General features: G+C 42.9%; 3 protein-coding genes and 1 pseudogene across 4 annotated transcripts; 3 read left to right on the top strand and 1 right to left on the bottom strand.

Annotated features, from left to right (window-relative positions):
- Positions 1–11,678: 11,678 nt before the first annotated feature.
- LOC132394542 (SLAM family member 5-like) lies at positions 11,679–154,925 on the bottom strand. 2 transcript variants are annotated; one of them, XM_059970830.1, is made up of 3 exons: positions 154,612–154,925; positions 16,639–16,968; positions 11,679–12,486 (listed from the first exon to the last, which is right to left on the bottom strand). In XM_059970830.1, the coding sequence occupies exons 1-3, from the start codon at positions 154,673–154,675 to the stop codon at positions 12,155–12,157; spliced, it is 726 nt and encodes a 241-aa protein (XP_059826813.1). In that variant the 5' UTR covers positions 154,676–154,925; the 3' UTR covers positions 11,679–12,154. The 2 variants fall into 2 exon arrangements, with proteins under 2 accessions (XP_059826813.1, XP_059826812.1); XM_059970829.1 differs by lacking the exon at positions 154,612–154,925 and adding an exon at positions 23,571–23,711.
- On the top strand, positions 48,922–58,294 carry LOC132393859 (SLAM family member 5-like; annotated as a pseudogene).
- Positions 94,756–122,788, top strand: LOC132393858 (SLAM family member 6-like). Its single transcript, XM_059969253.1, has 4 exons — positions 94,756–95,370; positions 96,360–96,647; positions 99,488–99,604; positions 122,364–122,788. The coding sequence occupies exons 1-4, from the start codon at positions 95,007–95,009 to the stop codon at positions 122,786–122,788; spliced, it is 1,194 nt and encodes a 397-aa protein (XP_059825236.1). The 5' UTR covers positions 94,756–95,006.
- Positions 154,926–159,114: 4,189 nt separating the features above from the next.
- LOC132394814 (signaling lymphocytic activation molecule-like) lies at positions 159,115–164,624 on the top strand. Its single transcript, XM_059971221.1, has 4 exons — positions 159,115–159,157; positions 159,747–160,076; positions 162,695–163,018; positions 164,617–164,624. Exons 1-4 carry the CDS (start codon positions 159,115–159,117, stop codon positions 164,622–164,624), a joined length of 705 nt encoding a protein of 234 aa, XP_059827204.1.
- Positions 164,625–243,793: the final 79,169 nt, after the last annotated feature.

Genomic DNA, 243,793 nt, shown 5'->3' with positions numbered 1-243,793 from the left:
TCACTGTCGCTTGGCACAGGCAGTAATCCCGAGATTACTACCTTTGCGGTCCTTCTTCTTAACAGCCTTCCTAACTCCCTATACTCTCGTTTCAGGACCTCTTCCCCTTTCCTACCTATGTCATTGGTACCTACATGTACCACGACCTCTGGCTCCTCACCCTCCCACTTCAGGATATCTTGGACGCGATCAGAAACGTCCCGAACCCTGGCACCAGGGAGGCAAATTACCGTCCGGGACTCCCGATCATCTCCACAGAACCGCCTGTCTGAACCCCTGACTATCGAGTCCCCTATTACTATGGTCCTCTTTCTTCTATCCCTACCCTTCTGAGCTACAGGGCCGTCCTCTTTGCCGGAGGCCCGGCCACTTCCACCAGGTAGGCTGTTCCCCCCCCCCCCGCAACAGTACTCAAACATGAGTACTTATTGTCAAGGGGTACAGCCACTGGGGTACTCTCTAGTACCTGCCTCTTCCCCTTCCTGACCGTGACCCACCTATATGCCTCCCGTGGCCCCGGAGTGACCACATGCCTGTAACTCCTCTCTATCACCTCCTCACTCTCCCTGACCAGGCGAAGGTCATCAAGCTGCAGCTCCAGTTCCCTAACTTGGTCCCTCAGGAGCTGCAGTTCGGTGCACCTGGCGCAGATGTGGACGTCCGGGAGGCTCGGAGACTCCAGGACCACCCACATCCGACACCGAGAACAACAAGCTGCCCTCACACTCATACTTCCGGAATAACTGAAAGTAACAAGAACTAAAAGATAAGCCTACTGTGCCCTCTTCCGCCTAAGCCCCCTGAGCCCAAGCACTGCTCTCTGCTCCCGGCGCACTCCGCTGCCCACAAACGAAGCTGCCCGCTTCTTAAGGCTGCGTTCTTTTTATATCTTCCCTCCTTCCCAGGCCTCCTTCACGCGCCTGCGCAGTCCCGCCTCTCTGAGAAGCAATTGGACAATTTGAAAATGGCCGCCGGCGCACTTCCTCTCGAAGCCTCGCTGTCCTCTTCCAAAAAGAAGAGATCTTTACAAAATCTGTTGTAAAATCCGAAACAGTGAAATCCATCTGAAGCCTGTCATATTTTTCTACCTCTGTAAAACTTAGTGATTGAGCCTCTGGCTGCGGGATTCAGTTTTTGTTAATGGGCACAGTGCTAATAGATCGTTAACACCATCAAGTTCCCATGAATTTTTTTTAACTACATAAAGGCAATGCGCATACAAGCGCAGCTCATTAGTTAACTTTGCTAACAGGCATGTGAGTCAATGGTAAGAAGGCTTCATATCATAAACAATATATATCCAGGGTTGGAATGATCTGGGGTTCAAACCAAACTGGAACGTGATGATGTTCTGATTAACGAAACTTCAATTTGAGTGAATACTGTATAAATACTGCCATACACAATAATAGGTCAGCAAAAAAATAGCAGATCAAAGACTATATACATTATAAAGGAAGTGTATTTACTAATTTCAGCTTTATCATTTATTAAGAGAAAGAAAAGGAAAAATAAAAGGGCCCTTTACAGTTAAAGTGTTCTAAATGTGCACATGAATGTTGGAGCTCGTGCCTTCAAAATCTGGGTAGAACTGCTACTCATGGCACTGAATTCTCACTACCAATCACTGGTAGAGCTTCACGTCTTGGATTCCTTCATATTGTGAAGCACTCCTCGTAATAGCATCTTCTTGATCTTCTCCTCTCTACATCTGCCAAAAGACCATAAACCAAACACATCCTACGGAAAACTCTTCCACGCTGCTATCCGGAACCTTCTTCCATATCCCACAATCCTGATTGGCAGACTCATATTCCTAAGTTGGACGACATGGGTCCTGATCTTAACCAAAGCCAATACACAATTCCCAGCATGCTGCACTGCTTTTACAGAAAACTGCTAATGCAAACTACCTCACAGCATAACAGTAGAGATCTTATCCAGGGTGTAATGCTGAGGCTTTATAAGACGCTGGTGAGGCCTCGAAGGCAGAGTTCCAAGAGCCGCTTGATGTTCAAAACTCCTGCAATGCTTTAGTTGTCCACAAGTCCACACCCTGTACGCTGTCTTCTAGGCCACTCCATGAAATATCAAAAAACCGGCCAGTTGGCGATCTCCAGGAATAGCAATGCACTACCATGAAGAACCGTAGATTCTTTTATGGACCCCAGCCGCTTTTTGACAGGAAAGAAGAGACATTAAAGAGAAGGATTTAAACTGTTTCATAGAAGGACTCGAAGAAGTCATCTTCTGGCACCATCTTGGTGCCTCCGCTACTACCATTCCTCCACTCATTGATTGCCATCAGCAGCTCCTGGGTTAAGTCGGTACAAACAATGTCCATGACAGAGAAAGCTTGCATTCCTAAGAAGCTGGACCTAGTCCTCCAATAGTACATAATGACAGAATGACTCCATCAAACACTGAAATGGTGTATCACCCCAGAGGCTTTTTCCCAGGCTTGAAATGGTTGCCACAAGAAGACACAGGGTTAATGTGCTGGGGAGAAGGTACAGAGGAGATGTTAGGTGTAAGTCAGGGGTAAGATTTTTACTCAGAGAGTGGTGAGTATGTAGAATGGGCTGCCGGCAACGGTGGTGGAGGTGGATACGATAAGGTCTTTTAAGAGACTTTTGGATAGATACATGGAGCTTAGAAAAGTAGAGGGCTATAGGTAAACCTAGTAATTTCTAAGGTAGGGACATGTTCATCACAGCTTTGTGGGCCGAAAGGCCTGTATTGCACTGTAGGTTTTCTATGTTTCTATGAGTAGTAATGGTTAGATCATTTAAAAAAATTAAGATAACAGTACTGAATCTATTGACCATGAATGTAAACAATATTGGAATCCTTATTTAAAAAAATAGAAATACAAGGAAATAGTTTAATTTTGAAATAGTAAAGTAAATATCAAGCTCAAATGTCTTGTGATTGAGGGCACAGAATCAATTTCCCTGCCCCCAGGCTCCAATGAGAGGGGTGTTGTTTCGTTCTTGTCTGTCTCAGAGGAGGTATTCGTCATCTTTTCTCGGCGAGAGATGAAGAGAGAAGACGAGAGAGGAGCGAGCTGTTAGACTGCAGGGTAGAGTAGACTTGGAGTGAAGGTCCGGGAGTTGACGACACTTGGAGGAAATTGATGGGGAATGCAAGGATGAATAGACATGAGCTCCAATGTGCACGATAGACAGTTTCATTACAATAAGCTCATTTTATTTTTGTTTTATGCACTAACCCTACAGTCAGCTTAAGAATTATAAAGTTTAAATGTTTAATTTAATATGGTGTAATGTCAGATCGTTTATGGTACTGTCACAACGGATCGACCCGATGCAAGAGCACATGTACCACAAACACAATAAAACAAGCAATACTTTATCAAACTTTACTCTTTATTCATAGCATACTATGGGGGAAGTTACAGACTGATCTCCCAAAAAGCCAGTCCGGACACTACCCACCCCTGAATCACTATTCTACCAAATATATGACATTGGCCATCACTTACAAAGGAAATCTTACAACTACGCGAGTTAATACGGTTTTAGAATAGTTTTGATCAAATGTTAAGATACTATTAGATACAAAGTCATCATTGGTTGGTTATAATTATTTTCTACCAAAAATAGCCCTTCAGATCCTTATGCGGACACCTTCCCCTTTCTCTAGAACGTACTGTTCCCTATGCCATTCTTCCCATATTTAGTTATACCTCAAGATGTCCCTTCAATCATTCCTATACCCATATTTAGTTAAGCCTCAAAATGTTTTCGTATGACCAGATAATTCCTTATTTGAACCTTTATCTAGAATTTTCAGAGAACAATGTCTAGTACATCACCTGTTGCTGGGTAGGGTTTCTTTCTGCCTTACCCAGTAACAGTAACATAAGGTACCTATAAGGTAATTGATCATTGGTTAATCATTATTCTAAGTTTATACCCATATTCACCCATCCCAGTACTGATTTGGTACATAGCAGATACGGAAACAGATCCTGGAAAGGTGTAATAATAACTGAGTTGTTTGATGTAAATGGTATGTAAAGGTGCCATGTGAGTAGCCGATCATGTGGAAATGTATAAAACGTAGTGGAAATGTCTGTAAAGGATTGAGAGTCATTTAATGGTTTATTGTAAATAATTTCATTTTTGAATAAAGTATATTTGTTAATAAAAACAATGTTCGCCTCCTCTGCCAAATATCATGTCTGATCTGTCTTTGGCTTAAGCTCAACTTTCCTGCGTAACCCTTGACTAACTGTAGACTAAAAACCTGGACTTTGCAGCATTGCAATACACAATGATTCAGCCTCCATGAAGTCCAGATGTTTGCAATCCCCTGAGAAGAAACTCCAATTGGTTGCTACTTTAAACTGTGATATTTTCTTAAACTAGATTCACCTTAAGGAGAAACATTATCTCAGCATTGAGCTTGTCAATTTCATGCAGAATCTTAATCATCACTACAGTCAGGGGTTTACCGTATAACCTCTGATCAGGTTAGATTCAACCTGCTCAACCTTTCTTTTTAAGGTGACTCTTTGATCCCATGAACGAACTGAATGAGTCTTCTCTGATCTTCCTTCAATGAAAGCTATCAATCCATCACACTTCTTTGTAACTTATCTGCGAGGTATAAACCATGCCTCCACCTCTCTATTTCACCTTAGAACTCATTTCCCTGTGGTTTATTTCCAACATTTCTTTTTAGGTTTATTTAGGTTCGAAATCACATTCTCATTGGAAACCTGTTCCAACACCTGGTCCACTCTCCCAATGTGCAAGTCATTGTGTCAGCTGTAGGCAGTACAAGAAGCTGTTGAGTATAAAAATTGCTGGGATTAAAGCACACTACAAAGCCATGTTTATGTTCCATGTGGGGATCCGCAGTGTGCGTTGAACTCCTCTTCCATACTTATTGCTGTTCACATCAGGACTGTATCTCATTGTGAGATGTGCCATTGGATTTTGCTGTCCTTCATTGGAGTCCAGTTGATGTAAATGTCTCTGTGGCTGGAAAGAAAATCTTTTCAATGATCATGTGTTTAGAACTTGTGATTATCTGACTTGCTCCTGAAAGGTATAGTCAAAGGAGATAATGCAGAAGATTATCTAAACGGATAATAGACAATAGGTGCAGAAGTAGACCATTCGGCCCTTCGAGCCTGCACTGCCATTCTGAGATCATGGCTGATCATCTACTATAAATACCCGGTTCCTGCCTTGTCCCCATATCCCTTGATTCCACTATCCGAAAGATACGTATCTAGCTCCTTCTTGAAAGCATCCAGAGAATTGGCCTCCACTGCCTTCCGAGGCAGTGCATTCCAGGCCCCCGCAACTCTCTGGGAGAAGAAGTTTTTCCTTAACTCTGCCCTAAATGACCTACCCCTTATTCTCAAACCATGCCCCCTGGTACTGGACTCTCCCAGCATCTGGAACATATTCCTGCCTCTATCTTGTCCAATCCCTCAATAATCTTATATATTGCAATCAGATCCCCTCTCAAACTCCTTAATTCCAGCGTGTACAAGCCCAGTCTCTCAAACCTCTCTGCGTAAGACAGTTCGGACATCCCAGGAATTAACCTCGTGAATCTACGCTGAACTTCCTCTATAGCCAGGATGTCCTTCCTTAACCCTGGAGACCAAAACTGTACACAATACTCCAGGTGTGGTCTCACCAGGGTCCTGTACAAATGCAAAAGGATTTCGTTGCTCTTGTACTCAATTCCCTTTGTAATAAAGGCCAACATTCCATTAGCCTTCTTTACTGCCTGCTGCACTTGCTCATTCACCTTCAGTGACTGATGAACAAGTACTCCTAGATCTCTTTGCATTTCTCCCTTACCTAACTCTACACTGTTCAGATAATAATCTGCCTTCCTGTTCTTACTCCCAAAGTGGATAACCTCACACTTATTCACATTAAACGTCATCTGCCAAGTATCTGCCCACTCACTCAGCCTATCCAAGTCACCCTGAATTCTCCTAACATCCTCATCACACGGCACACTGTCACCCAGCTTAGTATCATCAGCAAACTTGCTGATGTTATTCTCAATGCCTTCATCTAAATCGCTGATGTAAATCGTAAACAGCTGTGGTCCAAATACCGAGCCCTGTGGCACCTCACTAGTCACCACCTGCCATTCCGAGAAACACCCATTAACCGTTACCTTTTGCTTTCTATCTGCCAACCAGTTTTCTATCCATGTCAAAGTGAGTGAAGAGCCAGTGAGATGGCATTACCTGCCTTCACTGCCTACAGGCGATGTGCCTTGCCCTCTGTCCCCACTCACAGCAGGACTCAATCTGGTAGAAGCTCACTACACCATCACAAGTACACCCTACATTGTGTAGGACTAAGATCTGCACATATTTCAGGTGCAGGCGTGTGTTCTGGTAATCTTTCATACCCAAAACCATCAAACAAGAGAAATATCTGCAGATGCTGGAAATCCGAGCAACACACATACAGAATACAAGACAGCTTTCGGACATGGAGATACATTTTAGCACTAGAAATTAAGGAACCGAAAAGCTCTGTGTAATTTTTAAAGCACAGGGTGAAACAGAGAGCCTTTGTATTATTAAGTAATATCAAAAGTATTTTCTACTTGTTAGGGACATTTTTACGGTGGGGAGGGAGGACGTGGAATACTGCTGGAATATCTCTAGGTACAGAGTCACGTCCTGTGGTCTTGTGCAGACAGATTTCTGAAACGTCAGTATTATGGAAGAATTATGTCAGTGTGATGTAGATAAAGGTTTGATTTTTCCTTACTGGTCACCAGCAATCTGTAAAAATCCAAATCTGAGTGATAAGTGGATGTAACCATGAAGGTTATCACCTTATCAGGATTGTTTTAAATATGATGTGGATGGTACCTTTAGCACTGACTGCTCTCTCAGTTCTGTTTTTTCTGTTTTTTGCTCCAGTCCTACCTGTTATCTAATTACTCGCCTGTATTTCTATTCAGACCCATGTTGTGGAACCACAGTGACTGGTTGGTGCTGCAGTTTCTGAAGTTAGCATTCAAACCACATTGAGCTGCATGATCTCTACAACTGCATTGACAATGGGACAAAACTTATTGGCAATATGGGGACTTGCCCCTTCTCGACTGTAATCTCTCTATGCTGTAAACCCTATAAACCCTTCCCTCATCTTTGGAGGAAGCTACAAACTGATTAGATTGCTACATCCAATCTGTTGTAAAATCCTGAAACAAAGAAATCCATCCGAATCCTGTCATATTTTTCTCCCTCTGTAAAACTTACTGATTGAGCCTGTGGCTGTGGGCTTCAGTTTTGTTAATGGGCACAGTGCCAATAGATCGTTAACACTATTAAGTTCCCATGAATTTTTTACTACATAAAGGCAATGCATAAATGCAAGTTCTGTAAAATTTTCAAACTCTACTCATGTTTCAAATGTCCTCTAGTAACTCTCTCCCACCCAGATTGGATGGAAAAGCCTCATTTCATATCTTAGTTATGTTATAATGGCTAGAAGAGATTAAAATGGCTTCTGTTGGATTCATGAAGTCATGGAAATTACTGTATGAGGAACTCTGGCAGTTCTTGAGCTGTATTCCCTGGAGTTTAGGAGAACGAGGGGAGGATCTCATAGAAACATTCCGAATGTTAAAAGGCCTGAACAGATTAGATATGGCAGTTACTTCCCATGGTAAGTGCTTCTAGGATATGAGGGCACGACTACAGGATTGAAGGACGTCATTTTAGAACTGAGATGCGGAGAAATTACTTTAGTCAAAGGGTGGTAAATTTGTTGCCACAAGCAGCTGTGGAGGCCAAGTCATTGGGTGCATTTAAGTCAGAGATAGATACGCTCTTGATTAGCCAGGGCATCAAACGGTATGGGGTGAAAGCAGAGGAGTGGGGATGACTGGAAGAATTGGATCAGCCCATGATTGAATGGCAGATTAGACTCGAAGGGGTGAATGGCCAACTTCTGCTCCTATATCTTATTCTCTAATGGTCTTAAGCAGCAGAAACAACAAAGCATGGGTTCAGAATGAAACAGGGTGGGAGAAACATTTATCAGAAAAATGCACAGTGATGAAGGAACAGAAATCAGAAGGGAATTGTTTAAAGAGATACCTTGCTGCTAGCAACAAGTGCAAGATGTGGGGTTGAGAGAAAAATACACAAGAACAAAGATCAGAGACAAGCTCGATAAATTGGAAAATACACTACAGAGAAACTCATGAAATTATGACAGAGGTGTCATCCTGTTCTTGCAATCCCATCCAATCTAACATCCAGGCTGTGTTGAAAACACCTGAGAGCAGACTTCATGAGATCAGGATATTGTGGTCGTCCTTCGGATTTGAAGAGGACACAAACCTGAGCATGATGGAGTTTTAAGTGGAACAGCAATTGCACAGGGGCAATCCCACCCTCTCGGCAGAAGACACCTTCATCCAATGGCACGGACAGTCATTATGGCTGGAGACCTCTCCTGCTGCAGTGGATGACCAGGACGTCTGAGTGCTTTGTCGTGTCCTTAGCGCTGCACAAGAGCGCTGCTGGACCTGCCTTCTTGACTGTTGGACCATTAATCGGTCTCCGCCGCTCAATCTGCCAGGACCAGACTTCACACGCTGGGAGCTTAGACTGATCCCCTACCTCACTGAGGGTCGAAAACCCATCGGCTACCCTCACCTGGTTTGGCCCGTCTGTCGAAACAGTTTACCGGGGTGTCGCCACTGCGTGTGTTACAGCTACTTGGAGCTACAGGTGAGAGCTGAGCGCCAGGTGGGGACAAAGGTGGACGAGCTACCCTGAAAAGTGCATGGCCGGTCCCCCACCAGAGGCGCTACACCTCTCTAGACACCCCATACTGGATAAAAGAACTCTTAAGTGACCTCATTTAGATCCTACCATGCTCAATGAATGGGCTCTGGGGTCATGCTGTAATTTAGATTTTTATGCCTTTTCTCTGGATTAGAGCATCAATGAGAAAGCCAGTGTATGTTACTCATCCTTAATTGCCCTTGAGAAGGTGATGGTAAGCATAGACAGGTCAGGTTGGTATTGCCAGTCAGGCAAAGGCAGAGAGTTTGCCCAGTGTTGTGGGTTGGAACCATGGGAATAAAGTTTGTGTTGTGCAAGGTGTGAAGTGCGGCCAGAATGCCAAGACCAGAAATGGGACTCATTTTGTTGAATTTATGCAGCATAGTATCCTTTAAGTTGTTCATAAGAAGAGTCAACAAGCATTGCAAAAGCTTTCTTCTGCAGTCATAAGCTGACAAATGGTGCTCACCGTTCTGAAGTGAAGGAATATCCAATATCCCAGGGAGTGAGTGAGTGAGTGAGTGAGTGAGTGAGTGAGTGAGTGAGTGAGTGTGTGTGTGTGTGTGTGTGTGTGTGTGTGTGTGTGTGTGTGTGTGTGCGCGCGCGCGCGCGCACTGTATTTTATAGTCACTGAGTTTCATGATGCACACAGCACACATATTGGAATGTAGGCAGCTTTCCCTTCAGTTCAAGAACTTGATTTGAATTCCTGCTCAGGAGATTGTATAGTCTCGCTCCACTAATGATTGCAAAGAGGCAGTGAGACCATACCTGATTGGAAAAAAAGCCAGAGATACCATTAACAAAGACAAGCATGAGACCAAATATTGTGATGGGATATTATCAGGGACTACACTGTGTGACTTAATATTTTAAAGTACCTGCCTTCATTGCACTTTGGTTCTCTCTTCCAATACATCACGAAGAGGATAACTGTGATGAAAGCTATCAGAGCAATGGTAGCAATTAAATGAATGTGTAATGGCCTCAAAGCCTTCTGACCTGAAAAGGGATAGACATGAATTGTGATTTTGTCAACGTGTTACTACACAGTGAAGTTAAATTAAACTTGGCTTAAAATAGGAAATACATCAGATTGGTGAAGGTGAGAGCTGATAGTGATTTGTAAGATCACAACAGTTTATGCAGGGTAAAATGAGGGATGCTGTTCCCATAACCAGATCAGGGGCTACAGGAAGAAAGGGGGAAAATAGGGAGGAGATAGCAGATGGGATTGATAAAGAGTGGCTGTGATCTGTAGCTCATTATCTGCATGAGTAATGATTAATGCAAAATTCAATCAGAGCTTTGAAGAACAAAACAGAAATAACCTACAATTTAAAGAAGTTATTCATCACTGAGGAAGGAAAGGGGAGAATTGGATCACCTGATAATACTATTAGAATCATGCAGTAAAATGGCTTCCTTCTGCACTGTAAAGTTCTGCAGGGAGAAGACAAAAACACTTAAAATGAACAAACAGCAGATCTGAACATTCTACATCTTGGCCCTGTCCTCAGCTGGAACCTTTCAGAATAAGAATTATCTAGCCAATTCTTCCCTCATCGTCCTGATACATTAAAAAAATCATTAAACCAAGTTAATCATCAATGGAATTCTTCCTGAAAGAGAACAAAAATGGTACTGTTGAAGAAAATATGGGTGGTGGCGTATAACGCCAAGCATCTCAGTTGATTCCGACCAAGGATTAGACCAAATGACAGAGGAGCTGAATGAATCCATTCAGCCCATTGATATGCTGCACCATTCCATCATGGCGTTTTTAAAATGTTCCCTCTCAACTCCATTCTCCTGCATTCTCTTGTAACCTTTGATGCCCTTAGAAATCAAGGACCTATCAACCTCTACTCAAAATATACCCAACTGCTTGGCTTCCATTGCCATCTGTGGCAATAAATTTCACAAATTCACCATACTCATTCAGCATTCAAATGACCTCTAACACTGACTTTATTTTTGACAATTTTTCTTACTGGTCCTCATTTACTGTGTTTATGGGACAGCATGTTACCAAAGTGCCAGTTTAAGGTTATTAAAGAGGCAGTGACCCGGGTTTATTTCCTACTGCTGTTTGCGAAATGTTTGCATGTTCTCCCCATACCTGTGTGAGTTTCCTCCTGGTGCCTTGGTTCCCTCCCAAATTCCAAAGATGTTTGTGTGAGTACGGTAATTCCTTACATGGGTTTAATGAGCAGCACAAGCTCATTTGGACCAGAATTCTACATTTCTAAATAGATTTAAATTTTAAAATTTCCCCATGATTAGTAGTTAACTTCAGATAATTTTTTTCTGTCAAGTTCAAGGCAATCAAAACTAAATTGCTGAATCTGATGGTTTAAGTAATAGAAAGATTCTGTAAGTTAATTAAAAATATTTTATTTCAACCCAGGATTGAGCCCAGAGAAAAATAAAGCCACTAGATTAAAAGCGGAAAGTCAGTAAGACCATAAGATCATATGATATAGGAGCAGATTTAACTCTGTTTTCACTAACTTTTAACCGCTCCATTCAAAAATATGTTCCCTTCTATTGCTTGTGCCTTTTGCCTTTTATCTGTGGCTGAAAGCCATGAAAACGTCTGCTAATGGAAAAATAGCAATGATATATTAAGGTGGATAAGCTTGGGTAGCCAGCACCTTTTTCCAGACAAAAAAAGTGGACAGCTATTCAGAAATGGCTAATATAAAAGGGCATAATTTTATTGTGATTGGATCATATTGGAGCAGATATCAGAGATATGTTTTTTTACACAGAAAGTGGATCGTGCATGGAATGCACTGTCTGGGGTGATGGTACAGGTACATACATTAGAGACACAAATAAGATTCTCAGATAAACACACGGATGAATGAAAACTAGATGACAATGTGGGAGGAAAGAAGATCCTTTACTATGTTAAGGTTTGCTGGCATATTGGCCACTCCCAAGCCCTGTGACACAACATATTTAGTGTTCTCACCACCACCGTCCTTTTAGATTCTTTATTGTCTCGATTATACCTCAGAGAATTTGTGACAGACTGTTTAATAAGATATGCAATTGCACAGACAGGTGAAGGAGAGATGAGCTCAAACATGAATCTCAGTTTCAGAGTGGTTTCAGTGGTGTTGGACTTGAGTGATTCTCACTTTTTGCAGTCAAGCTCTGACGGACCCATAGAGGGGCCAGAACGAATAGGGCACCAAGGATACGTCTGGAGCATTCTGCTCAGAATGCATGTTCCTAAAAATCATAGATCTGTCTCAGACCTGATCTGATCTATTGTAAGTGTATTGAGATTAGAAGAGAAAGGGAATAAATAATGGTTAATTTTTAAGAAAAAATTGTGGGGTTTGTAAAGGTAATGGACCCACCTTCTGTGACTAGGCAGAATCTTCCTACATCCACACTTGAAGATGCCTCACTGACAGGGTTCCTCACTGTGCAGTTGTACACTGTGTTGTTATCACTCGGCCTTAAGGACAATTCCAGACTTCTCCCTCCATCAGTCAGTACATGTGACTCATCGGTCATGACCTCATCACGTCCTGTCCACCAAGTGTAAACTGGCTCCGAGCCACGCTCCAGTAAACAGTGCAAACTGATGTTACATACTTCATCTGAGATGAATTGGACGGTATTTATTACAGGTTTTGACATGCTTTCTATTTGTAAGAAAAACACAAATAAAGAAAATGGTTTGTCAACAAGTAGGTAATAGCCAAGAGCCTCTCATGAAATCTTCTGATACAGGGCTGGGAGAAGCCTGCTCTGCTCTTCATCAGTCACACTTTTACAATATCCCAAATTCTTGTAATATGCAAAACATATATCTACTTTCATATTGAATGACATAAATAATTAAGTCTCCTATGTCTTCTAGAGTAGAACATACCAAATATTCATCAACCTCAAGCTTACCGTTCCTAAATAACCTAACATTTACTCTGAATCAAGCATTATTACGCTGGGAAGATAGCCCTATGTATCCACAACAGTAACACCTCCTAGATTTGTTTCATAAATTCAGTGAAATTACATCACATTCTTCTAAGCTCAAAAGAATGCAGGTCTACTCAAATCTCGTCCATCCCAAGAACCAGACTGCCAGAATTTGGTTGGAATTCCTGTGATTATCTATGCCAAGTTTTAGACAAGAAAACCAAAATAGAACTTGTGTAAACAGCTTTGTGAATGCCAGGAACATTCCTTACACATGTTGTCCATGTTCTACCTGGATTGTCAGAAAGCAAGCTGAATAGACCAGCACCATTGTCTCCTGTCCTTCACTTTCACATCTCTTCTGCACTGTTCAATTCTGTTTCCAGAAGGAGAGGTTAATACTGCTGACGAATCTCCTCCCCCACCTACCACCAGTGAACATTGTGGATTAGACACTAGACACTCGAATACTACAGCACAGTACAGGCCCTTCAGCCCTCGATGTTGTACCCACCCAAATATTCCCTAAAAAAAAGTACTAAACTGTAAACTGCCCTGTAATCCTCTATTTTTCTTTCATCCATGTGCCTGTCCAAGAGGTTCTTAAATACCCTTAATGTTTCAGCCTCCACCACCATCCCTGGCAAGTCATTCCAGGCACCCACAACCCTCCGTGCCAAAACTTACCCTGATGTCTCCGCTAAACTTCCCTGCCTTAACTTTATACATATGCCCTCTGGTGTTTGCTGTTGGTGCCCTGGGAAACAGGTACTGGCTATCCACCCTATCTATGTCTCTCATAATCTTGTAGACTTCTATCAAGTTCCCTCTCATCCTTCTATGCTCCAAAGAGAAAAGTCCCAGCTCTGCTAACCTTGCCTCATAAGACTTGTTTTCCAATCCAGACAACTTGCAAATCTCCTCTGCATCCTCTCCATAGCTTCCACATCCTTCCTATAATGAGGTGTCCAGAACTGAACACAATACTCTAATTGTGGCCTCACCAGAGATTTCTAGGGTTGCAACATCACCTCTCTACTCTTGAACTCAATCCCCCTATTAATGAAGCCTAGCATCCCATAGGCCTTCTTAACTATCCTATCAACCTGTGTATGGATTTGAACCCGATGGTCCCTCTGTTCATCCACACTCTTAAGTAACTGACTATTAATCCTGTACTCAGCCTTCTGGTTTGTCCTTCCAAAATGCATCACCTCACACTTGTCCGGATTGAACTCCATCTGCCACTTTTCTGCCCAACTCTGAATCCTGTCTATATCCTCTTGTAACCTTCGACAACCTACAGCTCCATCCACAACTCCTGTAATCTTCGTGTCATCTGCAAACTTACTCACCCATCCTTCCGCCTTTTCATCTAGGTCATTTATTAAAATCAGAAAGAGCAGGGGTCCCAGGACAGATTCTTGCGGCATTTCACTAGTCGCTGACCTCCAGGCAGAATATTTTCTTTCCACTACAACCCTCTGCTTTCTTCCTGTAAGCCAATTTTTTATCCAGACAGCCAAGGTTCCACTGATCCCATGCCTCATGACTTTCTGGATGAATCTCTCGTGGGGGACCTTGTCAAATGCCTTGATAGAATCCATGTAGACCACATCTACCTCCCTACACTCATCAATTTATTTTGTTACCTCTTCCAAAAACTCAATTAGGCTTGTGAGGCACGACCTTCCCTTCACAAAGCCATGTTGACTATCCTCGAGTAGACTGTACTTCTCCAAATGCTCGTATATCCTATTCTGAAGAATCCTTTCCAATAGTTTGCAGACCACTGACGTAAGACTCACCTGTCTATAGTTCCCAGGATTTCCCCTATTACCTTTTTTAAACAAAGCAACTACATTTGTCATTCTCCAGTCCTCTGGCACCTCCCCTGCAGCCAAAGAGGATTCAAAGATTATAGCTACTGCTCCAGCAATCTCTACTCTCACTTCCGACAGTAACTTGGGGTGTATCACATCCGGCCCTGGGGACTTAACAATCTTGGTGTTTTTAAGAAGATCCAACACTTCTTCTTCCTTAATCTCCACATTGTCCAGCACACACAACTGTTCTATTTCGACCTCACCCTGATCACTTGTGAATACTGAAGCAAAGTATTCATTTAGGACCTCCCCAACCTCCTCCACATCCAGGTACATGTTGCCCTCTTTATCCTTTAGCGGTCCCACCTTCGTTATCGTCATCCTCCTATTCTTCACATACGCATAGAACGCCTTGGGGTTCTCCTTAATCCTACATGCCAAGGCATTCTCATGCCTCCTTTGAGCTCTCTTAAGTCCTTTCTTAAGTTCCTTCCTGGCTACCCTGTATTTCTCATGAGCCCTTCCTGCTTCCTGCTTCTTATATCTAACATATGCTTCCTTCTTCCTCTTGCCAAGTTGCCTCACATGTTTTGTCAGCCACAGTTCCCTTTTCCTACCTTTTTTTCCTTGTCTCAGTGGGACAAACCTATCCTGAGCCCAGCACAAGTGGTCCCTAAACTTCCTCCACATTATCTCTGTGCTTTCCCCTTTGAACACCTTTTTCCAGTTTACTCTCGCTAGTTTCTGACTCATCCCTTCATAGTTAGCCCTTCCCCAGTTAAGCACTTTACCATTTCATCTGGTTTTATCCCTTTCCATAGCTATGCTGAATCTAAGGGAGTTGTGGTCACTCTCACCAAAATGTTCCCCCTCCAACAGGTCTGCCACCTGACCAGGTTCATTACCCAGAACTAGATCCAGTATAGCCTCTCCTCTCGTCGGCCGGTTCACATACTGTGCCAGGAATCCTTCTTAAACACACCTGACAAATTCAGCCCCCTCTATCCTCCTTGCAGTCAGGAGGTGCCAGTCAATACGAGGGAAGTTGAAATCACCCATATCTACTACCCTGTAATTCCTGCAGCATTCCAAAATCTGCCTGCTTATCTGCTCCTCGGTTTCCCGAGGGCTATTTGGGGGCCTATAGACTACTCCCAGCACAGTGATTGATCCCTTCCTATTTCTGAGTTCCACCCAGACTGACTCCATGGACACTCCTTCTGCACCGTCCTCCCTTTCTGTAGCTGTGATACTATCCCTGACCAGTAATGCTACTCCCCCCACCCCCCGTCGCCTTTTCTACCTCCCATCCCACTCCTTTTAAAACACCTAAACCCCGGTACCTGCATCAGCCAATCCTGTCCTTTGTTCAGCCAAGGTTCAGTAACGGTCACAACATCGTAGTTCCACGTACTGATCCATGCTCTAAGTTCATCCCCTTTATTCCTAATACTCCTAGTGTTGAAATAGACACATTTCAACCCCTCTAACTGGCTACAATTATGTTCTGTCCCCTGCCTGTCCTTCCTCATCAACTCAGAACTCTTAGCATCATGCCCTTGTCCTTCTACCTTAATCTCTGCACTCACAATCTGATTCCCACCTCCCTGCCAAACTAGTTTAAACCCTCCCAACAGCTCTAGCAAACCTAGATTCTGGGAAAAAAGAATGAATACCCACATGACAGCTAGAAACACCTTAAGACACAGGTTTTCATGCTGGCATCCATGGACCTCTTTTTCATGGATTTGTCCATAGCATAAAAAAAGGTTGAGAATCCCTGCCATAAGAGATTATCTACACTAAGTCAGGTTCTTAGGGTTCCCTCCATAAAAGGACCCATCCATTTTTCTGGCATCAGTACTTAAACAGACAGTGCTTCCAACCAGTTTTTTAACAAACAAGTGCTGCTTCTGAGCAGAGTTTCAGTATTCCTCTGACTTGTGTGTCCCACAGGCTTTAGCTCAGACCACAAACATCTCCACTTTCATCTTTGTCTGCTTAAAAAAAGTTAGGTCAGAATTTATATTAAATTTTGAAGCATATTACCATGAACTTCCAGTTTCATCACTTCTTCATGGAGAGCCCCACCCACCCTTGCTTTAATTACATAGAAACCTTTGTCACTGTCTGTTAGGTTCTGTATTTCCAGGCTGTAGTCCTCCGGGTTTAACGTGATCCTCTCTCTGTAACATTTTATTGGATTGTTTGGATATTTCTCACATAATGGAAACTTTTTTTGATTAGGTGAATTTATGTAGTCCCAAGTAATGGTTGAAATGCTTTCTCCTGGTACGTTTCCTGGCAAAGTGACTGACTGTCCCAGTGCCCCATTCACCACTCGACGAGTAACCGGATTCCCATCGGACTCTGCCAGAACTGAAACAGAAGGACAAGTAATTAGAGTCATTAGTCTCAATATGTTAGTGTCCATAGTTTCATTGTATGGCATCTTCACACCTGTGGGACAAAGGGAAGGAGACATGCGGGAACAACACCAGACACAGCGGTGCTTTTTGTTACCTCAGTGCCATTTTCCTGTACCAACCCTGTACCAAACCTTCACCATTTTCTCATCTATTGTGTCAGATTCCTGTCAAATGCCACATAGCAATGCAAGCTACATGGTTGTTATAGGCAGGCTTCATACCTAATGACACAAAACTGGGTGGCAGTGTGAAATGTCAGGAGCATGTTATGAGAATGCAGGGTGATTTGGACAGGTTGGGGCAGTGGGCAAATGTATGGCAGATGCAGTTTAATGTGGATAAATGTCAGGTTAACCACTTTGGTGGCAAGAACAGGAAGGCAGATTACTATCTGAATGGAGTCAAGTTAGGAAAAGGGTAAATACAACGAGATCTAGGTGTTCTTGTACATCAGTCAATGAAAGCAAGCATGCAGGTACAGCAGGCAGTGAAGAAAGCTAATGGCATGCTGGCCTTGATAACAAGAGGAATTGAGTATAGGAGTAAAGAAGTCCTTCTGCAGCTGTACAGGGCCCCGTTGAGACCACACCTGGAGTATTGTGTGCAGATTTTGTCTCCAAATTTGAGGAAGGACATTCTTGCTATTGAGGGAGTGCAGCTTAGGTTCACAAGGTTAATTTCCGGAATGGCAGGACTGTCATATGTTGAAAGATTGGAGCGACCGGGCTTGGATACACTGGAATTTAGAAGGATGAGAGGGGACCTGATTGAAACATATAAGATTATTAAGGGACTGGACACGCTGGAGGCAGGAAGCATGTTCCCACTAATGGGTGAGTCCACAACTAGAAGCCACAGTTTAAGAATAAGGGGTAGGCCATTTAGAACTGAGATGCAGAAAATCTTTTTCACCCAGAGAGTGGTGGATATGTGGAATGCTCTGCCCCCGAAGGCAGTGGAGACCAAGTCTCTGGATGCATTCAAGAGAGAGTTAGATAGAGCTCTTATAGATAGCGGGGTCAAGGGATATGGGGAGAGGGCAGGAACGGGGTACTGATTATGTATGATCAGCCATGATCACAGTGAATGGTGGTGCTGGCTAGAAGGGCCGAATGGCCTACTCCTGCACCTGGTGTCTATTGTCTATTGTCTATTGACCAAGGAGGAAGACAATTGAAGCAGGAAAGTGGATTCTGACAGAAAAGCCATGCTTCATGCAAGGCTGAGTGTACAGTGATCCATAGTGAAGGACTTTTGCAGTCCTCGTAACCAGAACCCCCCAGTTCGAACTTCTTGGGACAGGTTTCTGCTCAGGCTGTTGACAGCGGGGTCTGTTAAGGCAAGGCAGCTGCTAACCAAGTATGAAGTTTATGATACAGAAGCATTGCCATTAATACTGACAACCATAATTCATTCCCATGTGCAACTGCCAAATTACAGGCATCAGGGCCGTGTAAGTTGGCCTACATCAAAACAGGCATTAGACATGTTCTGTGATGCAATCAATAGCTGGGGTTTGTGTACCTAGAGTCAACCACACAACACTAATTTTCAGAGTCTTAGGTTTACTCAAGTGTTTACCAACCAGGCAAAATATTTTGACCCAACTGTATGTGAATATTCTGAGGAGTCTTGTGAATATTCACCAGAATTGGGCTGTTTAGCCCATAGAGTCTGCTCTGCCATTGCATCCTGGCTGATTTATTACCCCTTTCAACCCCATTCTCCTGCATTCTCCCCCAAACCTTTGATACCCGTACTAATCAAGAACACCTCAACCTCTGCTTTCAATCTACGCAATGATTTGTCCTCCACAACTGTTTGTAGCAATGAATTTCACAGGTTAACCACCTTCTGGCTAAAGAAAATTCCTTCTCATCTCCGTTCCCAAGGGAGGTCCTTCCATTCTGAAGCTATGCCCCATGATCCTAGACTGTTCCATTGTAGGAAGCATCCTCCTCCGGTTCACTTTATCTAAGCCGTTCAATAACTTCAATGAAATCCCCTCTGTTTTTTTAAACTCCAGTGCCAATGAGGGTAGAAACAGGGTGATTTGCAAATTAATGTGTGGGTGAGAACCAGTGCAGGCGACAGGGCTTCAGGTTCTTGGATCATTGGGATCTCTTCTGAGTCTGACCAGTTCAAAAGTGATAGGTTGCACCTGAATCTGAGGGGAACATGAGAGCTGATTTATTAGAGCAGTTAGGGAGGATCGGGGCAGGAACCAGAGTGAAGGGACTCAGGATAAGACGGATGGTAAAAAAGCAAAGATAGCTTGCAGTCAGACTGTCAGGAAGGGCAGACAGATGATAAAATATAACTACAGCATGCAAGGTGAGTATCAGTGCATTAGGAATGCAGATTCTAAAAGGGCAGCCAATACTGTACTCAAGATATTATATCTCTATACTGGAGTACAAAAAATAAGGTAGATAATCTTGTTGCATTTTTATAGATTGTAGGGTATGATGTTGTACCCAACATTGAATCGTGCCTGAAGGATTGTTGTAGTTGGGAGCTGAATGTCCAAGGTCACTCATTGTATCAGAGGGATAAGAAGGTCAGCAGAGAGGGTGCCATGGTTCTGCTGGTAAAGAATGGCATCGAATCAGTAGAAAGATGGGACGTGGGATTGGAAAACATTGAATCCTTGTCAGTTGAATTAAGAATCTGCAAGGGTAAAGGCCCCTTATGACACTTATATATAGGCCTCTCAGCAGCAGCTGGGAAGTGGACAACAGAAAATAGAAGAGGCGGGACAGAAAGGGCATTGTGCATGAATCACAAAAAGTTGCCTTTCAGGTGCAGCAGCTATCAGGAAGGCAAATGGAATGTTGGCCATCATTGCTAGAGGGATTGAATTTAAGAGCAGGGTTATGCTGCAACTGCACAGGGTACTGGTGAGGTTGCACCTGGAGTACTGCATGCGGTTCTGGTCTCCATACCTGAGGAAGGATATACTGGCTTTGGAGGTAGTGCAGAGAAGGTTCACCAGATTGATTCCAGGGATGAGGGGGTTAGTCTATGAGGAGAGGTTGTGTCACCTGGGACTGTACTCACTGGAATTCAGAAGAATGAGAGGAGATCTTAAAGAAACAAATAAAATTATAAAAAGGATAGATAAAATACAGGAAACAAAGTTGTTTCCATTTGTAGGTAAGAATAGAATTAGGGGACATAGCCTGTAGAATTCAGGGAATATATTTTGGATGGAGATGAGGAGGAATTGCTTTTCCTAGAGAGTGCTGAATCTGTGGAATTCTCTGCCCAATGAAGCAGTGGAGGCTCCATCAGTAAATATATTTAAAGCAAGCACGGATAAATTTTTGCCTAGAAGGGGAATTAAGGGTTATGGGGGAAAGGCAGGTAGGTGGAGATGAGTCCGTGGACAGATCAGCCATGATTTTATTGAATGGTGGAGCAGGCTTGATGGGCCAGATGGCCAACTCCTGCTCCTATTTCTTATGTTATGTTCAAAGGGCAATATTATGATAGTCATGGGAGATTTCAACATGCAGCTCGATTGGGAAAATCAGGTTGGAAATGGATCCCAAGAGAGTGAGCTTGTTGAATGTCTATGAGATGGCTTTTTTAGAGCAGTTTGTCATTAAGCCTACTGAGGCATCAGCTATACTGGATTGGGTGTTACGTAATGAATCAGAGGTGATTAGGGGATTAAGGTAAAAGAACCCTTTGGAGGCAATGATCACAATATGATTGAGTTCAACTTGAAATTTGACAGGGAGTAAGTAAAGTCTGACTTAGCAATATTTCAGTGGAGAAAAGGATAGTACAGTGGTATGAGAGAAGAGTTGACCAAAGTAAATTGGAAGGAGTTGCTGGCAGGGATGACAACAGATCCGCATTGGCATGAGTTTCTGGGCAAAATAAGGAAGGTGCAGGATAGATGTATTCCAAAAACAAACAATACTCAAATGGCAAAATAGAATAACAAGGCTGACAAAGGAAGTAAAAGCTAATGTAAAAGCATACAACAAAGCAGAAATTTGTGGGAAGACAGAGGATTGGAAAGGTTTTAAAACCCAACAGAGAGCAACTAAAAAATCATCAGGAGGTTAAAATGAAATATGAAATCAAACGAGCAAACAATATCAAAATGGATAGCAAAAGCTTTTTCAAGTATGTAAAAAATAAAACCGAGATGAGAGTGGATAAAGAACCACCAGAAAATGAGGCCAGAGAAATAATAACCGGGGCCAATGAGATGGCAGATGAACTAAATTAGCATTTTGTATCAATCTTCACTTTGGAAGACAGTTGCAGTGTGTCAGATGTTGAAGGGTATGAGGAAAGATAAGTCAGTGCAGTAACTATTACAAGGGAAAAGGTGCTTAAGAATCTGAAAGACCTAAGGGTACATAAGTCACTCAGGAACAACTTTGGGTTCTAAAAGAGGTTGTGGTAGAGATTGTGGAGGCGTTAGTAATGATCTATCAAAAATCATTGAACTCTGGCATAGTGCTAGAGGACTGAAAAACTGCAGGTGTCACTCCACACTTTAAGAAATTGAAGAAATGCAGCAAAAAGGAAATTATAGACCAGGTCGTCTGACCTCAGTGGTTGGTAAGGATGAGGTTATGGAATACTTGGTGACACAGGAAAAGATAGGACAAAATCAGCATGGTTTCCTTCAGGGATAATCTTGCCTGAAAAAACACGTTGGAATTCCTTGAGGAGATTACACACAGGATAGATAATGGGAATGCAGAGGATGTTATATATTTGGACTTTCAGACAGCCTTTGACAAAGTGTCACACATAAGGCTGCTTAACAAGTTAAGAGCCCATTGCATTACAGGAAAATTACTGGCAAATTTAGAGCTTTGGCTGAGTGGTAGGAGACAGTGAGTGGGAATAAAAGGATCCTTGTCTGGTTGGCTACCAGTGAACAGTGGTGTTTAAAGGGATTGCTGTTGTGACCACTTCTTTTTATGCTGGATATCAATGATTTAGATGTTGGAATAAATGACTTTGTTGCCAAGTTTTCAGATGATATGAAGATTGGTGGAGGGGCAGGTTGAGTTTCGGAAACAGGTAAGCTAATGAGGACTTATACTGATTAGGGGAATGAGCAAGAGAGTGGCAAATGAAATACAATGTTGGAAAATGCATTCTACTTTGGTGGTAGAAATAAATGTGCAGACTATTTTCTAAATGGGGAGAAAACCCAAAAATCTGAGCTGCAGAGTTCCTTGGGAGTCCTTGTGCGGAACACCATAAAGGTTAGCTTGCAGGTAGAGTTGGTGGTGAGGAAAGCAAATGCAGTGTTAGCATTCATTTCAAGAGGTCCAGAATACAAAAGCAAGTACGTGATGCTGTGGCTTTATAGGGCACCAGTGAGGCCTCACCAGTTTTCGTCTCCTCATCTAAGAAAAAATGTGCTGGCATTGGAGAGCGTCCAGAGGAGGTTCACAAGGATGATTCTGAGAATGAAAGGGTTATCATATGAGGAACTTCTGATGGCTCTGTGCCTGCACTCGCTGGAATTTAGGATGGGAGAGGGGGAGTCTCATTGAAACCTTTTGAATGTTGAAAGGCGTAGGCAGAGTTGATGTGGAAATGATGTTTCCCATGGTGGGGGAGTCCAGGCCAAGAGGGCACAGTCTCAGGATAGAGGGCCGTCCATTTAAAACAGAGATGCGTAGAAATTTCTTCAGCGTGAGAGTGGTGAATTTATGAAATTTATTACCACGGACAGGTTTAGAGGCCTGGTTGGTGAGAGTATTTAAGGCAGAGCTGGACAGTTCCTTGATTGGACAGGGCATCAAAGGTTACGGCCAGAAGGCTGGAGAGTGGGCTGAGGAGGGGAAAATAGGATCAGGCATGATTGAATGGTGGGGCAGACTCGATGGTCCGAATGGCCTAATTCTGCTCCTATGTCTTATGGTGTTATGGTCTAAAAGTTCGGCACGACATACTGGGCCGAGGGGCCAGTATGTGTAGTGCTGTTCTGTGGATCTAAGGTTGAACTAATAATCTGTTGACACTAACTTAATCTTCACTACATCTTTTACAAAAAATGATTTACTTTGGAATTAAGTATATTGTAGTGACGCGGTTTGCAGCTCCGTTCTGGACGGTTATTTCCCTAATTTCCAGGCCAAATATAGACCTGGTGATTTTGCTCCTACGCGATAACGCAATAAATAAATATTTATTTATTTTGCACTTTTAGATCATTAAATGGCTGCACGCTCTACTCGGAGCACCTGAATGCTCGCGATGGCCTGACAAGCAGATCATTTGCCTCAGTCAGGCACCGAAGGTCCATGCGGAAAGTCTCCTCCGCACCAGACCCCCAATATGCAACGACAAACGTGGCTCAGGTAAATAAAGAAACTCGCCTCCACAAGATACTTGCTGGCTTAGGAGAACTGGGCAGGAAAAGGCATCGTGAAAATGATCGAGATTGGAAATTCAATGCACGGGCAAAGACAGAGATACAGAAGCACTTGCTGTAGCCCCCCGCCTCGGTCTCAGCGTTTATCCCCTGCAGTACCTTCCCCCACCGGTTTAAAGGCATGAAGCCACCTCCCAAATCGCTCAGCAACAGGCAAATAACCGTGACGCCGGAGACGACACCAGAACCACTCTTGGCCATGTCTTCTGTGAAGCGTTTAAACTTCCTCTCGCTTTGGTGGCTGCGTTCGGTCGAATGAGAACAGGAAGGGGCGGGGGAACACGGAAGCAGTTTGAAAGGACGCCCGACAGGGATGTGCGCTTAGCCCACTGCTCTACCCTCTCTACACTCATGACTGTGTGACTAGGCATAGCTCAACACAACAGTACCTCTTTCACCTCAGACGGCTGAATAAGTTTATTAGGGGCCCCAAATCTTAAGAACTTTCTCCAGGGGCACAACTGAGAGCAACCCAACTGGCTGCATCACTGCCTGGTATGGGAACTGTACTTCCCTCAATGGCAGGACTCTGCAGAGGGTGGAGCAGACAGCCCGTCACATCCATAGATGTGAACTCACTATTCAGAATATTTACAAAGGCAGGTGTGTAAAAAGGGCCCAAAGGATCATCGGAGACCTGAGTCACCCCAACCACAAACTGCTCCAGCAGTTGCCATCTGGGAAACGGTACCGCAGCATAAAAGCAAAGACCGACAGTTTCCGGAACAGCTTCTTCCACCAGGCCATCAGACTGATTAACTCACGCTGACACAACAGTATTTCTATGTCATACTGATTGTCCTGCTGTACATACCGTTTATTATAAATTGCATGCTTCACATTTAGACGGAGACGTAACTTAAAGCTTTTTACTCCTCATGTATATGAAGGATTTAAGTAATAAAGTCAATTCTATTCAAATGTACCATGGAGAGCATTCTGACTCGTTGCTTCACTGTCTGGTCTGGGGGCTGAGGGGTGCCACTACACAAAAATCGATGGAAGTTGCAGAAACTTGTAAAATTAGTCAGCTCCATCATGGGTACTAACTTCGGTAGTATCAAACACATCTTCAAGGTGTGGAACCTTAAGAAGGCGGCGTCCATCATTAAGGATCACCATCACGTAGGATGTGCCCCCTCCACGCTGCTACCGTCGGGAAGGAGGGACAGAAGCCTAAAGGCACACGCTCAGCGATTCAGGAACACCTTCTTCCCCTCTGTCATCAGACTTCAAAATGGACTTTCAACCCATGGACAGTATTTCACTACTTTTTTATTTCTGTTTTCTTTTGCACTTTTTATTTCAATATTCTCTATTTAATAGCCATATGTATACTTAATGTATCTCAGTTTTTTTTCTCCACATTTATTCATCATATATCTCATTAAAGTAACGCCGTAAAGTTAACAAGTTTCACCACATATGCAGGTGATATGAAACCTAATCTGATTCTGATAACTACAGAGGATCTCACACTAACGGGGTAATTATGGTGAGTGAACTTCCTCGCCTGCAGTAGTGGAGAGCATGGTGCCAGTCTGAGCCAGGGAACTGGCTCCTAAACTCCTTCTTTATTTTTCTTGACCAGAGTCTCAGTAACTCATCACCCATCGGTCCCTGTATTTGCCGGTTTGGCCCTTTGTCCTACCAGGAACAGGATCATACTCTTCAAAGCCATTCATTCCTTTCCTTTCAAATCGGCTCAGGGGATCCGTCTTTTTTAAATCCTAATTCCTCAGAATTAGGCCTGCTCCGGTTTAGCAAACTAAACTGTGGACTTTCCTATCTTTACCCATCACTATCCTAAAACGAATAAAATGATGACACTAGAGCCCAAATACTTCCTGAGTTCCACTTCAAATACTTGTCCTGCTTCTTTCCATTAGAAGAGTTTTACTGTTGCACCGTCCCAAGTAAGACCCTCTAAATATAAAGTCAAGAAACTTTCCTGGACACATTCTGCAAATTCCACTGTGTTTCTCTTAAACATTCTGTGTGGCCCAACTATATCAGGAAAATTAAATACAACCTACTAATATACAACACTATTGTTACAACTACGAGCAATCCCCACTGGGGTGGGGGGGGGGTGTGGTACAGATGTATTACAATGTCCCTCCCCGTCTTATGACTTCACTGGACAATCAATCCCTCAATGATGTCATTTCTAGCGCTGATCCCTTAACAAGAAGGCAACATCCTCTTTTCGCTTACCTGTTCCTGTGTTTTACCTCTGTCCCGGAACACTGAGCTACCAGCCCACCCATCTCTCTGCATGTTTCTGTTACGACCATGAAATCCCATTCCTCAGAGCCAATCATTCTCTGAGTTTCCCCGTGCCTCGTGCATTGAAATAAATGTAATTTAAGTGAGTATTAATTTCCTCCGCTTACTATGCCCCTTGCTATCCTGATTACCAAATTTATTCTCACTGGCCATTGCTTTATCAATAACGTGCTCCTGTTAAGTGTTCCATACCCACCCCACCACACCCAGCCAATCTAGCTTAAACGCTCCGGGTTCGTACATGTCCCACGCCGTGGAACAGAGACTACTCTCTGTACGTCTTTCAGTTTTATCAACTCCTGTCCGGTCGCGCCACCCTGTGGCTTGGCTGAGGACAGCAAGCAGACGGAAGTATTGACGCAATCAGATTCAGCTTTAATATCACTGGCATGTGTCATGGAAATTGTTGTTTGGCGGTAGCAGTACATTGCAATTCGTAATAATAAAGCCACGGATTACAATAAAAATCTATCAACAAAAATTAAATACTTAACGCACGCAGAGAGAAATACCCTGATAGAAAGAAAAAAAAATCAATGAAATCGTCTACATGGGTCCATTCTCCATGGCGGCAGGGATGAAGTTGTTCCTGAAACGTTCAGTGCGTGATTTCAGGCTTCTGTACCTCCCTCCCACTTTTTGTATCTCCATCCGTTATTTTCCCTCTTCCCCCTCCCTTCCCTCTTCCTGTACTCCACACTCCGGCCTTTTACCGCATCTCCTCACCTGCCTATCATCTCCCCCTGAAGCGCTTCCTTCTTCCCTTTCTCCAATGGTCCACTCTCCACTCCTATCAGATTCATTCTTCTCCATCCTGGCTTTGCCTATCACCTTCGAGCTATCCTCCTTCCCTTCCCTCATCCCTTACCTTTTTATTCTGGCATCTTCCCCCTTCCTTTCTAGTCCTGAAGAAATGTCTCAGCCAGAAACTTCAACTGTTTAATCATTTCCATGGATGCAGCTTATCCCAGCAAAGGAAAGAAATGCCTCACCTGCCCATTCACATACTCCTTTACCTCCATTCAGAGCAACAGTAGACCTTCCAGGTGAGGTAACACATCACCTGTGAATCTGCAGAAGTCATCCATTGTATCCAGTGCTCCAGATGTGGCTTTCTCTACATGGGTGAGACCTAACGTAAATTGGAGGACTGCTTTGTCGCACAACTCTGCTATGGACGAATAGAGAATTTACCCATGCATAGCCATTTTAATTCCTGTCCCTACTCCTATTCCAAAATAACAGTCCATGACTTCGCTGTTTTTCCACGATAAGCATGGAAGCATAAGACATTTCATAATCCTTCTGGGCAGCCCCCAACCCGATGTCTTCTTTCAGTATTTTTTTCCTCCACTTGCCCTCTTCTATTCACTTCTAGCTTCTTACTTCTCTCGCCCATCATCGCGCCGTGTTGCCCCTTCTTTTTCCCTTTTTCTCATGGTCCACTGTCCTCTCTTATTAGGTGTTTTTTTTTATTTAGCCCTTTACCTTCCCACCCATCTGGCTACACATTTCAGCTTTTAGCTAGTCCTCTTTCCACTTCCCCAAACTTTATTCTGATACATTCCCCATTACTTTCCATTTCTGAAGAGGCTGTCAGCCCAAAACACCGACTGCTTATTCAATTCCTTTAGTACTGCCTGGCCTGCAGAGTTCCTTCAGAATTGTGCGTGTATTGCTCCTTTGCTTCCTCTTTGATGATATCAATGGGATAAGGCCAGGTCCTGGGTGACGACATCGTTAATGATGGATGCCGACTTTTGAAGGAGTCCTTGATGGTGCAGAGGCCAGTGGGAAGCCTCCAACTCTGTTTCACTGCACATCCCTAGGGACTGCCTGTAAAGCAGAGTCCCCTCTTGGGATGTTTGGGATGAACCACAGGTAAAACCACATCTCTTTACAAACCTCATTGGTGAATAAACAGCCTGTGAAGGAAATAAATAATTATTTCATCCACAGTGCAGCCAGCTCAAGGTAAGTGTTGCTAGCATCCACATACAAACGACCTGACTGTGAGGGTCATTCCCACCTCCAGCTAAGCAAAGTCTTCTCCACTTACTCATTGACGGTTTTGGTTCCTTTGATTTTACAGTGGCAAGCTCTTTCAACAGCACAAAACGTAAAACTGTTCTGTGATATCCTGCTCTGACCAAAACTTGAGGCTAACCAAGGTGCTGTAAGCTCTGTCTGCAGGGAACAGATTCCCTTCCACTAATGCAGGCAAACATCCAGCATGCGAAAGTGGACAGAGTTTAAATTACCAAAGGGAATTCTGAGTACAAAACAAGATCTGGACAATTCATTATTGACCGAGAATGTGGAAAAGGTTCAGGGAATATTTACATGGATTTCTGCATTGGTATGTTCCATTATGACAGGGAAAGGATGGCAGGTTTAAGGAATCATGAACAAAGGATGTAGAAAGTCTACTTAAGAAAAGAAAAGCTTACGAAAGGATCAAGAAACTAGGTGTTAGAGCTCTAGAAAATTACAAGGTCCATAGAAAGGATCTTAAGAATGAAATTAGGAGAGCCAAAAGGGACCAAGAGAAGGCCTTGGTGAGCAGGATTAAGGAAACCCCAAGGCATTCTACATGTATGTGAAGAGCAAGAGGATGAGTCATGTAAGAATAGGACCAATCAAGTGTAATAGTGGAAATGTATGCATGAAGTCGAAGGAGGTAGCGGAGGTACTTAATGAAAACTTTGCTTCAGTATTCAGCAGGGAAAAAGACCTTGGCAGTTGTGGGGATAGCTTACTGCAGACTGAAAAGCTTGAGCATATGGACATTAAGGAAGAGGATGTGCTGGAGGTTTTGAAAAGCATTAAGTTAGATAAGTCAATGGGGCTGGATGAGATATAATCCAGGCTACTGTGGGAAGTGAGGGAGGAGATTGCTGAGCATCTTGGAATGAGCTTTGCATCATCAACAGGGACAGGAGGAGGACCGGAAGATTGGAGGGTTGCAAATGTTGCTCGCTTGTTGAAGAAATGGAGTAGAGATAATCCAGGAAATTATAGACCAGTGAGTCTGTCTTCAGTGGTGGACAAGTGTTGGAGAAGTTCCTGAGAGGCAGGATTTATGAGCATTTGGAGAGATATAATCTAATTAAGGATAGTCTGCATGGCTTTGACAAGGGCAGGCTATGCCTTATGAGACTGATTGAATTCTTTCAGGATGTAACAAAACACACTGATGAAGGTAGAGTCCTGGATGTAGTACATATGGATTTCAATAAACATTTGATAAGGTTCCCTATTCAAAGTTACTTCAGAAAGTAAGGGGGCATGGGATCCAAGGAGACCTTGATTTGTGGATCCAGAACTGTCTTGCCCACAGTAGGCAAAGGGTGGTTGTAGATGCTTCATATTCTGCACACTTGCCAGCGTGGAGGATCTGAGAGATCTTGTGGTCTGTGTCCAAAGGACACTCAAAGCTGCTGCGTAGGTTGACAGTGTTGTTAAGAAGGTATATGGGGTGTGGACATTCATAAACCATAGGACTGGGTTCAGAGGACATGAGGTAATGTTGCAGCTATATGATCTGGTCAGACCCACTTGGAGTACTGTGTTCAGTTCTGGTCACCTCACTACAGGAATGTGGATATTATAGTGAAGTGTGCAGAGGAGATTTTTAAGGATCTTGCCTGGATTGGGGAGCATGCCTTCTGAGAATAGGTTGAGTGAACTTGGCCTTTCCTCCTCGGAGCGATGAAGGATGAGAGGTGACCTGATAGAGATGTATAAGATGATGAGAGGCATTGATTGTGTGGATAGTCAGAGGCTTTTTCCTGGGGCTGAAATGGCTAACACTGGGAGGCATAGTTTTAAGTGAATGAAAATAGCTAGTGTTGGGAAGTCAGGGGTAAGGTTTCCACACAGAGAGTGGTGGGTGTGTGGAATGCACTGCCGGCGATGGAGGTGAAGGGGCAGACTCAATAGGGTCTTAGGTAGGTATGTGGAGCTTAGAAAGATAGAGGGCGATGCACTATGGAGATTCTGGTCAGTTTCTAGAGTAGGTTACATGGTTGGCACAACAATGTGGGCTGTAGGGCCTGTAATGTGCTATAAATTTCTATGTTCTGTGTTCTTCATCAGGATTACCCTGACAGTACAGATTTCCTTCTATAATAGATATTTTAGTAATTTGTCTCCTTACTTACAACACAAAACCCCAGGATGAGACTCCATGCAGAGATACTACTACATTATCTCACCAGGCATTGTGAAAGGCCCTCTGTAGCCCTCCTCTATGTCTTATAGAATTAAGCTTCTTCCATGGGTAAAACCTCCACATTACTGCAAAAGGGCTCCCTCTTCAGAGCTGGATGGATGGAGATTATCATAAAAAGCAGAGATCTGCAGCCTGTTCCTTGCATGTCCCATAGTACAAAGGTCTCTAACAATTAGAAGACATTTTTGACATTACTTTATAACACTAAACCTCTCTGTTTCACCATCTACTTTAAAATATATACAGATCTTTTCAAATCCTTGATCCTCCAGAACTGAAATCTGAAACTATCTTGTATTCCATTCCCTTTAAAAAGATCTTCTGCATTATATCCTTGGAGTATGTGTTTCAGGGGTGACTCAGATAATCACACAATCTGAACACATGGTCATTGAAGTTACTTTTTTTCAAGCCACAGAGACATTTACATCAACTGGATGCCAATGAAGGACAGCAAAATCCAAAGGCACAGCTCACAACGATATACGATGAGATAAGACACAATCCTGACGTGAACACATCCCTGGCAGCAACGAACATGGAAGAGAAGTTCAACGCTGAACGTTGATCATCCACCACATGAAACATAAACATGGCATTGAAGTTTACTTTAATCCCAGCAATTTTTATGCTCAGCAACTTCCTGCACTGCCTGCAGCTGTCACAACTGGCTTGCACACTTGGAGAGCAGACCAGGCATTGGAACGGGTTTGCAAGGACAATCTAATTTAGAAGGACTGGGAGAAACTGGACAAATCTAAGTGAGAAATGTTGGAAATACACAGCAAGGTGATGAGTTCTATGGTGGAGGCATGGTTTATACCTCGCAGATGAGTTACGAAGAAGTGTGATGGATTGACAGCTTTCATTGAAGGAAGATCAGGGAAGACTGACTCAGTTCATTCATGGGATCAAAGGATTACCTTATAAGGGAAAGTTGAGTAGGTTGAATCTAACCTGATCGGAGGTTATACGATTAAACTCCTGACTGTACTGATGATTAAGATTCTGCATAAATCTGACAAGATCAAAGCTGAGATAATGTTTCTCTTTATGGTGAATCTAGTTTGAAGAAATATCACAGTTTAAGGTGGCAATGAAATGGAGTTTCTTCTCAGGGGATTGTAAACATTTGATCTTTATGGAGGCTGAATCTTTGTGTATTGCAAGGCTGCAAAGTCCAGATTGTTAGTCTACAGTTAGTCAAGGGTTACGCAGGAAATTTGAGCTAAGCCAAAGCGAGATCAGATATGACCTTTGGCAGAGGGCCTTGAGGATTTTGAAGTAAACCACTGCCTCTACACGTGTGTACTCAGGTAGAAGTGTGCACGAGCTGTCAACCACAATGTATTTCCACCATTTCCCATTTGTTACAGTTATCATTCAGCCATGACATTTTGTATTTTATTTAATTAACTTTTTTTTTACTGATGCATTGCCCTGTGTGATGGTGATATGTTTGCTCCTTTCCAACACAAATGTATTCTCATTTTGTTAACAAAGTATTTGGAACTGGTGTGGCTTTAAACAAAGGTGCTCGGTTGTGTGACTTAGAAAGGGCCCAGTGACAACACTGACCTAGAAATTGCAGAGTGCCTTGAAGGAGTAATGCATTGGAATGGTGAAGAAGCAGTGGAGCTACTACCAGCAAAAAGAAACGTTTCAGGAACTGTTGTCAGCAGTTCAAGGAGCATCTGATTGTAAGGGTGGAGTGGGGGAGAGGGAGGCAAAGAGATTGTCAAAGCTCTGGAACAAGACTCCGCATTAGGACTGAGAGTGGACAGGGTAGACAGCATGAAGAGGCGTGAGACAGGGGTTGGTGGGTGATGTTTGGTCAAAACCACAACGGAGATTGAGTTTTGCTGGTAGACATTTGTTTCAGGTTCACTGAAGGAGGTTCTCAGAGAACAGTCTAAGATTCCTGTCAAGTGCTTCAAATATCACATTGGGTTTAGAAAGGAAAATCATGAAAGGAAGGCCCTATTAAATTTCAGGTTTGGTATGATTTGACATTAACAAAACACTTGTAATGTAAAAACTTCCAACATAAATTAATCTTTTGTCATGTAGCGCTGGATAAAAACAGTAGAGCACTACAGAAATGTTTGACAACCACATCGTTAATTTTAGCTTTAAATACCGAGGCCCATACTGAGTTTTCTTCTGATTTCTACTCTCGCCTACAGGAAAAATAGAGCAGGCAGTATTTTTTTTTGAGCCCTGGCAGAGTGGAAAATCTATAATGTGTACAGGCAGCAACCATCAGCTGTCAGAAGTACTAGGGAATTTCCCTTGTGCGAAAGAGAAACAAAATTAAGTATTGGGAAAAACACAAGAATGGGGAAGCTGGTGATAGGGGTCTGAGAATCTACACCACAGAGTTTTAAAACAGGCTGTGGTTGAGTGAAGAAATGTTGTCTTACCGTCTTCCAAAATTCTATAGACTCCGGAGTGCTCTGCAGAGTGGAATCCTAATGAATGCAAACCATGTTTCAGAAAAGTAGGGAGAAATGAAGCAGAGATCTTCTGACAGACTTGCTTAACATTAATGGCAGAAAAATTGCTAGAATTTAAAATGTGTGAATACATGCAAATGAGGGTAATACATTGATGTGGCTGGCAACTGAATAATGCATAGAAAACAGATCGTAAATTGATCTTTCGCAGACCAGCATACTGTGACAGAGGGTTATGTAGAGATCACTGTTATACAGAGACATTTCACTGGGCTGATTTCAGCAAACTGTGACAGAGGGATATGTCGAGATCAGTGTTGTACAGAGACATTTCACTGGGCTGATTTCAGCAAACTGTGACAGGGATATGTAGAGATCAGTGTTATACAGAGACATTTCACTGGCTGATTGCAGTTTGTGGTATAATGTGAGTCTGCATAGCCTAAACCTGTATTCTGCAGAATTTAGAAGAATGAGTGGCGATCTCATTGAAGTTTGTGTTTGAAGAAGAAAGAAGATCCCAAGTTCAATGAAGGCAGGTACTCTTGAATATTCTTATTAAATTACACAGTGTAGTCCTTGGTAATATCCCTTCACAATAGTTGGGCTGAAGTCAGTCTTTGTTAGTGGGATTCCTGGCTTGACTTCCGATCAGGTATTGTTTCACTGAACCAGCCATTGCCACCTGACAATCATTACTGGAGTGAGACCACACCACTTCCTGAGCAGGAATTCAAAGGAAGTCCATGAGCTGCGGGGAAAACTGCCCACGTTCCAATCTGTGTTCAGTGTGTATCATGAAATTTGGCAACAATAAAATGCAGTGCTTTCCAAACTGCATGGCACTTGCTCTGGTTCCTTTTGTGGCTTGCTATAGAACATCCCTGGGAGGTACAGTGGTACTCAACCCACACAATCAATGGGATTTTCCTTCACTTCAGAATGGTGAGCATCATATATCCGTCACAGCAGAAGATAGCCTTTGCAGTGCCTATCAGTCCTTCTTCTGAACCTCTTAAAGGGTAACTTCCTGCATAAATTCCAACACGGCGGGTCCCATTTCAGTTGTTCTCATTCAGGCCCTTCAACAGGCCTTGCACCACACACCCTTCGTTGCCATGGTTCCAACCTGCAACATTGGACGAGCTCTCTGTCTCCACCTGACTGGAGATACCAACCTGACCAGACAGCCTCTCCCCGAGCTACAAATCTCAAACATCTCTCCATCAGCAACACCACAACAGACACCAGTTTCCTCTTAGTTGTGCGGCAGATAAAGGAACAATGCCTGGGAGATCTTAAGGGATCTAAGAATGTGCAAGGCCAAAATCCGAGCCACAAATGGAAACTTGGATCCCAACAGCAAGATCTGAGTTGAAAGGATCGAAGGTATCTCACTCCTAACAGCAGTATGTTGCAGAACAGTGATGCCTCTTGCTCCGAAGGGCCATGTAATACAATCTGCTGTTAAAGGTTTAACTGATGTTCATATACCTGCATCCCATTTAAACCAGATCACAGACAATATAACTTCTTAACTGTATCACATGAGTTTCTTTATTAACTGCAAATATTTCTTGAATGTTGTGCACTGAGGGAGGAGGTTGAGGTAACAAAGTGAGTACTATATGCAATCATTACTTTAGGATGTGCTGAGGACACAAAGAAACCATTCTCAGAATCTTTCAATGGAGATTAAAGGTAATTAAAATGTTTATGACTTAGACAGTCTGAAGAACCAGTGAGACAGGTAGAATGGAAGGAATGCTTGGATTCCTGCTCGTGCCCCATCGTATCTGTAATTCAGCAGCTTCACTTGTCATGATCCAGTCTGTGAAATCTGCATTCCAGTTCACAGTCTGGTCCATGTTCCTTTTTCCAGGTTTCCCCAGTTTCTGTTGAGGCAGCTGATTCTTGTTTGGGCTGGCCTCATAAATAGCTTCAGGATTCAGCCTGTGGCTGCTGGATTGTCCTGCCCAAACCCTCTGTCTGTATCCCTTCACTTTGCCTCATCTCAGCTCAACACTACTGTGCCCATAGCAACGCCTTCATATGGCGGCTCTGTTCTTACTGAGTTTGCTATGTCATGGAGCGACCAGCATTATAACTGGGTAGGCAGCCAGCCTAGGAGAAGGACAACTCCAATTCCAAACCCGGGCAGGTGAGACTCACTAGCCTCGCCAGGCAGTCCGTCTAAGTGAAGGAAAACTCCAATACTCAACCTATAGCCTTGTGGTCACCGCAGTCATTGCAGCTCGTAGTGCCATTGTGGAACATCCTCAGGCCTAAAGTGTGTAGTCGGTTCATGCGCACCGATCCTCGCTTTAAACCTATTCAGTGCGGGCGGGAAGAGAAGTCCTACATGTGATGGTGAAGGGGTGATCTTCTTCTATCGATGTCTAGGGGTAAATGAATTGTCATAGAATAAAAAGTTCAGTTCAGTTCATGAGTGCTGAGGTAGTTATCCTTGTTAAGTTGTAATCATTGGGGAGAGAGAGAGAGAGAGAAAGAGATGTAACAGCTGCAGTCAGGCAAACCTTGAATTATTTATTCTTATTCCATCATCCAGCTATGACCTCTCCATCCTTCTGCTAGTCTGTTCTTCTGTGGTGGACTCGTCACTCTGGCATGAGTGGACACACACACAAGTCCCCACCGGCCCTGCTGTAACACTGTGAGTTTTACTGACCGATCTCCTGGTTCGGTCTCCAAAGCCCCCACCTTTCTGTGGGTTCCCAAAACACAGTCAGTGTCCACTGGCGTATCTGAAGGGTGTCTCTCCAGACCTGTCTTTCATCCCTACCAACGGGGACTCAGCTATCCATCAACTCTGAATGACCGTGTCCATTAAATCATGCCACTCCTACAGTCCACTGAGGAATGTTAACAAGTGAACTATTGTCCTTGCAGCGAAACAGTAAAAAATTCAAAAGGAGTCACAATACAGTTAATCAGCAATCTCCCTCTCTCTCTTCTCTGTCGCAGATGTTCCTGCCTGTTTTTCGTCTCTCTTTCTCATGGTCAGCATAGCAACAGTAATAGTTTGTGGTTCTCGGGGGGGGGGGGTTGGTTAACTCGCACCCCATTGTCCATCATCACTCATAACAAGAACATTGTCCATCATCACTCATAACAAGAATCAATATTTCAGGATGAGATCCTTCTTCAGGACTAGAAAGGAAGGGAGAAGATGTCAGAATGAAAGATGGGGGAGGACCAGCTAGTGATCAGTGGTCAGGTGGCTGGTGAAAGGAAGATTGCTGGAGAAAAAGGAATCTGGTAGGAAAAGAGAGAGGTTCATGAGATAAAGGGAAGAAGAAGGCACACCGGGGAGATGGTAGGCAGAGCGGCCAGAGTGGAGAATATAAGAAGAAAAAAAGGGGGAGGGAAAATATTGAAAGGAGAAATCAATATTTACAACAAGAGGGAAGGGGGAGGGGAAAATTACCAGATGGAGATACAAGAAGTGAAAGGTGACACCAACTGAATGTTTCAGGAACAGCTTCTTCTCCTCCACCATAGACAATAATCCCATGTACACTACCACACTTGATTTTCTTTTTTACTCTCTTTTGCACTACTTATTTATTTGCCTATAGATTTTTATTGTAATTTATCATTTTAAGTGATTATGTATTGCTGCCACAGAGCAACAAATTCTATGACATATTCCAGTGATATTAAAGCTGATTCTGATTCCACTCCGCAAGATGGAGCACCACCCAGATAAGGAGTGACCTGCAGAAGTTGATACAATTGAAATGCAAATAAAGAGCAGACAGTGTCTGTTCCAACCTGGAGGGTTGAAACTAGACTACTACATTGTATTGCATTGTCTATAGTCAGTACCGCTGCAGGTTAACTTGCCGTGAGAAATGGGAGGAACAGGTACAAAGGGCGGCGACTGATGGGATCCTGCAGTGAACAGCTGGCTTGGTAAACACAAGATACTCTGCAGATGCTGGGGTCAAAGCAACACGCACAACACCCTGTTCGTTTCCACGGATTCTGCCCGACTTGCAGAATTCCTCCAGCGTGTTGTGACAAGAGCCAGCTTCGTCGTATCTGCTTTCCGTTTCCCCGCCTCTCGATGTTCACCGTCCCACCACAGCGGGTTAACAATACGACATTTAAATGTCAGTCTTAGTTTCACAGAAGACATGTTGAACAGAAGTTCGTGGATCATCTCCGGCAGCGCGATTATTTGCCTGCTGTTGTGCAATTCCAGAGGTGGGTTCACGCCTTAAGCTAGTGAAGGGGTGGTGGGGGGGAGAGGAGGTGGTGGAGGGGCTACACGCTGACACCAACGCAGGAAGCTGAAATAAGTGCTTTTGATTCTGGCTTTGCTTTGGTTTCGAATTTAATCTCGATTACTTCGCGCAGCCTTTTTCTGTCCAGTTCTTTTAAACCAGTCTATATCTTGTGAAGAATAGTTTCTTTATTCCTTTCCCTGAGCCACGTTTGCCGTTGCAGATCGGTGGTGGTGGGGAGACTTTCTGTAAGCACCCTCGGTGCCTAACTGGGACAGTGAGACTGGGATCTCACGCGATTAAGCGAGAAAACCTTAACCGTTTTATGATCGAAATGTGTAAAAAACACACAAATCTCAAGAAACTTCTCTCTGGTTGTGGTATCTTTACACATTCATGCCCCCTGGCACCTGGAACTACCACCACACTGCTAGGGTCTTCTACAGTGAAGATTGATGCAAAATATTTATTGTTTGCCTGCTATTTCATTGCCCCCATTACTACCTCTCCCGCATCGTTTTTCAGCCGTCCAATTTCTACTCTTGCCTCTCTTTTACACGTTATGTATCTGAGGAATCTTTTGGTCTCCTCTTTAATATTACTTTCTGCTTACTTTCATATTTCACCTTTACCTTCTCAATGACTTTTTTACTTGCCTTCTGTTGGTATTTAAAAGCTTTCCAATCCTCTAAATTCCCACTAATCTTGGTCTATTAAATGCCCTCTCTTTGGTTATTACTCTCTGGGGGTCTTTATGCAACTTTCAACAGGGTCTTTTTACCCTTTTAGTTCCTTAGATTTATCCACAATGACTCAACACTTCCGACCCTGTCACCTCGTTCTAATATTTGAGACAACTTTTTTTTACCAACAGAGCAATGCCACCCCCTCTGCCTTCTTGACTATTCTTTTGATACAGTGTGTATCCTTGGACATTAAACACCCAGCTATAATCCTTCAGCCAGGATTCCGTGATGCCTACAACATCATACTTGTCAATCTGCACATGTGCTGCAAGTTCAGCTACTTTATACTGGATACTGCGTGCATTCAGATACAATATCTTCAGTTCCATGTTCACCCTTTTCATTTTTATACTGGATACTGTGTGCATTCAGATACAATATCTTCAGTTCCATGTTCACCCTTTTCATTTTTGTGGCACCATGCTCCACCTTTTTTGATTCCTAACTTTGTCTGAGCTTTTCGATTTTGTCTGCCCTTTATGTTGCAAGTCATCCTGTTGTCTGTAATTTTGCCCGATCAACAGCCTCGCCTCAGCACACATTCTCTCTGTTTGTAAACTGGTTACCTCATCTTCAGTTCTATTACCTGCCTTTCCTATGACAGTACTTGAAATATATACTGATCAGGACATAGTCACACCATGCTCAAACATTTGATTCCTAAATTTGCCTGAGGTCTTATCAACATTTGCCTCCACAACCTCTCTGCCAAGTGTTCTGGCACTCTGGTTCCCATTCTCCTGCAACTCTACTTGCCCAAATAATGAAGGCTGATACAGCAAATGCCTTCATCACCATCCTATCAAATTGTGCAGAATATTTGAATTATCTTTGGACATGGACTCCAAGATCTCTCTATTCCACCTTACTGGGGAACATGAACCAATCCTCAGAGGGATCAGAAATGGGGAAAGTGAGTACCTGGGTGTCAAGATCTCTGAGGAACTAACCTGGTACCAACATTTTGCTAAAAAGAAGGCAAGACAGCAGCTATATTTCATTAGGAGCATCAGCAGATTTGGTTTATCACCTAAAAGACCTGAAAATATCTGCAGATGAACCATTCTGTCATTGTCTGGTATGGGTTGGGGTGTTGGTCGCTACTGCATAGCATCAAAAGGAGTTACAGAGAGTTGTAAAATGAGTCAACTCCATCTTGGGCACAAGCCTCTGTATTATCTATTCAAGCAGCGGTGCCTCAGAAAGGTAGCGTCCATTATCAAGGTCCCCCATTACCCAGAATGTGCCTTCTTCTCATTGTTACTGACAGGAAGGTGGTTCAGATGCCTGAAGACGCACACTCAGCGATTCAGGAATACCTTCTTTCCCTCTGCCATCTGATTCTGAAATAGGCATTGAATCCAAGAACACAACTTCACTTTTTTTTAAAAATTATTTGTGAGCACCAGCTGCTTGTCTTTTGATCAGCTGCTCTGGACCGGTAAGTGAAAGGCCTGCTGCTGCGTCTGGGCGCGGAGACTACCTCCAGGTTTTTTCTGTTTTTGGATTTGGACTTTGGACTAAATATAGACTCGAATTTTTAGTCTTATGGATCTTATACTATGTTTTTTTTCGCCTGATCTTCTCGGGAATTTTAAGGGGGAGGGGGGTGGGATTTTAAGGTCGATGTGTCTGATCCATTTTGAGTTTTTTCTTCTGTGGGAGGAGGGATGGGGGACTTGGGGGTCAGTGCGCCTGATCCATTACGTTTCTTTTTTTGTGCAAGAGGAGGGATTCAGGAGTATGTATGTATGTATGTGTATATATATTATTCTGCCTTCAAGTTCTACTTTCTTCATTTTCGATCTTTTTTGATTTACAAAAGATAAGAATAGATACAAGTCAGAGGAGAAATTATCTCAAATACATATTTCAATCAAAGTACAAAGAAAGTAATATACACTGTCAAAATCATGTATAGTATAATACTGAGCTAATAGAAAAAGAACCACAGCTCTTATCATAGAAAAAAGACTCAAAATTTCTGTTATTGAGAAAGAAAAAAAAATCCACTAAACTAACTTAAAACAAAACTAAAATACAGGGGACTGGGCAGTCCATTTTGAGGATATAATTTTTTAAAATATATTTATTTATTAAATTTTAGAAAATTACAAAGAATAAATGTGATGATAAAAAGTGAGAAAAATAATATTGACCCTCCCCCCCTTAACCCTTATCTAAAGAAAAAAAAGAGAGAAAGATTGCCTGGATATCGGAGGATCCCCACATGCTCCATGGAGTTCAAAATAATTTTAATATTTATTTCTACTTTCCCCAATTACTTTATAATTTTATCTTCAAAGGACCTATGTATTTAATCCTATCTTTTGTAGGTATGGGAGCCAAATTTTCAAAAATATATCATATTCATTTCTTAGATTGTATGTAATTTTTTCAAGTTGTTTACAACTATGTATTTCATTATTCCAACAATCCATAGTTAAATATAAATCAGATTTCCAAGTAACTGCGATAACTTTTTTGGCACATCACCGGGCAGGAACTGTGCTAATGTGGAAGTTACAAAACATTAAACCAATCAGCCGAGAGGCAATCAGGAGTTGCAGGATTTTGGAGGGCTACAGGCAATGGTAGAGAAACAAAGCATTTTCAAAGGGCTCTGTGTCGTTCTTTGTCACAGAATTACAGCCACAGAACCACAGCCTCATTGCACCAGAGACCTCAGTTTGGTCCTGACCTCAGATGCTGAAATTTACACTTCAGTGGAAAACTGTGAAGTTATTTTCCTCCCACATCCTAAAGATGGGTAGGTTAAATAGCCACTGTCCATTGCCCCTAGAATGTAGTGAGTGGGAGAATCTCGGAGACACCGATGATGATATGAGAATAAAATATGGGATTAGCACAGGGTAACCGCAAATGGATGATTAATGGTCAGTGTAGATTTGATGGGCTGAATGGACTGTTCCCATGCTGTATCCCTCTGTACTAAGGCTGACATCTACCTAAGGAGTTTTCTGATTATGTGAGACTTGGAATAGTCATGAGGCACCACAACAGAAACAGGCCATTTGCCCTAACTACTTTGTGCCTGTCCCGTTTATTACCTAGTCAATAGACAATAGACAGTAAGTGCAGGAGTAGGCCATTCAGCCCTTCTAGCCAGCACCACCACTCACTGTGATCATGGCTGATCATACACAATCAGTACCCCATTCCTGCCCTCTCTCCATATCCCTTGACCCCGCTATCGATAAGAGCTCTATCTAACTCTCTCTTGAATGCATCCAGAGACTTGGCCTCCACTGCCTTCTGGGGCAGAGCATTCTACATATCCACCACTCTCCGGGTGAAAAAGTTTTTCCGTATCACTGTTCTAAAATGGCCTGCCCCTTATTCTTAAACTGTGGCCTCTAGTTCTGGACTCATCCATCAGCGGGAACATGCTTCCTGCCTCCAGTGTGTCCAATCCCTTAATAATCTTATCAGGTTGAAGACCCATCAACCTGCTCCCAGACCACAACCCGCCATACTTTTGTCATCCTTGTCCCTACCTGATGGCTGGTTCTTCGCTTGCGAAGGTCAGGATGGAAGAAGATCACCCCTTCAACATCACTGTAGGACTTCTCTTCCCGCCCGCACTGAATAGGTTTAAAGCGAGGATCGGTGCGCGTGAACCGACTACACACTTTAGGCCTGAGGATGTTCCACAATGGCACTACGAGCTGCAACGACTGCGGTGACCACAAGGCTATAGGTTGAGTATCGGAGTTTTCCTTCACTTAGACGGACTGCCTGGCGAGGCTAGTGAGTCTCATCTGCCCGGGTTTGGAATTGGAGTTTTCCTTCTCCTAGGCTGGCTGCCTACCCAGTTATAATGCTGGTCGCTCCATGACATAGCAAACTCAGTAAGAACAGAGCCGCCATATGAAGGCGTTGCTATGGGCACAGTAGTGTCGACGAGGCCATATGCGAGTGACCCCTGCATGGCAAGCCAAAGCAAACATCCTGCGGTGATCCCTACAGCTGGAAAGGAGAGACTGAGAGATGCTTCACCTTTCTTGGGACGTCCATCTCAGGACTCACCCGACCCTGTATCTAACCAGACTTCTCTAAAATATTATTAACATAGAAACATAGAAAACCTACAGCACAATACAGGCCCTTCGGTCCACAAAGTTGTGTTGAACACGTCCCTACCTTAGAAATTACTAGGCTTACCAATAACCCTCTATTTTTCTAAGCTCCATGTACCTATCCAAAAGTCTCTTCAAAGACCCTATCATACCTGCCTCCATAACCGTTGCTGGCAGCCCATTCCACGCACTCACCACTCTCTGAGTAAAAAAAACTTACCCTTGACATCTCCTCTGTACCTACTCCCCAGCACCTTAAACCTGTGTCCTCTTGTGGCAACCATTTCAGCCCTGGGAAAAAGCCTCTGACTATCCACACGATCAATGCCTCTCATCATCTTATACACCTCTATCAGGTCACCTCTCATCCTCCGTCGCTCCGAGGAGAAAAGGCCGAGTTCACTCAACCTATTCTCATAAGACATGCTCCCCAATCCAGGCAACATCCCTGTAGATCTCCTCTGCACCCTTTCGATGGTTTCCACATCCTTCCTGTAGTGAGGTGACCAGAACTGAGCACAGTACTCCAAGTGGGGTCTGACCAGGGTCCTATATAGCTGCAACATTACCTCTCAGCTCCTAAATTCAATTCCACGATTGATGAAGACCAATACACCATACACCTTCTTAACCACAGAGTCAACATGCACAGCTGCTTTGAGCATCCTTTGGACTTGGACCCCAAGATCCCTCTGATCCTCCACACTACCATGAGTCTTACCATTAATCCTCTATTTTGCCATCATATTTGACCTACCAAAATGAACCACTTCACACTTACCTGGTTTGAACTCCATCTGCCACTTCTCAGCCCAGTTTTGCATCCTGTCAATGTCCGGCTGTAACCTCTGACAACCCTCCACACTATCCACAACACCCCCAACCTTTGTGTCATCAGCAAACTTACTAATCCATCCGTCCACTTCCTCATCCAGGTCATTTATAAAAATCACAAAGAGTAAAGGTCCCAGAACAGATCCCTGAGGCATGCCACTGCTCACCGACCTCCATGCAGAATATGACCCGTCTACAATCACTCTTTGCCTTCTGTGGGCAAGCCCGTTCAGGATCCACAAAGCAATGCCCCTCGCATCCCATGCCTCCTTACTTACTTAATAAGTCTTGCACGGGGTACCTTATCAAATGCCTTACACACTACACACTACATACACACTACATCTACTGCTCTTCCTTCATCAATGTGTTTAGTCACATCCTCAAAAAATTCAATCAGGCTCGTAAGGGACAACCTGCCCTTGACAAAACCATGTTGACTATTCCTAAACATATTAAAATGTTCATAAATCCTGCCTCTCAAGATCTTCTCCATCAACTTACCAACCACTGAGGTAAGACTCACTGATCTATAATTACCTGGACTATCTCTACTCCCTTTCTTGAATAAGGGAACAACATCTGCAACCCTCCAATTCTCCGGAAACTCTCCCATCCACATTGATGATGCAAAGATCATCGCCAGAGGCTCAGCAATCTCCTCCCTTGCCTCCCACAGTAGCCTGGGGCACATATCCTCCGGTCCCGGCAACTTCTCCAACCTGATGCTTTCTAAAAGCTCCAGCACGTCCTCTTTCTTAATATCTACATGCTCAAGATTTTCAGTCCGCTGCATCTTCAGCTGAACCTGCATCCACCACTTCCACTGGCAGCTCAATCCTCACCCACATCTTCCTCCAAATGAAGTAGTTCTCAATCAGAATCCCCCTAAACATTTCATCCCTCACCGGAAACCTATGCTCTCTGGTTCTGCAAAGCCAGTTTGATGGCTTTGGACCTGCACTGAAGAATGATGTGCGGGGTTCAGGGTACTTTCCAGCTGGGAAGCTTCAGTTTGCCAGTGCCACAGTCAAAAATAACAACCAGTATGCGTGCTTGCAATTGAGGAAGACCTAATCTTTACAAAGTGTGTGCAGGAAACATAGGGGCCAGGGGCAGAAATCCAGGGTGACGTTTCCTTCTCCAGAGTTCAGGGCAGATGCATTGTCCCTCTTGCTGTTTTGTGTGAGTTGAATTAACGTAGGGAACCCTGAACGAGGGTATCTGTGTGGGCATCCTTTAAAAGTTTGATGCACCATCAATAACTCACACTGAGACGTAGGCGAGATATCGGCTTTTATTGACTGGAAGAAGGAACCAGGAGTGAGTGTCTATCATACAAGGTCTTGGAGACTGAGGCCGAGCTTCAGGCCGCAGGTCTCCTTTATACAGGGGCCTGTGGGAGGAGCCACAGGAGCAGTCAGCAGGGGCGTGTCCCGACAGGCACATAGTTCACCACAAAGTTCCTGGGAAACATTGTGTTAAGCTCTTTTGGCAAAGGGGGAAGTTTAATTGTAGCGATAAACAAAGATCCCTTCTGCTCCTGTTCCAACTGAATAAGTATTTGCACATTATCAGCAGTTTGAGGCAAGACCAACTGCAGGAAAAGGCTGTTATCTGACACTCAGAAAAGAACCAGAGAATGGGGGGGGAGAGAGAGAGCGAGACAGCGAGAGAATGAAAGGGAGGCCCAGTCAGTGAACTGCCAGCCATGCAGCAGATGCTGAAAATCCAATCAAGACGCACAAAATGCTGGGGGGAGCTCAGCAGGTCAGGCAACATCTATGGAAAAGAGCAACCAATCGACGTTTCAGCCTGAGACCGTTCTTCAGGACTGGAATGGAAGGAGAACGATGACGGAATAAAAATGTTGGTGGAGGGAAGGGAAGATGCGGTAACTGAAAGGTGATAGGTGAAGCCAGGTGGGGAGGAAAAGTAAAGAGCTGGAGAGGAAGGAATCTGATAGGAGAGGAGAGTGGACCAGAGGAGAAGGGGAAGAAGGAGGGTACACAAGGAAAGTGATAAGCAGATCAATAGACAAAGGTGCAGAAGTAGACCATTCAGCCCTTCGAGCCTGCACCGCCATTTTGAGATCATGGTTGATCATCTACTATCAATACCCGGTTCCTGCCTTGTCTCCATATCCCTTGATTCCCCTATCCATAAGATACCTATCTAGCTCTTTCTTGAAAGCATCCAGAGAATTGGCCTCCACTACCTTCTGAGGCAGTGCATTCCAGACCCCCACAACTCTCTGGGAGAAGAAGTTTTTCCTTAACTCTGTCCTAAATGACCTACCCCTTATTCTCAAACCATGCCCTCTGGTACTGGACTCTCCCAGCATCTGGAACATATTTCCTGCCTCTATCTTGTCCAATCCCTTAATAATCTTATATGTTTCAATCAGATCCCCTCTCAATCTCCTTAATTCCAGCGTGTACAAGCCCAGTCTCTCTAACCTCTCTGCGTAAGACAGTCCAGACTTCCCAGGAATTAACCCTGTGAATCTACACTGCACTTCCTCTATAGCCAGGATGTCCTTCCTTAACCCTGGAGACCAAAACTGTACACAATACCCCAGGTGTGGTCTCACCAGGGCCCTGTACAAATGCAAAAGGATTTCCGAGGTAAGATGCCAGAGTGAGGAAGAGGGAGTAGGAGGGAATTTTTTTTATTGGAAGGTGAAATCGATATTTATGCCATCAGGTTGGAAGCTACCTAGATGGAATATAAGGTGTTGCTCCTCCACTCTAAGGGTACCCTCATCATAGCACAAGGGGAGGCCATGGACTGGCCTATCCGAATATTCCCACAGCGGAGATGGGCTGTAGGACCTGTTTTTAATGCTGTGTAACTCTGCTACTCTCCAACATGCCATGCATGACGTATCAATCTCCTGGCAGAAATAGACTGTCCCTAAAGCATGAGCACAAAAGGTTAGATGGAAATATCAGAAGGATCTAATATTCAGGTAGCAGCTACAAAAGAGGATGTGATCAGATGGCGAACAATATGGTATACAGTTAGCTCCGAGCTATTTCCCTATATCGTTTTAGACAGTCAGTTAGAGATAATAGGGTATAGGTGTGGTTCCACAAAAGGATCAGTTTATTGTGATTGCTGGGGATCAAAAGTGAACTGTTGAACTCCACTTCCCTCCCCAGAGCTTGAATTTCTTGGGACAAATTTCTGTTCAGAGTGTCAACATTGAGGTCTGTTAGGGCAAAGCAGCTGTTAACAAAGTATGAAGTTTATGATACAGAAGCACAGCTGTTACTACTGACAACCGTGTTTCATTTCCATGTGCATCTGCAAAATTACAGGGCTGTGTTAACTGGCCTACACCAAAGCAGCTTCAGACATGTTCTGTGACACAATCAATAATTGCTATTTGTGTACCTAGACTCAACCGCACAACACTAATTTCAAGTGTCTTGGGTTTCTGTCCTCAGAAGCTTTTACCATCTGTTATTTTTTGTTCTGGGGAGTATAAAGATGATGTACTGTGAATTCAGGGAGACACTGCTGATTCTTCTACGGGTCCTCTCCTGAATGTCTACTGAGCTGAAGATTATCTTTTCTATCTACAGCTTGAGCTCCATGTATCTTCACAAACACAATATTCCCGGCTTGGGATGGCTTGAAGCAAGGTATCACAGTCTCCAGAACCAGTCTACACAAGAATGAGAAGAAACTTATTGTCTTCAGTGGGTGGTTAATTTTGAAAATCTTGAGGATTGTGGGGGTTGAGTCGCTAAGTGCATGCAAGACAGATATTAACAGATCAGAGTGGTGTTGGGTTGGTTAGTGCAGGAAAGTGAGCTGAGATAACTCACAACTCAATGCAGAACCTCTGCCTTCCTTTAGACACAGACACGCACTTGCAAATCAGAACACAAATAATGGCTCGGCAGGATGGACTTTATGCTAAATTGTTTTTCAAAGCCTTCAAAGAGTTGTTGTAGAGCCTTGCTTATCTGCAAACTTTTTCTGCATGAATTGGGTTGAAGAAACAAGTTTACCTCCTGCTGTGCATTAAGAAGCGTGGCATGAGTTACTTATGCCTGACTTTGTTGGGCGTTCATTACAACATTCAATTCCAGGGTTCATGTCTGATTGAGTTAACCTGATGCCAATTTCTTTACCAATTAGCATTGTTCATCCCAGAATTACAAGCAGGGAACAAAGTATGTGGGGGATGTTAAATTAGGTCTCGGTGTAAAAAGGGTCACTCACTCGAGCTGGGATAGACCCAGGTCACCGAGCGATGGAAATCATGGAGTCTTCTGCTGCAATCTTCAAATCATGTTTAAAGATGATCCCAGTAAACAGGGAGGTTGCACATGCTATGCCTCTGATGTAATAAGACAATATGGCATAGGAGCAGAATTCATCCCAAGTAGTTTGTTCTGCCATTCCATCTTGGCTTATTTATTACCCCTCTTAACCCCTCTCTTCTGCCTTCTCCCCATAACCTTGATGCCCTTACTAATTAAGAACCTATCAACCTCCACTTTAAATATACAAAATTACTCTGCATTTACAGCATTGAATTTCATAGATTCAACACCCCTTGGCTGGAGAAATTCCTGCTAATTTCTGTTCTGAAGGGACATCCTTCTATTTTGAGGCTGTGCCCCATGGTTCTAGACTCTGCCACTCTAGGAGGCATCCTCATCACTTCCACTCTATCCAGGCCTTTCAATAATTTCATTGAGATGCCCTCTAATTCTTCCGAACTCCAGCATGTGCAGGTCCAGAGCCATCGAACGCTTCCAATATGTTAACCCTTACAATCCTGGTGTCATTTTTATGAAGCTCTTCTTGGAGTAAATGTAAATTTGAAAATATATGGTGAGAGAGAGAAGCCTCAGGTTAATGGCAGGGATGGTACAGCAGAAAATAATCAAATACAACATTAATTAGGATTTAGTTCAATCTACCAAAAACAAGGAAGATTAGATTGATTAATTTAATTGATGATGAAGCATAGGGGGCAAAAATCAAGACAAGCCATAACCTCTTCCTCCTCCTCTATTATACTTCCAAATGTTGCATGGATGGACTTTTGAAAAGCATTCTACAATTTTACAAGACATCCCTGAATTGCCTTGTCAGCCAAGTTAAGGCCAATGGGATAGAAGAGAAAGTGGTAGCACAGTCACAGTCTGCAATAATGTACAGAAGACTGGCTGTGAGTTGATAGATATACAAGGAAAGCTGATAATAGTTGTTAGGTCAGACAGCACCTGAAAAGAGTCAAACAGACTTAAGGGTTCTTGTCAATGACCCTCATTAGAATTGGGTTCTGCAGTAGGATCATAGAACCAAAGAACATTACAGCACAGAAACAGGCCTTTTCACCCTACTTGGCTGTGCCGAACCATTTTTCTGCCTAGTCCCACCTGGCCCATATCCCTCCATACACTTCTCATCCATGTATCTGTCCTAGTTTTTCTCGAATGTTAAAAGTGAGCCCACATTTACCACTTCATCTGGCAGTTCATTCCACACTCCCACCGAAGCCCCCCCCCATGTTCCCTTTAAACTTTTCCCCCTTCACCCTTAACCCATGTCCTCTGTTTCTTTTTCCTCCCCTAGCCTCAGTTGAAAAAGCCTGCTTGCATTCACTCTATCTATACCCATCATAATTTTATACACCTCTATCAAATCTCCCCTCATTCTTCTACGCTCCAGGGAATAAAGTCCCAATCTATTCAACCTTTCTCAGTAACTAAGTTTCTCAGGTCCCGGCAACATCCTTGTAAACCTTCTCTGCAGTCTTTCAACCTTATTAATATCTTTCCTGTAATTAGGTGACCAAAACTGCACACAATATTCCAAATTCGGTCTCATCAATGTCTCGTACAACCTCACCATTACATTCCAACTTTTATACTCAATACTTTGGTTTATAAAGGCCAATGTACCAAAAGCTCTCTTTACTATCCTATCTACTTGTGATGCCACTTTTAGGGAATTATGTATCTGCATTGCTCCTGCAATTGGATACTGGACTTCTGAACAGTAAGGCCACAGTCAGTCCATATGGGCAGTAACGTCTCTCGTCCCATTACGCTGAGCACTGGTTATTCCCAAGGCTGTGTGCTCAGCCCACTGTTCTTCACATTGCTGACACATGACTGTGTCGTGGGATCCAGCTCAAACCGTGCCATCAAGTTTGTGGATGAAACAACAGTGGTTGGCCTTATCAAGAACGATGATGAGACAGAAGTTGGGTGGCTGGTGAATTGGTGTGAGAAGAACAACCTAAGCCTGAACATGGAGAAGGCAAGCAAATCACTGTGGACTTCAGGAAGGTGCACATGAACTATTACCGTCTGAGAATACATGGCTGTTCCATAGAGAGAGTTAAGTACCCCAAATTCCTGGGAGCTCACACCACAGATGACCTCACCTGGTCCCTTAATATCACCTCCCTGATTAAAAAGGCACAGTAGCACCTCCACTTCCTAAGAAGATTGAGGCAGCAAGGCTCCCACCCCCCACTTTAATTGCATTTTACAGGAGCACCATTGACAGCATCACAATAAGTTACATTTCCAGCTGGTAATGGGAGCAGCCAAGCATAAGATCGAAGTCCCTACAAAAGATGGTGAGAACAGCTGAGAGGATCATGGGTATCTCCCTACCATCTATCAGGGATGTTTATCAGGAGCACTGCGTATGCAAGGTCCTTCATACTATTAAGAGTCCCATCCATCCATGCAGCATTCCCTTTGACTTTCTACCATCAGGTAGGAGGCCATGATGCATAAAAACAAGAATGGTCAGGATGAGAAACAATTCCTTCCCATGGGCCATTAGGCTTCTGAACTCCCTGTTGCATCATATTCGAAGTGTCACTGGCTAATCTGTTCTGTATTAATAAGATTTAAGATTAAGGTACTTCAGTCTGTTCTTTATGTGTGATTCATTTGTAGATCTTCTCTTTACCTTAATAAGTTATCATGTGCTATGTGTGTTATGTGTACTACAGTGCTTTACAGCCTGGTTCAAAGATACATTGTCTCATTCTAATATACATTATATTGTTATATACATTATATACATGTATATAGTTAAATGACAATAAACTTGATTTCATCGCTTCCATTTATCCCTTAGGTTTGCGACATGCTGTGGAAATGTGGACACCAACACACTGGGACTAATGAATCTAATGCTTTGTCTTTCTGTTTCAGTTCTGACAGAGTCCGATGGGAATCCAGCTGCTCGTCGAGTGGTGAATGGGGCACTGGGACAGTCAGTCACTTTACCAGGAAATGTGCCAGGAGAAAACATTTCAATCATTACTTGGGATTACGTATATCCATCTAATCGAAAAATGGTTCTGTTATGTTTGAAATATAAAAACAGTACAACAGAGTGTATCAGAGAGAGGATGAAATTAAATCCAAAGGACTACAGCTTGGAAATATGGAACCTAACAGACAGTGAAGAAGTCTGTATGAAATAAATGCAAGGACAGATACAGATCTCCATCTAGAAGTGACGGAACTGCGAGTTTATGGTAATATCATTTTAATTATTTATTCTGATCTAACAGTTTTAAAGTAATTAAGGATGAAAGGGGAGATGTTTGTGGTCTGAGCCAAAGCCTGTGGAGAAGGAATTTCGAAACTCTGCTCAGATGCAGCACTTGTTTGTTAAGGAACCGGTCTGAAGCCCTGTCTGTTTAAATACTGATATCAGGGACGTGGATAACTGTTTCAGGGAGAGGGTCCCAAGTCATCTGATTTAGTGTAGATGAGCTCTTGAAGCGAGGGTTCCCAACCATTTTCATGCCATGGACAAAATCCACAAAGCAAGAAGTTTGTGGATCTCAATTTAGAAACCCATGTCTTAAAGTGAATTCTTGCTGCTATCTGTGTGCTCATCCTTTTGTCCCAGAAACCACATTGCTCAGGCAGTGGTGTGAGGGGACATCAGCAGCATTAACATCTCCTTACTACTTGGAAGGAGAATTACACAGCACAGAAGAGGTGTGCAAGTCAAACACAGCAGAAACTTGTACTGGTCCCTGGCCCCACCACCTTATTTTCAGCATGGACGTCCAGTCCCTATATACCTCCATCCCCCACCAGGAAGGTCTCAAAGCTCCTTGCTTCTTTTTGTATTACAGACCTAACCAGTTCCCCTCTACAACCACTCTCCTCCATTGAGCAGACTTTGCCTCCAACTTTCACCCTGCCTTCAAATTTACCTGGTCCATTTCCGACACCTCCCTCCCCTTTCTTGATCTTTTTGTCTCCATCTCGGGAGACGGTTTATCTACTGATATCTACTGTAAGTGCATCTGCTCTCAGGATGAGGCTTTTCATTCCAGGATTAAGGAGATGTCTTCCTTTTTTAAACATGCTGGTTCCTCCACCATCAACTCTGCTCTCAAACGCATCTCTCCCATTTCACGCACATCTGCTCTCACCCCATCCACCTGCCACCCCACTCGGATAGGGTTCTCCTTGTCCTCACCTACCACCCCAACAGCCTCTGGGTCCAACATATAATTCTCCGTAACTTCTGCCACCACCAACGGGATCCCACTACCAAGCACATCTTTCCCCTCCCCCTCCCACTTTCTGCTGTCCACAGGGATCTATGTGACTCCCTTGTCCATTCACTTACCCCCCCTCCCCATCCCTTCCCACCGATCTCCCTCCTGGCACATATCCTTGTAAGCAGAACAAGTGCTACACCTGCACGTTCACTTCCTCCCTCACCACTATTCAGGGCCCCAGACAGTCCTTCCAGGTGAGGCGACACCTCACCTGTGAATCGGCTGGTGTCGTATACTGCGTCCGGTGCTCCCGGTGTGGCCCTCTATATATTGGTGAGACCTGATGCAGACTGGGAAACCATTTCACTGATCACCTACGCTCGGGCTGCCAGAAAAAGCAGGATCTCCCAGTGGCCACACATTTTAATTCCACGTCCCATTCCTATTCTAATATGTCTTTCCATGGCCTCCTCTACTGTCAAGATGAAGCCACACTCAGGTTGGAGGAACAACACCTTACATTCGATCTGGGTAGCCTCCAACCTGATGGCATGAACATTGATTTCTCTAATTTCCATTAATGCCCCTCCTCCGCTTCTCACCCCATGCCTTATTTATTTATCTATTTATTTATTTATCTAGTTATTTATCTATCTATTTATCTATTTATTTATTTATTTATCCATTTATCTGTTTGTTTGTTTGTTTGTTTGTTTGTTTATTTATTTATTTATTCCCCCACTCCTTTTTCTCTCTCTCTGCCCCTCTCACAATCACTCCTTGCCTGTTCTCCATCTCCCTCTGGTGCTCCCCTCCCCCTTTCTTTCTCCCTTGGCCTCCCGTCCCAGGATCCTTTCCCTTCTCCAGCTCTGTATCCCTTTGCCAATCACCTTTCCAGTTCTTAGCTTCACCTCTCCCCCTCCGGTCTTCTCCTATGAGTTTGGATTTCCCCCTCCCCCTCCTACTTTCAAATCTCTTATTATCATTACTTTCAGTTAGTCCTGACGAAGGGTCTCAGCCTGAAATGTTGACTGTGATTCTTCCTATAGATGCTGCCTGGCCTGCTGCGTTCCACCAGCATTTTGTGTGTGTTACTAGTCTTTTGTGCTTGCTTTTTGGGAATCCAGTTGGAATATGAATAACATTATATTCTGAACCCAACTCCTCCAGAAACGACTTGAACTCGCGGTGATTTAAACCTTTGGCTCTTATGAAGTTAACTGCTCGTGTTATGGTGCTCATTATATGTTCCATTTTCAAGGCTTTGCCACACAACGATTCCTGGTGTATGATGCAGTCATAAGCTGTCAGCTCACCTGCGCCGTTTTCCTTCCGCATCTTCTCCCGGATCCTGCCCACCAATCCACTCTTTTGACCGCACATCGCGGCTTCTGTTTCTTGTCCAGATGCTTATATTTGTCGTGGTGTTTCGTTTCATAGTGTCGTCTTACGTTATATTCTTTAATTACAGCCACACCGTCTCCGCACACAAGACAAACAGGTTTGCCCTTTATATCTGCGAACATATACTCTGCCTCCCACCTGCCTTGAAAACCCCTGTTTTCAAAGTCCACCTTTCGTTCAGCCATTTTTGGGGTGAGGGATCGCTGAAAGTTGACCACACGTGACTAGCCCCATAAGGATGCTGATGAGAGAGTAAGGCAAGCGCGAGCAATGCACTGGCAGTGCATTGTGGGATTTGTAGTATTAGTGTGCATGCAATATACTGGCGGGCCAGCTCTAATAGAGAAAAAATATTCATTAATGATATTCAGGAAATAAACCAGGGAAACCGAATAAACACTAAAAACCCTGAAAACCTGGTACCTGAATAAACTCAGCATTAGCCATATCATACGCCATAGGCGCTTCGATTACTGGGGCCAGCTTTAATAGTAATTAGACATTATCTCGCGGGCCAAAGATAATTCCACCGCGGTCCGGATTTGGCCTGCGGGCCTTGCATTTGACATATATGTAATAGACAGTGATAAAGGTTTCTATGTAATTAATGCAAGGGTGGATGGGGCTCTCCATGAAGAAGTGATGAAACTGGAAGTTCATGGTAATATGCTTCAAAATTTAATATAAATTCTGACCTAACTTTTTTTAAGCAGACAAAGATAAAAGTGGAGATGTTTGTGGTCTGAGCTGAAACCTGTGGGACACACAAGTCAGAGGAATACTGAAACTCTGCTCAGAAGCAGCACTTGTTTGTTAAGGAACTGGTTGGAAGCACTGTCTGTTTAAATACTGATGGCAGAAAAATGGATGGGTCCTTTTATGGAGGGAACCCTAAGAACCTGACTTAGTGTAGATAATCTCTTACGGCAGGGATTCTCAAACTTTTTTTTTATGCTATGGACAAATCCGCGAAAGAGAGGTCCAAATTTCTAGCACCACGTGTGTATTCATTCTTTTTTCCCAGAATCTAGGTTTGCTAGAGCTGTTGGGAGGGTTTAAACTAGTTTGGCAGGGAGGTGGGAATCAGAATGTGAGTGCAGAGATTAAGGTAGAAGGACAAGGGCATGATGCTGTGTGTTCTGAGTTGGTGAGGAAGGACAGGCAGGGGACAAAACATAAAGGTAGCCAGTTAGAGGGGTTGAAATGTGTCTATTTCAACGCTAGGAGCATTAGGAATAAAAGGGATGAACTTAGACATGGATCAGTACGTGGAACTATAATGTTGTGACCGCTTCTGAACCTTGGCTGAACAAAGGACAGGATTGGCTGATGCAGGTACCGGGGTTTAGGTGTTTTAAAAGGAGTGGGATGGGAGGTAGAAAAGGCGGCGGGGGGTGGGGGAAGTAACATTACTGGTCAGGGATAGTATCACGGCTACAGAAAAGGAGGACGCTGCAGAAAGAGTGTCCACTGAGACGGTGTGGGTGGAAGTCAGAAATAGGAAGGGATCAACCACTGTGCTGGGAGTAGTCTATAGGCCCCCAAATAGCCCTCCGGACACCAAGGAACAGATAAGTAGGCAGATTTTAGAAAGGTGCAGAAAATACAGGGTAGTAGTTATGAGTGATTTCAACTTCCCTCGTATTGACTGGCACCTCCCGACTGCAAGGGGGGTAGAGGGGGCTGAATTTGTCTGGTGTTTTTAAGAAGGATTCCTGACACAGTATGTGGACTGGCCGATGAGATGAGAGGCTATACTGGATCTAGTTCTGGGTAATGAACCTGGTCAGGCGGCAGATCTGTTGGTGGGGGAACAGGGCCGGATGTGATACACCCCAAGTTGCTGTCGGAAGTGAGACTAGAGATTGCTGGAGCAGTAGCTATAATCTTTGAATCCTCTTTAGCTGCAGGGGAGGTGCCAGAGGACTGGAGAATGACAAATGTGGTTCCCTTGTTTAAAAAAGGTAATAGGGAGAATCCTGGGAACTATAAGCAGGTGAGTCTTACGTCAGTGGTCTGCAAACTATTGGAAAGGACTCTTAAGGATAGGATCTACGAGCATTTGGAGAAGTACAGTCTACTCGAGGATAGTCAGCATGGCTTTGTGAAGGGAAGGTCGTGCCTCACAAGCCTAAGTGAGTTTTTGGAAGAGGTAACAAAAGAAATTGATGAGGGCAGGGCGGTAGATGAGGTCTACATGGATTTTATCAAGGCATTTGACAAGGTCCCCCATGACAGGATTCAGAGTTGAACAGAAAAGTGGCAGATGGAGTTCAATCTGGATAAGTGAGAGGTGATGCATTTAGGAAGGACAAACCAGAAGGCTGAGTACAGGATTAATGGTCAGTTACTTAAGGGTGTGGATGAACAGAGTGACCTTCGGGTTCAAATCCATACATCCTTCAAGATCACTGCACAGGTTGATAGGATAGTTAAGAAAGCCTATGGGATGCTAGGCTTCATTAATAGGGGGATTGATTTCAAGAGTAGAGAGGTCATGTTGTAACCCTGCAAATTTCTGGTGAGACCACAATTAGAGTATTGTGTTCAGTTCTGGTCACCTCATTATAGGAAGGATGTGGAAGCTATGGAGAGGATGCAGAAGAGATTTACCAGGATGTTGCCTGGATTGGAAAACAAGTCTTATGAGGCAAGGTTAGCAGAGCTGGGACTTTTCTCTTTGGAGCATAGAAGGATGAGAGGGAACTTGATAGAAGTCTACAAGATTATGAGAGGCATAGATAGGGTGGATAGCCAATACCTGTTTCCCAGGGCACGAATAGCATACACCAGAGGGCATATGTATAAAGTTAAGGGAGGGAGGTTTAGCGGAGACATCAGGGTAAGTTTTTGCATGGAGAATTGTGGGTGCCTGGAATGACTTGCCAGGAATGGTGGTGGAGGCTGAAACATTAGGGGTATTTAAGAGCCACTTGGACAGGCACATGGATGAAAGAAAAATAGAAGATTATGGGGCAGTGTAGGTTCCTATTTTTAAGGAATATATGGGTCGGTACAACATCGAGGCTGAAGGGCCTGAACTGTGCTGTAGTATTCTAGTGTCTAGTGTCTAATCCACAATGTTCACTGGTGGTAGGTGGGGGAGGAGCTATGTCAGCAGCATTAACCTCTCCTTCTGGAAACAGAATTGAACAGTGCAGAAGAGATGTGAAAGTGAAGGACAGGAGACAAAGGTGCTGGTCTATTCAGCTTGCTTGCTGACAATCCAGGTAGAACATAGACAACACATGTAAGGAATGTTCCTGGCATTCACAAAGCTGTTTACACAAGTTCTGTTTTGGTGTTCTTGTCTAAAACTTGGCATATATAATCACAGGAATTCCAACCAAATTCTGGCAGTCTGGTTCTTGGGATGGACGAGATTTGAGTAGACCTGCATTCTTTTGAGCTTAGAAGAATGTGATGTAATTTCACTGAATTTATGAAACAAATCTCTTACTGTTGTGGATACATAGGGCTATCTGCTATCTTTCCAGCGTAATAATGCTCGATTCAGAGTAAATGTTAGGTTATTTAGGATGGAAATGGTAAGCTTGAGGTTGATGAATATTTGATATGTTCTACTCTAGAAGACAGAGGAGCCTTAATTATTTAGGTCATTCAATATTAAAGTAGATATATGTTTTGTATATTACAAGAATTTAGGATATTGTAAAAGTGTGACTGATGAAGAGTAGAGCAGGCTTCTCCCAGCCCTGTATCAAAAGAGCTCATGAGAGGCTCTTGGCTATTACCTACTTGTTGACAAACCATTTTCTTTATTTGTGTTTTTCTTATAAATAGAAAGTGTGTCAAAACCTGTAATAAATACAGCCCAATTCATCTCAGATGAAGTATGTAACATCAGTTTGCACTGTTTACTGGAGCGTGGCTCGGAGCCAGTTTACACTTGGTGGACAGGACGTGATGAGGTCATGACCGATGAGATACATGTACTGACTGATGGAGGGAGAAGTCTGGAATTGTCCTTAAGGCTGAATGATAACAACACAGTGTACAACTGCACAGTGAGGAACCCTGTCAGTGAGGCATCTTCAAGTGTGGATGTAGGAAGGCTCTGTCTAGTCACAGAAGGTGGGTCCATTACCTTTACAAACCCCACAATTTTTTCTTAAAAATTAACCATTATTTATTCCTTTTCTCTTCTAATCTCAATATACTTACAATAGATCAGATCAGGTCTGAGACAGATCTATGATTTTTAGGAACATGCATTCTGAGCAGAATGCTCCAGACGTATCCTTGGTGCCCTATTCGTTCTGGCCCCTCTATGGGTCCGTCAGAGCTTGACTGCAAAAAGTGAGAATCACTCAAGTCCAACACCACTGAAACCACTCTGAAACTGAGATTCATGTTTGAGCTCATCTCTCCTTCACCTGCCTGTGCATGTCTTAATAAACAGACTCACAAATTCTCTGAGGTATAATTGAGACAATAAATAATCTAAAAGGACGGTAGTGGTGAGAGTGGCCAATATGCCAGCAAACCTTAACATAGTAAAGGACCTTCTTTCCTCCCACATTGTCATCTAGTTTTCATTCATCCGTGTGTCTATCTAAGAATCTTATTTGTGTCTCTAATGTATGTACCTGTACCATCACCCCAGACAATGCATTCCATGCACGATCCACTTTCTGTGTAAAAAAAACATATCTCTGATATCTGCACTCTAGTATGATCCAATCACAATAAAATTATGCCCTTTTATATTAGCCATTTCGGATTAGCCGTCCACTCTTTTTGTCTGGGAAAAGGTGTTGGCTACCCACGTTTATCCACCTTAATATATTGTTGTTATTTTTCCATTAGCAGAAGTTTTCATGGCTTTCAGCCACAGATAAAAGGCAAAAGGCACAAGCAATAGAAGGGAACATATTTTTTAAATGGAGTGGTTAAAGGTTAGTGAAAACAGAGTTAATTCTGCTCCTATGTCATATGATCTTATGGTCTTACTGACTTTCTGCTTTTAAACTAGTGGCTTTATTTTTCTCTGGGCTCAATCCTGGGTTGAAATAAAATATTTTTAATTAACCTACAGACTCTATCTAATATTTAAACCATCAGATTCAGCAATTTAGTTTTGATTGCCTTGAACATGGCAGAAAAAAATTATCTGAACTACTAATCATGGGGAAATTTTATAATTTAGATCTCTTTAGAAATGTAGAATTCTGGTCCAAATGAGTTTGTGCTGCTCATTACACCCATGGAAGGAATTACCGTACTCACACAACCACCTTGCAATTTGGGAGGAAACCAAGGCACCAGGAGGAAACTCACATAGGCATGGGGAGAACATGCAAACATTTCACAAACAGCAGTAGGAAATAAACCTGGGTCACTGCCTCTTTAATAATCTTACACTGGCACTTTGGTATCATGCTGTCCCATAAACTCAGTAAATGAGGACAAGTAAGAAATATTGTCAAAAATAAAGTCAGCGATAGAGGTCATTTGAATGCTGAATGAGTGTGGTGAATTTGTGAAATTCATTGCCACAGATGGTAATGGAAGCCAAGCCGTTGGGTATTTTTAGAGTAGAGGTTGATAGGTCCTTGATTTGTAAGGGCTTCAAAGGTTACAAGAGAATGCAGGAGAATGGAGTTGAGAGGGAAAATTTTATAAACACCATGATGAATGGTGCAGCATATCAATGGGCTGAATGGCTTCATTCAGCTCCTCTGTCATTTAGTCTAATCCTTGGTCGGAATCAATTGAGATGCTTGGCGTTATACGCCGCCACCCATATTTTCTTCAACTGTACCACTTTTTTTCTCTTTCAGGAAGAATTCCATTGGTGATTAACTTGGTTTAATGATTTTTTTAATGTACCAGGATGATGAGGGAAGAATTGGCTAGATAATTCTTATTCTGAAAGGTTCATTCTGAGGACAGGTTCAAGATGTAGAATGTTCAGATCTGCTGTTTGTTCATTTTAAGTGTTTTTGTCTTCTCCCTGCAGAACTTTACAGTGCAGAAGGAAGCCATTTTACTGCATGATTCTAATAGTATTATCAGGTGATCCAATTCTCCCCTTTCCTTCCTCAGTAATGAATAACTTCTTTAAATGGTAGGTTATTTCTGTTTTGTTCTTCAAAGCTCTGATTGAATTTTGCATTAATCACTCATACAGATAATGTGCTACAGATCACAGCCACCTCTATCAATCTCATCTGCTAGCCCCTCCCTATTTTTACCCTTTCTTCCTGTAACCCCGGATCTAGTTATGGGAACAGCATCCCTCATTTTACCCTGCATAAACCAGTTGTGATCTTATAAATCACTTTCAGCTCTCACCTCACCAATCTGATGTATTTCCTATTTTAAGCCAAGTTTAATTTAACTTCACTGTGTAGTAACACGTAGACAAAATCACAATTCATGTCTATCCCTTTTCAGGTCAGAAGGCTTTGAGGCCATTACACATTCATTTAATTGCTACCATTGCTCTGATAGCTTTCATCACAGTTATCCTCTTCGTGATGTATTGGAAGAGAGAACCAAAGTGCAATGAAGGCCGGTACTCTTGAATATTACGTCACACAGTGTAGTCCCTGATAATATCCCATCACAATATTTGGTCTCATGCTTGTCTTTGTTAATGGTATCTCTGGCTTTTTTTCCAATCAGGTATGGTCTCACTGCCTCTTGGCAATCATTAGTGGAGTGAGACTATACCACCTCCTGAGCAGGAATTCAAATCAAGTTCTTGAACTGAAGAGAAAGCTGCCTACATTCCAATATGTGTGCTGTGTGCATCATGAAACTCAGTGACTATAAAATACAGTGTTTTGTAAAGTTTGTGACCCTTGTACCAGCCCCTTTTGTGCCATGCCACACAGTATCCCAAGGAGGCAATGTGGTGTTCAACACACGCACACACACAAACTCACTCCCTGGGATATTCCTTCACTTCAGAACGTTGAGCACCATTTGTCAGCTTATGACTGCAGAAGGAAGCTTTTGCAATGCTTGTTGGCTCTTCTTATGAACAACTTAAGGGATACTATTCTGCATAAATTCAACAAAATGAGTCCCATTTCTGGTCTTGGCATTGTGGCCACTCTTCACATCTTGCACAACACAAACTTTATTCGCATGGTTCCAACCCACAAGACAGGGCAAACTCTCTGCCTTTGCCTGACTGGCAATACCAACCTGATCTGACTATGCTTACCATCACCTTCTCAAGGGCAATTAAGGATGAGTAACATACACTGGCTTTCTCAGTGATGCTCTGATACAGAGAAAAGGAATAAAAATCTAAATTGATCATGGTGGGATCTAAATGAGGTCACTTAAGAGGCAACACGAGTGAATCTGCAGATGCTAGAAATAAATAAAAAAACACAGGCCAGACAGCATCCATGGGAGGAGGTAGTGATGACATTTCGGGCTGAAACCCTTCGTCAGGAGTGAAGTAACATGGGATGGTCGAGGGCAGATAAGAAGTGGGGGGGGGGATGGATGAAGTAGAGAGCTGGGAAGTGATAGGTTGGATGGAAATGGGCTGGGGAAAGGTGGAGAATTATGGGAAATAAAAGAGAAAAGGTAGGGCTGGGGGAGATTATAGTGGGGGGGGGGGGAGAGAGAGAAAGAGAACCAGACTAAAATTATAGATAGGGATGGGGTAAGGGGGGCGGGGCGGGGGTATCAACGGATGTCTGTGAGTTGGATGTTCATGCCGGCAGGCAGGAGGCTACCTAGGCGGGAGATAAGGTATTGCTCCATCGACCTGCGTGTGGCCTCATCTTGACGGTAGAGGAGGCCATGGACAGACATATCGGAGTGGGAGTGATCTGTGGAATTGAAGAGTGTGGCCACAGGGAGATCCCGCCACTGCTGGAGGACTGAGTGCCGGTGTTCGGTGAAACGGTCTCCCAATCTGCGGCGTGTCTCCCCAATGTATAAATGGCCACATCGGGAGCACTGGATACAGTATATTACCCCAGTTGACTTGCAGGTGAAGTGGTGCCTCACCTGAAAGGACTGTCTGGGGCTTAGGATGGTGGTGAGGGAAGAAGTGTGGGGGCAGGTGTAGCACTTCTTCCGTTTGCAGGGATGAGTGCCCGGAGGGAGGTCCGTGGGGAGGGATGGGGGGGATGGATGGACAAGGGAGTCGTGTAGGGAGCGATCCCTGCGGAAAGCCGAGAGTGGGGGGGGGGGAGGGGAAGATGTGGCTGGTGGTGGGATCCCGTAGGAGGTGGCGGAGGTTGCGAAGGATTAAACGTTGGATCTGTAGGCTGATAGGGTGATAGGTGAGGACCAAGAGGAATCTATCCCTAGTGGGCTGGCGGGGGGCTGGGGTGAGGGCAGAGGTGCGTGAAATACGGGAGACGCGATGGAGGGCAGAGTTGATAGTGGACGAAGGGAAGCCCCTTTCTTTAAAAAAGGAAGACATCTCCTTTGTCCTAGAATGAAAGGCTTCATGCTGAGAGCAGATGCGGCGAAGCCGGAGGAATTGAGAGAAAGGGATAGCATTTGTGCAGGAGACAGGGTGGGAGGAGGAATCGTCTAAGTAGCTGTGGGAGTTAGTAGGTTTGTAGTAGACATCGGTGGATAGGCTGTCTCCAGAGATAGAAACAGAAAGATCTAGAAAGGGGAGAGAGGTGTCAGAAATAGACCAGGTAAATTTGAGAGCGGGGTGAAAGTTGGAGGCAAAGTTAATGAAGTCGACGAGCTCAGCATGTGTGCAGGAAGCAGCGCCAATGCAGTCGTCGATATAACGTAAGAAGAGAGGAGGACAGATACCGGTGTAGGCTTGGAGCATCGATTGCTCCACATGAACTCATTTAAGAGTTCTTTTATCCTGTATCGGGTGTCTAGTGAGGGGTAGCACCTCTGGTGGGGGGCCTGCCGTGCACTTTTCAGGGTAGCTGGTCCACCTTTGTCCCCACCTGGTGCTCAGCTCTCACCTGTGGCTCCAAGTAGCTGTAACACATGCAAGTTGCCACACCCCCGGGTGCTTTCAACACAGCCTGGATGTCAGATTGGATGGAATTGCAAGAACAGGATGACACCTCTGTCATAATTTCATGAGTTTCTCTGTAGTCTTTTTTCCAATTTATGGAGCTTGTCTCTGAACTTTGTTTTTGTGTGTTTACTCTCACCCCCACATCTTGCACTTGTTGCTAGCTGCAAGGTATCTCTATAAACAATTTCCTTCTGATTTCTCTTCCTTCATCACTGTGTATTTTTCTGATAAATGTTTCTCCCACCCGGTTTCATTCTGACTCCATGCTTTGTTGTTTCTGCTGCTTAAGACCATTAGAGAATAAAATATAGGAGCAGAAGTTGGCCATTCAGCCCATCGAGTCTAATCTGCCATTCAATCATGGGCTGATCCAATTCTTCCAGTCATCCTCACTCCTCTGCTAATCAAGAACGTATTAATCTCTGACTTAAATGCACCCAATGACTTGGCCTCCACAGCTGCTTGTGGCAACAAATTTACCACCCTTTGACTAAAGTAATTTCTCCACATCTCAGTTCTAAAATGACGTCCTTCAATCCTGTAGTTGTGCCCTCTTATCCTAGAAGCACTTACCATGGGAAGTAACTTTGCCATATCTAATCTGTTCAGGCCTTTTAACATTCGGAATGTTTCTATGAGATCCTCCCCTCGTTCTCCTAAACTCCAGGGAATACAGCTCAAGAAATGCCAGAGTTCCTCATTTAGTAATTTCCATGACTTCATGAATCCAACAGAACCCCTTTCAATCTCTTCTAGCCATTTTAACATGACTAAGATATGAAATGAGGGTTTTCCATCCAAACTGGGTGGGAGAGAGTTACTACAGGACATTTGAAACATGAGTAGAGTTTGAAAATTTTACAGAGCTTGCATTTATGCATTGCCTTTATGTAGTAAAATTTTTTTTTCATGGGAACTTGATGGTGTTAATGATCTACTATTGGCTCTGTGCCCATTAACAAAAACTGAAGCCCGCAGCCAGTGGCTCAACCAGTAAGTTTTACAGAGGTAGAAAAATATGACAGGATTCAGATGCATTTCATTGTTTCAGGATTTTACAACAGATTGGATGTAGCAATCTAATCAGTTTGTAGCTACCTCCAGAGATGAGGGAAAGATTTATAGAGGATTATACAGCACAGAGGGATTACAGTCGAGAAGGGACAAGTCCCCATGGGAGAACAAAAAAGATTTTTTTTATATTGCCAATAAGTTTTGTCCCATTGTCAAGGCAGTTGTGGAGATTATGCAGCTCAATGTGGTTTGAATGCTAACTTCAGAAACTGCAGCACCAACCAGTCACTGTGGTCCCACACCATGTGTCTGAATAAAAATAAAGGTGAGTAATCAGATAACAGGTAGGAGTGGAACAAAAAATAGAAAAAACAAAACTGACAGAGCAGTCAGTGCTAAAGGTACCATCCACATCATATTTAAAACAATCCTGATAAGGTGATAACCTTCATGGTGACATCCACTTATTACTCAGATTTGGATTTTTACAGATTGTTGGTGACCAGTAAGGAAAAATCAAACCTTCATCTACATCACACTGACATACTTCTTCCATAATACTGACGTTTCAGAAATCTGTCTGCACAAGACCACAGGACGTGACTCTGTACCTAGAGATATTCCAGCAATATTCCACAAGTCCTCCTTCCCCACGTTATAAAGTTCCATAAAAATTAAAAAATACTTTTCATATTACTTTATTATACAAAGGCTTTCTGTTTCACCCTGTGCTTTAAAAATTACACAGAGCTTTTCAGTTCCTTAATTTCTAGTGCTAAAATGTGTCTCCATGTCTGAAAGCTATCCCTACTTCATTATCTACAATGTCATCTACCTTAGTATCATCTGCATACTTACTAAAGAGAGCTAAAGAGGTCATACTTACTAAAGAGGTCGTAAAGAAAGCTTTTGTTACTGTTATGAGTGATGAACAGACCTGATGGACAATGGGGTGCAGAGTTAACCATCCCCCCCCCCGAGAACCATGAACTATTACTGTTGCTATGCTGCTCATGGCAGAGAGAGAGATGAAACACAGGCAAGAACATCTGCTACAGATAAGAGAGAGAGAGAGAGAGACTGTTGATTTATTGTATTGTGACTCTTCCTGGATTATTTACCTTTTCGCTGCAAGGACATTATTTTGGTCGTTAACATTCCTCAGGAGACAGCGGGAGTGGCCTGATTTGATGGACACAGTGATTCAGAATTGATTGATAGCTGAGACCCCGTTAGTAGGGATAAAAGACAGGTCTGGAGAGACACCCTTCAGACACACCAGTGGACACTGACTGACTGTTGTAGAACCAACCGTAAGGTGGGGGCTTCAGAGACCGAACCAGGAGATCGGTCAGTAAAGCTCTCAGTGTATCGGCAGGACTGGTGGGGAGTTCTGTGTGTGTCCACTCATGCCAGAGTGACGAGTCCACCACAGAAGAACGGTCCAGCTGAAGGACAGAGGGGTCATAGCTGAATGAACACAACGGTGCAACGGAATCAAAAAGCCACGGAAAGGTTTGCCTGCTGCAGCTGTTACATCTCGCTCGCGCTCTCTCTCTCTTCAACGATTGCTACACAACTATACCTACCTCAGCACGCATGAACTGAACTGAACTTTATACTTTTCTATGACAGTTCATTTACCCCTAGACATCGATAGAGCTTGTTTATTATTGCTTATTAATATTTCTACACTTTTAGGTTTATTATTGCTAACTTGTGTTATATGTATGTTTGCATTATTGGTATTGTTTTGCTTACTTTACTAATAAACACTTTTGAATATAGTACTACCAGACTCCAACGGAAACTTCTATCTTTGCAGGTCTGATACCCAGTTATGGGGTACATAACATTACATTGGCCTTTATAAATCAAAGTATTGAGTCTAAGAGTTGTAATGTTATGATAAGGTTGTAGAAGACATTGGTGAGGCCGAATTTGGAGTATTGTTAGCAGTTTTGGTCACCTAATTACAGGAAGGATATTAATAAGGTTGAAACAGTGCAGAGATGGTTTACAAGGATGTTGCCGGGACTTGAGAAACTGAGTTACAGAGGACGGTTGAATAAGTCAGGACTTTATTCACTGATGTGTAGAAGAATGAGGGGAGATTTGATAGAGGTATATAAAATTATGATGGGTATAGATAGAGTGAATGCAAGCAGGCTTTTTCCACTGAAGCTAGGGGAGGAAAAAAACAGGGTACATGGGTTAAGGGTGAAGGGGGAAAAGTTTAAAGGGATCTTGGGGGGGCTTTTTCACACAGAGAGTGCTGAGAGTGTGGAATGAGCTGTCAGATGAAGTGGTGAATGTGGGCTCACTTTTAACATTTAAGAAAGCTTGGACAGGTACATTGATGACAGGGGAGCGGAGGAATATGGTCCAGATGCAAGTAAGTGGGTCTAGGCAGAAAAGTGGTTTGGCACAGCCTAGAAGGGCCGAAGGGTCTGTTTCTGTGCTATAATGTTGTATGGTTCTATGGTTCTTTGAAAACGGTACTGCAGCATGAAGAAGCCAGGACCAACAGGCTCCGGGACAGCTTTTTCCACGAGGCCAACAGACTGATTAATTCATACTGATACAATTGTATTTCTATGTTATTATGATTGTCCTGTTGTAATACTATTTATTATTAATTATTATAAATTGCAGATTGCACATTTAGATCGAGACATAACATAAAGATTTTTACTTCTCATGTATATGAAGGATGTAAGAAATAAAGTCAATTCAATTGAATTCCTCCAGCGATTTCTGTGTTGCTCCATATTCCAGCATCTGCAGTCTCGTTACAAAGGGTGGGCACTGATAGACTCAGACGAGGAAAGGCGGGATGTATGCGGCGTAAGTGCTGGCGTGGATATATCCGGCCCGCACTGGATATCGAAGGGCTAGGTCGTGTGTTACAGACCCTCAGGTGTTTTATGGGCTTACTGGATAAAGACCAGTCATGATCTGAGTTGTAAGAATGTTTGCTGAATCGAATGTATGAAGGGACATGTCACAAGTTCATGAGCAGTGAATATTGGTTTTAAAGTTGCAACCCATCTGCGAAGATTCGTCCTATCGTAGGGATGAGGTCTCTGGGGTTTTATTTGACGTTTCTGTGGGCTCTGGGCTTTTACGGGACGGTACCATGCCCACTCTTCTCATTTCGCAGCCGAGCTTGGGCCCGTCCACGGTGGAGTTACAAAGTGTAAAACATCTCATAAAAATTAGCTTTCTGTAGCCGTAGCACGCCACTTTAGAAGACATGGACAACATCAAACGTAAAATAATATAAATTATAAACAGGCAACTCAATAATTCATTATTTTGCTTCTTTATATTTCCCGAATGTTGTGTTTCTGTTGCATTTCGCACACACACGCCACAGCGATTTCCGGAGACATGTTAATGCATAAGACCAATGGTTGATTTTTGAACGTTCGCCCTCTATAGATAACGCAACTCGTGGATTTTCTGCATCTGCTGAATGTTTTGTGTTTACTAATTCCACCCAACTCCACCCTGTTAAATGCAACGTTCACTTACGTCTATGTTCGTCTGATTATGGACTATCCGTGTTGGGAAATCTTCCCGTGAAGGGCTGTCCCAAAGAGGGGAATCTGCGAGAAAAAATGATTAATTGATTCGATCTTGATCCAGCACGGATCCTGTGGGCTAAATGGCCGCCTCCTTGGCTGTAGTAATCTGTGTAGAAAGCCCCTGACGCTTCACCCAGAAACGAAATTGAAGTGAGGGGACTGATGGGAAGCAAGGTATTGACAGATCGAATTGACCCCCACTCCGACGCTGCCAGCTGTATTTCTTTGTCTCAGACCAGAGTGCTCATTTTCATCAAGATAAGCTCGGTGTCTGTGCGGAACGACCTCATTTTGAATCCCTGTTTGAGAGCTTTACTAGGCGTAGCGGTTTCTTGGCTTCGCTGCAGTTTTCAGACAAATACCGCAGCCCATCGTCTCTTTCTCCGCTCCAAAAATAAGAACTCGCCCCCCCCCCCACCCCACGCTGCTCTGCATTTCCGAACCTTCAGCCGTCCGCTCCGAACAAACTTCCCTCCCTCAACCTCAGATATTAATCCACCCACCACGATGGTGGAAATCTGCGTGACTGACATTTAACCCCATTGGCCCGGAGACTCAGTGGGGGGTGGGGGGATGGGGAACTTGGAGTAGTGGTTGTCTCACAAAGTGCCGAAACACCCCACGGTCCAGGCACCGTCGCAGCAACCCCTCCCCCCATTAATGGACTCAAGATTAAATCCGGATAAACAAACACATACGTACTTTAAATTCACTTTTCATTTTTTGTCATATTCTTTGGTGAAGGCATCAGTCAGCAGAATGTACAGAAAATGTTGGAAGCATTCAGCAGGTCAGGTGGAAATGGGTTTAATGTTTCAGTCAGCCTAACGGAAAGGGTTAATGTTTCTCTCCGCACAGGCGCAACCTGACATGTTGAGTGTTCTCAACGTTATTTTTGTTTTAATTGTAGATTTGCAGTACCTGCCATTTCCTTCCAAACCCTGGGCATGCTTCACTGTACATAAGTCCCTGATAATGATGGTAGAGGTTTACAGGCGGGCCGCTTTATTCATCCTTTCTAACAGAGGAGCGAGGTGCCTCTTGCTGCCTGGAAGAGAAATTCTGATCGGTGTTAACCTCAGTTTTTTGTTCGGGATCGTCGCGATATCCGGCCTGCACCTGGGTCAAGGTCTAATCGGTAAGTGATTCCACCCACGCACTTGAGACAATTCCATAGATGTCAGGCATGTCGCTTGCCAAAAGATGTCGGGGTGATTCGTAACACATTGGACAGGTGCGCATCGCACCAGCTGGAATTTCGGGAAAACCTGTGTCCCATAAAAACAAGTCAGTCTGTAAGACTTTATCGGTGTCAAGATCACAAGTTTGTGACAAATCTAAACGCTATTACAAGCTGTCTGATTTGCACTATTACAAACGACGCTCATTGACCCTTTTATTACATACACCTGAACTCCTGCTCGTTAATACAGATAACGCATTTGGCAGCAGTTCAATGCATAAAAACATACATACATGATCAAGAGGTTTAATTGTTGTTCACACCAAGCTTCAGAATGGGAAAGGAATGTGATCTAAGTGATTTGACTGTGGAATGGTTGTTGGTGCCAGGCCGGGATGGGTTGACTATCTCAGGAACTGTCGATCCCTGAAATGTTCACGCGCAGGTGTAAAGAGTTCACAGAGAATGTTGCCAAAAGCCAACAATAGAAGGAAACCATTAAGTTAACGACAGTTCTGTGGGCAAAAATGTCTTGTTAGTGAAACAGGTCAGAGGAGATTGGCCAGACTGATTCAAGCTGATAGAAAGGCAATATAAACTAATCACCACAGTGGTGTGTAGAAGAGGATATCTGATCTCACAACCTGTCGAATCTTGAAGTGGATGGACTACAGCAGAATGCATTCAGTGGCCACTTTCTGGTACCTCCTGTCCCTAATAAATTGGCCACTGTGAAAAGCGGAGAAGCGTCTAACTGCCGCGTCTCTGTAACACAAAACAATTGGTTATCATTTATGTGTTTGAATGCCGTTTTACTTCGCCAATCACAGTCTGAATTCTATTGAAATGCAGTACTGTAACTCGACCTGACTTCTGATTTTAATATAAAATCCCCGATTGCATTCTAATCGGATTTATTGCAACCCGCATTCTTCGAACATATTCGAAACTTCTCAATTAAAATCTAAAATCGTTGATCCGAGTCTAATCACATTTAGTTACAATGTAAAGTAGTTAATTTCAATATGAACTCCTTAATTGCAATGTGTTCTGTTATTTGCGTTCCAAAATAATTGGCCATAAATTAGTCCTTGTCGGTAGTATTTTTATAACTTTTATCTTGCAAATGCTTCATTGGTTTTGTCTCTTTCTGTAATTTCACCCAGACTAATAAAACGTCATCTGCGCTATCACTTTGGTTTCCATTAATAGATTATCGTCGTCTATAATTAACACCCTGAAAACTTTTTGTGAAATGTACGTGGCAATTAAATAGTTATTCCTGTAATGTATCAAGTATTTATGAAGAATGTTGAAGGAGCAGCAGAGGCTATGCCTCTCAATGCCATTTCAACTTCCCATTTTCAGACGCCTGCAGTGATTCGATCCGCATTGTTGGGTTTCCTGACTTTACCGCAGCTCAGAGCAGTGAGGAACCAGTGTTTTGCCAGTGCTCTGTTTGCAGTCACATTGTACATTCTCATTTTACTTCGCTCATCAGCTTCCTGATGCAACCTCTGGCAGTTTGATCTCAGCTGGATCTTGATCTGTGCTATGTTCTCTACTCAAGCCAACCTATTGCTGTCTACTCCATGAGACTATTTTGTATCGAATCAACTTTGATGTGGCACCTTAGCCAGCACCTTCGGAAAATCTAAGGCTACTACATTCACTTAACTCTTTATTCACAGCAGATGTTTAGCATTCAAAAACTGGAACAAATTAATCAAACGCGATTTCCCTTTCATAATGCTGCGCTGACTTTGCCCGGGGGCTTTCTTCTCTTCCAAATGTCTTCAACCTCTTCCTGATGGTATATGCAGTGGCTTGAAGATTCCTGCTTTCTCTTGCTCTTTCTTTAAAAAATAACATTGAGAGCACCTGCGAATTTTCGAAAAAGAAGGCATATTTTGCAGCAGTGAAATAAGGACCCGGGGTCGAAGCACATCAGACATGGCGTTAGTCATCTCATATCTCAAACACAAAATCCCATAGCTCAGGGTAACAGTTCTAGTGGTTGTAAAATTCCTGAATACTCTCACCACCCCACCACCCCCAAGTTTCAATTAATAAATTAAACATATTTTCTTGAATGCCAATTTTATATTGGAGGACATGCAGAATACAAATTCATTCACTTGCCATCTTTTTACTTTCCTTTATTTGTTCCAGCGTACACTTTCTCGAGGGCAATGACTACTTTATTATTTTAAATTGTTTTTTATATATCTCTCAGCGTGGCGGGTGGAGATACTTCTCGACCAACGGTGATTTCAGTGTTGTCAGGCGCTCATTCTCTCCGCTCGCCAGCAGGTCACCATTCGGCAAGGTGTAGCACCTTCGTAGCGACCCGTCCTCCCTATCAGGCACACGTGAAGTCATGGAGAGCAGGTGGTGGCTAATCATAAGAGCGGCTGGTACATACATGGCAGTGTGAAGAATATGAGAGACCTTGGGGTCCGTGTCCATAAGACACTCAAACCTGTTGCGCGAGTTGGCAGTGTTGTTAAGAAGGCGCTGGCACTCATCTACCCTGGGGCTGAGTTCAACAGCCGTGAGGTAATGTTACAGTTATTTAAGACCTTGGTCAGACCCCACATGGAGTACCGTGTTCAGTTCTGGTCACCTCACTATAGGAAGGATGTGGATACTACAGAGAGAGTGCAGAGGAGATTTACAAGGCTGTTGCCTGGATTGGAGGGTGTACCTTATGAGAATAGGTTGAGTGAATTTACTCCTTGGAGGGACGGAGGATGAGAGGTGACCTGATAGAGGTGTACAAGATGATGAGGGGTATTGATCGTGTTGATAGCCAGAAGCTTTTCCCCAACGCTGAAATGGCTGACATGAGGGGCATAGTTTTAAGGTGCTTGAAAGCAGGTAAAGAGGGGATGTCAGGGATAAGTTTTTCACACAGAGAGTGGTGGGTGTGTGGAATGTACTGCCGGTGGCGGCGGTGCAAGCTGATACAATAGGGTCTTTTAAGAGTCTATGGACCTTAGAAAACTAGAGGACTATGCGCTAGGGAAATTCTAGGCAGTTTCTAGAATAGGTTACATGATCGGCACAAACATTGTGGGCCAAAGAGTCTGTAATATACTGGAAACAAGAAAGAAATATCACAACGGTTGGTCAAGCGACTGCCGCCGACGGGGACACTATCTCGGAAGAGTATTGGTGTCTTGAAGGACACAGCCCAGAAGAAGGCAATGGAAAACCACTTGTGTCGAAAAACTTGCAAATAACATTCATGGTCAAGCCATTATCGGCCACATCCTGATGATGGCAACTGAATTTCTCACTATTTTTTTTTACATTTCATGCAAGCTTTATAATAATTTTTACATTTTGTTCTACCTAGCCCTTCGTTGCTATCACTTATAAGCTGTGCAGCAGTCACAGTCGTCTTTTGTCTTTACACAGCCACAACATGAGATCTTTTTGCTTAACTTTTTTATAGCGTTTTTAAAATTTTCGTTATCCAAAGATGGTGGGTCTTCCCCATGGAATGTTATTTTCTCTTTAGAAGGTCGTCATTCTCTGTATTCCGAAGGATCACCTCAAGTATTTGTCACTGTATATCTACTGATGGACCGTTTAGTCAAATTTCCAAGATCCATTTTTTGTGGCCTCTTTATTTCTCCTATTTATTTTAAAATATTTGTGTCAGTTCTTCTATTCTGCAAACTGACCATAAATTTCAATGTTGTTGTGATTATTGCGATTGAGAGGCAACTTCATGATGAGATCATTATTTAAACGTATCTCGTTCCACAATACCGACATTGTACACAGGACCCTATCATGTGGTTGCTGTCTGAAATCTGTAGAAGCGAATGGAGACAACTAGTGTATTCAAAGCTGAGGAAAACTTGCTGATAGATGCGCAAAAAATCAGTGTAGTCACACCAGTGCCTTTGTGAAGAAGTTCTTCAGTCTAGCGTTCTAACACCGGCAGACTCTGAGGAGATGTGCGCCGTTTTACACCCTGTTAAATATTTCAAATGTGTATTGTTTAAGACGAAACCTTAGTGCTGTTGACGTATTTCAATAGAGTGTATCGAACTAATGGTAGACAAAAACGACGGCATATTTTTATTTACTATATGCATTTTGAATAAGTTATATATTTTTGGGGAGAACAAAGTTTGTACACCATTCCTACGAGCGATTTCATACCTTTATTTTAGCTCATCCCCATATAGAACGTGTCTACATCCAGCTTCCTGAACATCTTTCATCTCAGACCCTAATACTGATATTAGCATTCATTAACTGAGCCAAATCCCTTCAACTTTTCCGACTTCCTGGTATTTTTATTTCATTAGCTACTTCAACATTCAGGTCCCAGTAAATGTCATTTTGCAGCAATGCCTCTATAATTGCTCTTACGCCGTATTTTCATTGCACCCTAAGTTAGCCGTTGTTTAGCAAGGTATCTGCATTCAAGTGACAGAGTCGTTCAGATTCGATTCGCCTGTTCCCCTAACTTTTATCCCTCGCCCCTACTACTTAGTTTAAAGTCTGGTCGGGATTTGTAATAATGCAGAGTAACATTAATTTATAGAAACATGGAAACAGAGAAAAGGTACAGCACAATACAGGCCATTCGGCCCACAGAGTTGTGTCAAACATGTCCCTACCTTAGAAAAAACTAGGCTTACCATTAACCCTCTATTTTTCTAAGCTCCATGCACCTATCCAAAAGTCTTTTAAAAGACCTTATCGTATCCGCCTGCACCATCGTTGCCGGCAGACCATTCCACGCACTCACCACTGTCTGCGTAAAAAACTTACCCCTGACATCTCCTCTGTACCTACTCCCCAGCACCTTAAACCTGTGTCCTCTTGTGGCAACAATTTCAGCCCTGGGAAAGAGCCTCTGACTATCCACACGATCAATGCCTCTCATCATCTTATACCCCTCTATCAGGTCACCTCTCATCCCCCGTCGTCCACTCAACCTATCCTCATTAGGCATGCTCCCCAATCCAGTTAACATCCTTGTAAATCTCCTCTGCACCTTTTTATGGCTTCCACATCCTTCCTGTAGTGAAGCGACCAGAACTGAGCACAGTACTCCAAGTGGGGTCTGACCAGGGTCCTATATATCTGCAACATTACCTCTTGGCTCGTAAATTCAATTCCATGATTGATGAAGGCCAATACACCGTACGCCTGCTTATTACAATTTATCATTATAATGGTGATGTAAAGTTAATGCAAATTCAAAATTGTAAAATTATTCTGTGGCCATAACAGGGCTGTCTGATAATTGTGCAGCACTGTAACAGAATTCTATATAGTCAGGAGTATAATATTGATTACAGTAGTAATATGTTAAATGATATTGATATGAGGTAGTAGTTGTGTTGTCTGATATTAATACAGTGCAATATGATATTCAGTTTTGTAACACTGCTGTGTGACATTTTTCGTACTGAAATTAACATTAATTAAAATTAATACAAGTTTAAAATGAGTTTAAAGTTTAAAGGTCGTAATGGTGTTGTTTGATATTAATGCTGGTTATATGAATTATGATTACCCATAATTAATTATATTAATTCTGTTAACGATTATAATCCATTATCTGGATTGTAATATAAGTATAATACAGTGTTGTAAGGGCTATGATATTAATATACAAGGTGAAAATAGGTTGATATCGATGCGACGAGGCAGCGTTGCTCTCTAATGTTAATGCAGTTTTGCAATAGTGCTAAACAACACAAGAATGGATTATGGACGCGGTTTGTTGCTTTACCATACAGCGCTGCTGAAGGACAGAGTTAGAGGGGAACGATTAAGCTCGCGAAGCTGTTTCGACGGTATTTTAATTCCGATGTGGCACGGTGGCGCTCCCAACTCGTCAATCGCAGGGTCCTGGGTTTGATCCTGTCCTCCGGCGCTGTATGTGTGGCGTTTGCCCGTTCTCCCTGGAACCAGTGTTCTTCCAGTGCTCTGGTTATAATCACATTGTGGGCTGGTAGTTATTGGCCGTTGCAAATCGACCCTAGTGTGTAAATGAGAAGTAGAATAGATGGGAAAGAAGGAAGGCTAGACTAGAAGGAACTTTAGTGACGGAGAAAGATTGCGTGAAAATGTCGATCACCCGTATGGAGTGTCCGAGGAACCCTTCCCTAATGCGGCCGGTCATCAGGGTAGAGGTGTGTATGTTTGGAGACATGAGATACAGCAGATGCTCGAATCTGGATTGAAGGGGTTGGTAGAATTCAACACAATGTACCTGTAAGATATTCTGCAGATCCTGGAAGTCCGGAGTAAGACAGAGAAACTGCTGGAGGATCTCAGCAGGTCAGGTAGTATCTATGGGAAGGAATCTATGGAACATTCTGTCCGATACTCTTCACTGCTATTTATTCCTTTCCATAGATGTTTCCTGACTTGCTGAGTCCCTCCAGTGTTTTTGTTACTCTACATTTGATTTGTGAAGTCCTTTGTGACTCTTCCCGAATATCTGCGCTCCTATTTTTACACACGGTGAGTTATGATCAGCATAGGTTATTTCTATAATCAAACTAATCCCGAAGTGAGCAAGGGGAACTTTTTCTGCAGGTTGGACCATCGTTTCAATTTCTGCTTAACTGCGGATGTCCAATAAAGAAGTGACTTTCGACGTTGGTCTGTAGCCATAATGTACACTCAGAGAGACCCTGGAAAACCTAGTGCAGACAACTGGGGAATTCCCGGGAGACCCTGTGCGGACATGCGGGAAGTTCATTCCCTGGCGCAAAGACAGGGAATGTTGCCGCCAGATCTGACACAAACGCTCCCAGAGCCCTCAGATGAAACTCCGTTGACATACGCTTCAATCGGATTGTGGAGAATGCGCTCCAAATTTCATTTAGCGAGGAGTAGCTTCGAGAAAGTGTGCATGTTTGTGAAAACGGTTTTAAGATTGACTTACCTCCGACAATTCGGGACGGCGTTTGTTATGACTATTTTACCCTGTGTATTGACGTGTCATTGTCGGATTCTGGTCAATCTCATGCCTCCACGGGATTCCAATGGGGGCTGCATTTTTGTTGTTTTTGTTCTATATGTTGGAATATTATGCTTCATTTGGAATGCATCTAAATTACGTTTCTAATTTCCAAAACTCGCGTCACCTTCCTCTCTGCTCTCAAACGTGAGTTAACTGGAGGCCGAGGTGGCTACGGAGGCATAAATCCAATTAATTCAGGGAGAAAGATTTATTAATACACGGAAATGTGCTTAACGACAGTACGCACTGTATTTACTCCTACTGAAAGAGAAACAAGAAAAAAATTGCTCTGCTATTTATTTATTTTTAGATTTAGGGACTCGATCGGAACCTTCCGGCTCAAAGAGGCCGTGTTGCACAATTACACCAATGTGACCAATTAACTTACAAACCCGTACGTCTTTGGAATGTGACAGAAATCAGGAATACCCGGAGGAAACGCACGCGATCACGGGAAGATCGTACAAACTCTTTACAAACAGTAAAAACGTGACGCTGACGCTAGAACAGTGTTGTACTAACTGTTAGGCTACCGAGCCATCTCCGGTTCGGAGAAGATAGATTTCGTCACATCACTGTCTCTGGATTTAGTGACACAACCCTGGAATAAAAAGTTGGTAGCAGTAAATATGATACTTCCATTTAAAAAGGCAGAGGTGGGATTCGGTCAGCATAGCACCGGCCTGACCACCTGTAAAGTCAAACTCTCTGATGTGGTTAAATGAACACTGCGTGGTTTGGAATCTGCGTCAAAACCAGAAAATACTGGATACAGTGAGTCACGTAGCACACGTGGAAAGAGAAATTAAGTTAATGTTGCAGGTCAGACGAGTCTTCGACATGAAACATTGACCCCGTTTCTCTCTCCATCACGGCTTTTGTGTTTATGTTTGTGACTAAAAACTCTTACAGCTACTACAGGCTCTGAACTTGAATTTGAATTCTGCAGCCACCTCGAATAGAACTCGAATTTGCAGATCACTGGTCTCCTAAATGATTCAGCTTCATGGCCGTGTTCATATCCAGCCACTTGTGTTCAAGCCCTCTTGAAATGAAAGCTAACATTGCATTTGCCTTCCTCACCACCGACTCAACCGGCAAGTTAACCTTCTGGGTGTTCTGTACAAGGACGCCCAAGTCCTTTTGCATCGCATATTTTTGGATTTTCTCCCCATTTAGAAAATAGACTGCACACTTATTTTTACTACCAAAGTCCAAGACCATGCATTTTCCAATATAGTATTTCTTTTGCCACTTTCTTGCCCATTCTCCTAATCAGTCTCAGTCCTTCTGCAGCCTACCTGCTTTCTCCACCTTAATCTCCAGCCATTTCGTATCATCTGCAAACTTGGCAACAAAGCCGTTTATTAAATCATTAATATACAGCATAAAAAAGAAACGTTCCCAGCACCGCCCCCGCAGAACACCACGAGTGACTGTCAGCTAATCAGAAAAGGATCCTGCTTTTCCCACTTGCTGCATCCTACCATTCGGCCAATACTTTAACCATGCCCGTAACTTTCCTGTAATACCACGGGCTCTTAGCTTGGTAAGCAGCCTCATGTGCGGCATCTTGTCAAAGACCTTTCGAAAGTCCAACTGTAAAATATCCACTGCATCGCCTTTATCTATCCGACTTGTAATCACCTCAAAGGATTCTATCAGGTTCATGAGGAAGGATTTCCGCTTAAGGAAACCATGCTGACTTTGTCCTATCTTGCCCCGTGTCACCAAGTACTCCATAACGTTATCCTTAGCAATTGATTCCAACATCTTCCCAACCACTGGGGTCAGGCTAACTGACCTGTAATTTCCTTTCTGCTGCCTTCGAACTTTCTTAAAGAGTGGTGTAACATTTACAATGTTCCAGTCCCTGGCACCATGCCAGAGTCCAAAGCGTTCTGAAAGATCATTGCTCATGCCTCCACAATCTATACTACAACCTGTTTCAGAATCCTAGGCTGCAGTTCATTTGGTCTGGTGACTTACATACACTTAGGGCTATCAGCTTCTTGAGCTCCTGCTCCCTTGTAATAGTAACTGCATTTATTTCTCATCTTTCACACACTGCAACATCTAGCACACTGCTAGTGTCTTCTACAGTGAAGACTGATGCAAAGTACTCAGTTAATTCATCTGCCATTTCCTTATCCTCGTTATCATTTCCCTGTTCTCTTGTTATAGCGGTTGTACAGCCATTCTCATCTCTTTTACTTTTAACATACTTAAAAAAACTTTTACTATCCACTTTAATAGTATTTGCTAGCTTCCGTTCATATTTCATCTTGTCCCTCCGAATGACTCTTGTAGTTGCTCTCTGTAAGTTTTTAAAAGCTTCTCAATCTTCTATATTCCTGCTAAAATTTGCTTTGTTCTATGCCCTCTCTTTTGCTTTTTCATTAGCTTTGTCTCCCGTTGTCAGCCACTGCTTTGCCATTTGAGTATTTCTTCATTTTTGGAATACACATGTCCTGCACCTTCCTCACACTTCCCAGAAAGTCACACCATTACTACTCTGCTGTCATCCCCGCCAGCAGGTCCTGCCAATTTACTCTGACCAACTCCTCTCTCACGCCACTGTAATTTCCTTTACTCCACTGAAATAGTGCTAGGTTGGACTTTACTTCCTCCACATCAGATTTCAAGTTGAAGTTACTCATATTGTGATCACTGGCTTCTGAGGTCCCTTTAGGTCATTCACCACCCTCCCCCCCCCCCCCCACCAATAATACTCAAGCAGGAGGACTTATTGTTAACGGGGACAGTCATTGAGGTACTCTCTAGTGTCTGACTCTTGCCCTTCCCTCTCCTGACTATTACCTGTCTCCCGAGGCCCGGTGTGATTACTTGCCTATAGCTCCTCTCTGTCACTTCCTCACTTTCCCTGACTAGGCGAAGGTCATCGAGCTGCATCTCCACTTCCCTAACCAGGTCCCTAAGGAGCAGCAGCTCGACGCATCTGGCGTACACGTGTCCGTCCGGGAGGTTGAGAGTCTCCTGGACAGCCCACATCTGACACCCAAAACAAAACACCGGCCTCACAGGCATATTTCCTATTCCTGTTCTTCACAAGCAACTTACTTCATCTCGACCCGTTGAGCCAAAGTCCTCCTACTCTAACTCCCTCTATTATGACACCCACACCTCGGGCGCCCGCTCTGTAAAGCTGCCTTCTACTTAAATTCTTCCTGCCTAACTCGCTGACGTCCACACGCCTGCACAGTCGTGCCTCGATCCTCGTGTCTAGATGAATAAACCCGACACACACTTTTTTCACTTCTCACATGCCCGCTCTCACCCTGCCTCTGTCGAGACAGAACAGAGATAGAGTTCCCCGGGTCCTTACATTTCAACCCCCTGGTCAACCACGCCAAGCACACAGCCTTGGCTACTTCTCCAAGCCAATACTTCCTTTGTCCCTCCTTTTAAACACCAGTATCCAATGCCGCCCTGATCATCTCATCACTTCCCCTGCAAGTGCAGGATTTATAACATCTGCCCGTACCATGATTCCTTCACCTCTACTCAGGGGCCTGATCAGCACTTCCAGGTAAGGAAAAGATTCATTTGCACATCCTCTATCTTGGTCAATTAAATTTGGTGCTCACGATGTGGCTTCTTCTGCATCCGTGCATAGGTGGCCAATTTGCAGAGCACGTGAATTCTTTCACAATGATCACAATAATTAGTCGTGAGAAGCTAAACGGAGCGTATCGATGAGTGTCAGGGTGTGAGGCAGTTGATGGGGATACGAAAGGAATTAAAAATGGGCTCATGTAGCTTTTATGAAAATGGGCAGATAAAGATCGGCGTGATTCCATTGCTCAGTTCGGGTGCAGTCTGTCTGGATTATATGGATAAAAGGAAGTCGATGGGAAGTAGAGGAAAATCAGGTTGTAGGGGTACAGGTGGAAGGGCGGGGACCGATTAGATCACTCAGCTGAGAGCTGACATCGTCCCCGACGAACTGAACATCTCCTCTTCACTCTCGCATCTCCCTTTCAAACTATTTTCAACTTCCCCGCCCCTTTCCGTGCTCACCCGGCCGGAGGATTGACCAAAGCCAGAGCAGCACTACCGCATTTAATGACAATCTTCTCTTCACAGAGCAAATGGCAAAGACAGGTTCTGAGATCGTCGCCGGCATCACGATTATTTACCTGCTGTTGAGCGATTCGGGAGGTGGGTTCACAGCTTTCCGCCTTAAACTGGTGGGCGAGGGTGGTGGAGGGGTTAAACGCTGAGCCCCAGGTAGGGGACTGCAACGAGTGCTGCTGTTGCAGTGGCTTTGCCTGTGCATTGAATTTCAGATCTCGGTAAACTTTCGCAGCCGTTTTCTGCCCAGATCCCTTTCGACAGCCATTCATCTTTTGGAGTGAGTTTTTTCCCTCCGTCAGCCATAGTTGCTGTTGCAGATCGGGGAGGGGGTAGACTTTCCGTACAGAGCCTCAGTACCTGTCTTAGGCAAAGTACCTGCCTCTCACGCCGTCGAGAGCACGCTTGGAATGAAGTGTGAAACCGATAATGACCGAAATGTGTAGAATTATAAACCCCAGGTTCTGTTACCCAGTAGGGGCACTAATTACCAGGTTTATGTTTGTTCTGGAAGTTATGGAAATAACCGTCCAGAACTGAGTTACAAACTGCGTGATTAGAATCTACTTAATTTCAAAGTAAGTCATTTTCTTAAGCATGTAACGGTGAATATTGAAATTAGTGTTACATAAAACGTTAGCAGGATATCAGTCCAACAGCAGCTTTTTCTTCTTCTGTTATCACGGCAGAAACTTAGAACAGTACCGCGCAACACTATGCGCGCCGAATTTTTAATCTACTCCAAGATCAATACTGATGCAATTGTTATATTGACCGTCCTGTTGTAATTAATATTTATTATAAATTACTATAAATTGCACATTGTGCATTTAGACGGAGACGTAACGTAACGATTTTTAATCCTCATGTCTATGAAGGATAAAGTAAAAAAGACAATTCAGTTTAATGCTTTCCTACCGTATAGCCCTGTCAGAAGGTGGCGCTGGGAGTGGACCCAAATGCAAGACACAGACACTGAACTACCAGAAACAGGACTAGGGGTGAGAAGGAAGCAGGAAAGTGGGAAAGAAAGCACGCTGGACATGACACAGGCCCTGGACCAGACAAGGATTCCAGGCCTGGGCTAGTACTTGACAAGGATAGCGGGACATGGAACTGGGAACGAGGAGCCTGGGCTTGGACTCCGAGCCAGAGACTGGACAGGGACCCAGAACCTGGGTCTTGACTCAGGCTCGGACTCCAGAGCTAGGTGGGGACAAGACGTGGCTACAGGATGAGGAGAGGCAACAGGACTGGACGTGAGACTCTAGGACAAGACAAGGGAGCCCCAGCACAGGACGAGACAACCCCAGTACTGGGCTGGGCGAGGCACATGGACAAGACGAGAACATAAAGCCGTGGCTTGGACAGGACTGGGTTCTGAGACCCGAAAGCCTTGACTTGGTCGAGGGAGAGACAGGAACTCAGAGCCTTGGTCAAGGAAGAGACACAAACGTGGAATACAGAGCCAGGAACCCTCCTTGGGTACAGGACGTAGGGCCGGGACTCGTACACAGAATGCAGAAAACGATGAGACAGTTCTCAAAACAAAGTAGCAGCAGACGGCCAGACCTACCTAGCAAAGACATGGACACAGACGGTTCTCAACACTTGGTAGGAGCAAACAGCTTGACATACCTAGCAAAGGCATTGACATAGACACAGTTCAAAACAACAAAGGCCAGTTCCTTATCTTGCTCCAGTGGTAGAAATTGACAGCAGTGAAGTCAAGGCTTCAGGCGAGGCAAGGCTCCAGGAGAAGTGTGAAGGGAAGAGATATAGACAGGGGGTTTGGACAGGAACAATCCAGCAGCCAAAGGCTGAATCCTGAAGCTATTTATGAAGCCAGCCCAAACGAGAATCAGCTGCCCCAACAGAAACTGGAGAATACCGGAAAACCAGGAACAAGGAGCATGGACCAGACCATGAACCAGAATGAGGATTTCATGGACCGAACCATTACAAGCCCTCCATATTTCTTTCATTCAAGTATCTATCTAACAACCTTTTAAATATCTCTATTCTTGTTGGGGTCCAGTCTGGAGCCCGCCTTCCGGGTCTTGCTCCGGTCCACGAACTCCGGACCCCGGGCCTTGCAGGCAGCCCTCCTGTCACACGGAGCCATTGGATCATCTTGGCTTAAGGAGGTACACTTGTTACCTATTAGGGGGCAGGTGTTTATGAGGGGCTCGGGGACTGAGCCTAGTTGTGGGGTCGGCCTGCTCCGAAACTGGTTTAACCTGCTCTGTACCTGGACCACCGGCTCTGAATCCTGACTGTATCCTGTTCTTCCCTAGTTGCCGCCCTGCTTGGAATCCTGTTCTGACCTGATTGCCGGCCTATTCTGTATATGCTCTTTCCAGTTGGTCTTGTTCCCCTGCTTCTCTCCTGTGCGCTAGTACTGCTGTTCCGCCTTATTCGCCTTGCTCACCTGCTCACCCTGGACCCAACTTCCTTCTGATCCCTTGCCTCCATCGGGCAGGTCCGGCTGGACTGCCACTGCCCAACGGGGGTTCTACCCCTCCCTACCCGTTGCCTCTGTTGGGCAGATCCGGCCAGACTGCTGCTGCCCAGTGGGGGTTCCACCCTCTCCTATTCGTTACCTCCGTCGGGCAGGTCTGGCTTGATTGCCGCTGGCCGGTGATAGTTTCTGCCCTTTCCACCTATTCCTCCCTAAGGGTTGTGCCCTGCACCTGCCCAGGTGTCTACAACTGGCCCAGGCCTTCGTGTTTTCCACCTGGGAGGTGACACTGTCCAGGATCCATGCGGCCCGCCCTAAGGACTCCTACCCTTTCCTCCCCTCGTTTCCCATGGGTTGTGCCCCGCACCTGCCCAGATGTCCGTGACTGGCCCAGGCCTCCGTGTTTTCCACTTGGGAGGCGGCCCTGCCCGGGATCCATGCGGCCTTCCATGAGGAATCCTCCTGCCTTGTACGAACTCCAGGACCCTCCTGCCTGCCTCATCCAAACTCCGGGATCCAGCCCCACCTGCTTTACCCTTTACATGCCATGGCATCCCCATCCTGTCCTACCCCTAGTGCTTCAGTGTCTGCATCCTGCATTTGGGTCCAATCCTGCCCCCATTCCTAACAATTTTATCTGTCTCTACCCCTACCCCCGAGAGCACATTCCATGCATCCACCACCCTCTGCAAAAAGCCTACCTCTGACAACCCCTCCCCCCCATACTTTCTTCCAAACTTCTTAAAATTATGCCTTCTCACATTAGTAATTTCCAATCTGGAAAAGACGTTCTGCCCATTTGCTCTATCAATGTCTCTTATCGTTATACATTTCTCTTATCAAGGCTGTTTCATTCCAAAGACAAAAGCCCTAGTTCACTGAAGCTTTTCTCATAAGACATGCTCTCTCTTCCAGCCATTCTTGATACGGGATCGCAGGTGACCTTATTGTACCGGTCTTTCTACAATCAATATCTAAAGCATTTGCCCGTAACACCATTTGACGCCCTGCAGATTTGGGGTGTGAGCGAGGGTGACTACCCGTACGATGGGTACGTATCGGTGAGATTGGAGTTCTCGGAGGGCGATGTGGGAGTGTTGGAAGCTATTGAGACTTTGGTGTTGGTGTGACCTGACCCCGTGGAAACCGGTGGTGCTGCCCTCCTGGTGGGGACTAACTCCCCAGTTGTGCGACGGCTCCTGGGAGCTTGTAAGGAGAAAGGGGGGGAAGACTTTCTGGAGACCCTCTCGGTGCATCCAGTGTTTCGAGCAGTGTTCACAGAAGGGGTTGCCTCCCAAGGGCTGGACCCGGAGTGTAAACGAGGGACGGTGTGGTGTACGCAGGCGAGGCCCAAGGTGATCCGACCAGGAGAGGTCGCACTAATGATGGGGACCCCCAGATTCCCAGGAGTGCCGACGGGAGAAGCCCTGTTAGTAGACACCCCAGACGATCTTGAAGGGGAGACCCGATTTCCGGCGGGGGTGCTGGTGAGGCCCGAAGTGCAGAGACCAGGGGTGGTACATGCAAGCCGTATAGCTATAAGTGTCAGGAACACCACGGCAAGAGAAATCACCTTTAAGAGGGGAATGCCGCTGGCACATCTGTTCCCGGTGACGGTAATGTCTAGCGGACCAGTGAGGACCCCTAACGGGGAGGGATCGGAGCATCGAAGGGAGCTGACCGCTGAAGCCTTTAACTTCGGGGATTCTCCTGTGTCGCCGGAGTGGAAACACCGGCTAGTGGAGAAGATGCTGAAGATGGAAACTGTTTTTTCTCGGGGCGAGTTTGATGTTGGCTGCGCCAAAAGCACTCGCCACACCATCCGGGTGACGGAGGACACCCCATTCCGAGAGAGATCCCGGCGGCTGGCTCTGGCAGATGTTGAGGACGTGCGACAGCACTTGTGCAAGTTGAAGGAGGCAGGAATCGTAGCTGAGACTCGAAGTCCTTATGCGTCCCCAATAGTGGTGGCACGGAAGAAGAATGGGCGAGTGCGCATGTGTGTTGACTACAGGACGTTGAATCGGCGAACTGTCCCTGATCAATATACTGTCCCAAGAGTCGAGGATGCGTTGGCCTGCCTGAGCGGTGCGAAGTGGTTCAGTGTGCTGGATTTAAGAAGTGGGTATTACCAGATCCTGATGAGTGCGGCCGATAAAGAGAAGACCGCTTTTATCTGCCCGCTGGGGTTCTTTCAGTTCGAACGAATGCCCCAAGGCATATCCGGAGCCCCAGCCACCTTCCAGAGGCTCATGGAGAGAACTGTGGGGGATATGAATCTGTTGGAGGTGCTGGTGTACCTGGACGATTTGATAGTGTTTGGATCGACTATGGAGGAACATGAGGAGAGGCTGTTGAAGGTGTTGGACCGGCTTAATGAAGAAGGGTTGAAGCTTTCCCTGGACAAATGCCAGTTCTGCAAGTCGTCGGTTAACTACATTGGCCATATCATTTCGCGAGAGGGAGTGGCTACTGATCCAACCAAGATAGAGGCTGTGACCACCTGGCCGAGACCCCAGAAAGTGGGTGCTCTGCGCTCATTTTTGGGGTTCTGTGGGTATTACCGGCGATTTGTGAAAGGATACGCCAAAGTGTGTCACCCGTTGACTCAGCTGTTTTGTGGCTATCCCCCAGTGGGGAAGAAGAGGACGGGGAACCAGAGGCAGGACGCTGGAGGATACTGGAACCCGGCGGAACCTTTTGGCTCGAGATGGGATGATCAATGTGAAGAGGCGTTCCGATCTTTGGAAAGGGCCCTGACCCAGGCCCCGGTGTTGGCTTTTGCCGATCCCCAGAAGCCATATGTGCTGCACAAGGATGCCAGCCGAGAGGGTCTCGGGGCTGTTCTGTACCAGGAGCATGGCAAAGCATTGAGACCGGTAGCCTTTGTCAGCCGAAGCTTGTCACCCTCTAAGAGAAACTATCCCACTCACAAGTTGGAGTTCCTGGCGCTGAAGTGGGCGGTGGTGGACAAGCAGGGCGATTACTTGTACGGAGCCAAGTTTGAGGTGAGAACGGATAAAAATCCTCTCACCTATATTTTGACTTCGGCGAAGCTGGATGCCACAGGACATCGGTGGCTGGCGGCATTGTCGGTATATGATTTCAGCCTGAGGTACCGCCCCGGAAGCAAGAATGTCGATGCGGATGCATTGTCTCGTCGGGAGCCGGGGGAGGAGGAGAGGGACAAGGAGTGGGAGAGTGTCCCTGCCCCTGCCCCTGGAGTGAAGGCGATGTGTCAGTTTGTTATCACCGTGAAGGCCGAGGGAAGAGGGAGGCTGGAACGAGCCGTGGACCATTTGGGGGTTTTTGACGACGCCATACCCCTAGTTTACTGTGACCTGACTGCTCTGGGGACTAAACAGTTGCCGGAACTGAGTCCGGGGGAAGTGGCAACTGCTCAGCAAAATGACCCGGGCATTGGCACAGTGTGGAGAGCGGTCGAGAAGGGGGATGGGGTGTTGGCTGAGAAGGTGAAACACCCATGCGTGCCTCTGTTGTTGAAGGAGTGGTCTCGGTTGAAGTTAAAGAACAAAATCTTGTACCGGGTAACGACGCCTCCGGACCAACCCCGCTGTTGGCAACTGGACCTGCCGGAGGAGTATCGCCAGGCTGTACTCCAGGCCTTACTTGATGATTCTGGACATTTGGGGGTGGAAAAGACATATGGATTACTCTAAGACCGGTTCTACTGGCCCCGGATGAGGGGGGACGTCGAAGAATAATGTAGGGGATGCCGTCGTTGCGTCCAGAGGAAGACCCTGCCAGAGTTGGCGGCTCCACTGTCGCACTTGCAGAGTGCGGGACCTCTGGACCTGGTATGTATGGATTTCCTGTCGATTGAGCCTGACACCAACAACACCGCGAATGTATTAGTCATCACCGATCATTACACTCGCTATGCTCAGGCATTTCCCACCAAGGATCAGAAAGCGACGACAGTGGCGAAGGTGTTATGGGAGAAGTATTTTGTGTATTACGGCCTTCCCAGGCGAATCCATAGTGATCAGGGGCGGGACTTTGAGAGCCGCCTTATCCAGGAATTACTGACTATGCTTGGGGTTGAGAAATCCAGGACTACCCCTTACCACCCACAGGGAGACCCTCAGCCAGAGAGATTCAACAGGACCCTGTTGGATATGCTCGGGACGCTGGAGATTGGGCAGAAAAGCAGGTGGAGTCGTCATATTGGACAATTGGTTCACTGTTACAATTGTACTCGCAATGAGGCTACAGAGTATTCACCCTTTTATCTGATGTTCGGGCGGGAAGCGAAGTTGCCCATTGACGTGTGTTTTGGAGGTGGAGTGGGCGAATTTCCCGGGAAGTCCCATCTAAAGTACGTGTCCGACATGAAGAGGGAGTTACAGCGGGCGTACGAGTTGGCCGAGGCGGCGGCTACCAAACAAAATCAGAAGACTAAGATGCGGTATGATCGAAAGGTGAAGTTTGTACAATTATTACCGGGCGACCGGGTCCTTTTACGGAATTTGGGACCCCCTGGTAAGCACAAGTTGGCAGATCGATGGGCGGCCAGCCCCTATGTAATAGAGAGCCAGATGCCGAACCTGCCAGTTTACCGGGTGAAACCCGAGGATGGAAAAGGGCCTATCAAGGTACTCCATAGGAATCACCTGCTGCCACTGGGTCAAGCGGTGCAGGTGGATAAGGAGCCCGAGTGGGAGGTTACGCCCAGTACAAGGACTCTGCGAGGGCGCGGAGAACGGGAAGAGCCCGCTGCTGAAGAGCGGGGACGGGTCCCTCACCCGGGAATGGCTACCGATTCAGAGGAGGACGACTCAGATGAGTGGGCCCTGTTCCCATTCGCTGGTGCTCCAGTACCAGGAGAGGAGGCTCCTGGCCCTTCCCATACTGAATTGGGTGAGAGGAGGGAAGGTCTTGAGGGTCAGATGGAGAGGCAGCCTACATTGGTGGGAGAGAGGGTGGAACCCGAGCGTGAGCCAGAGAGATCTCAGGTGAGGGAGGACCCCTGTGAGGAAGGGGGTGCGGGTCTGTCAGGTAGACCTGGGGTGTCCGAGACAGTGGGTTCGCAGGTGACGAGGGAGCCCAGTGGGGCAGAAGGGGTATGATCTCAGAGGATTAGGCGCCCCCCGGAGCGGTTGACATATGTGGTACCAAGAGAACCGAGTGTGATTTCTACAGCTCTGGGTAGTTATGTCACTGCTTTCTGCACCTGGGTTGGGTTTTGTGTGTTGCAAGAAGCTTTGGGGACCTCTAGTAATGCCATGAGGGCATGACATTTGCTGGTGGGGAGAGAATGTACAATGTCCTGGGTATATTACTCAAAATGGCCTCTTTGGTTTGTTACAAGTAGGAATGTTTCTTTGTCGGGTGAGTGTTTCTCTCGCCGTTGTTTCAATTTAGAATGGCTGATATGGTAATTGTATTCATTTGTTAATCAATGGGGAATGTCATTGTGTCTTGTGATGCTGGGAACTTGGGGGAGGGGTTTTCGCTGGTTTTTTTGGGGTGGCCGAGGAAGACGCTGAGGAAGGTGGACGTGTGCTGGACTGCTCGGAAGACCACCGGGGTGGTCCCAGGTGTGACGGCCGGATGGGTCGATTGGTTCATTGATTGAGCTCCAACCAGTGCACTAAACAGACTGAACTTTGATAAGTTGGCGCCTTTTGTTTTTTTCCTTGTGTATGTGTATATGTATATATATATTTTATTGCCTACTATTTTTTTTAATTTTAGTAAACTCTTTAAAGTGTATTTCATAACGGTATTTGTTGTGGGTTTGATACTGTTGGCGGGCGCGAGACATTAACTCGATTCTCACAGCACCTGCGTGTATGGGAGGTGGGTTGGAGAGTGACTGGAACTCCGTTTCCCCTAGACATATACCAGCCTGTTGGGTAAGGGTTACAAATGGTAATGGCTATGCTTCTGCATCATAAACTTTATACTTTGATAACAGCTGCTTTGCCCTCACAGACACCACAGTCGACCCCATGAACAGAAATCTGTCCCAGGAAGGTCAAACTAAGGGGTGGCTGGTGGGGCTTTCTGGTTAATAGGGCAGGAAAGGCCCTTCACCATGGATCATTGCAAATCCTCAGCCAATACAAAAGCTCGTCACCATGTTGTCCAGTATCCATACTCACTATTGTCCTTAAATGGCTTTCTACAAGAATGCAAGGAAATAGGAACACAGTGGTGACATGGTAACAATCTTTCCATCAATGTCCAAAAAAACAAAAGACTGATCATGGATTACAGGAGGAATGGAGACAAACTCATACTGATCAACATCAATGGGACTGCAGTTGATACAGTGAGCAGTTTAAGGTTCCTCAGTTATACGTCACCAAAGATCTTACCTGGACTGTCAAAGTCAAAGTCCTGTCCCAAGCCGTTGTGGCTCATCAGGCCAGTGCTTATGCTGGTTTCTGTGGCGTGAAGTGACTGAGAGTCTATCGCGAGGACCTGGACTGTACACACTGGCTTTGTGGCAAAAAAAAAGCACAGCAGTGTCTCTTCCACCTCAAGTGACGGAGAAGATCGGCATGAGCCCTCAAATCTTCAAGACCTTCTACAGTGGTACCATTGAGAGCATCCTGACCTCTGTATCACCACCTGGTATGGGAACTGTACCAACCTTGATCACTAGGCACATCTGTTGATGTGAACCCCTCCGGTGAGGACATTTACAGCAGCAGGTGCATAAAGTAGGCCTGGATGATCATCGGAGACACCAGTCACCACAACCATAAACTGTTTCAGCTGCTTCCGTCTGGAAGATGGTACCGCTGCATTAAAGCCAGGACCAACCAGCCATGGGACAGCTTCTTTCGACATAAATTCACATGTCTGTGCATTGCAACGGAGTCATAACACAAAGAATTTTACTCGCTTTGTGGAGTGGATGTACGATTTAAATAAATTCAAATTCAAATAACCCAAAGCTAATATTCGCAGTATTACCATATTGTTGACCAAATCCTCTTTTGCAGGAGATAACGGAATGTTACACCATTTTGTTATCTTCAGCTCCCCTTTTGTGGTTTTGCTTTAGGCACAGACTGTTGCTACCATCAGATTAATGCATTATTCATGACATAGAGCTGAGGAGCTATGACTCTGAAACCATGAAACAGGTTGTCAGTGGCTGCAGTGTGGGCAGGGGCACAGCTCAGTAAGTTAATCTGCCTCAGGCTGAGGAGTACACAGGCACTTTAGTTTGTGTGGTTGCCTTGACAATGAGAAGTTCCTTTCAGTGTAATCACAATTCTGTTGGTAGTTAAGTTCTCCATTTCCCAAACATTCCACAATCTAAACAATCTCTAAGTGTATCAATAAGACCATAACTGAACCGACAATGCTCAGGCAATGTCTCAAATTCAGCACCATATTCCTAAACTCCCCTTTTCATTGATTCCACTTATGATGCCTAAATAATTCTGCAATCAACAATAGCTTTGGTTTTAAATGTCCCTGCATTATTTTCATATCAGCAAAGTTCATTTTGGCTGGTTTAGTTGGAGTAGTAAAACTTCGGAGCAAATTGGATGCTTTTACCTCCAATACACTCAACAAAATTGGCACTTAGTTCTTACTGGCAATTTCATTCACTTCAAAATAGTGTTAAAGTTGCTCAGTGAACAACATCCCATTGTTTATCCTTCTGATGGAGTGAGCCCTTTTAGGTCTTTATGATTATTTTCACATATACTCACTGTTAATGAACTTGTGGATTCGTCAGTTTTCTGCCTTTTTTAAAACTCAGCCATGCCTGTTTTCTTCATTGGACCATTTCCTGCTGCACTTTAAAAAGACGTGAACGTTTTGCTTTAAACAGTATAATTTTCCTTCTTTCAGGAAGAATTTCATGGATGGTTAATCTGGTCTAATGATTATTTTGAATGTATCAGTGGGATGAGGAAGAAATTGGCTGGATAATTCTTATTCTGAAAGGATCCTTCTTGGGACAGGCTCAATATATAGAATGCTCAGACCTGAAGTTTGTTCTTTTTATGTGTTTTCATCTTCCATTCAATGACAAAACGTTGTTGCACAAAAGACAGTCATTTTGCTTAATGATTCTGGTAGTATTATTAGCTCAGACCAATTTTCCCCTCTCTTTCCTCAGTGTTGGATATTTTTTTAAATGTTGGGTTATTTCTATTTTTCTCGTTCTGGAACATTTGCAGTCCCTCTGGGGAAGGTGCTCCCTCGATGGTGTTGGGGAGGGAGTTCCAGGATTTAGAGCCAGCAATGATGAATGCTGAGCCAAGGGAATGAAACTGTGGTAAAAACACACAAATTGCTGGAGGAACTCAGTGGGTCAAGCAACATCTGTGAGGGTAAGTAATGTTGTATGGTTTCTACCCAAAACATTAATAGCAGCCCCCCCCCCCTCCAGCCATAGAAGCTGTTTGAAATGCTGATCTCCTCCAGCAGATTATTGTTGCTCTGTGTATCAGTAACTGCAGTCTCACATGTCACCAAGAAAAATGCACTGTGAATTCACAGCCTTGCGTGGAGCTTAGCTGTTCTATCAGAAATCCACCTTTGTGTTTTAATTCTTTTCCTCCAGGGTCATTAGGGACCATGTGTACCACTGAGGTAAAAGGGCATCATGTGGTGGTGTTCTCATGTGCCTGCTTCCCCTTGCCCCTCAGATTTGGGACTGAGCTAGAGTTGCCATGCTGTGGAAATGTGGACACCAACACACTGGGACTAATGACTGTTTCAGTTCTGGCAGAGTCCGATGGGAATCCGGCTACTCGTCATGTGGTGAATGGGACTCTGGGACAGTCAGTCACTTTGCCAGGAAATGTGCCAGGAGAAAGCATTTCATTCATTATTTGGGAGTACACAAATTCATCCAGTCAAAAAAAGTTTCCATTATGTGTGAAATATAAAGACAGCTCAGCAATTTGTAACAGAGAGAGGATCACGTTAAACCCGAAGGACTATAACCTGGAAATACAGAACCTAACAGACAGTGACAAAGGTCTGTATGAAATAAATGCATGGACCGATACAGATATCCATAAAGAGGTGATGGAACTGCGAATTTATGGTAATATCATTTTAATTATAATATATATTCTGGTCTGACATTTTTAGAGTAGTGAAAGATGAAAGGGGAGATGGTTGTGGTCTGAGCTGAAGCCTGTGGGACACACAAGTCAAGGTGGTAGCTTTGTACTTTCTCATAACATTCCCTCATTCCAGACTAACACCTCTTCGTTTAACAAGCTTCCATTTTGCATTACACATTTTAGCATATACTACAAATCAAATGTTAATACATCTGTTACAGTGTAACTTCCATGCTTAGTCAGTAAATTTCACCCTATCACAGAAATCTCTTTCAACCACTCCTCTCCACCCCATTCCTGTACCTAGACTAATTGGTTCCTCGCTTTCCAGTTCCAGAATCTGAACCTAAATTTTAAAAAAAACTACACAGTCCTGCAGATCTTTCCAGCATTTTGGATTTCTTTTTGTTTTATTTAAACTTTCCTACATCTGCAACTTTTTTGACATTCACATCAACCACCCTGATGCTTTCATCTGATTTTGCGAGTTATTTAATTTGCAACGCTAAAGTGTGCAGTTCTGGTCACCGAATTATACGAAAGATGTCAACAAAGTAGAGAGAGTACAGAGAAGATTTACTAGAATGTTACCTGGGTTTCAGCACCCAAGTTACAGGGAAAGGCTAAACAAGTTAGGTCTTTATTCTTTGGAGCGTAGAAGGTTGAGGGGGGACTTGATACAGATATTTAAAATTATGAGGGGGATTAGATAGAGTTGACGTGGATAGGCTTTTTCCATTGAGAGTAGGGGAGATTCAAACAAGAGGACATGAGTTGAGAGTTAAGGGGCAAAAGTTTAGGGGTAACACGAGGGGGAACTTCTTTACTCAGAGGGTGGTAGCTGTGAGGAACGAGCTTCCAGTAGAAGTGGTAGAGGCAGTTTTGGTATTGTCATTTAAAGTAAAATTGGATAGGTATATGGACAGGAAAGGAATGGAGGGTTATGGGCTGAGTGCGGGTCAGTGGGACTAGGTGAGAGTAAGCGTCGGCACGGACTAGAAGGGCCAAGATGGCCTGTTTCCATGCTGTAATTGTTATATGGTTATATATGGCTAAAACACAGAGCAGGGCAGAGTCGGCTCTTCCGGCCTTTGGGACATGCCCCTCCCGCTACCCCCAATGAAACCAATTAACCCTAACTTAATGACACGACAATCTACGCGGTACGTCTTGGCGCTATGGGAGAAAATCAGAAGGTCTGGAGAAAACCTACAGAGAGGATGTACAGAGATACCTTTCTGGAATTGAACTCCAAACTCCAGGACTCTCTGAGCTGTAATAGCTGCTCACTAATAGCTACACTACTTTGGCACAGAGCTCCACTACCATGGTACATAATGAATATCAGCTTTATTGCTGAATGCCTTCTGCGTAGTTTAAGCTCCAGTTCAGTTATCTTCCTGCTTGTGGTAGCTGCTTGCATGCAGTCATATTTCTGTCGGTTATTCACTCAAATTCTGTCTCTGGTCTTCTCTTTGAATGAAGTGCTGTTGTCAGTACAGTACCCAAGTATTCACCAATTTGTTCAGTCACTCATGGTTTGTGTGTGAGAGACATCAGTAAGAATGTTGTCATTCCTGTGTTGTCATTCTGACGTGGTTAAAGTCAACAGATGCCATTACACATGGAAATTTAAAACTGTAGTTGGAAAAGATCCCAGCAAATGCTTGAAAGACTCAGAGAGTTGGACAGCATTAGTGGAAAGAAAAACAGTTATTGTTTTATATCAAAACTAAACAGTGCTGCAAATATTTTATGGTATTTTCCAAATACAGAAACGTCTGCACGTCAGGCTTTGGAGAGAAATGCTTCATGTGCTTTCAGAGGCAGAACTGATTGCACAGTGACTGGGATGAGGTTTGAATGACCAGTCTCATTGTCCCACTCCCTGATGGGTTTCAGGAACTGATCCTGGAGCTTCTCCCCTGCAATGGTCATGCTTACCCATTGATGAAATGAATCATCGTGAAAATTTCTCCTCATGAGCCTTGCAGGATGGCAATAGGTGGCTTGACCCAGCAGGTCCATGGGATTTTTGTGTCCTGGAGACTTGGCTCACTCTGGACATCATGGATTCAATACATAGGCTGATTCAGAGAAGGCTAAAGGTGAGGGGGTGGCGGGGTAGTCTGTGTTCCATGATAAACTCTTTCAGATGCTCGGATCCTCTAACCTGGACCAATAGAGTTCTCCTCTGTCATCCTGACCACAGTACTTACAGCCAAAAGCTGATGCTAAGCAAATTCTTGAGTTATTGGGTGCAGCGATTAGTGAAAAAGAAGCATCCTACTCTGCCACCTTTCAAATAATTGTTGGGACCTTCAATCAGGCAGGCTTGCTTGAAGAAATTTCTGCCCAATTATAATCAACATATTTCCTGCAGCACAATGGGTCCCAACAAACTTGACCACTATCTTACCATGATTAGGAATGCCTAGCGATCCACCCCTAGACAGCATTTCAGGAAATCTCATCACTTGGCTGTACTCCTACCGGCATACAAGCAGAGACAAAAGAGTAAGATGCCACATATAAGGACAACAAATAGGTGGTCACAGGAGACCAAGTAGCGGCTTCAGGACTGCTTTGAGTTGGTTAACTGGGCTGTGTCCAAGAGCTCATTAGAGGGTCTGAACAAATACACCATGATTGTCACGGATTATCAGGTCTGGCAACAAGTAAAATACAAGAGGTCCAGGTATGATCTTCAGAAAGCCATCTCACATGCAAAGTGGCAACTCGGGACCAAACATGAGTCACTGAAGGTTGCTCGACAGCTGTTGCAGAGCATGAATGCTATCACCTCCAGCGAAGTGAAAACAAGCACTATAGGTGATAACCACGTTTCATTTTCTCAATGCATTTTATACTCACTTTGACCTTCTCCCTCAGCCCCCAACAACCCTGTGGTTTCAGTCTCTGAGGCTGATATGAGTTGCCTACCTACTTCAATTATCCCAGTGCCTCCAAAGAATGTGGTAATCTGCCTCAATGACTATTGTCCTGAGCACTTACATCCACCGTGATGAAGTGCTTTGTGAGGTAGATGATGAAACATATCAACTCCTGCCTGAGGAGTGACTTGAATCCACTCCAATTTTCCTACTGTCATAACAAGTCAACAACAGATACCATTTCTTTGTCTCTTCACTCAACCTTGGAACATCTGTTCAGTGAAGATGCAAACGACAGGGTGCTCTTCATTGACTACTGCCCAGCAATCAACACTATCACCCCTTTGAAACCAATCACTAAGCACCATGACCTAGGCCTCAATATCCCTGTGTGCAGCTGGATCCTCAATTTCCTTACTTGTACCCTCAGTCAGTTCCTATTGGAAACAACATCTCCTCCACAGTAACTATAAGTACAGGTGCACCATAAGGCTGTATACTTAGGCCCCTGTTCTACTCGATTTATACTTACGATTGTGAGGCTAAGCACAGCTCTAATGCCACATTTAAGTTGACGGATGACACCATTATCATGGGCCGAATCAAGAGTGGTGCCGAATCCATATTGGAATAAAAAAAATCAGGAGTTTACTGTTGACTACAGGAGGAGGAAAACAGAGATCCATGAGCTAGTCCTCACCCTAGTGGGGTCAGATGTGGACAGGGTCAACAACTTTAAATTCCCCCATGTTATCCTTTCAAAGGATCTGCCCTAGGTCCTTAGTGCCATTTGGAAGAAAATGCAGCAGCACCTCTACTTTCATAGAAGTTTGTGAAGATTGGGCATATCAACTAAAACATTGATGAATTTCTATTGCGTTGGAGAGTATATTGGCTGGTTGCATCATAGCCTGGTATGGAGACTCCAAAGTCCTTGAATAGAAATGCCAACAAAATGTACTGGATACAGCCCAGTCCATGATAGGTAAAACCCTCCCCACCATTGAGCAAATCTATACAGAGCAGTATAGCAGGAAAGCAGAATCCATCATCAAGAAGTCCCACCATCCAGGCTGTGCTCTCTTCTTGATGTTGCCATTAGGAAGAAAGTTCAGGAGCCTCAGGACTCACACCAGCAGGTTCAGGAACAGTTATTAGCCCTCAGCATTAGGCTCTTGAACCAGAGGGGATAACTTCACTCACCCCATCATTGAACCGTTCTCACAACCTATGGACTCACTTTCAAGGAATCTTAATCTTGTGTTCTCAATATTTATTGCTTTATTTATTTATTATTATTATTTCCTTTTTTTTCTTTTTGCATTTGCAGTTTTTTGCACATTGTTATCCATCCTGTTGAATGATTATCTTTGTGTTTCTTGTATTTACGATGACTGCCCACAAGAAAATGAATCTCATGTGATGACATATATGTTCTTTGATAATAATTTTACTTTGAACTTGAACTCTTGCTCACTGGATGATTTTTTTCTTTCTCATGCAATTCTCTGTAAACCCTCGAGATTGTTGTGCATGAAAAAACCAGATCAGCAGTTTCTGAGATACTTAAACCACCCCACTTGGCATCAACCATCATTCCACGGTCAAAGACATTGAGATCACATCTCTTTCCCATTCTGATCTGAACAACTGAACCCGTTGACCATGTCTGCATGCATTTGTGATTTGAGTTGCTACCACATGATTGGCTGATTAGATATCTGTATTAATGAGCAGGTAGACAGATGTACTGAATAAAGTAACGACTGAGTGTGCCTATTGTAGTTTACGGGACCTGATCTTTCTCCCACCATTTCTCTTCTCCACCCTGTACTTTGCTGTCAAGGTCATTCTCCTCATTCCAAACTGCCTTTGAGAGAAGTGCTGGTAAGCTGCCTTCAGGACAGTTTTAGTCCTTCTGGGAAAGATGCCCGCACAATGGTGTTGGGGAGGGAGTTCTAGGCTTTAAATGTTGTGCCAATGCAATTAAACTGTGGCAAGAAAAACATAAACTGCTGGAGGAACTCAGCAGCTTCTGTGAGGGTAAGTAATGATGTATCATTTCAACCCAAAACATTAATCGACCCGCCCCCCCATAGAAGCTGTTTGAAATGCTGATCTCCTCCAGCAGATTATTGTTGCACTATGTACCAGTAACTGCAGTCTCACATGTCACCAAGAAAAATGCACTGTGTATTCACAGCCTTGCGTGGAGCAGAGCTGTTCTATCAGAAATCCACCTTTGTGTTTTAATTGTTTTCCTCCAGGGTCATTAGGTACCATGTGTGCCACAGAGTTAAAGGAGCATTGTCCCATCATCTGGCGGTGTTCTCATGTGCCTGCTTCCCCTTGCCCCTCAGAGTTGGGACCAAGCTTGAGTTGCCATGCTGTGGAAATGTGGACACCAACACACTGGGACGAATGACTCTAATGATTTGTCCTTCTGTTTCTGTCCTTCTGGCAGAGTCCGATGGGAATCTGGCTACTCGTCGTGTGGTGAATGGGATACTGGGACAGTCAGTCACTTTACCAGGAAATCTGCCAGGAGAAAGCATTTCATTCATTACTTGGGACTACACAAATCCATCTGATCAAGAGGTGGTTCAATTATGTGTGAATTATGAAATCAGCCCAACAACTTGTAACAGAAAGAGGATGACATTAAACCTGAAGGATTATAGCCTGGAAATACAAAACCTAACAGACAGTGATGAAGGTCTGTATGAAATAAGTGCAAGGACCAATACAAAGCTCCATAAAGAGGTGATGGAACTACGAATTTATGGTAATATTATTTTAATTATAATATATATTCTGGTCTGACATTTTTAGAGTAATGAGAGATGAAAGGGGAGATGTTTGTGGTCTGAGCTGAAGCCTGTGGGACACACGAGTCAGAGGGAATACTGAAACTCTGCTCAGATGCACACTTGCTTTTGTGAAGGACCCGGTCTGAAGCACCGTCTGTCTACTGTACATACGGCTGGCAAAATAATTGGACGGTTCCTTTCTGGGAGGGAACACTAAGTCATCTCACAATATGATCTCTTAAAATAAATTCTTGCTGCCACCTGCGTACTCATCCTTTTGTCCCAGAAACCGCATTGCTCAGTGGTGAGTGGGGACATCAGCAGCATTTTCTATTTGGAAGGAGAATTGTACAGTGGAGAACAGATCTGAAAGTGAAGAACAGGAGAGAAAGGTGCAGGTCTATTGAGCTTGCTAACTGAACATCCAGGTGGAACAGAGACAACATGGACAAGAAATGTTCCTAGTTCTCACAAAGCTGTTCATACAAGTTCCATTTTGGTCTCCTTACTTAAAATGTGACATACATGGGAGTTCTAACTAAATGTCAGAAGTACAGTTTCTGGGATGGATGGGTTTCCATACAAGAGACTGAGTAGTGTACACCTGTATTCTTAAAAGTTCAGAAGAATGGAAGGTAATCTCACCAAAACTTAAGAAACAAATCTCATAGATCTTAATAGAGTGGATGCTTGGGGGACATCTGCCCAACCTGAGAAGGCTAGAGTCAGACTATGAGGTAGAACTACTCTAGAAGACTGGGGAGACTTAATTATGAAGGTCAATCAATACTAAAGTAGATAGATATTTTGTATATGAAAGAAATTTAGGATGAGGTAAAAATGAGATTGAAGTATTGCAGAGCAGGCTTCTCCTAGCCCTCTATGAAAATTCTTGTGCCAGGCTCATAACTAATATCTATTATGGACAAACAATTATCTTTATTTGTCTTTTTCTTATAAACAGAACCTGTATCAACACCAGTAATAAATATCAGCAAGTTCCTCACAGATGAGGTATGTAACATCAGTTTGCACTGTTTACTGGAGCGTGGCTTGGAGCCAGTTTACACTTGGTGGACAGGAGGTGATGAGGTCACGGCTGATGAGTCACATGTACTGACTGATGGAGGGAGAAGACTGGAATTGTCCTTAAGGCCGAGTGATAACAGAGTGTACAACTGCACAGTGAGGAACCCTGTCAGTGAGGCAACTACGAGTGTGGATCTTAGAAAGCTCTGTCCCGTCACTGAAGGTTGGTGCATTACTTCTTCAACACCCGTACTCCTTTCTCAAATAGTGACAGTTATTTATTTCCTTTCTGTTCTAATTTCAATATCCATACAATGGATCAGGTCAGGTCTGAGATAGATCAGTGATTTTTTAGGAATATGCAGCCTGCATATAAAACCCCAGACTTTACTTTGCTGCCCTGTTCATTCTGGCCTGATCTATGGGTCAGTCAGAGCTTGACGGCAGCCTGTTCCTGTTCTTGGAGCTTGCCGATCAGCTGCATTTCAATATCTCCAGGAGAGGCTTGGAAGATAGTGCCTTCAGGTTGTGACCTTGCGCGGCCTTGTTGACCTGATTTCTCGCCAATGTCAAAAACTGAAGCATCATGGGGGACCGAAACATCTAAACAATGGGTTCGACTGTCAGAGGCGTCTGCACTTGGGTGATCACTCTATCTCTGTCTCGATGGTGAATGAAAGGCTGAGGAAACAAAAAAAACACTGTGCTACTGACTGTAACATCAAAACAGCAACTGTTTGTCTCTCTATTACAGTGAAATATGTGATATCTGCCTCTGCCTAGGTGAGAGAGAGAGAGCTTGAGGGATGTTGTACGGTATTCTTTTATGGATTGTAGACCATGGTCTTTCTTTGGGACTTTGCTGTTTCTTGCATGATGGCTTGTGGGAGTGCTGATACTGTCTGCTAGAAAAAATGGGGAGAGGCTTGCTGTTGGTTGTGTGGGAGGGGACAAGGGTATTTGGGGTTAGAAAACATAGAATAGAAAACCTACAGCACAATACAGCCCTTCGGCCCACAAGGTTGTGCTGAACATGTCCCTACCCTAGAAGTTACTGGGCTTACCTGTAGCCCTCTATTTTTCTAAACTCCATGTACCTATCCAAAAGTCTCTGAAAAGACCCTATCGTATCCACCTCCACCGTGTTTGCCAGCAGCCCATTCCACGCACTCACCACTCTCTGAGTGAAAAAAACTTACCCCTGACATCTCCTCTCTACCTACTCCCCAGCTCCTTAAACCTGTGCCCTCTTGTGGCAACCATTTCAGCCCTGGGAAAAAGCCTCTGACTATCCAGATGATCAATGCCTCTCGTCATCTTATACACCTCTATCAGGTCTTCTCCCTTCCTCTGTCGCTCCAAGGAGAAAAGGCCGAGTTCCAGACAACATCCTTGTAAATCCCCTCTGCACCCTTTCTATGGCTTCCACATCCCTCTTGTAGTGAGGCGACCAAAACTGAGCACAGTACTCCAAGTGGGGTCTGACCAGGGTCCTATATAGTTGCAACATTACCTCCTGGCTCCTAAATTCAATTCCACAATTGATGAAGGCCAATACACTGTATGCCTTCTTAACCACAGAGTCAACCTGTGCAGCTGCTTTGAGCCTCCTATGGACTTGGACCTCAAGATACTGCTGATCCTCCACACAGCCAAGAGTCTTACCATTGATACTATATTCTGCCAACATACTTGATCTACCAAAATGAACCACTTCACACTTCTCTGGGTTGAACTCCATCTGCCACTTCTCAGCCCAGTTTTGCATCCTATCAATGTCCGGCTGTAACCTCTGACAGCTCTTCACATTATCCACAACATTGCTAACCTTAGTATCATCAGCAAACTTACTAACCCATCCCTCCACTTCCTCATCCAGGTCATTTTTAAAAATCATGAAGAGTAAGGGTCCCAGAACAGATCCCTGAGGCACTCCACTGGTGACCGACCCCCATGCAGAATATGACCCATCTAGAACCATTCTATTCCTTCTGTGAGCAAGCCATTTCTGGATCCACAAAGCAACGTCCCCTTGGATCCCATGCCTCCTTACTTTCTCAAGAAGCCCTGCATGGGGTATGTTATCAAATGCCTTGCTCAAATCCATATACACTACATCTACTGCTCTTCCTTCATCAATATGTTTAGTCACATCCTCAAAAAATTCAATTAGGCTTGTAAGACAGGACCTGTCCTTGACAAAGCCATTCCTAAGGTTCATAAATCCTGCCTCTCAGGATCTTCTCAAACAACTTATCAACCACTGAGGTAAGACTCACTGATCTATAATTTTCTGCTCATTCTCTACTCCCTTTCTTGATTAAAGGAACAACATTCTCAACCCTCCAATCCTCCAGAACCTCTCCCGTCTCCAGTTTTTCTGTCCTTCATTCTTTGGGATTTTCTTCTGTTTCGAGGTTGTCTGCAGAGAGTAAGATTTTCAGGTTGTATACTGCAGACTTTCTTTGGAACCACTGAACCCATGAACTGTTGAACCCTCTATACTATTATCCAATCACTGTATAATTATGCCCTTTATATTAGCCATTTCCGAATGTCTGTCCATACTTATCATTTTAAATATCTTGATGTTTCCTTGATATTTTTCCATTAGCAGATTTTTCCATGGCTACAAGCCACAGATACTGGGCAAAAGGCACTGGCAATGGGAGGGAACATGCTATTGTATGGAGTGGTTGTGCTGTGCAATCAATGATGTGTAGGATTGATGGAAGCAGTCAATCTGGGTTTCCAATAGAGAAAATAATTTTCTTGGGCTGTGTGGAAAGTTCAAGGGAGTGAGAATGCCGGGATTTGCGGCTAGCTTCCTTCTGTGGTGTAGGGATTCTTTGTACTGCAGCTTCACGCATATGTCATCACAGGCATGTTACAGGAAATAAATGACATGTAAAATCTTTTTGTTCCTTCACTAAGTGTAAATGTCACACTCTGTATCAGTTCTCCTCTTGATCTCAGCTTCACCAGTCTGTTGTATTTCCTATTTTAAGGCAAGTTTAACTCATGTGCTGAGAAAATCACAGATGAATGTCCATCCCTTTTCAGGTGAGAAGCTACTGAAGCCACTCCACATTCGTTTAATTATTACCATTGTTCTGATAGCTTCCATCACAATTATGGTTTTCACTTTGTATTGGAAGAGAGAACTCAAGTTCAATAAAGGCAAGTACTCTTGAGTATTCTTATTAAGTCAGAATGTATACCCCTGGTAATGCCCATCAGAATAATTGTCCTCAAGTTAGTCTTTGTTAATGGGATCTCTCGCTTTAGTTCCCATCACGTATGGTCTCACTAAACTAGTGATTATCACCGTGCAATTATTAGTGGAGTGAGGCTATACCACCTCCTGAGTAGGAAAGCAAATAAATCCCTGAACTGAGGGGATAACTATCCACAAGTTCCACCATGTGTGCCGCGTGTTTAATGAAATTTGGTGACTACAAAATGTGGTGCTTTGCAAAGCGTGTCACTTCAGTTCTGTGGTAAACTAAGTATACCTGTCTGGACACGCCCCTCTGCTGACTGCTCCTGTGGCTCCTCCCACAGACCCCTGTATAAAGGCGATTGGAGACACTGCTCCTCCCTCAGTCTCCATGATGTTGTGGTCCCTTTAGCTGCTAATAAAAGCCTATTGTTCACCTCCCGTCTCCGAGAGTTATTGATGGTGCATCAAGTTCTGAACCCTTTTGCAGCTTGCCAAAGAGCATCCCAAGAAAGTGCAGTGGCTCTCAACGCACGCTATCCATGGGAGTTTCCTTCTCTTCAGGATGGCCATCACCATTTCTCGGTCTGTCACTGCAGAGGAAAGCTTTTGCAGTGCCTGTCGGTCAGGCCTTGCTCCACACACTGTTTTTTACCCCATGGTTCCAACCCACAACATTGGACACGCACTCTGCCATCACCTGATTGGAGCTACCTACCTGACTAGATAACCTCTCCCCCAGCTACAAATCTCAAATGTATCTCCACCCCCAAAACAACAGACCCCAGTTTCCTCTTTGTAATGCAACACATAAAGGAACAGTCTTGCTTTGCATATTCTCCGTTGCCGGGGGTGTGGATTTCCCTGCTGTTCAGCAACCATCAGTGTACCCCTTATGGGATCTAAGAATATGCAGGGCCAAGGTGTGAACCACAATTGGGAGCTAGCTCAGTTCACAAAAGCAAGATCACTATTGAACGGATCCAAGATATCTCATTCCTAACAATGGTGCATTGCAGAAAAGCAATCTCTGTTGCTCTGAAGGGCCATGTAATGCAATCTGCTCTTAAAAGTTTTAGTGATGTTTGTATATCTGCATTCTATTTAAACTAAATCACAGATAATGTAACTTCTTGACGGCGCTGCAAGGGTTTCATTAGTAACAGCAAATGTTTCTTGGATGTTGTACACTGAGGGTGGGGGCAGAGGAAACAAAGAGAGCACAGCACATAATCATTAGTTTAGAAGGTGCTGTAGAGAAGTAAATAAATCAATGTGGGAATTTTTCAATGGAGATTCAAGGTGATTAAAATGGCTATGAATTGGACAGTCTGAGGAACATCTAGACATCCTGAATGGAAGGAATGGTTCATGTTGCAGAAGTGAAATTCCAGTCTGTGAGTAAAGCAAAGATAATGGAAGTGTCCTCCTTGGTTTCCTGCTCCTGGCCCTATACTATCTGCAATTCAGTGGCTGAAGCAAAGGATGAGGGAAAGCAGGGACAGCCAAGCGTTGGGAACATTGCCCATAGGACTCACCATTAACTTCATAAAGTCTGATTAGGCAGTTTTTATATCCATTAGCACAGAACACTGTTTGTATTGTGGAAACTGGAGGCAATTAGGGATGATAAACAAATCCTTTGGGCGGAAGATTCAGGGGTGACCAACATCATGATGTAAATGTCAATTCACATAGATTGGGCACAGGTGTTTTCTTAAATTGTACTGGCTGTGAAGAGTACTCCTAATTCATTTGACAATGAAGAACAGAATTCGAGCATGGTTGTTTATTTTTTCCTCTGAGGATAAGAGTTTATGATTTTCTCTGGTTCAAAGTCTACTGTACAGCTTTGATACCAATGAGAAATAACTGGATACTTCATTCCTAGTGGAAGGTCCTAATGCAGCTGGATGGCAGCTGGGTAGGTCAGTGAAAGGGAGTGCCCACAGTGTATCCATTAAGGATAAGGTCAGATTTCTCTGAGATGCCCTTGTGGTTGTGTAGTCAGTCACGTTTTAGAATGGAGAAGTTATGGCTGGTGGAAAGATTGAGCACAGGTAACGTTTAAGGGGAAAGATATTTAGAGAAAATATTTTCTGAAAGCAAAACAGAAGGGGTATACAGCACTTCTCCCTATAGATGCTGCCTAGCCTGCTGTGTTCTACCAGCATTTTGTGTGTGTTGGGGTATCCAGACATGGTTTTAACAGCAGTTGTTTTTTTTATTTAAAGCTTCTGACACTGAAAGGAGAAATAAATCAGTGCTTACGTTGTGATCAGGAGAACAAGCATTGTCAGGGACCAGGTTAGTAGAAGCTGCAAATGTTTGTTGGATTTATGCTCTCATATTCTCTCCACTTTTGTCAGTTTCAGTATGAAATAACCAGTGATAACTTTCAACAAGAACAAATTGTTCATACCCTGATCAGTTTCCTTCTTTCTCTGCCTGAACTTCCGTCTTCTGTCTGATGGTGTGGGTAGATTCCATTTGATAAAGGCTTTTTGCTTTTCACAAATGAATTGCAATTTCATTATGCCATGATGTTACAGTTCATCTCACTCAGCACATTGCACCCACACCAGCCAAACAAATCCTCTCCGGCTCGGTCTGCAAGACTTTAGAATACAGCTCCTCAAATGTTAATGATCTAGAATTGGCACTGTACAGTTAACAAAAACTGAAGCTAGAGAGCCAAAAGCTCAGTCAGTTAGTATTAGAGGCAGAAAAATACAATATAGCAGAACTTAGCTTTAATGGTAAGACTGTTGGCAGCGTGGATCAGAGGGATCTTGGGGTCCGAGTCCATAAGACACTCAAAGCTGCTGCACAGACTGACTCTGTGGTTAAGAAGGCACACAGTGCATTGGTCTTCATCAATCGTGGGATTGAGTTTAAGAGCTGACAGGTAATATTGCAGCTATACAGGACCCTGGTCAGATCCCATTTGGAGTACTGTGCTTAATTCTGGTCGCCTCACTACAGGAAGGATGTGGAAACCATAGAAAGGATGCAGAGGGGATTTACAAGGATATTGCCTGGATTGGGGAGCATGCCGTATGAGAATAGGTTGAGTGAACTCGGCCTTTTCTCCTTGGAATGACGGAGGATGAGAGGTGACCTGATAGAGGTGTATAAGATGATGAGAGGCATTGATTGTGTGGATAGTCAAAGGCATTTTTCCAGGGCTGAAATGGCAAGTGGTAGTGGAGGCGGATATGATAGGGCCTTTTAAGGGATGCCTGGATAGGTACATGAAGCTTAGAGAAATAGAGGGCTATTTGTAATCCTAGGTAATGTTTAAGGTAAGGACATGTTCGGCACAGCTTTATGGGCAGAAGGGCCTGTATTGTGCTGTAGGTTTTCTATGTTTCTATGATACAATTAGGGAGGGATTTTATTGTTTCAGAATTTTACAACTGGTTGGATGCAGCTATCCAATCAGTTTGTTGCATTCCTTCAGTGACAAGGTGAAGTTTTTCAGAGGATTATATTACTCAGAAAGATTGCTGTTGGGAAGGGGCAAGTCTATGTGAGAACATAAAAATAATGTTTTTTTTAATTATCAATAAGATTTGTCTTATTGGCAAGGCAATGTAGAAGTTATGCAGCTCAATGTGGTGTGGATGCTGACTGCAGAAACTGCAGCACTAACCCATCACTCCAGTCACATTCCATGGGTCTGAATAAAAATACAGATGCATAATCCAATAACAGGTAGGACTGGAACAAGAAACAGGAGAGAGGGAGATGCAGGTGGAGATGGAGATGGAGAAGGTGAGAGAAAGGTTTGTGCTAAAGCTGGCACATTATATTTAAACAATCCTGATAAGCTGATAACCTGTATGGTTTAATTTGCTTATGACTCAGTTTTGTGTTTTTACAAACAGCTGCCCTGATGGTGACCAAAAATAAATAATCTGACCTTCATCTGATCACACTGACAGTACAGACTGCCTTCCATAACACTGCCATTTTTGAAATCTGTCTCCACAAGTACAGTACAAAAGTCTTTTACTTTTGAAGTGCAAGAGTATATGACTCTTTACTTTAGAGCTGTCCATTCAATATTCGACAAGGCATTGGGGAAGTCACTCCACAGCTAGGTAATGTCTCCATCCCCCACCATGTCTTATAGCATGAAGCTTTCTCCACAGTTAAAACCTCCACATTACTGTAAAGTACTCGCTTTGCAGAGATAGATGGAAATTATCATATAAAGCAGAAATCTGCAACCAGTTCTCTGCAGCCCACAGTGTAAAGATCCCTAACAATTAGAAAACGCTTTTTACATTACGTTGTAATACAAAATCTCTCTATTCCACCCTATATTTTAAAAATTATACTGATTTTTTCAATTCTTTGATTTTCCAGTGCTAAAGTATGAAAACTATCTTATATTCAATTCCCTTTAAACAATCCTCTGCGTTCTTTCCGTGGACATTGTGTTTCCAGAACAAGTCAGATAATCAAAAGGTCTAAAAACATGGATGATTGAAATTACTTTTTTTCAAGCCACAGAGACATTTACATCAACTGGATGCCAGCAAAGGACAGCAAAATCCAAGGGCAGAGCTCACAACAAAATATGATGACACAATCCTGATGTGAATACAACATCAACAGCAACAAACATGGAAGAGAGCAGTTCAACCCTCAGAGTTGATCACCCACCATAGGAAATATAAGCTTGACATTGAAGTGCGCTTTAATCCCAGCATTTTTTTTTTTTTTGCTCAGCTAATTCTTGCACTGCCTACAGCTGATACAACTGACTTGCACATTGTGAGAGCGGACCAGGTACTGGAACAGGTTTCCAATGAGAGTGTGATTTGGAAGGACTGGGACAAGCTGGGGAACCCCAAATAAGAAATGTTGGAAGTACACAGCAAGGTGATCAGTCCTAAAGAGGGAAATTGGAGTGAATGAGAGACAGAGAGGTGAGGGTGTGGTTTATATCTAGTTGATAAGTTGTGGAGAAGTGTGACGCGCTAATAATTTGCATTGGAGGTAGATCAGGGAAGACTCATTTGGTTTGTTCATGGGATTAAAGGGTTACCTTATAAGGAAAGGTTGAGCAGGTTGAATCTAAGCTGATCGAAGGTTATACGTTAACAGCTGACCATGCTGAAGATAAACATTCGGGGTAGATGTTAAATCAAGATTGATGCTGAGGTGATGTTTCCCCTTATGGAGAATCTAGAACTCGAAGGGTAGTTTCAGAAAATGTCACAGTTTAAGGTGGCAATGAAGTAGAGATTCTCTTCAGGGGATTGTAAACATTTGAAATTTGTGGAGACTGAATCATTGTGTATTTTAGTCTGCAGCTAGTCTGTGCTACATCTCAAAGTAAACCACAGCCTCTATCTATATATAATCTGGTAAAATTGTTGTGCATGGTCTGTCATCCACAGTGTATTTTCATCAATTCCTGTTTGGTACAGTTATCATTCTGGCATGTCACTTTGTATTGTAATTTATTAGTAAACTAAGCCTTTAACTTTATTTATTGTATGTACTTCCCTGTGTTAAGGTAATATGCTTTCTCTTTGCCAACACAAATGTTTGCTTTTGTCAGCAAAGCATTTGGAATTGGTGTGGCTTTCAACAAAATGTGCCTCGGTGGTCTGGCCGACACTGACCTAGAAATTCCAGCGCCCCTTAAAGGAGTAATGCACCAGAATAGTCAAAGAGCTGTGGAACTACTACCAGCAAAAAAACAAACAATCTGCTGCAGAAAAGCAGTGGTTCCGGGAGCACCTGATTATAAAGGGTGGAGGGCAGCAAAGAGATTGTCAAAGCTTTGGGGCAAGACATTGCATCAGGAGAGGGAAGATAGCTGACTTGAAGAGGAGAGAAGGAGTGAGACCGGGTTTGGTGGCTGATGTATGGGATCAGAGGACAAAGGGATGGTGGGACAACTGTCATTTGGTCAAAAAATATCTGAGTTGACCGTCAAAAGCCTTGATGGTAAGTCACTGGTTTTATGTTGGGTGAAGGAGCTGCTCAGAGAACAGTCTACGCTTCCTGTCATGTGTTTCAAACATCACAGAGTTCATAATGGAAAATCATGAAAGAAAGGGAGGGTCTTGTTAAATTTTTAGAACTGGTATGTTTTATCATTGAAAATAAAACTTGGGAATTTACAACTCTCAGATCAAATCAAGCTTAACCATCATTCAACCATACATGGCTACAGCCGAACAAAACAGCATCCTCTGGGGCCAAGGTGCAAAACATACACAGCACATACATAATAGTGAGCAAAATAATCATAGTTGCACAAAAAAACACGAATAGCCCAGGACCATGAGCATTATGTTTCACAAATTGATAGTACAGTTCTTGGCAACTGTGTGGACAAAGGTTAAATTCATCTTTTATCACATAACATTGAAAAGAAAAGAGCATGGTACTACTGAAATTTTTGAGAACAGAACTACTGAGAACCAGAGAGTTTTCTTCTGTTTTCTACTCTCACCTAAAGGACAGCAGAGAGGGTTTCTTGCACAGGCAGAGTGGAGAATTTGTAATCAACAGCTACAAAGCACATCATGGGAAAGAAAACTGAAGGAAATGAAATAGGGAATTTGGTAATAAATTCTGAGAATCAGCACCACTGATTTGTTTAAAGTTTTTGTTAAGAAAGGAAATGTTTTCTTAGAGTCTTCTAAAATTTTAAGGATTTTAGAGTTGTTCTGCAGACTGTAAACCCACTAAGGGAGGAAGAGATGAAGCAGAGATCTACTGACATATTTGCATGACGTTAATAGCAGAAAAATTGCTAGAATTTACAGTGATAATAGAACATCATGAAACAGGATTCAACACAGTAAGCATGGATTTATGAAACAAAAAGTACCCTTGAATGATCTTCTGAGAATGTGATCAACAGAAAGGATAAAGGGGAACCAAGTGAATGTGTCTTGTATGTTTCTCAGAAGGTTTGGATTGACGCTCCATGTAGGTAGTTGGTCAACAAGCTGTGAATACATGCAGTTCATGGTAATATGTTGATGTGGCTGACAACTGAATAAAGCAAAAAATGATGAAAAGGAATTGAGCTTTCTCAGACCAGCATGCTGTGACCAGTGGGATATGCAGTATGATTTTATACAGAGCAATTTCACTGGGCTGTTTTGTAGCAAAATGTGAGTCTGCATCATCTAGGCCTGAATCATGTAGCATTCAGAAGAATGGACGTGATCTCACAGAAATTCACAAAGTTCTTACAGTGCTTCACGGTGTAGATATACAGCTGATCATTTCCACCTGATAAGGAAATTTAGAACCAGTTGACAGTCACACAATGAGGAACATTCCATTTAGTACTGAGATAAGGAATCTGTGGGATCTCAATCAGCAAGTTCAATTACAAGAAAAGTTTAATCGATTTCTGTGTATTAAATGAATCACTGGAAATGGGAAGATTGCAGTAAAAGTAGATAATTAGCAAAAACTATGTTGAATACCAGAGAAGGGTTGAGGAGCTTACTTTTATTTCTATTTCTTAGTCACAAAACAATTGAAGATTGCTTTGATTTCAGCATGAGCCTGAAAAAATTAGGCGTTTGCCTGAAACCATTTATACATTCTTTCCTGTAATGCAGTTTTAAAATTCAAATCCATTAGCCTCATTAAGTGTCTTTTGTGTCAGTTTACATGAGGGATGTGAATCCTGGCCAACTTTTCTCCTCCAAAATCGGAGAACTGCAAACACAGTTAAAACACTTCCATCAGAGAGACGTCAGATGCAATATCTTCTTTGTCTAAACACATCACTAGGCTACAGTGTAACTTAGTGAATGAGTATAATATGCACTCAAGCTGAATAGGTAATTTTTAGGTAACATTAAACAGGCAAATGCTTGTATTAATAGTATAGGCTACACCCCCGGACCAGAAGCCTTTTTTTGGTGCTCAGTAAAGTAGGGAATAATCTCAGTGTAACTTCAACTTTTATGTTTTTGTTTACCCAGAAACCTTCCATCCTCTTGCTCATCAAGAATCGAGCTATGGTATTTTTGCGTTAAAAATATTTTAAATAGATTTAATAAATGGAGTTCCAAAGGCCCAAAGAAAAGAATAACCTTATCTTTGACTGAAGTATGTGACCACTTATTACTTTGAAACAACTGTCACAAATATAGCAAATAGAGATTAGGCAACTTTAGTGATATTGGCTGAATGATCAGAAGGGACTCCAATTATTTCCTTTGAAATACTGTGATTAGCAATCTAATCAGATAGGGGATCAGGCACCTCTTATAGTGTTATAGAAGTTACATAAATTCAGGGGACACTCAGCACGTAAGACAGTGTTGGATTAGGGTTTAAATTGCTGTTTAAAGTGTTATTTTTCCTTTTGCACAACTTTCTTTATGTTTACTTACGTATTTGTTTAATCACCTGTTTGTAAACTTACAGGGGATTTTCAGAATTTTCATTTTGTTGGCTCTGAACTTACATTATTTCTGTATCTGCAAGCCTGAGATATCATGCTGATGCAAATAAAGCCTGCCTATGGAGACTCCCCTATCTAATCATGTTAAACTAGTTTTTGTCGTGGTTTCTTGAAATATCCAGGAGATGCAGAAAATTATTCGAGAAGCTTAAGCCTTTATTTGCAAACAAAAGGTGAGACAATTAATGAGCGTGTTACTAATTGTTAGCCAAGCCCTAGTTCACAGTATTCTTTATAGTAATTTCTTATCTTAGTCGCATTAGCATATACTTGTTCTAGTGCCTTGACTGGTCCCCATACCATCACACCACTCCATTGCCCATACTTGCTCTAGTCCACTCCCTGGATCACGTGTTCCCCTTCTCGGCATTGACTGGTCCCCATACCATCACACCACTCTACGATCCCATCTACAACCATTATCTCTACTTGTTTATTTTCACTGGCAGCTACATTCTCAAGGCATTGATGTGTTCAATAGTACAGAGTCAATACAGAGATTTCATTCTGGAAATAAGTTGGATACATAGTAAATATAAGGCTGGTTTCTCACTGTTAGCTACTTTCTTCAGGCTAGCTACATTCTTAAGGCACTGATGTGTTCAATAGTACAGAGACAATACAGAGATTTCATTCTGGCTAATAAATTGGATACATAGCAAATAGCAAACACAAGGCTGGTTACATAGTTTTGGTTACGCAGCAAACAATGCAACTTTATTCTCCAATATTTTCAGTATAAAGAGGGATCATAACTGAGTTTTAACATCATAAACCAATGTGTTGTTTATTATGTCTCCCTGCTCACTGGGAAAATGGGGACACTTCTTTCTCCCTTATTAGGGGGAGAGATAGTCTGTGGTATGTTGTACACCGAGCGAAACACAATGTCTCTGGGGTGACTGAAAGTCTCTGTCTTTGCTATTGCATTGCTCATGCTTGAGTGCTCGGAGGTGGGTGATAATGCTTTTCCTGTCGGTGGGAGGGAGGGAGTATTGTTGCTTGCTGCCGCTTACGCTCAGGAGGGAGGGGAGCTGGGGGAGGTACTTTGAGGTTCTAACACGTAACTGTCGTTCATTCCTTGGGGCACTCCTCTGTTTTCGTGGATGGTTGCGAAGAAAAAGCATTTCAGGATATATATTGTACACATTTCTGACATTAAATTGGACCTTTGAACTTTGACTTTGAAATATCTTTCCCAAAAGCACTTAAAGTGAGGATTCCAAAGCTTGGGATGAAAGAGTTGAGAACACAGCCTCTGGTGAGTAAAATCAGGAATCTGCTACAAGCCCAGAAAAAGAGAATCATTCAGACCAAAAGTGATAGAGCTTAACAGCATAGAAACATGTCTGTTGGCCAATCTAGTCTGTACCAAACTATTTATCTGTTTGTCCCATTGCTGTGCACTTTGACCAGAACCCTCCAGACCACTCCCATCCATGGACCTCTCCAAATTTCTCTTGAATGCTGAAAACGAACCAGCATCCAACATTTCTGCTGGTAACCCATTCTACACTCTCATTACCACCGACTGAAGAAATACTCCCTCATGTTCCTCTTGAACATTTCAACTTTCACACTTAACCAATAACAACTTCTTCAAGTGTCTCCTCCATCCCCTCATCTTTTAACAATCTAGGTGATAAAGTTCTAATCTATTCAACACTACCCTTTAACTCAGGTGCTCAAGTCCTGGCAGCATCCTTGTAAATTTCCACTGCATTCTCCCATCTTATTGACACCTTTCCTGCTGCTAGGTGACCAAAACTGCACACGATACTCCAAATTATGCCTCACCAACATCTGATCCACTTGCACCATAAAATCCCAACTTTTGTATTGCCCTGGTTGATCCTCCTAAAGTGAGCACCTCACACTTGTCTGCATTAAATTGCATCTGCCCTTTTTCAGCCCATTTTCCCATCTGGTCCAGATCCTGCAACAAGCCTTGATGGCATTCCACGTTGTCCAATACACCCACAATCTTGACATGATCCGCAGATTTGCTGATTGTTTTCCTCATTATGATCCTGATTGTTGATATGGATGGCAAATAGCAATGGATCCATCACCAGTCAATGCACCACACCTCCAGTCACAGGCCTCCAGTCAGAGAGGCAAGCTTCTACCAGCACTCTCTGGCTTCTGCCATAATGCAAATATACCACCTCATCTTGAATGCTATCCTCCCATGAGGGAATTGTCAAAGGCATTGCTAAAGTCCACGCAGAAACAGCCACTGCCTTGCCTTCAACAACTATCCTTGTAACTTCCTCAAAAAGCTCAATAACATAGGTTAGACATGACTTACCACACACAAACCCATGTTCACAATCCTTAATCAGTCCCTGGCTATCCAAATACTGATATATCCAGCTCCTTAGTATACCTTCCAATAACTCTTATAGCCTTTCTTAAACAATGGAACATTAGCTATCCTCTAATCCTCCAATCCTCCAGCACCTCACCTGTGGCTAAGGATATTTTAACTATCTTTGCTAGGGCCCCAGTAATTTATACCACTAGGTGGATCATAGAACCAGAAATATTTATGTAGTTAGATGATTTGGACAGGGTTCCACAGGGGAGATGCTGAGAGGTTATTTCCATTCATGAGGGTATTCAGAATTTCACTGGGGTTTGAGATTAGATAAGTCACCAAAATCAAATTGGTGTAAATGTATGACAGGGAGTATTTTAGCCAGTTGTATACCGTCCCGTATGGAGCTTCCAATGTTAGGATTGCAAAAAGCCTTAGAAGGATGCAGGCTCAGCCAGCTTCATCACGGCACAACCCTTTCATCATCAACAATGTCTTATGGAGGTTGTGCCTCAAAAAGGCAGCACTTACCAGTAATGATCCTCACCATCTGGAACATGTCCTCTTCTTGTTACTACCATCAGGGAAGAGGTGCAGGAACCTGAAGGTCCACACTCAATGATTCAGGAATACTTTTTCCCCACTGCCACCAGATTTATGAATGACCAATAAATATTACGTCATTATTTCTCTTTTCCAGCACTAGTTGTTTTTGTAATTGATATATTTTTATGTCTTTGCAATGCACTGCTGCCACACAAAGCAACAAAGTTCACCCAATGAAATGGGGTGAAGACATGGATTCACAATAAAAACAATGATTTAAAACTTCGTGCCTTGCTGGAATGGGTGAAAGACTACTTGGCTCAGGAGCAAGACCACTTTATTAGATACACCTGCTTTTCAATGCATGTAACAGATCAGCCAAATATTTGGCAGCATGTCAATGCATAAATTATGTGGACATAATCAAGAGGTTCATTTGTTGATCAGATGCAATGTCAGAATGAGGAAATGTGATCTCGGTGACTTTGAATGTGGAATGGTTGTTGCTTGTAGTCTGAATATCTCAGAAGCTGCCGATCCCTTTGGATTTTCATGTACAACAGTCCCTAACGTTTACAGGGGATTGGTTGCAAAGCAAATAAACACCTCATGAATGTCAGTTGATGGGTAAAAATGTCTTGTTAATGAGAGAGATCAGAGGAGAACAGCCAGACTGGTTCAAGCTGACAGGAAGATGACAGCAACTCAAATAACCATACATTACACAATGGTGTGCAAAAGACCATCTCCAAATACACAACACATCAAACCTTGAAATGGCTGGGCTATTGTAACAGAGGACTACAGACTCTGTGGACACTTTATTTAGTACACTGAGTGTAAAAATACAATGACTGGTTTGGATCTCTAGATGATTTAATATTGTAATAAAACAAGTAGTATTATTGTTCTGCAATTTGTTTTAGGAATCACATCTGGGGGAGCACAAAGCAGACCAGAGTGTCATACAGCAATGGTTTGGGCCCTTTAGCCCAACTGCCAACAGCAACCTAGATACATGAGAAAGATCACAGTCATGAAAGGGTTAATATATGAGGAGCATTTGAGATGGCTCAGGGCCTGCACTCACTTGAGATCAAAAGAATGAGCTAATGGGGGGAACCTCTTTGAAATCTAACAAATATTGAAATGCCTAGATACCAGCCTGTTGGGTAAGTGTTACACTAATTTATATTTCACTTTGAAACACAACATTCAAACAGTCAATCTACCATGATATTGGCTTTATCTTTCACATGCTGTGTCACAAAAAAAGTCAAATTCCTGCAAAAACCAGATCCTGTTATTCAAAGTGGTGTTTGGTCAACCATTGCCCCCTTTCCACTTAAAACTCATGTGATCAGCTTGCTTGCCAGCTTGGAGAAGGCCTTCACAGACCCCTTCACAAGTGCTAGCTTATCACTAATGTTTTCCAAACTAAGCCCATTTGCTGAACTTCCAAACAACTCAATTTTAAGCAAGTCATTAATTTTATCTTCAAGATCTTTAAGTCTGTTAGCTTCCAGTTTACCATCTGTAGGTGATTCCTCTTGGTCAAAACAACACTTCAAGTTTTGCCTCTCCAAATCACATACTTGAACAACATCACCGACTTGCTTATCTTTAAATTTCAAAATAAACTAACAGACTAGCAGGCATCTTGTCACCCAACCACTGACCCTTCAGCATGGTCAATGCTTCTAAAACCAATCCAGAATTTAAAATTTTCTAATTCAAAAGCCCAGGAACAATACTTTTCCCTTCATCTTCAATAATATTCAAATCACCAGCTCTCATCTGATCACTAACTTTTAGAACACCTTCTCACACAAATGACTGAGAATCCTCTTTCCACTGGTGCCAGGGTTAACCCCTTACTCACTGAACCAAGTCCACCTGACCCAAAAGGATTGCATTCCTTTTTAACCAGGTCAGATACCCCAGACATTTCCTGAGACTCAACACCAGTTTCAGTACCCTGTGTATCCACAGGTACCTTCACAACCTGAACACAGGCAAATTGGACATCTGCCTGTTCTAGGCTTTCAATACCAGTCCCAGTCTCAAATTCCAAGTTCCCCTGATCCTCCCAGTTACTCTCTGGGCAACTCCCATCCAGAGTAAACTCAACCTTCCAGGTTAAAACAACCTTGTCTGCTAACCCAGCATACTCCCTCAAGGTAGCGGCATCCTTTTCCTCTCGGAATGTCCTTACTTAATTGGGAATGCACTCCTTAAATTCTTCAACTACAAACAGCTCTTTCAAGCTATATAAATCATCAGTGTCCAACACTGGACCTTCCAGCTGCCACATCTGCCTCTCGAATTGTCTGTCTTTCCCTTTCATCTCTGTCTCCATGCTTCTTCCACCCTTAACTTATTTCTCTCTATCCTCATCTCTTCCAGATGTATCTGGACCTCTAGAGGAAACATTACTACCTCATTCTCACTAAAATGCTTCGTAGAAGTATAGTGCTCCACTATTATCATTCGGAGTTCCACCTTCATCATACCTGTCTGTGCCTTAAGTTGCAATGCATCAACAACTTCCCACAACTCATCCTTTTTAGCTTTCCATAAGTTCAAAAAAATCCTTCTTACCCCTGTCCTAAAAATTCGTCCATCAATTTTGAGGCTGTGCCTTCTAGTTCTCAATACCCCCACCAGAGAAAACATCCTCCACATCCACCTTATCAATATTTGGTTGGTTTCAATTAGATCCCCATGCATTCTTCTAAATTCTAGTGCATTCAGGCCCAAAGTTGCCAAACATTCCTCATAAATCCCCTAATTCCCAGAATCATCTTTGTGATCCTCCTCTGAAATCTCTCCAATGACGACACATACTTTCTTAGATTTAGGGCCCAAAACTGTTGACGATGCTCTAAGCTGCTGGAAAAGATTTGTAGCTCGTGTTGTGGATGCCAAACCTTAGATTGGCAGCTTAACGAACCAATCACGGATTACATAATCTGTAACCAATAGAAATGGCACACAGACACAGACCAATTACAAGACCCATAAAAGACATACAATATCGATCACCTACATTTCATTCGAAGTTGCACTGATGTTGCCTAGCTGGGTAACGAAATACCTGCAAGCTAACAAGCCAGCTCAGCGAGCTGCTCAACAACAAATATTCCAAGTGCAGCCTGACTTTTGTGTCATTAAGCCTGAACATCATCTCCGTGCTTTTATATTTTATTCCTCTTGAAATAAATGCCAACATTGCATTTGTCCTGTTTACCACGGGCTCAACCTGTCACTTAACATTCTGGGAGTCTTACACAAGGACTCTGAAGCCCCGCTGTACCTCTGATGTTTGAATTTTCTCCCAAATTAGATAATAATCTGCACTACTGTTTCGTTTATCAAAATTCATCATCATGCTTTTCCCATCACTCCATTCCATCTGCCACTTTTTTGCCCATTCTTCCAATTTATCAAAGTCCTGCTGCAAGTGCATTGCTTCCTCAGCACTACCTACCCCACTACCAATCTTTGTAGCATCCACAAACCTTGCCTCAAAGCCATCAATTCCATTAGCTAAATCACTGACAAACAATGTAAAAAGTAGCAGTCTCAATACTGACCCCCAAGGAACACCATGAGTCACTGGCAGCCACATGCTGCCTCCTGCCTGTCAGCCAATATTCTGTCACTGCCAGTATCTTTCCTGTAATGCCACAGGAGCTTCTAACTAAGCAGCCTCATGTGTGGCACCTTATCAAATGCCTTCTGAAAATCTAAGGAACCAACTCTCCTTTGTCCACCCTGACTGTTACCTCCTCAGTGAACTCTAACAGATTTGTCAGGCACGAATTCCCTTTAAAGAAACCATATTTTATCATTAGTCTCCAAGTATCCTGAAAACTCATCCTTAATAATATACTCCAACACTTTCTCAACCACTAAGGTTATTTCTTTTGCCTTCCTCCCTTCTTGAAGAGTAGAGTGACATTTGCAATCTTCCAGTCTTCCATGGCCCTGCCAGAATCAAGTGACTCTTGAAAGATCATGACCAATGCATCAATTATCTCTTCAGCAACCTCTCTCAGGACTCTGGTATGTAGTCCACCTGGTTGAGGTGACATCCATCTTAAGATCTTTAAGTCTGCCTAGCATGTATTCCTTTGTAGTTGCAACGGCACTCACTCCTGCTCCCTGATGCTCACGACCTCTGGTACACTGCTAGTTTCTTCCACAATGAAAACAGATTAAGTTCATCTGTCATTTCTTTGACCACTTTCCTTCCTGACCAGCATAATTTTCCAGTGGTCCACTATCAGCTCTCACCTCCCTTTTAACTGAAAATCCTTCATATTATTGGCCCTCATATTTCATCTTTTCCCTTTAGTTTTTTTAGTTGCCTTTTGTTGAATTCTAAAAACTTTTATCCAACTTCCCACCCACTTTCTCTACCTTATTTGCACTTTCTTTGGCTTTTATGCAGTCCTTAACTTCCCATGTCACCCACGGTTGTCTACCCCTGCCATTTGAGAACTTCTTCCTCAGTGGGACATATCTATCCCATGCCTTGTGAAATATTTCCAGAAACTTCAGCTATCTCTATCCTGCCCTCATTCCCACCAGGATCCTGCTCCAATCCACCTTGGCAAGCTCCTCTCTCAAGCCCCTCTCTCAAGCCTCTGTAATTCCATGATACTGATTCATGAGACTTATGCTTCGCCCTTTAAAATTGTACTATGAGTTCAAACATATTAAGATCATTGCTCCTTAGGCTTCCTTTACGTTAAACTCCCTAATAAGATCTGGGTTATTATACAACACCCAATCTTAGTTGTGCTTAAGCCTATTTGGGCTAAGCCTAAGCTTGTCACACGGGGACTTGGAATTGACCCAATTGCAGGACGCAGGCATTGTAGTACTAGGGGCAGGACAGGACATCTAAAGGATAGAACAAGGTGGGGAGACCATGGCGTGTGTGAGGGACGTGACATTCAACAGTGATCCTGGGGTTCAGGCAAGCAAAGTCTTGGTTTTCAGGGCAGATTCCTCTGGGCGGGCCTTAAAACTCCTGGGCAGGGCCGCCTCCCAGGAATGAACATGGGCCTGGGAAAGACATGGGAAACCTGGGCAGGTGCGGGGTACCACCTGACAGAAGCGAGGGGTAGGAAAGGGGCAGGGACCTCCGCCAGGCAACGGCAATCTGGCCTGACCTACCCGATGGAGACAAGGGATAGAACATAGAATAGAACAAAGAATAGTACAGCACATTACAGACCCTTCAGCCCAATGTTGTGCCGACCCTCAAACCCTGCCTCCCGTATAACCCACACCTTAAATTCCTCCACATACCTCTCTGGTAGTCTCTTAAATTTCACTAGTGTATCTGCCTCCACCACTGACTCAAGCAGTGCATTCCATGCACCAACCACCAAGTGAAAAACCTTCCTCTAATATCCCCCTTGAACTTCCCTCCCCTTACCTTAAAGCCATGTCCTCTTGTACTGAGCAGTGGTGCCCTGGGGAAAAGACGCTGGCTGTCCACCCTAGCTACATTTCTTAATATCTTGTACACCTCTATCATGTCTCCTCTCATTCTCCTCTCCAAAGAGAGAAGCCCTAGCTCCCTTAATCTCCAATCATAATCCATACCCTAAACCAGGCAGCATCCTGGTAAATCTCCTCTGTACCCTTTCCAATGCTTCCACATCCATCCTATACTGAAGTGACCAGAACTGGTCACAGTACCCCAAGTGTGGCCTAACTAGAGTTTTATACAGCTGCATCATTACATCACGTCTCTTAAACTCTATCCCTCGACTTACGAAAGCCAACACCCCATAAGCTTACTTAACTACCCTATCTACCCTTGAGGCAACTTTCAGAGATCTGTGGACATGTAACCCCAGATCCCTCTGCTCCTCCACACTACCAAGTATCCTGCCATTAATTTTGGACTCTGCCTTGGGAGTTTGTCCTTCCAAAGTGTTCCACCTCACACTTCTCCAGCTTGAATGCCATCTGCCACTTCTCAGCCCACTTCTGGATCCTATCAATGTCTCTCTGCAATCTTTGACAATCCTCTACACCATCTACAACACCACCTACATTTGTGTTGTCTGCAAACTTGCCAACCCACCCTTCGACCATCTCATCAAGGTCATTAATAAAAATCACAAGTAGAGGTCCCAGAACAGATCCTTGTGGGACACCACTAGTTACAACCCTCCAACCTGAATGTACTCCCTCCACCACAACCCTCTGCCTTCTGCAGGCAAGCCAATTCTGAATCCACCTGGCCAAACCTCCCTGGATCCCATGCCTTCTAACATTCTGAACAAGCCTATTGTGTGGAACCTTGTCAAATGCCTTACTAAAATCCATGTAGATCACATCCACTGCACTACCCTCATCTATATGCCTGTCACCTCCTCAAAGAACTCTATCAGGCTTGTTAGGCACGATCTGCCCTTTACAAAGCCATGCTGACTGTCCCTGATCAGACCATGATTCTCTAAATGTCCATAGATCCTTTCTCTAAGAATCTTTTCCAACAGCTTTCCCACCACAGACGTAAAGCTCACTGTTCTGTAATTGCCTGGACTATCCTTACTACCTTTTTTGAAAAAGTGACAGCATTTGCCTCCCTCCAATCCTCCGGTACCATTCCCATGGACAACGAGGACAAAGATCCTAGCCAGAGGTTCAGCCATCTCTTCCCTTGCCTCGTGGAGCAGCCTGGGGAATATTCTGTCAGGCCCTGGGAACTTACCTGTCCTAATGTATTTTAACAACTCCAACACCTCTTCTGCCTTAATATCAACATGCTCCAGAACATCAACCTCACTCATTGTCCTCACCATCATCAAGTTCCCTCTCAGTGGTGAATACTGAAGAGAAGTATTCATTGAGGACCTCTACAGCCTCCAGGCACATCTTCCCACTTTTATCTCTGATCGGTCCTACCTTTACTCCTGTCATCCTTTTGTTCTTCACATAATGGAAGAATGCCTTGGGGTTTTCCTTTACCCTACTCGCCAAGGCCTTCTCATGCCCCCTTCTTGCTCTTCTCAAGCTCCTTTCTTGCTACCCTATATTCCCCACTAGACCCACCTGATCCTTGCTTCCTAAACCTCATGTATGCTGTCTTCTTCCCCCGACTAGATTTTCCACTTCACTTGTCACCCATGGTTCCTTTACCCTACCATTCTTTATCTTCCTCACCGGGACAAATTAATCTCTAACATCCTGCAAGAGATCCCTAAACGTCGACCACATGTCCATAGTATATTTCCCTGCAAAAACATCAACCCAATTCACATCCACAAGTTCTAGCCTTATAGCCTCATAATTTGCCCTTCCCTAATTAAAAATTTACCTGTCCTCTGATTCCATCCTTTTCCATGATAGGAAGAGATCTAGGTCCAGGGTGAAGCTGGACAACCCTGATACACAGGTGAAACAAGAAAGGCAGGCAGACAGCATGAGGAAGGCAAACCAGACAGAACAGCAGGACCAGCGCATATGAGAGAAGCAGGGGGACAGGACAAGACAAGACAAACAGGACAGAACAGGTTCAAAGCAGGACAACCCCCCCACCCCCAGTCCCAGAGCCCCTTATATACACCTACCAACCGATGGGCATCAGGTGCACCTCCTTGAGTTCAAACAAGCCACGATGATCCACAGGAGTGACTAGTTGCCTCAAGGGTGAAAGGAGGGTCGGCTACAAGACCCAGAGACCAGAGTTCACAGAGCAGATCAAGACCCAGAATGTAGGCTCCAGACCAGACCATAACAGTAACCCCCACCCCCAACCCTGTCAAAGGCAACCGATGAAGGTCTCTAGAGCTACAGAAGATACAGGTGGGTTGGGGGGGGAAGAAGATGTTCAGACGAGAGGGGACCCCAGGGTGACGGGAATAGACTCCAGTGCCTACGTTGTTAGGTCCATGCTGAGGGGGGTCGTTCTGTCATAGGGGGGACAAGGAATGGACCCAATTGCAGAACGCAAACACCGAAGTACTAGGGGCAGGGCAGGACAACTAAAGGATAGAACAAGGTGGGGAGACCGTGGCGTGTGAGGGACGTGACATTCAACAGTGATCCACTGGTTCAGGCGAGGCAGAAGGCAGATCCCAGAGTCTATGGCAAGGCTGGACCCCGGGGTTCAGGGCAGAGTCCTCCGGGCGGGCCGCAAAACTCCTGGGTAGGGCCGCCTCCCAGGCATGAACAGAGGCCTGGGCAAGACACAGGAAACCTGGGCAGGTGCAGGATACCACCCATCAGAAGCGAGGGGTAGGAAAAGGGGCCAAGTCCTCCGTCAGGTAAATTCGGCCAGATTGCTGTTGCCTGGCAGAGGGCAACCATGATACACAGGTAAAACAGCAGAGGGAGGCAAGGAGCACAAGCAAGGCAAACCAGCCAGAACAGCAAAACCAGCACATACAAGGAAAACCAGACCACAACTCCCAAACTGGGCTCAGTCCCAGAGCCCCTTATATACACCTGCCAGCCGATGGGCATCAGGTGCGCCTCCTTGAGTTCACACAAGCCACGATGATCCACAGGTGTGACTAGTTGGCTCAAGGGTGAAAGGACGGACGGCTACAAGACCCAGAGTCCGTAGTCCGTGGAGCAGAGCAAGACCCGGAATGTTATCTCTGGACCAGACCACAACAAAGCTGCTCTAAAAAGCCATCTCATAGGCATTCAAAAAATTCCCTCTCTTACGATCTGACACCAACCCAATTTTCCCAATCCCCTTACATATTGAAGTCCCCCATATAATTGTAACATTATCCTTATTATATGCCTTTTCCAGGTCCCTTTGCAATCTCAACCCCACAGTTGGAGGACTACATATGTTTCCCATAATGTTCTTATTTTACTCTTGGAGTTTCGTAACTCCAACCACGAAGATTCAACATTCTCTGACCCTATGTTACCTCTTCCTAAAGATGTAATTCCACCTCTTACCAACAGAACAACACCACTGCCTCTGCCTCCCTGTCTGACCTTTTGATACAAGTATATCCTTTGATGTTAATCTCCCAACTATGACCTTCTTTCAGCCATGACGCAGTGACATATACAACTTGATCTGTGCTCTGTCACTCTGCTCTCTATTGATAGATTATCATAATCTATAATTAACATCTCGAAGCCGTTTTGTGAAATATGTGTGACAATTGAATACTTATTTGTGTTAAATACAAAGTATTTGTGAATAAGGTTAAAGAGTCTGCATGCGTGGTATATCTCAATGCCATTTTGACTTTCCATTTTCAGGCGCCGGTAGGGATTTCATCTGCTTTGTTGGGACTCCTGAATTTACCCCTCCACAGACCATCAAAGTAAATTCTCATTTCCCCTCTCATCAGTTTCCTGATGCAGTCTTTGGTTGTTTGGTCTGAGCTGGATCTACTGGAAAGAAATGTAACTCCGTACCAAACTAAAACAATTGGCAACACAGGATCACATTGGAATGTCCCCTTCTTTCTGAAGCATGTTGAGTACATGGGTCAGCAAATGATGAGCAGGTTTAGGAAGGGAAACCTGCACAACAGTGTGGAGGAGAAGACATAAATATTCACACCAGCTTTGAAAATAGCAGAAATTATATGTGGTTTTATATTTCTTAAAGGTTGTGGGTTGTAAAGAATTCAGTCAGTGAATGACGTTGGTGCCAACAGTTGTGCAGGTAATTATAACAAACATTTGTGGATCCTAATCCTGTTATTTAATGGTAACACGAGCCTGGAGCCTGCGTAGGAGTGAGTGAAGAGAACTCCCAATGGATGGGCGTGTGAAATTTCAAACTTGCGACCAACCCACGTTGCCTAAGATTTCTCAGACTTACAGAACCAGCTTGTATGGCACGGCTTAGGGTTGGAACCTGCCATGTGGCAAAAACACCGATGTGTTCTGTGATGAGAATATTGAGGATTTAATATTTCTTTGTGGTGTCAACACAGGGGTTCAGTTCGAACAATGGAGGCTCAAGAGGCTGTAGGTTTTGGAATCTGGAAGAACAGTTAATTTACTGGAGAAATTCAAACGGTGAACACCACCTATGCCGGTAACAGAAATGCAAACGGTTCAGGTAGAAATCCTGCATCAGAACATCAAAACAACTACTGTTCCTCGTTTGCTAATTCATGTCGTCAACATGCCTCATAAAGAAGTGAACATTCCGATGTGATGCAGCAATGCAAATTGTTTTAGTTTGGTACTCAGTAACTTGGCTCTCCAGCTGTAAGATCCACTTCAGATCAAAAGCCATGGATGGACCAGGATGTTTGTAGTCTGCTGAGAACTAGATCTGTGGCATTAGAGTCTGGCGACACGTGTCTGTACAAGTAGACCAGGCATGACTTATGGAGGGCTATTTCAAGAGCTAAGGAACAATTCCGAGTAAGGCTGGAAGCAATATCGGATACATGTGAAATCTAACAGGGTTTGCAGTCTGTTACTTCCTACAAAGCGAAACCCACCACCATGAATGGCAGTGATGTTTCACTCCCACATGAGCCCAATGCCTTTTATGCTGATTTTGAGAGGGAGAATACAACAACAGCTGTGAGGATCCCTGCAGCACCTGGTGACCCTGTGAGCTCTGTCTCGGAGGCAGACGTCAGGCTGTCTCTCAGGAGGGCGAGCCATCCCAAAGCGGCAGACTTCCAAGGAGTAACTGGCAAGGTTTGGAAAACCTGTGCCAACCGACTGTTGAAAGACATTTTCAATCTCTCATTTCTCGAGTCCGAAGTTCCCACAGCATTGAAAGCTGCACAACAATTGCTGAAGAAGAACAGTGTAAGTTGCCTTAATGACTGTCAGACGCAGTATAAACACACAGAGTACTCAGGTGAGTAACACCTGTAGCAAGGCTGAGACTGTTTGCTGCTGTGGTTCAAAATGCTTTCCAAGAAAAGAAAAGTCGGCATCGAAGGTCGGATATTCAACGATAATTGGAAAGTTCGTTTTTCTTCTGTCAGTTCAATGGAAAACATCTGTGTCTAATAATGTCGCAACAAGTGGCTTTGGCAAAAGAGTACAATATCAACCGACACACGGAGAAAAATATGACAACTACGCAAATGACTCAGAAGGCAAAAGATAAACGATCTTGAAGCAGCTCTGAAAGAAACAACAACAATCAGTGTTCACCAAAAGTTGAGAGACTCGTGATGGAGCTGTCAAGGCCAGCTATATTATTGTCAACAAAACAACTGCTGCGTCGAAGCCACACTCAGAGGAGGAAACACGAGGAAATCTGCAGATGCTGGAAATTCAAACAACGCACACAAAATGCTGGTGGAACACAACAGGCCAGGCAGCATCTGTCGACGTTTCGGGCAGAGCTGGTTTGCCCCGAGAAGAGACAGGCTTCTCAACTTGTCAAGAAATACTGTGGCAGAGAGAATCGGGAACCTTGCCGGAGATTTCAACAGTCAACTAAAAGCCAAAGTGGTGTCATTTATTGCCTTCTCTGTTGCAATTGATGAGAGCATCGACCTGACTGAAGGAGCTCAATTGGGAATATTTATTCGTGGAGTTGATGCATCTTTGACCGTCACCGAGGAGTTTGTGGAGATGTTGCCCATGACAAACACCACAACGGCGAACGACGTTTTCTCCAGCCTCGTCGAGGCCTTGGACAGACTGGAGTTTGACTGGAGTCACGTTGGCAGCGTGGCAACAGATGGCGCACCGTCCATGGGCGGGAAATGTCAGGTGTTCTTGCGAAACTCAGAGAGGAAGTTCAGGCAGAGAATCCAGAGCAGGAATTCGGGAATTTTCATTGTATTATACACCAAGAGGCGTGATGTAGCAGGCGCCTGAAAATGGACAATATCATGGATGTAGTAAAACGGTTAATTTTATTCGAGCCAAGGGACTCAACCATCGGCTGTTTGACACTCTTTTGTCCAAAAATTATATTGAACACGGCCGACCCTACCACACTGAATTCTGCTGGTTGAGCAGAGGGGTTGTGCTCAAACATTTTTTTTTCAATTACGTGGAAATTGGGCTATCCATAAACAAGAAAAGGAAGCCAGTGGCAGAGTTGGATGACCCAGATTGGCTTCATGATCTTGCATTTTTTGGTGGATATAACAGAGCACTTGACTGTGCTTAATGTTAACATGCAAGGCCGCAACAAACGATACGGAATACTGCGCCAGCGTCCGTGCCTTTCAAATTAAATTAGACCTGTGGGAGATACAACTGTCCCGGAGCAACCCAGCGCATTTCCCCTCTTTGCAGTCTGTGCTTGCTGCTCATGGGAATAATGACAGGTACAAGGACAAAATATCACAGCTGAAAAGTGAGTTTCTGAATATTTTCGAGGTCTTCACTCAGCTCGAGAAGGAATACTCACTATTTGGCTTGCCGTTTGCCGTTTGCAAATGGAACCAATTGAAATTCAGTGTAACTCGGCTTTGAAATAAAAATTTGAGACTATGGGTCTGGACTCATTCTATCAACACCTGGGACCGATGTACCCCAAGATGACAGACTTTGCGTCAAAGATCCTTTACATGTTCGGGACAACATATCTCTGTGAGCAGGAGTTCTCCATAATGAATATTAACAAATCCAGACTGCGCTCGCAGCTGACACACAGACATCTAAATAACATTATGAAAATCACAACTGCCCAGAAACTGGTCCCTGATGTTGACAGGCTGGTTAAAGCCAAGAGATGTCAGGTGTCTGGAAGCAGCAAGTGAAAAATGAGTGACACTGTTCGATGCCCTGCGACATGTAAGCAAAATGCATTATGAAATATTGAGTGTCATAATATTGTGATTCATTCATTTTCTGACTATTCTATTATTGTAAATGTGATCACTTCAATAAAAATCAGAGGCTAACTGTGTTCATTGTCTGAGTTTGACTGCTGGAAGCAGGCTAATAAAAATTAGGTGCGGTTGTGGAGCCTACGTTTACAATTTGTTTCGTTAGGTCTACATTTATGTCTGCTAATGTTCGATTTCAAATGGTTTATTAATGGAAAGAGTGTGGCTCCCAAAGCAATCTTAGCCAAAATAGCATCGTTTTTTCTCTCTCTCATCACAACTTTCTTGTAGCCTACGACTGTAAGTTAATACCTATCATAAAAATAATGCTTGCTAGGCAACCTTCATAAGAAACGAAATTTGTAAAGTTTGTAGTTATAGCAGAGACTGAGACACGTGAGAGCAGGTTGAAAAAACGAAGGCAACGAAAGCTGTGGGAGCGCACAACTGATCCGGCCCGCATGAAGTCGCATTTTGCCCAATCCGGCCCGTGACCTAAAATGAGTTTGACAGGCCTGCTGTGGTATGTCGAATTACCCGGTGAACGAATAGGTTTTCGGTCCCGAAAGTCTGTCTCTTTATTGATGCCTGCTGGTGAAGGGCGCTGTTGCTTTCTTTGCTGGTGGGGTGTGGGAGGGTGGGTCGTTAACTTGCTGCTGCTTGTGCGTGTGGGGGGGGGGGGAGATGGAGGAGGGGTTGGGGTTCTAACGTTTAACTGTCATTCATTCTTTGGAGGCACTCTGTTTTCGTGGATGTTTGCTAAGAAATAGACTTTCAGAATGTAAATTGTATACAATTCTCTGATATTAAATGTACCTATTGAAACCTTTTATTCTTTATATAACTGAAAGAACTTTTAGTATCTTGCTTTATATTATTGGCTAGTTTGCCCTCATATTTCATCGTTTTTCGCTTTTTTATCGCTTTTTAGTTGCTTTTTGTTGGATTTTAAAAGTTTCTCAATCTTCAAACTTCCCACTCACTTTTCTCCTCTCTCCTCTGCTGTAGATGAATGACCCCTCAGGAGCATTTTCTCCATTTCTCACATGTCGGTCCTCAGCCTGCCTCTCCCGAGACAGAACAGAGATAAAGGTCTCTTGGTCCTTAAATTTCACACTCCCCCCCCCCCCCCACCAGCAGAGCAACTGCATACTGCCCATTAAGATTTCGCGTGTACAGCACTTTATAACTTCTCTGTTCAGTCCCACACCGAACTCTGATCTCCATCCTTCTTCACTACCGTTAGGCCAAACCAAACTAAAAGAATGGCCCCTCATATTCAGCTTTTATCCAATGGAATGAACATTGAATTTTCAAATTTTAGGTAACCCACTTCCTTGGTCCACTGGGATTAACTCTCTTCAGCTCTTCTGCTTTTCGACCTCTCTCTTCCTCATCACCCCTCCACCGTGGTCCATCGATCCATCGCCTACGTATGGATCTACCCATATTTAGTTATCCTTGCTTCACTTTTCCCTTACACTACTCACCTAGTTTCTCATTCCCATCATCTCTCCTTAACCTAGCTCCACCTATCACCTTCCCGACCTCTGTCTCCACCAATCCACTCCTCTCTCCCCCCCCCCCACCCCCACCCCCCGGCTGTCTTGTTTATGCTTTGTGATGTGTGATGAGCAAACCAGGTGGAGATGGGGTCCAGAGTTGACCTCCCCCCGTGAACTATCTGCTAATGAGAGAGAGAGAAGAGGGGGAGCCACCCAGCGCAGATGTGTGTGTGTGAGAGAGAGAGACAAAGATTTAAAGTTAAGGCTCCATGGATGATTTAGTATTATGGCTTCTTCGATAATTGTTTACTTTGCTCCAAGGGCACTCATTTTGTCTGCTTGTGTGAATTCCTGTTGAGACAGCAAGGCGGTACCAGGTGATGGACGTGGACAGTTGATGGGTGACTGGTACCCCGTTAGGGGAGATAAAAAGCAAGTCAGCTGAGACATAGGCAGACACGCCACGGGACACTGAAAGAGCATTGTGCACCCACAGGAAGGTGGGGGTTTGGAGGATCGATTTGGGGGAATCAATCAGAGACTCATAGTGTGTGAAGGCAGACTGGTGGAGGCTTGTGTGTGTGTGTCCACCCTTACCTGGGTGTCAGGCTCACCACTGAAGAACGGTCTGGCCTGGTACGGAGGGGTCACAGTCGGTGAGCACAACAGGACAAGAAGACAATGGAAGGTTTGCCTGCAACTGCATCACCTCTCACTCTCTCTCTCTCTCTCTCTCTCTCTCTCTCTCTCTCTCTCTCTCTCTCTCTCTCTCCAATGGTACAACAGCAACTACCTCGACCTAAACTAAACTGAACTAAACTGAACTCTGCATCATTGTAAAACTATTCATTTACCCCTGGACTTTGAAAGAGTGTGGCTTTGATTCCTATTTCCACACCTCTGTGTATATCATTGCTAACCTGTTATATATATATTTGCATTTTATAGTACTGTATTACTTAGTTTACTAATAAACACTTTTAGTTATAGTAATACCAGACTCCATTTCTGCTGGTTTGGAAACCCGGTCACGGGATACGTGACAGCTTCCACCTATTATTTTCCAGTCTTCGTCCTGACACTCCCTTCTCTCTTCCCTCCTTGGTTCATCTATCCACAACAGAACTCTGTCTGGACCCTCGCTCTCATGTCTATATACTGTCTATCTTCTGTCTACTCTCTCGCTCCTGATGCAAGGTATCCACCGGAAACTTTGACTCCATGGACACTGCTCGACATGCTGAATTCTCCCAGCATGAACCGTCGTTGTCTCTGTAGAACATGGGTAGGCAACCTACGGCCCACGTGCAAATATTGGGATGCTATGCTTATCCGGCCCAGAAAATGTTGCTGTGAAGAAGGTGGCAAATATCAGGAGACATAATGAGACCCGCCATGGTGGAAATTCTAACAAGTTTACTGGGCAGACAAGGAACGATGTCATTGAGCGAAGAGAAGGCTAGTTTTGGAAAACAAATGTAAAGCACAAGATCCAGGCATTTTTGTGAATATGGTCCAAGAATTGAGAAAAGAGTTTTCATCTCGTTTTGCTGATTTTCGCTTGCATGCAAATGAGTTCAAGCTGTTTACTACTCCATGTGATGTGGAAGTGGACACTGCAACAGAAATTGTTCAAATGGAATTGATTGGGATGCAGTGTGATGACATATTGAGATCAAAGTTTCATTCTGAAGATGTGTCAGTGCTCGACTTCTATAGAAAATATATTCATCCAAATGGGAAGTATCCTAACTTAGTGACCATGCAAAAAAGATGGCATCATCGTTTGGCAGCACTTATCTGCGTGAGCAATTATTTTCAAAAATGAAGCGCACCAAGAACCATTTGAGAACAAGACTGACTGATGCCCATCTGGATAATGTCTTGCTCTTGGCATCAACAAGTCTGACACCCAGTATTGAGAAGCTTTCAAGCAACAAGCAGCATCAAGTTTCACATTGATTCATCCACTGTATTAAAATGTTCTTTTTTATTATACTTAATTTATCACCATTCCATGCATTATGTTCATACGCTTTATGTTTAAAGATTCTTTGTGTCCTTTTAATAGATTCAAAAAATGCCTTGATTGAAATAAATTGCAGCTAAACTGAGATCTTTGATTACTAATTGGCGTCCTTGGTTAAGTACAAATGATTTTCTAGCGTGCGTTATTCATTAATTTGAGGCAAAACATAACTAGATGTATTTAAATGGATAATTCCCATATCTCAATTTTTATGGCATTTATCTGGCCCACCATCCGCTCATTAATACGCGACCCGGCCCACAGAGGCTGGGGATTATTCTCTTTGCCTGCTGTTCTCAAAGAGGCCGCGCAGTGGAGCAGCTGCCAAATGACATATCTAACAGGGCATTCTGTCACAAACTCTTATCATCCTGTTAACTGTAATCGATAAGACTTCACAACCCTCGTTCAGCCGGCACCAACATCAGTTGTCTCTCATTTGCACAGTCGCAAGTAATTCCTTTTTTCTTTCCACGCGATGTCTCTCTGCTATTGTTACTCTCCGGAAGTTTGCTAGAACATAGAACTCCGGTTTGTGAGTTCTGAGGGGACCGATGATGCATTGTGGGAAGTGCATTTTCGTCTGCAGGCGGAGCAGGAACGGACCGATGGGGCTGGTAGTATTCTGCGAAGTACTGTGCACTTTTTTGCGTTCTTGAGTTTCATAATATCACCTTGAATATCCCGTCACACTACACGATCATGGGCCAGTGACTGCCAGGAATCAATGGGGTATCTTCGACGACACCTTATCTTTCGTAACCTGCTTGTTAATATCCTTTTATGTCAAGAGTTTGCAACATTGTATTGTGAGACTCTGACCTCATCAGAGATATGAATGATACAATCAGTCTGCCATGGCTAACTGAAAGTTACCAGGACAAATACAGGGATGTCGATCTCATCTTATCCATCGAACAGTACGGCAGGTGAACAGACCCTTTGGCCCATGATGAATCTGCCGACACGCGAAGCCAAGCTAAATTAATTCCACTTCCTGCACACGATCCATATCCTCTATTCCCCGTTTCTCTAAATGCCTCTTAAACATTATTATCATATCTGCTTCCATTACCTACCCGGACAGCATTTTCCGAGCACCTATAATTCATTTTGCAAGAAAATAAAACATGCTATATGCAACTCCTTTAATTTCTAACTCCCTCCACCTTGAAGCTACCTCCCTACAGTATTTCAAAATTTCTGCTGATTCCTCTCATGATTTTATCTACGCCATCTGCTCCCATCACCCTGTGGCAAGCAGACAGATGAACCAAGTCTGGAACGATTGCCAAGCAACATTTGAAGCTGCAGATTGGCTACTCTGGCGAACTTTATGGGGCATTTTTAATAATTAACCGAGGCTAGAAATGTTCATGGTTGGTAATTTCTGTAGAACTGGCTAGTAAAGACTTCTTCGGCCTCTGTTGGTCGGGGTCGACTATGTATGTTGTGTCCCTGCTGTCTATACGATAGCAAGCCAAAGCAGTACAATATGGAGAGCAAGCTGTTGCCCAAGCAGCAGACCTCCTGCCCTCTCGCAGTTGGTTAATCCAAAGCAACAGCATTGACCAATATGGTTTAGCACCAGTGGTGTCACCATTCAACAGGGAGAGGTAGTGAGGGGAACAGACAGGAGATGCTGTGGACGTGAACGGGACACCCTGCCTCCTAGGTGCAAGGGACAGGGACATCTCGGATTGTGTCTACATCATATTGGGGAGAGAGGGAGAGCACCCAGATGCCTTGGTACATATTGGAACAAATGATTTAGGGAGGAAAAGCAAAGAGGTCCTGAAAGAGATTTTAGAGAGATAGGTAGAAAGCTGAGAAGCAGGACATCGAGGGTAATAATTTCTGGATTGCTGCCTCTGCCACCCATCAGTGAGGGTAGAAACAGAATGATTTGTCAGATAAATGTGCGGTCGAGAAGCTGGAGCAGGGGGCAGGGCTTCTGGTTCTGGGATCATTGGGATCTCTTCTGGGGGAGGAATGACCTGTGCAAAAGTGACGGGTTGCACCTGAACCTGAGGGGGACCAATATTCTCGTGGGCAGGTTTGTTAGAGCTTTTGGGGAGGGTTTAAACTAATTTGGCAGGGGGTAGAAACCAGAGTGATGGGACTCAGGATCGGATGGGTGGTAAAAAAGTAAAGATAGTGTGCAGTCAGACTGGCAGGAAGGGTAGGTGATGGGACTTATTTGCAACCAACAGGCTGAGTATCAAATTATTTGGAATACAGAATCAGAAAGGATAGCAAATGCGGTACTCAAGGTGTTGTATCTCAATGCGCAGAGTATAAGAAATAAGGTGGATCATCTTGTTACACTATTACAGATTGCCAGGTATGATGTTGTGGCTGTCAATGAATCATGTCTAAAGGATGGTTGTAGTTGAGAGCTGAATATCCAAGGTTACATGTTGTATCAGAGAGACAGGAAGGTAGGCAGAGGGGATGGTGTGTCTCTACTGGTAAAGAATGGCATCAAATCACTAAAAAGATGTGATATAGTATTGGAAGATGGTGGATATTTGTGGCTGGAGTTAAGAAACTGCAAGGGTAAAAGGACCATGATGGCAATTGTATACAGGCCTCCCAATGGTGGTTGGGAGGTGGACCATAGATTACTACAGGAAATAGAAAAGGCGTGTCAAAAGGGCAATGTTGTGACAGTCATGGGAGATTTTAACATGGAGGTCGATTGAGAAAATCAGGTTGGTAATGGATGTCAAGAGCGTGAGCTGCTAAATGCCTAAGAGTTGGCTTTTTAGAACAGTTTAAACATAGAAACATAGAAAATAGGTGCAGGAGTAGGCCATTCGGCCCTTCAAGCTTCACCAGCATTCATTATGATTATGGCTGATCATCCAACTCAGAACCCTGTACCTGCTTTCTCTCCATACCCCCTGATCCCTTTAGCCACAAGGCCCATACCTAACTTCCTCTTAAATATAGCCAATGAACCGGCCTCAACTGTTTCCTGTGGCAGAGAATTCCACAGATTCACCACTCTCTGAGTGAAGGAGTTTTTCCTCATCTCGGTCTTAAAAGGCTTCCCCTTTATCCTCAAACTGTGACTCCTCGTTCTGGGCTTCCCCAACATTGGGAACAATCTTCCTGCATCTAGCCTGTCCAATCCCTTTAGAATTTTATATGTTTCAATAAAATCTCCCCTCAATCTTCTAAATTCCAGTGAGTTTAAGGCCATTCGATCCAGTCTTTCTTCATATGAAAGTCCTGCCATCCCAGGAATCAATCTGGTGAACCTTCTTTGTACTCTCTCTATGGCAAGATTTTCTTTCCTCAGATTAGGGGACCAAACCTGTACACAGTACTCCAGCTGTGGTCTCTCCAAGGCCTTGTACAACTGCAGTAGAACATCCCTGCTCCTGTACTCAAATCCTCTTACTATGAATGCCAACATACCATTTGCCTTTTTCACTGCCTGCTGTACCTGCATGCCCACTTTCAATGACTGGTGTACAATGACACCCAGGTCTCGTTGCACCTCCCCTTTTCCTAATCATTCTAATCGAATCTAATCAAGTAGGTTCCTGTCTTTGAACCTACTTGGGGGATCAACTATACTGTATTGGGTGTTATGTAATCAAGTGGAACTGATTAGGGAGCTCAAGCTAAAATAACCCTTGGGAACCAGTGATCACAATATGATTGAGTTCAACTTGAAATTTGAAAGGGAGAAAGTAAAGTTGGATGTAGCAGTATTTCCGTGGAGTAAGGGAAATTACAGTGGTACAAGAGAGGAGTTGGCCAAATTAAATTAAAAGGAGCTGCTTGCAGGGATGTCAGCAGAGCAGCAATGGCGCACATTTCTGAGAAAAATTAAGAAGGTGCAGGACATATGTATTCCAAAAATGAAGAAATACTCAAATGGCAAAATTGTGCAACTGTGGCTGACAAGGGAAGTCAAAGCTAATGTAAAAAAAAAGAGAGTTACAACAAAGCAAAAATTAGTGGGAAGATAGAGGATTGGGAAGTTTATAAAAACCTACAGAGAACACTAATAGAATCATTAGAAAGGAAAAGATGAAATATGAAAGCAAGCTAACAAATAATATTAAAATAGATAGTAAACATTTTTTCAAGTATATAAAAAAATTAAAGAGAGCTGAGAGTGGATATAGGACCGTTAGAAAATGAGGCAGAAGAAATAATAATGGGGGACAAGGAGATGGCAGATGAACTAAATGAGTATTTTGAATCAGTCTTCAGTCTGGAAGACACTAGCAGTGTGCCAGATGTTGTCGTGAGTGAAGGAAGAGAAGTGGGTGTAGTTACTATTACAAGGGAGAATGTGTTGAAAAAGCTGAAAGACCTAAAGGTACATTAGTCTCCTGAACCAGATGAACTGCACCCTACTGTTCTGAAAGAGGTAGCAGTAGAGGCTGTGGAGGTACTAGTAATGATCTTTCAAAAATCATGGTGCCAGAGGACTGAAAAATTGCAAATGTAACTCAACTCTTTAAGAAAGGAGGAGGGCAGCAGAAAGGAAATTATAGACCTCAATGGTTAGCCAGTTGTGTTGGTGCGTGGCCTAGTGGATAAGGCATCGGTCTAGTGATTTGAAGGTCACTGGTTCGAGCCACAGCTGGGGCAGCGTGTTGTGTCCTTGAGCAAGGCACTTAACAACTCATTTCTCTGCGATGACACTAGTGCCAAGTTGCTTGGGTCCTAGTGCCCTTCCCTTGAACAAAATTGGTGGTGTGGAGATGGGAAGGCTTGTAGCTTGTGGAACTGCTGGTCTCCCATATAACCCTTCCCGGGCCTGCACCCTGGAAACCTTCCAAGGCGCAAATCCATGATCTTACGAGACTAACGAATGCCTAAAAAGGTTAGCCTGACCTCAATGACTGGGAAGATGGTTGAGTCAATTGTTAAGGCTGAGGTGATGGAGGACAAGATAGGATGAAGTCAACATGGTTTCCTTAAGGGAAAATTCTGCCTGACAAACCTATTGGAATTCTTTGAGGATGTCACAAGTAGGATAGATAAAGGGGATGCAGTGGATGTTGCAAAGATTGATGGAGAGACAGGTTGTGTTGAAGAAACAGGTAGGACGTAGAAGGATATAAACAGGTTAGGGGAATGGGCAAGAAAATGGCAAATGAAATATAATGTTGGAAAATGCATGGTTATGCACTTTGGTGGTAGAAATGAATGTGCAGACTATTTTCTAAATGTGCATAAAATCCAAAAATCAGAGATGCAAAGGGACTTGGCAGTGTTTGCACAGAATACCCTAAAGGTTAACTTACAGGTTGAGTCAGTGGTGAGGAAGGCAAATGCCATGTTAACATTCATTTTAAGATGTCTGGAACACAAAGACAAGGTTGTAATGCTGAGGCTTTATAAGGCAATGCTGAGGACTCACCTTGAGTATTGTGAACAGTTTTGGGCCCGTCACCTTAGAAGAGATGTGTTGGCATTGGAGAGGGTCCAGAGGAGGTACACAAGATTCCAGGAATGAAAGGGTTATCATATGAAGAACGTTTGATGGCTCTGGGTCCATACAAGCTGGAATTTAGAAGGATGATGGGGGATGTTGAAAGGCCTAGACAGAGCAGATGTGAAAAGGATGTTTCCCATGGTGGAAGAGTCTAGGACAAGAGGGCACAGCCTCAGGATAGAGGGATGTCCATTCAAAACAGATACAGAGAAACTTTTTTAGCCAGACGGTGGTGAATTTGTGGAGTTTGTTTCCACATGCAACTGTGGAGGCCAGGTCGTTGGGTTTACTTAAGGCAGAGATTGGTAGGTTCTTGATTGGACATGGCATCAAAGATTATGGGGAGAAGGCCGAGAAATGGGGTTGAGAAAGAGAAAATAAAAGGATCAGCCATGATTGAATGGTGGAGCAAACTCGTTGGGCCAAATTCCTGAATCCTGCTCCTCTGTCTTATGGTCTTATGGTCTAACTCAACAAAGGACTGGTTTCGGGTTCCAAGTGAGTGGGTGTAGCAGAGGTTTGAGATCAGAGTTTTCCTGCAACTTGATAACCTGCCAGCAATGGCTGACAAACACTATCGGCCCGAAGCGACTGGTTTTAAGTTGCCAGTAACCCACCTGCCCCTTCTCCTATCAGTAGATATGGTTCTGATGGCTTAGTAGCAAAGCCACACATGAAGGTCAGGAGTTCGACAAGGTTGTTAGAGGCTGTTTGAGGTGCACGTCATTGGGAATATTTAATAGTAGGAGCTTATGCCCTCTACCTCCTCCAGCTATGACAATGTTAAGGAGCCAAGCAACGAGGTGAGAGACAGTAAACGCAAAAGATGCAGCAGATGCCCACATACAAAGAAGTATCTGTGCAGTGAAGAACATTGTTAATGATTCAGGTAAAAGTCTTTCCATCAAATCTGACCATGATCGCAAAATTGACCTTCCAATTTCAGCCTCACTATGCCCCCACAGATCCTGCATAGGCCTGCTGACTATATCCACAACAGTCTGATTTTATCTCAGTTTCCCAGCATCGACCCTATTTTATACGCCATTGTAAAGCAGCTGATTTTGAAGTTCCGGGCACAGGGCTGCAGGCATTCACATCATGTTCTGGGACTCGGTCTGTGCAGCAGGAACATAGAAACCCTGGAACTACTGGCAGTTTTTGAATTTTAAGAATCATCCGAGCTTGTACCATGTGTGAGCACAAGAACTGTGAATGTCTTCTAACACCTTTTTCATTAATTCCACTTGGCAACCTGCTCCTTCATTGACTACAATACAGGAGATGAGATGGGAGGGATTAGTACACTTCGACTTATTTTCTTTATTTCTTCATTTGTAATTTAAATACAATGTTGAACAACATTTTGTTGTCCAAATTATTCATGATTTTTGACAACTAGCTGTGCGGTCAGTGGTTTCACCATTTATCAGCCATTACACATTCAACATAATGTACTGACCACACTGATCTTGCAAGTCACTGCATTGTGTGTAAACAGCTGCACTAAACTTACCAATAATGTCCATGGGATCCTAATATTGGACACGACGTTGGGTATCAGAACAAGATTGCTCAACCATGAATTGGCAGAATTGATTTCTGTACTCAGAATATTCTTTGGTCATTTAATCTTTGGCCACTTTTATATGCGGGATGTTTGCCTGCATTAGTCGAAGGGAATCCATTCCCTGCAGGCACAGCTTACAGCATCTTGGTGAGTACCATGATTTGGTCAGAGTGGGATATCACAGACAAGTTTCACATTGAAAGAGCTCATCACTTTAAAATGAAATGAACTAAAAATATCAGTGTGCAGCCTTCACTGTCGTGTATAGTCACTCAGTACCATTAAGCACTTCTATTGAGATGGTTGTGCTTGGATTGAAATGATTATCCATTTCTTTCCTGGGCCACGTATCCACTAATGAGGGATATAAAGAGATGAAGTGGCTTTGGCTGAGGTTTATCCCAATCCATCACCTAACAAGGGACTTGTTTAATGGGCTGTCCCTAGGGATGTATACTGAAACAAAGACGGATGTTTCCCACTAGCCTCCCCACCATCAAGAACACCTTCAAAAGGCAATGCCTCATGAAGGCAGCTTTAATGACCCCCATCACACAGGACATGCCCTCCTCTCATTTCTACCAAAAAGGAAGAGGTACACACACACAAAATGCTGGAGGAAATCTGCCAGTCAGGCAGCATCAATGGACGAACACACTTCCCCAGGACTGGAATGGAATGGGGAACACACCAGAATAAAAAGACAAGGGGAAGTTAAGGAGGACTATCTAGAAAGTAATATGTGAAGGTAGGTGGCAAAGATAAAGGACTGGAGAAGAAGGAATCTGATAGGAAAAGACAATGGAGCATGGAGAAAAGGGAAGAAGAAGGGGCACCGGGATGGGTGCAGTGAGGAGAAGAGTTAAGGGATGAGAGTGGGGAATAGAAGAGGGAAGCAGGAGGGAAAATCTTACCTGAAACTGAAATTGATCTTCATGCCATGAAGTTGGAAGCTTCCTGGATAGAATATGAGGTGCTGTTCCTCCACCCTAAAAGTGACCTCATCATGGCAAAAGATTAGGCCATGGACCAACATGTCAGAATGGAAATGGGGATAAGGAGCAAATGGTTGACAATCAGAAATCCTACTTTTGGCAGATGGAGTGCAGGTGTTCAACAAATCAGTCCCTCAATTTACATCGGGTCTTACCAACATAGGAGACGCCACATTTGGAGCACCAGATACAATAGACGAACCCAACAAATGCACAAATGAGGTGTTGCCTCACCAGGAGGACTGTTTGTAGCCCTGAATGGAGGTAAGGGAGGAGGTGATTGCGCAGGTGCAGTATTTCTTTCTCTTGCAGCATCTATGGAAATGAATATAGAGTTAATATTTCAGGATGAGTTCTGTGTTGGATGATCAGCCATGATCATACAGAATGGCGGTGCAGGCTCGAAGGGCCGAATGGCCTACTCCTGCACCTATTTTCTATGTTTCGATGAGATCCTTCTTCAGGACTGGAAAGGAAGGGAGATGTCAGAATGAAAGATGGGGGAGGACCAGCTAGAAGGTGATCAGGTGGGTGGGAAAGGAAGATTGCTGGAGAAAAAGGAATCTGGTAGGAAAAGAGAGAGGACCATGAGAGAAAGGGAAGAAAGCGGCACAGCAGAGAGGCCAGAGTGGGGAATATAAGAAGAAAAAAAGGAAGGAAAATATTGAAAGGAGAAATCAATATTTACAAGAAGAGGGAAGGGGGAGGGGAAAATTACCAGATGCAGATACAAGAAGTGAAAGGTGACACCAACTGAATGTTTCAGGAACAGCTTCTTCTCCTCCACCGTGGACAATAATCCCATTTACACTACCTCATTTTATTTTCTTTTTTACTCTCTTTTGCACTACTTATTTATTTGCCTATAGATTTTTTATTGTAATTTATCATTTTAAGTGATTACTGCTGCCACAAAACAACAAATTCTATGATATATTCCAGTGATATTAAAGCTGATTCTGATTCCACTCCGCAAGATGGAGCACCACCCAGATAAGGAGTGACCTGCAGAAGTTGATACAATTGAAATGCAAATAAAGAGCAGACAGTGTCTGTTCCAACCTGGAGGGTTGAAACTAGACTACTACATTGTATTGCATTGTCTATAGTCAGTACCGCGGTAGGTTAACTTGCCGTGAGAAATGGGAGGAAAATTAAGTTGTAGAGCACATATGTCAAACTCAAGGCCCGCGGTGGAATTATCTTTGGCCCGCGAGATAATGTCTAATTACTATTAAAGCTGGCCCCAGTAATCGAAGCGCCTATGGCGTATGATATGGCTAATGCTGAGTTTATTCAGGTACCAGGTTTTCAGGGTTTTTAGTGTTTATTCGGTTTCCCTGGTTTAATTCCTGAATATCATTAATGAATTTTTTTTCTATTAGAGCTGGCCCGCCGGTATATTGCATGCACACTAATACTACAAATCCCACAATGCACTGCCAGTGCATTGTTCGCGCTTGCCTTACTCTCTCATCAGCATCCTTATGGCGCTAGTCACGTGTGGTCAACTTTCAGCGATCCCTCACCCCAAAAATGGCTGAACGAAAGGTGGACTTCGAAAACAGGGGTTTTCAAAGCAGGTGGGAGGCAGAGTATATGTTCGCAGATATAAAGGGCAAACCTGTTTGTCTTGTGTGCGGAGACGGTGTGGCTGTAATTAAAGAATATAACGTAAGACGACACTATGAAACGAAACACCACGACAAATACAAGCATCTGGACAAGAAACAGAAGCCGCGATGTGCGGTCAAAAGAGTGGATTGGTGGGCAGGATCCGGGAGAAGATGCGGGAGGTAAACGGCGCAGGTGAGCTGACAGCTTATCACTGCATCATACACCAGGAATCGTTGTGTGGCAAAGCCTTGAAAATGGAACATACAATGAGCACCATAACACGAGCAGTTAACTTCATAAGAGCCAAAGGTTTAAATCATCGCGAGTTCAAGTCGTTTCTGGAGTTGGGTTCAGAATATAATGATTTGCCCTATCACACAGAGGTGTGATGGTTAAGCCAAGGAAAAGTGCTGAAAAGATGTTTTGAGTTGCGTGAGGAGATCTGTCAGTTCATGGAAAGCAAAGGGAAAGACACAACAGAGCTCCGGGATAAAAAGTTGCTTTGTGAAATGGCGTTTCTGTGTGACATCACGAGCCATCTCAATGCGCTCAACTTGCAGCTTCAGGAGCGGGGTCGTGTGATCACAGACATGTACGCTGCAGTGAGGGCTTTTAAAACCAAGCTGCGCCCGTGGGAGACGCAGATGCAGCAAGAAAACTTACGCCATTTTCCGTGTTGCCAAACTATGAAAGAGCAGGTTTCTACCGCAGTGTTCCCACATGCAAAGTTTGCTGAAAAACTTAGCATACTTGGTGCCGACTTCACCCGGCGATTTGCCAATTTGAAGCCCAAAAAAGCAGGTTTGAAAGCGCACCAACCAACCAACATACAAATGGAGCTGATTGAACTCCAATGTAGTGACACACTCAAGGCAAAGTATGACTCGGTGGGCGCTGCACAGTTTCTACGTTTCATTCCCGACACAATGCCCCAGCTGCGTACCCAAGCTGCTCAAATGCTCTCTATGTTTGGCAGCACATATCTGTGTGAACAACTGTTCTCTTTGATGAAGATAAACATCACACAGGATGTTTTGATGAACACCTTCACTCAATTCTGAGGATTTCCTCAGCTCAGAGCCTGACTCCAAACATTGATGAACTTGCATCCAAGATGAGATGCCAAGTATCTGGCTTAGACTAGTGTGAATCACAGAGTGTTGGCCTGTGGAAAAATGTTTTCATTAGAAATTACTCCGGAAAAGCTGCAGATAAAGCCATAAGAAATAAATGCAACTGATTTTTTATTTATTTAATGGTCAATGTTGTTTTTGTAGGCAATAACCTAAGCTTTGTTAGTTCCATGTTAATATGTGTGGTAAATTCATTTCAATAAGTTTTGCCATAAACGCTGAACCAGTCCGGCCCTCGACTTGTACCGATTTTTTAATTTTGGCCCACTGTGTATTTGAGTTTGACACCCCTGTAGAGGTACAGGTACAAAGGACGGCGACTGATAGGATCCTGCAGTGAACAGCTGGCTTGGTAAACACAAGATACTCTGCAGATGCTGGGGTCAAAGCAATACGCACAACACCCTGTTCGTTTTCACGGATTCTGCCCGACTTGCTGAATTCCTCCAGCGTGTTGTGACAAGAGCCAGCTTCGTCGTACCTGCTTTCCGTTTCCCCGCCTCTCGATGTTCATCCGTCCCACCTCAGCGGGTTAACAACACGACATTTAAATGTCAGTCTTAGTTTCACAGAAGACATGTTGAACAGAAGTTCGTGGATCATCTCCGGCAGCGCGTTTATTTGCCTGCTGTTGTGCAATTCGAGAGGTGGGTTCACGCCTTAAGCTAGTGAAGGGGTGGTGGGGGGGAGAGGAGGTGGTGGAGGGGCTACACGCTGACATCAACGCAGGAAGCTGAAATAAGTGCTTCTGATTCTGGCTTTGCTTTGGTTTCGAGTTTAATCTCGATTACTTCGCGCAGCCTTTTTCTGTCCAGTTCTTTTAAACCAGTCCATATCTTGTGAAGAATAGTTTCTTTATTCCTTTCCCTGAGCCACGTTTGCCGTTGCAGATCGGGGGTGGTGGGGAGACTTTCTGTAAGCACCCTCGGTGCCTAACTGGGACAGTGAGACTGGGATCTCACGCGATTAAGCGAGAAAACCTTAACCGTTTTATGATCGAAATGTGTAAAAAACACACAAATCTCAAGAAACTTCTCTCTGGTTGTGGTATCTTTACACATTCATGCCCCCTGGCACCTGGAACTTCCACCACACTGCTAGGGTCTTCTACAGTGAAGACTGATGCAAAATATTTATTGTTTGCCTGCTATTTCATTGCCCCCATTACTACCTCTCCCGCATCGTTTTTCAGCCGTCCAATTTCTACTCTTGCCTCTCTTTTACACGTTATGTATCTGAGGAATCTTTTGGTCTCCTCTTTAATATTACTTTCTGCTTACTTTCATATTTCACCTTTACCTTCTCAATGACTTTTTTACTTGCCTTCTGTTGGTATTTAAAAGCTTTCCAATCCTCTAAATTCCCACTAATCTTGGTCTATTAAATGCCCTCTCTTTGGTTATTACTGTCTGGGGGTCTTTATGCAACTTTCAACAGGGTCTTTTTACCCTTTTAGTTCCTTAGATTTATCCACAATGATTCAACAATTCCGACCCTATGTCACCTCGTTCTAATATTTGAGACAACTTTTTTTTACCAACAGAGCAATGCCACCCCCTCTGCCTTCTTGACTATTCTTTTGATACAATGTGTATCCTTGGACATTAAACACCCAGCTATAATCCTTCAGCCAGGATTCCGTGATGCCTACAACATCATACTTGTCAATCTGCACATGTGCTGCAAGTTCAGCTACTTTATACTGGATACTGTGTGCATTTAGATACAATATCTTCAGTTCCATGTTCACCCTTTTCATTTTTATACTGGATACTGTGTGCATTCAGATACAATATCTTCAGTTCCATGTTCACCCTTTTCATTTTTGTGGCACCATGCTCCACCTTTTTTGATTCCTAACTTTGTCTGAGCTTTTCCATTTTGTCTGCCCTTTATGTTGCAACTCATCCTGTTGTCTGTTATTTTGCCCGATCAACAGCTTCGCCTCAGCACACATTCCCTCTGTTTGTAAACTGGTTACCTCATCTTCAATTCTATTACCTGCCTTTCCTTTGACAGTACTTGAAATATATACTGATCAGGACATAGTCACACCATGCTCAAACATTTGATTCCTAAATTTGCCTGAGGTCTTATCAACATTTGCCTCCACAACCTCTCTGCCAAGTGTTCTGGCACTCTGGTTCCCATTCTCCTGCAACTCTACTTGCCCAAATAATGAAGGCCGATACACCAAGGCACTTACCCGGTGCGTCCTGGGGACTTCCAGTACCAGGTACTGTCCCCTTCTCCCCGTTTACCGCTCTGCGCTGTCCGGATATCACTCGCTCAAGCCGCGTTGGAGCGACGAGCAAGGAGTCAGGGACCGCCAAACTCGGCGGGGTGCACCGTCTCCAATGTCCTTCCTCGTGTCCACCGCGGCCGGAGTGTGGATCCCGGACGAGCCCCCACGTTGTCAGAAACACACTGAGTCTCAGCAATTTGCAGAACGGTAAACTTTATTTTTCGAGTCTGCAGAGTCGGACCCAACCAGCTCCTGCTAGATTGAGTGCCAAATTACACTTTGCACAGTTTTTTATACCCTACTTGTTTACGACTTTGTGAGTTGCACCCATGTGAGGTGCAGACATTCTTCCTTAATCTCATTACAAAATTACAAATGTGATTACCCTTTGGCCCACTTATCAGCCTCAGCGCATTAACACCGTTATTGTTCAACCGTTAAGCATGTCTTCCCGTTACCCATATCGCTTCTTTAATCAGCAAGCTATTGTTTCATCCTGATTTTGCAAATTGGTTTATACGTTGCCCTGCAAGTTGCTTTGCACGTTCTTTCTGTGTCAGCACATTCTAAATGGACTCCTTAAGAATCATTTCTCTCATTATACATAAATTATATGACGCAATAAAAATAACAAAATGATGTTAGTGCAAATTGAGACACAGATTTAGGGACTTACAGGCCTATCAAGAATAGGGATGGGTATTGGAGGGTGGTAAATGTTTTTCCTTTGTTTAAGAAAGGTAATAAGGATAATTTTTAGGAATTATGGACCCGTGATCTTATATCAGTGTTGGACAAACTGTTGGAGAAGATTCTTAGAGACAGAATTTATTAGCATTTGGAAGAGATGGTTTGATCATGATTAGTCAGCATGGATTTGTAAAGGGCAGACAATTCTTCAAGGAAGGGACAGAACACTTTGATAAAAGTAGCAGATTGGATGTCATGTATATGGATTTTGGTAAAGCATTTGACAAAGCTCATTCAGGAACTCTGAAGATTCAAGGATCCAAGGAACATTGGCTATGTGGAGTCAGAAATGACTTGCCCACAGAACGAAGAGGGTGGCAGTAGATGGAAAATACCCAGTGAAACACCAAAGGTCAATGACAAGTAGTGATGCACAGGGGTCTGTTCTGGGACTCTTAGCCACAGTGATTTTTACGACATAGATGAGGGAGTGGAAGGGTGATTAGTAAGTTTGCACATGACATAAAATTGACTGCTGTTGTGGATAACAAAAAAGGTTGCTGTCGGTTTCAACAGGACATTGGTAGGAAACAGAGAATTGGCTGAGCAGCTACAGTTTAAACTAGGACATTGATAAGATGCAGAAACTTGGGCTAAGAAATAGCCAATAGAGTGCAATCTGGAAAAATGCTAAGTGATAACACTTTAGAAAGTGGAACTAATTTATCTTATAAATTAGTGCATATTTTTTCTAATATAAATCCCACCTGTGATAGATGCAACACTGAGGTGGCTACCTTAACTCATATGTTTTGGTCCTGTATAAAGTTAAATAACTTTTGGAGAGATGCTTTCAGAACGTTATCAGAAGTCATAGGTTTGGACCTAATTCATTTACAGCAATCCTTGGGATTACTCCAAAGGACGAGGGAAATGTTCCTGCTTCCACTCAACGCATGATAGCTTTTTCAACTTTATTGGCTAGGAGAGCTATTTTGTTGTATTGGAAGGATCCCAATTCACCTACTGTTTTATTTTTCTGGCTCCCCTCTATCATGTCGTGTTTAAGTTTGGAGAAAATTAGAAGTTGGATGTTTGGTACATCTTTTAAATTTGAGCAAACCTGGTGACCTTTGATTCAAAATTTTCATATGATCTAATTTTTTTTGACTTTTCTAGGTAATCTTTTTTTCCTCTCTGTGAAGTTTTAGATTTGACCAGAAGGATTTTTCCTTTTTTTTAAATTATATCCTCAAAATGGACTGCCCAGTCCCCTGTATTTTTGTTTTGTTTTAAGTTAGTTTAGTGGATTTTTTTTTCGTTCTCAATAACAGAAATATTGAGTCTTTTTTTTCTATGATAAGAGGAGCTGTGGTTCTTTTTCTATTAGCTCAGTATTATACTATACATGATTTTGACAAGATAATTTCCCCACTGACTTGTATCTACCCTTATTTTTTTAAATTAATAAAAAAGATTGAAAATGAAGAAAGTGGTATTTGAAGTCAGAATACAGAGTTAATGGCAGGATTCTTATCAGGTCCAGAATCAGGTTCAATATCACTGGCATATGCCATGAAATTTGTTCACTTAGGGGTGGGTACAATGCAATATATGATAGTATACCAAAAAATAAATCAATGGGTCAGGTACATTGACCTTCAAATCCCACCCCACTCCCCCTTAAAAATCCCGAGAAGATCAGGCAAAAAAAACACATAGTATAAAATCACCGCCAAATAACCCCAGAAAGAATAGCGGGAATAACTAAACTACCGCTTCCCAGGACAAAGAAGGAAATAAGACAATTTCTGGGCTTAGTGGGCTATTGCCGGATTTGGATAGAGAATTATACCTCCCTGGTGAAGTTTATGTATGACAAATTGGCAAAGGAAGACCGGGGAATAATCAGCTGGACCGAAGAAGAAGAACAGAAGTTCAGGAAAATAAAAGGGCAACTAATTCGGGCCCCGGTATTAACACTGCCAGCACTGGAAAAGCCCTTTCAGCTGTATGCAACAAACAATGAAGGAACTGCGTTAGGAGTACTAACCCAAGAAAAAGGAGGAAAGCGGCAACCTGTGGCCTTTTTATCAAAAATGTTAGACCCGGTATCCCGGGGATGGCCGACGTGCATACAAGCCGTAGCGGCAGCAGCCGTACTAGTAGAAGAAGCACGGAAATTAACCTTTGGGGGAAGAATGACGGTGTATACCCCGCACTCCGTTAGCACCCTCTTAGCCCAAAAAGCTCAGCGGTGGTTGACGGACTCTCGCATACTGAAATACGAAACCATTCTGATGGTCGGGGATGATTTAAGCTTTGAAAAGAACAATAGTTGTAACCCGGCACAGTTCTTATACGGGGAATCAACAGGGGAGGAAACCGAGCATAACTGCGTGGAGCTAACAGACCTTCAGACAAAAAGTAGGGAAGATCTACAAGAAGTTCCCCTAATTGAAGGCGAGGAACTATATATCGACGGCTCCTCCAGATGCATCAATGGGGTACGACACAGTGGATATGCTATTATAAACGGGAGGACTAGGGAGACGGTGGAGTCCGGCCGGCTCCCGGGTAATTGGTCAGCCCAGTCTTGTGAACTATATGCTTTGCAGAGGGGACTGCAACTGTTAAGAAACAAAATAGGCACTATATACACCGATTCTAAGTATGCCTATGGAGTGGTACACACCTTCGGAAAGATTTGGAAAGAACGGGGGTTGATAACAGCCAGGGGAAGGGAATTAGCTCACGAACAAATGATAAGCATGACTCTGGAAGCTCTAACACTACCTCAAGAAATTGCAGTGGTTCACGTTCCAGGACATCAACGAGGAACAGCCCCGGAAGCAATAGGAAACCGGCTCGCAGATGAAGAAGCCAAGCGGGCAGCAATGGAAAAAACGGTCCGACTTCTAACCCTGATACCAATAAGGGAAGGGCTTAACAAACTACCAGTCTTCACCCAAGTAGAAATAGACGCTATGAGCCAGCTGGGAGCCCGACAAACATCAGAAGGCGAGTGGAAGACCCCCGACGGACGGCAAGTACTGAATAAGGAAGTAACTCGTCATATACTGCAACAACTACACCAACAAAGCCATTGGGGAGTGCAAGCTATGTGCGACACTATCCTAAGGGACTATGTTTGGAAAGGGATATTCACACTAGCTCAACAGGAGGTGTGGGGCTGTTACACCTGCCAAAAGGTAAACAAGAAAATGATGCGTGCCACCCATAAGGGGGGACAAACACTAGCCGTCCGACCGTTCCATCGGATCCAAATAGACTTTACGGAACTACCACAAGTTCAGAGATGGAAGTACCTGTTAGTAATTGTGGATCACTTCACTCGGTGGGTGGAAGCATTCCCAACCACTAAAGCGGACGCCCCTACAGTGGCACGGATCCTATTAGAAAATATAGTCCCGAGATATGGAATAATGGGGTCTATTGATTCAGATAGGGGAACACACTTTGCCTCAAAAACACACCAGCTAATCTGTGACGCCTTAGGAATCCAGTGGAAGCTGCACACCCCCTGGCACCCTCAGAGCTCAGGAAGAGTTGAGAGGATGAACAGTACTTTGAAGACGCAATTGACAAAACTAATGATGGAAACCAAGCTACCCTGGACTAAGTGTCTACCCCTGGCCCTACTAAGAATCCGCACGGCTCCTCGAAAAGATATAGGAGTATCCCCTTATGAAATGTTGTTTGGCCTTCCATATTGGAACAAGGTGGAGGGCTATCCTTCCCTGCAAGGGGGAGATGTCTTTGTAAGGGACTATTTACAGGCACTGTCTCGTTCTTTTGCAGAATTGCGCAGGAAGGGGTTACTCGCACAAACCCCACCTCTGGACTTCACACTCCACCGAACTCAGCCCGGTGACTGGGTCCTGATTAAGACTTGGAAGCCAGAGAAGTTACAGCCGCAGTGGGAAGGCCCATTCCAGGTGCTACTGACCACCGAAGCCGCAGTAAGGACAAAAGAAAAAGGGTGGACCCACGCCGCGAGAATCAAGGGACCCGTAAAGCCCGAAGAAGGTGCAGAATGGACTTGCGTCCAGGGAGAAGACCCGATGGTGCTAAAGCTCAAAAGACGGACAGAATGAACTTTGGGACTGTAATGTATATACTGCTATTGTTGAGAAGCGCTGAAGGGGGATGTGATAAGTGCAGGACGACGGTAAGGGTGGGCATGACGGTTTTTCCAGGGTCCTTTGTATCACACTCGCATGTAAACGAGAAATGTTATGACTACAACAAAAAGGAGGAGTATGTGGAAAGTTTAATCTAACCAACTGCTGCTTAAAGATAGATGACAACGGAAAGGTGGTTCAAAAAATATCAGATAAAATAAGGAAACTGGCCCACGTGCCCGTACAGACCTGGAAGCCACTGGGGTATTGGGACTGGCTGGACGGATGGTTGAAAGGAGGCTGGTGGCGAACCTCTTTAGGGGTTATAGGAGGGGGATTGATGGTCCTCCTTCTGCTACCATGTCTGATCCCCTGCTTGCGGGAGCTAGTAGCTCGGGTGGCAAGACAAGTCATGCAACCAGGGGCCCCAGCTGATCCTGTTCAGGTACTCCTACAAAGGGAAATAGAGCTAGAGGAAGAAGCCTATGTAAACCCGTGGCAAAAGCCCAACTGATAGCACATTCTAAAAAGAAAAAGGGTGGATTGAGAGAAATGATTCTTAAGGAGTCCATTTAGAATGTGCTGACACAGAAAGAACGTGCAAAGCAACTTGCAGGGCAATGTATAAACCAATTTGCAAAATCAGGATGAAACAATAGCTTGCTGATTAAAGAAGCGATACGGGTAACGGGAAGACATGCTTAACGGTTGAACAATAACGGTGTTAATGCGCTGAGGCTGATAAGTGGGCCAAAGGGTAATCACATTTGTAATTTTGTAATGAGATTAAGGAAGAATGTCTGCACCTCACATGGGTGCAACTCACAAAGTCGTAAACAAGTAGGGTATAAAAAACTGTGCAAAGTGTAATTCGGCACTCAATCTAGCAGGAGCTGGTTGGGTCCGACTCTGCAGACTCGAAAAATAAAGTTTACCGTTCTGCAAATTGCTGAGACTCAGTGTGTTTCTGACATATAATTTACATCAATTTATGTTTGTGAACAGTAATTTATATACGCCATGTTTGTAATGTACTGTGCTGCTGCTGTAAAGAGCTCATTCTCACGGAAATAAATTTAACTTTTACATTATTCATTTGCAACTTGTAATGCAACTGGACTCTGGAGCTTCAGGGTAGATGTTAATGTATTTATGTGCTTAACCATCGGTGCTAGTGCACTCAGTTTAAGACATCCTTTCAGAATTGCAGGCTACAGACCGGAAGATTTATTTCATGTTATTAACGGTTACCTAGCTGCAGCAGGTGTTTGGAAATTGCCCATGTCTAATACACCTACATCTCTTGTCTAGGATTCACAGGGACCAGCATGTTGTCTGGAGAGGGTTCACTCCCTACAACCCAAACAAATGGGGACGGTTTCCTCAAGTAACATATAACATCCCCTTTTACTGCATGTTATAATGGGAAAACCCAGGGTAATCTTACACGGATATCTAGGAACGGCAACAGCTCACACTTGATACAATGGCAAATTTAGGCTACATCCACACTAGACCGGATAATTTTGAAAACGCCGGTTTCGCGTTAAAACGATAGAAGGCCACACTATGCGTTTTTGAAAAGATCTCTATCCACACTGAAACGGAGATTTCGGCGAATCTCCTCCTGCTGCGCATGCACAGGACTCATCTACCGAAAAGAAGCGACATGTTTGGTTTCAAATCTCACCGTAAAAGTGCGCGTTTGTGTAGTTACAGACTAGAAAAACTCAAAAAAGAAGGACAACTGTTGGCTCTCGCGCAGGAGAACTTAAATCTAAAAAAAACAAATACTGGAGCGTACAGCGGCAACCAACAGGGAGTTCACGGACAGATTGATCCGGCTGATGACGAACATTGAAAAACTGACTAACTCTGTTGCATTAATAAAGCACCTTGTTAAATGTATAAAACATGTCTACATCAGCGTTATCTTGTATTTCCATATAATGTTACATTAGGCTGTTACACATCTATTGTCAGGGAAGTACTTGCATAAATAGGTAAACGCCTTGCTTTCAGCTTTTTTTTCTGGTAGAAGGCATTATTATCCTCTGTTGCTGAGTGTATTCACAGTCTGGGAGTTTGGCTGCTGCGTCTGGGCGCGGAGACCACCTCCAGGTTTTTCCTGTGTTTTTGGATTTGAACTTTGGACTATATATAGATTTGATTTTTAAGTCTTATAGATTTTATACTATGTGTTTTTTTTTGCCTGATCTTCTCGGGATTTTTAAGGGGGAGTGGGGTGGGATTTGAAGGTCAATGTACCTGACCCATTTTGTTTGTTTTTTTTGTGCAGAAGGAGCGATTTAGGAGGCTAGACGTATATGTTCACTGTAATTGATTTATTTTTTGGTATACTATCATATATTGCATTGTACCCACCCCTAAGTGAACAAATTTCATGGCATATGCCAGTGATATTGAACCTGATTCTGGACCTGATAAGAATCCTGCCATTAACTCTGTATTCTGACTTCAAATACCACTTTCTTCATTTTCAATCTTTTTTATTAATTTAAAAAAATAAGGGTAGATACAAGTCAGTGGGGAAATTATCTTGTCAAAATCATGTATAGTATAATGCTGAGCTAATAGAAAAAGAACCACAGCTCCTCTTATCATAGAAAAAAAAGACTCAATATTTCTGTTATTGAAAGAAAAAAAAATCCACTAAACTAACTTAAAACAAAACAAAAATACAGGGGACTGATGACGAACATTGAAAAACTGACTAACTCTGTTGCATTAATAAAGCACCTTGTTAAATGTATAAAACATGTCTGCATCAGCGTTATCTTGTATTTCCATACAATGTTACATTAGGCTGTTACACATCTATTGTCAGGGAAGTACTTGCATAAATAGGTAAACGCCTTGCTTTCAGCTCCTTTTTTCTCTGGTAGAAGGCATTATTATCCTCTGTTGCTGAGTGTATTCACAGTCTGGGAGTTTGGCTGTCCTGACTTATACTCTCTATATTGTGTTGTGGTTGGTCTGGAGTTGCTGTTGTTTCTTCTTGTGGGGCTTGGGGAGGACACTAAGCTTACTTGTCTTTAATTTAGGTGCTTTTATTTGCTAAATTCTCTTTCTTTGTAGCAAATTGTTAAAGTATGCTTAATTTTGCACGGTTTTAATGTTCCTCATTGGGATTTGGGATTTTTAGTTTGTAAAATGTTTTGAAAAACTAATTAAAAATTTTAATAAATAAATAAATAGATAGGTAAACCACCTTCATATGAGCAAGGACAGAAAACAGGGCAAAGTATACTTATTTATTCAGTAAATTATGAGTCAAAGTATTTGGTGAGTACATTTCTAACTCTTCTGGCTTCAGTCTCGTTGCTGTCTGTTCTGAAATCGTTAGGTCCCTCTGCCATCTGATTCTGAAATAGGCATTGAATCCAAGAACACAACTTCACTTTTTTTAAAAAATTATTTGTGAGCACCAGCTGCTTGTCTTTTGATCAGCTGCTCTGGACCTGAAAGGCCTGCTGCTGCGTCTGGGCGCGGAGACTACCTCCAGGTTTTTTCTGTTTTTGGATTTGGACTTGGGACTAAATATAGACTCGAATTTTTAGTCTTATGGATCTTATACTAAGTTTTTTTTCACCGGATCTTCTCGGGAATTTTAAGGGGGAGGGGGGTGGGATTTTAAGGTCGATGTGTCTGATCCATTTTGAGTTTTTTCTTCTGTGGGAGGAGGGATGGGGGACTTGGGGGTCAGTGCGCCTGATCCATTACGTTTCTTTTTTTGTGCAAGAGGAGGGATTCAGGAGTATGTATGTGTGTGTGTGTGTGTTCACTGTAATTGATTTATTTTTTCTGTACTATCATGTATTGCATTGTACCCATCCCATTGTACTAAGTGATATGCCAGTGATACTGAACCTGATTCTGAACCCGATAAGAATCCTGCCATTAAATCTGTATTCTGCCTTCGTTCTACTTTCTTCATTTTCGATCTTTTTTGATTTACAAAAGATAAGAATAGATACAAGTCAGAGGAGAAATTATCTCAAATACATATTTCAATCAAAGTACAAAGAAAGTAATATACACTGTCAAAATCATGTATAGTATAATACTGAGCTAATAGAAAAAGAACCACAGCTCTTATCATAGAAAAAAGACTCAAAATTTCTGTTATTGAGAAAGAAAAAAAAATCCACTAAACTAACTTAAAACAAAACTAAAATACAGGGGACTGGGCAGTCCATTTTGAGGATCTAATTTTTAAAAATATATTTATTTATTAAATTTTAGAAAATTACAAAGAATAAATGTGATGATAAAAAGTGAGAAAAATAATATTGACCCTCCCCCCCCTTAACCCTTATCTAAAGAAAAAAAAGAGAAAGATTGCCTGGATATCGGTTGATCCCCACATGCTCCATGGAGTTCAAAATAATTTTAATATTTATTTCTACTTTCCCCAATTACTTTATAATTTTATCTTCAAAGGACCTATGTATTTAATCCTATCTTTTGTAGGTATGGGAGCCAAATTTTCAAAAATATATCATATTCATTTCTTAGATTGTATGTAATTTTTTCAAGTTGTTTACAACTATGTATTTCATTATTCCAACAATCCATAGTTAAATATAAATCAGATTTCCAAGTAACTGCGATAACTTTTTTGGCTACTGCCAATGCAATTTTTATAAATTTTTTCTGATACTTATTCAATTTAAGTTTCGGTATTGTCCCTTCAATGTCTCCTAATAAAAATAATACTGGACTATGTGGGAGTTGTACTCCAGTAATTTGTTCCAATAAAAGTCTTAGATTTATCCAAAATGGTTGAATTTTAAAACAAGACCAAGTAGAATGTAAAAAAAGTACCAATTTCTTGATTACATCGAAAACATTGGTCAGACATATTTGAATTTAATCTAATTTCTGTGGTGTTATATATAATTGATGTAAAAAATTATATTGTATTAATCTAAGACAAACATTTATTGTATTTCTCATACTATCAGAACATAATCTTGACCAGTTTTTTCCATCAATTTTAACATTCAAATCAGATTTCCATTTTTGTCTTGATTTATGAATTCCTGATTTAATTGTCTGTTTTTGAATCAAATTATACATACAAGATATAATTTTTTAAATTTTTCTTTTTTGAATTAATATTTCTATTTCACTAGATTTTGGCATCAACATTGTTTGACCCAGCTTTTCTCGTAAATAAGCCTTTAATTGAAAATAACAGAAAAGAGTGTTATTTGATATTTTATATTTATTTTTTAATTGATCAAACGACATCAATATACCTCCTTCAAAACAATCACCTATATATTTAATCCCCTTTTGGAACCAATTATGTAAAAGTTTATTATCCATTGTAAAAGGAATAAGCCTATTTTGAATTAAAGTACTTTTTGCTAATAAAGATTTCCTTATCTCATCGTCCATATTTACCTTATTCCATAAATCAATCAAGTGTCTTAATATAGGAGATTCTTTTTTGTCCCTTATCCATCTGGATTCCCATTTATATATAAAACCTTCTGGTATGTTTTCTCCTATCTTATCTAATTCTATTCTAATGTATGCCGGTTTTTCTTCATCAAAAAAAGATGCTATAAATCTAAGTTGATTTGCTTTATAATAATTCTTAAAATTTATAAGTTGTAACCCTCCTAAATCAAATTTGCATGTCAATTTTTCCAATGATATTCTTGACATTTTTCCTTTCCAAAGAAATTTCCTTGCATATTTATTCAGTTCTTGAAAAAACTTGAGGTAATTGTATTGGTAAAGTTTGAAATAAATATTGCAATCTAGGAAATATATTCATTTTTACAGCATTAACTCTACCTATTAATATTATTGGTAACATCCATTTATCAAGATCCTCTTATTTTTTTAATAATGGCAAATAATTTTGTTTATATAAAGCTTTTACATCATTATCAAATCTAATACCTAAATATTTTATCCCCTTTATTGACCATCGAAATTGAGTTACTAATTGACATTGATTATAATTTCCTTTAGTAAAGGGTAAAATTTCACTTTTATCCCAATTTACTTTATACCCTGATACTTTCCCATATTCTTCCAATCTAAAAGATAATCTTTGCCAAGATTGCAATGGGTTTGTTAAATAAATCAAAACATCATCAGCAAATAAATTAATCTTATATTCTTCTTGATTAACTCTAAAGCCCCCAATGTCTGAATCTGTTCTAATTAATTCAGCTAATGGTTCTATTGCCAATACAAATAAAGCAGGTGATAATGGGCAGCCTTGTCTAGTTGACCTAGTTAAGCAAAATGGTGTTAAAAACTGACCATTTGTAACTACTTTAGCTCAAGGATTAGTATTTAAGGTTTTAATCCATTGTATAAAAGATTTTCCTAACTCATATTTTTCCAATACCTTAAATAAAAAATCTCATTCCAATCTAGCAAATGCTTTTTCTGCATCCAAAGCAACTGCCACACTCATTTCCTCTCTTTTTTTGTGCCAAATGAATTATACTAAGTAACCGGGTTATATTATCCATTGATTGTGTTTTTAATAAAACCTGTTTGATCCATATGTATTAATTTTGGTAAATATTTAGATATTCTATTAGATAAATTTTTTGCTATTATTTTATAATCTGTAATCAAGAAAGAAATAGGCCTATTTTAAAGGATCTCTATCTTTTTTTGGCAATACAGTTATGATCGCTGTTAAAAAAGATTGTGGGAGTTTATGCATTCTTTCCACTTGGTATATTAATTCCATAAAAGGAGGAATTAATAAATCTTTAAATTTTTTTATAAAATTCAGGAGGAAAACCATCTTCTCCTGGGGATTTATTACTCTGAAGTGATCCTAACGCTTCTTCAACCTCTTTTAATGTAAAGGGCATATCTAATCCTTTCTGTTCTTCCAAATTTAATTTTGGGTTATTTGTGATAAAAATTTATCTATCTCAGCTATCTTATTTTGTGATTCTGATTGATATAGTTCAGTATCAATTTTTTTTAAAGTTTCATTAATTTCTAAAGGTTTATAAGTAACCTTATTTACACTTGTTCTAATTGCATTTATTGTTTTAGAAGCCTGTTGTGTTTTCAACTGCCAAGCAAGAATTTTATGTGATCTTTCACCTAATTCGTAATATTTCTGTTTAGTTCTCATAATTACTTTTTCTGTACGATATGTCTGGAGTGTATTATTGTAGTTTTTTTATTAACCCCAAGTTGTCTTTGTTTTTCTTCTGTCATATATCTTTGATATTCTGTTTCTAACTTTATGATATCTTTTTCCAATTGATCTATTTCTGCCATGTATTCCTTCTTAATTTTAGATGTATAATGTGTAATCTGACCCCTTATATATGCTTTCATCGCTTCCCATAATACAATTTTGTCCTCAACTGAATGTAAATTTGTATCCAAAAAAAATTGTATCTGTTTTTTCATAAAATCACAAAAATCTTGACTTTAATAAAATTGAATTAAATCTCCATCTATAAATCGATTCCTCCTTATCCATCATTATCATTGTCATTAACAAGGGGGAATGATCTGACAGTATTCTTGCTTTATATTCCACAATTTTCACTCTATCTTGAATATTTTTTGATAATAAAAAAAATCAATCCTTGAGTAAGTTTTATGTCTATTTGAATAAAATGAATAATCTCTTTCTCTTGGATTAATTTTCCTCCATATATCAATCAGGTTTAAATCTTTCATTAATGATAAAGTTAGTTTTATTACTTTTGATTGTATAGCAATTTTAGTTGACCTATCCAAAACTGGATCTAAATAAAAATTAAAATCTCCACCTATTAATATTTTATCATGTGCATCAGCCAAGTTCAAAAAAACTTCTTGTATGAATTTTGCATCATTTTCAATTGGTGCATAAATGTTCATAAAAGTCCATAATTCTGAAAAAATTTGACAATGTATCATCACATATCTCCCCCCAGAATCAATTATTACATTTTGTATCTTAATTGGTAAAGATTTATTAACCAAAATTGGAACTCCTCGATTTTGAATTAAATGAAGCTGCAATGACATTTCCAACCCAATCCCTCTTTAATTTCTTATGTTGTTTCTGTTAAATGTGTTTCTTGTAAAAAAAAAGCTATATCTCCTTTCATTTTCTTAATATATGTTAAAACTCTTTTTCTTTTCACAGGTCCATTAATTCCATTAACATTAAAACTTAAAAAATTAAGTAAATTAATCATTCATAATATCTTGGGAACTCTTTAAAATTCTCCATGTTTCTATGAGTTTCTCCCCAACGCAAAAAACAGAAAAATAAAAGATAGATAACTAATATAAGAAAAAAAAGTACCCCCCCACTAATGTTGCGAATAAAAAGAACACAACATTACCCCCCCCCCATTTTACGGGTCATGGCAATCGCCATGATTGTACACGCGAAACTCGCAGCCATCGATCAGCAGCTCTTCCAGCTCCCCCGCAAAAAAAAAGAAAATATATTAGTGAAGAAGAAAAAAAGAAAATAATTAATATCTTTACTCCAAATACTCAACTATTCTTTTTATATAAATGTCCGTCAAGTCCAAACTTGTTTCAGTCTTCATCATTAGTCCATTTCATTTCTATAATTCTTTACTCCTCTTCATGGACATAAGGTAGTTCTTGTACAAATTTCACCGCTTTCCGGTAGTCAATGAAAAATCTTCTTTCTTCGTTATCCAGGAAAATTATCAATTTTGCTGGATAGCTCAATAAAAATTTAAGCCCTTTTCCCATAAAGATTTTTTCACTGGATTAAATTCCTTCCGCCTCTTCAAAAGATCGTAACTTATGTCCGGATTTAAAAAAAAACTCTTTTCCCTCCTATTATCAATGGCCCATTTCTCTTTTTAGCACCTTGAATAGCTCCTTTCAAGATCATTTCTTTATCTTGGTACCTTAAACATTTTATCAAAATTGATCTTGTTGAGGTCTTGGTCTTAAAACTCTGTGTGCTCTTTCAATTTCAATTACTTGGCTTCCTCCTTTCATTTCCAACATTTTCGGAATCCATTCTTGAAAGAATTTTATTGGATTTTCTCCCTCTGTACCTTTCATAAGACCAACAATTTTGATATTATTTCGTCTACTAGAATTTTCAAGCGCATCTATTTTTTCCAACATCCGTTTTCTTTCTATTGTCCAGGCAAGATTATTATCTTCTATCTTATCTATTCTTTCAGTGTTTTCTTCCACTTTTACTTCCATCTCTTTAACTTTATTATCCATCTTCATTTGTTTTTCCACCACATTATCGAGTTTATTCTGCATCCTTCTTATCGCTTTTAATTCATTCACAATATATTTCAGGATATCTTTTATGTCTCCTTTAATCTCTTCCTTCTTTTCCTCTGAATTTCCCAGAGTCTGATTCCACTTCCAGCCGTAGCTGGGATTTGGAGTTTTGTTCTTACCTGTTCACGCATACTTTCGCGCATACGTTGTTCTTACCGTTTCTTCTTAGAGACCGCCGACATTGCTGCAACTTCCTGTCCCGCATCATCAGAACTGGCATGCACTTCGCCGGGAGGAGATCCAACTTGAGTCCGAGACTTTGCCGGGAAAGTTAGGCCTTTTTCCCCGCCGATTTGCGCAGTCTTCGAAGTAGTAGCTTTCTTCTGTTTCGGTTTAGGAGCCATATCAAAAGATAATCCTGAGTTACTTATAAATAGTTTCTAGTAGATATTTGTTAACTCTTCATTTAAACCCTATTTCATGACTTTTTACGAGGGAGCTGGATTCCCAACGGCTCGACTCTACGTCATCACCCCAACCGGATATAATTTTAAAAAAGGAAAAATCCTTCTGGTCAAATCTAAAACTTCACAGAGGAAAAAAGATTACCTAAAAAAAAAGTAAAAAAAAATTAGATCATATGAAAATATTGAATGAAAGGTGGGATACAGGTGGGATTTATATTGGAAAAAATATGCGCTAATTTATCTTATAAGATAAGTTAGTTCCACTTTCTAAAGTGTTATCACTTAGTACTTTTCCAGATTGCACTCTATTAGCCTTTTCTTAGCCCAAGTTTCTGCATCTTATCAATGTCCTAGTTTAAACTGTATCTGCTCAGCCAATTCTCTGTTTCCTACCAATGTCCTGTTGAAACCTACAGCAACCTTTTATGTTATCCACAACACCAGTCAATTTTATGTCATGTGCAAACTTACTAATCACCCTTCCACTCCCTCATCTATGTCGTAAAAATCACTGTGGCTAAGAGTCCCAGAACAGACCCCTGTGCATCACTACTTGTCATTGAGCTTTGCTGTTTCACTGTGTATTTTCCATCTACTGCCACTCTCTTCCTTCTGTGGGCAAGTCATTTCTGACTCCACATAGCCAATATTCCTTGAATCCTTGAATCTTCAGAGCACCTGAATGAGCTTTGTCAAATGCTTTACCAAAATCCATATACATGACATCCAATCTGCTACTTTTATCAAAGTGTTCTGTCCCTTCCTTGAAGAATTGCCTGCCCTTTACAAATCCATGCTGACTAATCATGATCAAACCATGCTCTTCCAAATGATGATCAATTCTGTCTCTAAGAATCCTCTCCAACAGTTTGTCCAACACTGATATAAGATCACGGGTCCATAATTCCTAAAAAATTATCCTTATTACCTTTCTTAAACAAAGGAAAAACATTTACCACCCTCCAATACCCGTCCCTATGCTTGATAGGCCTGTAAGTCCCTAAATCTGTGTCTCAATTTGCACTAACATCATTTTGTTATTTTTATTCTGTCATTCAATTTACGTATAACATATGTCAATTTATGTTTGTGAACAGTAATTTATATACGCCATGTTTGTAATGTACTGTGCTGCTGCTGTAAAGAGCTCATTCTCACAGAAATAAATTTAACTTTTACATTATTCATTTACAACTTGTAATGCAACTGGACTCTGGAGCTTCAGGGTAGATGTTAATGTATTTATGTGCTTAACCATCGGTGCGAGTGTACTCAGATTTAAGACATCCTTTCAGAATTGCAGGCTGCAGATCGGAAGATTTATTTCATGTTATTAATGGTTACCTAGCTGCAGCAGCTGTTTGGAAATTGCCCATGTCTAATACACCTGCATCTCTTGTCAAGGATTCACAGGGACCAGCATGTTGTCTGGAGAGGGTTCACTCCCTACAAGCCAAACAAATAGGGAAGGTTTCCTCAAATAACATATAACATTCCTTTTACTGCATGTTATAATGGGAAAACCCAGGGTAATCTTACACCAATATCTCGGAACGGCAACAAGTTCACACTTGATACAATGGTAAATTTAGGCAACATCCACACTAGACCGGATAAGTTTGAAAACGCCGGTTTTGCGTTTTTGAAAAGATCTCTATCCACACTGAAACAGAGATTTCGGCGAATCTCCTCCTGCTGCGCATGCACAGGACTCATCTTCCGAAAACAAGCGACATGTTTGGTTTCAAATCTCGCCGTAAAAGTGCGCGTTTGTGTAGTTACAGACTAGAAGATCTATTAAAAAAGGACATTTGTTGGCTCTCGTGCAGGAGAACTTAAAACTTAAAAAAAAACAAATACTGGAGTGTACGGTGGCAACTGACAGGGAGTTCACGGACAGGTTGACCCGGCTGACGACGAACATTGAAAAACTGACTAACTCTGTTGCATTAATAAAGCATTTTGTTAAATGTATAAAACATGTCTGCATCAGTGTTATCTTGTATTTCCATATAATGTTACATTAGGCTGTTACGCATCTATTGTCAGGGAAGTACTTGCATAAATAGGTCAACCACCTTCATATGAGCAAGGACAGAAAACAGGGCAAAGTGAATATACTTATTCAGTAAGTTATGGGTCAAAGTATTTGGTGAGTACATTTCTACCTCTTCTGGCTTCAGTCTCTTTGCCGTCTGTTCTGAAATCGTTAGGTTGCATTCAAGAAAACAATGAAATAGCACGCAGCCGTCTGACAACATTTTCAGAAGTCTCCAGTTACCACGTCCATACTGATCTGCTGGAGCAGTGTTTTCAAAAATACCCATCCTGGAAAGTGTTTCTGAAAAGTTCCAGTTTTGGGGAATGAAAACGCCGTGGTGTGGATGTAGCCTTACTTACCATGGGGGAGAGGGGTAAGTCATAAAAATCACTGAGCAAATGTCCCAGAACAGGCCCTTGTGCTTCACTACTTGTCATTGACCATTAGTGTTTCTCTGGGTATTTTCCATCTACTACCACCTTTGGCTCCTTTGGTGAGCAAGTCAATTCTGACTTCACATAGTCAAGGTTTCTTGTCAAATGCTTTACCAAAATCCGTAAACACAACTTCCATTGTGCTACTTTTATCAAAGTGCTTTGTCTCTTCTTTGAAGAATTCTATCAGCCTTGTGAGCACTGCCCGCCCGCAAAGGAGTTCACAGTAACCTGCCTAAATGACTATCATCTGGTGGCATTAACATCAACTGTTATGAAATGTTTTGAGCGTCTGGTCATGGAGTACTTTAAAGCCATTCTCATAGCTACATTGGACCCTTTCCAGTTCACCTATCACTTAACGTGAATGACTGACGATGCAATAGCCTCTGCCCTCCACTCTGTCCTGTCCCACCTGGAATTTCATATGCCAGACTGCTGTTTATAGATTCAGTTCAGCGTTCAACACATTTATACCTCAGAAACTGGTGGGGAAACTGTCTTTGCTGGTTCTCAACTCTTCCATAGAACCATAGAACATTACAGCACAGAAACAGGCCTTTTGGCCCTTCTTGGCTGTGCTGAACCATTTTTCTGCCTAGTCCCACTGACCTGCACCTGGGCCATATCCCTCCAAACCCCTCTCATCCATATACCTGTCCAAGTTTTTCTTAAATGTTAAAAGTGAGCCTGCATTCACCACTGCATCTGGCAGCTCATTCCACAATCCCACCACTCTCTGCGTGAAGAAGCCCCCCCCCCCAATGTTCCCTTTAAACTTTTCCCCCTTCACCCTGAACCTATGTCCTCTGTTTTTTTTCTCCCCTAGCCTGAGTGGAAAAAGCCTGCTTGCATTCACTCTATCTATACCCATCATAATTTTATACACCTCTACCAAATCACCCCTCATTCTCCTATGCTCCAGGGAATAAAGTCCTAACCTATTCAACCTTTCTCTGTAACTCAATTTCTCAAGTCCCGGCAACATCCTTGTAAACCTTCTCTGCACTCTTTCAACCTTATTAATATCCTTCCTGTAATTAGGTGACCAAAACTGCACACAATACTCCAAATTTGGTCTCACCAATGTCTTGTACAACCTCACCATTACATTCCAACTTTTATACTCAATACTTTGATTTATAAAGGCCAATGTACCAAAAGCTCTCTTTACTACCCTATCTACTTGTGATGCCACTTTTAGGGAATTATGTATCTGCATTGTTCCTGCAATTGGATACTGGACTTCTGAACAGTAAGGCCACAGTCAGTCCAAATGGGCTCATCCCATTACGCTGAGCACTGGTTATTCCCAAGGCTGTGTGCTCAGCCCACTGTTCTTCACATTGCTGACACATGACTGTGTCGTGGGATCCAGCTCAAGTTTGTGGATGAAACAACAGTGGTTGGCCTTATGAAGAATGATTATGAGACAGAAGTTGGGTGGCTGGTGAATTGGTGTGAGAAGAACAACCTAAGCCTGAACATGGAGAAGGCAAGCAAATCACTGTGGACTTCAGGAAGGTGCACATGAACTATTACCGACTGAGAATACATGGCTGTTCCATAGAGAGAGTTAAGTACCCCAAATTCCTGGGAGCTCACACCACAGATGACCTCACCTGGTCCCTTAATATCACCTCCCTGATTAAAAAGGCACAGTAGCACCTCCACTTCCTAAGAAGATTGAGGCAGCAAGGCTCCCACCCCCCACTTTAATTGCATTTTACAGGAGCACCATTGACAGCATCACAACAAGTTACATTTCCAGCTGGTAATGGGAGCAGCCGAGCATAAGATCGAAGTCCCTACAAAAGATGGTGAGAACAGCTGAGAGGATCATGGGTATCTCCCTACCATCTATCAGGGACGTTTATCAGGAGCACTGCGTATGCAAGGTCCTTCATACTATTAAGAGTCCCATCCATCCATGCAGCATTCCCTTTGACTTTCTACCATCAGGTAGGAGGCCATGATGCATAAAAACAAGAATGGTCAGGATGAGAAACAATTCCTTCCCATGGGCCATTAGGCTTCTGAACTCCCTGTTGCATCATATTCGAAGTGTCACTGGCTAATCTGTTCTGTATTAATAAGATTTAAGATTAAGGTACTTCAGTCTGTTCTTTATGTGTGATTCATTTGTAGATCTTCTCTTTACCTTAATAAGTTATCATGTGCTATGTGTGTTATGTGTACTACAGTGCTTTACAGCCTGGTTCAAAGATACATTGTCTCATTCTAATATACATTATATTGTTATATACATTATATACATGTATGTAGTTAAATGACAATAAACTTGACTTCATCGCTTCCATTTATCCCTTAGGTTTGCGACATGCTGTGGAAATGTGGACACCAACACACTGGGACTAATGAATCTAATGCTTTGTCTTTCTGTTACAGTTCTGGCAGAGTCCGATGGGAATCCGGTTACTCGTCGTGTGGTGAATGGGACACTGGGACAGTCAGTCACTTTGTCAGGAAATGTGCCAGGAGAAAACATTTCAATCATTACTTGGGATTACGTATATCCATCTAATCGAAAAATGGTTCTGTTATGTTTGAAATATAAAAACAGTGCAACAGAGTGTATCAGAGAGAGGATGAAATTAAATCCAAAGGACTACAGCTTGGAAATATGGAACCTAACAGACAGTGATGAAGGTCTGTATGAAATAAATGCAAGAACAGATACAGATCTCCATCTAGAAGTGACGGAACTGCGAGTTTATGGTAATATCATTTTAATTATTTTTTCTGATCTAACAGTTTTAAAGTAATTAAGGATGAAAGGGGAGATGTTTGTGGTCTGAGCCAAAGCCTGTGGAGAAGGAATTTCAAAACTCTGCTCAGATGCAGCAAAAAGATGCAACAATATATAGAGGGCCACACCTATATATCCCTATATATTTTTGTTAAGGAACCGGTCTGAAGCCCTGTTTAAATACTGATATCAGGGAAGTGGATAACTGTTTCAGGGAGAGGGCCCCAAGTCATCTGATTTAGTGTAGATGAGCTCTTGAAGCGAGGGTTCCCAATCATTTTCATGCCATGGACAAAATCCACAAAGCAAGAAGTTTGTGGATCTCAATTTAGAAACCCATGTCTTAAAGTGAATTCTTGCTGCTATCTGTGTGCTCATCCTTTTGTCCCAGAAACCACATTGCTCAGTCAGTGATGTGAGGGGACATCAGCAGCATTAACATCTCCTTACTACTTGGAAGGAGAATTACACAGCACAGAAGAGGTGTGCAAGTCAAACACAGCAGAAACTTGTACTGGTCCCTGGCCCCACCACCTTATTTTCAGCATGGACGTCCAGTCCCTATATACCTCCATCCCCCACCAGGAAGGTCTCAAAGCTCCTTGCTTCTTTTTGTATTCCAGACCTAACCAGTTCCCCTCTACAACCACTCTCCTCCATTGAGCAGACTTTGCCTCCAACTTTCACCCTGCCTTCAAATTTACCTGGTCCATTTCCGACACCTCCCTCCTCTTTCTTGATCTTTTTGTCTCCATCTCGGGAGACGGTTTATCTACTGATATCTACTGTAAGTGCATCTGCTCTCAGGATGAGGCTTTTCATTCCAGGATTAAGGAGATGTCTTCCTTTTTTAAACATGCTGGTTCCTCCACCATCAACTCTGCTCTCAAACGCATCTCTCCCATTTCACGCACATCTGCTCTCACCCCATCCACCCGCCACCCCACTCGGGATAGGGTTCTCCTTGTCCTCACCTACCACCCCAACAGCCTCCGGGTCCAACATATAATTCTCCGTAACTTCTGCCACCACCAACGGGATCCCACTACCAAGCACATCTTTCCCCCCCCCTCCCACTTTCTGCTTTCCACAGGGATCTATGTGACTCCCTTGTCCATTCACTTACCCCCCCTCCCCATCCCTTCCCACCGATCTCCCTCCTGGCACATATCCTTGTAAGCAGAACAAGTGCTACACCTGCCCGTTCACTTCCTCCCTCACCACTATTCAGGGCCCCAGACAGTCCTTCCAGGTGAGGCGACACTTCACCTGTGAATCGGCTGGTGTCGTATACTGCGTCCGGTGCTCCCGGTGTGGCCCTCTATATATTGGTGAGACCTGATGCAGACTGGGAAACCATTTCACTGATCACCTACGCTCGGGCTGCCAGAAAAAGCAGGATCTCCCAGTGGTCACACATTTTAATTCCACGTCCCATTCCTATTCTGATATGTCTATCCATGGCCTCCTCTACTGTCAAGATGAAGCCACACTCAGGATGGAGGAACAACACCTTACATTCCATCTGGATAGCCTCCAACCTGATGGCATGAACATTGATTTCTCTAATTTCCATTAATGCCCCTCCTCCACTTCTCACCCCATGCCTTATTTATTTATTTATCTGTCTATCTATCTATCTATCTATCTATTTATTTATTTATTCCCCCACTCCTTTTTCTCTCTCTCTGCCCCTCTCACAATCACTCCTTGCCTGTTCTCCATCTCCCTCTGGTGCTCCCCTCCCCCTTTCTTTCTCCTGAGGCCTCCCGTCCCATGATCCTTTCCCTTCTCCAGCTCTGTATCACTTTCGCCAATCACCTTTCCAGTTCTTAGCTTCACCCCTCCCCCTCCGGTCTTCTCCTATGAGTTTGGATTTCCCCCTTGCCCTCCTACTTTCAAATCTCTTATTATCATTACTTTCAGTTAGTCCTGACGAAGGGTCTCAGCCTGAAACGTCAACTGTGATTCTTCCTATAGATGCTGCCTGGCCTGCTGCGTTCCACCAGCATTTTGTGTGTGTTACTAGTCTTTTGTGCTTGCTTTTTGGGAATCCAGTTGGAATATGAATAACATGGGTAAGGAATGTTCCTAATACTCATAAAACTGTTCACACAAGTTCCACTTGATCTTATAAAAAACTTTGGCACACTTTGTTATGGGAGTTCTAAATGAATTCAGCAGTCTGGTTCCTGCCATTGCTGGGGTTCCCAAAAAAGAGACTGAATGGAGTACACCTATATCCCTTACAGCTTAAAAGAAAGAGAGGTGAACTCACTGAAACTTAAGAAATAGATTTTAAAAGTCTTAAGACAGTGGATGCTTTGGAGGTATCTGCCCAGACTAAGAAGGCTAGAGTTAGGTCTACTTTGGAACATTGGGGAGCCCTAATTATTAAGGTCTATCAATACTATAGTAAATAGATGCTTTGTATTTTAAAGGAATTTAGGATAGTGTAAAAATGAGATTGTTGAATGGCAGAGCAGGTTTCTCCTAGTCCCATATCAAAAGTTCTCATGAGAGGCTCATGGGTAATAGCTACTTGTTGAGAAACCATTATCTGTATTTGTGTTTCTCTTATAAACAGAACCTGTATCAACACCAGTAATAAATATCAGCAAGTTCCTCACAGATGAGGTATGTAACATCAGTTTGCACTGTTTACTGGAGCGTGGCTCGGAGCCAGTTTACACTTGGTGGACAGGAGGTGATGAGGTCACGGCTGATGAGTCACATGTACTGACTGACGGAGGGAGAAGACTGGAATTGTCCTTAAGGCCGAGTGATAACAGAGTGTACAACTGCACAGTGAGGAACCCTGTCAGTGAGGCAACTACGAGTGTGGATCTCAGAAAGCTCTGTCCAGTCCCTGAAGGTTGGTACATTGCCCTTAGGACCATAAGATATAGAAGCAGAATAAGGCCATTTGGTCCATCGACTCTGCTCCACCATTCAATCACAACTCTTACTTGGCCCTTCTCAGCCCTACTCCCTGGCCTTCACTCATAACTTATTATGCTATGGCCAATCAAGAATCTATCAATCTCTGCCTTAAATAGACCCAATGACCTGGCATCCACAGCTGCCTGTGGTAACAAACTCACCAACCTCTGGCTAAATAAATTTCTCTGCATCTCTTTTTTAAATGATGCCCGTCTATCCTGAGACTGTGCCCTCTTCTCCCAGACACCTACACGATGAGAAGCATTCTTTCCACATCTACTCTGTCTACTCCTTTCAACGTTTGATAGAGTTTAATAAGATCCCCCCCCCCCCCCATTGACCGAAATACCAGTGAGTACAGCCCCTGAGCCAGCAAATGCTCCTCATATAGTAAACCTTTCATTTCTGGAATCATCCTTGAGAACCTCCTCTGAACTCTCTCCAATGCCAGCATATCTCTTCTTTGATAAGGAGCCCAAAACAGTTAATAGTACTCAAAGTGAGGCCCTACCACTGGCTTATAAAGCCTCAGCATCGCATCCCTTGAATTCTATATATTCTAGGCCACTTGAAATGAATACTAGCATTGCCTTTGTCTTCCTTACCACTGACATAACCTGCATAACCTGACATAACCACTGACATAACCTGCATAACCTGACATAACCACTGACATAACCTGCATAACCTGACATAACTACTGACATAACCTGCATAACCTGACATAACCATTGACATAACCTTTAGGGTATTCTCCACAAGGACTCCCAAGTCTCTTTGCATCTGAGGTTTTGTGATTATCTCCCCATTTAGAAAATATTCTGCACATTTATTTCTTCTACCAAAGCACATGACCATGCATTTTCCAACATTTATTTCATTTGCCACATTTGTGCCCATTCTCCTAGTCCTTCTGCAGCCTTCCTCGTTCCCAACATTACCTGTCACTCCACCAATTATCAAATCATCTGCAAACTGGGCAACACAGCCATCCATTCCATCATCTAAATCATTGATATACAACATAAAAAGAAGTGGTCCTAACACCGACCGCTGCAGAACACTATGAGCCAACCAGAAAAGGATTCCTTTATTCCAACTCACTGCCTCCTACCTATCAGCCAATGCTTTAAATATGCTAATAACTTTGCTGTAATTCCATGGGCTCTTAACTTGGTAAGCAGCCTCATGTGTGGCACCTTGTCATAGGACTTCTGAAAATCCAAATATACAATATCCACTGCATACCCTTTATCTAGCCTACTTGTAATCTCCTCAAAGGATTCCAACAGTTATGTCAGGCACGATTTTCCTTTAAGGAAACCATGCTGACCTTGTCCTATCTTGTCCTGTATCACCAAGTATTCCATAAACTCATCCTTAAAAAATTGCCTCCAACATCTTCTCAACCACTGAGGTCAGGCTAACTGTTCTGTAGTTTCCTTTCTGCTGTTTTCCTCCTTTCTCAGAGAGTGGAGTGACATTTGCAATATTCCATTTATCTGGAACCACGCCAAAGTGTAATAATTCTTAAAAGATCATTCCTAATGCTGCCACCTCTTTCAGATCCCTAGGGTGCAAGTCCTTTTGTCCGTGTGACATATGGACCTTTACGTCTTTCAGCTTTTTGAGCATCTTCTCCCTCATAACAGTAACTGCACTCACTTCTCTCATTCCTTCAACACCTGGCACACTGCTAGTGTCTTCCACAGTGAAGACTGATGCAAAATACTCATGTAGTTCATCTGCCATTTCCTTGTTCCCCGTTATTATTTGTCTGGCCTCATTTTCTAGCAGTCCTATATCCACTCTCATCTCACTTTTATTTTTTATAAACTTGAAAAAGATTTTTCTATCCACCTTGATATTTATTGTTTGCTAGCTTGCTTTCATATTTCATCTTATCCCTCCTAATCATTCTTCTAATTGCTTTCTGTAGGTTTTGAAAAGATTCCCAACCCTCCCACTAATTTTTGCTTTGTTGTATGCCCTCCCTTTTGCTTTTACATTAGCTCTGACTGCCCTTGTCAGCTACTGTTGTACTGTTTTAGCATTTCAGTATTTCTTTCTTTTTGGAATACACATGTCCTGCACCTCCTCATTTTTTCCAGAAACTCATGCCTCTGCTGCTCTGCTATCATCCCTGCGAGCATCTCCTTCCAATTTACATCGGCCAACTTCTCTCTCATGCCACTGTACTTTCCTTTACTCAACAGAAGTACTGCTATGTCAGACTTTATTTTCTCCCTATCAAATTTCAATTTGAACTCAGTGGTATCGCAGTCACTGCCTCCTAAGTGTCCCTTTACCTTATCTCCATAATTGCTTTTCGATCATTACATAACACCTAATCTAGCTTAGCAGATCCCCTGGCAGGCTCACTGACAAACTGCTCTTAAAAAGCCATCTTGTAGGCATTCAACAAATTCACTCTCTTGAGATCCATTACCAACCTAATTTTCCCCAATCGACCTGCATATTAAAATGTCTCTTGCCTATCATAACATAGCCCTTCTGACACGCCTTTTCTATTTCCACTTGTAACCTTTAGTCCATTTCCCAGCTAATGTTTGTTGGCCTGTCTATAACTGCCATCAGGGCACTTTTACCCTGGCAGTTTCTAAACTCAATCCACTAGGACTCAACGTCTTCCAGTCCTATGTCACATCTTTCTAATGATTTGATGCCATTCTATACCAGCAGAGCAACAGCACCCCTTCTGCCTATGTTCCTCTCCCTCCGATACAATGTGTAACCTTGGACATTCAGCTCACAACTAAACCATTCTTCAGCCACAATTCAGTGATGGCCACAACATCATACCCGAACATCTGTAAAAGTGCAACAAGTTCATCCACTTTATTCCTTATACACCATGCATTGAGATATAACATGTTAAGTACTATATTTTCTATCCTTTTTGATTCTGCATCCTGAATGCACTGATACTCAACCTAGCTGGTTGCAATTTTGTCCTATCATCTGCCTGCCCTTCCTGACAGTCTGACTGCACACGATCTTTGGTTTGTTTTATCAGCCATCCTATTCACATTGGCTTCCATCTCCCATAAATTTTTCATCCCCTGTAAACTTTTATTAAAGAGTGAAAGCAATCTATTTCATTTCTATTCTAATCTCAATACCCTTAGAACGGACCAGGTCAGTTCTGAGATAGATCAGTAATTTTTAAGATTGTGCAGCCTGAGTATAAAGCTCCTGACTTAGCTTAGCTGCCCTATGATTCTGGCCCCATCTATGGGTCAATCAGAGCTTGACTGCAACGGGAGGGAATCACTCAAGTTCAACTTCACAGATACTACTCTAAATCTGAGATTTAAGGTTAAGCTCATCTCTACTCCACCTGACTGTACGAATCATTTATTATCGTCCAGACTGTCATGAATCTTCTGATGTATAATTGGTACACAAACGTATCTCAAAGGATGGTGGTGAGAACGCTGAGTATAGGGTGTCATAGGGTGGGGGAGATGGCAATATGCCAGCAAGTCCTAGCATAGTAAAGGCACTTCTTCCCTCCCACATTGCCTTATATCTTCTTTTCATCCACGTGTGTATCTAAGAATCTCATAAATCTCTCTAATGTATCCACCTTTACCATCTCCCTGGGCTCCACGTTCCATGCAGCAACCACTTTCTGTGTAAAAAAAACTATCTCTGATACCTATAGTATCATCCAAATTACTATAAAATTATGCTCTCTTATGTTTGCAACTTCCGAATGGCTGTCCACTCTTATCATCTTATACACCTTGATATTTTCTATTAGCATATCGTTCCATGGCCACAAGCCACAGATGCAAGGAGAACGGCACAAACAATAGGACGGAATATGTTCTTGCGTGAAGTGCTTATGGATTGGAGAAAACAGTCAATTCAGGTTTCAAAAGAGAAAATAACTTTCTTGGGCTTGTGTTCGTGGCTTATCTGAAACTGCATTTTGTTCTCTTTCTGCTGTCAAGTTAGTGGCTTTATTTTTCCCTGAGTTTGATCTGTGGTTGAAACAAAATATTTATAATTAACCTGCCAACACTTTCTGATGCTTATACCCTAAAGTTCAGCAATTTAGTGTCGATTGCCTGTAACTTGTCACAAAATATATGTGAAGTTAATTACACATAATAGGAAACACTTAAGATTTCGCTCTATCTAGAGTTGTCAAATTCCGGTCCAAATGTGGTAGTGCTGCTCATTACACCAATATGGACAATTACCCTCCTCACCCATACATCTTTGGAATATGGGAGGTAACCAGGGCACCCGGAGAAAACCCACACAAGCATGGGGAAAACGTACAATCTTTTCGCAGACAGCAGAAGGGAATAAACCTGAGTCACTTCCTCTGTAATAGCCTTACACTAACCACTTTGGTATTGTGCCACCCCAGAAACTCAGTAAATGAGGCTAAGTTAGAAAAATTGTCAAAAATAAAAGCAGTGATAGAGAGATCATCTCCATAAAAGGTTCCACACAGAAGGTTAGTTAGGAAGGTTCAATCATCAGGTATTAATATTGAAGTAGTAAAATGGATTCAACAGTGGCTAGATGGCAGATGCCAGAGAGTAGTGGTGGATAACTGTTTGTCAGGTTGCAGGCCGGTGACTAGTGGTGTGCCTCAGGGATTGTATTGGGTCCAATGTTGTTTGTCACATACATTAATGATCTGGATGATGGGGTGGTAAATGGGATTAGTAAGTATGCAGATTATACTAAGGTAGGTGGTGTTGTGGTTAATGAAGTAGGTTTTCAAAGCTTGCTGAGAGATTTAGGCCAGTTAGAAGAGTGGGCTGAAAGATGACAGATGGAGTTTAATGCTGATAAGCGTGAGGTGCTACATTTTGGTAGGATTATTCAAAACAGGACATATATGGTAGATGGTAGCGCATTGAGGAATGCAGTAGAACAGATTGATCTAGGAATAATGGTGCATAGTTCCCTGAAGGTGGAATCTCATGTGGATAGGGTGGTGAAGAAAGCTTTTGGTATTCTGCCCTTTATAAATCAGAGCATTGAATACAGGAGTTGGGATGTAATGTAAAATTGTACAAGGCATTGGTAAGACTGAAGTTGGAGTATTCTGTACAGTTCTGGTCATGGAATTATTAAAAAGATGTCAATAAATTAGAGAGAGTACAGAGAAGATTTGCTAGAATGATACCTGGGTTTCAGCAACTAAGTTTCAGGGAAAGGCTGAACAAGTTAGGTCTTTATTCTTTGGAGCGTAGAAGGTTGAGGGGGGGACTTGACAGCAGTATTTAAAATAATGAGGAGGATAGATCGAGTTGACGTGGATAGGCTTTCTCCATTGAGAGTAGGGGAGATTCAAACAAGAGGACATGATTTGAGAATTGGGGGCAAAAGTTTAAGGGTAACATGGGGGGGAATTTCTTTAATCAGAGAGTGGTAGCTGTGTGGAATGAGCTTCCAGTAGAAGTGGTAGAGGCAGGTTCGGTATTGTCATTTAAAGTAAAATTGGATAATTATATGGACAAGAAAGGAATGGAGGGTTATGGGCTGAGTGTGGGTCAGTAGGACTAGGTGAGTGTAAGCGTTGGCATGGAATAGAAGAGCTGAGGTGGCCTGTTTCCTTGCTGTAATTGTTATATGGTTATATGATGGAATGGCAATGCAGACTCAATGGGGCAAATGACCTCATCTGCTCCAATGTAATTTGGTCTAATCTTTCGTAGGAATCAATTGATAAGAATGATGTTGTATGCCCACCCACATTTTCTTTGAACAGTACAATTTTCTTCCTTGCAGGAGGAATTTCATTGATGATTAATCTTATTTAATGATTATTGTGAATTTATCAGTAGAATAAAGAATGAATTGGCTTGATAATTCTTCTTCTGAATTGCTCCTCCTGAGGACAGGACCAATATATTAGAATATTCAGATCTGTTATTTGTTCTTTTTATGTGTTTTCATCCTCTCTGCAATGACTAAACTTTACTGTGCAGAAGGAGGCCATTCTGTTCAATGACTCTAGTAGTATAATTGGGTCAGTCCAGTTCTTCCCTCTCCTTCCTCAGGATGCATAGCTTTGTTTTAATGCTAGGGCTAGGTTTTTTCTGTTTTTCTCTTGAACGCTCTGATTAATTCTGGTAGCAATCACCATTCATACAGACAGCAAGATGTGGATACAGCCACTCTATCTATCCCATCTTCTCCCCTCTCCAGTTTCACCTTTTGCTCCTGTAACCTCGGATCTTTGAACTATCTGCCGATGAGGTCAACGTCCCTCCCTTTACCTTGCTTAAGATGGTTGTCATCTTGCAAATCTGTATCAGCTCTTCTCTTGATCTCAGCTTCACCAGTCTGCTGTATTTCCTATTTCAAGCAAAGTTTAATTAATCTGTTGAGAGAATCACAGATGACTGCCCATCCTTTTTCAGGTGAGAAGATACTGAGGCCACTCCACATAGGTTTAATTCTTGCTGCTGCTATGATAGCTATCATAGTTATCATTTTCGCTTTGTATTGGAGGAGAGCTTAAGTTCAATGAAGGTAGGTACTCTTGAATCCTCTTTTTAAATGTGCACCTGGTAATGCCTCACACAATATTTGGGCTCAAGTTAGTCTTTGTGAATGGGATCTCTGCCATTAAATCCTATCAGGTATGGCCTCACTAAACTAGTGATCACCACCTGGCAATCATTAGTGGAGTGAAATCAGACCACCTCCTGGGCAGGAGTTCAGTTGTTCTTCTGAACCATTTAAAGAGTATCTTCCTGCTTAACTTCCAACACAGTGGGTCCCATTCAACTTATTCTCATTCAGCCCCATCAACAGACCTTGCATCATACACCCTTTATTCCATTGGTTCCAACCTGCAACATTGGACAAGCTCTCTGTCTTCAACTGACTGGAGATACCATCCTGACTAGACGACCTCTCCATCTGCTACAAAACTCAAACATCTCTCCGCCACCAACACAGTGGACCCCAGTTTCCTTTTTGTAATGCAGCACATAAAAGAGTGGTCTTCCCTTGCACATTCACCAATGCCTGGGGTGTGGATTTCCTTTCTGTTCAGCAAGCATTAGTGTACCTCTCATGGGATCTAAATATATGCAAGGTCAAAGTTTGAATGGCTGTTCAAAGTTTGAGGCTGGACTGTGCCCTTTTCCAATTTCTCAAGATTCTCTGTAACCTTTGTTCTTGTGTGTTTTCTCTCATTCCCTCATCTTGCATTTGTTGTGAAAAACAAGGTACCTCTTCTGACAATTTCCTTGTGGTTTCTATTCCTTCATCCTTGGGCATTTTTCTGATCAGTGTTTCTCCCACCCTGTTGCATTCTGACTCCTTCCTTCATTGTTTCTGCAACTTCATGAATCTAACAGAACCCCTTTCAATCTCTTCTCACCGTTTCAGCTGTGACCAAGATACAAAAGTGAGGCTTTGCCACCAAGACTGTGTGGGATAGAGTTACTACAAGCAGAGTTTGATTCATTTACAAAACTGGCATTTATAAATTGCCTTTAATGCAGTAAAAAAATTTATGGGAACTTCATAGTGTTAACGCTATAAATTGGCAGTGTGCAGTTAACAAAAGCCAGAGGCAGACAGAGGCAGACAGAGCCTCAGTCAGGTAGTTCGATGGAGCAGAAATATACGACTGGATTAGGGAGGGATTCCATTATTTCAGGATTTGACAGTTGATGGGATGCAGCAATAGTGGAGTGATTAAGTTAATAGTGGAGTGTTCCAGAGATGATGTGAAGGTCTTTTGAGGATTATACAACTGAGGGAGATTACAGTTGTGAAGGGGAACATAAAAGTAATTTTTAACAAATCACCAATAAGCTTTGCCCCATACATGAGGCAATATAGAGATTATGCAGCTTAACATAGTCTGCATGTTGACTGTAGATACTCTGGTACTAACTCCGGTCCCACACCATGGGTCTGAATAAAAATACAGACGAGTTGTCAGAAACAAGTAGAACCAACAGAGCGAGAGAGCAGTCAGTGCTGGACACACCAAACACATCATATTTAAAGCAGTCCTGATAAGCTGACAACATTCATGGTTACATCCACTAATGACACTGTTGGTATTCTAAAATTTGCTGTTAGTAATTTACCTAAGTCAAATGCTGTGGTGGTGACCAATAAGGAACAATCAAACCTTCATCTGGATCACACTGACAGTACAACGTTTCTTGCTTAATACAGGTATTTTAGAAATTTAACTCCATAATTACAACACAAACCCCAGGATGTTACTCTGTACAGAGAAATTCCTGAATTACTCCATCAGGCATTGTGAGAACCTCCTTCTCTATGTCTTATAGCATAAAGCTTCCTCCATGGTCAAAACCTCCACATTACTGTAAAGTACTCCCTCTGAAGAGTTAGATGGACCGAGATTATCATAAAAAACAGAAATCTGCAGCAGTTCTCTGCATGTCGCACAATATAAAGGCCCCTAACAATGAGAAAGCACCTTTGACATTACCGTATAATGATCTCTCTTTCACCCTATCCTTTAAAATGTATACAGATTTTAAAAATTCCTTGATTTTGAAGTGCTGAAGCCTGAACTCGCTCTTGTATTCCATTCTCTTTAAAGAAACTGCATTCTCTCCTTGAGCCAGAGACACTTACATCAACTGGATGCCGATGAAGGACAGCAAAATCCAAAGGCACAGCTCACAACGGTATAGAATGAGATAACATACAATCCTGTCATGAACACGTCGTTGGCAGCGACAAGCATGGCAGAGGTGTTTGTTGGCCAGAAAGAACTACATTCTATAAATCAGTGAATTCAAATGAATCAAGTACAGTGGAATCAAGCAGTCTAGTTGTCTTTGTTCTTTCTGCATGCCTGGGAATGGAGGCTGTCATTTTGTGAAGACACACTAATGTCCATTTTGTGCTTGACTGGAGTGATTTGAGCTGGTTGCTGATTGAGAACAAACAGCCATAAATGATCAACTGGGAAGGGGGCAATAAATTGATGATGGCTTGGAGCAGAGCCAGTAACAAAGTGTTAAAGGATAGACACATGACCTGTGGCCAATAACAATGGAAAGCAATATTTGAATTGATAAGGAATGGATATAAAAGTGGATGCCTTGTGTGTGCTGGCAGCGGTGATTTTGAAGAATAACCATCGCAGATACCGATATGAGCAACCCTGTGTGATCGGGACTATGATGAATGACTGGCCAGCATAGACTCCTTTACCTAAGTAATACCTTTGCTAATCTTTGACTCTTCAGCAGAGTCAGGGATACTTAGCAGGGCTGCACACAAGGTACTTAGTGTATGAATTCACGTACTTGTTACTTTGAACAATAAAGGTTCTTGTCGGTCAATACAGATCTCTCGGTGCCTCACTGATCATTCTTATAAAAGGTAGTTCTTATAACAAAATTGGCATCCCTGTTGTGGGTTCAAGGTTGAATCTCCTGTTTAGTCAGCCAGGGACACTAGCCGGTCCACGTGGGTGATGAACAGAGAGATGTGGGTGTGGGGATGGGAGGCGGCTGGGTAGCTAGTTAATACTGACCCAGGATGAAGAATTCAGGGAATTCTGCAAGTCTGGAGGACTTGGATTGTTTTGAATGGAGGGGATTCATTGGGAAATGGCCACAATATGGGCAATATGCTGGATACACTAGTGGCAAAGGTGGCAATTAATACTAACCTTTTTAAAATTGTAAGAAATCAATTTACCTATTTGGGTGTAACAATTACTAAGAATTATAAACACCTACTTACCTTACCCTACTGAATTATGTAAAAACAGCACTATCAAACTGGTTGCCTGCCCCTCTCGTTATCGTTGATTGGCCAAGTTAATTCCATTAAAATGAATATCTTACCTAAATTTCTATACCTTTTTCAGGCCTTACCCATTTTTATTCCTAAATCCTTTTTTGATTCTCTTCATTCTATTCTATCTTCTTATATATGGAAAACAAACATTCTCAACTAAATAAAGTTCATCTTCAAAAAGCTAAAATGAATGGAGGTTTATCTTTACAAAATTTTAGGTTTTATTACTGGGCAGTCAATATACGAAATCTTAGGTTTTGGTCATACTATATTAACCATGAGAACTGTTCGGTATGGGTCTCTTTAGAAGCTAACTCAGTTAATAAATTTTCTATTATTACTCTTCTTGGATCCTCACTTCCTTTATCTTTAAGTAAACTAACTGACATTTTGGTAGTTAAACATACTTTGAGGATCTGGGTACAATTTAGAAAATACTTTTGGTTTATTGAGATTTTCTCTTTTAAGTCAAATTTTTTCTATTTTTTTTAAACATTCTATGACCGATCCAGTTTTTAAAGAATGGGATAGATTGGGTATTAAATGCTTCCAGGATCTGCTTGTGGAGGAAGTCTCTTTTTGTTTGAGAAATTGTCAGCTAAATGTAGCTTACCAAAAACCCACACAAAATGTTGGTGGAACACAGCAGGCCAGGCAGCATCTATAGGGAGAAGCGCGGTCGATGTTTTGGGCCAAGACCCTTCGTCAGGACTAACCAAAAGGAAAGATAATAGGAGATTTGAAAGTAGTGGGGGGAGGGGGAAATTCACATTTCTCGGGTCTCGGGAAGGGTCTCGGCCCGAAACATCGACAGTGCTTCTCCCTATAGATGCTGCCTGGCCTGCTGTGTTCCACCAGCATTTTGTGTGTGTTGTTTGAATTTCCAGCATCTGCAGAATTCCTCGTGTTTACCAAAAACCAACTTTTTTCGATATCTACAAATTGGAGACTTTCTGCGATCTCAATTATATATATATATTTCCTGAAAGTCCTAATAAGAACTTATTAGATGTTATTTCTAATTTGAAACCTTTTCATAATGGTTCTGTGGTAAACTACATATACCTGTCTGGACACGCCCCCTGCTGACTGCTCCTGTGGCTCCTCCCACAGACCCCTGTATAAAGGTGATTGAGGCCTGAGCCCGGCCTCTCAGTCTCCAGGATGTAGTATGGTGGTCAACCACTGCTTGTTCCTTCTTCCAGTCAATAAAAGCCGATATCTCGCCTTTACGTCTCAGAGTGAGTTATTGAAGGTGCATCAGGTTCAACATCTAATATTTATGGTAGTGGTCACCAGCCATTTTAAGCCCAAGATCCCCTACCTTGGCCTTAGTGAAAGGCAAGATAGACCCCAGATCGATTAGTTACATGCCTGCGCACCGGGGCAGAAAAGACCAGAAGTAAAACCCCGCAACCTGGAAATAGAAATAGTGTATGAACACCAGGGGTCACCACCCTTTTATTGCACCGCGGACTGGTTTAATATTGACAATATTCTTGCGGACCGGCCGATTGGGGGAGGGGGTGTGTTAAACATGACTGGAATGCAGCGATACTCGAAGCAGGTTCCTTATGTCCCGTCTATTCTGCAATTTAGTTTTCGTAGCTATCAGCACTTGCCTCTGTCCCGCCTGCTCACATTTTTTTCCACTGAGAAAATTCAACGGGTTTGTCTTTAAGAGCAGGGTGCTTGGACTCAAGGTACTGAAGCAGTTTTGAGGGCCTCATTGCCTCATTAGACAACCTCTGGGCCTGAACTCCAGACTCCTCCTGCCCGCCGCCAGACGCCTTGGCCAGGTGCGGCTGGTCGTGGGGGGGGGGGTGGTGAGAGGACGAGGTAAGAGCCGGAGGTCCCCGAGCCAGGGTCGCGGCGCTCGCAGTCAGGAGAGAGCGGCCGACCGAGCGAGGATTGTGACAGGACATGCCTGCCCATGCCCCCCTCCACCTTGTAGGATCTATCCACCAACAAAAGTTTTTTCAGTAGATTGCAGCAAGGTAGCTGCTCTGCTACTTATGAAACCCTGAGTCTGAATTAGGTCATCTGCGAATATTTTAACACTGGGTTCCCCACAAACATTCGGTGTGCTAAACAGGTTTAGAGGTGGCACCCATCTGACTGTGCTCCAGGCCAGTAGCAATGGCACCTCCCGCCAGCTGCACGAGTCCAACCAGTGATCCCTGGCGCAAGGGTATCATTGCATTTAGACGATACAGGGAATGAGGAAAGGTACAGCTTCTCATATAGATTCCTCGTAGCCTGGTGGTTGGGGACCACTGAATTGCACTGTGTAGTGCTGGGGAGCTACATGCATGCACACTAGGCAGAAAGAACGGAACTAAAACCCCACAACTCGGAAACAATCTCTCAACAGTATTTGTGTATTTATTTTTCTTTTTTTGGGGGGGATCTACTGGGAAAGTCTCAAAGATTGACCAGTCGATCGTGATCGACGGGTTGGCAACCACTAATTTATGGCATGTTACTGGGAATGAAAAATGCACCTTCAGACAAAATTAAAAACCTTTGGGAACAAGATTCACAGATTTCAATTTCTGAGGGAACTTAGAATGGAATTTTTAAATTGGTTAACACTCATCGTTATGTGCCCGCCACTCCACCATACAATTCAAAGTGGTTCATAGGGCTCACATGACCAAGGATAAGCTATCTCGTTTTTATTCGGATATCTCTCCCTACTGTCTCCCTAGATGTAACAATGGAGGAGCTTCACTAATTCATATGTTTTGGACTTGTCTGAGTCTTGAAAAATACTGGAAGGAAGTATTCCAAACTTTCTCTGCACTTATCAATGTAAATTTTAAGCCTAACCCTTTGACTGCCTTGTTTGGTATTGTTGGAGGAAACGATATTATTTTGGAGACATCTGATTTGTACATTTCGCCTTTTATTTCTCTTATAGCTAGGAGGGCACTTTTGCTTAAATGGAAGGACGTCGTTCCACCTACTCATGCTCAATGGTTACGTGATGTTATGTTATGCTTAAATTTAGAGAAGATCCGTTATTCAATTTCTGAATCTAGTCAAGCCTTTCAAGCATTGTGGGGTCCATTTTTGAACTATGTTCAAAAACCTCTGATTTGCTCTTAAAGTACAGATGTTGCTGAATAACATATTTCACTATATGATAAAGATTTTTTTTCCTTTTTTTCTTTCTTTACATTGTTACATGCACCTGTTAGGGTGCATTCTCCAGATACTTATGAGGTAACCATAGCGTTCAGCCAGGAGCAGATGTCATCAGATGGTTCCCAACCTTCACAGAGTGTTTCGACCCTTAACCATGACACTTTCCAGTTGGTGGGCTGGCAGTGGTACTGCCATGGACTGGTCTGTGAACTTTGCGTTTCAGTTTACGGTCCGGTCCGTGGACTCTGGACTCCGGGTCTTCCAGCTGTCCCTTGTTTCAGTTGGGCTTAATCATAGGCACCTGAATTTCGACTGGGGGCTGGAATATAAGTGGGCCTGGGTTCGAATGTAGATGCTGGTTTGGCTTGTCAGTATCCATTCTCACCTCTGTGGGGTAAGTCAGGCTGTCTTTACTGTTACCCTGTGATTGGATCTGTTCCTTCCTGTCCTTGCCTCTGTTGGGTAAGTCAGGCTGCCTTTGCTGTTACAGGCTGGACTGTTCCCTTCCCTTCCCCTTCTTTCTGCAGCCCTTGACTGGAGCCTCACCTGCTTCCTTTCGCCTGGAGCCTTGCTGTCAAATTCTACTGCCAGAGCAAGACTGGAGCCTTGCTGTGTCCAGATAAGGAACTGTCTTTCGGTGTTTGTAACTATCTCTTTGTGTCCATGCCTTCGCTAGGTAGGTCTGGCCGTTTGCCGCTGCCTAGTGTAGAGACCTGTCTTGTCGTGTTCAGCTTTCTGTGTATGAGTCCTGGCCCTACGTCCTGTTCCCAAGGAAGGGTCCCAGCCATGTTCTGCATTCCTGCCTCCCGAGACCAAGGCCCTCCCTGTGTTCCAGTCTCCCATGTCTGAGCCTGAGTCAAGACCCATGTTCTGGGTGCCTATCCAGTTTCTGGCTTGGAGTGATTGTCCAGATTCCAAGTTCCTACTTCTTCGTCCGGGTCCCGCTTTCCTAGTCTAGTCCTAGCCCAGGCCCTGTATCCTAGTCTCGTCTGGGGTCTGTGTCTTGTCGCCACTTCCCTTGCATTCTTGACACACCTAGCCCTGTCCCTAGTACTTCAGTGTCTGTGACTTGCATTTGGGTGCACTCTCAATGCCCACCTTAGTCTTAGTCTTTGCCTACAATCCCATGAGCCTCTGTATCCAAAACATCATTGTCCACAACTTCCACAAAGGTGCTTTTTCCATGGTTAAGTGTCCTTTTTAAGATCGCAAGACAATGCTGGACTCCAAGAAGTTTGGGTCCTGCAGGTCTACCCCATCAGCAAGCTTCTCATTGGTGAGGGTGCTGGACTGGGTGCCGGCTGTGTTGCTGCCTGTTGCCGGAAAGCATCGGAAGGAAGCATTGGAATTGGAACAGGAAGGCAGCATACAGTGTAGCCATGGGTTTTTCTCTTGCGATCACAAGATCCTGTTGGACGTTGATAATGTAAGATGCTGCAGGTTGTTTGGTCATGCACTAGATGGTGGGGGAGCTGTGTGGCCTTGGTTGTAGTAGAGACTAGAAATCAATTTGTTTTAATTCCTGGCCCTTTCTGGCCTCTCTAACCCGAATGCTTGAAAACGCAATGAGCAAAACAGGTCTGAATTGTCTTATGGAAAATCTCTCAACAGCTTTCAGCGACAAAAAAGACACAGAACTGCTGCTATTTAGCAGGATGCAGTGTCTAACAACATACAAAAGCAAATGATAGTGAGAAACTGAATGGAAACAGTCTCCTGCCCCAGTTAAGCAGCATAGTGTCCCAAACAAAGGAAGGGGATCTCAGCTATTTTCTCAATTAGCTTTCGTTCTTTAATGGTTGTCCATTTAACCAAAGGTCCAATTAAATGCAGTGCACCATGAATGTTGCCTGGATTGGAGGGTGTACCTTATGAGAATAGGTTGAGTGTACTTGACCTTTTCTCCAAAAGAGAAAAAGCACGGACTAGAAGGGCCAAGATGGCCTGTTTCCATGCTGTAATTGTTATATGGTTATATATGGCTAAAACACAGAGCAGGGCAGAGTCGGCTCTTCTGGCCCTTGGGACATGCCCCTACCGCTACCCCCAATGAAACCAATTTACTCTAACTTAATGACACGACAATCTACGCGGTACGTCTTGGCGCTATGGGAGAAAACCAGAAGGTCTGGAGAAAACCTACAGAGAGGATGTACAGAGATACCTTTCTGGAATTGAACTCCAAACTCCAGGACTCTCTGAGCTGTAATAGCTGCTCACTAATAGCTACACTACTTTGGCACAGAGCTCCACTACCATGGTACATAATGAATATCAGCTTTATTGCTGAATACCTTCTGCGTAGTTTAAGCTCCAGTTCAGTTATCTTCCTGCTTGTGGTAGCTGCTTGCATGCACAGTCATATTTCTGTCGGTTATTCACTCAAATTCTGTCTCTGGTCTTCTCTTTGAATGAAGTGCTATTGTCAGTACAGTACCTAAGTATTCACCAATTTGGTCAGTGACTCATGGTTTGTGTGTGAGAGACATCAGTAAGAATGTTGTCATTCCTGTGTTGTCATTCTGACGTGGTTAAAGTCAACAGATGCCATTACACATGGAAATTTAAAACTGTAGTTGGAAAAGATCCCAGCAAATGCTTGAAAGACTCAGAGAGTTGGACAGCATTAGTGGAAAGAAAAACAGTTATTGTTTTATATCAAAGCTAAACAGTGCTGCAAATATTTTATGGTATTTCCCAAATATAGAAATGTCTGCACGTCAGGCTTTGGAGAAAAATGCTTCATGTGCTTTCAGAGGCAGAACTGATTGCACAGTGACTGGGATGAGGTTTGAATGACCAGTCTCATTGTCCCACTCCCTGATGGGTTTCAGGAACTGATCCTGGAGCTTCTCCCCTGCAATGGTCATGCTTACCCATTGATGAAATGAATCATCGTGGAAATTTCTCCTCATGAGCCTTGCAGGATGGCAATAGGTGGCTTGACCCAGCAGGTCCATGGGATTTTTGTGTCCTGGAGACTTGGCTCACTCTGGACACCATGGATTCAATACATAGGCTGATTCAGAGAGGGCTAAAGGTGAGGGGGTGGCGGGGTAGTCTGTGTTCCATGATAAACTCTTTCAGATGCTCGGATCCTCTAACCTGGACCAATAGAGTTCTCCTCTGTCATCCTGACCACAGTACTTACAGCCAAAAGCTGATGCTAAGCAAATTCTTGAGGTATTGGGTGCAACGATTAGTGAAAAAGAAGCATCCTACTCTGCCACCTTTCAAATAATTGTTGGGACCTTCAATCAGGCAGGCTTGCTTGAAGAAATCTCTGCCCAATTATAATCAACATATTTCCTGCAGCACAATGGTTCCCAACAAACTTGACCACTATCTTACCATGATTAGGAATGCCTAGCGATCCACCCCTAGACAGCATTTCAGGAAATCTCATCACTTGGCTGTACTCCTACCGGCATACAAGCAGAGACAAAAGAGTAAGATGCCACATATAAGGACAACAAATAGGTGGTCACAGGAGACCAGGTAGCGGCTTCAGGACTGCTTTGAGTTGGTTAACTGGGCTGTGTCCAAGAGCTCATTAGAGGGTCTGAACAAATACACCATGATTGTCATGGATTATCAGGTCTGCCAACAAGTGAAATACAAGAGGTCCAGGTATGATCTTCAGAAAGCCATCTCACATGCAAAGTGGCAACTCAGGACCAGACGTGAGTCACTGAAGGTTGCTCGACAGCTGTTGCAGAGCATGAATGCTTTCACCTCCAGCGAAGTGAAAACAAGCACTATAGGTGATAACCACGTTTCATTTTCTCAATGCATTTTATACTCACTTTGACCTTCTCCCTCAGCCCCCAACAACCCTGTGGTTTCAGTCTCTGAGGCTGATATGAGTTGCCTACCTACTTCAATTATCCCAGTGCCTCCAAAGAATGTGGTAATCTGCCTCAATGACTATTGTCCTGAGCACTTACATCCACCGTGATGAAGTGCTTTGTGAGGTAGATGATGAAACATATCAACTCCTGCCTGAGGAGTCACTTGAATCCACTCCAATTTTCCTCCTGTCATAACAAGTCAACAACAGATACCATTTCTTTGTCTCTTCACTCAACCTTGGAACATCTGTTCAGTGAAGATGCAAACGACAGGGTGCTCTTCATTGACTACTGCCCAGCAATCAACACTATCACCCCTTTGAAACCAATCACTAAGCACCATGACCTAGGCCTCAATATCCCCGTGTGCAGCTGGATCCTCGATTTCCTTACTTGTACCCCCAGTCAGTTCCCATTGGAAACAATATCTCCTCCACAGTAACTATAAGTACAGGTGCACCATAAGGCTGTATACTTAGGCCCCTGCTCTACTCACTTTATACTTACGATTGTGAGGCTAAGCACAGCTCTAATGCCACATTTAAGTTGACGGATGACACCATTATCATGGGCCGAATCAAGAGTGGTGCCGAATCCATATTGGAATCAAAAAAACCAGGAGTTTATTGTTGACTACAGGAGGAGGATAACAGAGATCCATGAGCTAGTCCTCACCCTAGTGGGGTCAGATGTGGACAGGGTCAACAACTTTAAATTCCCCGATGTTATCATTTCAAAGGATCTGCCCTGGGTCCTTAGTGCCATTTGGAAGAAAATGCAGCAGCACCTCTACTTTCATAGAAGTTTGTGAAGATTGGGCGTATCAACTAAAACATTGATGAATTTCTATTGCGTTGGAGAGTATATTGGCTGGTTGCATCATAGTCTGGTATGGAGACACCAAAGTCCTTGAATAGAAATGCCACAAAAAGTACTGGATACAGCCCAGTCCATGATAGGTAAAACCCTCCCCACCATTGAGCAAATCTATACAGAGCAGTATCGCAGGAAAGCAGAATCCATCATCAAGAAGTCCCACCATCCAGGCTGTGCTCTCTTCTTGATAAGGGGATAATGCTGAGCCTTTATAAGACACTAGTCAGGCCACACTTGGAGTATTGTCAACAGTTTTGGGCCCCATATTTCAGAAAGGATGTGTTGTCTTTGGAGAGAGTCCAGAGGAGGTTCATGAGGATAATGCTGGGAATAAAGGGGTTAATGTGTGAGGAGCATTTGGCAGCTTTGGGCCTGTACTCACTGGAATTTAGAAGAATGTGTAGGGGTCTCATGTGTCTCATTGAAACCTACCACATGTTGAAACGACTAGTTAGGGTGGATGTGGAGAGGATGTTTCCTATGGTGGGGGTATCCAGAACTAGAGGGCAGAGCCTCAAAATTGAGGGCACAATGATTTAGAACAGATGTAAGAAGGAATTTTTTTAAGAGTGGTGAATCTGTGGAATGCTCTGCCACAGACCGTGGTGGAGGCCAAGTCTGTTGGTATATTTAAGGTGAAAGTTGATCAGTCAGGACATCAAAGGATATTGTGAGAAGGCAGGTGTATGTGGTTGAGTGGGATCCGGGATCAGCCATGATGGAATGGTGAAGCAGACTCGCTGAATTCTGCTCCCATGTCTTACAGTCTCAGTTCAAGTTTAAATTTATTGTTGTTCAACAGTATACGTGCATACAATGAAATGAAACAAAACTGATCCAGACCAGGGTGCAAAACAGGGTAAATACAACTCAAACACAGCACGTAAAAAAATGTTACCACAAATAAATTAAGAAATAATGAAATGTGTCCCAGAAGACTGACATGTTGATTCTCACATGGTTGCTCTGTGATCGGATCAGTGATATGCAGAGGGGGAGTTGCGTTTGCTACTAGTTGATGCACCATCAATAACTCTCGGAGACGGGAGGTGAATGATAGGCTTTTATTAGCTACAAGAGACCACCACACAACATCCTGGAGACTGAGGGAGGAGCAGTGCCTCCAATCGCCTTTATACAGGGGTCTGTGGGAAGAGCCACAGGAGCAGTCAGCAGAGGGGCGAGTCCAGACAGGTATACATAGTTCACCACACTAGTACATTGTGCTCCTGATATCTGAAGCCCCTTAGTTGCTTCTCCCTTTTCACATAGCACGGCAAATGTATCAGTTCCCAGCTTGTGTAACTTCATTGCCTGGTGATAACAGGCTAAAGCAATTGTGTGAATTTTCACTTGCTAAGCAAGACATAGTTTGACTCAGATGTAATGGACACCACACAGATGCAGTATTGTCCACGTCCATTAAAAGACCAGAATGTTTTTGTATATTTGCATTCTTTTTAGCCAATTGAAAGCCTCTCTTATGTCTTTGATCTTGGAAGCAGTGGTACTAATATCCATCCCACTGAAAGTCAAGAAACAAAGAATGTTCTATTCTCCTCACAACTAATGTAACAAAATATTCTTTTCAATGGAAGGCTCAACTTTATCCAGTGTGTAGGTTATTGACGTGAAGTTAAAGAGGTGAAAGCGTAAAGGGTACAGAAAGTTAATGCAGAAATCAGATGTGGGAACAAAGCTGAGTTTACTGGTAAAAGGAACATGTCTGCAAAGGTGCAATGAAAAACCTGCAGCTGCATCGCAGGTCCACAGCATCAGCGAGACAACATTCACAAATGAAAGTAAATATCAAATCAATTATACAAAATTAGACAATAAGATAATTACAGCAAAAAAAATTCCATTGTTAGAGCACGGTGTTCATTGTGTTTATTGTGCTGCTCCCAGTATTACATAATCAAGGACTTCCTCACCCAGGACATTCTCCCTTCTCCCCCTACCTACCAGGCAGAAAACACAAAGGTCTGAAAGCACACATGGCCAGGCTCAAGAGCGGCTGCCATGCTGCTGTTATGAGACAATTGAATGGTCCCATTGTATGGTGGGATGGGCTGCTGTCTTCACAGTGCACTTGCTCAAGGATGCACGTGACCATCTGTCTACACTGCACTCTGTCTGTAACTGTAACATTTTATTCTGCATTATCTTCATGTTTCTCCCCTTGTACTACCTTCTGAGATGTACTGATGTACTGATGAGATGAAATGATCTGTATGGATGACAGAGTGAAATGTCTCACTTTACCTCAGTACATGTGGTGATGATAAATCAATTTACTGATACTGAAGTGTGATTAGAATTATGCAGATTGGTTCAAGATCTGAATAGCTGAGGTACTCTAAAAACTGACTGTGTGAGTCATGACTTTTGGTAGCTGTGAGAAGATTGTGGAGATATTTGACAGTAAATATTGCCTCTTCTTGGGGCTGCACCTCCTGCAGATACTGACAATGATGCAGATGGGTGAACAAGTGAAGTATTGGGCTGAATGTAACACTCTGCTGCCTTGTACTTTCCTGTGAATTTGAACTGTCCTACCAGATCATGATGCAATGGTTCAGGATACTTTCCACAGTACATCTGATGAAGTTTTATAGAGTGCTCAGTAGAGAGGGTCCAGAGAAGGGCTACAAGAGTGGTCCTGGGAATTAAAGAGTTAATGAGTGAGGTGTGTTTGACAGCTCTGGGCCTCTACTCATTGGAGTTTAGAAGAATGAAGGCATGATGTCTCACTGAAAGACACCAAATATTGAAGAGTGGACATGGAGAGGATGTCTCCAGTAGTGGAAGAGCCTAGGCCCAGAAAGCACAGCCTCAGAATTGAAGGATGTGCCTTTAGAACGGAGGTGAGGAGCGATTTCTTTAGCTGGAGAGTGGTGAACCTGTGGAATTCATTGCCACAGATGGCTGTGGAGGTCATTTGGGTATACTTAAAGTGGAAGTTGATAGGTTCTTGTATAGTAGGGCATCAAAAGTTACTGGAAGAAGATAGGAGCATGGTGTTAAGAGGTAAATAAATCATCCATGATCAAATGGAAGCAGACTTGGTATAGGGCCTAATTCTGCTCCCACATCTGAGAATGTAGTGATGTTAGGGTATCTTACATGGGAAATATCTGCACAAATTAGAATTATTGCTCATGGAGCTGAGTTAGATGTGGTAGTAACCAATTAATGCAATGCTGGGGTGAACCCTGGAATAATGCAGGCACAAAGGATTTTCCTGACTGGAAGAGGGTCTGAATGAACCTCCATGTCCACAAGATCAAAAGCCTTGCCAAACTGTGGGAGTTATCACCTTTGAGTTTAAACAGCATATGACTTAGTGAGACATTAATTTTTTCCTTTAGGCTGATGGTTTCCAACCTAGGGTCCTGGACCCCTTGCTTAATGGCATTGCTCCATGGCATTAAAAAGTTTGGGAGCCCCTGCTTCAGTGGATTTTTCACAGAATCCTGTATTCAGTGCAGATACTCCGGTTTGTCCATGCAACATAATGAGAGTGGTCCATAGCAACTCCCAAATGATCTGAAGCACTCCAAAGTCATTGCTAAATGGCTACATCCACCACACTCTAGATGGGAAGTGACAAGCCTTGTAAATATTCAGAATTATTTCACTTAACCCATCTGGTCTAAGAGAAATCCCATAAGTCACAATCCTACACTGTTTTTCTTGTGCCTTGTTTTCTCTCATAGGCTCATGGACGCTGTTGCTTCTCTAACCAGCCACCCACACACTGGAGGCAATATACAGCAGTTAGTGACCAGAGGACAGGGCCAAACTTGAATGGATGAGACTGTGAGGCAGCTGTACCACCCACTACATCAGCACACTGCTCACATGCAACCAGAGATCTTGAAGTACCTTGAGCATGTCAGCTTTCTCCAAGGTCTTTTGTGCATTTGCCCAAAGTATGTCTGTGCTTGCACCGCTTAAAAATTTCTATCACTTTGTTCATATCACTTTGGCCACCGTTTCCTTTCGAAATGTAGCACTTGGTTCCTGTATGTGAGACCACATCACTAAATCTATGTGTGAAATCTGTTACCTTCAGCGTTGTTTTGTGCTTAGGTAAGGTGTTATTTCCTTCTACCTTCTCATGACCAACATGAAGTGATGTGATCCTACTGCAGAACCCAATTCAAATGCAGAGTCATTGACCAGAACTGTAACGTTCTCCTTCGCGTGTAAGTGATAACGTCGAATTTAACGTCGAGATAAACCACAGTCAATGAAACCAGATCGCAGTAAGATTAACCATTTACTGTTCACTCTTCACATTAACATATGGTGAAAACTGTTGATAAAACAATACAAGATTGATACAGTATTTGTTCCTTCCTTAATATCACGTTTCAAGTGTAAATACTTGCAAAGGTGACTATAACTACATTACACTAAGGTGCAGTATACAGGGAGAGTTTACCTGCTCCATTGACTACTTTAAACACACTTCCATGCAAACTATCCGCGACTCTTTAACTAACGAAAGCATAAACATTATCTACCGTCGTTACTTCTAACAGGATCGGCATTAACATCTTAGTTCAATATGTCGATTATCTATTAACTTACAGCGTTGCTCTCACTGTGATTTCTCATGCCTGCAAACAACTTCTGCTCAGGTGAGCCTCGTGGAAAGCCCCCACCCTCGCGCTAATTTCAAACCGGTGTTTTCCCACAAGACGCGGCGAAACCGGATGTGACGTCATCGCATGCCGATATATTTTACATGCAATGAATATACTTTAAACACTTCTAATTCTAACTAGAAAATACTATTGAATGAATTACTAAGCGAAAATATTATAAACTAAATAACTGTCGTAAAGACAGCACACTCCCCGCTTGACCTTCGTAAGGTCACAATGAGCAGAGTACAAACTTAGTCTCTTAATCAGTCATTGGGTAGAAGTAGAATAACTTCTGTAACTGGCCTTTGGTAAATTTTCACATCGCCTTGGTCGGTAGTCTTCAATTCGATCTTCCTGACATGTCCATCCTCGATAGGGAATGTAGCAGTGATTCTGGCCGTTGGCCAGCTGTTGCGAGCGATTTGCTTGTCCCTGAGCAGGACTAAGTCTCCAACTTGAAGATTCCTGTGGGGTTCTGTCCACTTTTGTCTCTGTTGCAACAAAGGTAGATATTCCTGTCTCCAGCGGGACCAGAACTGATTTGCCAGAGCCTGGACTTGTCTCCATTGCTTTGTGTACAAATCCTTGTCTGAAAAGTCTCCTGGTGGAGGAGGTGCTCCTGCCTTCTGTGTAAGGAGCATTGATGGCGAAAGGATGAAGGGGTTTTCTGGGTTGGAGGACACAGGCAGGAGTGGTCGTGAGTTCATAATGGCTGTGACCTCTGCCATTAGGGTGCACAGTACCTCGTGGGCCAATCGGGTGTGTTGCTGCATCTCAGGTTTCCCTTTCCGGGTTTTCCGTAAGGACGTGAACCGTTTGACTGCCTGCTCTTTGTTATCTGGTGAGCGCTGGCATGGTTCTCTGATAGGCAGTGGGGCAACCCCATTATTTGCTTCATCTCTGAAGACCTTGGTGTCTTTGGTTTTTAAAGAAATGGTATCTTGAGCTGATTGTGCAAGTTTGTTGTCATACTTCGTTAGAGCGAAGACTGACTGGCCCAGCGACTCGTCGCTTGCCTCGCGCTTGTTAACGCCTTGTTGTGCTTCCTTGATGCACGGGACACTCGGGCAGGGTTGAAAGATTGAATGGCGGCCACTCTCTAGCACATTGGTCTTGAGTGTGTTAACCATCGGTTTGTGTACGTCTTCAGGGCACACCCCTCCTATCACCACCCAGCCTAGATCCAAGCGTTGTGCAAAGGGGGCGTCGTGTGGTCCATTGACCTGCTGCCTAACCTTGTGTACCTGCATTACATCTCTTCCTAATAGCAGGAGTATTTCCGCTTTCGGATCCAGTTCTGGGATGTGTTTGGCGATGTGGTGGAGATGCGGCTGGTGTAGCACCGCACTTGGTGTCGGGATCTCAGCGCGGTTATTCATGATTTCATTGCACTCTAAGAGCGGAGGGAGACAGATGACGACTTTACCATCCAGGGACTCGATCTGGATGCCTTCTGCCTTCCTTCCTTGGGTTTCCATGTTGCCTGAGCAAGTTTTGAGGTAGTATGGGAACCGCTCACTCTCAATGTTGAACAATTTAAAGAACTCTGGACTGACTAGTGAACGATTGCTCTGATCGTCCAGAATCACATAGGCTTTGATGGCCTTGTCTTTGGCTCCTTTAGGGTACACCTTAGTGAGGCAGATCTTGGAACAAGAACGACTTGACTGAGCTTGACCGCAAACTTCTGTACAGTTCGTGCTGACAGCTGTTGACCTAGAGTCAGCCTCTCCCTCCCCGCCGTCCTGTTGTGGGGGTGAAGGAGCGCTCTCCGTTTGCGGTGACAGGTCGGGATGCATGGCCCCGACGTGATCCGTGCTATCACATTCCGGACACTTCACGGCGATCGTACACTCTCTGGCGAGGTGAGAGGTTGAGGAACAACATCTAAAACATATTCTTTTCTCCTTGAGAAGAGCCATCCTCTCTTCAAGGGGTTTTTCCCTAAACATTCTGCATGCTTTCAGGGGGTGAAGTTTGTTATGCAACGGACAATACTTGCCAGGGTCGTTGTTAGTTGTAAGGGCTTCGGTCTTGAGCACTGACACGGGTTTATCAATGTTGAAAACATTCGAAGAGGATCTACCTGGCTTGGTGTAAATCGAACTGCTTCCTGGACCTACGAGGCTAGGGTCGTTTCGCCTCTTCGCCTCCTTGCGCACAAACTCAGTGAGGTGCTCAAAGGGAGGAAATCGACCACCGTGTTCTTCCTTGTACTCTGAGGCAACAGTCAGCCACTTGTCCTGCAGCCCAAATGGAAGTTTGTCCACAATTGGTCTAATCCCGGATGGAGTATCTAGGTATACTAGACCAGCTGAATAGCCATCTTCTTTGGCGCCTTGGATCTCCATGAGTAAATCTCCGAATTCTCTTAACTTAAAGTGGTCTTTGGCTGACACCTTAGGAAAGTTTTCCAGACGTCGATATAGCGCCGCTTCAATAATGTCGGGGGCCCCATATCTCTCCCAAAGTCTCTCCCACGCTTCGCTTAAGGCTAGCTCGGGTTTGTTGATGTACACTGAATGCATGCGTCTCACCTGGTCGCGTGATTCTTTCCCCAGCCATTTCGCCATAAGGTCCAACCTTTGGGTTGCACTGAGCTGGACCCCGTCGATCACGTTGGTGAATGTGGAGTGCCAAGCACGGTAATTTTCGGGTTTATCGTCAAACTGGTACAGTCCCGAAGTGATGAGATCCCGTCGTGCTAAATACTGCAGCGTGGGATCGGCTGCAAGCGGCATGCGGGCTGGAGAAGTACGTTGTCGCCTATATGACTGAGAACGCACGTTTCTCATGGAATTTGCCATCCTGGATTCAACCTCCGCGTCTCTTCGCATCGAACTTTGTAACTTTGGTGTCAAAGAATATCGGTTGTCAGCTCTTTCATTCTTGACTTCATCGCGGAGCCGCGAGGGTAAATTCTCTTCCTCGTAGCTGGGGAAGTTATCGAATAGGTATGGAGAGGGGAGACGAGCCTGCCTGTCTGCTTGATATTGTACATAGTCGCTCGTGCGTTCCAGTCTGGTCCTTTCTAAAGCAGAACTTGTTTCGGTCAGATCACGCGACCCTTCAGCTTCTTCTATGTACTCTGCTTCCACCATGGCAGCTTCTTCTTCTCTTTCTCGCTGCAGCACTTGCAACTCTGTCGATATTTTTGTCATTTCCAACTGGGTTTCGGCTTCTCTGGCGGCCTCTTCTCTTTGTCTGGCAGCCTCATCTCTTTGTCTGGCGGCCCTTTCGGCTTCTCTGGCGGCCCTTTCTTTCTGGATTACGGCTTCTTTGGTGGCCAGTTTCATTTTCAAAACTGCTTCTTGTTTGGCGTAATGCAGTCGCACCTTGGCGGCTTCTGCCTTGGCTCTTGCCTGTGTGGACTTACTTGATGTCGGTTTACTGCCCTTGTCGCTGGGCGCCATCGACTTGATCCCGGATCGAGCTGACATTGCAGCACTTGGAACACCTGATAACGCCTGGGTGGGCTTACTTGATGTCGGTTTACTGCCCTTGCCGCTGGGCGGCGTCGACTTGATGCTGGATTGAGCTGACATTGCAGCACTTGAAACACCTGATAATGCCGCTTTTTCACTGTAACGTTCTCCTTCGCGTGTAAGTGATAACGTCGAATTTAACGTCGAGATAAACCACAGTCAATGAAACCAGATCGCAGTAAGATTAACCATTTACTGTTCACTCTTCACATTAACATATGGTGAAAACTGTTGATAAAACAATACAAGATTGATACAGTATTTGTTCCTTCCTTAATATCACGTTTCAAGTGTAAATACTTGCAAAGGTGACTATAACTACATTACACTAAGGTGCAGTATACAGGGAGAGTTTACCTGCTCCATTGACTACTTTAAATACACTTCCATGCAAACTATCCGCGACTCTTTAACTAACGAAAGCATAAACATTATCTACCGTCGTTACTTCTAACAGGATCGGCATTAACATCTTAGTTCAATATGTCGATTATCTATTAACTTACAGCGTTGCTCTCACTGTGATTTCTCATGCCTGCAAACAACTTCTGCTCAGGTGAGCCTCGTGGAAAGCCCCCACCCTCGCGCTAATTTCAAACCGGTGTTTTCCCACAAGACGCGGCGAAACCGGATGTGACGTCATCGCATGCCGATATATTTTACATGCAATGAATATACTTTAAACACTTCTAATTCTAACTAGAAAATACTATTGAATGAATTACTAAGCGAAAATATTATAAACTAAATAATTGTCGTAAAGACAGCACAACAACCCTTAACTCTATTTGACTCTTTGCTGGAGCTGACTGACCTACCAACTATTTTCAGCTTTCCTTGTATTTCTATAGACTCACCTCCAGTCTTCATACATTATTGCGGCCTGTGATCGTGCTGCCACTTTCTCTTCTATCCCATTGGCCTTAACTTGGCTAACAAGTCAATTCTGTCTTGTAGAATGCCATTCGAAACTCCATTCATGCATCATTTGGAAGTACAACAGAGGAGGAGAAAGAGGTTATGAGTTACATTGATCTCACCCCTGCTATGCTTCTTCATCAAAGAAGTTAATCATTCTAATTTTCCTTATAACAAACACAAGCTGAACTTTCTCTTACCTTGCTGTGAAAGCGGAAACACCAGCTGATTACCAAAACATCCCTGCCTGCTTTGGACATAATTGCTACCAAACTGTACACAATATGCCACACAATATCTTGAGGTCTGCATGGCAAGAGCCCAATATGATCCATTTCTGAGCATGAGAAATGATTGGCCCAGGCAATGGGGAGAAATACACATCTGCATATTACTGCTATCTGGTGCCTTGCATCCTGCCTACAGAGAGGGGAAATGACAGAAATCTTATCCATGATGTGTAAAGCAGTTGTATAAGCACTCTTTAATGATCCTTCCACTCGCAGGTGGTTCAAGTTCAATTTCAAGTTTATTGTTATTTAACTGTATGGCTAACACGAGATTGATATTTTGATTCTAACATGGGTAGCTCCGCATTGGGATTAGTAATACGAAGAGGTGGAAGTGCATTTACTACTGGTTGCACTGTGCCTGTACAAGTTTCCAGCTTCATTACCTCATGTTGACTGGGTAAAGCGACTTCAGATTTTCTCTTACTAAGCAAGGCACGGTTTGACTCAGATGTAACTGAAATATTCACTACTGGGCATCTGAAAACCTTTGTGTTTTTAGTCAATTGAAAGCCTATCTTGTGCTTTCTATCATGGAGGCAGTGGAACTAATATCCATCCCATTGAAAGTCAAGAGACAAAGAGTGTTCTGTTCTCCACACACGTAATGTAACAAGACACTGATTCAATTGGTGATAACATGACCTTGAACTCCCTTAATTTCAGCACTGGTTTTGATCTATTTTTAATGTGTAAAAAAGAGTAAGACTACATCTTGTTTGTTTATGGGCAAAAGCTGGGAAGTGGGCAAGGTACTCTTTCTTATTGACAATCCACGACTCTAAATCTGATTAGACAATGTCAGGCATCAGATTGATGCTGCTCATGCTTGGATGTCTCTGTGTGAGCTGACACGTACATATCCACAAGCGCAATTGCCGAATCTGCTGCACTGCCGAATCCGTGGTGTGACAATATCCCCAACCAGTTGTTCAGCACAGCTGCAACAGTGTCCTCAACCTCAGTATCTGGGAATCACCACCAACGTACAGGAACGGCAGTACGTACCATTAACAAAATGGTCCACACTTACTCACCTTAGCCACTCTAACAGTATTTCCTAAACCTGCCCCTCAATCACCAAGAAGGACAAGGGCAGCAGGAGCGTGGGATCACCACCTTCTGCAGGCTTCCCCTCCTTCATCCCTCAACCTTTGCTTTCAATCTACACAATGATTTGTCCTTCACAACTGTTTGTAGCAATGAATTCCACAGGTTAACCACCCTCTGGCTAAAGAAAATTCCTTCACATCTCCGCTCCCAAGGGACGTCCTTCCATTTTGAAGTTGTGCCCCATGATCCTAGACTGTCCCATTGTAGAAAGCATCCTCTTCATGTTCACTTTATCTAAGACTTTCAATAATTTCAGTGAGAACCCCTCTGTTTTCTAAACTCCAGTGCCAATGAGGGTAGAAACAGGGTGATTTGCAAATTAATGTGTGGCTGAGAGCTGGTGCAGGCAACAGGGCTTCAGGTTCTTGGATCATTGGGATCTCTTCTGGGTCTGACCAGTTCAAAAGTGATAGGTTGCACCTGAATCTGAGGGGAACCAATATTTTCATGGACTGCTTTGTTAGAGCAGTTAGGGAGGGTCAGGGTGGGAACAAAAGTGAAGGGACTCAGGATAAGATGGATGGTAAAAAAGCAAAGATAGCTTGCAGTCAGACTGTCAGGAAGGGCAGGCAGATTGTAAGATATAACTGCAGCCAGCAAGGTGAGTATCAGTGCATTAGCAATGCAGATTCAAAAAGGATAGCAAATACTGTACTCAAAATGTTATATCCAAATACATGGAGTATAAGAAATAAGGTGGATGAGCTTGTTGCTATTTTACAGACTGTAAGGTATGATGTTGTGCCCATCATTGAATCGTGGCTGAAGGATTGTGGTAGTTGGGAGCTGAATGTCTTAAGTCACTCATTGTATCAGAGGGATAAGAAGGTCGGCAGAGAGGGTGGCATGGTTCTGCTGGTAAAGAATGGCATCAAATCAGTAGAAAGATGTGACATGGGATTGGAAAACATTCAATCCTTGTCAGCTGAATTAAGAATTTGCAAGGGTAAAGGCCCCTGATAACACTTATATACAGGCCTCTCAGCAGCAGCTGGGATGTGGACAACAGAAAATAGAAGAGGCTTGTCAGAAAGGGCATTGTGCATGAATCAAAAAAAGTTGCTTTTCAGGTGCAGCAGCTATCAGGAAGGCAAATGGAATGTTGGCCATCATTGCTAGAGGGATTGAATTTAAGAGCAGGGTTATGCTGCAACTGCACAGGGTACTGGTGACGTTGCACCTGGAGTACTGCATGCGGTTCTGGTCTCCATACCTGAGGAAGGATATATTGGCTTTGGAGGTAGTGCAGAGGAGGTTCACCAGATTGATTCCAGAGATGAGGGGGTTAGTCTATCAGGAGAGGTTGTGTCACCTGGGACTGTACTCACTGGAATTCAGAAGAATGAGAGGAGATCTTAAAGAAACATATAAAATTATGAACAGGATAGATAAAGTAGAGGCAACAAAGTTGTTTTCATTGGTAGGTAAGAATAGGATTAGGGGACATAGCCTGCAGAATTCAGGGATTATATTTTGGACGGAGATGAGGAGGAATTACTTTTCCTAGAGAGTGCTGAATCTGTGGAATTCTCTGCCCAATGAAGCAGTGGAGGCTGCCTCAGTAAATATATTTAAAGGAAGCACAGATAAATTTTTGCCTAGAAGGGGAATTAAGGGTTATGGGGGAAAGATAGGTAGGTGGAGATGAGTCCGTGGACAGATCAGCCATGATTTTATTGAATGGTGGAGCAGGCTTGATGGGCCAGATGGCCAACTCCTGCTCCTATTTCTTATGTTATGTTCTTCTGTCAAAGGGCAATATTGTGATAGTCATGGGAGATTTCAACATGCAGCTCGATTGGGAAAATCAGGTTGGAAACGGACCCCAAGAGAGTGAGCTTGTTGAATGTCTATGAGATGGCTTTTTAGAGCAGTTTGTCATTAAACCTACTGGGGCATCAGCTATACTGAATTGGATGTTATGTAATGAATCAGAGGTGATTAGGGGATTTAAGGTAAAAGAACCCTTTGGAGGCAATGATCACAAAATGATTGAGTTCAACTTGAAATTTGACTGGGAGGAAGTAAGGTCTGACTTAGCAATATTTCAGTGGAGAAAAGGATAGTGCAGTGGTGTGAGAGAAGAGTTGACCAAAGTAAATTGGAAGGAGTTGCTGGCAGGGATGACAGCAGATCCGCATTGGCATGAGTTTCTGGGCAAAATAAGGAAGGTGCAGGATAGATGTTTTCCAAAAACAAACAATACTCAAATGGCAAAATAGTACAACAGTGGCTGACAAAGGAAGTAAAAGCTAATGTAAAAGCAAAAGAGAGGGCATACAACAAAGCAGAAATTTGTGGGAAGACAGAGGATTGGAAAGGTTTTAAAACCCAACAGAGAACAACTAAAAAAATCATTAGGAGGTTAAAATGAAATATGAAATCAAACGAGCAAACAATATCAAAATGGATAGCAAAAGCTTTTTCAAGTATGTAAAAAATAAAACAGAGATGAGAGTGGATAAAGAACCCCCAGAAAATGAGGCCAGAGAAATAATAACCGGGGCCAATGAGATGGCAGATGAACTAAATTAGCATTTTGTATCAATCTTCACTTTGGAAGACAGTAGCAGTGTGTCAGATGTTGAAGGGTACGAGGAAAGAGAAGTCAGTGCAGTAACTATTACAAGGGAGAAGGTGCTTAAGAATCTGAAAGACCTAAGGGTACATAAGTCACTCAGGAACACCTTAGGGTTCTAAAAGAGGTTGCGGTAGAGATTGTGGAGGCATTAGTAATGATCTTTCAAAAATCATTGAACTCTGGCATAGTGCTAGAGGATTGAAAAACTGCAGGTGTCACTCCACACTTTAAGAAATTGAAGAAGGCAGCAGAAGGGAAATTATAGACCATGTAGTCTGACCTCAGTGGTTGGTAAGGATGAGGTTATGGAATACTTGGTGTCACAGGAAAAGATAGGACAAAATCAGCATGGTTTCCTTCAGGGATAATCTTGCCTGAAAAAACACGTTGGAATTCCTTGAGGAGATTACACACAGGATAGATAATGGGAATGCAGAGGATGTTATATATTTGGACTTTCAGACAGCCTTTGACAAAGTATCATACATAAGGCTGCTTAACAAGTTAAGAGCCCATTGCATTACAGGAAATTTATTGGCAATTTTAGAGCTTTGGCTGAGTGGTAGGAGACAGTGAGTGGGAATAAAAGGATCCTTGTCTGGTTGGCTACCAGTAAACAGTGGTGTTTAAAGGGATTGCTGTTGTGACCACTTCTTTTTATGCTGGATATCAATGATTTAGATGTTGGAATAAATGACTTTGTTTCCAAGTTTTCAGATGATATGAAGATTGGTGGAGGGGCAGGCTGAGTTTCGGAAACAGGTAAGCTAATGAGGACTTACACTGATTAGGGGAATGAACAAGAGAGTAGCAAATGAAATACAATGTTGGAAAATGCATTCTACTTTGGTGGTAGAAATAAATGTGCAGACTATTTTCTAAATGGGGAGAAAATCCAAAAATCTGAGCTGCAGAGTTCCTTGGGAGTCCTTGTGCAGAACACCATAAAGGTTAGCTTGCAGGTAGAGTTGGTGGTGAGGAAAGCAAATGCAGTGTTAGCATTCATTTCAAGAGGTCCAGAATACAAAAGCAAGTACGTGATGCTGTGGCTTTATAGGGCACCAGTGAGGCCTCACCAGTTTTAGTCTCCTCATCTAAGAAAAGATGTGCTGGCATTGGAGAGCGTCCAGAGGAGGTTCACAAGGATGATTCTGAGAATGAAAGGGTTATCATATGAGGAACGTCTGATGGCTCTGTGCCTGCACTCGCTGGAATTTAGGATGGGGGAGGGGGAGTCTCATTGAAACCTTTTGAATGTTGAAAGGCATAGGCAGAGTTGATGTGGAAATGATGTTTCCCATGGTGGGGGAGTCCAGGCCAAGAGGGCACAGTCTCAGGATAGAGGGCCGTCCATTTAAAACAGAGATGCGTAGAAATTTCTTCAGCGTGAGAGTGGTGAATTTATGAAATTTATTACCACGGACAGCTTTCGAGGCCTGGTTGGTGAGAGTATTTAAGGCAGAGCTGGACAGTTACTTGATTGGACAGGGCATCAAAGGTTACGGCGAGAAGGCTGGAGAGTGGGCTGAGGAGGGGAAAATAGGATCAGGCATGATTGAATGGTGGGGCAGACTCGATGGTCCGAATGGCCTAATTCTGCTCCTATGTCTTATGGTGTAATGGTCTAAAAGTTCGGCACGACATACTGGGCCGAGGGGCCAGTATGTGTAGTGCTGTTCGATGGATCTAAGGTTGAACTGATAATCTGTTGACACTAACTTAATCTTCACTACATCTTTTACAAAAAATGATTTACTTTGGAATTAAGTATATTGTAGTGACGCAGTTTGCAGCTCAGTTCTGGACGGTTATTTCCCTAATTTCCAGGCCAAATATAGACCTGGTGATTTTGCTCCTACGCGATAACGCAATAAATAAATAAATATAATTTATATTTATTTATTTTGCACTTTTAGATCATTATTTAATGATCTAAAGAGAATTTAATGTTCATGCCATGAGGTTCGCCGTGGCAGACAGATGGTATAATGACAGAGTTCCACAATATATACACTGTTGCGAACTCAGACATAGAAGGATATTATCAAGCAGTTTCAGAAACATATTCGAGAGTGACCTCGAAGATACTCTCTAGTGATTCCTGCGAATCTCTGGCCCATAGCAATTCATGGTGGAGAAGGGGCATTCGAGGTGCTGTTGTGAACCTGAAGTCCACGCTTTAGTGGAAAATAGCACCAGCCCCATCAGTCCGTTCCTGCTCCGCCTGCGGACGAGATTGCAGTTCCCACAATGGCATCATCGGTCACCTCAGAACACACAGACTTGAGTTCTATGGTCTAATAAAACTGGAGAAAGTTGAAAAAAAACGTTACGTTGCAGAGAAAGGTCAAGGAAAAGGAAAAGAATTAAAGAGGCAAAGAAAAAAGAAGCTGAATAACACAAATGAGGTTGGTGCCGGCTGAGGTAGGATAGTGAAGTCTTGTCCTTTCCAGTTAATTCATCCACCGGATGAATAATAGTGTGGCAAATTGTCCAGAACGCCTTGCTAGTTGGCTGCAGCTCCACCACGTGGCCTCTTTGAGAACAGCAGGCAAACTGGAGAGATTTCGGAGATAACTGACGACCCAACTGGAGCAAGAAAAAACAGCGGGAAAATTCGGCGGATTGAGCAGCATCCGTGTAGTCGAAATTTCCATTGGAGAACTTGCATCAGGACTCAGAGAGTAGACAGAAAGTAGCAAGTATATAGACATGAGAGCTTGGTTGGAGATAATGTAGGTGAAACCAGATAAGGGCAGGGAGGTGGAAGCTAGACAATTGGCAGATGAAGCAAAGGGGAGATAGGTAGGAGGATGTTGGGATGAAGGCTGGAAAATAATAGATGGGATCATTAGACAGATCGGGACTATCAGAGGAGGGGAGGGGAGTGGTAGGGACAGAGGTTGGAAAGGTGATAGGAGGAGCTAGATAAAGGAGAGATTATGGGAGTGCGAAACTAAACTAAGCGAGGAGGGTATAGGAAAGGTGAAACAAGGGAAACTAAATTTGGGTAGATCTGTATGCAAGTGACGGACTGGTGGAACAAGGTGACGGGGTGATGAGGAGGAAAGAGGTGGAAAAGCTGAATGACAGAAGAGAGACAGAATCCCAGGAGGCTGTCTAAAGTCCGAACTGAATATAAGGGGAGTGCATTACCTGGATTTCGAAAACTCTATGTTCGTTCCATTGGGTTAAAGCTGAATATGAGGTGCCGTTCTTCTAGTTTGCGTTTGGCTTCACTGTGGTAATGAAGAAGGGTTGGGATAAGAGTTCGGCATGGGAATGGACAGATCAGTTATAAAGTGAATGCAGGTGAAAGCTCAAGATAGTCATAGTGGAAAGAGTGCAGGTGCTCTGAAAAACGGCCAGCAAGTCAATGTTTGGGGAAGCAAAATCATGAGCACCAACTTTAATTTCCCATGATGAAGGATGTGTAAGTGAAGCTCTTCCTTACCTCGAGGGGATGTTCAGGTCCCTGGATGGAGGGGAAGGAATAGGAGCGCAGGCAAGTGTTATACCTTCTGCGGTTGCTGTGTCAAAATTGTGTGGGAAGGGGTGTGCTGACCAGGGTGACATTGGATACTAGTGTTTAAAGGGAGGGACAAAGGAAGAGTTGGCTGGTGGTGAGGCCCGATTGCAGCTGGCAGAAGTAGAAAAGGATGATGTGCCTGATGTTCCACATGGTAGGCTTATTCAGAAAGTCAGAAGGCATGGGATCCAGGGAAATTTGGTCAGGTGGATTCAGAATTGGCTTGCCTGCAGAAAGCAGAGGGTTATGGTGGAGGGAGTACATTTGGATTTGAGGAAGCAGAGGGTTATGGTTGTGCTGTCTTTTCGACAGTTATTTAGTTTATAATATTTTCGCTTAGTAATTCATTCAATAGTATTTTCTAGTTAGAATTAGAAGTGTTTAAAGTATATTCATTGCATGTAAAATATATCGGCATGCGATGACGTCACATCCGGTTTCGCCGCGTCTTGTGGGAAAACACCGGTTTGAAATTAGCGCGAGGGTGGGGGCTTTCCACGAGGCAGACCCGAGCAGAAGCAGTTTTGCAGGCATGAGAAATCACAGTGAGAGCAACGCTGTAAGTTAATAGATAATCGATATATTGAACTAAGATGTTAATGCCGATCCTGTTAGAAGTAACGACGGTAGATAATGTTTATGCTTTCGTTAGTTAAAGAGTCACGGATAGTTTGCATGGAAGTGTATTTAAAGTAGTCAATGGAGCAGGTAAACTCTCCCTGTATACTGCACCTTAGTGTAATGTAGTTATAGTCACCTTTGCAAGTATTTACACTTGAAATGTGATATTAAGGAAGGAACAAATACTGTATCAATCTTGTATTGTTTTATCAACAGTTTTCACCATATGTTAATGTGAAGAGTGAACAGTAAATGGTTAATCTTACTGCGATCTGGTTTTCATTGGTTGTGGTTTATCCGGACGTTAAATTCGGCGTTCGTTACACCCGAAGGAGAACGTTACAATGGTAGAGGGAGCACATTCGGATTTGAGGGTTGTGACTAGTGGTGTTCCACAAGGATCTGTTCTGGGACCTCTACTTTTCGTGATTTTTACTAACGACCTGGATGTGGGGGGTAGAAGGGTGGGTTGCAAGTTTGCAGACGACACAAAGATTGGTGGTGTTGTAGATAGTGTAGAGGATTGTCGAAGATTGCAGAGAGACATTGATAGGGTGCAGAACTGGACTGAGAAGTGGCAGATGGAGTTCAACCTGGAGAAGTCTGAGGTGGTACACGTTGGAAGGACAAACTCCAAGGCAGAGTACAAAGTAAATGGCAGGATACTTGGTAGTGTGGAGGAGCAGAGGGATCTGGGGGTACACGTCCACAGATCTCTGAAAGTTGCCTCACAGGTAGATAGGGTAGTTAAAAAAGCTTATGAAGAATTAACATTTTGCAGTGTATGGAGTAGTCGCATTCTTAGCGGCTTCCTTTTTTTATATACTTTAGTAGAGGGTGTCGGAGGAATTTGCGTACTTTAGGACTGCCTGAAAATACTGAAGCTGGCGATCTGTTAAAATTTTTTCTCAGATATGTTGTACTCACTTTTTAGTGAGTCCCTGGAAGCTAGCCCTTTAATTGACAGAGTCCATAGAATTTCATTTTCTCAGCGTTCAGCTGAATTACATCCTCGACCAATTGTACTTTCTCTGCATTTTTATACGACAAGGGAAGCCATAACTCGAGAAGCCAGAAAAAAGCTAATCCTTAAATCAACAGAAATTCGTATAGTCGATTATCCTCCTGAAATCTTTGCCGAAAGAAGGAAATACTGAAAAGTCATGAGCAAAATGTATAAATTAGATTTATACCCCTCTCTTCGCAACCCAGCAAGGCTGATAATTCATTCTTAAAAGTCTCAGTCATTGAGAATCTACTCTCCCCAGGAGGGATGGGAGTACATTAAAAATCTTAAAGTTAAGCCTACTGAATAAAATCTTAAAATTAACCAGATTACTCAATAGGTAATTCTGAAGTATTTTGTTGTTCGAGATGTTTATGGATCTTCGGAGTTAAGTCTATTCTATACTTTTTTTTAAGTCTCTGGTATGGGACATGGCTGACTAAACTTTTATTTTACTTATTAATATTTAGTATATGTATAACTGTTTTGTAGGGAACTTTTATAGTATTACACTCTATTGGTCCGCACAGGACCTGTCGTGTATTAATCTGTGTGTGTGTGTGTGTGTGTGTGTGTGTGTGTGTGTGTGTGTGTGTGTGTGTGTGTGTGTGTGTGTGTGTGTGTGTGTGTGTGTGTGTGTGTGTGTGTGTGTGTGTGTATACTCTTTTTTTTCCCGGAGGAAAAACTCTGTAATATTACTTGCTCGGATTTATTTTTTTTTTCAATATGTGATTAAGATACTTCAGTTGATTTTAAGATGGCCGTTGCCGATTATGATTTTATTACTATTAGACATAACATGGTAGTAGCTGAACTTTGTGCTTTTTATTATGGCTATTTTAAGTGGGATTTTTGCTTTAATTTAATACGTAGCTGCAAATGGAGACTAGGGTCAAGGGTTATTAGTTTAGCTTTTGACCACCTATTGGTCGCTGGATTTCATATCTTTCGGGAGGGGGGGTATTATTAAAGTAGGTTTTTTCTTGATTCGGCAGTTCTTTTGATAGATTTTTTTCCCGTAAATGCTTCACTCCTTCTGGTTGTACCCACGCCTTTTGGTTCAATCTCTGCTTGAATAACATTTTTATATAATATTAAATTCAATTCTAAACACGGATGTTAATAAAATTAATATAATATCTTGAAACTAGAATGGTGTCAATCACCCCATTACGCGTAAAAAGACTTTTAACAAATTAAAAACACAACGCAAATATTATTTTTGCGCAAGAAAAGCATATACGGAAATAAGATGAGGACCCATTTTTCCAATTTTGGAAAGATCCTTTGTACCATTCGCTGTCGGATAGTAAGATAAGAGGCGTTTCTATATTTCTTAGCCCCAAAATTCCTTTTGTACACTTTAATACCATTACTGATTCGATTGGAAGATATTTAATTGTTACTGGTTTATTATGCGAGCAAAAGGTAGCTCTGGTGTGTATATACACACCTAATGTAGATAGTTCTGATTTTTTTCAAGAAACTTTTTTCTGAGCTACCGAATTTGAAAGAATATAAGTTGATCATGGGTGGTGACTTCAATTGTTGTTTAAATCCAGCGATTGACAGGTCATCAACCAATCTGTCGCTTCCTAATAAAGCAGCGACCTGTATTAATTATTTTTTATTAGAATATGGCCTTGTCGATATCTGGAGATATAAACACCCCAATGATAAGGAACTCTCTTTTTTCTCACACGTTCATCATAAATGTTCTCGAATTGATTACTTTTGTTTAGATATACGTTTGTTATATTCCGTTGTTGAGTGTGCGTATGACATCATTGCGTTGTCAGATCGCGTGCCTTTAAAGTTAACCCTGAAGCTTTCGGATAGCTTTTTGAAAATGTCACAGTGGAGACTGAATCCTGTACTGTTACATAATCCAGCTTTTGTCAGTTTTATTAAGGAGCAAATTTCTATATTTTTTGAATTTAATACAACTGAAGGAATGTCAAAGCTGGTTATATGGGACACGTTGAAATATTTTCTTTGGGGACAGATAATCTCATATTCAGCAGCTTTGAGAAAGAAAACTAAAGAGGAATTGTCAGTGCTTATTAATAAAATTAAGCAGATAGATAAAGCGTATTCAGTTAAACCTACTGAAGACCTATATAAAGAAAGGGTCGAACTTCAATCACAGTATGATTTGCTTCTGACCTTTCCCATTGAACAGCAAATTTTTAAATTCAAAAGTTTATTTTATATACATGGGGGAAATTCTGCTAAGCTTTTGGTGGGTCAGTTAAAGGCTGGAATGGTCAGAAGACAGATTTTAAAAATTCGTAGACCAGATAGAATTGAAACTTTAGATTCTTATAAAATTATTAAGGTATTTATGGACCTATTCTAATCTTTATAAATCTGAATTCTCTGATAATACTATTACTATGAGTAGATTTTTGCAAAAGTTAAATATACCTCAAATTTCGACTCAAGATGTAGATATATTAGATGCACCTATTAAACAAGAGGAGATAGCCAAGGCTATATCCTCTATGCAATTCTGGAAAGCTCCGGGACCTGATGGTTATACAGTAGAATTTTACAAGACCTTTCATGAAATGCATATACCACATCTTCATCAAACATTTACCGATTCTATATCCTCTGGGTACCTCCCAAAAACTTTTTATGAGGCATTAATTTCATTGATTCTTAAAAAAGGAAAAGACCCATTGAAATGTGCATCATATAGACCTATTTCTTTATTGAATGTAGATTTTAAAATTTTCTCCAAGATTCTAGCTAATAGACGAGAATATTTTCCTAATGTTATCTCAAATGATCAAACAGGATTTATTAAAAAATTTAATATTCGAAGATTGTTAAATATCATTTATTCCCCCTCAGTCAAAGAATCTGAAAGTATTGTATCTCTGGATGCAGAGAAAGCCTTTGATAGGGTGGAGTAACCTTATTTATTTCAGGTTTTGAAGATGTTTAATTTTGGCGGGATTTATTTCCTGGATTAAATTGATTTAACATACCCCAGTGTCTGTGGTTATAACTAATAATCAAAAGTCTCCTTATTTTAGATTATATAGAGGAACCCGCCGGGGATATCCTCTTAGTCATTTATTATCTAAATTGGTTTTAGAACCACTTGCTATCGCCCTCAGGGATTCTAATTCTGTGCAGGGTATTAAGAGAGGGGATAAATTACATAATGTTTCGTTGAATGCGGTTGATTTATAAGTTTACATTTCAAACCCTAGAAAATCTATTCCTTTTATGCTATCTATATTTACAGAATTAAGTATTTTATCTGGATATAAACTTAATTTACATAAAAATGAATTATTTCCTATTAATAATTATTCTGATTATGATCAAATACCTTTTAATATTGCTAAAACCATTTCACTTACCTTGGTATCAAAATTACCAAAAATTTTAAGCACCTATATAAGTATAATTTCTCCCCTCTAATTGAATTTACTCAACAAGCGCTTTATAAATGGTCGCCTATGTCGATGTCATTGATAGGTCGAATTAATGCTATAAAATGGTTATTTTACCGAAATTTTTATATATAAGAACATAGAATAGTACAGCACATTACAGGCCTTTCGGCCCACAATGTTGTGCTGACCCTCAAACACAGCCTCACATATAACCCCCCCAAACTTAAATTCCTCCATATACCTGTCCAGTAGTCTCTTAAACTTCACTAGTGTATCTGCCTCCACCACTGACTCAGACAGTGCATTCGACGCACCAACCACTCTCCGAATGAAAAACCTTTCTCTATTATCCCCCTTGAACTTCCCTCCCCTTAACTTAAAGCAGTCATATTTCAAGCAGTTCCCTCTTTTGTTCTGAAAACATTTTTTGATAAAATAGTTTCTATGATTTTGTCTTATGTTTGGAATAACAAAGGCTCTAGAGTGAATAAACTTTTATTGCAAAAATCAAAAAAAGATGGAGGACTGGCCCTACCAAACTTTAGATTTTATTATTGGGCAATTAATATTCGTTATATTACTTCTTGGATTTATGATATAGTTAACCTGGATCGCCCTCCATGGTTACATTTGGAGGAAAATTCGGTAACAGGGTTTTCTTTAGCTTCTTTATTGGGAGGTCCCATTCCTTTTTTGTTCTCCAGAATAGGTAGACAAGCTCTCAGCCCTATCGTTAAACATACTTTAAAAATCTGGTTTCAGTTTCTTAGATTTTTTGAATTAAATATTTTTTAACTTTCTAGTAATATTTATTCTAATTTTTTAAACCATTAACTCTGGATAAGGCTTTTTTAATATGGAAAACTAAGCGAGTAAAAATTTTTTAGATTTGTTCTTATAGGAATGTTTAATGGCTTTTTCGCAGTTACTGGATAAATATGATATCTCTAACACATTTTTTTTAGATACTTACAGGTGAGGAATTTTTTACGTGATTTTTTACCGAATTATCTCTTGGCCTGTTCTTCAAATTCGGCTTATGCTATCTTTCAGCTTAAACCATTTCATAAACGATTAATAGCTATCATTTATATGCAGTTAATGAATGTTCGCATGTCACCTAATGATAAGGTTCAATACACTTGGAAAATAGAACCTAAATATTCACTTTCAGGTGATCAATGGAGCAAAATTTATCATCTAAATAAATCATCTATCTGTGCACTCCATTCCTTAATTCAGTTAAAGATAGTACATAGGGCCCATATGTCTATTGATAAATTGGCGCATATATTTCCTAATATAAGCCCTATTTGTGACATTTTCAACTTTACTGGCTAGGGAGAGCTATCTTGTTATATTGGAAAGAATCTAATTCGCCTCCTGTTTTCTATTGGCTCTCCTCCATTATGTCATGTCTAAGCTTGGTGAAAATTAGAAGCTGGATGTTTGATACATCTTTTAATTTTGAGCAAGTCTGGCGATCCATTATTCAATATTTTCATATGATTTAATTTATGTTTTATTTATTTATTTTTATTCTCTTTGGGGAAAATCCTTATCCATGAAGGTTCGGAGGTGACTAGAAGATGTTTTTTTCTTTTTCCTTTTTTTAAATTTTATCCTCAAATGGACTGCACAATCTTTCCACAATCTTTCTTTTCTTTTCTTTTCTTTTTTTTTCTTTTTTTTTGTTCCTATTTAGTTCAGAGGGGTTTTTTTCCTTTATATAAATAAAATTTTCCAATCTTTTTTTTACTATTTGTTAAGAGGAGTTGTGTTTTTTAATTATACTGTATATATAACAGCATAATATTATACCTATTTGATTTTGACAATATATACTTTTCTTTATTGCTGTTTCTATGTCTTTTGTATTATCTGTTATATGTCTGTTTGCTGAACTTCTCCTCTGATCTGAATTTTTTTTACTGCAAATCAATAAAAAGATTGAAAATGAAGAAAGCTTATGGGGTGTTAGCTTTCATAAGTCGAGGCATAGAGTTTAAGAGTCGCGATGTAATGATGCAGCTTTATAAAACTCTGGTTAGGCCACACTTGGAGTACTGTGTCCAGTTCTGGTCACCTCACTATAGGAAGGATGTGGAAGCATTGGAAAGGGTACAGAGCAGATTTACCAGGATGCTGCCTAGTTTAGAGAGAATGGATTATGATCAGAGATTAAGGGAGCTAGGGCTTTACTCTTTGGAGAGAAGGAGGATGAGAAGAGACATGATAGAGGAGTACAAGATATTTACAGGAATAGACAGTGGATAACCAGCGCCTCTTCCCCAGGGCACCACTGCTCAGTACAAGAGGACATGGCTTTAAGGTAAGTGGTGGGAAGTTCAAGGGGGATATTAGCTGAACGTTTTTTGCTCAAAAAGTGGTTGGTGCGTGGAATGCTCTGCCCGAGTCAGTGGTGGAGGCAGATACACTAGTGAAATTTAAGAGACTACTGGACAGGTATGTGGAGGAATTTAAGGTGGGGGGTTATATGGAAGGCAGGGTTTAAGAGTTGGCACAACTTTGTGGGCCGAAGGGCCTGTACTGTTCTGTACTATTCTATGTTCTATATTTTATGCTGTTGACTGGGGGGGGGGGGGGGTGGCGTGAAAGATAAGGACCAGGGAATATCTGTCTTTGCTCTGTCACGTGGGTGTAATAATATGTGGGTATAATAATAATCAATAATAAACAAGCTCTATCGATGTCTAGAGGATAATGAATTGTCATATGTGAATATAAAGTTCAGTTCAGTTCATGTAGGCTGAGGTAGTTGTTGGTTCTTTTGTTGTAACCGTTGGAGGGAGGGAGGGAGGGAGGGAGGGAGGGAGGGAGGGAGGGAGGGAGGGAGAGAGAGAGAGAGAGAGAGAGAGAGAGAGAGAGAGAGAGAGGGCGCGAGCAAACAGTGACAGCTAGTCATTCAAACCTTCCTTTACGTTCTTGATCCGTCGATGTGTTGTTGTGGCCATATGACCCCTCTGTCCTTTAGCTAGACCGTTCTTCTATGGTGAACTCGTCACCCAGGGAAGGGTGGACACACTCAGAAGCCCCCACCGGCCTCGCTATAAACACTGTGAGTTAAAATTGACCGATCTCTCGTTCGGTCTCCGATGCCCCACACCTTCTCGTGGGTTCCAACACTTAAACAGTGCTCAATAGTGTGTCTCCTGGTGCGTCTGAGGGGTGTCTCGCCAGACCTCACTTTTATCCCTACTCACGGGGTTTCAGGTGTCAATCAGTTTTGAATGGCTTAGTCCATCAACAGCCCACTCCGGCTGTCCACTGAGGAATTTTAATGAACAGAATGGTACCAAGTAAACAGCCCTCTCTGGAGCCTTAAGTCTTTCAGGAGTCATAATACGGTGGAACAACAAGTCTCTTCTTCTCTGTGTTATCTCTCCCTTATCTGAAGCAAATGTTCCAATCCCAGTATGTTTTTCTTCCATCTCTTTCTCTCTCGTTAGCAGCCTGGAACAGTAACGGTTTATAATACTCCCAGGGAAGGGAAAAAAATATGGGCAACTCTGTACCCTTCTGCCCATCAGAGTTGTTCATCCTTCGTAACAGTGGAAAGTGTGAAGTTTCAGGAGAGAACTCGTTGCGGGTAGGAGCAAGTTCATGAAGATTGATGGAAGCCTGGGAAGAGAAGCCATGTTGGGTCTTTGTGAAATCAGTGGTGCGCACTAATTGTGATGGTGGATTGAGTTTTATAGTGACTTGGCGTCCATGGTTATAATGTGGCATTTGGGACCACAGAAGTGGAAATCGTTAAAATGGCAGCGAGAAAGAGAGGTAACACACACAGAATGCTGGTGGAACACAGCAGGCCAGGCAGCATCTATAGGAAGAAGCACTGTCGCCGTTACGGGACGAGACCCTCCGTCAGGACTAACTGAAAGGAAAGATAGTAAGAGATTTGAAAGTAGGAGGGGGAGGGGGAAATGCGAAATGATAGGAGAAGACCGGAGGGGGTGGGGGGAAGCTGAGAGCTGGAAAGGTGATTGACAAAAGGGATACAGAGCTGGAGAAGGGAAAGGATCATGAGACGGGGGGTCCAGGGAGAAAGAAAGGGGGAGGGGAGCACCAGAGGGAGATGGAGAACAGGCAGAGTGATGGGCAGAGAGAGAGAGAGAGAGAGAAAAGTGGAAGGTGGAATAAACTTAATTTATCAGGGATAGGGTAACAAGGGGAGGAGGAGTATTAACGGAAGTTAGGCAAGTCGATGTTCATGCCATCAGGTTGAGAAAGAGAGGTGTCCGGATGTAGGTAGGAAGGGACTGGAGAAGGAAAGACAAGACGAAGTCAAGTATTGAAGTTGTGCTCGGATTAATCTCGAGGTTATGTGTCCAGCTCCGCCAGACACATTTACGTTGGTGATAATTTCTGCGACATTAGAAGCAAAGTTGGAAACATAAAATTTACTTTAAATATATCAGTTCGTGCAGGAAAAGCTCATTTATAGTCTGGGTATGGTATCATCGGTGCACATTCCTCAAGGAGATCAAAGCAACAATCTCTCTGTCAAATTATCCGCGTGAAATCGTCTTCCCGGGTATTTTATTTGGAGCTACGGCACAGTAGAAGTGCCTTCCGACCCAGCGAAACAATTACACCCACGTGACTTGTTAACTTACTCACTAACACGTCTTTAGAAAGTGGGAAGAAACCGGAGCACGCAGAAGAAATCCAGGCGGTTAGGGGAAAAGTATGAACTCCTTAAGGACAGTGGCGGGATATGAACTCAGGTATGCTGCTGAATAATTTAAGAGACCAGTGAACTTCAGATCTTCTTCTTCATGCGCCTTGGGCGTTACACGCTTGGATTTTACACCCTCATGGCTTACCACATCGGACGATCCCACGCAGCGTCAATGATATCTCGCACACTTAGATCTGTTAGTTCTTTCACGGTGTCCTTTGCCTTCCTCTTCCGCGTTTCCCAGGCGTACGCTCTTGTAATGTAATGCATTCTATTTCTCCCTTTCTGATGACATGGCCCAGGAATTTAAGTTTCCTTTCATTTAATGTTCTCATTAAAGATCTTTTTGTATGCGTATGTTGGAGTTCATTAGTTACCCTGTCTCTTTATGATATTTTCAGCATTCTTCTAAGAAACCACATTTCTGTTGCTTCTAATTTTCTTTGGAGTTCTGGTGTTATAGTCCGTGTTTCGGAAGCATGCAGCAAGATGGACCAGATGTAACATTTTAGTAGCCTAAGTCTTTTCATAGAAACGTGTCTGTTGGGAAAAAATGGGTTTCATTTTTTGGAAGTTGGTTTTGGCAATGGCAATTCATTTTGTTTCTCCTTTACTTCTCGCATCTTGTGATATAAAGCTATCAGGGTAATTAAAGTTGGTCTTTTATTCAATCTCTAGGTTACCGATGTACAATTTGCAGCTGGGAGTATCCTGCTGTTTTGATATTACCATGCATTTGGTTGTTTTTACAGTTGATGATTAGACCAAAATCTGCACTTGTTTGTACCTTTGTCTAGGAGAATTTGTAGGTCTTCAGCAGCACTTGCTATTAGGGTGCTATCGTCTGCATATCTTATATTGTTGATGTTAACACCTCCAAATTTATCCCATCTAGGTCTTCTATTTCTCTGAGAATCATTTCACTATAGATACTAAATAATAATGGTGAGGCAATGCATCCCTGTATAACTCTTCTTTGAATTTTAGTCCAACTGCTTATATTATCATCAATTATTTTTTACCGCTGCCGTTTGGTTCCAATATAAATTTTAAAGCAGTTGTTGGTCCCTTCCGTCAATGTTTAGTTTAGCGAGAATTTGAAATAATATTACATGTTGCACTTTGTTGAATGCTTTCGTAAAATCAATAAAACATAAAAAGACATAATTTTGATATTCAATTGCCCTTTTTGAAAGCATTCGTACTATGAAAATTGTGTTCCTATTCCTCTGCCCTCAATAAACCCATATTGCAGTTTAGAAGTTTCTGTCCTTAATTTTTTTTTTAAATTCGACTCAAAACAATTCTCAACAAAATCTTTATTATGTGACTCATAAGACTGATTGTTCTTTAATTTTCACTGTCAATAGTTCCAGGAATTTTTGGCAGAGCTATAAATACTGATTTCAACAGATCGTCAGGCAATACGCCGGACTCATAAATACCATATGAGAACTGCAGATACGAATTCTATTCTAGCGGCTGCAGTATTTAAATTCAGGTTCCGAGCTTTTAGTCACAGATATAACTACAAAAAGCCGTGGTGGAGAGAGAAACGGTGTCAACGGTTCATGTTCAAGACTCTTCTGACCTACAACATTAACTTTATTTCTCTTTCGACGTGTGCTACGAGACCCGCTGTAGCCAGTATGTTTTTTGGTCTTATCTCAGTTCCAACGCACGCTGTGTTTATTCAACCACATCAGAAGTTCGGACTTTAGATGTCAGCCGACCGTGTTATGTTGACCGGTTTTCACCTCTGCCTTTTTAATGAATATGTCACATTTACTGCTACCAACGTTTTATTTCAGTGCGTACAAAAACGCTGCGAACAGCGGAGAGGAGTAGAGAGGGAAAGATGTGCTTAGTAGGGGGGGGGGGGTCCTGTTGAAGGTGGCGGAAGTTGCAGAGGATAATATGCTGGATCCGGAGGCTGGTGGGGTGGTAGGTGAGGACAAGGGGAACCCTGTCCCTGTTGTGGTGACGGGAGGATGGGGAGAGGGCCGAAGTGCGGGAAATGGAGGAGATGCATCATTAATGACGGCAGAAGGGAAACTACGATTCTTAAAGAAAGAGGACATTTAAGATGTGCTGGAACGGAAAGCCTCATCCTGGGAGCAGATGCGGCGGAGACGGAGGAACTGGGAATAGGGAATAGCATTTTTGCATTTGGCAGGGTGGGAAGAGGTAGTTATGAGAGTCAGTGGATTTATAGATGTCAGTGGAGAGTCTGTCTCCAGAGATGGAGACCGAGAGATCGAGAAAGGGGAGAGAAGTGTCCGAGATGGACCAAGTGAATTTGAGGGCTGGGTAAAGTTGGAGGAAAAGTCGATTGATGAGCTCAGCATGGGTGCAGGAAACAACATCAATGTCGTCGTCAATGTAAGGAAGGAAAAGTTGGGGAGCAGTACCAGTATAGATTTGGAGCATAGACTGTTCCACACAACACACAAAGAGGCAGGCATAGCTGGGGCCCATGCGAGTGCCCATAGTTACACCCTTGGTCTGAAGGAAGTGGGAAGAGCCAAAAGAGAAGTTATTAAGTGTGAGTACCAGTTCCGCCAACCGGAGGAGTGTGGTGCTGGTGAGGTCTATTATCAAGAAAGTAGCGGAGGGCGTTGAGGCCTTCTGGATGGGGAATTGAAGTGTATAAGGATTGGACATCCATAGTGAAAATGAAGCGGTCGAGACCGGGGAACTGGAAGTTATTGAAGAGGCGGAGGGCATGGGATGTATCCCGGATGTAGGTGGGGAGGGACTGAACTATGGATGACAAGATGGAGTCCAGGTAGGCAGATACAAGTTCGGTAGGACCTGCTCAGTTCCTCCAGCGTGTTTGTACGTGTTGATTTGACCACAGCATCTGCAGTGTACTTTGTGGGGTTTTTTTTTCAGTGTTGTGTAACTGAAGCCAGAGGCAGCGATGTGACAGAATCTTCTCCGAACCACAGTTGGCTTGGTAGCGTAAGGCTTTGTACAACGCTATTACGGCGTCAGCGACAGGGTTTCAAATCCCGCCGCTGACGGCAAAGTGTTTTTTCCAGCTTCCCGTGACCGCGTGGGTTTCCTCCGGGAGATCCTGATTTCTGCTACATTCCAAAGACGCACGGGTTAGGAGGTTAACTATTGGTTGTCATTTTGTGACACGGGTTCGTTGGCCCGGAAGGTCCTGTAATCTGGCTAAATCCCTAAAGTTAAATTTAAATAAATAATTAACAGCGCAGAATTCTTGTTCTCTTTCAGTAAGCGTAAATACTGTTGTTCTGCACAATTTCATATACTAAGAAATGTTTCTTTCTGAATTCATTGGAATTGTTGGTCTCTGTCACACATTTATGCCTCCCTGCACACCCGGCCCCCAGTTAACTCACTTTCGCGAGCAGAGAGGAAAATTTGGGAACGACAGCTTGTAAAGACGTCTTTGAATTTGGGGGGCGCGAATCTTGGAAATTAGGAACGTAACTTAAATACATTGCAAATGAAGCATAAAATTGCAACTTGCACTGTTGCACAAAAACAGCAACAAAAAAAATAGTCCCCGTTGGAATCGCCGTGGAAACGGACCAAAACATGACTCCCGTTGGAGTTGATACTCAGAGTAGAACAGTCATAACAAACTCCGAACCGAAGTCCCGGAGGTAAGTTAAACCCAAACCCGTTCTGACAATCAGGCACACTTCCTCAAAGCTACTCCTCGCTTGGTGGAATTTGGACCGCATTCTTCAGAATCTGATTGAAGAGTACGTCAACGCAGTCTCATCCGAGGGCTCTGGGAGCGTTTGGATCAGATCTCGCGGCATCACCCCGCGCTTCTGCGCCAGGTCTCCAGTGAACTTCCCGCATGCCTGCACACGGGCTTCCGGAAACTCCCCAGATGTCTGCATCAGGTTTTCCAGCGATCCGCTCTCTGTCCGCTCTGGCTCCAGATTCAGGCGCACGTCGAAAGTAGCTTCTTTATCGGGCATCTGGAATGAAGCACAAGTTGAGACGGTGAAGTCCAACCTACAGAAAAACTTCGCCCCCTTGCTCACTTAATCACATCAATAACCTGTGCTGAGCATAACTCACCATGCGCAGACGTTGGGGCGTAGATCTCTGGGAAAGTCCCAAATGCCTTCACAAATCAAGTGCACAGGTATGTAAAGTAACACAAAATACTAGAGGATCTCGGCAGGTAAAGCATCTATAGAAAGGACTAAATGGCTGATGATGGATCTCGGTCCGAACCGTCGACCCTTTATTCTTTTCCATAGATAATGTCTGCCCTGCTGCGTTCAGAGAAACTTAGAAAATCTAAGCACAACGCAGGCCATTCGGCCCACAGAGTTGTGCCGAACATGTTTCTACCTTAGAAATTACTAGGCTTATCCATGGCCCTCTATTTTTCTAAGCTCCATGTACCTATCCAAAAGTCTCTTACAAGACCCTATCGTATCCGCCTCCACCATCGTTGCCGGCAGCCCATTCCACGCACTCATCACTCTCTGCATAAAAAAACTTATTCCTGACATCTCCTCTGTACCTACTTCCAAGCACCTTAAACCTGTGTCCTCTTATGGCAACCGTTTCAGCCCTGGGAAAAAGCCTCTGACTATCCACATGATCAATGTCTCTCATCATCTTATAGACCTCTATCAGGTGTGTGTGTGTGTGTGTGTGTGTGTGTGTGTGTGTGTGTGTGTGTGTGTGTGTGTGTGTGTGTGTGTGTGTGTGTGTGTGTGTGTTTGTGTGTATGTGTGTGTTTGTGTGTATGTGTGTGTTTGTGTGTGTGTGTGTGTGTGTGTGGTGTGTGTGTTTGTGTGTGTGGTTTGTGTGTGTGTGTGTGTGTTTGTGTGTGTGTGTGTGTGTGTGTTTGTGTGTGTGGTGTGTGTGTGTGTTTGTGTGTGTGGTGTGTGTGTGGGTTTGTGTGTGTGTGTGGGTTTGTGTGTGTGTGTGTGTGTGTGTGTGTGTGTGTGTGTGTGTGTGCGTGCGCGCGCGCTACCCTGGATTTCCAGATTCTCTTGTGTTTATTGCAAGTACACTATGTTGACTTCTACCAAAGCTTTCGAGCATTTTTAGTATCTCACGTCTCCAAATGTACATACAGTCATGTGGATGACCGGCCGCGTTAAGGAAGGGTTCCCCTGATACGCCTTAGTGGGGTGATAGACATGTTCAGATCTGAAATGTATCTTGTTTCAGAAAATCTTTTTCCGCCACTAAATTTCCTTCTGATCTGCCTTCTTGCTTTAATATCTATTCTACTTCTCAAAAACATTAGTGTTGACTTGCAATGGACAGTAACCTACCAACTCACAATGTGGATGTAACCAGAACACTGGAAAAACAGTGGGTCGCAGGGAGACTGGGCAAACGCCAAACATTGTCAAACTCTGGGTCTGCGAGTGAACAGTTGGGAGCACCACGGTGCCGCATCGGAATTAAAACACGGTCGAAACAGCTTCCTGAACTTAATCAGCGCTATCTCTGTTTCCTTCCGCAGCGCTGTCTGGTAAAGCAACAAACCACCTCTGAAAATCTGTCTCGCCGTTTTGTACAGAAACTGCATTAACAGCAGAAAGCAATGTCACCTCCCTGCATCAATATAAACCTGTTTTCACATTGTGTTAATATCACAACCCTTAAAAAACTGCATTATAATCAAGATAATGGATTATAATCTATATTAACAGCACGATTACAATCTTATATTCGTATCACTCAACTTTAACCTTGTATTAATTTCATTTAATATGGACGTCTGCGGAAAGTAAGGATCTCTCTCATGTTGTTTCCTGTATACATTCTCTGATATTGAATTGAACCATTGAAGCAGCACGATCCTGAATGTCAAACAGTAGCATTACAAAACCGATTATCACATTCAGACAACAGAATTACTACCTCGTATGAATATCTCTTCATCGCTATTATACTCCTGGCTATATAGAACCCTGTTGTAATGCTGCATTATTATCGGGCAGCACCGTTAGGACCACAAGATAACTTCACAATGGTTAACCTGCATTCACTTTACGCCACCATTAAAACGTTAAACGAATATTACTCTGCATTATTACAATTCCCGAGCAGACTTTAAAGGAAATAGTCGGGGGCGGGGGATAAATGTTAGGGAGAACCAAAACTAAACGGACTGTTTATCTTGAATGTCTACAGCATGCTAAACAAAGGCTAACTTGCTGACGCAATGAAAACATGACAGCAATTTCAGAGGCATGGCTGCAGTATGGCATTGACAAGGACCTGAATGTTGAAGGTGCTGTGGCAATAAGAATGCCAGGAAGCTGGGGAAAGGTGAAAGGGTGGGCTCTGTTAATGCGTGATGCTGTCAGTGCAACTGTCTGGGATGAAGAAGTTCAGCGAGCTGAGATGTAAACACGCTTTAGATAGGGATGAGTTATAATATAGATATTATAGGACTGGTGTCTAAACTCTGCTCTCCCCAAAATATGTAATTTACTCATAATGCATGCAGTCAATCAAAATATGACGTATTTTCTATCAATCAGTAATTCAGTATATTATTTTACAATAAGTCATCAGCATTGCTGTTTCATTTTTAAACAATGAACCTTTGAAATGTTTAAGAACCCCATCCACTCAGAGTTTTCCGGTGTCGGGAACCTAGACTGAGGACATTCCTCACAAAGTCATTAGTGTGACTGCACTGAGATTCGGGGTATCTACCAGCAAGTACTCCTCAGTATTGAAGATGCTTGTTATCTCCATTCCCTTGTACGATGAGATTGTCTGCTGCCGTCAGTGGTCGCATAACCAGGACTTATGATATGCACCAGCTACTCATACGACCACCCACCACCCGCTCCCGTGGCTTCAGCGGACCCTGGTCGGGGTTAAGCAGGTGCTACACCCTGCCCAGTGGTGACCTGTCGGCGAGAGAAGGGAAGGGGCACCTTCACCGCAGTTGGTAGAAACGTATATCCACCCGCCTCCCCGAGACTATTGCCTTATAGAAAAGTGAACAGTATATTGGAACAAATAAAGGAAAGTCAAGAGATGGCAGTTGGACTAACTTGTATTCTGCATGGTCTTCTATATAGAAAATGTATCGCAGAAAAAATGTATAGTTAAGGAATTAGGATGTAGGGGGAAATTCAGGAATATTACAATCACTAGAACAGTTGCCCTGAGCAATGTGATGCGTTGAGCTATGAGATAACTAACCCTGGGTCTGATGGGCCTCGCCCTTGGGTATATATTTCACTGGTGTTAAACTGGCCTTACTTTTTTAAAAATTCTCCTGTCTGGCAACATTATTTTTCAGGAAAAGAGAGGGCAACTTAAAGCAGGAAACTGCAGGTCATTAAATATAATCTCTGACATCGACAAGCGATTGAAGGCATTTCTGGGCACCTTGGAAAACTCAAAGTAATCAGGGAAAGTCAACCCTACAGTATGAAAGGGAAATCATATTTAAATAAGTAACATCTGCTGCGAATAAAGAGATAAGTGACCGTATTAGCGTTGGATTTTCAGGTGGTGGCTGCTAATGTATCACATTAAAGATTATTGGAAACAATGGAAACTCGTGGTGTCACAGGTGTAATAAGTTGCCTGAGTAGACAAGGGTCTGCCCAGAAGGAGGGAGGGAGGAATGAATGAACCGCTTTGACGATTGTCGAGCAGTATTAAGCGTTATATCACAGGTATTGGTGCCAAACTGCAACTTTTGACAATCGATCAAAATGGTTTGGATGAAGGCATCATATATGCGCTTGTTGAATTTTCCTGTGTCACAAAAGTGAGTCGGAAAATGGACATGAAAAATAAGGAGGTAGCATAATCTCTAAACAGGTAATGGTTGTAGAACTCTAAGATTGAATATAAAACGTACAACAGTACCCCAGAGAAACAGTCCCTAGGGCACACATTCGCTGTGCCAACCATGATTCCAAATTAATCCAATCCCTTCTGCCCCTACTTGCTCTGAATCTCTCCAACCTTTGCTTGTTTCCGTGTAACGGGTGGAAAAGTGTATGTGAGCGCCCGGCTGTGTGAGTCTGTCAGTCTGAAATAGAGCGAGAGGGAGTAATAGTCGGTTGAAACCCTACAAGAGATAATGTTAACCTACGTTAAAACCAAGTTCCACTATTCTGGTGCAGGATTTCGATCGGAAACATTTGGTGTTCTGTTGTCAGTACAGATGCCGGTCAATGGCTGAGTTTCTCCAGTAAGTGAATTGTTGCTCCAGATTCCAGTATCTGCAGTCGTTTGTTCCCCAATTGATCAAAAATGAACCCTGGATTAACATCGTGAACTACTATTTAATCCTTAACATTGTCCTCACAGTCGCCTAAGTGCTTCTACCACGTGACAAAGTTCCAACCCCGAGCCTTCCCATAACAAGCAACTTCTGTACGCTGGGGAAATCTCAGGAACATCGGCCCCAGGTTTGGAATTTCACACGTCCGTCCGTCCACTTCTACCTGGGCTCATGTCGCAATTAAATAACAGGGTTAGAATCGCCAAATGTTATAATTACCTTCACAGCACTTGGTACCACATTAATTCATTGACGGAACCCTTTACAATCAGCACCCCTTAAAAAAACATAAATCCTAAATATTTTCTAAACTGCTGTGAATATTTATGTCTTCAGCTCCACACTGCTTCACAAGTTTCCCTTCCTAACCCCACTCATCGTTTGCTGACCCATTCAGTCAACGTGCTTCTTGAAAAATTGGACACTCTAACGCGATGCGGCAATGCCAATCATTTGTTTGGTACGGAGTCACATTTCTCTCCAGTATTAAAACCCAACTCACAGCAAATGGCCAAAGACTGCATCAGTATACTGTTGAGCGAAATAAAACGAGAATGTACCTCGCTGGTTTGAGCTGAAGTAAAGTCAGGAGACCCCTCAACGCAGATCGAATCCTTGCAGGCGTCTGCAAATGGAATGGCGAAACGGCACTGAGAGGAATAACTAATACAGATCATTTAACATTATTCACAAATACTTGATACAAAACGGGAATAAATATTCGGTCATCACGTATATTTCATTAAAAGGTTTCAGAATGTTAATTATCGACGATGATAATCTATTAATGGAGACTAAAGAGACATCGCGACAGATCAAGTTTTATTAAACCTGTTTGAAATGACAGATGTAGGCAAAAACAACGAAATACTTACGAGATGAAAGTAAAAAAAAATACACGCGACAGGACTTATTGATCATGTTGAGTCGCATATAACAGATTAGATTGGACGGCAATAAAGGAGTTCATATAAAGCTTAACTGCTTTACTTCGTAAATAAACCGGATTAGACTGCGATCAACGATTAGAGATTTTAATTGAGAAGTTTCGAATATGATCAGACTGCAGTAAAAACGGTTGGAATGAAATTGGGTATTTTATTTTAAAATCAGAAGTCAGGTCGGGTTACAGTATTATATCGAAATAGAAGTCAGATTGCCATTGGCAATATAAGACAGCGTTCAAAAACATAAATGACAATCAATGGTTTTTTGTTCAGAAGCGCAGAGACTCGTGTCTCGTTTCACATTTAGTGACCACTTTGTGAGGTACAGCGGGAACCAGAATATGGCCACGGATTTGGCCTCCACCGCAGTCCGTGGCAGATATACTACTCTCCAGCTAAAAAGAAAATCCTCCCTACCTCTGTTCTAAAGGGTCGCACCTCAGTTTGGAGGCCGTGCCCATTAATTCTGGATATCCCCATCACAGGAAATATCCTCTCCGCATCCAGTTTATCTAGTCCTGCCAAGCTCTTATCATGTATTAACCCCTTCGTTCCCGAAATCATCCTCCAGAACCTCCTCTGGATTCTCTCCAATGACCACACATCCTGAGATAGGGAGCCCAAAACTGTTGACAAGACACCAAATACACCCGTCCTGACGAAGGGTCTCGGCCCGAAATGTCGACAGTGCTTCTCCCTATAGATGCTGCCTGGCCTGCTGTGTTTCACCAGCATTTTGTGTGTGTTATATGGGACACAGGTTCCCCCGAAAATCCAATTTGTGTTATATGCCCATGTTCAATATATCCGGAGTGTTACTAATCGCCCGATCATCCTTTGACAAGCGACATGTCTGATATCTGCTGAAATCTCTCAAGTGCATGAGTGGAGAGCACAAATGTGTCACTTACCAATTCGATCTTTACCCAGGAGCAGGCAGGATATCGCGACGATCCCGAACAAAACACCGAGAGTAACGCCGATCAAAATTTCTCTTCCAGACAGCGACTGGCACCTCGCTTCTCTATTACTGCTGGCTAGAAAGAATTGATAAAACGCGAGGCGTCTGTAAACCTCCACCAACATCGTCAGGGATTCATGTAAGTGCTCAGGGTTTTGGGGGAATTGGCAATATTATTGAATACACTCTGAAGGTCAGGCAGCGCCTGTGGGGAGAGAAACCATTAGATTGAATCAAGAGTTAACCCCAAATGTGACACCTGAACTGCTGAGCGCTTCCAACATTTCAATACTTTTTGCTAAGCTGTGTTTCAACCCAAGAATATAAGAAAAAATTGAAAAGTGAATTTAAAATGCGTGTGTGTTGTTTATCCGGATTTAATCTTGAATCCTCTCATGCCTGGGCCGTGGGGCGGGTGTTTTCGACACGTTGTGAGCCGACGTCTTCACCAAGTTCCCCACCACCTTCCCGTCGAGATGCCGGGCCAATGGTTTTTAATGCCAGCAACTCCACACTTCAGGCATTATGGTGATTCAATTGATATCTGAGTATGAGGGAAGCAAGTTTCTTCCTAATGCGAGAGTCTCATTTTAGGAGTGAGGAAAGAGGCTTCGGAACGCAGTGTTTGTCAGAAAACTGCAAAGAGGCCACCGAACCGCTAAGGCTAGCAAAGTAAAAATCTCAAACATAGATTCAAAATGAGGTCGTTTCCTCACACCATCGGGCGTACCTTGATGCCTTGGTATGGGACAAAGAAACAGCGGGAACGCCTCTTGGTCAGGCCGATCTGTTGGCACCTCACATCCCATTATAACCCTCACTTCAATTTGGTCTCTGAGGGAAACATCAGAGTTAATGCAGCCAAGGAGACGATTTTTTTTTTGGCTCAGAGTCGCTGCTAGCTCTTGAAAGATCGAATCAATTAGTCGTTCCGCCCGTCCCCCGCAGGTTCCCCTCTTTGGGAGAACCCCTTCCCGGACAGATTTCCCGACTCATAATCAGATTAACATGGACGTAGATGCATTTAACAGAGTGGAGCTGGGTAGAATTGGTAAACACGATATATTCGGCAGAAGCTGGAAACCCAGAGTAACACACGCAAAACGCTGGAAGAGACCAGCAAATCAGGCAACATCTCTGGAGAGGAATAAACATTGACGTTTCCTGCCGAGACCATCAGCATTCCTGATGAAGGGTCTCGGCCCGAAACCACCACTGTTTATTCCTTTCCATAGATGCTGCCTAACCTGCTGAGTTTTTCCAGAATGTTGTGTCTGTTGCTTTGGGTAGAATTGAAGAAGTAGTGCGATACTTCAGTGTCTGTTCCCACCTGTGGAGTCGGCCGGGCTGCTCCCTGTTGTACCAGCGGTGGAGATTGGCGCCTGTTCCATCCTTGTAGTCGATAACGCCATTTGTTCATTCTTGTCGCAGCCGCCATTTGCCCACTTTCTGTGCGTCGGCGCCGAACATAGCAGGGTAGCAAGCACTAAATTATTCAGTAAGAAAGCGGGGGTGGTTGGGGGGTGAGGAGAAAGGTGAAATTTAAAATCATGTTTAGCACGATCGCCTGAAAATAGATTCCATGACCAATATTTCAATCTGTAATCCTTTGATGGTTACAACCATTAAGTAGAGCAGGCCCCCTTCTTAACTTTATGCTGGTTTCCATTCAATATATACAATATAAAGCATATTTTTGAATCTATTGTATAATTAGCCCAATATTCAAAAACATACTTTATCCATACATGCAGGAAATTTAATAAAATCGGCATGTTTTTTTCTCTCTCTGAATCTTGCGGTAGTCGCTACGTTTATCAAAGTCGAATCAACTTTATTTGCATATATATTTGCATGTATTAGGAATCTGCTGTAGTGTTTTGGCGCGATGTACATGAAACACAACATTCCAACATTATAAAGAATAAATTGAAGCAAAATAATAAATATTGTTTTGTTGTCTGTCTATAATTTATATTAATTTGTTTATGTTAATTGATGTTTGTTCAAGTCTTGTGAAAAGCTGCTACAAAAAGCTAATTTTGGTGGCATTTATACGCCGATATTTTCCCTTTCCCATTTGTTCGGTCTGTGTGTGGATCAGTGTAAACAAACCCGGCCTTCTTGAACATCCCAAAGAGTAGCAGTTTCCCAATCCCTTGCAATGACCCATTTCCTCTCTAGATTTAAAGCAATGATTCACAAACGCACGCACAGTTATCAAAAACGCATTTCGAGTCCATTAAAAATCATCAAAAACAATTAAAATATTCAAACAAAAATGACAAAATAATTTCAATGACACCACCGGAAGGATTCTAAATATTTATGGTTCTGTGATTTGTTTGTTAATTCTGCTTGATTAGTTACTGAGTTTCCACGTTTTCTTCCAACAATGAAGTAAGCTACTTCGACCAAACGAAACAACCACCTCACAAATTGCCCACTCTCCTTTTCAACAATTTGTCCCCTACACATTCCCATCAACTTCCCTCAGACTCCACCATGGAAAATCTGCAACGGCCAATCAGCCAGCCAATCTGGATGCTCCAGGCGTATGGGAGGAAAGCGGAGCACTCGGAGGAAACGCACGTGGTCGCAAGGAGAACATGCAAACTCCAGACAGGACAGCAACGGAGATCAGGATCGAAGCAGAATCGCTGGATTTGTGAGGGGCAGTCCGACCAGTTGAATCGCTGGCAATGATAAGATTGGCAGCACACAAAATGATGGAGTAACCTAGCAGATCAGGCAGCAGCTATGGAAATTAAACCCGAAACGTCGACTGTTTGTTCCCCTCCATAGATGCTACCTGATCTGCTGTGTTTCTCCCACATTTCGTATGTATTACTCTAGATATCCGGCACCTGCTGAACTTCTGTGCTTTACGATTACCAGGTTGCTATAACGTCGTATGTAGGTATTCCTGCGAACAGGAAATCACAATCCTTTCCACATCAGATTAAATGACACATATTATTGAATTTGCCACTCTCCCTTTAAGGGCAGTGTGTTTCCTGCCGTGTTTGCCCACGAACCCGGGTGAATACAGAAAGAACTCTATAGATCTCTCGCCTCTCGTTTCAGTTTAAACGCGGGCAGTCAACGGGCTGCTTTCGTCTTTTTGGTCGCGGGGACCCGCGCAAGACAATGTACATTATAGTATAACAAAAAGAAAAGGAAACATAGCGCCCGCCCAAAAACATAACACTTCACTCCATCCTTCAGCGAACTTACCCAGGACCAGGACGTAAAAGGGAATCATGCTCTACAACCCAAAATCGAGGAATCGCGGACCCTGGCAGGACGCCGAGTTTGCCCCGCGGTCTACTTTTCATCTACTTGTCCAGTGACAGACAAGTATATTAGTACATTGACGTCATCAGGTGGCTGATTACAGCCTGTGCTCGGAAAGAATGACTGACTGCGGCGACTGCAAAGCTGAAATCGAGACAGAATACGTTAGAAACATTCAACGAGACAGGCGGCGTCTGTAAGGAGACAAACGGTGAACGCTTCGGATGAGTTCATGGTAACTGACCGTCTTAAACAAATCCCAATTCCTTTCAAATAAAGCAAGAAGAACACAACTGAAAATGCTCCAGTCAGCTGCAATAATAATTTGTCCACGGGTACTGTAGTGGATTTATTGATATAGAAATAAGCCCTTCAGTTCACAGCGTCTCTGCCCATCTTTCTCAGTATTCACAGTAATCCCATTTCATTCTCAAAACATTCTGGTCACCTACACACTTAACACCAATTTACAATGGCCAATTAGCTTTCTAATCGACATGTCATTGGGATGAAGTGGGAGAACCCAGAGTGAAACTTTACGGAGGTAAAGATGGAATGCGAAAGTAAGCTAGCTAATAGTATTAGGAAGAATACATAAAGTGTACTCGGATCCATAAGGTGAAAAAGGAAGGTGAGAGTGCATATCAGACTGCTGGAAAACGATGCTGGAGAGGTAGCAATCGGGGACAAGGAAATGGCTGATGAACTGAATAAGCATTTTGCCTCAGTCTTCACTGTGGAAGACACTAGCAGTTTGCGAAAGATACTAGCAGTATGCTGGAAGATCCAAGTGACAGGCGTCATGAAATGTGACCTATCTACCATTACTAGAGTGAATGCTTTCGAGAACCTGAAAGGTAGATAAGTGACCTGGAACAGATGGCCTACACCCCAGGGTTCTGAAAGAAGTGGCTGGAGAGATTGTGGAGGCCTTATTAATGATATTTCAAGAATCACTAAATTCTGGAATAGTTTCAGAAGACTGGAAAATTGCAAATGTCACTCCAATCTTCAAGAAGGGAGAGAGGCAGAAGAAAAGAAAATATTATGAAAATATCAGTTAGTCTGACCATATTGGTTGGGAGGATGTTAGAGTTGATTATTAAGGATGAGGTCTCACTGTACTTGGAGGAACATGATAAAATAGGCCATAACCTGCATGGTTTCCTCAAGGGAAAACCTTGCCTGATGAATCTGTTGGAATAAACAACAAGCAGGTAGTTATGTGGAAGTAGATAGGCTACAATGGACTTGGACATATTAGGAAAATCAGTAAAAATAGGTTGGGAGTACTTGTGCAGGACGCCATAAAGGTTAATTTGCAGGTTCAGTCTGTGGTGAGGAATGCAAATGAAATGTTCGCATTCATTTCAAGAGGACTAGAATAAAGCAATTACGTAATGTTGAGCCTTTATAAAGCACTGGTGAATCCTCACTTGGAGTATTGTAATCAGTTTGGGGCCCCTGATCTTAGAAAGGATGTGCTGCAACTGGAGAAGCTTCAAAGGAGGTTCACAAAAATGATTCCAGGATTGAATGGTTTGCCACATGAAAAGTGCTTGATGGCTCTGGGCCTGTATTCAACTGAGAATTCAGAAATATGAAGTGTGACCCGATTGAAACCTATCGAATGGTGAAAGGCCTTGATAAAGTGAACGTGGAGAGAAGGTTTCCTATGGTGGGAGAGTCTATGATCAGAGGACACAGCCTCAGCATAGAGGGGTGTCCTTTTAGAACTGAGTTGAGGAGAAATTTCTTTAGCTAGAGAGTGAGGAATATGTGCAATACTTTCCCACAGGTGGCTGTGGAGGCCAAGCCTTCATGTATATCTAAGGCCGAGGTTGATAGACTCCTGACTGGTCAGGGCATGAAGGGATATGGTGGGACTGCAGGAGATTGGGGCTGAGAGAATAATTGGATCAACCATGATGAAATGGTGGAGCAGAATCTATCGGCCAAATGGTCTAATGCTGCTCCTATATCTTATGCTATTATGATATAAAACCACTCAGTCATGTGCCAGACATTCTCACAGTGCCAGAGGTCAGGATTGAACCCTGGTCTTCTGATTGAGATGCTGCTGTTCTGCTTGCTGTGCTGCCTGCTCTGAGCTCGAGGAAATCACAGCTAACATGATCATGCTGCTGTTTGTGCCCATAGTTCTGCCAAGTTTCTTGTGACTTGGAAGCTGTCAGGACAAAAGATACTGCCAGTCTGAGTGGTGGACAGGTCTGCGAGCCAAAAATTGGTGCAGAAGCTGAGCCGAGGAGTCAGACATCAGGAAGAGCCGTGGTAGTAGGGGACTCCATAGTGAGAGGTACGGAAAGGGGTTTCTGCAGCAACAGGCGAGATTCAACGATGGTGTGTTGCCTCCCTGGTGCCAGGATCCAGGACATCATGGACCGATTGCAGGGAATCCTCAAGGGTGAAGGTGAACAGCCAGAAGTGATAGTGCATGTCGGCACAAATGACATCGGGAAGAAAAGGAAGGACATTCTGCAGCGGCACTTCAGAGAACTTGGAAGAAGGCTGAAAAGCAGGACTTCCAGGGTGGTTATCTCTGGTTTGCTTCCAGTTCCTTCATTCTGGAGAGGACAGGAGCAGGGAGATAATGGATCTGAATGTGTGGCTGAGGAACTGGTGCAGGAAGCAAGGATTTACATTCTTGGACCACTGGAATCTATTTGGGGTAGGGATGAATTGTACAAAAGGGACGGATTGCACCCTAATAGGCGGGGGACAGCATTATGGCAGACAGGTTTGCCACTGCAACACAGATGTGTTTAAACTAAGTAGTGGGGGGGAGGGGATGATCTGGAAATATAAGGATGGATTTAAAGGGAAAGTGAAAATAAGAAACGTTAAAAAGAACAGCAGAATCAATGGAGTAGAAAGCTCAAGAAGAGATCATACAGTATGGGCAAGTGAAATAGGAATTGATATGAAAGGAGAGTGGAGTACCGAATTAGAAGTATTATATATGAATGCACGAAGTATAAGGAATAAAGTAGATGAGCTTGAGGCTCAGTTGGAAATTGGCAAGTACGATGTTGTGGGAATAACTGAGACATGGCTTCAAGCGGACAGGGCCTGGGAAATGAATATTCAAGGATGTACATTTTATTGAAAGGACAGACTGACCGGCAGAGGGGGTGGGGTGGCTCTGTTGGTGAGGAATGATATTCCAGTCCCTTGGGAGGTGGGGACATAGAATCTGGGGATGTAGAGTCAGTATGGATAGAACTGAGAAATTCTAAGGGTAGAAAGACCCTATTGGGAGTTATCTACAGGCTCCCAAACAGCAGTCTGGATGTAGGTTGCAAGTTGAATGAAGAGTTAAAATTGGCATGTCGCAAAGGTAATGATACAGTTGTCATGGGGGATTTCAACATGCAGGTAGACTGGGAGAATCAGAATGGTACTGGACCCAATAAAGGGAGTTTGTGGAGTGCCTCCGAGATGGATTCTTAGAACAGCTTGTACTGGAGCCTACCAGGGAGAAGGCAATTATAGATTTAGTGTTGTGCAATGAACCGGATTTGATCAGGGACCTCGAGGTAAAGGAACCATTAGGAGGTAGTGACCATAATATGACATGTTTTAACCTACTATTTGAGAAGGAGAAAGGAAAATCGGATGTGTCAGTATTACAGTTGAACAAAGGGAACTATGGCGCTATGAGGGAGGAGCTGGCCGAAGTTCAATGGAACAATACCCTAACAGGGAAGACAGTGGAACAAAAATGGCAGGTATTTCTGGGAATAATGCAGAAGGTGCAGGATCGGTTCATTCCAAAGAGGAATAAAGATCCTAAGGGGAGTAAGGGGCGGCCGTGGCTGACAAGGGAAGTAAAGGGCAGTATAAAAATAAAAGAGAAGAAGTATAACATAGCAAAGATGAGCAGGAAACCGGAGGACTGGGAAGCTTTTAAAGAGCAACAGAAGATAACAGAAAAGGCAATACGCCAAGAAAAAAATGAGGTACGAAGGTAAACTAGCCAAGAATATAAAGGAGGATAGTAAACGCTTCTTTAGATATGTGAATAGCAAAAAAATAGTTAAGACCAAAATTGGGCCATTGAAGACAGAAACGGGTGAATTTATTATGGGGAACAAGGAAATGGCAGATGAGTTGAACAGGTACTTTGGATCTGTCTTCACTAGGGAAGACACAAACAATCTCCCAGATGTAATAGTGGCCAAAGGAACTAGGGTAAAGGATGAACTGAAGGAAATTCATATTAGGCAAGAAACGATGTTGGATAGACTGTTGAGTCTGAAGGCTGATAAGTCCCCGGAACCTGATGGTCTGCATCCCAGGGTGCTTAAAGAGGTGGCTCTAGAAATCATGGACGCATTGGTAATCATTTTCCAATGTTCTATAGATTCAGGAACAGTTCCTGCTGATTGGAGGGTGGCTAATGTTGTCCAACTTTTCAAGAAAGGAGGGAGAGAGAAAACAGGGAATTATAGACCAGTTAGCCTGACGTCAGTGGTGGGAAAGATGCTGGAGTCAATTATAAAAGAGGAAATTACGATATATTTGGATAGCAGTAGAAGGATCAGTCCGAGTCAGCATGGATTTATGAAGGGAAAATTATGCTTGACTAATCTTCTGGAGTTTTTTGAGGATGTAACTATGAAAATGAACAAGAGAGAGCTAGTGGATGTAGTGTACCTGGACTTCCAGAAAGCTTTTGATAAAGTCCCACATAGGAGATTAGTGGGCAAAATTAGGGCACATGGTATTGGGGGCAGAGTACTGACATGGATTGAAAATTGGCTGGCTGACAAGAAACAAAGAGTAGTAATTAACGGGTCCCTTTCGAAGTGGCAGGCTGTGACCAGTGGGGTACCGCAATGTTCGGTGCTGGGACTGCAGCTGTTTACAATATGCATTAATGATTTAGATGAAGGGATTAAAAGTAACATTAGCAAATTTGCTGATGACACAAAGCTGGGTGGCAGTGTGAAATGTCAGGAGGATGTTATGAGAATGCAGGGTGACTTGGACAGGTTGGGTGAGTGGGCAAATGCATGGCAGATGCAGTCTAATGTGGATAAATGTGAGGTTATCCACTTTGGTGGCAAGAACAGGAAGGCAGATTACTATCTAAATGGAGTCAAGTTAGGAAAAGGGGAAGTACAACGAGATCTAGGTGTTCTTGTACATCAGTCAATGAAAGCAAGCATGCAAGTACAGCAGGCAGTGAAGAAAGCCAATGGCATGCTGGCTTTTATAACAAGAGGAATTGAGCACAGGAGTAAGGAGGTCCTTCTGCAGCTGTACAGGGCCCTGGTGAGACCCCACCTGGAGTATTGTGTGCAGTTTTGGTCTCCAAATTTGAGGAAGGACATTCTTGCTATTGAGGGAGTGCAGCGCAGGTTCACAAGGTTAATTCTCGGAATGGCAGGACTGTCATATGTTGAAAGATTGGAGCAACTGGGCTTGTATACACTGGAATTTAGAAGGATGAGAGGGGATCTGATAGAAACATATAAGATTATTAAGGGATTGGACACACTGGAGGCAGGAAGCATGTTCCCACTGATGGGTGAGTCCAGAACTAGAGGCCACAGTTTAAGAACAAGGGGTAGGCCATTTAGAACAGAGATGCAAAAAAAACTTTTTCACCCAGAGAGTGGTGGATATGTGGAATGCTCTGCCCCAGAAGGCAGTGGACGCCAAGTCTCTGGATGCATTCAAGAGAGATTTAGACAGAGCTCTTATAGATAGCGGGGTCAAGGGATATGGGGAGAGGGCAGGATCAGGGTACTGATTGTGTATGATCAGCCATGATCACAGTGAATGGCGGTGCTGGCTAGAAGGGCCGAATGGCCTACTCCTGCACCTACTGTCTATTGTCTATTGACACAGTTTGGCATATGGCTAGTACAATTACCTCTGTTTCTCTCCTGCTTGGCATGGAGGCAAACTGTGATTGTCTCTTCATCTCATCAGCTCTTCATCAGAGCTCAAAATGGATTGACTGGGAGTCATCAAGCTTCAAGTTTCGATGCGAGATAAATGTTCAGCATGTCCGTCCACTATAGCATTGATCCGATCCAATTTGACATCCAACTGTTTGAAAGAAGTTCTAAATTCCTTTAAAATATTTTGTCGATGCTGTTCCAAAGCAGCGAGAATGTCAGCCGGCAAAGTCGTAGAAACTTCCTTTTTCCCGGTTTTAGGATTTTTGGTAGACATTATAAGATAGGTGTGTTCGCAGGCAAGTAAAGGAGACCTAATAAAATACCTAACTAAGGTTTAAGAATGGAGACATATAGTGCAAAGGTAGGGAGAATGATGGAGCAAAAGTTCGGAACAGCTAAACAATCGCCATCTTACCAGAAGTCTCTTCAAGTTTCAAGATTGTTCATTGCAATTCTTCAGTACAGGAGTGTAAAGGAGAACAAACTGAATGTTAATCCAGATCTGATGCATCATCGAAAAACACAATGTGCATAATAAAGAACATAATGTTGAAAAAAACAGCAAAAAACACAATACATATAAATATAAGAATGAACCTATAAAACACAATGTACAAATAACTGTTTTATATATATAGGCTGATTGTATGTACATAAAGTAACACAAGTTGATGAGGGTTGGTGGATTGGGTTAATAGTGTAAGTGCTGGACAAGCAGACAGCTTAGGGGAAGTAACTGTTAATGAGTCTAATGGTCCTGTTGGATATCGTTTAGCCACTTGCCTATAGACTTATAGATTCTTGATAGACAAGGCCAGTCCCCTGGGTTATACCCAGCATCCAAGCTACACATCATCCTCAATACCCCATCATAAAAGCTAAAGCATCTGCTGGTGTCTCACTGCTGCTTGTCTGATCTTGTTATGTACAGGTTTTCTGTGAGTAGAGCATCAGGATTTGCTTAGACTTGGTTTAACCAGTCTAACCAATATTGTTGAATGTATCATGGCTGGTGGAACTTCAAGTTCAAGTTTATTGTCATTTAATTGTACACATTTGTACAGCTAAATGAAACATCATTCCTCTGGGGCTAAGGTGCAAAGCACAGTACACATAGCTTCGGCAAGAAACAGGCAGAAGTGAGGGTAGTTTCTGGTAAGTTTCTGTTTTTCTTCTTTTTTTTTGTTCAGGCTAGAGGATATGCCAGGCAGGATGTTGGAATGCTCCTCTTGCAGGATGTGGGGAGTCAAGGAGACCTCCGGTGTCCCTGTCAATGATACCTGCAAGAAATGCATCCAGCTGCAACTCCTAACAGACCGCGTTATTGAACTGGAGCAGGAGCTGGATGACCTCTGGATAATTCGGGAGACTGAGCAGTTTATAGATAGTAGCTTCCGGGAGGCAGTTACACCTAAGGAGCAGGGCACAGGTAATTGGGTTACCATTAGGAGAGGGAAGAGGAAAGGGCAGGTAGTGCAGGGTTCCCCTGTGGCCATTCCCCTCCAAAACAGGTATACTGATTTGGATACTGTTGGGCTTACCTGGGACAAGCTGCGGCAGCCGGATCTCTGGCACTGAGTCTGGTTCTGCAGTGCAGAAGGGAGGGAGGAAGAAGAGGAGAACAGTAGTGACAGCGGACTCCATAGTCAGGGGTACAGACAGGAGATTCTGTTATCGTGACAGAGACTCCCAGATGATTTGTTGCCTCATGGGTGCTAGGGTCAGGGATGTCTCTGATCGCGTGCACAGCATTCTGAAGTGGGAGGGTGATCAGCCAGGTGTCGTGGTACACATCGGTACCAATGACATAGGTATAAAGAGTCAGGAGGTCCTGAAGAGTGAGTACAGAGAGCCTGGTAGGAAGTTGAAAAATATGACCTCGAGGGTAGTAATCTCCGGATTGCTGCCTGTGCCACGTGCCAGTGAGGGTAAGAGTAGGATGCTTGGCTGATGAACTCATGGCTGAGAAACTGGTGTTGGGGGCAGGGTTTCAGATTTCTCGATCATTGGGACCTCTTCTGGGACAGGTGGGACCTGTACAAGAGAGTCGGGTTACACCTGAACTACAAGAGGACCAATATACTTGCAGGGAGGTTTGCTAGTGTTATTGGGGAGGGTTTAAACTAGATTTGCAGGGGGATGGGAACCAGAGAGGTAGAGTAGATAGTGGAATGGGGGTAAAAATAAATTATGTTAGTAGTTCATGCAAAGTCACAAATAGTGAGGTTGTGTGTGGTGGTAATAATCTTCTGAGGTGTGTCTATTTCAATGCGAGAAGTATTGTGGGAAAGGCAGATGAGCTGAGTGCCTGGATTGACACATGGAATTATGACATCATAGCCATTACTGAAACTTGGCTACAGGAGGGGCAGGACTGGCAGCTCAATGTTCCAGGGTTCCGATGCTTCAAACATGATAGAGGCAAAGGGATGAAGGGTGGGTGGGTGGGTGGCTTTGCTAGTCAGGGAAAATATTACAGCAGTGCTTTGGCAAGACAGATTAGAGGGCTTGTCTACTGAGGCCATATGGGTGAGAACTGAGAAACAGGAAAGATATGACCACATTAATAGGGTTATGTTATAGACCAGCGAGAATTGGAGGAGCAAATCTGCAGAGAGATAACAGACAACTGCAGGAGACAGAAAGTTGTGATTGTAGGGGATTTTAATTTTCCACACATTGATTGGGACTCCCATACTGTTAAAGGTCTAGTTGGGTTAGAGTTTGCGAAATGTGTTAAGGAAAGTTTTCTAAATCAATATATAGATGTATCAACTAGGGAGGATGCAATATTAGATCTCCTATTAGGAAATGAGTTAGGGCAGGTGATGGAAGTGTGTGTAGGGGAACACTTTGGTCCCAGTGATCATAACATCATTAATTTCAACTTGATCATGGATAAAGATAGATCTGGTCCTTGGGTTGAAGTTCTAAACCGGAAAAAGGCAAAATTTGAAGAAATGAGAAAGGATCTAAAAAGCATAGATTGGGACAGGTTGTTCTCTGGCAAAAATGTGATTGGCCTTCAAAGGAGAAATTTTGAGAGTGCAGAGTTTGTCAGGGTTAAAGGCAAAATAAAAAAGAATAAGGAACCTTGGTTATCGAGGGATATTGAAACTGATGAAGAAGAAGAGAGAGATGTATAACATGTACAGGCAACAGCAAGGAAATAAGATGCTTAAGGAGTATAAAAAGAGTAAGAAAATACTTAAGAAGGAAATCAGGAGGGCTAAAAGAAGACATGAGGTTGCTTTGGTAGTCAGGGTGAAGGATGATCCTAAGAGCTTCTACTGGTGTGTTAAGAGCAAAAGCATAGTAAGGGATAAAATTGGTCCTCTTGAAGATCAGAGTGGTCAGCTATGTATGGAACTAAAAGAAATGGGAGAGATATTAAATGGGTTTTTGCATCTGTATTTACTGAGGAAAATGGAATGGAGTCTATGGAAACAAGACAAACAAGTAGGGAGGTCATGGAACTTATACAGATTAAAGAGGAGGAGGTGCTTGCTGTCTTGAGGCAAAATCAGAGTAGATAAATCCCCAGGACCTGACAGGGTATTCCCTCAGACCTTGAAGGAGACTAGTGTTGAAATTGCAGGGGCCCTGGCAGATTTATTTGAAATGTCGCTATCCATGGGTCAGCTGCCGGAGGATTGGATGATAGCTCATGTAGTTCCGTTGTTTAAAAAAGGCTCAAAAAGTAGGCCTGGAAATTATAGGCTTGTAAGTTTGACATTGGTAGTAGGTAAATTATTGGAAGGAACACTAAGAGATAGGGTCTACAAGTATTTGGATAGACAGGGACTTATTAGAAAAAGTCAGCATTGGCTTTGTGCCTGGTAAGTCATGTTTAACCAATCTATTAGATTTTTTTGAGGAAGTTACCAGGAAAGTGGATGAAGGGAAGGCAGTGGATGTTGTATACATGGAGTTCAGTAAGGCCTTTGACAAGGTCCCGCATGGGAGGTTAGTTAGGAAGATTCAGTCGCTAGGTATACATGGAGAGGTAGTAAATTGGATTAGACATTGGCTCAATGGGAGAAGTCAAAGAGTAGTAGCGGAGGATTGCTTCTCTGAGTGGATCCCTGTGTGCCACAGGGATCAGTGCTGGGTCCATTGTTATTTGTCATCTATATCATTGATCTGGAGGATAATGTGGCAAATTGGATCAGCAAATTTGCTGATGATACAAAGATTGGAGGTGTAGTGGACAGTGAGGAAGGTTTTCAAAGCTTGCAGAGGGATTTGGACCAGTTGGAGGAATGGGCTGAAAAATGGCAGTGGAGTTTAATGCAGACAAGTGTAAGGTATTGCACTTTGGAAGGTCAAACCACAGTAGAACATACAAGGTAAATGGTAGGAGTGCAGTAGAACAGAGGGATCTGGGAGTACAGGTACATAATTCCCTAAAAGTGGCTTTACAAGTAGATAGGGTTGTAAAGAAAGCTTTTGTTATATTGCCCTTTATAAATTAAAGTATTGAGTATAAGAGTTGGTATGTAATGGTGACGTTGTATAAGACATTGGTGAGACCGAATTTGGAGTATTGTGTGCAGTTTTGGTCACCAAATTACAGAAAGGATATTAATAAGGTTGAAAGAGTGCAGAGAAATTTTACAAGGATATTGCTGGGACTTGAGAAACTGAGTTACAGAGGAAGGTTGAATAGGTTAGGACTTTATTCCCTGGAGCATAGGAGAATGAAGGGCAATTTGATAGTAGTGTATACAATTATGATGGGTATAGATAGAGTAAGTGAATGCAAGCAGGCTTTTTCCACTGAGACCAGGGGAGAAAAAAACCAGAGGTTATTGTTTATGTATTATTATTATTATTATTATTATTATTATTGTTTTCTTCTTTTGTATTTGCACAGGTTGTTGTTTTCTGCTTTTTAGTTGTTTATCTATCCTGTTTCATTGATTCTATTACGTTTCTTGGATTAAAAAAGTATGCCTGCAAGAATCAAATCTCAGGGTTAGACATCATGATAAATATGTACTTTGATAATAGACTTACATTGAACTTTGAATAGGATTGAGAGGGTAATAAATAAGCTATAATTTATGGTGGATAAATTAGCTCAATGGGCTGAATGACCTAATTCTGCTCTTACGGCTTATGGCTGTTTGGTCTTATATACGTCATTGTGGTCTTTCAACCTTGTTTGCCTATTGGCGGGCTCAGTGCGTAATCTGTAATGGTAACCACAGCAGAATATTCTGCATTCTGTTATTACTTTTCACTGTGTACATTGAAAGCTCCATAGAAAGACATGCAACACAAAACTTTTTCTTGAGTCTTGGTACATGGCAATAACAAGCTAATTTCCAAAATTTACAGAAAACATTAGCTGCAGGGCATAACTATTTTACAATTCATAGTGCAGTACAATCTGTTCATTCACTGTGTTGTCATGACCTTGCATGCAGTTCTGATCACTATGTTACAAGAAGGACTTGATTTTGCTGAAGGTGTAGAGAAGATCCAGTAGGAGGTGGCTTGGATGGAACATTTCTGTTACGAAAAGGGAATAGAGAAGTTATGTATGTTCTCCCTGGAGAATGGGCAATTATCTGGGGAGATGATTGTGATACTTAAAATTATGGGAGCTCTAGACAAGGCTGAAACTTCTTGCCCCCATACCAGGACTGGACAAAACTCAAGGATATACATAGGTTTAAGATCAGTGGAACAGAAGTATTTATTTGATTATTTATTGGCATACAATGAGGAATAGGCCCTTCTGGCCCCACGAGCTGTGCCGCCCAGCAATCTCCTCATTGAATCCAAGCATAATCGGGGACAATTTGCAATGCTTACAATGACCAGTATGTCTTTAGAATGTGAGAACGAACCAAAACACCCAGTGGAAACCCATGTGGTCACGGGGAGAATGTACAAGCTCCTTACAGGTGGCAGCATTTTTAGTGGGACCTCTTCCACCCAGAGAGTGGTAAGTATTGTACCTGGAGTGCAGGTGGGTTAAACTGGGTCACTGAAAAAATAAGTACCCAGATGAGCACTTGAATTGCTACCAATTACTGGGAGATGGGAATATGGAACAGTGTCCAGGGGTTTATGTGGACAGCCTGGGTGGAATCACCTGTTTTCATGCTGTACTCCACTGAGCCCGTTTTTGTATTATCTTTCTATATACAGCGGCATGCAAAAGTTTGGGCAACCCTACTTAATATTTCTGTTACTCTGAATAGTTAAGCAAGTAAAAGATGAACTGATCTCCAAAAGTCATAAAGTTAAAGATGAAACATTCTTTTCAACATTTTAAGCAAGATTAGTGTATTATTTTTGTTTTGTACAATTTAGAGTGAAAAAAAAAAGTAAGGAGCACCAGGCAAAAATGTGGGCATCCCAAGAGCTCTCAGATAACTTTTACCAAGGTCTCAGACCTTAATTAGTTTGTTAGGGATATGTACAGATTTTGGTCTAACCATCAACTGCAAAAAATAAACAAATGTATGGTAATATCAAAAGAGCAGGATACTCCCTACTGCCAATTGTACATTGGTTTACCAGAGATTAAACAAAAGACCAGCTTTAATTACCTTGGTAGCTTTATATCACAAGATGCTAGAAATAAAGTAGAAGTAAAATGAAGAATTGCCATTGCCAAAATCAACTTCCAAAAAAGGAAACCCATTTTTCCCAACAGACATGTTTGTATGACAACAAGACTTAGGCTACTAAAATGTTACCTCTGGTCAATCTTGCTGTATGCTTCTGAAACTTGGACTATAACACCAGAATTCCAAAGAAAATCAGAAGCAACAGAAATGTGGTTTCTTAGAAGAATGCTGAAATATCATATAGAGATAGGGTAACTAATGAGACAGTACTCCAACATGCCCATACAGAAAGATCTTTAATGAGAACATTAAATGAGAGGAAAATTAAATTCCTGGGCCATGTCATCAGAGGGAGAAATAGAACATCTTACATTACAAGGCCGTATGCCTGGGAAACGCGGAAGAGGAAGGCAAAGAAGAAAATATATGGACTCTGTGAAAGAACTAACAGATCTAGTGTGCGAGATATCATTGGCATGCGAGGGATCGTTCAATGTGAAAAGCCATGATCACCCAAGCATGTAACACGCAAGGTGCATGGAGAAGAAAACGGGTTATGGCTTGTTCACAGTCATCATTAGGAAAGGCCAAGTGATGCAAGTTTCAAAGCTTTATAAATACCCTGACTCCTTAACCTCGTCCCAACAATCAGCAGCCATGGGGTCCTCTAAGCAGCTGCCTAGCACTCTGAAAATTAAAATAAATGATGCCCACAAAGCAGGAGAAGGCTATAAGAAGATAGCAAAGTGTTTTCAGGTAGCTGTTTACTCAGTTTGTAATGTAATTAAGAAATGGCTGTTAACAGGAATGGTGGAGGTCAAGTTGAGGTGTGGAAAACAAAGAAAACTTTCCAAGAGAACTGCTCATAGGATTGCTAGAAAGGCAAACCAAAACCCCTGTTTGACTGCAAAAGACCTTCAGGAAGATTTAGCAGACTCTGGAGTGGTGGTGCACTGTTCTACTGTGCAGCGACACCTGCACAAATATGACCTTCATGGAAAAATATGACCTTCATCAGAAGAAAACCTTTCCTGTGTCCTCACCACAAAAATTAGCATCAGAAGTTTGTGGATGCATCTTGGAAACAAGTTCCGTGGACTGATGAAGTTAAAATAGAACTTTTTGGCTGCAATGAGCAAAGGTATGTTTGGAGAAAAAAGGGTGGAGAATTTCATGAAAAGAACACCTCTCCAACTGTTCAGCACGGGGGTGGATTGATCATGCTTTGGGCTTGTGTTATAGGGAACATTTCACTAGTAGAGGGAAGAATAAATTCAATTCAATTGCAGCAAATTCTGGAAGCGAACATCACACCGTCCGTAAAAATGCTGAAGATGAAAAGAGGATGGTTTCTACAACAGGATAATTATCCTAAACACACCTCAAAATCCATGATGGACTACCTCAAGATGCACAAGCTGAAGGTTTTGCCATGGCCCTTACAGTGCCCTGACCTAAACATCATTGAAAATCTGTGGATAGACATCAAAAGAGCAGTGCATGCAAGACGGCCCAAGAATCTCACAGAAATAGAAGTCTTCTGCAAAGACAAATGGGTGAAAATCCCCCAAACAATAATTGAAAGAGTCTTAGCTAGCTACAGAAAGTGTTTACAAGCTGTGATACTTGCCAAAGGGGATGTTACTAAGTACTGACCATGCAGGGTGCCCAAACTTTTGCTTCGGGCCCTTTTCCTTTTTTTGTTATTTTGAAACTGTAAACGATGGAAATAAAAAGTAATCTTGCTTAAAATATTAAAGAAATGCATCATCTTTAACTTTATGGCTTTTGGAAATCAGGTCATCTTTTTCTCATGTAGCTATTCACAGTAACAGAAACTTTGGCCAGGGGTGCCCAAAGTGTTGCGTGCCACTGTACTTAAAATCAGCTGTATCTCTTGTACAGTGTTGCGGTGTTGTGTGTAACCAACACACACCTTTACAATGCCTGGATTATTTATAGCATGTTCTACATACCCACACACACACACACACAAACGGACTCATCACAGGGCACTTAAAAGACAAACAATGTAGATCACCAACACTTCGATTGAAGTTGCCCAGCTGGGTAACGAAACATCTGCAAGCTAACAAGCCAGCTCGGCGAGCTACTCAACAACAACAACACTTGACTTCACACCAGTGCAAGAGTAGCTTCACACCTAACTGCTTCCAAATTAGACAATGCAGTTAATGGCTTGGCTTTCAGTTAACTTTGTGACCCTTTCTTGTGGTTTAGACCTTAACAAAAGCAGTTTCCTGTTATTTGCCTTGGTATATGTTGCCTGAAAGAATGGCGGAGGCATAAACACATATCTCATTTAAGAACCTGGGCAGCTGACTGACTTTAGCCACACAGGAAGCAGGCCTGCCGAAACATGCACCGTCTTCCAGCACGGTGAGATAACCATAAGAGAATGTTACCAGGGAGTATGTGCTGGGAGATACACTGAAGCTTGGTGCAGCCAAAGCTAAGTCTCTGTGGGAGGAATGCCACTGTCTAGGCTCCAGCTGCTGCTGGACACAGAAAGGCTGAATCTGGTTGGGAGGCATCTCTAGTAATGAAAACGTGAAAAACCCTGGGTTGGTGGTGGGAGGGGCACATAAGTGTACTTGCTCAATACTGAGCAAATAACAGTAAGAAAGTAAAGAGCTCGGCACAGCTTAATATATGTGTGTATATATTATTATGAACAAAGGATTTAAAAAAAAATCTGAAGAAAGTATGTTCCAAATGTCAAGCAGCCTCTGGGTGAAGAAGTTCATCCCCAGACGATCAGTCTCGTTCCCAATTCATTCTGTCCTTGGGATGGCTGCGATAAGGCCAAGACAATCACCCACCTCTTTGTGGATTGCACAGTTGCAAAGGAGGTCCACAAATGATGCAATCGTCCTTGTTGAGATTCATCCTGAGCAGCAGGATAACAGAAGTCACTTTGAGCTGCCGGCTGTTCTCGGGCAAACGTCTGTACTTTCACCTCTTAGTTTATATTTGATATAACCATATAACAATTACAGCATGGAAACAGGCCATCTTGGCCTTTCTAGTCCGTGCCGAATGCTTACTCTCACTCACATCTCTAACACAGGAACATATCATGCTTACTCTCACTCACATCTCTAACACAGGAACATATCATGTAACCATATAACAATTACAGCACAGAAACAGGCCATCTCGGCCCTTCCAGTCCGTGCCAAGGCTTACTCTCACCTAGTCCCACCGACCTGCACTCAGCCCATAGCCCCCCATTCCTTTCCTGTCCATATACCCATCCAATTTCTTTTAAATGACAAAATCAAACCTTCCTGTACCACTTCTACTGGAAGCTCGTTCCACACAGCTACCACTGTCTGAGTGAAGAAGTTCCCCCTCGTGTTACCCCTAAACTTGTGCCCCTTAACTCTCAACTCATGTCCTCTTGTTTGAATCTCCCCTATTCTCAATGAAAAAGCCAATCCACGTCAACTCTATCTATCCCCCTCATAATTTAAAATCGTCCCCCCCTCAACCTTCTTTTTCTAATATAATTCTTTGCTCTCATATTTGTTAATGCTGCTCTTTATGGCGCATGTCACACAAACATGCCGCAGCAAATGCCTAATACATGCAAATAAAGCTGATCCCTGATCCTTGATTCATAAAGACAGACACCAAATGATGCTGGAAGATCATCAACTTGACACTTTGGTCTGCCTGAAGTTTGTTAACTCTTCCGGCGCAGTGAGATGTCTGCAGAGGAAGGCTGCAGACTGTACACTGCAGGCTGCAGGAATACACATTTAGGGATTCACCGAAGCCTGCTACAGCCAGTGGAAAGGGCTTCTTGGCTCCTGGATACTGAGGGGGAGGGCTTCTCAGGCACCTGGGTGCAGTGTTCAAAGAGGCCACATGAGTGGCGTTAGAGTTTGAAAAAGTATGTACTGACGATGACACTTAAAATATAAATAAAACCCTGCACTAATCGATTTGTAGTTTGTGTATATACCCATATTTTCATGAAAATGCTTATTTTTGAGCCTCTTAAAAACTTCAGAAGGGGACTAACATCCTTGCGTGAAGGTTTTCTGGTGCTGCTCCAGGGGGTTTAAACTAGTTTTGCAGGGGGAGGGGAACCAGAGTGTTAGAGCAGATAGTGAGGTGGAGGAGGATAAAGGTGAGAACTGCAAGTATAGTGCATGGAGTAAAGCCAGATCTAGCATATAGAGAGGCTTTGAGGAAAGAGCAGCAGAATAAAGGGTGTAAAGGTAGTAAGGTAGAAGGGCTAAACTGGGTGTACTTCAATGCAAGAAGCATCAGGAACAAAAGTGATGAACTGAGAGCTTGGATACATACATGGAATTATGATGTAGTGGCCATTACAGAGACTTGGCTGGCACCAGGGCAAGAATGGATTCTCAATATTCCTGGATTTCAGTGCTTTAAAAGGGATGGTGGGGGGAAGGGGAGGAGGGGTGGCATTACTGGTCGGGGATACAATTACAGCTACAGAAAGGGTGGGTAATGTAGCAGGATCCTCTTTTGAGTCAGTATGGGTAGAAGTCAGGAACAGGAAGGGAGCAGTTGCTCTAATGGGAGTATTCTATAGTCCGCCCGGTAGCAGCAGAGATACCGAGGAGCAGATTGGGAGGAAGATTTTGGAAGGTACAAAAATAACAGGGTTGTTATCATGGGTGACTTTAACTTCCCTAATATTGATTGGCACCGGATTTTTTCCAATGGTTTAGACAGGTCAGAGTTTGTTATATGTGTCCAGGACGGTTTCCTGTCACATTATGTTGACAGGCTGACTAAGGGGAATACCATACTAGATCTAGTATTAGGTAATGAACTGGGTCAGGTCACAGATCTGTCAGTGGGTGAGCATCTGGGGGACAGTGACCACTGCTCCCTGGCCTTTAACCTGATCATGGAAAAGGATAGAATCAGAGAAGATAGAAAAATTTTTAATTGGGGAAGGGCAAATTATGATGCTATAAGACTCGAACTTGTGGGTGTGAATTGGGATGATGTTTTTGCAGGGAAATGTACTATGGACATGTGGTTGATGTTTAGGGATCTCTTGCAGGATGTTAGGGATAAATTTGTCCTGGTGAGGAAGATAAAGAATGGTAGGGTGAAGGAACCATGGGTGACAAGTGAGGTGGAGAATCTAGTCAGATGGAAGAAGGCAGCATACTTGAGGAAGCAAGGATCAGATGAGTCTACTGAGGAATATTGGGTAGCAAGAAAGGAGCTTAAGAAGGGACTGAGGAGAGCAAGAAGGGGGCATGAGAAGGCCTTGGCGAGTAAGGTAAGGCATTCTTCAATTCTGTAAAAAAACAAAAGGTTGACAGGAGTGAAGATAGGACTGATTAGAGATAAAGGTGGGAAGATGTGCCTGGAGGCTGTGGCAGTGAGCGAGGTCCTCAATGAATACTTCTGTTCAGTATTCACCAATGAGAGGCAACTTGATGACGGTGAGGACAATATGAGAGAGGTTGATGTTCTGGAGCATGTTGATATTGAGGGAGAGGAGGTGCTGGAGTTGTTAAAATACATTAGGATGGATAAGTCCCCGGGACCTGATGGAATATTCCCCAGGCTGTTCCACCAGGTGAGGGAAGAGATTGCTGAGCCTCTGGCTAGCACCTTTACGTCCTCATTGTCCACAGGAATGGTATCGGAGGATTGGAGGGAGGTGAATGTTGTCCCCTTGTTCAAAAAAGGTAGTAGGGATAGTCTGGGTAATTATAGACCAGTGAGCCTTATGTCTATGGTGGGAAAGCTGTTGGAAATGATTTATAGAGATAGAATCTATGGGCATTTAGAGAATCATGGTCTAATCAGAGACAGTCATCATAGATTTGTGAAGGGCAGATCATGTCTAAGAAGCCTGATAGAGTTCTTTAAGGAGGTGACCAGGCATGTAGATGAGGATAGTGCAGTGGATGTGACCTACATGGATTTTAGTAAGGCATTTGATAAGGTACCACATGGTAGGCTTATTCAGAAAGTCAGAAGGCATGGGATCCAGGGAAGTTTGGCCAGGTGGATTCAGAATTGGCTTGCCTGCAGAAGGCAGAGGGTTGTGGTGGAGGGAGTACATTCAGATTGGAGGGTTGTGACTAGTGGTGTCCCACAAGGATCTGTTCTGGGACCTCTACTTCTCATGATTTTTATTAATGACCTGAATGTGGGGGTAGAAGGGTGAGTTGGCAAGTTTTCAGTCGACACAAAGGTTAGTGATGTTGTGGATAGTGTTGAGGATTGTCGAAGATTGCAGAGGGACATTGATAGGATGCAGAAGTGGGCTGAGATGTGGCAGATGGAGTTCAACCCAGAGAAGTGTGAGGTGGTACACTTTGGAAGGACAAACTCCAAGGCAGAGTACAAAATAAATGGTAGGATACTTGGTAGTGTGGATGAGCAGAGGGATCTGGGGGTACATGTCCACAGATCCCTGAAAGTTGCCTCACAGGTAGATAGGGTAGTTAAGAAAGGTTATGGGGTGTTAGCTTTCATAAGTTGAGGGATAGAGTTTAAGAGTCGTGGGATAATGATGCAGCTCTATAAAACTCTGGTTAGGCCATACTTGGAGTATTGTGTCCAGTTCTGGTCACCTCACAATAGGAAGGATGTGGAAGCATTGGAAAGGGTGCAGAGGAGATTTACCAGGATGCTGCCTGGTTTAGAGAGTATGCATTATGATCAGAGATTAAGGGAGCTAGAACTTTACTCTCTGGAGAGGAGGATGAGAGGGGACATGATTGAGGTATACTAGATATTAAGAGGAATAGATATAGTGGACAGCCAGCGCCTCTTCCCCAGGGCACCACTGCTCAGTACAAGAGGACATGGCTTTAAGGTAAGGGGTGGGAAGTTCAAGGGGGAGATTAGAGGAAAGTTTTTCACTCAGAGAGTGGTTGGTGTGTGGAATGCACTGCCTGAGTCAGTGGTGGAGGCAGATACACTAGTGAAATTTAAGAGACTACCAGACAGGTATACGGAGGAATTTAAGGTGGGGGGTTATATGGGAGGCAGGGTTTAAGGGTCAGCACAACATTGTGGGCCGACTGGCCTGTACTGTGCTGTATTGTTCTTTATTCTTTGTTCTTTCTCTTTACCTTTTATCCTCAACCTATGCTCTTTAATTTCAGGCAAGTTTCTCACTGTCTGCTCTATCTCTGACCCTCATAATTCTGCATACATATCGGGACACCCCTTCCCCTGACACTCAGCCTCCTCTGATCTGAGGAAAACTAACCCAGCCTTTCCTGTCTCTCCTTACAGCTGAAAATACTCCATCCTAGTCATCTCAGTGAATGTTTGCTGGACTGCTCCCTCTCCTTGCATTCATGAATTGCACACAGTACTTCAGCAGTGGCCTAACCTGTGTGGTGATAACATCACCTGGATTCCGTTCCGCTGCTGTCTGTAAGGAATGTGTATGAGCTGCCGGTGGCCATGTGGGTTTCTTCCAAGTAATCTGGTTTCTAAAGGCATATGTGTTAATAGTTTCATCAATCACATGGGTTTAATGGGTGCATGGGCCGACTGGGTGGGAAGGAGATTTGCCATTCTGTGTCCCTAAATAAATAAAATCCTCCTTGCTCTTATACTCTGCTAATGAATGTAAGTACAGCAGGGATGGCCAACCTCTGGCGCACGTGCCAAAAGTGGTGCATTGGATGATCACAAGAGACGCACTGCGCCTCAGTGATAATAATAAAAAAGTAAGCCTACTCATGCAAAAAGTATTAACCAATAGCTGATTTGTAGAAAAAAAAATCTATAAACAGGAATTCAAGTAGCTTAGAGCTAGGAATGGTTTTACTGAGAATAAATCTAAAACTTAGCAATTATTTTTTAGCGATTTTATTATTTCATGCACATCTTTTGTCAAATGTTATCTTCTTTCACGTTAATCTGATTTCAATTTTAAAAATGTTCAATGAGTCAAACTAGAAAAGAAGGACTTTTGTTCTGCAGTCATTCCATACCTGTTCAATACACATTTGATACTTGTTTGATCCTGAGGCGCCAGGCGTCTGCACCAGTGGTGCGTCGCAGGTTTTTGCCAGTCAGTTGTGCGCTATGGAGTTGTGCTTTGTTCGTCCTTTGTGAACATTGTAGTTTTGTACTTTTTCGAAAATTAAGCTTTTTTTTACATTCGGTTACCCATCACAGTGCAAAAGAAAAGTAGAAAGTGAGAGTAAGCGTGAATTCAAGTGGGAAAATGAGTTCTGATTTATAGTGGGTCTGTCAGGAAAATCGTTGTGCATTGTTTGTGAAAACACCTTCACACATAATAGAAGACATGCTCTTAATAAACACTATGAAACACAACATCAGACTGAAACAGAAGGAAAACTGAAGCTAGTGCTTGGGTCTGAGTTACAGAAAGAAAATGTGATTAAGAAAAAGGAAGAAATCAAAAGACAAAATATACTTATTAAAAGTCTCATTAAGGAAAGTAATGTTTATCTTGTTTTGATATTAAATCAATATATCATGTGAAAATGCTAAATATGTCTATGTTAACCTATTTTTACAATAATTGAATGGGGGTACAAGAGTTGTATGGTGCACCTGAACTTGTGCGTGAAACAATTGACGTATGGAAAGTAAAAGGTTGGCCACCCTGGAGTAGAGTATCACCACTCACCGTCATTTTATCTAGCTCTGTTGCACGGAGACATAGATGTTGATATTCTACTTGGTGTGTCAGGCTCTGGGGTAAGGAAGGACTAATTGCAAGTGTTGTTCTCAAGAGGCATTCAGCAAAGAAAACCTGCAAAATGGTAGAATCTTGTACTAAGTTGAAAGTGGTGCAGTTCAACCCAAAATTAGGACCTTAATTCCTAACTGCTGCCTGCAGTTCATTGGGAAATTGCATGGAAAGGTTTGGAGATGTTCAGACAAGGGAAAGCATTTGAACAAGTAATGCTGATATCAACATACCCCTCAGAGCACAAAAAGAGTGTTGCTTGTGAGTGATAAGAGAAATTGAAGACAGTCTTATATTAGCAGACACTTATCAGGTTGTTACAAGAAGGTGTAGACTACAGAATTGAGTGCAGCCCAGAATTCAACAAAGGAGGATCAAAAATGGTAAAGGAAAGCAAAGGAGAACTGAGAGCAGAGCAACAAGGAACTTCAAAACTGCATCCAAGACTCATCGCATTTCCGATGAATACGTTTGATTGAAACAATGCCTCTGATTTCCTTGTCTGATCTGCACTTAACGTTTGTCAGCTTCTGCAATTTTTCTTTCAATTTTCATTTACTTATCAGTAAGTGATTAGGTTTCTTCTCTACAGAGCAGAAACAAGCAAATTTACAATGTCACTTAAGAAATCTGAATCAGTTTTGATATTGTTATGATACGGCAACAATGAATATAGAATTGAGGCAGGTTTTTTATAAACAAATAAACATTTATTAAACTCGGCTCAATAGAAATGAAAAAAAACAAACGACTAACTTAACTGGAAGTTAACTGCTATATGTCGACTCTGACAGTACTTAAAGTGATAGATGCAAAGACAGTGCTTAAAGTGATAAATGCAAAAGTCCTAATGATTTATGCAATCAATTAGGAGAGACTTTCCTGAAGTACCAAATTCCTCAACGACATGACATTACTGCTGATCCCAGCCAGCATATGCCTTGCCCGAAATACTCACAATGAAGAAAATAAAAACAGCTTGAAGGAACTGACCTTTTCCTTGGTGAATAACACTGCACCCAACCCTTTCTGCTCTCACAAGGCAGGGGCTATCTTGGATGCAGGTTACTATTTCCTGAACGAAGATCCAGTAAGGGCGATCCTGTATTAAACCGCTGATGTCACCAACTTTACTCGATCCTTTGGATTTCTGTACTTCAGTAAATCTTCACTCTCCAATACTTGGACTTCAGAATTAAATCGAAGATACATCAAACATAACTGGCAGTAATTTTCAAAACTTCTGGCACAACGATAATGTAACTTACAGTAAGAATTAAAACTCCACTTTAAAACTGTGTCATGAAACCAAATATGCAGCATGATGGAGTAATGGACAACTTAAACGATGTCCTAACAAAAACTTTTGCATCACAGCAGGCTTTCCCGTTTTATACCTGTTGGAACAAGCCATCACATGACCTCACACTGGCAGGGAAATTACATCACGTGACCTCACACTGGCGGGAAAATATATCACCCCACCATCACAAGACCATTACATCATGCTCACCAGATACACAATTACATCATGGTCATAAGACAGTCACAAGATACCTACAGGGTATGTAACAATATAAATGGCATATGTCATCAAATTTGTCCTTTTGTGGCAACAGTACAAAATAAAACATCTATAAATTACTGTAAGAAACATATATTAAACAAGTAGTGCAAAAAGAGAACAAAACTGTAGTGAGATAGTTTACGTGGGTTCATTGGCGATTCAGAAATCTGATGGTGGAGAGAAGCAAGCTATTCTTAAAACATTGAGTGTGTGCCTCCTTGATGATAAAAATTAGAAGAGGGCATGTCCTGGGATATCGGTGGTCCTTAATGTTGGACACTGCCTTTTAGAGGCATTGTTTTTCACAGATGTCCTCAGTGCAAGGGTGGTATGTGCCGATGATGGAGCTTGCTGAGTTTGCAACCTTCTTCATCTCCTGCGCAAGGGCGTCTCCAAACCAGTCAGAATACTCTCCACTGTACATCTGTAGAAATTAGCTGGAGTCATT

This window comes from Hypanus sabinus, chromosome 5, assembly GCF_030144855.1.
Source record: "Hypanus sabinus isolate sHypSab1 chromosome 5, sHypSab1.hap1, whole genome shotgun sequence".
Taxonomy (NCBI): Eukaryota; Metazoa; Chordata; class Chondrichthyes; order Myliobatiformes; family Dasyatidae; genus Hypanus; species Hypanus sabinus.
Note: the sequence above shows the minus strand (reverse complement) of the source record. Positions and strands in the feature narration are given on the sequence as shown.

Excerpts from the sequence above, each read along its gene's own strand:
- LOC132393858 (XM_059969253.1), top strand. The coding sequence starts at position 95,007 with ATGACTCTAATGATTTGTCCTTCTGTTTCTGTCCTTCTGGCAGAGTCC. Across the intron at positions 96,648-99,487 it reads GCTCTGTCCCGTCACTGAAG|GTGAGAAGCTACTGAAGCCA; the intron begins GTTGGTGCATTA and ends ATCCCTTTTCAG. Across the intron at positions 99,605-122,363 it reads AGAACTCAAGTTCAATAAAG|AGAGAATCGGGAACCTTGCC; the intron begins GCAAGTACTCTT and ends ATACTGTGGCAG.
- LOC132394542 (XM_059970829.1), bottom strand. The coding sequence starts at position 23,640 with ATGGCCAAGAGTGGTTCTGGTGTCGTCTCCGGCGTCACGGTTATTTGC. Across the intron at positions 16,969-23,570 it reads GTTGCTGAGCGATTTGGGAG|TTCTGGCAGAGTCCGATGGG; the intron begins GTGGCTTCATGC and ends CTTCTGTTTCAG. Across the intron at positions 12,487-16,638 it reads GATGAAACTGGAAGTTCATG|AAAGCATGTCAAAACCTGTA; the intron begins GTAATATGCTTC and ends TCTTACAAATAG.
- LOC132394814 (XM_059971221.1), top strand. The coding sequence starts at position 159,115 with ATGGGAGCAGCCGAGCATAAGATCGAAGTCCCTACAAAAGATG. Across the intron at positions 159,158-159,746 it reads CGAAGTCCCTACAAAAGATG|TTCTGGCAGAGTCCGATGGG; the intron begins GTGAGAACAGCT and ends TTTCTGTTACAG. Across the intron at positions 160,077-162,694 it reads GACGGAACTGCGAGTTTATG|AACCTGTATCAACACCAGTA; the intron begins GTAATATCATTT and ends TCTTATAAACAG.